Source organism: Ictidomys tridecemlineatus, chromosome 6 (genome assembly GCF_052094955.1).
Source record: "Ictidomys tridecemlineatus isolate mIctTri1 chromosome 6, mIctTri1.hap1, whole genome shotgun sequence".
NCBI lineage: Eukaryota > Metazoa > Chordata > Mammalia > Rodentia > Sciuridae > Ictidomys > Ictidomys tridecemlineatus.
Window position 1 is genome coordinate 16,533,656 of NC_135482.1, and position 288,358 is coordinate 16,822,013.

General features: G+C 44.2%; 1 protein-coding gene, 1 long non-coding RNA gene and 1 pseudogene across 3 annotated transcripts; 1 reads left to right on the forward strand and 2 right to left on the reverse strand.

Moving 5' to 3' along the window:
* Positions 1 to 219: 219 nt before the first annotated feature.
* Stab2 (stabilin 2) lies at positions 220 to 161,896 on the reverse strand. Its single transcript, XM_040281812.2, has 69 exons — positions 161,622 to 161,896; positions 158,593 to 158,726; positions 156,957 to 157,072; positions 143,927 to 144,012; positions 143,045 to 143,114; positions 136,213 to 136,308; positions 131,201 to 131,326; positions 130,186 to 130,382; positions 128,474 to 128,607; positions 124,678 to 124,811; positions 123,086 to 123,168; positions 121,245 to 121,394; positions 119,630 to 119,773; positions 119,025 to 119,081; positions 118,754 to 118,879; positions 113,044 to 113,097; positions 112,652 to 112,732; positions 110,321 to 110,473; positions 107,332 to 107,394; positions 104,384 to 104,467; positions 103,553 to 103,639; positions 102,438 to 102,549; positions 98,772 to 98,952; positions 96,710 to 96,803; positions 95,185 to 95,343; positions 91,493 to 91,588; positions 90,285 to 90,380; positions 87,907 to 87,954; positions 86,082 to 86,218; positions 85,530 to 85,644; positions 79,653 to 79,730; positions 76,700 to 76,798; positions 76,503 to 76,610; positions 72,827 to 72,958; positions 69,699 to 69,827; positions 62,010 to 62,066; positions 60,704 to 60,799; positions 59,753 to 59,948; positions 58,305 to 58,400; positions 54,753 to 54,798; positions 53,842 to 53,918; positions 52,643 to 52,768; positions 50,150 to 50,223; positions 48,323 to 48,394; positions 39,652 to 39,771; positions 38,488 to 38,535; positions 36,400 to 36,483; positions 35,679 to 35,825; positions 34,903 to 35,043; positions 33,767 to 33,826; positions 32,302 to 32,478; positions 30,032 to 30,118; positions 27,366 to 27,512; positions 26,361 to 26,417; positions 24,840 to 24,969; positions 23,634 to 23,783; positions 21,762 to 21,866; positions 21,335 to 21,442; positions 19,609 to 19,802; positions 18,230 to 18,371; positions 15,372 to 15,505; positions 12,174 to 12,339; positions 11,926 to 12,032; positions 9,882 to 10,001; positions 9,027 to 9,167; positions 6,179 to 6,289; positions 5,288 to 5,416; positions 2,594 to 2,704; positions 220 to 633 (listed from the first exon to the last, which is right to left on the reverse strand). The coding sequence occupies exons 1-69, from the start codon at positions 161,694 to 161,696 to the stop codon at positions 583 to 585; spliced, it is 7,641 nt and encodes a 2,546-aa protein (XP_040137746.2). The 5' UTR covers positions 161,697 to 161,896; the 3' UTR covers positions 220 to 582.
* LOC144378562 (elongin-C pseudogene) lies at positions 12,706 to 15,324 on the reverse strand (annotated as a pseudogene).
* Positions 44,150 to 80,282, forward strand: LOC144378563 (uncharacterized). Of its 2 annotated transcripts, XR_013440360.1 has the most exons (5): positions 44,150 to 44,321; positions 48,666 to 48,837; positions 60,562 to 60,770; positions 79,013 to 79,049; positions 79,329 to 80,282. It is a non-coding gene; the product is annotated as an uncharacterized LOC144378563 (long non-coding RNA). The 2 variants fall into 2 exon arrangements; XR_013440359.1 differs by lacking the exons at positions 79,013 to 79,049; positions 79,329 to 80,282 and having other exon boundaries at positions 44,156 to 44,321; positions 60,562 to 61,253.
* Positions 161,897 to 288,358: the final 126,462 nt, after the last annotated feature.

Sequence of the window (288,358 nt, forward strand, 5' to 3'; positions counted from 1 at the left end):
TGGCTTTTTGGGTGCAGCCATCCTAGTGGGTGTGAAGTGGCATGTCACGGGGGTTGTCACATCTCCCTAAGGTGATCGCACAAATGAAACTGAATTCAGAGAGGATCCAGTTGTGGCCTGACTGACAGGCCCTAAGAAGTGGGATTTGCCTTCCGAGTTTGGCTTCTCTGGGGGCAGCACTTTTGTTTTTGCAGCACTGGGTTTGTTCCGTGGACTCTGTTTCTGTCCCATAAACATTTATTGAGCATATTTCATGAGCCAGGGACAGCGGTGGGGGCTGGGATACAAGGGTGGGTGAGGAGAGCCCCTCCCTTCGGGAGCTCAGTCTAACGGAAATAAGATCACAGTTCCCCGGGACACGGGAGAACAGGAGAAATGCCATCCGAAAGATGCAAGGGAGGCTCAGAGAGGGGAAGTGACCCCAGGTCATCTGGGGAGATAGGTTCAGCTCCGAGAGCCTCATGTCTGCAGCGCGACGGAGCTCTGTGCGCCCCGAAGCATCCCGTGCTCAGAATTCACAGAGGCTTCCCAGGGCTGTGGGCCCCCATGGCAGGCTGCTGGCTGGCTGCTCAATTCAGGTCCTCACATCGCCCCCAGGGGGTCACCACTCTCCAGCTGAGGCTCCCCAGAGTCCTGGAAAAGAGGGGACCGTGAGACACTCGCCAGGGTGCGGGTCGTCCTGCTGGTGGGTCCTTCTAGGTGGAACGTCTCCTTTGGCCTCTGATCTGGGGCCTAAAACCGGATTCTCCTCATGATCACACGTGCGGTGGGAGCTCCCGTCAGTTCATGCGGCTGCCTCACGTCAGGAGGTAGGGTGGCCTGGTGGTTAAGGACACCCGTTCTGGGGCCCATGCAGTCTGCTGCCTGAGGCCGCTGTGGGGCCCTCGACAAATCACTCTGCTGTCATTTCCTCATCTCTAAAAGGTCTTAGTGATATACACCTCACAGGGAGGTGTGAGGATTGGACATGACATTTAACAAGGTGTAGGCACCCACCAAAGGTGATAAGAAAAAACTCCTTTCAGGTTGAAGATTCAGCTCAAACCAGGGCTGGCTCTGGAGCCCCCGGGGGAGGGAATTGGAGGCCATGCTCTAGAGACAGCCACCCCATGCCTCCCGAGGTCTTCAGCCTCTGCTAAGAAGCATAATGCGCATGAGCAAAGGCTTCTTATGGGTGGCGTTGGTGGTGTTTGAGACGTTTGGGCCGATGACAAATATCGTACGCCCTTTAGTACAGAAGGCATGAGAACCTAGCTTTGGGGCTGGTGTCCTAGGCTTAGGATTTCTCGTACTGGAGCATTTTGTCACCTGTTCTTTACAGCAGGTGAAGCTAACTCCTAGGATCGTCTCTCACCAGCCTCAGGTGCACAGAGCTGAAGGAGCCCTTGGAGCCAGACAGACACCTGGGAAGATGTGCGTGTGCTACAGAGGTGTGACTGTCTTCTGCTTTTTAAATAACGTGGACATCAGTATCACAAGGCTCACAGGAATAAACTCCCACCAGTCAATTATTGCAACTGAGTTGACCTCAACCTTGAAATTTTATATGGGTTAGATTAAAATCCAAAGTAAGATTTGCCATCTGATTCTGTTCCCATCTTTTGCCAAGATCTGCTACCACAGGCACTAAGAGCCGTAAGAAGAAGAAGAACATCCATTGCATTAGACAAGCTTAAAAATGTTTCAAGAAAACATTTTTTTGGAATGTTTCAATGCTAACCTACAAAAATTCAATAACTATAGTGTCGTCTTGGGGGAAATAACATAGATCTGTGCACTGAACAGTGACAGCAGCTGCGCAGCCTTGGTTAATATTGCAGAAGGTTGTGGGCTCACACCAACAAGACTTGAGTTTTTCCCTGGACCTGAGGAATGTCACCAGCTCAGTCTGCTGGGCAAATAAGGACATTCAGGACACTGGCTATGGGTGGCTGTGATTGTTACATAAGAGGAAACAGTGAAGTCGTTTCCCTAGCTCCTCAGTCTAGAGCTGGTAATAACCACACACCAGTGCACCTTCTGCATTTGGGGACTTCAGACTACTTCTTGCCATGAGTCCCCTGGGCGGCAGTCAATGGAGGCCCCATAATAAGATCAGGTGTCACTAACAATAGAAATAAATGGTTCCTTCTTAGCAGACCAGAGCAGACCACCATCCAGATAAAGGCCTCATCCAAGAAAAGTAGCTCCCAAAGCAAGAAGCAGTTCTAACAATGGGCAGAAAAAAATAAATATAAGTTTAAAGAATAGCTAAAGGAAAAATGCATCTTCTAAGGCCTGATGGCTTATGTTACACCGGCTATCTGAAAAATATTTGGAGCAGGCCTCAGTCCAAGACCAAAGGCATCCCGCTGGTCAGAGATGGGGCTTGGACATCCTTTAGTTCTCCTCTCCTCTGACTTAGGCTTCTACCGCCTGCCCAATGGGCCACACTGCCTTCAGGAGCTTGCACAACTGGCTTTGGGGCTCACAGACCACGGCACATTCTAGAAGGGAGCTCTCCTTTGCGTGCAGCTGCCCGCCAAGCTTTGCTGAGAGACCCCATTCTTCTGCGCCCAGCTGGGCCCTTTCCGGGATCGAAGTGCACACTCACGGCAAAGGGGTCGCAGGAAGGCTCTGGGGGCGCCGAGGTCGCGCTCTCATACACGGGGTTTGAGATGTTCTCAGGCTGGCCGAAGGCCGCAACGTCGATGTCCTCTTCTGACTGTTCAGAAAGACAAGCACAAGGCTGAGAGCCAGGACTGTGTCCCAAGACAGGAGCGCGTCACCTCCCTTGGCAGGTACAGCAAGCCACCCTCTGCCTCTTGGGAACCTTTCCCTTTGAACAGTACATGTTCAGGTACGATTGACAGGTAATAAAATGCACCAATCTCAAGTGTTCAGCTCAGTGACACTGCACACACGTGTCCCCGGGCGTGACCACCATCCAAATCAGCTCATAAGGCACTTTCATCCTCCCAGGAAGGCCCCGTGCTCTGTGCCCAATAGTACTCCCTCACTACCCGCGATAACCACCCCAGAGTGCTGCGGCCTGACCTTGAACTTGATATCAAAGAGTCACACAACATGGACAGAAACTCCTCATGGAATTTAATCCCCACTGTGAGGTATTAAGAGACATAAACTTAATTCAACTATGATATTTGGAGGTGGGAGCTTTGTAAGGTATTTAAGGATAAAGGAGGCCATCATCCAATGGGACTGCAGCTTTATAAGAAGAAGAAGAGGCTCTCTGGGTGCATGGCACATGTAATCCCCGTTACTTGGGAGGCTAAGGCAGCAGGCTCACAAGTTCAGGACTAATCTCAGGAATTTATTGAGGCCCTAAACAACTTAACAAAACCCTGTCTCAAAATAAGAAGAAGGGCTGGGGATGTGGCTGAGTGATCCTGGGTTTAATCCCGGTACCAAAAAAGAAGAAGAAGAAGACGAGGAGGAGGAGGAGGAGACTCTGTCTCACCATGTGATGCACTGTTCTGCCTCAGGATTCTACAGAGAGTCCCCACTAGCAAGCAGGCCCTTGCCAGAGGTGGCTGTCTGACCTGGATCTCTCAGCTGAATAAACCTCTGTTCTTTACAAGTTACCTAGTTGGTGGCATCCAGTTATAGCAATACAAAATGAACCAAGAGGCTTTGAGGTTTGCCCCTGTGCTTATAAATAAGCAAGTCTGGGCTGGGGATTGGCTCAGTGGTGGCGCTCCAGCCTAGGGGGCTCAAGCCCTGGGTTCAATGTGCAACACTGCAAAACAAGGAAAAGGAAGGGAAGAAAGAAAAGAAATAGACAAGTTATCTTCCAGAAGGCAGGAAGCTGCTGCCCTTACCAGGCATGTTTGGAGGGCACACAGGGGAGCACGGGCCAGGGAGGAGTGGCATACACTCCTGTGCTGCTGCCCAGCCCAGCTCCCCCAGGGACTGTGTGTTGAAGGCTTGGTCCTCAGTCCACGGCATGATTAGGAGGTGAGGCCTAGGGGAAGGAAGCTAAGCCATTGGGGATGTGCCCTTCAAGGAGATACTGGGACCACTCCTCTTCTTCTCTGTTTCCTGGCTGCCAGGAACCGAGCAGGGTCCTCTGCCACACACTGCTGCCATAGGCCAAAGGCCATGGGGCCAAGCAACCATGACTGAAACCATGAGCCCAAACAAACCTTTCCTCCTCGTAGGCTGATGATCTCAGGTATTTTGTCACAGTAACAGAAATTGGACTGGCACATTGGGTGACTATGTGACAATTCAGGAGCTTGCTGCTTACCTGAGGTGGCTCAGATGTTCAAATAGAGCGAAATGAAGTTTGCTGGCTGCAATGTGAGGCCTCTGGCTGTGTGGGTCCCTGACCCTGTTCCTTAACCCTCAGGGCCATTCCGGAGGCCCAAGCACTGTCTAGTGAATCCTCTCAGGTGAATGTGACCCCCTGGTGAATGCTCCTCAGGCCAATCCCCGGGCAGCTCCTCCTGCTCCTCCTCATGCCCTGTGTCAGCCAGGAAGAGGGCTTGAGCTGCCACCGCCACCAGTCCTTCTAGGGACAGAGACCCACCCCAGAGGCAGGAAGCATGGGGTGGGGTGGCGGCCCCTGCTGTGCTGTTCCTGGGTGAGGCCTCTGTAGCAGCTGGAAGAGCCTAGAGCAGGAGCTAGAACTTGGAGAGGTCCCTGCTATGGTCTGTCCCCTCAGATCTCCTTTTGAAGCTGCATTGCTGTTTTTGCTGAGGTGGGGCCTTTCCCAGGAGATGAGGTCATGGAGAGGGGCTGTCTCCCTGGAGGTAGCGCGTCCTCACTTCCGCAGGACTACATTACTTACCTGGGCAGTGGACACTGGCGTGTTATGAAGTGAGGCTGGCCCTTGGGTTTTGTTTCTTCCTGCCTGCAACTCGGCTTCCCACCGTGAGTGGAAGTAGCACCAGGCCCTACCAGAAGCTCAGCAGATGCTGGCGCCATGCTCTTGGGCCTCCCAGACCAAAGTCCATGGACCTGAATAAACTTCTGTACTTTCTTTATTTTTGGTACTGGGGATTCAACCTAGGGGTGCTTAACCACTGAGCCACATCCCCAGCCCTTTTTATTTTTATTTTGAGACAGAGTCTCATTAAGTCGCTGAAGATCTCGCTAAGTTGCGGAGGCTGGCCTCGAACTTGCTATCCCCCTGCCTTAGCCTCCCAAATGGCGGGGATTATAGGCATGCATACCCTCTATTCTATAAAAACCATCCAGTCTCAGCTATTCTGTTAGAACAATAAAGAATAAACTAAGGTAACTCCCACCATTACGTTCCCAGTTTTTTTTTTTTTCTCTTTACCTCAAAATGCTGGAAGCCAACTGTTCTCCGGTTTAGCCGGAAGTAAGAATAGGCAGCTGAAGCAATCGCTCCAATGACCAGGATGATGCCAAAGAATATCCCTGTCCCCAGGCCAGTGTGGGTTGATGTCTGAACACAGAAAGGAGAGGGTCAGTTCTTCAAACTGCTGGTTTCCCCCAGAGGTACCCTAATTGGAGATCACCCCTCCCCAGGCATCCTGGAGGAATTAAGATAAAAATAAAGATACGTTAACATCTAACTGGCTCTCACTGCCGTCAGGGTCTGCTCCAAGCCTCTTATATAGAAGAACCAGTCTCAGTGTTACACTAACCCCAAGAGATGGGGCAGTCATGACTGTTCCCGTGTTTCAGGTGGGGAACTGAAGCGCAGAGGCTTGAGGCCTTGCCCGGTTTCCCGCAGCTAGCTAGCTGGGGGGCTTTGAGCTTTGAACCAGTCTGGCTTTGGAGCTTCTGTGCCTAACCACTATGCTGTAGAACATTCCAGCAGCTAGCCGCTCACCCGTCCCTATGCCTTGGGAAGAAAGTTGGAATATCAACATCAGCTACAGCCAGCTTCTCTATAGCCCGTACCACGTGTTCTCAGCTCTCACATTTCTTAATTCCCCGCCTTCCCCCAGATCTAGCCCTCTACAGGGTGGAGGGACAGACCAGAGCTCAGGGCTTCTCCCTCCCCCTCCACTGGCCCATCGCTCCCTTTCATGCAAGGAGCACAGCTGGTGGCGGGAGTGGGGACAGGGCGAGCCCGGGCTGGTGTCCCACTGTCAGCTGGCTTAGAGGAGGGAGGAAGGTGGCAGACAGGACTTCCCGTGCTGTTTGGCCCCTGGGGAATGGACACCCGGCTCTTCCCTCACCAGGATCCCTAAGCACTCACCGCAGGTGTGGAAGGTGCCTTTAAAGGCCGGGATATGACGTGGATGACTCCATTGGAGGCAACGATATCCCACTGCAGAATGGCTCTTCCATCCACAAACCTGGTCTCATTCTAGGGACAGGAGAGGAGAGAGAGAGAAATTTGTGACCATCTGGCCTTCCCAACCCCCGCCCACGTGGGGCCACTTCTGTGGAGAGCAGGTGTTCAGCTTCCCCGAGGCCCTGGAGCCTCAGTGTCCGCCTGTCTCCATTTCCTGTTCACTGTCTGCACAGCCCAGAACACACTTGCTGCCATCTTCCCAGCAAGACGACCTAGGGCTTCAGAGACCTCCCAGGGGAAGGGGGGACATTTCTCCAACCTATTTGTATGCCAGATGGGCTATCAGAAGGACAATGGCTGGTGGTAGATCACCCAGTGGTGGGTAGTAAACCCCATGCTCTGGACTGAGGTCCATACCTCTGTACGTCACACTGCTAAAAAGGGACTACTAAGTGTTCTAACCCCAGAGTGACCCACCGACTCGTGGTGTGGGCAAATAGGCCCCACACTCCACCCGCTGAGCCACAGTCTGCATTTGAACAAACACCCAGGTGATTCACGGGCATGCTGAAACTTAAGACGCACTGGTCAACTACGGATTCCCAGTAACAGAAGTAAAAATGAAAAAAAAAAAAAATAGACTCATTTAGCACTCACTGCATGCTGGGTACTACTTTGTGGGTCACAAGCTTGGAATTGCTAAATCCTACAACAGTGTGTAATTTAAATATGATCACTGTGGTCATCAACATCATCAGTGCCACCATCAGTCACCATTAACACCACCATCATCATCACCAACACCATCACCAACACCATCATCCTCACAACACCATCATCATCACCATCATCATCGTCATCAATATAATCACCATTAACATCATCACCATCACATTACACCTCAAAATATGCCAGTTGGGCATAGTGATGTTTTTTGAGTTAATGGCACTTGAGAAATAGCAGAGTCAGGGAGGGCTCCCTGAGCACCCCTTTGTCCCTAACAGCCATCATAAACCTTCCTATGAGAAAGAATCCCTCCTGGACCAGGAGGAAAAGAACATTCTTACCACCAGAGGCTGGGGTCAACACCAAAATGGACCTGTACACAAACCTACTAGAGCAATCCTCACCTTCCTGGTGTTTCCCCCACCGATTCCTGGTCACTGTGCCACGATTTACTGTTCTTAGCCCCAACTCCTCCCTTTTGTTGCTTCTCCACCCACGTGTTGTTGGAAAAGCACATACGCTTTCAGTCCTAAGTTTGGTGGGACTTTATTTTCCTTAGGGACACTCCCTTGGGCACGTCAAATGTTCAGTAACACTTGAAGGCTTTTCTCTTGTGAATGTGTCTTATACCAGTGATTCTCAGGCCTAGTCTGCTGCGCCCCTCCCCTGACTCAGGCAATGGCAAGGCCCTACTGAGGTGGATGGCGCAAGGCGTCCATCCTCTGGAGGAGCACAGTATGTTTCTGGGAATGGACTGGTTTGTTTTTGTATTCCTTTAATAAGTATAGTTTCGATTTCTCATATGACCATTGAGTATGAAGGAAAAAACATGACTTCCCCAATTAATGCAACTACTTCTAAGAATAGATCTGTTTGCTCTAAATGCAATGATTCAGCTGTGGTGCGTAAATTGTTAATGTCTAATGAAAAACTCCCTGTATTCCTGTCAAGGAAGTTTTTGAGAAAATAAATTAAAATCTAGAGAAGAAGAATTAATGTTAAGAAGACAGATTAGTGCTTGGTACTGGGCAACTTGTTCTTCTTGTTCCTGTGCACAATGGTTTGTGTTCTTACTCTTGTTTGATTCAAATTAATAACAAGTTAACCACTTGCCGTAACCATGGCACCGGTTCCAGTCAGTAAGTCAAGAAAGAATAGTCAGGGAGGGCTCCTGACTTGAGAATAGTCAAGGTATAGGCCAAGAGTTGGGACATTTCTAACTATTATTAAAAGTTAACTAAATAGAAACAGCTCAAAGCAAAACTTGAACTGAAAGTCCAAATGCTTGCTTATGCATAAGCCAAGATACATTCTTCTATTCTAATTGTAGCTACGTAATATTTTGTTTCTCTGAATAATGATTCCTGTTTTGTAACCACAAAGTACTGTGAGCCTGCCAAAATGAAAAGGATATACGATCAACTTCACAAGTAAAGATTGGGATTCAGCACCTTCACTTTGGTGTCTGTGTTGTTTCTCCACCCCCTTTCGCAGACTCCTCACCATCCGTTTGTCTCCTAAGACCCCCTGTTGGAGCTGGTCTCTGACACTAGTGAGATTCTTAGATGGTAGAAGAAAGGTCTTCCTGCCCAACATCAGCATTATCAAAAATAATCACCACCATCACCACCAACATCATCCCCCTGTCTCCAGCATCCGTATTTATCAGATGAGGAATCTAAGGCACAGAGAAGTTGGATAACCTAAGCTCTTACCGCTAGCAAGTGGCAGGACTGGGATTCATCCACACCAGGGTCATTCATTTGACTTCAAAGCTCACGGGTCAAGGCCCAGGATAGGACTGACATTTGGACAGAAACAAGGGTCGGGAACCAAGCAACTTTAAAGTGGTTTCCTTCGATATTTCTCACTAGCAGCTTCAGATGATGGCCCATTTCCCATTGACAGGGGGCCGCCTGTCAATATGATGGGCAGCAGCACTTCTTTACACCACCCCCTATCTGTAGGTTAAGAGTTTACTTTGACGTTACAACAGTTGCCATCTATGAGCACCTACTGCATGCCACCAATTGTGCCTGTATTACATCCAGTGTTCCCGATAAGCCCAGAAGACTTGTCCTACCATTTGGAGCTGGTTGTGGCCAGAAGTGATGAGCAGCTGGCTTCCCAGCCTTGTCTGCACCATGGTACCATTGACAAGATCATTGTAGAGTAAGATGCTGACGTTGGTGAAGTGGTGCTCGATGTCCCGCCCAGACAGGATCTGAGAGGAAAGGAGACAAAGGCTGAGCGATAGTGGGCGTTTGGTTTCCTAGGCTCTTCCAGAGGCTCACCCATAGCTATGATGGGGGATTGGAAGTCACGTGAGCTTCTCAGAGGTGTCCTGGAAAGAGTCGGTCTGGGGTGGTAACAGGGGGGCAGAGATGTGGCTCCTCCAGGACCTTGGGTGGCTGGGGCTACAGGGCCTGCAGGACCACCCTCTGCCATGGTTGAATAAATTTGGCCCATTTCTGTCTTCTGATCATGAAGCAGGCGGATGTGGCAGATTGACGGCATCAGTGACCCCAGTTCTTCCCCCTTCCTGTACCCTTGCCCTGGGCCATCAACCTTGCTTCTTTCTCTGACTTGGGGCCCAACTGAGTCAGAGTGAATATGGCCAGAGGCTTGGAGAGCACTGGTGGGACTGGGTGCCTGTCACTCCCAGTACCTGCGCTGTCTCGAGAACATGCCTGCGCTACCCTGCCGACACCTGAGCGCCCCGTAGAGCAGAGCGGCCAACCCACCATCCTGGGGCAGCCCAGTTGGGGTGGGCTTTAGATCAGAGCATGTCAAGATCACAGGTGACAACAGATTTGCAGATATGGGGGCTAAATAACAGTCCAGTTGCTGAGTTTTGGGGTTACTTGGGACACAGCATTTTTGTGGTGACAGATAACTCACTTTAGTCTAAAGGGTAGGCATCAGGGACCGGACTCACCTCATTTTCCCCCAGCCCACTGTTCTGTGGCACAAAGAGGGTGCCACGGATGGACAGGTCAGTCAGGTGTTTCAGGAACGCCTGGCCTCGGGCTGAGCTGTTGGAGTAGGCCAGGACTTCCTGGGGGGAGGAAGGAACCATTAGCTGGTCAGCCCTGGTGTAGGCCTGGGGTGACTGCAGAGGGTGGCAGGTCCCGACTTCAGCCCTGAGTCAGGCTGGCTACTCCTCTGCTGTTTCTTCTCACTGTCCCTTGGAGGGTTCTAGATGTATCCATGCCTCAGCCAATCCTGTGGTCCCAGGACGTGGCCACCTCCTAGGCCATTCTCAACATGGACCCAGAACAGTCCTTTGATGTGGATATCGAATCTTGTCTCTTCTTCTGAAAACCCTGCAAAGTCCCTGTTTACTCGGAGGAAAAGTCCATCTTTTATTCAGATCACGGGGCCCAAACCATTTGGCCCCTCCTGGACATTTTCTTTTTCCATAATATGCACTGCCCTCCTGCATCCTGCCCTATTTATTTGTTCTGTTTAATGCCTGATAGAGACTTCAAGCACCTAGTAAGTGCTCAATAAATGTTCACTGAATGAATTTTAAGAATCTGCCCTACCCAGTCCAGCTCTGTCTTGCCCAGGAAGGGCTACTGAGGCCCAGAGAAGGTAAGTAATTTGCTGAAAGTGTTTCATTCTGATGCTGTTTTTTTTTCCCCTCTGAAATGCTATCATAAGCCAAGCAGTAGAAATGATTTTAGTGCTTATCTTTGGCATATTTATGGAAACCTTGACTTTTATTTATTTTAAATTAAAAAAAGATTGCTTTAGTACTGAGAATTGAGCCGAGGGGTACTTAACTACTGAGCTACATCCCCAAGCCTTTTTATTTTATTTTTTAATTTTGAGACAAGGTCTCCCTAAGTTGCTTGACCTTGCTAAATTGCTGAGGTTGGCTTTGAACTTGTAATCCTCCTGTTTCAGGCTCCCCAGTTGCTAGGATTATAGTCATGAGCTACCACATCTGGCTGGCAACCTTGACCATTAGATCAACTAGATGGACACCTTTAGTGGTCAGCCTCCTACCCTCCTGAGGTCACTGTCAATTCTGCTGGGAACAGAAGCTCAGTCCTGGCTGCCCTGTTTCCCACCATAGGAGGTGAGGGCGAGGCTAGTCCCAGGAAGCCTGAGTTTGGGCCCAGTTATGGAGTGTTAGGCTGTGACCTTGACCTTGTAAGTCTCAGTGTCTTCATCTGAAAAATGGATTCCAAAATCGTAGTGACTTTACATAACCATGTGAGGATTTGTTCCTTCTAACAAGTACTTGCTGAGCTTAGTCCAGCTACTGAGATTCTGGGGATACCCTGGTAGTTAAAGCAGGAACAATCCCGCTGGATGAAGCATAAAATCTTGGCCAAAGGGCTTAGTACAGTGCCCAGGGGAAGGAAAATGCTCAAAAAAATGGTAGTTATCATTATCATTATTAACAACTTAGTTCTTTGATCAGTCAACACTAAATCCTCCAAAATGGGGCTTTCTCTTTGTTGGACGCAGTGTGTAAAATATTGATGGGACTTTAAGTGTGGTGTAAAATGCCAGTTGATTTCAGGTTAATTTGGGTGATCACCAGGCAGGCTTAGGTAACTGTCCACGAAGACAAAAGAGTGTCTCTCATCCCTGCAGATCAGAGTCTTTAACTGCTCCACATGCAGAGATAATAATCCCAGCTTTAACAACAATGGAGAATTTTCCATGAGCCGACAAGAGGTCTAAGTGTTTGACAAATATCAACTCATTGAAAGATCACAGTGATCCCACGAGGCAAATGCTATTATCACCTCCACTTTACAGGTGAGAAAACTGAGGTTCAGAGAGGAAAGTAAGCTGTTTAGAGTGATGCAAACCCCAGGCTCAGATTCAGACAAGGTGGCCCAACACTCCTGCTCCTAACCATCACTAGAGCCTTTAGCTTCTATCAGGAACTCACCCATCTGACAGCTGCTTCAAGGTGACACTCCCTGTCCAAAGTGGAACCAAGCAGGCATGGGACATACCGTCAGGAAGTTTGTGAGCGAGGGAAAGGACATCAGGACCTGCAGCAGGTTCCCACTGCACGAGAAGCCATCGCCCACGTAGCCTGTCTTGCAGGTGCAGTTCACATCTGGAGAGCAGAGGCACACAGGGTCCTGTGCCCAGTGGGGCAGGGGCCTGCCTGCCCTGCTCAACCTTGGAGCCTGGCTGGCCAGCTGAGGACTATCCAGCAGCTACGTGGCCCAGGCCTGGGGAAGGTGGGGGCAGTTACCTTTCATGCGATAACAGAAGACGTCCCACATCTCGCTCTTGTTGGGTCTGGGTCCATAGTCCACGATCCCGACAACTCCAGACCCGCACTTCTTGGAGGAGTAGGCTGTGGGGTAGGCGACCTGCCCACTGTCCAGCCAGCCAGCCGAACACAGGTGGTACTTGGCCTGCAGGGACAGAGGCAAGATCAGAGAACCACTGCAAGCTCATACTCACTGTGGAATCATTTGATTAATTTCTTCTTTTTCTTCTTCTTCTTATTTTTTAAAAATAACACTGTGGTTTATCAAAAAAATACAAGAAATTTCAACTCTCATTCTTCGAATTATAAAAATCAACTTTAAGCTAAGTTATAAAAATGTTTCTCATGTAATTTTTTTGCATAACTCTAATAATGCTATCAGTGGCTATAGATCAGAATAAACAAAAAAATACATAGCCCCATTATTTACCTGTAGAACATGTTCATTTATGTCTATATTTCAGCATTTATTATATCATCATTGTTCTAATTGTAAAAGTCACATCCAAAGAATGAGCAAAAACCACCTACAAATTGGCATAGTTGTTTATTTCTCAGTTTGTGAAAATGTCCTTAATTTGTTAATGTAGGAAACAAATTTCAACTCTGATTGCTATGCAAAAGCACAGAAGAAAATCTGCTTTGCAATTAAATTTGTAGCTCAATGGCATAAGGCAACAAGCTCTACATGAAAAAATTACTAACTGAACTACAGGTATTAAATACTGAAAAACATCAACAGTTTATTAAAATTTATTTTACTGAACAATCTAGGAAATTTGCAGCTATCAGCAGTTCCAGTGAAATTTCAAGTGCAATTGGGAATTCAGGGATCTCCAGTGAAATTTCAAGTGCAATTGGGAATTCGGGGATCTCGGTGGAACTGTTAGTGTAGAGAACCCTGTGGGAAAAATACCTGCATATAGGCATGAAGGGATCACTCTAAAATTGACCTCATCGATTTCATTTTCGGCAAGCTGACTCGGGCCAGTCAGTTTTTATTGTTTATGGCTTTTATTATTCCTGACATTAGTGCACATACCTGACATTAGTGCACATTCTCTTTTTACAATAAATTCATGACCATCAGAAGATATCAGTTTGACATACAATAGCTGCCGTAGGTTTTCTCTTCTCTGTCCATTATGTTCTTATAAATTCTACTTTGGTTCCACAGGAATGCTAGTCGTTTCTCGTACTGCCACAGCCCCTACTCCAGGGCTGCCTCCGGACCCCCAGCTGCCCCTGGTTAATTTATGATTCCCCCATCAGACCACAAACTCCACAGAGTTAAATCCACTTTGCTAGTTGTTCTCTTGTGCCTGAAACACAGTTGGTGGTCCCTACATTTTTGTGGTTTAAGCCACTGGTGGAACGCAAGTGGTCTCTTTCTTGTAGATGGCTAGGTCATTCAGACTCATTTTGGTTCTCTCTGCTCTTGAGAAGGAATTTGCTACCAATCATTTACCCCTTCTGCAAATTCTTTAGCTTATGGGTTAACAGATCTTAACTTATTGGTGATAGAACTCAAATACTCATCATCATCATCATCATCATCATCATCTCCATTGCCACCACTACCACCATCTACACCCCCACCAACGTCATCATGACACTGACTGAGAGCTTATCCAGGGATAGGTTCTTTTGCAAGGGCTTGTCATGTGTCAACCCCTTTTACCCTCATATCAATCCTAGGAGATAGGAACTTTTATTTTGGGGGGTACTAGGGATTGAGCTCAGGGGCACCAACCACTGAGCCACATCCCCAGCCCTATTTTGTATTTTATTTAGAGATGGGGTCTCACTGAGTTGCTTAGTGCCTTGCTGTTGCTGAGGCTGGCTCTGAACTCATGATCCTCTTGTCTCAGCCTCCCAAGCCTCTGGGATTACAGGTGTGTGCCATTGTGTGCTGCAGAGGTAAGAACTTTTTAAATCCTTATCATCTAGTTGAGATAATTGAGGCAAAGAGAAGTTAAGAAACTTGCCCAAGTCATACAGTCAGCAAGTAGCAGATTTAACCCAAGCCATCTATTTCAGATCTCTTAATAAACATAAAAACGGAGTTCCTATGCCATGCTACCTTTAGTTCTTACACCAATGTGCCAGGTAGGACAGAGGTTTCAGTGGTTTGATCATAGCCAAAAAACAACCAAGGAGAGCAGAGATGCAGAGCCTTCAGAGGCTGGGCCCTGGCATCAAAGGCTTTGCTCCTTGGTGAAGCCATCTCGGGTCTGAAGGCAGTAGACAGCGTGGGTAGATGTGGACAGGTCATGACATCAGGCAGCCATTCCTCTGTTCCCAGTGAGAAACCACCAGCAGGTAACTCCAAGGTGGTGGCTTTTCCAAATGGGCAGGGCTCTGCTTCAGAAGGTAAGAGTGGCCCTGACCAGAGAGCCTGGTTACTCCCTGCTGGATACAGGGGCTTGGGCAACCCTCCCCATACCCCGGATTCCCTGCACCTCACTTCAGCCAGAGAGCTCCAGCTCTTCCAGGGAACCTCAACTGCTCTGTGGGTTCAGGGAGATCCTACGAGGTATGTGGTTATGGATCCTCTGGTCTCCAGCTATGAGGGGTGCATTTTGAGTCTCTGCCTCTGCTCTGGCAGTAGGAAGTTATGGTTGAGAAGAGACTTTTGGAGTCAGGGCTGCTTGTGAACCCCGGACCTACCACCTCCTGGCTGGGAAACATTGGATATTTTACTTAACCTCCCCAAGCCTCAGTTTCCCTATCTGAAAAATGGGAATAGTGATGCCGAGTGTGGTGATGCATGCCTGTCATCCCAGCAACTCGAGAGGCAGAGGCAGGAGAACTGCAAGTTCAAAGCCAGCCTCAGTAACTTAGTGAGGCCCTAGGTAACTTAGCAAGACCTTGTCTCAAAATAAAAAAAAAAAATCAAAAGGGCTGGGGATCTTAGCATGTGGCTCTGTGGGTTAGCACCCATGGGTTCAATCCCTGGAACCTTCAGGGATGGTGTAAGGATGGATAACAAAGTCAATGCAGTGCGTGACACATAGCAGACACCTGGCATTGGGCGTGATGGCTTACTATTGTCCAAGAAGCTTCTGTACTCACCTCCCACAAGGCAACAGCCTGTCACCCCACCTGAAGAGGAGGCTGCGTGCACACCCTCCCCTGTAGACGCCGCCTGCACAGTTTCCATTTCCCGGGACCCACCTTCTGGGCATAGGACAGCTGGTTGTAGGTGGCCATGGTGGCAGCTTCATTGGCACAGGCCTCTCTGGCTTTGGCAAAGGTCAGCTTGTACTGGCCCAGTGGGGAGCGGAGATGGAACACCCCAACAGTGGAGTCTGCAGGAGGAAGGAGACGAACCAAATGGTCAGCCCACCTGGTTGGCCCGGCTTCCAGCAAAGGACTTTGAAGGACTTTCAAAGTAGAAGGCCAGCTGTCCCCCAGGGTGGCTTCAGAAGCCACTTCCATGTCTAAGCACATCATTGAAAATATTCACTTCTTTTCTAATGATAAAAATAGCATCTATTCAACGAAATATCACCTACCCAATTGGAATGGCTATTATCAAAAAGACAGAGAATAATAAATGTTGGTGTGGATGCAGAGAAAAGGGAACTCTGTTGGTGGGAATGCAAATTAGGATGGCCATTGTAGGGAGATTCTTAAAAAATGAAACATAAAATTACCCCCGATGATCCACTGATCCCACTCCCCAACACACCCCAAGGAAATGAAATCAGTATGTCAAAGAAACACCAGCATGTCCGTGCTTACTGCAGCACTAAAGACAACATCTGTGATTTGACATCAGCCCGAGGGTCCACCAAGAGATGGATAAAGAAAACGTCACACACACACACAGACACACAGACACACACACACACACACACACACACACACACACACACACGAAACTAACCAGCCATAAAAGAATGAAATCCTGTCATTTGCAGCAACGTGGCTGAACCTGGAGTATATTATATAAATGATAAAGACCAGACACCATTGGATCTGCCTCACATGTGGAATCTACAGAAGTTGACCTTGTACAATCAGGGAGCAGAATAGTGAGCTCCGGAGGACGGGTCGGTAGAGGGAGGTGGATAGGAAGAGATTGGTCCACAGGTACAACATTACACACAGGCCGAGGAAGTTCTGTGTGTCTTGCATATAGTATGGTGACTTTGGTAATAAAACTGTATTGAATATCTCAAAATAGCGTGAAGAGAGGATTTTGAATGTTTTCACCACAAAGAAATGATCAATGTGAGAGGTATGGATATGCTAAATATCCTGATTTAGTTATCTCACAATGTGGACATGTGTGGAAACATCACACTGTCCTCCAGGAATAGATACAATTATTATGTGCCAGTTAAAATGAAATAAAAAGGATATTTTCATCAGAGGAATTGGGTCCACACAGAAAAGTGAAAAAGGAAAAAATAATAATACTCACTTAGAACCCTATTTAGAGGAAACAATCCTTGCTCCCCAGCTAACATTTCAGTATACTTTCTTCTAGATTTTTACTTTTTGGGGGGATGACTTTTAAGTCTGATATAATTCCACATTCCTCCAGGTTTTTTTCCCAATTCATTTATATGCCACAAATATTATAAATGTGATGGCATACTGCAGTTTTCAGAAGTCTTTTTAAATTTAACATTGAAACCTGATTATTTGCCAATATTATGGTAATATGATTTTTTTCCCTCTAACAGTTGTTTTTTTTTTTTGGTAGTGCTGGGGTTGGCCCCAGGGCCTTGCACATGCTAGGCAAGTGTTCTACCGTTGAGCTACACCCCCAGCCCTTTTTTATTTTGAGATGGCATCTCACTGACTTGCTCAGACTGGCCTTGAACTTGACACCCCCTGCCTCAGCCTCCTCTGTGGCTGGGACTAAAGGTATCTGCCACTGTACCCAGTCCATAATACTTAAAATTGAATCTTTTTGATGACTTTTACAACTAGGAAAAAAAAAATATCTTAAAGTGGAACTTTTCTGCCAAGGGCTCTGTATCACTGCTACACCTTCTAAAAAAGTTTTAAAAAATTCGATGTTCTCCCCAAGATACTGGGTAATTTTTATCATTTGTTTGTAGCTGGTATCTTTTCAAATATTTCGAGGACATAGACCAGAAATAGTTCAAGAACCGAGTCCCAGTTTTATATTGTTTATAAGTTCATTATAAAATGTCATTAAAGGACTCTTTCTCACTGAAAAAAAAAGGCTAATTCCAGTTTTTCCTGACCGCCCAGCAGTACAATCCTAGCTGTAGGTCCTGCCATCTTGCTGGCCACACAGCTTGGTGACATCTAGAAGTATGTTGTCCTGTCTCCTTGCCAAGACCTCACAGTGCCTTCGGGTGGATGTGTGGCAGTGTATTTGATTGTCCTTTACATGAAATATCTAGGGTGTTTCTAAATTTTGGTGATTTTCATTAATGCTGGAGCAAGTGTGTTTATCTTCATTCAATTCCTAGATTTCCATAGGAATGAAGATCCCCAACCCTGAGTCCATCTGACGGACACATGGCCACTCCCGTGGCTCTCAGTGCTGTACCAGTTTGCCCTCCTCTGACCCATGTGAGCAGGCACTTCCTTCTGAGCGTGGGGAGCCTGGGAGTGTGCCTGTGAGTTTGTTATAAGCCACTCAAATCACGCTTGGAAGTGCCGGGGGTAAGTGCCAATCGATGCGCTATCATCAAAACAACTATTACGCAAATTGCTTCTGCAATATAAGTCTTTGATTCTTGACCCTGAGCCGGGCTTCTGGGATTCAGTTGCAATCAACAGCTGATGGGTTTCTAAGTGATGGGGAAAAGCAAGCTCGGGAAAACTCGGGACAGACGGCCTTGGAGCTCCATCCTGCTCCTAGCGGCTCAGGGGCCAATCCCGAGTTTCCTCTGCCCGCCTCCTGCCCACACTGGGTCTGGTCTATGTAAGGACTCTTTGGTCTGTTTACACTCTGCTTTGTTTCTCTTTTTCCTCTTCAGAAGGTCCCTTCCCCAAGCCCAAACAGAACGGTGCTTTGGGCCATGGCGCCCGGCTATACTGACCCTGGAAGTGGAGGTCCGTGCACTCGGCGTCCGCGTGACACTGCCCGTTGTCCTGCAAGCAGCGGTCCAGGGGCAGCTGCTCTGGCTCGCAGTCCTGCCCGTCCCCCACGTAGTGACTCTTACATTCACACTTGTGCTTGCCCTGTGGGAAGAGAGTGGGTCAAGATGAAAAAGACTCTCTAGGACCCCAGGATCCCAGGACCCCAAGTACCCTGGAGACCTGCATCCGGCCTGGGAGGTGTTGGAAGAAAAAGAGAAGGCACCTCCTGTCTGGCGGGATGGGCAAGGGCGACACCTTGCTCTGGTACAGGCTCACAGTGAAACCTCGGCCTCCATCTCATCTCGGCCTGAGTGCCCCTTCCTCGGAGAGCCCCCCAAGTCCAGCTGCTCTGCACATTGGCCTGGTCTGAAAAGAGTTCATGTAGCAAGCCCTGTCTCTCTCCTGGTTTGCAGGCTCCAGGAACGCAGGGGCCCTGCCTGTCTCTAATGCCGTACCCCAGCCCCTGCATAGCCCGTGGTAGGTGCCTGGTGACTGCTGGTGGAATCAGTGGATTATCTCATCTAATTCCCACAGCAACCCTGTGATGTCTACGTGACGGTGAGGCCCACTTTACAGAGGAGGAAGCTGAGGATCAGAGCCACTAAGTAGCCAGGGCCAGGCCTCGCAGTCGGTAAGTCCAGGAGCTGAATCTCACAGGCCGGCTGACTCTTGGTCTGTGTGTGTGACCAGCACTGGACATCATCTCCCACTCTGCTCTTCCCACCAGAGAAACAGGGCCTGATTCCATCCCTCAAAGATTGACTGAGTGCCACTCATTACGCTCTGGCTTCTCAACCCTTTGTTTTGGCACCAGGGATTGAACCCAGGGGCATTAACCACTGAGCCACATCCCCAGCCCTTTTTTAAAGTTTTCATTTAGAGACAGGGTCTCGCCAAGTTGCTTAGCCTCGCTAAGTTGCTGAGGCTGGCTTTGAACTTGAGATCCTCCTGCCTCAGCCTCCTGAGCTGCTAGGATTACAGGCATGCGCCACTGTGCCCGGCTATCGACTCCCTGAACACACCTTAAGCTTTGAATAATTTTAGATTCATAGGAAAGTTACAAAGGCAGCAGAGAGAGCTGCCCGCTGCAGCCCACCAGTCTCCCCTAATGTCACCATCTTATCTAAGCATCGTCCCCTTGTCAAAGTTAAGAAATTAATGTCATTTTTCTTACTAAACAATAGACTCTGAGTGGGTTTCATTAGACTTCCCACTCCAGTCCCCCTTCTGTGGAGGAGGACAGTGACACTCACCCCCCTGACTTTTAGCAAGCAACAGAAGCGGGCAGAAAGTGGGGAGGAGGCTCAAGGGAGGCAGGGTGTCCAGGGAGCGGGCTCACCGGGCCGGTCATCCTGCAGGTGGCGTGCTCGTGACACCCGCCGTTGAGGCCGTCGGCACAGGGGTCTATCTCCACGCAGCTGTGGCCATCTCCCTTGTAGCCCTTCAAGCAGCTGCAGGAGACTTTGGTGCCCTTCTGGGAGCACTTGGCAGCCTTGGCACAGCCCCCGTTGTTCTGTTTGCAGAAGTCCACGGCTGCAGGTGGGGAAGAGAGGCTCCGCTGACCACCCTCTGAACCTGGGGCTTCGGGCCGGGGCTGCCGGTGACCCTGTGCCCGCCAGCACGCTGGGTGGGGAGCAGCAGACCCCAGGCACTGTGGTCTCTCTGAGAGCCTTTGCAACACTTAGACCCTGTGAAACGCTCATGGACCAGTCCTGGTGACCTCTGTCCACACCCCTGCGCGGGGTCCCCCGCTGGTCACATACCTCTAGGCTCACTTTGTAGTCGATTTCAGAATATGTTTGGGTTTTTAATGTTAGAATAAAAGTGTGTGTGTGTGTGTGTGTGTTTGGGGGTTTAGTGCAACAGGATCCACTTTGTGAGACAGGCATTGTTGACCCCATTCCACAGATGAACAAACCGAGGACCAGAGAGCTTCCCTCACCTGGCAGAGGTAAAACAGCTAGGACGTGGCAGGGCTGGGATTTGAACCCTGGGTGGCTTGGCCCACTGTGCTGTTCTGGCTCTTAGGACCTTGGTTTTCACACTCCCCCCATAGTCTGGTTCTCGTCTCAGCACAGCTGGAAAGCTGGCTGAGTTTTCCTGTGTGCTGGGGTCTACGGCAGCCTCTCGAGATCCTGAGGACCCAAGCCCTACCTAAGAGCGGCAGGGAGGAGAGGGTGGCCGGTGCTGCCACTGCTGAGCACGGAGCCCTCTGGAATGCCCTGGAGCTGTCCCCATGCTGCAGGGACAGGGAGACTTAATGACTGCAGGGGAAGTTCACCTCTCCATGTGGATGTTTATTTAGCCATGAAAAAGGAATCAGGCAGTGCATGAGACTGACTGCTGGCTTCTTGCTGGTGCCCGGGCTCTTTGTTTCCTAATAGGAAATGGATCTGGGTGGGCTAAGAAAACACCCCATTTCCCTGGCTCTTGGCAGCAGGTGAGGCGCCAGCCCTGGGAGGGGAGCAGGTCTGAGTCCAGCAGCCGCGAGGCCATGGTCTTAAAGGGAAGGTTTGCCTCCTCCCTTCCCTCTCTCATCTTGCTGCTGGGGTGTGCTCACGTTGGTGGCCACGTCGGCCACAACCCTTCAGGGTGACCATTCAGGTGAAATTCAAACTGTTATACGAGACAGAAATAAACACCTGCCTCGTTTACACCCGGTAAATTTGAGACTCTCTATGGCTGGGTGACATCTTAGCACCCAAGGACAGATTTCACAGTGTCCACAGTGGTTCTCATGGGAGGTCACAGGATGATAGAGGTAATTTTTTTTTTTTTAAATACTGTAGCATCTGGAGTTTTTGAAGTTAAGACTGACTGACTGGTTCCTAGAGTTAGGAAAACACTCCACAATAAAGTGCATCCTGTTTTGCCAAACGATTCCAAAGCCTTGGCGTGGGAGGTGGGCAGCGAGCCCCAGGCAGACCCGGGGAGGAAGCCGGGTGGAGGGAGGGTGGGTGGCCGGCAGGAGGCAGAAGAGCCAGGACAGGCGCAGGCACCCTGACCCGGTCCTGCTCCTGACTTGCACCGAGCCGCTGTTTCCCAGGTGCAGAGAGCGGTCTCACCTGTGCAGGTTACCCCGTCGCCTTCATAGCCCAGGTCACACTCACACGTGTTGTTCTCCATACAGGTGGCGTGGGCAGAGCAGGGAGGAGTGCACACAGGGGCCAGCTCTGCAAAGACAGAGGCCACCACGGTCCCGAACCAGGTGTGAGGAGCTGGGGGCCACCTGTGACTCTCTCGGGCATCATCTGGGGCCCATAAGAACCCCCACGGGGCAGGAGCAAGGGGCAATTTGCTGAGGTCCTCCCCAGCCTGGCGACTCTGAGATTCTAGAATCAGTCTTCTACGTGAAGACACCTCGGCCAGCTTATCCAGATCACAGTGCAGACACAGAAAGACTGGCTTTGTCATTCAGGCCACCAGACCCCCACCCTCACTGGGACCCTCTCAGTCGGGGGCTGCCAGTGGCTGGCCCTTCCCATGACAGACCTGCCTGAATGTCGCAGAAGCGGCCCGTCCACCCCGGTTCACACACACACTGACCGGAGCCTGCGATTCCGTCGTCACACTGCCCGTGCTCGGAGCAGCTGCAGGCTGAAAGCAGATCAGAGAGTGTTTGGGAATGGGCCATCAGGGCTGGGATCCCACCTGCAGGCCCCCTGAGCACCCACTGGCTGTGAGCTTCTGGCCTGGGACGCACTGTGCTATGTCACAGGGGCCCATTCATTTATCCACATGTTCAGGAGGTAACTTATCCAGGCACTACGGGGCAGTGAGGGTACAGGGAAAACGTCAGAGAGAAGCTTCTCGTCTTCGGGGGTCTCCCCCTGGGGTCTAGGAGTAAGGAAACTGTTGAGTGTGTGACTTTAAATGTAGTGAATGTTATGGTCGCAGAAGTGTAGAGCCTCATGGGGACAGCGTCCTGAGAGAGTAGTCAGGGGGACAGAACCTTGCCTGGGGCCTCCTGATGGAGAAATCTATCTCCTCTGAGATGGGCCACTTCCTCCCTTCTTACCCCCTGCAGCGTGAGCTTGACAGCCCAAGTCACCGTCGACTCCTGCTGAGACTGCTGTTCACCTCCCCTGTGGTGGCCCTGCTTCTGTAACCCTCCGCAGGGAGCTCGGAGGCCATCTGCTCATGACACTCCTCCGCCCTCACCCCGAGATGCTCTTGACCATCAGCTGGCTGAGAGCTCTGTGGGAGCTGGCCCCGGCGACCTTCAGATTTCGATTCCTTCCTTTCCTCTTCTTTGCCCACTCTGCTCAGCTGGCCTGGCCTCCTGGCTGTCCTGCATGCCAAGGCCTCCTGCATCAGGGCCTCTGCACTTGCTCATCTCTCCTTCAGGAAAGCCACGCCTCTGCTCTGCATGGCCCACTGCAGTAGCCACTGGCTACATGCAGCTATTGAGATTTAAGCTAATTAAAAAGTCCAGCTCCTCAGTCACACATTTTGAGTGCTCCATAGCCCACGTGGTGGTGGCTTCCATACTGAACAGTGGAGTCACAGAACATTTCTAGCATTGCTCTCTAGCGTTGGTCGACCTGCTCTTGATATTCCCATGACCTCTGATGGGTCTCTACTCTAGCTCTCCTGGTGTAGGATGTCTTCTAAAACAGAGCCTTTTATCCTTTTTTTTTTTTTTTTTTTTTTGGTACTGGTGATTGAACCCAGGGGTGCTTAATTACTGAGCCAGAGTCCCAGCTCAGCTTTTTATTTTTTATTTGGAGACAGAGTCTCACTAAATTACCTAGGGCTGAGGCTGGCTTTGAACTCGCAGTCCTCCTGCCTCAGCCTCCAGAGCTGCTGGGATTTGAGGCGTGTGCCACCGCACCTGGCCAGAATTTTTTTTTTCCCAATCTCTATGCCTGCCCTTTGTCTTTTTAGCCTTTGTAACTATTTTTGTTCCTGTAAGCAATTTGAGAGCTGGGACTTTGCTCTGTCCCCCTCCTACCACTGTATCCCTAGCCTTATGACAATTCCTGCTGTGGATAAAACCCCTTGAACTCTTTATGCCTGGGTTTCTTGATCTGCCTGTTGCTGATAATAACAGGGCCTGCCTCAGAGGGTTAGGGTTAGGGTTAGATGGGACAACATATGCCAGGCACATAGTAGGCACTCAATAAACATTAACTGTCAAGATTAGTAAGAACTCAATAGGTGCTTGTGGGTTGAGTGACTGAGAGTGGATTTGGTTCAGCCACAGCTTGTCTTGGTGGCTGCAGCTCTAGGGGTGAAGGTGACTCTGGGGATGAAAATTGGGAGAAGGGAAAAAGGCAGATGGAGGTGGATGGTGGGAGAAGGCGGAAGGTGCGTGGCGTGGATGAGGACGGAGAGGGGAACATCAGGGAGGCGGCCACCTACGCTGACATTCAGGCCCGAATCTCCCTGGCCAGCACAGCTCGCACGCGGTCCCGTTGAAGCCGATGTTGCACTGGCACTGACCGGTGGCCGAGTACTCTTCGAGGCAGACACCCCTGTTATTACACGGAGTATCTGGTCCTCCGGGGCAGGCTGGAAGAGAGGAGCAGCGGTGACTCCCAGTCCCCAAACCCAGGGCAGCTCAGTGCCTTCTAGAATGTGCTATGGATTCTGACATCCAGAAAGTGGCTCTGGGTGTCAGTGGATACTGAGGGCAGGCCACTGGCCCACGGGACATGAGGGTCCACGCATCTGAGAGGATTCTACGCTGGCAGGACAACAGACCGAATTGAGCACTGAATTTGGGAGTCAGGAAACCTGTGTGGGAGATGTGGGTTGAGAAATGAACTTGCTCTGAGTTTTGGTTTTCTTAGCTCCAAACGAAGATGGTGACAATAACGATCATGCTGCAGTGCCTGCGCGACCTTGCCACATTATTATTGTGGGTCTCACATGAAGTAATATAACTGAGAGCATTTTGGAAATCTAAAGCAGTGGACAAATATTTTCTCATTTATTACATGGGATCAACGGTGGAACTGCTCCCTAGGAGAGCCAAGATTAAATTCCCTGACTTGTGCAAAACACAGCACTCGACAATATGCCCGACTGGGCCACTGTTATGTCATGGCTGTATAATTCACTAGAAGTCATATCTAGACACTGGGTTTCAGGATGGGCCCAAAGGCCCTTTGTCATGGAGCTACAGGAGGGAGGAGAATGCTAGATAGTCTATAATGGGGGATTTCCAGGAGACTATGGTCTAGATGTGCCATACCAGGATATCATCTCTCAAGGGTAGAATCCTATCAAATGCATGTACACAGACACGCTTATCCATATCACGGATGCCGCAGAGCATCACAAAATTAACTACGCAGTGTCTTTAGCACCCGGGGAAATACCTCTGCTGTAGGTCAAGCAAAGAGGCAGACAACTGGAATATGTGACGGTGGAATCTCAACTCAGTAAAACGCAAAGTATGCAAAGGAGTAAACGAGACCCACGCGCGACTCCTCAGAGCGCTCCTTTGGGGCCTGGGGATCACAAGGAAGGTGCTCTGGCACCTCCGCGTGGCTCGGTCCCCTCAGGAGCTGGGCAGTGAGGCTGCACACCTTCAGAGCAGCCCCTGGAGGAAGAGGCCCTCACCCTGGCAGTCGGGCAGGAAGTAGCCCTTGCAGCACCTGGGGAGCTGGATCACCAGCATGCACTGCTGCTGGCAGCCATCCAGGTTCCTCTTGAACGGCAGCAGATTGTAGAGACACTTCTGCTTCACTCCCTAGAGGAAGAGAGAGGACCACATTACGCCACAGCCTTCTGCCCAGGCTGGGGCTCTCGACTGCCCCCCACTGGAGACTTCCGGTACTGCCGGGGACTGGCTGTTCCATAGGCTCCTGGCCTAGGAGCAGGCAGAGCCCCGGTGCAGGGCAGGATTTGTCCCCTTCTGGAGAGGAAGGCCTTTCTGACCCTAGGAGCCCTTTGCAAATGTCATTGTAGCCCAGAGATGGAGTCGGGGAGAGGTAGTTTCCCATCATGGAAGGTGTTTGAAGAGACCCCCCGATCCCCAGCAAGAGTGCACATTTTTTTTTTAATATTTATTTTTTAGTTGTAGTTGGACACAATACTTTTATTTATTTATATGTGGTGCTGAGGATCGAACCCAGGGCCTCACACATGCCAGGCGAACTCTCTGCCACTGAGCCACAATCCCAGCAAGAGTGCACATTTTGTTTTGCAGAAATGATTTTGTTAGGGGTTTTAGGTGTAGAGTAGAAATAAAAAAACAATACACTTAAATGTGCCCCTATTTTAAAATAGATTTTTTTGCTGGGCGTGGTGGTGCATGCCTACAATCCCAGTGGCTTGGGAGGCTGAGGCAGGAGGATTGAAAGTTCAAAGCCAGCCTCAGCAACTTAGTGAGGCCCTGAGCAACTCAGTGAGGCCTTGTCTCTAAGTAAAATATTTTAAAAAAAAGGACTGGGGATGTGGTTCAGTTGTTGAGTGCCCCTGGGTTCAATTCTTGGTAATAAGAAAAAAAAAAAAGAAAGAAAAAAGAAAAATCTTTTTTTTTCTAGAGCCAAGTATAAAATCGTTCTCAGCTCCATTTTACAGAGGCAAAACGGATAGACCCTGTAACTTGCCAAAGATCCGTGGAATTTAACCCCAGGTCTGTAAACTCCAAAATTCATTGACCTAACCAAGACTCTTTATGGGTTTCTGGGCTGAATCCTACCTTTGCTCCTTGCTGCTGTGTGCCCTCTCTGATCATTGTGTGCCCTCTCTGATCCATTTTCTCATGGGTAAAGCGGATGTAAAATGGCCTTCCTACAGGTCTTATGATGAGGAATAAGGATCATCAATATCTAAAGGACCCAGCAGACACAGCCAACAAAGCACAGCAGTTATCATTATAACCATTTTTTAAAGTCTCCTGCAGGTCTGTAACCCCAGGGGTTTTCTAGACAGTTCCTAGAAGATGCGTAGTAGGTCGACAGGCTGCCTGGGCGTGTGCATCCCTTACCCCACTTGCTTAGTGGTTGAGGAATGACAGGTGGCATTCACTCAGCACACCCCCAGACCCCTCCACAGCACACGTGCCCACACCCCCCAGAAGCCTGAGGTCTGATAATGAACCTGCCGTGGCTTTCCCAACATCGCAGTCATGATTACCTTCGGTTTGCTCCACCGTGGGCATCTGGGAGTATTGACACAGCTCCCACAGTCCCCCTAGTGTGCAAGAAGAGAGACTCTCAGGCCAAGCATACTGGAAAACACCAGGCAATGTCCCTGCTTACCACCTGGATGGGCGGATTATGAATTTGTTCACATCAATTAAGATTCCGCTTCTGATCAAGAAGATAAAAACAGACACACCATAGCTTGGCCATGGAGAATTCTGAAGGTCTGTCTTGGACCTCAAATCTTTGGTTGGGTTCTTTGAACAAAGCCCCGGTTACCCAGAGCTGGCCCAGAGCTGCATGACCAGGTGCCTGGGGGTAGTGGATGCAGGTGCACCTCCATTTTAAGCTAGTGGTGACACCTTTAGCACCTCTCCACGCCCTGATCTTTACCTTTACGATGTGTACAAAGTAGAGGTAAAAATTCTTGCTGCTACTTGGTCTTCAGGGCATTGGCGAGAGAAAATCATTAGCCGGAGAAATGTGCGTGAACAGACTTTGGAACTTAGGAAGCCACCGCCCCTTATTGTAGAAAGGACAATCAGTTTGATTTCCTACTTTGACTGGTTCCCCTCTATTGTAGGATAGTTAGTGCATGCCTATGAGGTGCCAGGCACTGATGCCAAACGCTGGTACCTTTGCTACGTCGCCTCCCCCCCTCTTGGAGACTCAGTTTCCAAGTCTACCCAGTGGAGTTGGTGGTGGCCACTCCCATTGTTAGGTTTTGGTGGGGTCTGATGAGCACTGAGCAAAGTGGGCTGTTTTCTAAATGCTGAGGGGATGAAGGCTGGCCTGCTGAGTGGGCAGATGAGCAGGATGTTCAAGGCCTGGGCCGGGCTAGGAAGAGGCTGTGGATTCTGAATTTGAAGAATTCCACTGCGTGGACCCCAGATCTCTTGGTGCTGGTCCACCTGGGTTTGGGGCAGGGCTTCCACGGGGTCACAGGGCTGCTCTTTGGCCCAAGGTGCTCTTACCACAGTGGTGTTTTAGGACTGACCGAGACATTGAAAGTGGTAAAGGTGTCACAGCGGCCTCCCAGGGTGGGGTCCATCAGCAGACAGTCAATGCCGTAGGCCACGCCCAGGTCGAAGAGGAGCTCCCGCTGCACGACTCTGCACATTTGGTCATTGAGAATGAGCTCGCCCTGAGAGAGAGGGGGACAGTCAAGACTTCCTTCTTCCCAGGCCGTATAATGTGGCCTACACCTGTGAGAGGGGGAAAATACCTATCCATCCATCCAGGTATCATCCACGGACCATCCGTCCATCTTCCACTATCTATTATCGTTCTACCCGTCACCTGTGCGTCTCTCAGTCAAACAGCCCATACCACGTGCCAGGTTCTGTTCTAAGCCTTTTACTGTGCAAACTCTTTTAATCCTAGCAACAACCCTAGGATGTAGCTACTGTTACCACTTCTGTTTGCAGACAAGGAAACTACGACAGTGAGAGGTTCAGTGACTTGCTCAAGGTCACACAGCATGTATGGCAGCGTGGGCATCTGGGAGCCTGCTCTATCGGCCCCTTACAGTGCTGCACCCACATGGTAGATGCGCAGGCAGGGGGAGCTGGGGTGCAGCAGTGGTGATGTTGCGTGGCTCAGGGTATCCTTTGCTGACATGGCTGCTTCAGGTCGGTCACTGAGTTTCTTATTTAGCACCAGCATCTAGCAAAGTGCTGGTTCAACTTCCTCTCCAAGAGATGCAAGTGGTGGGCTTTGACTTTATAATGATAACGCTATCTCCTCCTGCACAGGTCCCAGCATCCTTGAAACCGTCCCGAGACACATCATTTCATTTCATGCTTCCAACAATCCTAGGGCTTCCCTCCCCAAGGATGCCCAGCTACTAAATTGATTCCTCTGAGATGTAAACTGTTTTTAGAAAGTTCTGTGAGAAAAGATAAATATCCACAGCTATGGATGGGATAGAAAGAGTGGGATTCAGTGGAAGGAACACCAAAAAACTGTGGTTAGAGCTATGTACTCCTGTGCTGTGTGACCATGGCCAAATCACTAAGCTTCTCTGAGGTTCAGTTTTTTGTTTTCTTTTTTTTACACCAAATAAAAGTTAATGATTCCCAATCCATAAGGTTGTGTATTATCAAGGGTCAATATCACAAAGTGCTCTGAAAGCAATAGCAGCCCACGGAGCAAGCGGAGGTGTTCTTGTTGGCATAACTACTGCCATCTTCCTCCCCCACCCCCACTTTATGCATACTGTTCTTATTCTCAAGAGACAGCAACTTGCTGGTCTCTGTTCTCTCCTTGAGAGGTAAACAGCTGCTCTTCTCTGTTCTCAAGAAACAGTTACTTGCCTTCTGCAAAATCAGGTGAAGCTCGCTAGGTCAGTCACCAGGGCTAAACCCGCCCCTTATCTAATGGGCAGCCATGATTCTGGCCTATAAAAGGTCCTGCTCCACGGGGAGCTGCTGCGGCTCTCTCTCTCGCTTGCCACTGCTCACTCTCTTTCCCTTTCTCTCTTTGTCTCTCTGTCTGTCTCTGCAGAGCAGCCCGTCAGGGGCCTGACAAGGAATCTGCTTATGCCTCGGAGTGTGCCTTGGGGTCAGTCCTGAGCCAGTCTGTTTCAGGTCTTGTCCTTCTGGATGGGTGTCCACTTTGGAGATCGGGTGGATACCTTCAGGACTGTAAGGACACTGAGATACTCTTCCAAAAACTGGAGTGAAAAGATGCTAATGTTTCTCAAACTCAGTTATAAATGTTAATGCAATTGCAATTCAAATGCCAAACGGACTGGGGCCATAAGATGTAAGCAGGATGGAATGTGTTGAAAAGGTCCTGAAAAGGAATCAACTCAACTGGGAGATGCATCTCTTTTTCCCTTCCTCCTTCCTGGGAAGTGGACACAGTTGCTGGAGATCCAGCAGCCATGTTGGACCTTGAGGTGACTTAGAGCCAGAACCACGAGCTGGAGAGGAGAAAGAAAAAGACCTCTCCCACTAGCTCTAGATTGGCCACCTCCAGATTTCTTTTACAAGAGAATACATTCTTATATATTTAATCCACTGTCATTTAAAAAATTTTTATTAGTTGTTGATGGATCTTATTTATTTATTTATATGAGGTGCTGAAATTCAAACCCAGCGCCTCGCACATGCTAGGCAAGCGCTCTACCCCTGAGCCCCAACCCCAGCCCTCCAATGTTATTTTTTATTTCCCTTTATATGCAGTTTAATCCTATCAGATCTAGGCATTATATGGAATTACAGAAGGTAGAATTTTTCAGCAAGTAGCCTGGGCGGGTAAAAATGGCAGACCTTCTCTCTGTTGGCTGATGTAGGCAGTGCAGCCCAGGCTGGCCTTGACCTCTGTCCGAGGGCTAGAGGTGAGGCCGCAGGGAGGCTGGGAAGGAAGGGACGGGAATAGTAGTGCATCTTCCTGCTTATGGGAGAATTAAAAAAAAAAAAAGCAATTGGAACCTGCTGTCCTCCAGGTAGAGGACTTCCTGCCACCAGCCACGAGGGCCGGGCCGGCCAGGACTGACCAGGTCTCTTGTATCCACCTTGCCCTCCCAGGGAAAGGTCTCCTGAATGCACCAAGGAGCTTGCTGCCTGTGCAGGGAAGAGACCGGCATCTCTCGACAGGGAGGTGGCTGGAGCGAGGCTGGCTGTGAACGGATTTCTAGCCCCTGGGGATGACACTCACGATGTCACGGTCAGTTCCACACTTGACACTGAGCTCCGAACCTTGCAGGGTATTCCAGGCCCTCCGGGGCAGGTCCGCAGCTGAAATCTGAGGGAGAAAAGTGCCACATGAATGCCTGCCTTTGGGCTGACGAAGGGCAGGAAGGAGCTTTGCCGATAAGCTAAATTCAGATGCAGAAGTTTTTGCACAAGTTCAAATAATTTCGGATTTAAGACGACAGTGATGGGACTGCGGCCAGCCCCGGCTGCCCCACGGGTATGCTTGGGGGTCCGGGAAGATGCCCTCTGGGTGTATGAGGCTAATGAAAGGCTGAGGGACTGTCTTGGGTTAGGCTGGGAAAGGGCTTCGGGTGCCATTACGGGCTGTGCTACACCCCTCAGAAGGTCACGTGGAAGTCTTGGCCCTAGGACCTCACAATGTCATCTTATTTGCAATCAGGGTTATTGCAGGTGTGATTAGGTCAGATGAGGTGATTCTGGAACAGGGTGGGCTCAGTCCAACACGGGTGGGGTGGTGAGAGAAGAGAGGAGAAGAGAATGCCGTCTGAAGGTACAGACACGCAGGGAGGGGACGGCCTTGTGAGACGGAGGCAGAGATCGGAGGGACATGGGCTCCGGCCAGGGAACACCAGGGAGTGCTAGGAACCACTAGGACCCAGGCGGGGAGCTCAGAACTGCTCTCCCCTGCACCCCCAGAAGGAAGGACCCCGCTAGCACCTCTCCTGCACACGTCTGGCCTCTGAAATTTGGAGGGAGTAACCACTGTTTCAAGCTATCCCATCTACGGTGACTTGCTACGCAGTCCTAGGAACGTACTCCAGATGTTGTGAATGGACCAAGGTCAGGGCATTTGGCATTCTTGGAGTGGACGGCTCAGCCCTGGCGAGCCAGGAGTCCTGGCTGAGGCTGCTATGTTCCTATGGATCTGGCTTCTCTTATTGGTTCAGGGATCAATGGCTGATTATATCAAGACTAGCATGCCTGTAGTCCCAGTGGCTTGGGAGGCTGAGTCAGGAGGATTGTGAGTTCAAAGCCAGCCTCAGCAACTTAGCAAGACCCTAAGCAACTCAGTGAGACCCTGTCTCTAAATAAAATACAAAAAAAAAGGCTGGGGATGTGGCTCAGTGCTTAAGTGCCCCTGAGTTCAATCCCTAGTACCAAAACAAAAAACAAAAACAAAAACAAAAAACTACCAAAAAACCCTCGAACAAACCAACAAAACAAAAAAACAAACCCCTCAAAACAAAAAACAAAACAAAACAACAACAACAACAACAACAAAAAACCCCAAAGACTAACCAGTTGCTTGCCAGACATTTTGGAATTGGGATAGAGAAAGAACCCATTTGGAAAACCCAGGGACATGTTGTCAGCAGCCATTCTGCCATGTGCATCCGGCAGGGGAAAGGCTGGTTTGCAGTCCAAGAAAGGAAAGAAGCTCCTTGGTATTGGCTAAAATTTAAAATTCATGCCCCCCACCCCCTGCTCAAAAAAGATCAAAATAATGACAGGTCCAAGGAAGAACCACGGGTGGTGTACTTCAGGATGCAACTAACCCGAGTGGGTCAGGGGAGGACACCGTGGGTCAGGGGGGTGAGGTCTCCCTCCCATCACGGAGCCTGGGACACACCAGTAGTTCCTGGACAGCACTGCCTCAGAACTGGACTTTATCATCCCTGGGGACATTCCTGCAGTCTCTCCTGCATTTAACAAATGCAGTAGTCCCCCTTTATATGTGGGGACACCCTCCAAGACCCCCAGGGGATGCCAGAAGCCATGGGTAGTACTAAACCCTACATGCACTTTGTTTTCTTCAATACATATGTACCTGTGAGAAAGTTCAATTTATAAATTAGGCATTCTAAGAGATTAACAACTATTAATAAAATAATTATAATAATATGTTGTAGTAAAACACTCAGCAGCACTACTCCTGTGCTTTGGGACCATTATTAAATAAAATAAGGGTTACCTGAACATAAGCACTACAATTATGCAAAAGCTGCTCTGATGACCAAGATGGTTACTTGGTGACTAACGGGCAGGTAGCATATATAGCATGGATACGCTGTACAAAGGAATGATTCACAGCTCAGACAGGATGGAGCAGGATGATGAGAGGTTTCATAATGCTACCAAGAATAGTGCATACTTTAAAACATGAATTGTTTACTTCTGGAAATTTCCACTTAATATGTTGAGATGATGGTTGACTTTGGGTAACTGAAACTCAGGAAAGTGAAAATATGGGTAAGTGGGAGACAACTGTACCCTGGAATCTCGGATCACATGGAACTTCAAGTACTCCTTCAGCTTCTCCTTGTTGACTTGGTTGAATAGGAAATTCTGTTGTTCAGGGGCCAGGGCTTGCAGGGCTTGGTCCGTGGGCCAGAAGAGAGTGACAGGGGTGTGAATGGGGTCAGTGATGACACTCATCAAGTCTGAATCCTGAAACACAAGGAGTCAACCCCTCACTGGTATGAGCATATGCTGTGCAACCAGGCCCTGCCACACAGGAGGAGGATCTCTCTGAACAGTCCTGTCTGAGCTGTACCGATGCCTACCAGAACTCCACATGGCTCAAGAGAGACACAGACAGAAACTAAGGGCTTATGAAATCCCAACTATTCTGACCCACATTTCCTTACAAAGCAAGTCAGAAAGTCAAATTCTAGGCTTTCATGAATAGGAAAATAAACTTATAATTTAGTGAACATCTTTTTTTTTTTTGACACAACTTTTGCCCAAACATCTTAATTTCTGAAGGACCAGCTAAACTTTTTTCTCATATTCCATTTAAAAAGCAAAACCTCTATAGGACAGTGAGATAATCCCACACATTTATAAGATTCCTAGATCATATACGTCCCAAGAAGAAATTGGGAGATGAATGTGGAGGAATCATTTTGAGAGCCTTCTACAATCGGGGTGCACCATGGACATTTTTTTATTTTTATTTTTTAATTTTTTCTAGCAACACCATGAGATAGGCTTTATCATTTTATTTTATGGAGCCCCAGAAAGGTTTTCTAACTTTCCATAAAGTCTGTGTTCAACCAGACCCTGGTGAACAGGGGAGGGTGGCTATAAGTTTTAGGTGTGGGTAGGTGCTTTCCAGTAATACCTTTGGAGATTTTTCATTTTGAATGTCTTCAAATCCCCATTTCTATCAAGCACCCCTGTGAGTCTAAGACTCAGATCTTCTGGGGGAAACCACTGGAATAATTCTGAGATGTATAAATTGTGCTATGGGGGACAACAGAGTTCTCGCTCGGAGCCCTTTGGGGTCCCCAATTCTCCTCCGTGATCCTTTGTTTGAACAAGAAGGGTCTACACAAAACTTGGGAACAGTTTCTGAAGTCAGAAAGATGTAATTTTAAATTCAGTTTCTAGCTGCCTCCTGGCATGCCCCGCACCTCAACCCCCCAGATCTCCAGCTCAGCCTCCCCATTTGTATGGTGCAGTTGTGATCCCAGATGTGGACCACCTAGAACATCCTGCCTTCCTCCCCATCCCCAGCCACAAGTACCCCAAAGTCTAACCCCGCCAAACTACGGTCGCATAGCTCAACAAACCGTACAACATTTTGGGAGTAGAGTGGCAGAGAGTGACTTTGCACTCCAGAAAATTAGGTGTCCCCAATTACAGGGGGCAACAGCTGTGACCTAAACAGCAACTGAGATGCAAAACAACTTTAGGCGGTTTCTCCTGAGACATCTGCCCCCCGGGTGTTTACCTGTATTAGCTTCATAAATCTGTTGTAGCCGTGGGTTGCTGCCAGTGTTGTAAGATTTTGCTGCAAAGACAAGAACAGGACATGGAAGCTTCAGGCATACTGCTCAGAAGGTGCTTTAACCACAGCTGGTTGGAATGTGTAGGGTGGGTGGGCGTGGGGCTGTGTGGGCTCATCAGCGCCCCCTGCTGCTCTCTTCTGTCCAGGCCTTTCTGCATCTTAGAGGCTGGAGGGCTAATCCTTGCATTTCGCCAGACTCCCTTGCAGCTAGAGCCCCAAAGATAAAACAGGGTCCACCCAGCAGAAGCACCGGGCAAAACTTGATGGAAAGGAATAATGTGGGATGGTAATGGCTGTGAGCAGGGACATGGGACCTTCTGAAGATGGGGGCATTTGCTGTCCAATCTCTAATGTCCTTGGAGGAGAGACTGAAAATTTAAAAAGCTCTTACAGCTAGAGTAGCCCTAGGCTGGTTCCCACTGCTCAGCATGCAAATTAGGCTTCAGACTTCCAAGAAATTTGGTGATGGACCTAATTTTTTTTTGATACCAGGTATTGAACTCAGGGGTGCTTAACCACTGAGCTACATCTCCAGCCCTTTTATTTATTTATTTTTGAGAGAGGGTCTCACTAAGTTGCTCAGGGTCTATAAATTACTGAGACTGGCATCAAATTTGTGATCCTTTTGCCTTAGCCTCCCAAGCTGCTGGGATTATAGGCCTGTGCCACCATGTCTAGCTGTACCTAGTATCTTAAGAAGTAGATTATTTGGTCTGCAATGAAGGACCCAGGTCGATATTAATAAATAAAAATAAGAGTTAAAGTGCTTTTTTTATGTCCACTGAGACGGATTTTACTCCAGATTTAGTTTAGTGATATCTAACATCTATCATCTGTCTCCTACATACTTAATTACTTGCCCTTGCAGACACTAAATAAAAACTTATAAAATCCATGTATTGATTTAAAATAGACCTTTACTTGTTTTTATCTCCTAAGAATAATGTTTACTAGACTTTTAATGATAGTTTGAGATTGAAGCAGCACAGCTGAACCGTTTCAAAGAGATGCTGAGTCAGCACGGAGATGGTGGCGTATTGAATCACCTGTGCCCGGGACCTGATGGCAAGTTCACCTACCAGAATCTTTCCGGAGGCGTCTCTGGGGGTGATAAGCAAGTTTTGGGGAGACAGTAATTTGTCTATGATATGGACGATTCCATTAGTGGTGATGATATCGCTGGATATGATCTTGGCCTTTTTGTTTAAGTACACTGTATCCTGAAATCAACCAGAAAAGAAAAAAAAAAAGATGAACACAAAGAGAGATACACACAAAACAGCTTCTCACAGAACGCTTCTCTAACATGTCAAATCATCAGGAGCAGAGTCCAAAGGTCAAGTTACTTGAACACATTTTAAAATTATGATTATAAAAAGAAACCAAGACGGGAATGTAATTTCCATCTGGAGAAACCAATAGCAAATAATATATAATCAAACAAAACAGTCACGTAATTCTGAAATATGAAATACACAAATAGTTCAGAATTCACTTCTTTTTAATACTTTTTTTTTTCTATATTATCCTTATTTCTTTTCCTCTTTGCCTGCCTGGGGCTTCTTGGCTTCTGAGTTTGAATTTCAGCTCAGTGATTTTTCCTTGCTGCGTGACCTTGGGCAAGTTACTTGAACCTGTCTGAGCTCAGTTTCCTTATTTAGAAATTGAGGCTAATGATAATATTTTATAGAGTGGTGCTGTTTTGAGAGTTAAATGAGTTAGTACATACAAAATACTTAGAACAGCGTCTGTGTGTGGAAGCCACCCACCGTAGGTTAGCTGTCGCCATCGCTGGTTGACTGTAAGGAAAAGGAGGGGGAGAGAGGCCTTGGGGAGGACAGGCGGACGCTCTTACCTGAGAGATGGAGATGACAATCTGCTCTCCTTGGAGGGAAGTGGCATTGGGGGTCGACTTCAGGTTCTCCAGCAGCAGCTGCTGGCAGGCGACGACATGATAGCGAAGAATCTGGGGCATGAGGCCCTGTTTGTCCCAGTCTTGAATCTGTCATAGAAGGTCAGAGGGCTCGGGCCAGAGGCAGGCCTTTTGCTGCAGCTTGTCTTCTGCCCTGCTCTCCTCCATGATTCCCCACACTCCTCCCTCCCAGACTCTGGGCAGTGGGTGTCAGGGCCACAGGCAGAGGCCGTTCAGGCAGGAGGCAGGAAGAGGCCAGGTGCCTTCTGTGCCTCACTGTGGACTCACAGAGTGGAGGGGCCTCGTGGGCCTCTGGCCCAGCACCTCACAACCTCACAGCACCTCCCGAGCCCCACGACCTGCTCCTCAAAGAGAACCAACCTCCCTCCTTCCCGCCTCCCTCTCTCCCTTCCTTCCTTCTCCGTAGAGGTTCAGATCACGGAGACTGGTTAATTTTCCCCAGCTTTCTGCTCTGAATCACAAATGTCCTTGCTTCTCTGGACAGGGGTCCCTAGGCTGAGAAACAGTCCCTTCTATTGCTGTTCTACTCCACCTGGTCCTAGGTCTCCTGACCAGAAAGGTCACCACTGTTGGTCCCAGTGCAAGGTCCTCAAAGCACATTCAGCCCCGAACCTCCCCTACCCGCCCACAGCCGCACGCTTACCCGGGGTTCCTTGTCAAAGGCTTTAGACACAGGTACAAACAGAGTGAAGGGCCCAGGCCCAGCCAGCTCTCGAATGACATGCATCTGTCGGGGGAAAGTGGAGCCGACTGTCACTCACTTCCACAATGAGGTAAGAGAATTCCTCCTGACACGACATGGGCAGGGTTCAAACAAAGACCAGAGAGAGTGGGTGCTGGCAGAGTGGAGGGAAGACTGAATGGAGAGACCCGAGACTGAGTCTTGGATTCTAGTTCCGCCCGGATCCTCTGCCATCAAGATCACATTTACTTTTTTCCAGTGATAAAATCAACACATGCTCATTAAAGAGTATGAAAATAATGACCTACCAGCTAGAAGCAAGACCTATTATTTTCAGATTTTCTTTTCTAGCGTCTCTTCTCCATGTCAATATTTTTCATAATTGGGATAATCATACAAACATAAAAAACAAGATGGTTCAGTGTTGTAATCATCTTCTTGCAATTCTAACATAATAGTGTTGCCTCAGTTAACTGTTCTCTTCTAGTTTTTAGTGGTTTTATTCTTCAGTGTGTCTGGAATTTGTTCAGATGTACAATGTGCAAAAGACCTCAGACTTCATATTTTCGCCTAAAGTGTTCACCAGTTGCCCTGGTCCTTCCTCTTCTCCACTGCTGTGACTGTACTTTTTCATATACAGTCATGTGTCACTGAACTACTGGACACTTTTGAGAAATGCACTGCCTCGGTGTGAACAGCACAGAGGAGGTGGTGCAGCCGCCTGCACACCTGGGCGCTGGGTGCAGCCCAGCTCCTGGCTCCTGATGCCTCCAGCATGGGACTGGCTGTGCACTGTGGGGAGCTGAAGCAATGTCTACACACAGAAAAGGTCCAGTGACACTGTGACATCAAGGAAAATCAGTGGTTCACTCCCTTGGGCACCTGAACGGAGCTTGCAGGAGAAGGAAATTGTCCTGGGTGGTCATTGGTTGGGGAGTGACGGTGACAGTGAGGACATACTGAACTCAGGCCATGCTAAGTACATAAAAAAGTTTTTTTTTCAATAATAAGTTCACTGACTGCAACTTTTCTACTTTTTACATTTACATTTAAACTCTATAAAAGTTTTTTGGACTCTTTTGTAATAATGCAATTTAAAATGTACCAATTTGCCTGGGTGCACACAACTGTTTTCTACCTTACATTCATTTGTTAGAAGAATTTTTCTATTTTTAAACACTTGTGAAAAACCAAGACACAAACACACATGCCAGCCCATGTTTGTTCATACCAGCATCACTGCAAACATTTGAGTGATGTGTCACACTACACATCACAATGGCTATGATGCCACCCTATGACATCACATGGTTGTGACGTCACTATAGACAATGTCTATGATGTCACTATGTGACACCAAATGGCTATGACATCACCATTGTCGATGGCTATGATGTCACCTTATGACATCACAATGGCTATGATGTCACCAGGTGATTAGAAATTATCAGCTCCATTATGATATATTTTTTTTTTAATTTTTTATTTTTTTTATTGGTTGTTCACAACATTACAAAGCTCTTGACATATCATATCATTATGATATTTTTAAAAAATATATATTTAGTCGTAGGTGAACACAATACTTTCATTTATTTTTATGAGGTGCTGAGGATCGAACCCAGTGCCTTATGCATGTGAGTCGAGCACTCTACCACTGAGCCACAACCCCAGCCCTCCATTATGATCTTAAGAGATCACTGTGCACGAGGTGTCCCTGTGCCACATACTGGTGCTGCATTCTTCCGTGTAGAACTGTGTCTGTGAGCGTTCATCCCTTTCTTACATGTTGCTCACCTGAGGCCCGAGAGATGCAGCTCACAAATGACAAACAGGGCCCATCCCAGAAATCCAGGGTCCAAGACTTTCTTCCACCTCCACCAACTGATGGCTACAACTTTATCTTGTATCTGGCTTGAGATCCAACTTTCATAATTAAGTTTTTTTCTTTTGTAGTGCTGGGGTGGAACTCAGGGCCTGGTGCATGCTAGGCGAGTACCCTATCACTGAGCCACACCCCAGCCCCGCCCCAACTCGGCACATTCTTACCTGAATCTGGAAGAAATACTGGGAGGTTTCCGGGTTCTTGGGAAGCTCCTGCAAACAAAGACATGGGAATTTTGCTTTAGGCCTGTGACTCACATACAGGAATAACCCAGAATTGTTGTGAGAAGATTTTTCTCAGGTTGCAAGTATCCGCTATCCCCTCTGCTGGGAACCTGTGCCAATGGCTCTCTTTGGAGCCTCTTATGTGGGCTTACAGCTGAAGTTCAGAATGACCGTATGGACACACTGTTGTCCCCAAACCTTTCTGAAATCAATGTCTGATTTGTCAAAGGAATATTCAACCATTTCCGAAAAGCAACTGAACTTTGAGAAAAATTTAAAAATAATGCTCATATATTTACAAAAATGTTTCAAATATAGTTGAAATATTTAAAAACATCAGTTAAACATTTATGGCAGACTTGGCTTCTCAATTTGCATGAATGTTTGATCAGCCAGGTAGAAGCCAACATGTATGGTCCTGTCTCATTTTCTCTAGGTCTGGTACAGGTGCATGGGGGGGGGGACACACAAAGAAACACACAGAGCGATCCATGTCATGGTGACCCTTTTGAGTTACCATGCTGTGTCCCGTGTGCACATCATTGTATTTAATTCTTATAATAACTGGAAAGGGCTGGTACCATCATTATTTCCTTTTACCTTTGATACACAAAAGTGATATACTATGCTCAGAGTTGCAATGTTGCTATCCTGCAGATGTGAATTCAGACCCAGGTTTTTGGCTCCAGAACTGTTGGCCAATCTCAACCAGCACCGTGCTCTTTCCCAGGTCAAGTGAATTGGAGGTAGACTCAACTTTTTTCATTGCCAAGTTATATATAAAAAAAATCCTGTCACATTTTTTTCTTTTGGTACCAGGGACTGAATTCAGGGGCACTTAAGCACTGAATCACATCCCCAGCCCTATTTTGTGCTGAGTTGCTTAGCACCTCGCTGTTGCTGAGGCTGGCTTTGAATTTGAGATCCTGCTGCCTTAGCCTCCCAAGCTGTTGGGATTACAGGTGTGCACCACTGTGCTGGGCTCCTGTCACATTTTTATAGAGCTTTCCATTTTACAAAACTCTTGCACCTCCCTGTGCAGCCTGGGTTCTCAGCATACCCAGGGAAGTGGAGTTTACTTTGTGGAGACATGTCTTGTGTTACCTGGTAGATGTTACCACGGCAGGTAAATCCATCCCCGGTGTAGTTCTCCTTGCAGGTACACGTCCTTTCATCTTTTGTAGTGTGATTGCAGAAGGCAAAGGGACTACAGCCACCATTATTCTGTTGGAATTACCGAGGTGTGGGGAATAGGGTCGGTGAGTTTGCCAACTTTGCCAAGCAATTGTGTGTTGAAATTTATTTTTTGAGGCCTGGGGTGTAGCTCAGCATAGAGGGTTTGCTTTGTATGTCTGAGGCCCTGGGTTGTATCCCCAACACACACACATACACACACACACACACACACACACACACACACACACACATACACACACCACATTTTTTTTTTGTCTTATTCTTTAGCTTAGATGATTTGGCATTATTTGTCTTTTCTTGAACTTGTTTTTCAATTCTTTATGGAAGTCAAGGCCATCTTATTCACTTGGCCTTGTATCCCAAAATAGCAGGTCCATCTGAGCAGATCTTCAGCCTTCCGAAGATAAACCCAGAGTTGTCAAATCGGAAATTTCTCAGCCTCTGGGGATTAGTGGGAAAGACACCAATCTTGACAGTTCCTATCTTTAAGCTATACTCTGATTTGATCATAGAAAAGGTGCCAGCCACCACACAGAAGGCAGCCAATACAAAATGGAGCACATTGCCCCTGCCCAAAAGGAGCCCATCAGCTGTGGAAGTCGAGACAGGAGCTCAAACAGAGGCACAGTCAAGCCCGCATCCATGGGAACACCAGCCAGGGCTCTGCACCGGGAGCGACCTCTTCAAATGGGGAGGAAAATTGCAAAGCCCAGGGAGAAAAATCCGTCGTAGATGAGCAGGGAAGGGAAGTCAGCAGAGTGCTGTAAAATCCTCCTTCCCACCCACACTCTTTCCAGAAGTATTGTGGAGTACAACACTCTGGCCCAGGAGGGACTGACCAGCCCAGAACTTGTCCCAAGCTGACTCAGCCCAGCACACTGTTTAAGAAGCTGACCCCCAGGGTCTTCAACCATCTCCCAGCTAAATACGCTGGACTTCAACTGCCCCAGCTCCCACACACTCAAGACCACCAGGGGAGCCCCCTCTCGTGCCACACTCCTGTCAACTCCAGATCTCGGGCAACTCCAGGTTGGCCCTCGCCATACGGCCCTTCCCCTCCGTGTCGCTCAGGACACCCACTCTCTGACCATGCAGCCGCTGTCTCCTGTCCTCACAAACCCTTTTCTTCACTTCCTGAAACTTGCCACCGGCCCCTCAAGTGACGCTCCGTTTCCCTCGGGTACCCGCCTTGCTTCACTGCCTGGGGCCGGGACAGGGTCTTTCTCGCTGCTTGTAGCCACTTTCTGTCACTTCTGCTCCCTGGGCTTCACTGAGCCCGGCTCCCGGGAAGCACATGGCATCTGCAGCCCTACCAGATTCTCCTCTTTGGTCATGATGATGGGGCCTGGGTCGCTGTGTCTCTTTCCCATCCTTGGCCGCATCCACATCCCTGTCAATGGTTCCCACCTCCTTGGTCACCCCAACTTTGTAATGGACATTAAAGTGGACTGCACCCAAGGACCCCCCAGGGTCTTCAACCATCTCCCAGCTAAATATGCTGGACTTCAACTGTCCCAATATCCAGCACACTCAAGACCCCACACTTCTGTCAACTCCAGATCTCAGTCAACTCCAGGTTGGTTCTCACCATGCGGCCCTGTGCATGGTACTGACTTTACCATCACCCGCTCTGATGCCTCCTCTGACCCACAGGGCCTCCCCCCTGTATCCTGCGCTGGTACTGACTTTACCATCACCTAGTCTGATGCCTGCATCCTGCGCTGGTACTGACTTTACCATCACCTCCTCTGCATCCTGCGCTGGTACCGACTTTACCATCACCTCCTCTGCATCCTGCGCTGGTACCGACTTTACCATCACCTCCTCTGCATCCTGCGCTGGTACTGACTTTACCATCACCTCCTCTGCATCCTGCGCTGGTACTGACTTTACCATCACCTCCTCTGCATCCTGCGCTGGTACTGACTTTACCATCACCTCCTCTGCATCCTGCGCTGGTACCGACTTTACCATCACCTCCTCTGCATCCTGCGCTGGTACTGACTTTACCATCACCTCCTCTGCATCCTGCACTGGTACTGACTTTACCATCACCTCCTCTGCATCCTGCGCTGGAACTGACTTTACCATCACCTCCTCTGATGCCTCCTCTGACCCACAGGGCCTCCCTCCTTTGAGTTTTCTTCTTCTTACTTCGCACCTGCCCCTTGAGTCACTTGGCCCCCAGCCCAGCTGGCAAGGAGAAACACGTGGCCCCTTCATCACTCTCTCTTCCTCTGTCACAGTGGCTTGGCCAACTCATGGGCCATTTGGGCCTGACTCTGCTCTGGTTCTGCGCAGTCTGGCGGGGCCCTGCCTGAGAGTCACCCGTGGAGTTGTCTGGGCTCCCCTTTCCAGCTCCGTGAACCCAACATCTATGCTTTTCCAGTACATTTAACTTCCCTCTCTCTGGAGACGCCACTTCACCCCTCACTGCTCCGCTCACTCTCAGTTGATGAGCTGGACTCAGACCTACAGAGAAGATGGACAGATGGACAAGAACCACCTCCTTCTCCAGCCCTGAGCCCACCATCTGCGTGGGCCCCAACTCCCAGACCGAATCCTCCTCTTTTAATCAACTCATTAGCAACCAGCTACCAATTAACTAAGTGACTGGACAGTTCATGGACTCACTGACTCACTGGCTAGCTAGGCAGCTAGGTGGCCAACTAATGCAGCATCACTGCCCGGCTCCCTCCCGACCTCCCTCTCCCAGCCGTGAGCTGTCCTTCTGGGATTACCTGCTTCTTCCCTTCCCTAGGAGTTTCCTCTTCCAGGGGATCATACTCACCAGCTCAAAAACATGCCTTAATATTATTCATCTTCAACAAACCCAAACTTCCTTTTTTTTTTTTAGAACCCAGTGGGTGGTGGCAGCTGAGGTTCTAGATAAAAAAGACTGACAGTGATTTAATGAGTCTTGTCACTGAATGTCAGGTACGGGGGATCCGTTGTATGAGCTGCTTTAATTTCATGTACGTTTGACAATTTCCAGAGCAAAATGGTAAAAAATAAACAACCATCCCTTTCCTCCTCATCCTTCTCCATTAACCACCCCACTGATTTGCTACCCACTTATTACACAAGGTTCTTGCCAAAGCGGCTTCTATTTCCACTTTCCTTGTTCCCAGTTTCCTGCCAGCCTCCTTCCTAGACTCCTGGTCCTCTGCCCCACACTTCTCCATCCCTGGTCTGGGTCTCCGGTGATGGACATCTTGGCAAAGGCAGTGATTGGCTCTCTTCTCTCGACACACTTGACATCTCAACATCCTGCGGTCTGACCATTCTCCCTTCTTGAAACTCTTCTGAGTCTCCGTTGACATTACAGGAGGTTGTCCTTCCATGTCACAGGCTGTTCCCTGGGGTTTTCTCTTCAGGTTCCCTTTCCTCTGCCAAATGGCTCTATATTCAGGCCCCTCTCTCTGCCTTCTGACTTCTCTAATTATCCAGCCAAGAAGTGCCCTGGGCTTAAGTGCCATCTCTGTGTTATGATGCCCGATTTATATGTCCGTCCTGACCTCTCTCCATGCCTCCAGAGCTCCACACCAGGGTTAAGGGCATCTTAGCCGGGGAGACAAAGCAACTCAACTCAACAAACAAAACAGACCTGGTGATATTTAAATCCAAGTGCTGTCCTCTCTTAGCCATCCCTGCCTCTGTAGGTGGAATGAGCATGTCTCAGCGAAACATCCTTAATTCCTTTTCCCCACGTTACCTATGTCCAGTGTTCTGGCAACTCATTGGCTACCTTCAAAATGCGCCCGTCCAGTGACTTCAGTTGTCCCTCCTGCTACAAGTCCACGTGTCCTGCTCTGCTCCACCAGCCTCCTAAGTGGTCTTCTGGCCTCTGCTCTTGAACCCTGTGGTTCAGTCAGCCCAGCAGCCAGAATGCGCTCACAGGGAGGCCAATCAGGCACTGGCTCAGCCTGCAGGATCCCCGAGGACTTCCCAACCATAGCTAGAGTGACACAGAAGCTTACTACAGTGGCCTACATGGTCCAAAGCGATCCAGTCCCTCTTATCACCTCTTTTGTCCCCCGTCTCCAGTCACGCTGGCCTTCTCCTCAGTACCCAGGACATGACAAGGGCGGCCTCACCCAGCACCTTTGGCCTGCTGCTTCTTCTGCTTGTAAATTCCTCCCAAAGTCTCCATGTGGCTGCTCCTTCTCAACACTCAGGAGCTAGTCACCTGTGCAGAAAGGCCCCATCTGACCACCTACCTAAGGAGCCCTGCCCCTCCTACCCCACAGGCTCCATCCCACCACCTGCTTTGTCTCCTGCTGGGCTTTGAATGTTGGCATCCTTCCCAAATTCCTAGGTTGAAATCCTAATCCCAATCCTAATCCTAATCCTAATCCTAATCCCAAGGTGGTGGTGTTAGGAGAGGCCTTTTGGAGATAATTAGGTCGCGAATGCAAAGTCCCTGTGAATGGATAAAAGAACCCCAAGGAAACGCAGTCATCCCCTCCACCAAGAGCGGACAGACAAAAGACACCATCTGGCAACAAGGAAGCAGGTTCTCACCAGACACGGAATCTGCCAGGGCCTTGATCTTGGACCTACCAGCCTCCAGAACTGTAAGCAACAAATTTCTGTTATTTATAAGCCGCCCAGTTTATGGTATTTTGTTCCAGTAGTGCAAACAGACAAGACCTCTCTCTCTCTTGTGGAAGTTGTCACTACCTAAAATTATGTTTTAAAAGAAATACATTTATTTACACACTTACTATTGATTTCTTCCTCCTAAATGTGAGTTCCTTAAGGAGAAGGACTTTGCTATAAGTCACTGATGAATTCCCAGTGCCTGGAATGGTACTCACTGGAGTCCCCACTGACCTAGATGTGTGTAACCCTGAAAGATTTCCTGCTGGTTTCCTAGAACGACATACAGACACTGTCTTCAAAGAACTAACCATTTGTCCAGACATTGTCCAGTTGATTAATGGGCTGGGTGAAGCCTATATATATATATAGCCATTTTATTTAGCCTTTAAGAAAAATGAAGTTTTGTCATTTGCAGGAAAATGGATGGAACTTGAGAACATTACATTAAGTAAAATAAACCAGACTCAGAAGGTCAAGGGTTATGTTTCCTCTTATATGAGGAAGTAGAGAGGAAAAAGGAAAAGAAAGGTGTGGGGGTGTCTCATGAAAATTGAAGGGAGATAGTAAAAAAAGGGGACCCGAGGGAGGGAGGTGGCAAGGGAGAGTGAAAATACTGGGGAATGATATGGGCCGGATCACATTGTTACTTTGTGTGTATGTATGAATATGTAACAACAGACCCCACCATTGTGTACCTCATAATGCACCAAAAAAAAAATGTGGAAAATAAAAAGGAATACAGGGTTCCCGTTAGACCTGGGTTCCATGAGATCCTGGTAGAGGACTTTCATTCCCGCCAGTCTGTAGGGGGTTGAATTGTGGTTCCTCAAAAGATATATGCAATTCCTGAGCCCCAGTACCTGTAAATGTGACCTTATTTAGAAAAGAGTCTCTATAGATGTAATTAAGGATTTTGAGATGAGGTCATCTGATTTAACAGGATGACCTTGAAGCCACAGGGTCCTTATGAGAGGAGAGGAGACAGACACGAGGGGTGCGGCCATAGCCAGGGGAGCCTGGAGCCACGAGAAGCTGGCAGGGGCACGGAAGGATGCTCTCCTGGAGACCCCAAAAGGAATGCATCCTGGCCGACACCCTGATTGTGGATTTTGAAATTTGAGAAAGTGAATTTCTGTACTCACTCTGTGGTCATTTGTTAACAGCAGCCCTAGGAAAATAATCGTCAGATGGAGCCTCTGCCTTGAGAATGACAATATTGGGAATGACAATAATTCTTTCATCCAGTTGTAACTGGAACTAAGTGGGAGAATGCATGGGAACCCCAGCACAGTGCCTGACCTTTGGCGACCCCAGGAATGTCAAGTTGATGTGGGACCTTAGAGACCTCCCTGATCACACCCGGGGCCCTAGGTGTGGCATGCTAGGACACCAGGTTTACGGGACTTTTTATCCCTGTGGAGTGTCAGGCTGGGAGAGTTAGGCTCTGAGCAGCAGGAGCGAGCTTGTCCGGGTTCAGACTTGCTGAGTGAGCTCTTGCTGGGTTTGCACAATGTGGGGCTGGTCGAAATGCAAGTTTTTATGAATTTTTATCTACATTTCTCCAATTTTTAAATGATAGTAATTATTTTAAATGATAGGTGAGAGAATGGGCAGACGTGTTCTGGGGAGTCTGCTCCCACCAGGATGGCCAGGAGGACAGTGAGGGAAAGCCTGTGAACAGTCTGCTGCTGATGCACTGAAAGGGACCCCAGGGACACCCACAACCTTCCTAGGGAACAGGCTCCAAGCAGCAAGGCAGCCCAAAGCCTCGAGTCACACAGTCAGGGTTGGGAGGGGTCTCCATGGTTGTCCAGTTAGGTACCCACCTGTCGCTTTATTCCTGGGGTTCAATACTTTGAGTGATAAGCTCATTACTTCTCAAAACAACACTCTTTCTCTGCAGAGTTCTAATGTTTTGTTTTGAGCTGAAAGAAATTTGTTTTCTTCCCTCGTCTCCCCGACCCTGGTCCTCCTCCTTGGGCTTACAGAGAACAAAATCAATGTTTCTGTCATGTGGCAGCCCTCGAGATGCCGATGGCTGCCTCCCTGTGTGCCTTAGTGGGAAGAATGGGAAGAATGGATGGTGTGTGCATGGAGCTGGGGGAAGAGGTGCCTCCAGCCGTCACCAACTCCTGCTCAATGCAAGGGGACCAGAACAGAGCTATGGGGTTGATTGATGAAGGCTTCCTGGGGAGGTGGGTTTCAGAGGTGAAAACCATGCTTGGGAGAGGAATTTCCTTAACCAGAACTCACAGTATGGGGAATAAGCTAGTGGGTAGACTTGGCTCAGTGACTGTAGCTGAGCTGAGAAAATGTGTCTGACCTGTTTATAAAGAGGTCATGAAATTCATGCTCCTGGATCCTGAGATTTCTCCAGATTTCTATGGATGAAGGAAAAAATATATATATCTGAGATAAATAATGTCCTGTTTAAGAAACTGTACTATGTTGGGCACATTCCTCTTATGACAGCAGATAGTGTAAGCTGGGAAAAAATTAAAAAAAAAAAACCAACAACCTGGAATATTGGAATAGCAGAAACCGCGCATGTGCACACACATGTTACAGAAGATGGGAGAACTGACCACTAGCTTCTCTGAGTTTTTTTTTTTTCTTTTTTTTAAACCAATAGATTCTTTTCAAGAGTAGTTTTAGGTTTGCAGGAAAATCAAGCAGAAAGGACCGAGCTCCCTGGAAGCCCCTCCACTCTCTCACTTTCCCACGTTATTAGCATCCGGTGCTGGAATGGCACATTCAATAGATGATAGAACTGATGACCCTGTGCTAAGGTCCGGGTTTACACTAGAGTTCACTGTGGGGTGTGTCCTGGGAGTCCTGACAGTGTGTCACGCCACGGGTCCACCCTTACTGCAGCACGCACAGCACCGTCACTGTCCTCAAATCCTCTGTGCACCACCCCCTTCACCTCCCTCCTGGCCCCTGGTAACTGCTGAACTTTTACTGTCTCCACATTTGGCCCTTTGAAGAACAGAACATTCCAGCACTCTGCAACGTTAGTTTTCAACTGAGCTCTCCTCCTCCTCCCCATTAGGGAACTAGAGAGTTAAAACCCAACCCACCCAGGTGACTGACACCAGCCCTCAATTGCCCCATCATCACAACGGATCAGGGACTCAGTTCAGTCTGGGAGTGAAAGCTTGTTGATCGACCGACCCACGAGGGCTTATTTAGCCAGCCCTGGCTCTGGGTGCCTGTCATGACTTCGATCTGGAATGTCCCCCAAAGCCTCAGGCATTGAAGTCTTGGTTCCCAGTACAACTGTGATCAGTGGCAGGGCTTAGGGAGGTGACTGGATGGTGAAGGTTCTGATTTCATTAGTGGATTAATCCACTGATGGAGTCATGCTCGAATAGGCTACTGGGAGGCGTGGATGCTATGGGGCTAGTTGGAGGAGGTGGGTCACTGGGGGGTGCCCAGGAAGGGCATATCTTGTCCCTGGCCCCTCCCTCTCCCTCTCTCTCTTTCCCTCTTCTGCTATAAACTGGGCAGTTATGCTCCCCTACATGTTGCCCTCGGTGACATTCTTTCTTGTCACAAGTCCACAGCAAGGGGACCAACGACTGGCATCTCTGACTCTGGGAGCCAGAACAAGTCTGTCCTCAGGTATTATGTCAGAGCATAGGAAGCAGGCGGACACCCTGCTGTGGCCTGCTTTTGGGAGACTGATAATCCAGCGGGCTCTGGGCCCGCATTTAGGCAAATTCCTCACCAGCTACGTTCACCTGCGTCCCCTTGGGATCCTGTGTCCAAGGGGGACAGGTTGGCAGACCTTCCCTTCTCTTCTCTCTCCCAATGTGACAAAGGGACATGAGAGAGTTTTAAGGCCAGAGGCAGCCCTAAGGCCCTCCACGGGAGGTCCCCTCTGCATCCCCTAGAGAGTGGGCAGGAGGCGCCTCAGGCTCCGAGGCTCTGTCCCAGGTGGTGTGTGTGGGGGAGAGGGGGGCATACTCACAGTTAAGCAGATGTTGATGAGCGTGCAGGTCTTGCCATCCCCGGTGTACTTTGGCAAACAGTTACAGGCAGCCTGTCCAGGGGCAGAGGCAAAGGCGGTCATTTTAGATCAGGTCTGCCCTGGCTGGTGTGCTGGCTCTCAGACTCGAGTTCCATCCCATAATGGCAATGTCAGAGGAGCCTGCACCGGTTACCGGTGATATCCCTTCTATAGTGGTGATTCTCCTATTTCAGCACATTCACACGCTTCACTTGGATATTGGATCTCATGCAGGGCCTGTCTTTGCTGCCAAGATGACTACTTTTTAAAAACTTTCTTACCCTACTTGGTCCCCTGCCTTCAGGTCCTCACCTCTTCTCTCTGGATGGTAGAAGGTTCACTTGGCCGAAAGGAAGTGAGGCTACACTCTACTCCCATTGTACCCTCTGCTCGGTCACCTCCACCCCTGCTGAGTTCAAAGGCCCCCGTGCCAGGAGGTGCTAAGAAGAGGGCTTTGCAGCCCACCCAGGTGCCAGGTGAGGATCATCGATCAAACTCATGGGTTGGCCAGGGACGTTGGGCAGGCTTCAAGTTGAGGGAGGGGCACTCTCTACAGGTCGGTGGGCACAGGTGCTCTTCTTAGCAGTGCCTGGGCACAGGGCTACGACCCAGCCCTCGTTCCTTCACGGGCTGTGAGCTTCCAGTGTGGCCTCCCAAGGGGAAGCTTTCACACACCAGCCTCCTCCGTGGTGGCGGATTCCTGGTCTGATTTCTGCCTGTTAGAACTTGAACTTATCAGTGGGGACAGCCAGAGTGGGTTGTCAGCATTCCTCCTTTTCTTTCTTCACGAGGGCATTCAACCCCACCTGAGCCTTTACCCAGACGCCCCTCAGCTGTCCCTTCCCCAGTTAAGGTCATATTCAGTTCTCCCTTCTCCGCCTTCTAGGTCGGCAGGCCACTTACTCTACAGGCCATAAGCACCAAAATGCTGACAGATTTCCCCACCCCATGAATGGTTTAAAATAAAAACTCTACTGACCCCTAACTGTGTATAAACGCCCGATGCCGACTGTTCTGATTTTTCCCACGTTGTGTACACACACACACACACACACACACACACACACGCACACACACACACACACTTCTTTGAGTATATATATTTTTCTTATTTTTGAGCACTTCAGGCATTTGCTTGTTTTACCCAAAGAGAAACCTGGTCTTCAGGTCTCTGAATGGCTCAGCAAGATCTGCAGGATGTGCATTAGGGACTCTACTTTGTCATCTGATTTCAGAGGCGTGACCTTTCCTCCTGGCCTTGTGTGTGTTCCCCGGGTGACTGAGACTGAGGGAGGCAGAGCATGGGCCTCAGCTCCCTCCAGTGTCTCTCACACCCGACCCCCATCCTCATCCTTGATGGGTCCTTGTATTTCCCCCACCTTCCCAACTCTGCTCCCCAGAGGGGCGCTGACCACGGGGCAGATGGAGGGAGGAGTGTGCCCTTTTGCTGTGGGACATGCATATCAGAGTCTTGGGCCAAAGAAAAAGGTGTGGGATTCTGAGGATCTGAAAGCTGGAAGGAAGGGCAGCACATGGGAGAACCTTCTAGATCCTTCTGGATCATGTGGTGCTTGCAGATGTCCACTTCTCCCCTGCTGGGGAAGCCCTTTCTCCTGTCCCCTTGGTTTCCCACATTTCTCACTTCTGAAGAATGGCCTCTTGCCCTGTTACCATTTCACCTAAGCTATTTTTGCCATTAGCTCGGCAGAGGTCTGTTCTCAGCCTCTTTTTTTTCCTGCTTCTAAGATCCAGTTTTCCTACCAGGAAAGCGAAGGGAGGTGCGCTCACCTGGTTGGGTCCCGTCTGCGTGCACTCCGCGTTCTTGTCACAGCCACCGTTGTTCTCCAAACATGGGTTGATTTCTTTAAAACAAAAGCCAACATCTGTCGTGAGCGTGAGCGTGAGCCTTGCTTGCCAGGAAGGCACCCCGAGGAACTAGCTGGATGCCAGGATGGCTGACTGACCAAGAGCGGCAGTGTCACAGTGTGACTCAGCTTCTGACAATTCAGAGGCAGCAGTCACCCAGCGGGGAGGGTACCAGATAAGGTTTCTCAAAATCAGCTCCCCTGGGAAGGGCTAATGCCAGCAGAAGCACAGCCTGCAGGCTGTCCCTCTGTGGAGGGAACGTGAGCATTTGCAGCCAAGAACCTGAAACCACAGAATCCTGGAGTCTGACCTTACAACCATCACAACACAGATTGGTTCAGAGAAGAATCCAGCGGAGGCTGAATTTAAGAAGACATTTGATGAGGAGCAAGGTTTTTCTTGGTGCTACAGTCTCTTCTCCACTGACTGCTTATTGATAGCAAAGGGGGAAGGAAGACATTTGGGCCTGGAATGCACAAACTTAATCTCATACAAACACCAAGCAAGGACAAGATGTCAAAGAAAAAAAGAGTGGTGGACGATATTCTTCCTAAATGTCAATGTCATAAGAGACAAACCAAGGCTGAGAAACTATCCCAGATTCCAGGGGACCAAAGAGAGGTGACAACTAAATGCAAGAACTAACCTCAGGCTGGATCCTGAACTGTGGAAAAAAATGTCAAAAAGCACATTTTTGGGACAATTGACAAAATTAGAATATGAATGTAACTAGACAGAAGTATTGGTATTTAATACTTTTATATTAAATAATCATTCTAATTTTGTCAATTAGAATATGAATCTAACTAGATAGAAGTATTAAATACCAATAAAAAAGAAAAAATATATCAGTAATAAGCTTAGTGAGGTTGATAACTGCTCTTATAGAGGAGACTGCACATATCCTTAGGAAATACATAATTATCAGGGATAAACGGAATATGATATATGCAGATCATTCTCTAATGGTTAAGAAATATGTATATCTAGAAAGGGAACAAATGGGGTAAAATGTTAAAGGAGAAAAAGAGCAGGTGGGTCTTATTTGTATTATTGTTGCAACGCTTCTTCGTGAGATTTTTTTTTCCCAACTAAAAAGTTAAAATTCAGACAAATCACTACGGTATACCTTCACAGCAGAACTGTGTGTAGCAGTATGTATATTTTTGGGGAAAGTTATTCTACGCATAGAACACACTGTATAACATGAGACATTATTTTTGTTACACAGTAAAAATGTACATAGCAAAGTGGAGTAAAAAAAAAAGTAGAAGGTGTCTGTCCTTTTTTTAAAAAAGATTTTGATTTTTTACTTATTTTGGTACCAGGGATTGAACTCAGGGGCACTTAACCACTGAACCACATCTTCAGTCCTATTTTTTTTTTAAATTTTATTTAGAGATAGGGCTTCACTGAGTTGCTTAGTGCCCCACTTTTTGCTGAGACTGGCTTTGAACTTGTGATCCTCCTGCCTCTCTCTTGAGCTGCTGGGATTACAGACGTGCACCACTGAGCCCAGGTAGTAGCTATGCTTTCTGTTTTCAGTATTGGGGATCAAATCCAGGGCCTCCTGCATGACAGGTAGGCGCTTTCCCACGGAGCTACTTCCTAGCCTGAGAGAAGTTATTTCTAGAATTTTGCCTTCAAGCCTATAAGCCTTCTGAAATAATTATTCAGTAAGAAAATGCTACTTGTATGTATGTATGTATGTGTATATATATACACACATATATATGAATGGAAGTTCAGCCACCTCCCTTATTTTTAATTGGAAACCGTTGGTGTCTGGACATCGCAGGCCTCCATACCCCTGTGGCCGCAGCATTTCCCACCCTTCTGCTTTCTCACTAAGGCAAACTGAACAGGGACCCCAGCAGCTGTGTGTCTGCAGAGTACAGTGCCACGACCGGCCATCAATTCAGAAACCGGGGAGGGGCGATGGGGCATTAAGAAAAGCACACAAACATTTACAGAGAAAAGTGAGATCAGGTGGGAAACTGAACTCTGAGAACAGCGCCATGCGGGCTCCGCATGTTTATTCTATCAGTTTTATCATCAAAAGGTTATTTGTGGTTAAGTTTCTGCAAAGCAGGCAGGCTAGAAGGTCACAGTGCGGACGAGTATTGTCACTATGCTCAGAATTCTCTATCCCTGGGACTCAGCTTCTGCATTTCAAGGTTTGAAACTGATAACTCTGAGCGTTAACCCGAAGTGTCCCCATACACCCAGTGTCACCATAGCAACGGGGCCACAGGCAACTGTACTTTTGCACAGGGGGATCCCAGCACAAGTGCACCACAACCACGAGGCAGTCAGACACCCCGAATCACATCACTGCTCCCCACACATCAGCCTCATTTAGTAGGGTTCTGACTCTCACACCACTTCCACCGGATGGCTGAGGCTATCACCTACCGAGGCACACGATGCCGTCGCCTGTATAGCCCTCCTTGCACACACACACCCGGCTTCCGGGGGTGGTTCTTTTGCAGATGGCGTTGGCAGAACATCCTCCATTGCTGGTCTCACAGGCGTTGATGGCTGTGGAGGAGGGAGATAACACAGAAGAGGAGGGAGAGGGCAGAACATGTACTGATGCCTTTTACTTAAGTCAACGAAGAAACAGAAGAGACTTTGAAACGACTCCAGCAGGCATGGGATTAAATATGGCGAATTCCTCAAAACAGAGGGCAAGGAAAACACTCTGGCTATTTGCCCTGTCCAGCTCTTTTGCTAACAGGCGCTACATGTCCTGCTGCAGGAAACATCTGGCGACCAGGGGCATGGCACCTGGCATCCTGGGAAAATTCCTGGGGGTAAGGGGATCAGGAGGCAGTTGTTGGATGGATCATTGTTCAGCTCTGCCAGAATATGGACCCCAGGCTGCCAGGACGTGGTGCTCAAGAGGAAAGTGACATTTTAGCATTGCTGTTTTTCTAGTGCTAAATGTGTGCTCAGGCCACCATAAGAATAAGAGCTCACCTTTCTTAGCACTTTGGAGATATGAATCTGGGTTATATTGAACAACCCAAGAGGAAGCCTCTCGTTATCCACAATTTGGAGAGAAAATAATTGGATAGAGAACAGGCAACTTTCCCAAGGTAACTTAGATTCAAACCCAGGGGTCTAAGGAGAGACTGGGGTGTCAACAGCTGCATTGACAGAGAGGCCACTTAGCCTCAACAGCACTCTGCACGGAAGGTAGTTTGAAGTTGATTTTATGAACGTGTTAATAGGGCTCGCAGCAGTTAAAGGACCCATCCAAGGCCACAGGGCTCGCAGGAAGGGGAATGAGGGCCTAGTGCCCATTCTGGCCCATTTTAGGGTCCTGAAGACCCAACCATGCCCTTGGCCAATTAAAGCCATCGTTTCCAAAGCTGCGCTTGCCCTCAAGGCAATGCACCTCTGCTCTGAGCGTGGAACAACTGCTGCCCATTCCTGCAAGCCCATCCTAGAACAGTCGGTTTCCCATCGCTGGTACAACCAGCTGCCAGTGACATGTAATTCACCACGATGGCTGGCACCAGCTGCTGGGGCCCATTAATGTTCAGCAATGCAGACTCTCAAGAGGCTGGAGGAGCCTATCTGGTCCCCAGCAACCCCTCTTCACTCACCCGTGCAGACCGTCCCATTGCCTTGGAATCCTGCTGCGCATTTGCATGAGGCTGTACCATCCGGGTTGAGAAGGCAGCTGTGGCGAGGAACAGTAGATGGTAGGAAGATACTCAACCTCCTCCACATGACTCCCAATACCCCGTTGTCCCCACATCCCAGCCCCTGCCGGCAGGAGGACCTTGGAGGTCAGTCTAGGGGTGGGAGGAGTCTCCATTGCTGGTGTGTCTCCATCACAGACAGCTAAGACTGCAGCCATGTATCAGGCAGACTGTCCAATACCTACATAGATGTCAGCCCAGGAATAAAGAGAGTGGCTACTGATCTTCAGAGAGTGACCGACATGCAAGCAGCTGAGCTTCAAGCCTTACCTGTGTCATCTATGCATTATCCCATAACCCCAGCAAGAGGGAATTACTATTACTTCCATTTTCAGATAAAGAAACTGAAATTTAGAATAAGCAATTGACGAGAGGTCATGCAACAGTGACAGTGTCAGAGGCTGACTATGAGATCTAACTCCAGCTGCTGGGTTCTTAATGTCCTCACTAAACTCTCTGCAAGTGGGAAGTGTGAGCCCCATTGGAGTGAGGAGGCCAGCAGGCTTGGCTGTAAATCAGGAGGCAGGCTACTGAGGCAGCCTCGCTCTGCCTTGGATCTGTGGAAGAGTCCTGGTGGCTTGACCGGGGACAACAACTGGCATTAGTGTCAAAGTACCGAGTGAGTCAGAGGACAGCTTGTTGAAAGGGCTGGATCTGGCAGGTTGATGGTGGCCTCATTAAAGACCTTTTAAGTTTCATTCTTAAATTTATCCTAAGTCCTCAGAAATTCCTTGAGGACTGAGCCTGGGGTGCAAGCTACTGGGAAAGAATCCCCTTTGCATTGTCCCCAAAGAAGGCCAGAGGGTACCTACTTGGCACTGGTATGGCACATCCGATTGCAGTTGTCTACTGTGATCGCTGAAAAAGAAAGCCCAGTTGCTGTGTTAGCCTTCACATGAGAATTTTCTTTTAGTAGCTGGTGCTAGGAAAAGAGGCAGTTCCTCAGAAGTAGCTGGTATGCATTTTGTTAACTCTGGGAATCCAAGTGACCATGTAAGTCCTCTTTTACATTTGGCTGCCAGGGAGCTCAGAGCCATATATGAAGGTCAGATACACTTATGGAGTGTCTCCTGGTTGCTGGCCTCTGTGCTAGGCAGGGAGGTTACAGGGATGAGTCAAACACAGGATCCTCCCTTGAGTGTAACTACAGACTCATGGAGCATCAACCTAGGTGTTGATGTGCATACCCCTCCCCACCCTGGGTTTTGATTTTCTACTTGTATATCTACTTCTCTTGCTATTCTTTCTAGATTTTCATCATTTTGTGATGCACTGATACAAACAAGCAAACTCGACAAACAACTAATTTGATATGTGCATGTGTAGAAATAGCCCAGGGCCTGAGACACAGCAGGCACTCAATCATCACTTGCATTAATTGCTAAATTTCATGGACACAGCGAGGGCTATTGCCCTTGGATGTCCAGATAGTCCAGCTATTAGAATAATTGATATTCCCTGGCAGGGAAGAATCCTGAAAGAAATCATTAGAGGGGAGAAAAGAGTACCCCTCATGCAGGATGCTCATGCTGACAGCTTTTGGAGTAAAAATCTCATTAGCTTTGGCCTTATCATGCAGGTCCTGAAACATGGACCTGGCTCTAAAGGTGATCTGCTTTATGTTAGAGGGAATATTTATACACTCAAATGGGTGCAAAGGAAGTGTGTGCTTTTGGGTGTTTTCTTTTTCTTTTTTTTGGGGGGTATCAGGGATTGAACTTGGGGGCACTCGACCACTGAGCCACACCCCCAGCCCTATTTTGTAATTTAGTTAGAGACAGGGCCTCACTGAGTTGCTTAGCACCTAGCTGTTGCTGAGGCTGGCTGTGAACTCATGATCCTCCTGTCTCAGCCTCCAGAGCCTCTGGGATTATAGATGTGAGCAACCACGCCCAGTTTGTGTGTTTCCTTAAACTTAAAAATTCTTTTCTTTTCCTTCTCTACCTACTGAAATCCCAATCGTCTTTTAGTTCTCTCTGAAACGGGCTCTAAATCTTTGATTAGTTGGCAGTGACTCCACGATGTGCCCTTTGGAGAAGGATTTGGATTTTCTATCTTTGGTCTTTGATGATCTAGCTTTGCCCGCCTCAGTAGCTTCTCCACCCAGCAATCCTCTGCCCCCATGTGGTGAAGGCGCTCCCCCTCCCACTGTCTTGACAAGCTCACAGTGAGGATGAGTGCTGGGAAACCGAAACCATGAGACCCTTTTTAATGTAATTGAGACTTTTCATTTTCATGCTCATGTTCCTGACAGGAGGCATGAGTATGTTAAATGCCAAACCAAATTAAATTTCAGGTGGCTAGAACGTAATAGGTAGTTCATGCCTTGGAGGCTGTTCTACTACCCCTCAGCATATCGAGGACAAATAGAAGGCTGCTCCTCTATCTCAGTACATGGAGGAGAAAACTGATAATGGACAGCAATCATTCTCCAAAAGGTCACGAGAATTTTAGGCACCACATTGAGTACATCAACTAAGAACCCAAGCCCGTATTTCCAGCCTCTTAGGAAGCCTAATCATTATGCTATTGCACAAAACCCACCATACATAGTTTTATTTTTGATTAAGGAAAGTTATGTTATACACTTAGGAAAGTTAGGACATATGAAGATATATTCTCCTTTTTTCTATAAACCCTCTTTTACTTCACATAGGGGCTTATGATGAGCATAGTTATAATACATTTTTAGAATAATGTTAGAAACATTATTTTATTTAGATTCTTGGGTTTAGAATTCTTGAGTTTTTAGTTGTATGGATTTCTGATATGCTTTAAGAATGGTTTATAGACTTTAAGTATGGCTTATAAACTTTAGGGTATTTTAAGATTTAAGGGGACTTCTTTAGATGGGAATTTTAAATTAGAAATAAGGTGCAGGTGTACTTTAAACTTGAGGGTTAGGAGACTTAGTGTCTGGTTACGTAGTTTGGCATTAGTCAATAAGAAAATAGCATATCTTGGGAAAAATAGTACATCTTGGGAAAGTCTGAAAAATGTAAATTAGTGACGCATTTTATTAATGATTCTGTACCCTTCATAATTGATAATTAAAGGTCACATCCTGGAAAAATGTAAATTGATGTTACATTTTTCTATACCCCTAATGATGGTTAAGGAAATTTCACGTCTTGGCAAAGTTTTGAAATTGTTAATTCAATGACGTATTATGAATCCATATGATGAGAAAAATCGCAGTAAAAGATGACCCAGAGAAAGCTGCGTCAGAGGGCTCTCTGGAGATTGCTCCAACGGATCGACTCCTTTCTCATCCTTTTTGCCGACGCCACTCATACTTCAGGACCCCACTAGGGCAGGACCCCGGCACCATGCACCCCTCATTCTGCAATCCTTTGATCCCTAAATGTGCACAGCTTGCCCACACCTTTTTGCTCTCCCAAGCGATTTCTTCTGGTCTTCTCTTCCCTCTCACCACTCACCTGGAGCACAGCAAGAACCCGTGCAAAGTGGAGAGGCCAGAGAGAAGGCCCTTCTCAGACCCTGGTGGGACAATAAGCTGACACCATCCCTAGAGGACTGATGGCTAGACCTCCCCGCAGAGTGTACTCCTGATTCAGAGGCCCTCATCTCTTGGAATTTAACCAAATAGATTAATCAGACAAATGCAGAAAGATGCGCACAGGATGGGCTCATGTGGCCTTGATTTGTAGTTGAGCTGGGGCTGGGGCTCAGTGGTACAGCGCTTGCTCAGCATGTATGAGGCCCAGCACTACAGCACAGAACAGAACAAAACAAAATGACAAAACAGAGCAAAAAACCCAGTGTAGTAAGATTTCCTGATCCCAACCAATCTTGTTGGGACTCATCTACATGACTTTTTTTTTTTTTTTCTTTTTGTGGCGCTGGGGATTGAACCCAGGGCCTTGTGCGCGTGGGGCAAGCACTCTACCAACTGAGCTATCTCCTAGCTCTATGCGGCTGATTTTTGGTTTGTTTGTTTTCCCCACTGTCTTCTCCTTTCCTTTTGCCCTGGGACAGTTGAAATTAAAAATTAATGACATTTATCTACATTTATTCACATGGAAAAATGTCTATTATCTATTGCAAAGTGAAAAAGGGAGATTGTAGAACAGCCTGAAGCCTCCGGTCCCCTGCACACTCTACACTCCTGGACATGGCTGGGAGGCTGGTACAGAATGTCAGTGACAGTGTTTTCCTGCCCTGGGAGGGTGAGTAATGTTTCTTTTCTTTTCTTTATTTTACAAACTTTGTGCCACAAGAAGGCAATATGATTATTGCCAAAAGAAGCAATAAAGGTGTCATTTCTAATTTAAAAGAACAATATGCAGCAGCCAAGAAGTGGAGCTAGGAATGGAAGATAAACATGAAGGGCTCGCTCTTACCGCTGTCGCATCTCACGCCTCGCCAGCCAACGTCACATTCACAGGAGCCGTCACCTGAGGGTCCTTGGTTGCATCTCCCGTGGACACAAGGACATGCTAAGTGGAAAGATGCCTGAAAGCAGTCAGTCTCCGACCCACGTCCAACACCTTGCTTATCATTTACTGCAGCCTAGTCTAGGATACCATTGTCTTTTATGGAGGGGGCTACAGTCACAGTGAGGGGGGGTGCAGGGGGCAGGGACGTGGGTTCAAGGTGAGCCAGGTCATGCTCCAACACAGCAGCTCACAACCCAGCTTGGGGCCCTGTAGCATCATAGGTGACCCAACTAGCGTGAATGCCTCGGCCAAGGTTATCTGAGGATGGGTTATGTGGGGTCCCTTGGCACAGAATCATGTTTATTTCCAAAGATTGGACTCTAAAGAAGCCCATTCATTTGATTCTGGGTTCACAAGAACCTGTGTGCACCGCCATGTTTTTCAGGAACATGGGATGTTGGTTTCCATGAGCCTCTTTGAGAACTGGATGACAGCTAGGGGTTCCTTCCCCCACAATAGGGTTTGTTGGACCCCATGACTGTCCCTGTGGCTTTATGTTTGGAACTCCTGCACAAGTGCAAACACACAGTTCTTCCAAACAATCCAGAAAAAAATTGTAAGTACTCTAATTTCAATGGCCTATTATATGGCCATATTGTAGTGACTCAATTATATATTTATTTTGCCCGCCTTAGAGCAGCTAATGAGAAGACAGTGATAGCTCAGTTCCTGGTTTTTAGTACCAGGTAAAACAAGGATTTGTTTTATAATCATGGAGTAGGAACTTTCTCCTTCCCTCTCACAGGTGTGTTTCCCTGGGCACAAGGAAGCTAGGGTGCGAACATGCAGATGACTTAGCTCAAACTCAGCGCCATTTTTGCAAAAACAAAGCACAGAGCTTGCTGATGGCACATCGATAGAGTGATCTTTTCAAAAAGGATGTGCTTGATTTAAGAGCCAGGCTTTGGAATCAAGCAAAATGTGCCTTTCTATCTCAGTCCTGTTTCTCATCAGCTATGTCCTTGGGGGAAGTCAACATCCTCATCTGCAAAATGGACACAGCAATCCCCAAGTAGGTAAGGTTGCTCCTGTATGGATTAAATGAGATAATGTGCACAAGTCTGCCTTTCAAACTGTTGAGCAATGTCCATCTTGAAACGTTAACCATGATAACTAGTGTATACAGGTAGGCCTGGGAATATCAGCGTAGGTTGGTAGGTCCAGGTCAATGTTTAGAAACGCTGCCCTGAGCACATGACACAACACAGTCTTACAATCCATGATAGCAACACAGGTGGGCCCAAGCTGCCTGGAAAGAGGGCTAAGGGAGTAGGGGAGGGCTGGCTCTCTCCTCGCCTGTGGCTGGTTAGTCCCTGCAGCCTGGGGCCTGGCCAGCAGAGGTGGGTGCGCACCTTGGTCACAGTGGATGCCATACTTGCCCTCGGTGCAGGTCTCACAGGCTGTCCCGCTGAAGCCCTGGTCACACTCACACACGCCCGTGCCGTTCACACCATCCAAACAGATGCCGTTCCCAAAGCAGACGTTCTGGGGTCTCCCAGGGCAGGCCTGGCACTGGGGACCGAAGAAGCCAGCGCAGCACGCTCTGGTCTGAAACACAAGGACAGGCTGAGTGCACATGTCCCTCGGTGGCACTCCAGGCTCATGGGGGACGGAGGCGGAGCGCCGGAGGACGGGGGTGAAGCTGAGCAACTTCCCTGGTATGAGGCAGAGGATTGAGACCTGCAGGCCGTCTCCATCTCCAAACGAGGGCCCCTCACATCAAATGCTACTTCATGTCCTCCTGAAGGAGGGGGGGCCTCTGTGGAGGCGGCCTCTGGCCTTCTATGAGAGGGTCTCCTAGAGTTCAGGGGAGCCCTGGAGGGTGTCCATTTGGGTTTGGCCTGTCTTTTTGCTGAGTGCATTAAAACACAAAAATTTTTCCAGCCCCGAGCTCTGCAGCTTAAGGACCAAACCATCTGGTCTTTGCCAAAACAAAAGAGGGCATGTCTAGTGTTCTGGGAGAGAAGCAGGTTGGACGTTATAAATGACACCCAGAAACCCTTAGCTTTGGGGTCCCATTTTCTAAGTGACCAGGGGCACCTTGTCTTGCCTTGGTGGCAGCCACTTCTTCTGTCTCTTTTTGCTCTTACCTCTCAGAATATCGATTTCTTCACCGTACAATCGAATGTGGTGGCTTTTACCCATTTTTTTTGATTGGCAGGGCTGCTGCTTCATTGCTCCCACTATCATTTGACAAGGATGAAGATGGGCCGGGTGAAGAGGAGATGGGAAGAGGACGCGCATTTTGGAAGTCTGACCTGAGATTGAGTTTGCCAGAAGGACAACTAGAGCATTATACTCACGATGGTCGTCTTCACACACTTGGGCCGGCACCCGATGAACATGGACCGCTTTCCCATGAAATAAATGGTATAGATGCATTTCTTTGTCTCATCGCCCTACAAAATAGGAAAGATTCTATTGACTTTTTAGTTAAGAAAAGAAGTTTTCCATTCTCCAAAGGCCTGGACGTGGGTGAGATGTTGCTGTCTTTCTGTCCAGGGTGTTCTGGACAGGGAGGGCGTGGCTTCTCATATGGGTTCAGAGCAAAGAAACATACACTATGCTGCTACAGAAGGCCAGGTGGAAAAATCCAAATAATACACTGGCGGTAATACCCCACAAAAAGAATGCTCCTCTAGAAACTAACTCAAGTTCAGAAGAATTGTAGAACAATTCAGATAGTGTCTTTGTATATTCATTGTATAATGTCCTGTATATTCATTGATCTAAACCTGAGTTTCTATTTTTATTGATTTCTATTTTCCCTTGGCTCAAGAAAAAAAATTTTTTTTTGCTTATAAACATTTATAAATATACAAAACAAAATTAAAACTCAAGTGAGAAAACTCAGCACTCATTATTGTTACTATAAATTATTATCATCATGCTGTGGAAGATGCACAGGTGTTCATACTTCATAACTGTCTTATCAGAAACAGCTATTATCACCAAGTATGAAATCCCAGTAGCTCCAGAAGCCAAAGCAGGAGGAGCCTCATCAAAAGTGAGGCACTAAGCAACTCAGTGAGACCCTGTCTCTAAATAAAATACAAAAAAAAAAAAAAAGGCTGGGGATGTGGCTTAGTGGGTAAGTGTCCCTGGATTCACTCTCCAGTACAAAACCAACCAACCAACAAACAAAAGTAGCTATTATCAAAAAGAGCTATGAGAACACAGGCTGGGAATTAATCCCCAAACGTTTCTAACTCTCCTGGGTCTGACTCTGCTTCTTTGAGGAAGTTAGCTATAACTACAAGTATCAAAGGAAACACAGGGGGAACACAGCAGGCTGGATCTGGTTTTGGATATGGAGTCTGTCCTCTCTGATAAGATTTCTTGCTATGATCCTCCACTGGCTGCTATGAAAGATGCAGAAAGTGAACAATCCCATCCTGCAATTGTGTTGATGTATGAACCCACTTCTATTTAGTTATTAATGAAATCTTGCCTTGGTTCCTTTAAAAATGTACTTAAGACTTATGAAGATGTATATATACAGGATAACAAAGAATGCATTTACAACCAGGGACAGGAATGAAGGAAGGAAAAAGAGGTCTGATTTTTCAATTTGGACGTTTATAGATCTGGAGCAGACAAAATACTTACTAGTGGTTTGGTTCCTAATGGGCAGACTGGTGTCTGGGGACACTTTCCACACTTTCCCTTGGTAAAACAGAAACAAAGGAGAAATTTCAAGGTTATTAATTTTAGTGCAAAATGAGGCTGCAAATATTTTCTAGAGCTTGGAGCTGAGGAATTTAAAATGAGGGAAGATAAAAATCAAATATATAGTTGAAAATCAGGGAAGATCATCTGGTCAACCTCTGTATTTTTTTTCTTTGTTAATTACTTTTATTTTTTATTTTTTTTTATTGTTGGTCGTTCAAAACATTACATCTAATTTGATATATTTCACAGTTTGATTCAAAAGGGTTATGAACTCCCATTTTTACCCCATATACAGATTGCTGAATCACATCAGTTACATCAATTACATTTCCATTGATTTACATATTGCCATTCTAGTGTCTGATGAATTCTGCTCTCTATCCTATTCTCTACCATCCCCCCTCCCCTCCCCTCCCCTCCCCTCTTCTCTCTCAACCCCCTCTACTGTAAAACACTTCTTCCACTTGTATTATTCTTTCCTTACCCCTCACTTCCTCTTGTATGTAATTTTGTATAACCCTGAGGATCACCATCCCTTTCCATGCAATTTCCCTTTTCTCTCCCTTTCCCTCCCCCCTCTCATCCCTATTAATGTTGATCTTCTTCTCCTGCTCTTCATCCCTACTCTGTCCTTAGTTACTCCCCTTATATCAAAGAAGTCATTTGGCATTTGTTTTTTAAGGATTGGCTAGCTTCACTTAGCATAATCTGCTCTAATGCCATCCATTTCCCTCCAAATTCTATGATTTTGTCGTTTCTTAATGCAGAGTAATACTCCATTGTGTATAAATGCCACATTTTTTTATCCATTCATCTATTGAAGGGCATCTAGGTTGGTTCCACAATCTTGCTATTGTGAATTGTGCTGCTATGAACATCGATGTAGCAGTGTCCCTGTAGCATGCTCTTATTAGGTCTTTGGGGAATAGACCGAGAAGGGGAATAGCTGGGTCAAATGGTGGTTCCATTCCCAGCTTTCCAAGAAATCTCCATACTGCTTTCCAAATTGGCTGCACCAATTTGCAGTCCCACCAACAATGAACCAGTGTACCCTTTTCCCCACATCCTCGCCAACACTTGTTGTTATTTGACTTCATAATGGCTGCCATTCTTACTGGAGTGAGATGGTATCTTAGGGTGGTTTTGATTTGCATTTCTCTGACTGCTAGAGATGGTGAGCATTTTTTCATGTACTTATTGATTGATTGTATGTCCTCCTCTGAGAAGTGTCTGTTCAGCTCCTTGGCCCATTTGTTGATTGGGTTATTTGTTGTCTTTTTGTCTAATTTTTTGATTTCCTTGTATACTCTGGATATTAGGGCTCTATCTGAAGTGTGAGGAGTAAAGATTTGTTCCCAGGATGTAGGCTCCCTATTTACCTCTCTTATTGTTTCTTTTGCTGAGAAAAAACTTTTTAGTTTGAGTAAGTCCCATTTGTTAATTCTAGTTGTTAACTCTTGCGCTATGGGTGTCCTATCGAGGAATTTGGAGCCCGACCCCACGGTATGTAGATCATAGCCAACTTTCTCTTCTATCAGACGCTGTGTCTCTGTTTTGATATCAAGCTCCTTGATCCATTTTGAGTTAACTTTTGTGCATGGTGAGAGAAAGAGATTCAGTTTCATTTTGATGCAAATGGATTTCCAGTTTTCCAGCACCATTTGTTGAAGATGCTATCCTTCCTCCATTGCATGCTTTTAGCCCCTTTATCAAATATAAGATAGTTGTAGTTTTGTGGATTGGTTTCTGTGTCCTCTATTCTGTACCATTGGTCCACTCGCCTGTTTTGGTACCAGTACCATGCTGTTTTTGTTACTATTGCTCTGTAGTATAGTTTGAAGTCTGGTATCGCTATCCCACCTGATTCACACTTCCTGCTTAGCATTGTTTTTGCTATTCTGGGTCTTTTATTATTCCATATGAACTTCATGATTGTTTTATCTATTTCTACAAGAAATGCTGTTGGGATTTTGATTGGCATTGCATTGAACTTATAGAGAACTTCTGGTAATATCGCCATTTTGATGATGTTAGTTCGGCCTATCCATGAACAGGGTATATTATTCCATCTTCTAAGGTCTTCTTCTATATCTTTCTTTAGGGTTCTGTAGTTTTCATTGTATAAGTCTTTCACCTCTTTTGTTAGGTTGATTCCCAAGTATTTTATTTTTTGGGGGGATATTGTGAATGGAGTAGTTGTCCTCATTTCCATTTCAGAGGATTTGTCGCTGATATACAGGAATGCATTTGATTTATGCGTGTTGATCTTATATCCTGCCACTTTGCTGAATTCATTTATTAGCTCTAATAGTTTCTTTGTAGACCCTTTTGGGTCTGCTAGGTAAAGAATCATGTCATCTGCAAATAGTGATAATTTAAGTTCTTCTTTTCCTATTTTTATGCCTTTAATTTCTTTCGTCTGTCTAATTGCTCTGGCCAGTGTTTCGAGGACTATGTTGAACAGAAGTGGTGAGAGAGGGCATCCCTGTCTTGTACCAGATATTGGTCTGTAGTTTTCTTTCTTTGAAGTGTCTTTGTCTGGTTTAGGGATCAGAGTGATATTGGCCTCGTAGAATGAATTTGGAAGTTCTCCCTCTTTTTCTATTTCCTGAAATAGTTTGAAAAGTATTGGTGTTAGTTCCTCCTTAAAGGTTTTGTAAAACTCTGCTGTATATCCATCCGGTCCTGGGCTTTTCTTAGTTGGTAGTCTTTTGATGGTTTCTTCTATTTCCTCAATTGTTATTGGTCTGTTTAGGTTGTCTATATCCTCCTGACTCAATCTGGGCAGATCATAAGACTTAAGAAATTTATCTATGCCTTCACTATCTTCTATTTTATTGGAGTATAAGGATTCAAAATAATTTCTGATTATGTTCTGTATTTCTGAAGTGTCTGTTGTGATATTACCTTTTTCATCCCGTATGCTAGTAATTTGGGTTCTCTCTCTTCTTCTCTTTGTTAGCATGGCTAAGGGTCTGTCGATTTTATTTATTTTTTCAAAGAACCAACTTTTAGTTTTGTCAATTTTTTCAATTGTTTCTTTTGTTTCGATTTCATTAATTTCAGCTCTGATTTTAATTATTTCTTGCCTTCTACTTCTTTTGCTGTTGTTTTGCTCTTCTTTTTCTAGGATTTTGAGATGAAGTATGAGATCGTTTATTTGTTGGTTTTTTCTTTTTTTAAGGAATGAACTCCAGGCAATGAATTTTCCTCTTAGAACTGCTTTCAATGTGTCCCATAGATTTCGATATGTTGTGTCTGTGTTTTCATTTAACTCTAAGAAGTTTGTAATTTCCTCCTTGATGTCTTCTAAAACCCATTGATCATTTAGTAAACTATTGTTCATTCTCCAAGTGATACTTGATTTTTCCTTCCTTCTTTTATCATTGATTTTCAGTTTCATTCCATTATGATCAGATAAGATTCATGGTATTATCTCTACTCCTTTATATTGTCTAAGAGTTGCCCTGTGACATAGTATATGGTCTATTTTTGAGAAGGTTCCATGTGCTGCTGAGAAAAAAGTGTAGCTACTTGATGTTGGGTGGTATAGTCTATATATGTCAATTAAGTCTAGGTTATTAATTGTGTTATTGAGTTCTATAGTTTCCGTATTTAACTTTTGTTTGGAAGATTTGTCCAGTGGAGAGAGAGGTGTGTTGAAGTCTCCCATGATTATTGTATGGTGGTCTATTAGACTCTTGAACTTGAGAAGAGTTTGCTTGATGAACATAGCTGCACCATTATTTGGAGCATATATATTAATGATTGTTATGTCTTGTTGGTGTATGGTTCCCTTGAGCAGTATGTAGTGTCCCTCTTTATCCCTTTTGATTAACTTTGGCTTGAAATCTATTTTATTAGATATGAGTATGGACACTCCTGCTTGTTTCCGCAGTCCATATGAATGGTATGATTTTTCCCAACCTTTCACTTTCAGTCTATGTATATCTTTTTCTATCAGATGTGTCTCCTGTAGGCAGCATATTGTTGGGTCTTGTTTTGTGATCCATTCTACTAGCCTGTGTCTCTTAATTGGTGAGTTTAAGCCATTAACATTTAGAGTTATTATTGAGATATGGTTTGTTCTTCCAGCCATATTTGTTTATTAATGTTACTAAACCTGATTTGTTTTCCTCTTTGATTACTTTCCCCCTTTTACTGTCCTACCTCCCGCTGTTGGTTTTCAATGTTATTTTCCATTTCCTCTTCCTGTAATGTTTTGCCAAGGATTTTTTGAAGAGATGGTTTTCTAGCTGCGAATTCTTTTAACTTTTGTTTATCGTGGAAGGTTTTAATTTCATCTTCTATCCTGAAGCTTAATTTCGCTGGATACATGATTCTTGGTTGGAACCCATTTTCTTTCAGTGTTTGAAATATGTTATTCCAGGATCTTCTAGCTTTCAGAGTCTGTGTTGAGAGATCAGCTGTTATCCTGATTGGTTTACCCCTAAATGTAATCTGCTTCCTTTCTCTTGTAGCTTTTAAAATTCTCTCCTTATAATGTATGTTGGACATCTTCATTATAATGTGTCTAGGTGTGGATCTCTTATGATTTTGCATATTCGGCGTCCTGTAGGCTTCTAGGATTTGGGATTCTGTCTCATTCTTCAAGTCTGGGAAGTTTTCTCGTATTATTTCACTGAATACCTTGTTTATCCCTTTGGTTTGGAGCTCTGTGCCTTCTTGTATCCCAATGACTCTTAAGTTTGGTCTTTTAACGTTATCCCATAATTCCTGGATGTTCTGCTCATGGTTTCTTAGCAGTCTTGCTGAGCTGTCTATGTTCTTTTCAAGTTGAAATACTTTGTCTTCATTGTCTGATGTTCTATCTTCTAAGTGATCTACTCTGCTGGTAGTATTCTCAATTGAGTTTTTAAGTTGGTTTATTGCTTCCTGCATTTCTAGGATTTCTATTTGTTTGTTTTTTATTACCTCTATCTCTCTGTGAAATTGATCTTTTACTTCCTGGATTTGTTTATGTAGTTCCTTGTCAATGTGATCTTTCATTGTCTAATTTTGCTGTCGCATGTCTTCCTTGAGATTCCAGATCATGTGTAGCATGTATATCCTGAACTCTCTCTCTGATATTCCCTCTGTTGCAGCTATTACCTCTTCTAAAGTTGAGTTGACCTGCATTGCTTGTGGTCCTTTCTTTCCTTGTCTTTTCATGCTGCTCACGTTTCTTTCTGCTTGGTGAAACTGTTGTGTTTATGAGATTTTCCCCCTAATTATTTATATTGCTCTTGTATAGTTGAAAAATCTCCCTTGCAGGGCGGGTAGTGGCTGTGCTCCTCCTCTAATTGGGGTGATCTGTTTACTGTGCTGGCGGGCCGCTAGGCCTGCTCTGCCGGTTGTTCGCAGGTCTGCCCACCCTGCGAGTGCGGGTGGTGGCTCTGCTCTGCCCCCACTCCAATTGTGGCGATGTGACTACCACCCCCTCGGGTCGTTGGGCCTGATCCGGATGCGGACGGCTGCTCTGCTCTGCCCCTACTCCAATTGGAGTGACGTGTCTACCATGCTGGCAGGCCTCTAGGCCTGTTCCGCTGGTGGGTCTCAGGTCTGCCTGACTCTGGCAGTAGGGGTAGTTGGGGGTCGAGAGTCCTTTGGTCCTTGCGGTCACGCCCACGGAGAGATTTTGAAGTTTCCCGGTTGTTTGCCAGGTGGGCGGGGCTGTTAGCAGAGCCCGGAGGGCATGGCCATGTGCTGGGCCATGCGGGGACCCTTCTAGCTGAGTCGGGCCACCGGGAGCCACCTGAAGAGTGGGGCAGCTGTGTCTGGATGGCTAAGATCCGGGCGGGTGGTTTGGCTGTTCGCAGAGCGAGAGCAGGGCCTCCCGGGAGAGCCAGGATGGCGGGGGCGTCTGCCGGTTTGGGCTGCCACTCCGCTCCGGGCCGCCGCCGCTTTCAGAAGCTGCTGGTGGCTGAGGGATTGGACCTCTGCGCCCGCCGGGGGGAGCCACCTGTAGAGCCGGGTAGCTGCGGCTGCGTGGTTAGGAACCGGGTGGTTGGGGTGGCTGCTCGCAGAGCGAGAGCTAGGCCTCCCGGGGGAGCCCGGATGGCGGAGGCTGACTTCCGGTTCGGGCGGGGCGGGCCAAGCCGCTCCAGGTGTCAGCCGCTTGCAAAGGCAGCTGCTGGCTGCAGGACTTAACTTCTGCTCCCGCCGTGGGGCCACCTGTAGAGCCGGGTAGCTGAGGCCGCGTGGTTAGGAACCGGGTGGGTGGGGCGGCTGCTTGCAGAGCGAGAGCTAGGCCTCCCGGGGGGAGCCGCTTGCTGGAGCAGCTGATGGCTGCGGGACTAGACCTCTGTGCCCGCGTGGCCGTCCAAGATCCACTTCTCTGGGACAAACTGTCACTTCCAATAAACCTACCAGTTCACGGCAGCTCTCCTCTTAAGGGAATTATGCTAGAAGTTCCTCCGTAGGTAGGCTGCAGCTGTTCCGATGGGTCTTTCTTATCCGGTTAAAGTGGAGATGTTGGAATCGCTGCTTCCTTGCCGGCCACCATGTTGGATCCCTGGCCAACCTCTTTAATGTTCTTTGAGACAAACTCATGAACTGCTTGCTCTATGGCTTGCATGTTTGAGGATCACTTTTCCCCCATAATGTTCTTCTGACTCTAATAACTTTTTAAGGTGTGGAGGTCTCAACTCATTTAAATCCAAATTCCTTTAACAATAACCCCGATTTACTGAAAAACCATGGTTAGTGAGATTGGGCTAGATTCAGGGACTACCAATGTGTTACACATGTGTCCATCCTCAGGTGCTAGACCTGGTCTAGCTGAGGGGCAGAGAGTCAGGATACTCCAAAGAAATAACACCTATGAAGAGCAGATGTTAAAATGCAGATGTTAAATTACTCAAGTGCAACCTACTCCTAAAATAGAAAGAGGCCTGCCTGTGTATCCGGTTCTTAACTTGGCACCTACTGGTAGTACTTGGTAGTATAGTACTACTTGGTAATATAATGTGGCTATTCAGAATTCTGGCTCTGGGGCTGCTGTTTGCTAATGTGTGAGCCTGGGTGCATTATTAATCTTTCTCTGGCTCATTTTCCCATCTGTGAAATGGGTACAGTGAAAGTACCTACTTTGTAGGTATTGTGGGGAAGTTTAGAGCAGCCCCTGACGCACAGTGAGTACTTAATCAACACCAGCAGTTATTACTGTTAGTAAAGGATCCTCTGCTGTCCCATGGACTGAGGTGGAAAGCCTCCATTTGAGCATCCCATAATACACTGAAATCATCCATTCCTAATTTCTCTTCTAGTAGACCAGGCTTAGCCAATACCCAACACAGGTGCATCCCAGAGCCCTCCCTGCTCATTTTCCCTTGAAGGAGAGCTGTGGCTTCAGGCTCCTGCTCAACACAGCCTCCAAATGGCCTTTCCCAGGCACCCAAGGAGCACCCTGTTGCACTAGATCAAGAGCCCATCAGGGACGAAGCTCACATCTTATTTATCTCTGCAGAACCACAGCCCATGTGTTCCTGGGAACATCAGAGATGCTCACTGAGTTGTTTTTGGACTGAGATATCTTAAAAGAAAATTCTTAAGCTTAAAAAATTAAAATTATAAAAAAATAAATCATCACTCATTCCTTGTATCTTGGTTCTGGATATAACTTACCTGTACAATAATGGTGTCATTAATATCACATCGATTCCTCTGAATTTCCAGAACTTTCCCCAGGCCGTGGATCACTCCCTTGTCGGTGGCAACATTGGTGTAGTTTACTGGAGCCTCGTTTACATAGAGCTGTGAGCAAGAGGACTAAATATTATATTATAGCAAATTGAAGAGAGATGGGGAAGATGGGAATGGGCGCTGTCAATAGGACAGCAGCCCAGAGGCTATTTCACTATGCACGTGGAAGGTGGCACACCATGGTGGACAGGACAGAGCTCTGGCTAGGAGAGGGGAGTCTGACTATGGTCCTGTATCCGGCACCATCTAGTTGAGTGATTTGGGCCTGTTGTTTTCCCTTCCTGAACTTCAATGTTCCCTTTTGTAGAGGGACGAGGTTGTTCTAGGTGAGCTCTGGGATACCTCTCCATCACTCAAAACAATTGTTTTACATTCTTGGGAAATATACTGCCTTGTGATCCTTATGTCAGGTCTGCTGGCAAGATGGCGGTGTGGATGTGCTCAGCTGGGCTGTGGCCTGGAGGTTCTGGGGGTGTGAATGTCTTCTACCAACAAGACACGAGGGCTAGGACTGTCCTTTCAGCACGTTTCTGCTCTGTGGTTAACTTGCAGACGACTCTTGGAAAGGTTAAATGGCATTTATGAAAGAATTAAGACAACTAGAAAAGAGTTTTAAGAATGACGTATTTGGAATGGTGTGTGTGTGTGTAGGGACAGCTGGGCTAAGGTTGAGAGAAAAAGAAGACTTCATTACAATAACCCCAAATCCCATTATCTCATAAGGGTTTTAAATTCACCAAGTAATACATAAAATAACATCCTCAGCACTCCCCTTGGCAATATTAAGATGACCCAACTAGGTGCCTAGATTTGCATTTCCACTGAATATTAACATCCTTTAAGATTTACTTGTAGCCCAAGTGAATTTCTATTTGAATGTTGAGATAAATCATAGCTGAGTTCCATAGACATGTTCCAGGTCTGTATACGCTGGGAAAACCACCAGGAAACCTTATTTAGTCTCAAATAGTGATTACAGCACAAATTTCCAGAATTCCAAGATGCTGAGCTGTTTTTAGGTACCCAAAATAGCAGAGCATTTGAAGTTGCGATGTTGCTTAATTTGGCATGAAGAAAATAAGTCTGAATCACTTCTATCATGAGATATATTCAGAGAAGTTAAGGTTTTGATCTAAACGTTGCCTCCTCATTTGGAAACATTTTCATGCATGTCCATTGTCATAAGAGAAGGTCAATGACCACCAGTAAGAGCGAAACCTCTACTGTATGAACAGCTCTTGCTCCATTTCTAGACAAATGGAAAATGAACACAAAAACACTATAACTGAGTCAACTAAGTGCTCGGGAATGTTCATTTCTACACAAGGAAATGAAAGATGACGGATGGAAAAGAGACCAGAAAAGAGAGCTCTCTATCCACAACATAGTTGACAATATTGGAAAGATAAGGCTATATATTTAAAAGTTTTCCTCAAAGTTATCACTATTGAACTATGTGTGGGAGTCAGAGAAAAATATTTGGAATTAGATTAGTCTCCAAATAGTAAAGAGTACAAAGGATCTTATTTATCTCCAGATAAAAAGATTTTACATAAAAAGTTACTTGTGATTCAATGATGATACCACTGAAAAAATTGTTTTTAAGATTACACTTTTTAAAGAGAATCAAATTATTATTACTTAAAAGCTTCTGAAATTAAACTTTAATTTTAATACAGTCTGTTGTTGTGTTTCTCTCTTTTTTTTTTTTTTCTTGGTACTGGGGATTGAACCCGGGGCTTTACCACTGAGCCACGACCCCGACACTTCTTATTTTTTTATTTTGAGACAAGGTCTTATTAAGTGGCTTAGGGCCTCAAGAAGTTGCTGAAGCTGGCCTTGAATTTGTGATCCTCCTGCTTCAGCTTCACAAATTGCCGGGATGGCAGGTGTGTGCCACCACGCCTGTAGTGTCTCTTTAACAATTTGTTTTTATTAACTTTTCTTGTGAGAATTTTAGAATTCTATTGTGAGGTTCTTGTTATGTTTTCATAGATTCAAGTTTCTAATATATATATATATATTTTATTAGAGCATTTTAATTATACATAGTATTTGGGTTCCTTTTTGCAAAATTTCACACATAAGGAATTTGACTTCGATCCTTATTCCTCCTCTTTTTTCTTCCCCTTTTCTCCCTTTCTACTCTACTGATCTTCCTTTCACTCCTTTATTTATTTATTTTTAATATATATTATTGAGTTGTAGGTGGACACAATACTTTTATTTTTTTAAAATTTTATGTGGTGCTGAGTTTTGAACCCAGTGCCTCACGGGTGCTAGGCGAGCGCTCTACCACTGAGCCCCAGCCCCAGCCCCAGCCCCAGCCCTCTTTATTTTTGGCTGGTACTCTCTATGTATACGGAAGGGAGAAATTCCCTTTCATTCATTTATATATGTATATGCCATGATTCTGTTAGATTCATTCCATATTTCTTTCCCTTAATCTTTTTTAACTTGGTATTTGAAATACATGAATAGAATTTTATATTTGAAATATATTAAATATCAGTCTCCCTAGTTCTTTTTTAAAATGAGTTCTAATAATTTAAATATTTCAGGAGAGTGTGAGATAAATGCTAGAATCTCAGGGTGGTGCTCAGCCTTGAGACTGAGCTGCATCAGCATGGAGTGATGATGACATGATTCATTTGGCTGCTGTGTCCTGTGTAGGTCTCTGGGCTCCTTATGTCCTAGAGCTGCTGCCACATCCTGGGACTCGGGCTGAGCTCCCAGGTGCCATTCCACCTTGGAGACCACCTGAGGCACTCAATGTCAGGTTTGCTGTACTGGTGCTGAGGGTCACCTGTGACTGCTGGGGACTCGAATATCACAATTCATAAGGCCACCTTCCTACCTGCAGGCTGACCACGGGGTAGGTGACTGGGAGTTCCACGATCTAGCTTAGCTGTCACTCTTTCTGGTCAAACCAAAGACTGTTTTGGGCTGCTAAGGCTTAGGAAGCAGCTGTGAGATTATTCCAATATGGAAGAGATAGGGGTCATAGGAGCTAAACCCCCTGTCCCTGGGCTTACACAGCAGCATCATACCTGGCCATTGTGGAGAAAGAAGCCGAGGAGGTAGGAGAAGCCCAGCATGGTCTCCCGGTGCATGCCCTGGTGCAGTTCATTCTTCAGGAGCTTCTCCTCGGGGACCACGTGGTACCGCAGGACGTCCTCCTCCTGCACGGCACAGAAGAGAGAGTCAGTCAACAATCAGGCTGTCAGTTACAGGTTGTGCCGGCACCGGGGCCGGGGTGACAAACAGGCGCAAAGGCTTGTTGGAGTTTTGACTAAGACATCAAAACACAGAGGCACCCCATAATAAGTGGGTTGTGAATGAGAGCACCCGAGAGACCTGGCGGCGTTCCCCAGTGGGATGTTTGGGAACTTCCAGTGACTAAAACCCAGAGGGACGGTTGATGGCTGGGGGTGGGTTTTAAAGATGATTCCTTTGGGCAGAGCTGGGAGAACAGAGCCCCCACACCCAGCTCCCTTTCACCCCAGGGATCATGAGAGGAGGTCCACAGGGCATTTGGTCTGGGTGCCCTGAAGATAGGGTGGCCTGTGCATTGGGGTCCGACTCAGTCCTGGGCAATCTCCTAAGCCAGGGACTGCAGGTGAGCTGCACTGGGATAGACCCACACATGCAGAGCTGGCTTGGGACAAGAGAGTGGGGGTCTCTGGTGCAGATGTGACTGTGAGCTGGTGCTTCTGGAATTGTCCAAGGTGGCCACAGGGGGTTGGGGGGGTGGACAGACAGGCTTCCCCCACCCTATCTCCAGGGAAAGCTGAAGGTAGGCTCTGGATTCCTAGGGTCTTTCTCCCCATCTCCCTCCCTCCTAACCACTGTCCTGTCCTCTTTATGTCTCTTCCTAGTCACCAACACTTCCTGCCCCTCGACAAAACCTGGTGGAACCCAAACTGAATTTATTGGGGAAGGAGAGAAGAGGGTTGCTAAGTTACCGACTCTGCTCCAAACCCACCGTACTGTGTGCTGACTGGGGGGCTGGGCTGTGACCTCCATTTCTCCTTGGCTAGTGGCCCCTGTCGGGCTCTGGCATTGGGAAAGGCTGGAGGGGGCAGGGGGACCTGCTCCCTGCTTCTCTCACTACTGTTCTCCTGCAGTGGAAGCTGAGTCTGGATGGCCATTTCTACCACTCGAAGAACCAATTTTATCACAGCTTTCCCACCTCTGAGACCCCAGAGGGGCGACACCCCTTCCTGCAGATCTGAGACTTGGGCCCAGGAAACCCTTCTCCAAGCTCAGAGACACCAGCTCCTACCCAGAAGTCTGAGTGTCAGCTCCAGCCGGTTCCTCCTCTAAGTGTCTAAGCTTTTATAATTTTAATCTCTTCCTTTTGTTCCCTCATCCTTAGGGGTCTTACATGCTTCCTGTAGTTGCTATCTGTGTGATCTCTCCCTCTCTCTTTTCCACCTTGGAATTATATTCATCTGATTTTATACTCAATAAACAATTCATGTTATTAAATTCTCTCTCTTCAGCTGAGTGGTACGATTTGTGTCTCCCAAAGGCCCTGATTGATTCAAGGACCACGCCTTCTTCTCTACCTTCCTGCCTGCACTTAGCTGCACTGTGTATTAGTCTGTTTTCTGTTGCTATAACAAAATATTTGAGGTTGGGTACTTCATAAAGAAAAGAAGTTGATTTAGCCACAAGATTGAGTGGCCCCATTTATTTGGTGAGGGCCTCATTGCTGATGGCATCACAATGGTGGGAGCTTGTGTAAGAGTGATCACAGGGAGAGACAGGAAGCCAGGGAGCCGGGTGCATCTGATGAGAACAACTCACAACTTACTCCATGAAACCAAAGTCAATCCTTTCTGAGGGTAGTAACCCCAGTGACCTGGTTACCTTGCACCAAACCCCAGCTGTTAAAAGTTCACCTCTTCCCAATATCGCCAGACCCAGCACTAAGGCTCCAACACATGAAAGGGTGGGGGACACACTCAAACCACATCCAAATTATGGTAGGCTGAATTTTTATCATTATTATTTTACTTAACTGATGTTATGGTTTAGATATGAGCTGTCCTCCAAAACCTCACGTGTGAGGCAATGCAAGAAGGTTCAGGGGGGAAATGATTCCATGATGAGTGTGGCAACCCAATTAGTGGATTAATCCAGTGATGTGGATTAACTGGGTGGAAACTGAAGGCAGGTGGGTCACGAGGAGATAGGTCGCTGGGGGCATGGCTTTGGGGTTGATATTTTCCTCTGGTCAGCAGAGCTCTCCCTGTCCCTGATTGCCTGTCCCGAGCCGCTGGCTTCTGCCCTACCCTCCTGTCACCGTGTTCTGCCTCACCTCGGCCCCAGAGCTATGGAGTCAGCCATGTAGGGACTCAGCCCTCTGAACTGTGAGCTCCAAATAGACGTCCTCTCCTCTGTTTTTCTTGTCAGGTCTTTTGGTCACAGACGTGAAAAAAAATGGACTAAAATAATTGAGATGGTGTTTATGGCTTAAAGTGACCAGGGGACTAACTGGGGGAGGTAGACAAGCACTGAGATGGCCTGATGCCTCATCCCAAGGCAGGAAAAGAATATTCCACTGAACAGGTTTCAAGGGACGGGACTGGACGGGCTCAGGATGGTGTCTGATTCCATCCAAGAGTCCTGCGTTTCCATCATGGCCGCTCTAGGAGTTGGCAGAGGTTGTAACCTGGTTGGAGAGCTCAGGATGCTGCTTGGAAAGGCCATTCATTAATCTGGGGTTTGTGCTAGGTGCCGAGGGGGAGCCATGGCAGGAGGGAGCGTGTGCGGCTGTGGCCAGAGTCAGTGTCCCTGAGGACGTGGGCCTGCACTGGAAGACCAGGCAGGGAGGACTCTGCGTGCGTGTGTGTGTGTGTGTGTGTGTGTGTGTGTGTGTGTGTGTGCACAGGACCAACGGCACCAGGTGTGTCTCTGACATGTTGAGGCTCTGTGAGGTCATCACTCGGGTTAGACCGTACGGTTTTCCCAAAGCACAGGCTGTTCGCAGCAGTGGTCCCGTGGTAGCTTAGTGGGACTTTGAGATTTTTAGCATCTTCATCTCAGCCACGCTGCCTACAGGTATGAGTGAAAACGGCAGGCTTGTGTGTGCAAATCCAGCTTCAAACACATTCTCCCATGTGCAGCTGGGATTGGAGCAGCCCCGGGCTCCTCCAGAATGAGAATCCTGGGACCACCATGGAACCCGAGAGAAACTGTGGCCCGTGAAAGGAGGGCTTAGTAGCTGAGGAGGTAGTTTGGATAGAGTCCCACAAGAAATGGGATCCACCCAGGGGTTTTAACCAGAGAGCACCAGGATTGAGTCTTTTAAATTAACTCACTAAATCCTTTGATAAAGCGGGACTGTTCAACCCCAGATGTTCCCCAGATGTTAGGAGTCAGCGAACATGGGGTGGGGGGAAGAAGAAGGAAAAAAAAATAAGATCCACCCTTGCTGGTCACTGCTGCTGGCATCTCAGGTGCTTAGGACCTAGGACAGGCCAGGGAAGGGGTCAACGGATGACCATAAGGATCCTGCCAGGCTCCAGGGTGCCTGGAGCATGTGATTCCAGAGACATGCCCTAGGTATACGGCAGCTCTGGCATGGGGGGGGGTTGTGCACGGGGGAATCTCTGCGTGAATCCACTCTAAGCACGGCATGGGCAGGCAGGCCTTGAGGAAGGTGAGAAACGGCACGTGACTGAGGCTTTGAATTTCCTCTTTGTTCCCGATACCTACCAGAGTTGTGACCTTCTTCTCCCTGATGTAATTCACGATGGCATCATTGTTTGGAGCAAACACCGTGTAAGCATCAGCAGCCTCAATTGCGCCTGCCAGATTGTATTGCTGTGAAGGAAGGAAACAAGAGCCCATGAGGGATTCCTTGTTCCCTGGTGACCTGAGCAAGGCGGTCACGCAGAGAACATGGTACTTGCAATGATGTAGCCCCGGAAGATGGAGTAGTCAGGCATCTGGTCCAGCCGGGTGAGCAGGTTTGGTAAGGAGCCAGTGAGTCCTCTTTGGGGGACCAGCACCTGGGAAAGAAAACCCCAGGATTCTGTTTAGCACACGTTGGTAGCATTTGCTGCTTCCCTGATACACAAGGACGTCCCGTTAACTTCTCTAGACAAAGGAAGTGACATTGAAAATGTTTTGATTTCTCACAGAATAAAATTATTTTAAGGATGCAGAGCAACGAGGCTGAGAGAATTTGGAGCTGTTATTAGTTCGGTTTTATGTCTTGCCTGTAGGCAGGTCTGTCCCCCTAATTAGAGAAAATTTCATCTCACATAGAAGAGTTCCTGGCTCCCCCTGAGGAATCCATTCTAACTTTCTTTGATCTACTCCGTCTGGGGAGACCCAGCAAATCTAACTGACCTACAACAGGCTGCACCCCAAATCCTTTATTTCTTGTCCTTTGGCTTATTCTTCAGGCCTTTCATTTCTTTCCAGAAGTCTGAAGTCTACTGTAACCCAGGAGCCTGAATCTGCCTTGGCTCAGGCAGTGTGATAAACAAAGGGAATTTTTACGTCAAAATGTCGATGCCTGACTTTCTAAAAACATCCGTCAGCAAGCCCACAGATAAGACAACGTGCAGAGAGTGGCAGCAGCTCCCTTGGTTAAGGTCTCCCCCTCTCCCTAGTGCCTTCCCTCTACTCATTTCCTCACCCGTCTGGTCCATACAGGCTTTTTGCATGTGTGAAGTTGGTATGGTCGACCTTCTGGGCAGGAAGACAATTTCCATCTTCTCATCCTATCTAGAACCTTCTCAGATGGAAGAACCCACCACTGGAATGTTTCTCTCATCCTGTTTCAGCCAAATGAATGCCTACCATGAGCCAGGCCCCGATAGACAAATGTGACTGAGGCCTGGGTCCTGCCCTCGGGGAACCGACATCCATATTAGTGGAGTCTGCTTGATCCACTCTGCTGCCACATTTGAAAATCAAGTTGATTGGAGCGCAGCCCCGCACATTTGTGGCCACATTGCCTAAGACTGATTTTGCGTGACAATGGTAGGATTGAATGGTTGTGACAGAGACCAAATGAGCTGCAAAGTCCAATAGTCACAATCTGGATATTTACAGAAGAAGTTGCCAGTCTGTGGGTCACAGGAAGACAAGACACTTCTGAGTTTTTGGAGCTCCAGGGGGAGGAAGGACTGGAGTTGATTAGATGGGAAGGGACAGGTTTGAGAGCTATGAGACAACGGTGTGATAGACTTGGTTTCTATGTCCACGTCACATAATTATACGTGATTAAGAAGGCCATTGCAACTTTTAAAAGAGGCACCCCTTTCTCCAGAACCCTAAGTGGGCACAAATCATAGCAAGGGCTGTGGGCTGGAGTTTGAACTCCACTCCACTCTTTGGCTAGGCCCCTTGGTTCAGGGCACAATCTGCACTACCGTACATGGCAGTTCTGACAAAGGTGCTCTTGATGCCAGAGGACAGATACCGCAGGAGCCCAGTAGGGTTCAGTGCAACCAGAGGCTAAGCAGAGAACTGGGCAGGACATGCAGAGAAGCCTCCGGGAGGGATAAGCCATCACTAGAGGGGCTCATGACCTGCTTCATAAGAAATAATTATCAACATGAGAAAATGGACAGCTAGCCAGATACATACTACGTAAAGCTCCCAGGGAATTTCAGAGGAAGAAGAAGGGGATGAAATTAATGTTTATTGATGGTCTGCTCGGCAGCAGGCATAAAGATAGACAGTTATTTAATCCTCATGTGGAAGAAAAACAAGGCTCAGAGAAGTTATGTGATTTGCCCGAGGTCACACAACTAAGTCTCCAAGCCCAGACTCCGTATGACTTTAGAATTTATCCTCTTGGCACTTTACAATTTATCCTCAGTAATTTGGGCTGCTTGGATTAGGGAGGACTCCCAAGAGGGGGTGGGATGTGGACTGGCCCCATGATAATAGGGTCAGTGTAGGAGATGATTTGGAGTGCCACTCTACTAAGGAAGGTTGTATCCATTCAAAAAAAGCAGAAATGGACAAAAGATAATTTGATGTTTTTAGAAGTCATTTAAGTATTTTGGAAAGCCAGGAGTGGACAAGAGAAACACTCCTGTTAGGTGATGTTGCTTTGTATTACATGAAGTCCCAATTTCCTGCCAGTAATGAATCACATGCTTAAAATGTGCTTCTTAAGGCCTCTTGGGAACTCAGGAGGCTGCAAGATCTTTGCAAAATTGTAGACCCAGGATTCTAACAAATACCCTTTCTCTTCTGAACAGGAACAGTGGACTTTTTCAACAGCTTCAAATAAAAAAAGTGAGTATATAATTGCCAAGTGGGAATAATTTTAGTTAAAATGCAATGAGTTAATTGTCCCTCCTCATCTTCTACCTTCTGAAAGTGTGTTCCCAGTGTAACCTATGTTCTTTCAGTTTGAATGAAGATCCTAATATAGTAACGGAAAATGATAGGGTAGCTCACAACTCTGTTTCCTATTTTTTCTATGTCATACCTTTGAAAGCTGTTGAATTGAGACTTAGCAGAAAATGAAAATCTAATCATACTTTTTCTACCGCTTTTTATTTTTTCTCTTAGAACCTTCTGGATCGCACCCCTGGACTCCTCCCCCAGTTCTCGATTATGAGCCTCCGATGCTAGGAGGCTCACAGGCCTGTTACCACCTTTCTGTACTCAGGAAAGATGACATTTGTGGCTGCATTTGACAGAGGGCTTGTGGTGGAGCACAGGCTGGGGAAAGGGTGGCTGAGACTGACTTTAAATGCCTTTAAGATGAAGCACAAAACAGGTTACTTTTATAATAAGGCTGAGCATGTTTAATTTCCCCAAAACGATACCATATAGAAGGACAGATGACAAAGAGGGGGGGATGCTGAGTGTGTACAGAGCAGAAGCCCTCACCTTGCTGATGATGTGTATCACTCCGTTGGTGGCCGCATTGTCCCCATCAACGATGGATGCTCCTTCGATGGTGATATTCTGCAAATGTAAACCCCAGTGGGGAGGTGAGTGTTTACACAGCCAACCTCAGGATTGAACTATGTGTCATCCTTGGAGAAAAGGAGGACAGTAAAACGCCTGGTCCCTGACGTGCCTCTTGCCATTCCCAAGCACCTGGCTTTGGGACAGGGAACAATATCAGCGAGTCTGGGTGAGAACGTGCAGATGAACATTGTCCTCAAGGACATGGGCTTTCTCTCGTGCAGACTGGGAACCAGGATAAGTTAGGGTTATGTTTAGGAAGCTACTTTCTTGCATGCTGGCTTGAGACTGTGGTCATCCGGTAGACAAAGCAAGACAAGATGCTGCTGCTTCTGAACCCAACCTGTAAAGTCCCTCCCTGTGGTAACTGGTACAGATCAGAGCACCTCAGAGAGAGACCTCATCTAGCTGGCCTCCCCTGGACAAAGCCTCGTGGGAGGTGCACCTGCCCAGCCTGTCACCACTGGACTTCCTGGTGAAGCACCTGTCCAGCTGTCGCCCCTGCATCTTCTCATAAGCATTTCTCCATAAACCTTGTCTTACATCTCATCTCTGTGGGTCTTCTTTGGTGTCTTGGCAACCTGTTCCACTGTCCTCTTAAAACTGGACAGAGGACGGTGCAAATTATCTCCGGGTTTTGCACTCCTAGAGCAGCGGTAACCTTTCTACTTTACACCCAGAGTAAGAAATACCTTTGAATTGTGACTTATTAGACGTCATACACACATGAAACGAAAGGGCATTTTTCCCTTACTATGCAGGAGTTCACTGTTATCAATTCTATTTCATTCTATTCTATTTCACTAAAAAAAAAAAAAAAAAAAAAAGAGGCTGGGTGAGGTTACCTTCATGATAAGGTGACCCCACAGTTTGAAAAAAAAATGCAGACAATATTGTGGTTAAGTGTGTTCCCTAACCCCACAATTCATGCCCTGAGGCCCTAACCTCCAGGACCTCAGATTGTGATCTTATTTAAATAAGTAGGGTACTTAGGGCACACTCCAGTTAAAATTAAGCCTTTATAGTGGGCCCTAATCCAACACAACAGGTGTCCTTATATATAGGGGGAGTTTGCATGGAGACAGCTACCCAGAGAGACGCCATGTGATCAATCAGCAGGACAGCTCCCAGCCCAGGATGCGGGCCTTTAGCCGTGCCTTCCCTCCCAGCCTCAGAAGGACCCTACTCTGCCAACACCTTCATGTTGGACTCTAGCCATCAGAACCACAAGACAGTACATTTCTGTTGTTATAACAGCCCTAGAAATTGATACAGACAGAAATTGAATTTTCTGGTCAGAATCTAACCACTTTTTAGGACTGTCAATTATTTAAAAGTGTGGCTAAGTAAGACCCGAGCTGCCCAGCCAGCCACCAGCCAGGTAGAGCAACTAAGCTCTACCCTCTTCTTCTCCTCCTCGTGATCTCCCTCCCTCTTTGGTACTGGTTCTGGGAACGGAACCCAGAGAACTTAATCACTGAGCCACACTCCCAGCCCTTTTTAATATTTTATTTAGAGACAGGTTCTCACTGAGTTGCTTAGGGCCTCGCTAAGTTGCTGAGGCTGGCTTTGAACTTGTGATTCTCCTTCCTCAGCCTTCCAGCTGCTAAGATTACAGGCATGCACCACCACACCTGGTCATCGTGACCCTTTAATTGAAATTCCTCCTGGGAGCCCTGGGTGACGGAGACTTTTCTCACTTTGGGCAGCTCCAAGTTCCCTGAGCAGTGGCCACTGTGCACATCTCTCTTGGTTAAAGGAGATATTTATATCAGACCTAGGAATGAACTCATTAACAACATGTCTTTGGAAGAACTAACACCAATCCTCCTCAGTTATTTCATGTATTAGAAAAAGAGGGAACCCATCCAAACTCACTCTATGAAGCTAGTATCACCCTGATGCCAAAATCAGACAAAGACACATCAAGGCAAGAAAATTTCATTCCAATATCCCTGATGAACATAGATGCAAAAAATCCTAATAAACTCCTGGAAAATCACATACAAAAACATATTAAAAAAGGTAGTGTACTATGGTCAAATGGAGTTCGTCCCAGAGAAAAAAGTTGGTTCAATATACAGAAATCAATAAATATAATTCATCACATCAATATACTTAAAGACAAGACTCATATGATCATCTCAATAGATGCCCAAAAAGCATTTGACAAAATACAGCACCCTTTCATGTCAAAACACTAGAAAAACTAGGGACAGTAGGAACTCACCTAGCATTGTAAAAGCTATCTATGCTAAGCCCAAGGCCAACATCATTCTAAATGGAGAAAAATTGGAAGCATTCTCTCTAAAAACTAGAACAAGACAGGGATGTCCTCTTTTACCACTTCTATTTAACATATTCCTAGAAATGCTAGCCAGAGAAATTAGGCAAAAGAAAGAAATTAAAGGGATACAAATAGGAAAAGAAGATCTCAAACTATCACTATTTGCTGATGACATGATTCTATATTTAGAAGATCCAAAAACTCCACTGGAAGACTTCTAGAACTTATAAGTGAATTCAGCAAAACATCAGGATATAAAATTAACACCCATAAATCAATTGCATTCCTATACATCAGTGATGAATAAACTGAAATTAAGAAATTAAGAAAATTAAGAAAATTAAGAAATTAAGAAAACTATTCTATTCATAATAGTCTAAAAAAAAGTTTTGGGAATCAATTTAACAACAAAAGAGATAAAAGACCTCTACAATGAAAACTATAAAACTCTAAAGAAAGAAATTGAAAAAGTGTTATACAGATTTAACGCAATTCCTACTAAAATTCCAATGACATTCTTCATAGAACTAGAAAAATCAATCATGAAATTCATTTGGAAAAACAAAAGACCCAATATAACTAAAACAATCCCTAGCAAGAAAAGTTAAGCAGGAGGCATCATAATACCAGACCTTAAACTATACTACAGAGCCATAGTCACAAAAACAGCATGGTATTGAAACAAAAACAGACATGTAGACCAATGGTACAGAATAGAGGACACAGAGACAAACCTGCATAAATATAATTATCTCATACTAGACAAAGGTGCCCAAAACTTTAACTAGAGAAAAGATAGCCTCTTCAACAAATGGTGCTGGGAAAACTGGAAATCCATATTTAGCAAAATGAAACTAAACCCCTATTTCTCATCTCACCCTGCATAAAAATCAACTCAAAGTGGATTAAGGACTTAAGCACTAGAACAGAGACCCTGTGCCTAACAGAAGAAAAAGTAGGCCCAAATCTTCACCACGTCAGCTTAGGAACTGACTGACTTGACAAGACTTATAAAGCACAAGGAGTAAAATCAGGAATCAATAAATGGGATGGATTCAAACTGAAAAGCTTCTTCTCAACAAAGTAACAATCAAGAATGTGAAGAGAGAGCCTACAGAATGGGAGAAAATATGTGTCACATGCATCTCAGATAAAGAATTAATCTCCAGGATATATAAAGAATTCAAAACACTTAACACCAAAAAACAAGACAAAACAAAACAAAAAACCCCAAATAACCCAATCAATATATGGGCTAAGGAACTGAACAGACACTTCACAGAAGAAGAAATACAATATATATATATATATATATATATATATATATATATATAAAAGTTCAACATCTTTAGCAATTAGAGAAATACAAATTAAAACTGCATTAGATTTCACCTCACTCCAGTTAGAATGGCAATTATCAAGAATATAACTAACCATAAACGTTGGCGAGGATGTGGGGGAAAAGGTACACTCATATATTGTTGGTGGGACTGCAAATTGGTGCAACCACTCTGGAAGGCAGCGTGGAGATTCCTCAGAAAACATGGAGTGTACAACCATTGATCTCGTTATCCTACTCCTTGGCATATACCCAAAGGACTTAAAGTCAGCAATACTTCTGTGACACAGCCACATCAGTGTTTATAGCAACTCAACTCACAATAGCTAAGCTATGGAACCTGCCTAGATGCCCTTCAACAGATGAATGGATTAAAAAATGTGGTACATAAACCCATGGAATATTACTCAGCCATTAAAAGAAAGAAATTATGACATTTGCTGGTAAATGGATGATACTGGAGACTACCGTGCTAAGTGAAATAAGCCAAGCCCCCAAACCAAAGGCTGAATGTCCTCTCTGATATGCATGGCTGACTCACAATAGGTGGGGAGAGGGGAGGGAGGAGGGAGGTTCACTGGATTGGACAGGGCAGTTGGGGTGGGGGGGTGGGGGGGAGAGGGATGGAAATGGGAAAGACAGTAGAATGAATTGGACACAACTTCCCATGTTCACATGTGAAGACACAGTCAGAGTAACTCCACATCACATACAACCACAGAAAAGGGAAGTTATCCTCCCTGTACGAATACATATACTGGGAGAAAAACAAGCAAACAAATAAAACAAAAAGAAACAAACCAAAAAAAATGTGTCTTTGACATTTAGCCTGTCTAGGTCAGGGGCCTTGATGGATTTTGAATCTCTAGAGCCTGGGGCCTGGGATATGCCTGCTCAGGGCGGATGTTCAGTTAATGTTGCTAAGAGAATCAATGAATTAAAACACCAGCACACCAGCATGACTGCAGTAACCGTTTCATAATGCATGTGTACATGAAAACATCATGCTGTACACTTTAAATACATACAATTTTTTAAAATTCATCTTCTAGTTGATAGATAATTGTATATACTGTGGGTCACAGTGTGATATTTTAGTGCATGTATCCATTGGGTAATGATCAATTCCGTATACTTAGGGTACCCATCACCTTAATAATTTATTTCTTTGTTATGAGAATGTTCAAAAGCCTCTCTTCTAGCTATTTGATTTATGTGCTTCAATATTATCTAGTGTAGCAGATATTCCTCCAGCCCAGTTGTGTCTTTGCACCTCATATTTTTATTTTAAAAACTCAGAAAATAACACGAGCATCACTGGAATTATCAGAACAAGACACACAAAAACATCCACAGGACCATATGTAGGTGTTGTCTGCTTTATAAAATGAACAATCTGCTGAGCCCCACACGTTTAGGTGAGCTGAACTGGTCCTTGCAAGAGTGCTTGCTGCTGGGCAGGAGGCAGGGACACTCCACAGCAGGGATTCTCAGGCGGTTTTGACTGTGGCCGTGATGCCTGTGTAGCAGTTGTTGCTGGCAGACCCTCGTCTTGTCTGTACAATTTATGGAAAGAGCTTTAAAACACTGTCACTTGCAGCCAGGTAACCAGGTTTCCTCCTGGGATTTGAAATCAGAGTTCTGGACACTCTCTAGGATGCTGGACGATGAGCTTCCCAGGGGCTGGGCTCTCCCTTGGGTGCTGCCTGACCTCCAGCACTGAGATCCAGGCCTGTGCAGAGTAGGGGCTCAGTAGGTATTGTTGCAGGCCTCTCACTTCCTGTAAAGTTTTAATGATCTGTGCTGACCCCGTTAGTAAATTACTAATAACCAGTTCTTAGTTAACCAGATGCAAAAAAAAGTAGTTGGAATTGCACATCCTTCATCCTCCCTGTATTCATCTATGTCTGTCAGGAGGAGCCTTGTGACCAATCAATAGGAACATGGCCACATTTCATAGGATAGCTGCTCTGTGTATGTGTGTGTGTGTGTGTGTGCACACGTGTGCATGCATGTACACTCACATAAATGTATGTGCTGATTGTTGCAGCGGGGTAATGTCCACCCGGGCCTCCATTTTTACATATACTTGGAAATTTCCATATCACAAAAATTTAAAAGTACAATATGAACACAGATGCTATGCTTCAATTAAACAGTGCTCTCTTACCCCATCCACTTTCTCCAGGTGAAGGAAGTTGCCCTGCAAAGATGTTGCCAACATGTCAGAAGATGACAGGTTCTGCAGATCTGCCACTCCATATGTGCCTAGGAGCGTGTGGTATCTAAAACAACAGAACATAGTGTTAGAATGAAATATCCAGGTGCAAGGTGCTGCCACTGAGGAGTCAGGAGAATAAGCTCTGGAGCCAGATGGCCATATTCAAATTTCAAATTCCCTATGCAGGTATCAGTCTTGGCTTGAGTTAGTTACTTAACCACCCAGTGCCTCAGTTTCCACATCTGTAAAATAAGAATAATTATCACACCCATTTCTTAGGGTTGTTGCTGGGGGTGGCTGAAATGAAAGTCTTATGCAAAGCAGAACAGTGCGTCGCACAGAGCTGCCTATCAATAATGCCAGCTTACTGACCTAGGGTGGAGGGCATGGAGGAAGATCAGTTGAAGGATGTGAAGGACCATGTGGCTTCTCTACATCAATCTTCTATGTTCCCACGGATGCCCGTCAGAGGTCATGGTGAGTAAAATAAAGAGCACTCACTTTATCAAGGCTGGAATGTGGCTCTGGGACAGCCAGAAGATTTTCTCGTCTTGGTCCATGTTCTCGATAGCTTGCTGGGAGGGCACAAGGACAGTGAGGTTCGAGGTGGTGGACAGCATGAGCCGTAGAGAAGCGTTCTGAGTCGTGCCAGGAAAAAAAGAGACTCATGTTAGGGGACTAATGGAATACTTGAATACTGGAATACTTGGCAGAGGTGACAATGTTGCATGTGATGTAATTCCAGGGATACTGGCCAGGTCCTCCTAGGTCCATCTCCAAATCCATCCTAACCACTAGCTGATGACTCATATTCTCTTTTGAGACTCATTCTATTGTCTTATCAAAACCCAAGTTTTCCTGGTCAGGTCACACTTTGAGTCTTTATAGGTACTTTGTCTAAATAAAGAGCCAGAGAAATACTCCTGATAGAACTAACTCTCTCTCTCTCTCTCTCTCTCTCTCTCTCTCTCTCTCTCTCTGTATATGCAGACATATAAAAAAAACCATGAGAATTCTGGAAAATCTTTCCAGTGAGGATGGTGGGGAGGTTATAGGAACAGTTTCAACATGGAAGAGAATGGAAACCTGAAATTAATCGTCATCGTCATCTAGTTCTTGCTAGAGAGCCAGCTCTGGGTTGAAGCAGTGGCATGGTTATGCATAACATCTGGATCTCGGGGGTGGGGAGGGGGAAGACCACTTTGGTTTGTAGCATTTGCTGACTTCTCAGGTGTAAATACTCCCATCGGGGCTGATTTCAAGCAACCAACGTGACAGCATTGAAAGTGGAGTTGTAAAAAGATGTGCAGTCAGCTCTTGTGAGCTAGTCAGAGTGGGATAAGGCACAGCACGGGGCAGGTGTGTGCACATGGTTGGCCGCATGGGTGACGGATCTAGGTGGAAATCAGTGCGTTCAGAAGAGGGCTCTTAATCTCTTGCCCATAGGGGGAGGGCGATTGGAGCAGCTCTGTACAGAAATGACAGGGAGCTGTCCCAGAGTGGGTGCTGACCAGGCGAGACCCATCTTGCTTGTGCTGATTGAAAGGGATTAAACCATTGATCCCGATGGCTGGCTGGAACAGCCACCTAGGTGCATTCAAAGGGAACAGAGATTCAGATAGCCGGTTAGGGTGGGACTGGATTCGTTTTTATGATACTTTCCAGGGGTGAAGGACAAGCCCTTCTGGGCATGTTGAGCTGAGAGCTAATCACATATGAAATATCCCTGGTTGCAGCTATCCAAATCTAACTTGGTGACCTATAACATGAATGATATTAATTTTTTAAAAAAATATCTATCTGATGAGCAAGTCTATTCATATATATTTGAATTGGTTGAAAGGTTGACCAGCCCAGCTTACCATAGACCATAAGTTCCCAGCCCCGGCTATATGCCAGTGTCACTTGGGCAGCTTTGGAAATATACTGATGCCCAGGGCAAGACTCTGACCTAGCAGATCAGAGTCTTGGCGGGGGCGGGGGTTCCAAGAAAGGGTGTATATAAATATATATATATATATGTATATATATATATATATATATATATGTATATATATATATATATGTATATATATATATATATATATGTATATATATATATGTATATATATATATATATATATGTATATATATATATATGTGTGTGTCTGTGTGTGTGTAAAAATGTGTTCCCTATGACTCTCAAGCACAGTCAGGGTAGAGAACCACTGTTCAGGACAAACCCCCTCCCTCCTTATCAGCTGCATTTTCAATTTTCTATCATATACATTTCAGATTTCTAAAATCACATAGGTTGCCAATACTAAATTGCAAGGAGGGTACTCACATTTATCCATTGGTTAAATATAGCTGCTTCCGAGAGGAAAGACAATTCCTTATTCATTGCAGGCAAGGGGGTGCGGGAGAGAGGAGAGAGAACACGAGAGAAGAAACAATGAGAAGCATTTCTGGGCAGCCTCGAGGGCTGGGTGTGTTTTCTGGGCCACCTCCCTGAGGCTGACATGGATGGGTGCCCAAACTAGCTGAATTTATGTGGCCAGAGCTTCACCTTCATACTTAGGGGGCTTGATCATCCTCCAGATTGAAGTAAAAAATTAATTCCAGAAACTCTGAGTAATGCAACAACCTGAATTTAGAACATGGCCTTGTAGACCCTAAGGGCGGGCCACAAAGCTCAGCAAACAGGCCCTTTCAGAGCCTAAGCTGAGGGGGTGGTGTGAAGCATGGATTCAAACCACTTGCATGTTCTTTCGATTCAGCCATTTCCTAGTTCCCTGGGTAAGGCATTTAATGCACCTCAATTTTTTTTCTCATCTGTAAAATGGGGATAATAAAAGTTCCAACTCATAGGGTTGGTGTGAGAACTAGAGGTGTTAATGTTTCTAAAGGGCTTAGAATGGAGGCTGGCATGCAGTCAATTCTCATTAGGAACTGAGGAATTTGTTAACTGATGGAGCCACCACCAGGGCGCTGGGATGGTATGCAGAAAGGAAGCAGGATAGGGAGCGCGAAGGTGGGGTCTGCCCTTCTGTAGCTTGCATTTGTTTGGAGGAAGAAAAGACTTGAAAAGATAACCAACACTGCTGGTTGTGAACAACAACAACAACAACTACAACAACTCTAGACTTTGCTTTAAAAAAGACAGGGCTCAATTCTTGGGTTTGTGATTTATCAGCTGTGTGATCTTGGGAAAGCCACTTACTGTCTCTGAGAACACAAAGTGTCTTATCTGAAACCTGAATCTGACAAGGCTTTCCTCCGGGGATTAAGAAAATTAGATAACTTAATGTGTATGATGACACTTAAAAAACGAATATCACCGAAGTGCAAGAGCAATATTATATGCCAGTTTACATCAAGACCATAAATCTCAGAGCTCAATTCCTGTTTGAAGGCAGCTGAGGCCATTTAATACATCAGTAAATACATGTTAAAAAGTTTAGAAAGTTAACAAGCATGAGAACTGAGATGCTTGAATCATTCCCTAAAGGGGAAGTTTTGAGGGGGTGGGCCCTGACTACCGGCCCTTATTTTCCACAGAAGGTGAGGGACAAGGTGAGAGTAGAATTGTAGGGTCTTAAGCAATGTGGCCCATGGACAGCACAGAAAAAGTGTGGGAGCCTGAGCTCTGTGCCAGGGTGTTGGGTTAGCTGCTTGGCCTGATCTGAGTGGGACCAGTCCTGAACAGCATCCTGCCGGTCGGATGCCATGGCATCTCCAGGGACCAGCAGTGGAGCAAGGCTCTCAGTTCAGGAGGCTGACCCTGGGGGGTTGGTGTGCCCATGGAGAGAGGAGGAAGGGGACCCAAATAGCAATGGGAAGTGATGAGAAAATGTCTCATTCTGACACATATTTTCAAGCAACGTGAGTGGCTTAGGAAACAAGATGGAGACCTTCCCTCTGGAGTTTATTTTTCAGTGCTGGAGGAGATGGACCACTGCAGGGACAGTGACGACTTGGTGTGACCCTGACTGTATGGATAGAATACTCTACATTGGCAGTTAAGTGTCTCTGCACTTAGATGGCCACTGACCACAGGCAAGTTTGCTTAGCCTCTCAGTTTCCTCACCTGTAAGATGAGCACTAATAGCATCAGCCTATTGTTGAGGGTTGTTGTGAGGTTTAAATGAAATACTGTGGCACGTTTATAACTTAGTAAAATGCCTGATACAAAGGTGTTCACACCTATGCACCCACACCCATGCGCACACATACACTCACACACACACACTTCTGACAGCGGTAAGCCCAGGGTGCTCTGGGTACCTGTGGGAGAGACTCCGTGTAGACAAGACAGACCAGGCAGCTTAGCAAGGCCAGTCAGTCGTTCATTTGGGACGTGGGAAGAAAAGACAAATTAGCAAGAAAGAGGAGTCAGGACTACTTGGCATCCAGAAGGTGCCAAATAAAAGTTAACTCCCTGCTGCTCACGAAAAATGCCACAGAGCCTGCATGGCTTCTGTGGGAAGCACCTTGCCTCATATAAAATCTCCTGGAGCAAAGAATGTGTAGATGGAGCATGTCCAAGGCGAGCTCTTAAGAGGTTCATTTGCCTCGTGTTGTTGTCGTGTTTCTTTTGTGGTGTGGGGCATGGAACCCGGGGCCTCACACATGCGAGGCAAGAGCTCTGTCACTGAACTACAACCTCAGCCCTCCTTAGGGTTTGTCTTCATTCCGTACTTGAGTCCCTCACCGATGACTTACCATGGCTGCATTTCCATAGCACAGGAGGCCATCTCCTTCATAACCCTCTTGACAAACACAGCTCCAGACACCAGCAGAAGCAAACTGACAGGTTGCCTGATGAAACCAAGGTGAAGAACATGTTTTGTTTTCCTAGCTGAAGGTTAGACCTGAATTACGTCAGTGAGACAACGTGTCCCGTCTACGGTGAGATGCACACATGTGGGCGGAAAGAGGGTGGGAGGGACCCAGAGACCCTTCAGTGTTGCGGGGGAAAGGCTCCTGTCTGCATGGCAGGTACAGCTCTTATTTAACCACATTGAAATCCTTTCTTTTCAGAATGGAATGATGGCATTTGCTGGTAAATAGATAGAACTGGAGGGCATCGTGTTAAGCGAAATAAGCCAGACCCAGCAAGTCAAGGCTTGAAGGTTTTCTCTTATATGTGGAAACTAGAGCAAAATAAGGGAGGGGAAAAAAAGAGGGATTCCATGAAAATAGAGGGGAGATCTATGGAATAGAGGAAGGGTATTGAGGGGGAGAGGAGAGGGTGGAGAAAGGGAGGAATTGAGGAATAAAATTGACCAAATGATGCTATGTACCTATGTGAATATATCATAGTGATTTCCACGTATATGTATATCTACAAAAGCACCATTTAAAAATGATACTTAAATAGAAGGAAGACCAGTAGAATAAGGAAGGGAATGAGGGGAGGGAGAAGGGGAGGAAAAAGGAAGTACTGAGTCCTGAAGTGGAACAAATTATACTCCATGCATCTATAATTATGACAGAATGAACCCCACCATTATGTATAACTATCATGCACCAATGAAGACATTTTTAAAAATAAATTCTTTCTTTTCTTCCCTGCCAGATTTAGAAAATGAAAAATACAAGGCACAGTTAAATTCCAGTTTCAGATGAATGATGAATAAGTTTTAGTACAAGCTTTCCTTATGCATTAAAAATTTTGGCTCTACTTTTGCTGAAAACTTATTCTTTGTGTATCAGAGATTCAAATCCAGCTGGGTGTCCTGTATTTCATCTGGCAACCCTACATCCATTCTTCCAAACTTTGAAATGGAGTGAAAATTGCAATAACTGTTCATATCCTGCTTAGGGGCTCCCTTTAGGAGTACGAGGGTTTCTGATAAGAAATAACCTAATTTCTTTCTTTCTCAAGGGTCTTTTTTTTTAAAGTAATGACAAAAAGTAAAGTAACTCACCAGAGGATGACATTTCCCAGTTTGTTCCAAGCATGAAATTATTGGTTCACAGTCAATCCCATTTCCTCGAAATCCTTTCTTGCACTCACATTCATTCTACAATTCCAAAGACATAGTTAAAGGGGATTGCTGAAAGCAAGTGGTTTCCAAGGCTTGCCTTCCCAAGTCACTGAAAAATAAATGACGGAAACCATCATTGCTCGGTCCTCTTACAGAATACTGATGATGTCTTTTATTTGATGTCAGAGTTTAGAGCGGTTAGTCTACGTTCTGCAATAGATTTCCCAGTCAGATAGCTCCCTGGGACTTTCTTTTTGAATGCTTGACCCTAGAAGGGCCTGTGGAGATAGTCTTGGAGAGAATTTAGAGCCTAATAGCATCACATTGTAAAAGTTGGCCCCATAGCTGGGAGAGAAAGGGCAAGCCATGCGGTTTCAACATGGTGGAGATTCATGCACAGAACTATTGTTAGCCTAGAGGACACCTTGTTCAATCTAGAATAGGTCTCCCTCCATAGGAGGTAAATTTGAGTAAGGCAAAGACAACCCACATAGACAACCCACAGGCACCTGGCTCTATAGGTGGGCAGCACCTTCATGCAAATAAAAAGTGACCCTTCCATTGTGAAGGTTTAGTCTCACACTGGGATGCAGGATTTGCTGGACAGGGTGCAGGCTGCCTTTCAGCCCCCACTTCTCCACAGATTAGGTACTTTGTGCTGTACAGAAGCTATGCTATATAAGCAGTGGCCCTGATCATGCTATTAAGTACCTTTGGTGAAGATGATGGGCCAGGTGACAAAATGAGGAAATGCTTGAGTTCAGTATAGATAAGGAACCAGTAAAATTGTGAAATTAGAGAAAACTAAAAATAACTCTGCCCCCCGCCCAAAGACCAGAAAAACCAGACACGCCAGCATATCAATGGTAATTGTGGGGACATTGTGAGTGGTCTTAATTTTCCCCTCCTTTTCTATTTTCCAAAATGTTTTCCATCGTCATTCCATATCTTTGAATTTAAAACATAATTGTAAAAAGTAGCAATTCTTTTAATGGATTAAAAAAACCTCCCTCCAGGTATTGGGAACTATTAGGGAACCCACAATATATCTAGAGGAAGACAAAACATAAGTACATAAAAATAAATAAGAAGGGTCCAACCTTAATAAACACTAAACAAGAGATACTAGAAGTTTTGTGGCTTTATTGGCACATGAGGTGCTAATGTGATGGGATTGCTATCGTTCAGAGGAGGCAGGATGGGTTGGGAATGTTCTGGAAAGTGAGACATGGCTGATCCTTGGCAGAGGGCAAAGAGAGGTGTAGAGGTCATTCAAGCTGAGGGCAAATGTCAGGAGAATTGAACAGAGGTGGGACGGTGTGCATGTGTTTGGTGGAAAATTACTTGGGGATTAGTTTCAGAAGCAGATACATGCACTCCAGAGGTGGCACAAGACAACCCCTTAGGCTGAGGAAAGAAGTGACCAGAACTTCCATTTATGAATCGTTATCTTTAAAAGCACAAGTATTATCTGGTATGTGTGCTTTATAAGGTAAGCATGTATATCATATATACAATTATACAGGATACACAAGCACATGCAGGTTAGTATCTATTTGGTATGACTCAAACTTTTCAAGCCAACTAGTCCTCACTGAGGGAAGTTTTATGTGCCATCTATTCTATTTCTTGTATATGTCATAAAGAAACCTTCCCTCTCCCCTGCCCCCGCACTGGGATGCTTTTCACATTTATCTGTAGAAAGGGAGGTGCAGCAGAGTGGGGATCCATACTGTGGGGGTTGAATTGTGTCCCCTCAACCTCAAGTTCATATGTTGAAGTTCTGACTCCCTTTTTTGAAAATGGAGCTGCTCTTCTGTAATTAGTTAAGATGGGGCCATGCTGGAAAAGACCCGAACCCAATATGACCAGTGTCCTTATATAAAAAGGAGGACTTTGGAGACAGACATGTACCCAGGGAGAACATCACGTGAACATGAAGGTGAAGATCAGGGTGATGTGTCTACAAGCCCAGGGACGAAGAAGATGACCATCAAGCCACCTGAAGTTAGGGGAGAGGCAAGGGACAGATTCTCCCTCACAGCCATCAGAAGGAATCAATCCTGATGACAACTGACCTCAGACCTCCAGCCTCCATAAATGTGAGATGATACTCTTGTTGTTCTATGCCACCCTGTGTGTGTTGCTTTGTTACAATAGCTCTAAAAACAAGTACAGACTCCAAAACATTTTTTTTCTTTGCTTAAGTGCAATTTGGAAATTTGAGTGAGGAGTCTAAAACTAATGCAATCATTAACTAAATGCTCATCGAGATGTAAGACTGCAGTGAGCTCTTCCATTAGGATTCCTGCGGCTACATTTGAAAGCTCATCGACTGCAGACCCAGGAGCAGCGGCTGCTCTCAGGGAAAGGAGAAGGATCAGTAGGAAACCAGCTTCCAGACGCTGTGGAATAACCAGACCGTGGAACTCCCTCTGCACAGATCTTGCAGCATTTATCACTTAATTTTAAAAAATTTTTTAATCTTTATTTTTTAGTTGAAGGTGGACATACAATATCTTTATTTCATTTTTATGTGGTGCTGAGGATCGAACCCAGGGTCTCACACATGCTAAGCGAGCACTCAACCGCTGAGCCACAACCCCAGCCCCTATCACTTTATTTTCCCTATGCTTGTCTGTCACGTTGCACCAGACTGTGTTTCTCTGGGGCTGGCTGAGAGCCCTGGCCCTGGTAATATCTTATCCCCAGCACTGAGCCTATTGGCTGAACCAGAGTAGGCACCGAGAAGCCTGGATCAAAGAGGGAGGAAATTTATTTTGTCAGCCCACATCTGTTCTCTCTCCTGGAAACTGTACTCTGCTTTGACTTTGGGGATATCCTTCTCTTTTTCTTGGTCTACATAATAAAATATTTTTCTGATTCCTTCAGCCAAGGGTGGGAGCACAGGACTTGAATTTGGGCTTGTCACTACATCTCACAGCCTGGCCACAGAGCGCGATTTCTGGAAATGTCAGATGAGCAGGGTGGTGAACACACTCATTTTGAGCCGGTGAAAGAGGGTGTGGCTCCTTCACGCTGCTTGCTGAGCCCTGAATCATGCTGCAGCCACATCTGAGCATGGACTTTATAGCTGTGTGAGCCAAAATAGTCCCTTTGCTTTTTAAATCAATTTGAATTGAATTTTATCTTTTCCTCTTTTATAGAATATGCATGGCAAAAGTGATCATTTTAACGTTTTTAAGTTTGCAGTTGAGTGACATTGACTATCTTCTTGTTGTACAACCCTTGTAGTAGCCTTCCCTGCTTGGTCTCCATGAAACAAAGCCAAGTGGAAATGGTCAGTTAGCTGTAGAGCAATCACACACATAAAGTGTGGTCCAGCGTGGTGACTATGAGGGCAGCTCTGGAGCCAGTCTCTATGGGTGCAAATCTCAAATGATTTAATTTTCTAGGTGATGTGATCAAATTAGCCTCCTGGTGCATCAATTCCTTTTGATAAGATGGGATAATAATGAAACCTAGGTCATAGGTTTGTTGTGACCACGCATTCTCACTGCCACACATGATAGAAGAAAGCCACAGTAACTTCTAGCCAAAGTACTTCAGTGGCCAGGAGAAGAAGTCACCGCAGGAAGCCTGCTTCCTCTCTGTTTCCGAGGCCAACCTACCTGCCCAGGGCCTATGTACAAACAGGTTGCGTTGTTGTGGCAGCCGCCTCGGCCCGGCAGCAGGCAGTTGTTGACCTCCACACAGTCTCTTCCGTTCCCCGTCCAGCCCTGCTGGCACACGCAGGTGTGGGTCCCCGTGCTGGTTTTGATGCACTCTGCCTGCAGGAGGAAGAGATGCAGCAAGACTCTGAACCTCAGCCCAGCCACTGGACTGCAAAAGTCAAGAGGGATCCAGAGGTATGTTCTAGAAACAAAAATTCACAAGGAGTGCGGTGGAAATAATTGAGATGCTTATTTGCATGAACATCCATGGAAAGAAGATTTAGAGAACAGAATTGACTGGAGCTGGCCTGCTAATGGCCACCGCTACTCAGTCCCTGTGTTGTTGGTTAAACCAATAGTGTTTTCTTTGGTTGGTAGGTGTAAACAATCATCCTGATACGGTCTTTATTTTACAGATGGGGAGATAGGTGTTGCCCAAGGTCACACAGCTACAAAGGGGCAGGAATCCAGATCCCTCTCTAACCACTATGCAAACCACCCCCCTGATTTCTGGGGATGACCACAGCAGAGGCTGAAGGGCAGGTGGGAGAGGGAAGGCACATAAGTCGTTGAGATGGGCTGTCTGAGGCAGGTGGGTTTGCTCAAGAGGAGCCTGGTGGCTGGGACCAGACAGTTGGGTCTAGATTTCATCCTCAGAGCCTGGGGGAGTTACTGAAGGGGCTGCAGTCTGGGGAAAAGATCGGATTCATTTTAAGCCACTCTGGTTGTGGGTGGGCCATGTATTGTGAGCAGCAGGAGAGGAAAGGAGGACAACAGTTAAAGAGTGGAGGTGCCTAGGGCTGGGTGGTGGGGACATTCCCAAAGTATTAGTGAAAGCATTGGTGGCTTCTGGCTACAATCTTGAAAACAATTAGGGCAAGTCACTTGATGTCCCCTCTCTCAGTTTCTTATTAGTGAAATGGGGATAACAATGCCTACTTCACTGGGTTGGAGCGGGGAGCAAATGAGATCAGGTACATTAAGGTCCCTTATAAGCTGGGAAGTTTAAGTCAAGAGTTATTACTATTGATCTCAATATCGGATTCTCAGGTTAACTTTTGAAGGGTCTAAATCCCCCTGCATATTTGATTTGGGGAGTTAAAGTTCTCAGCAAGCCTATGGCAGCCATCTTTAAAATTCAACCTCAACCACAAGAGCTTTGAGCATATGAAGGGCAATCAGACACTCGTTTTTTGGGAGGTGGTTGGATTAGACTCAGGACCACTTGATCACTGATGCACATCCCCAGTCCTATTTTGTATTTTATTTAGAGATAGCCCCCCCCACCCCGGGTAGGAGTTGTGTGAGAACTTCACTGTTGCTGAGGCTGGCTTTGAACTTGCAATCCTCCTGCCTTAGCTTCCTGAGCTACTGAGATTACAGGTGTGAACCACTGTGCCTAGCCAGACACTGCCTTCCGGAATGCATTCCCTCAGGATTTCCTATAAATCTAGGCAGCTTGGAAATGAAGACCAACACTCACGTTGCGGCTGCAGCCTCCTGGGGTTGATCCCACGCAAGGGTCCCTTTCAGAACACTGCACCCCATCCCCTTCATATCCTTCCTTGCAAACACAGCTGCAAAGAAGAATGCACAAAAATCAGCCCTGGAGTGAGGAGCACCAGCCACCCAGGACAGGGCCCGTCAGCCAGGGGTGAGCCACTGTGGCCAGGCAGGTGGCCAGCTGACTCTCGTGGAGGAAGGCAGCGTGTGAAGGTGGCCAGGGTACTTCTGGGATCTAGAGTGAGATACACCTGGGTGGGAACAAGGCCCCCCTCCTAAGAGTTGTGTGACCCAGATTTTCTGCTCCTATTGAACCAGAATTTGCCTCTTTGCAACCCCAGCTCAATGCTAGTTATTCCCTCTGGTCCAGCAGAGAACAGCTCTGCTTTCTCTTGTATGTGACAGTTCTTGAAATGTTTGAAAGTGACAGTGAAACTTCTCTTCCCCCATTGGACCCCTCAGATATTTCTTTTTTTCCAAACAACACTCTCAGGTGCCTCATTCTCTGAGCCGACATAGTTCCCTGACCCATTGATGCTTCATCTCAAGATGTTCCACACTGACATATTTTGCAGGCCATTCATTCATTCATTCATTCGATCAACCAATCAATATCTATTGACAGCTCCATGGCTCCATGATTCCACCATGTCCTACTGCTGCAGTCTGGCTGGGCACAAATCACCAGCCACTGAAGCAGGTACAAACTTTATTTCTGAACTCCACCAGCACACTCCACACATGCTCCCGGGAACTCCCCCCCCGAACGCCACGCGGCTCCTCCAGGAACCAGCAACCGGAAAATCCCTCCTCCGGCACTTCCCCAACCAATGGGAACTCTCCGGGAATCCCCGCGAGAGCTCAAGCAGAACTCAACGGGAACTCCGCCAGAACTCAAAAGTCATCATCTTAATGGCTCGCTAGTGTCACCTCTCAACCACTACTTCTGGCAAAAATGCCATGCGTCATCCCTACTCGGCTGTGGCCCTCAACATCCTACTGTAACTTACTCAGAGAGAGATACTCTCCAAAGTTAACAGAAATATTTCTCCTATATCAAGGTTCCTAGAGGAGCTTTGCACTTTATCTGGCGTCCACATGAAGAAATAGTTTCCTCCTTTCCAAGGTGTTTGACCTATGCAAGGTAACATGGTACATACAGACAGACCTCTGTGGGTGACTGAAGAGGTTCCTAGGGTAATTTTGATTATGTGCCATGTTTGCCTTATGCACTGAAGCAGATCCTAAGGCCTCAGGAAGACGTTCAATAGAACAATTGTGGAAAAGGCAAAGTCCAGTCTCTGGCCTCAGGTAGCCTACAGTCTAGTGGGGAAGACAGATCAAAACAAGTAAGCAAATAACTATGAAAATAAGAATTAAGAGAAATGGTATAAGAACACGGCCAGGAATTCCAGACAGCGTCTGCATTCCCCACGATGTTTTGGGGGGTGACTGCCTTGGAACCGCATATCTCCAGACAGAAAAGGTCCCTACGGCATTTCTCATGCCCTGAGCCCAAGGAGGTTTTAGGCAGTATTAAAGAAATAAATGGCAATCCATTGACAAAAGATTCCATTTCATGCCAGATACCTTTAACAGGAGAGCAATTATTAACAGCCTTAGGAAAGGTAAAGGTGCCTTCGAAGGTTGGAATTTGGTAGCAAATCTTCATTGCTTTCACATGTGAGATCTTAATTACAGTTTGTCACCAAGTGACATCTGTAATGGGCTAGCCCTGATGCTGGGTGGTTTACATTCAGTTCTTCTAATCTCCACCATTGCCCTGTTAAGCAGGTATTAGTATTAATAAGAGAAGTGAGGCTCAGAGAGATTAAGTGACTTGCCCAAGGTCACACACCTGGTATGTTTCAAAGCAGAGAATGCTTCAGTTTGAATCCAGCTCAGTCTGACATTCTTCCACAAAAGCCACACATCAGCCGGAGAGAACAAGCTTTTATGCACAAGAATTAGATATGGGCTGTCTCCATCCAACGGTGGCACAGAGACTATGGGTTGTCAGGGGTCTTCCTTCTCAGACCTACCTGGCTGTCCCATTGCTAAATTCACAGGTGGCGTGGATGTGACAGAACTGCATGTAGGGCCCACAGGCTGATGTCTGCTTGTCGCAGAATCTCCCCGCGGAGCCATCTGTGCACGTCCCAGCAAGGCAGGCACCGTTGCTGTCTATCCTGTTGTCGCAGGTTCCGTGGACACACAGACATTCTGAAGAGAAGGGATGGGGACACTCACGGCTTGGAGATACTCAGCCTGGGGCACCCCGGGGCAGGGTGCCCCTCCTCTGGCCTCTCCTGTCACAGCGGGGCCTCTCCTGAATGCAGGGAAGCCGCAGGCTGCCGTTTCTTAGTGTCTCACTATTTTTCAGGCCACCTGAGCCCGGGGAGCCCAACCGTCCCACCCAGGAAGGAGAACCTGGTCCCCAGGGTACTTTATATGTCCATGTGGGGAGTGGGAGAGGAAATGTCTTATATTGCTGGGAAAGAGGCCAAGGAACTCCATCTTCAACCCCTCTGTGGTTGGGGAGTTTAGCCAAGAAATTTCTCACCTTCTCCTGAAGACATTCTGGAAAAAATAACAGTGATTTCTCAGGCTGGCCGAGCCCCAGATGGGCTCAAGTGTCACTTTCGATCACAGAAATCCATGATAACCAGTGGTTGATATTTGGGCCCTGACTTTATCTGAGGCATGGGCCCAGCCTTCTGCACTTACCATGTCATAAACAGTCACCGGCCCCAGGAAGTAAGCACCCTCATAACCCCGTTTTCTAGATGCAGAAACTGAGGCCCAGAGAGGTGAACAAAATCGTTCAGCTTGCCATTAAGTTCCAAGCAGGGACTTGAACCCGGGTGTCCAAAATCTATTTCTATTATATTCACGAGCATTTCTGCATCTCTGCTATCATTTTAAACTTCAGCTGCTTCCTTTGATTTGAGTAGAGGTCTTGACAATTGCAATGAGACCCAGCCATCAGACTGTGGCGCCTGTGCATATGGAAGTGAGAAGGAGGGACATGGAGATTCTCCAAGGAAGCGGCCAAGGATTCAGGACTTTGTCCCAGAAAGAACTGGGATAGGAATCAGCAGCCACCACCAAGAAAGGGAAGAAAGATACAAGCAAGGGGCTCTGGAAAACCACAGCTGGATTTAAAACAAAACATTTCTTAAAAAATTTTAAGTAAGCCAGGCTGAACCTGCAAGGAACAAGATCCCCCTGGGAGGCTGTGGGCAGCCACAGACCAGGGATGAGAGACCCTGGAACTGGAAGCCCAGCCCCAGCCCCAGCTCCCACCCCCTGCTCCAAGGCCTCAGACAAATGCCAACATTGAATCTCTTGAATTAATGTCTGTTTTTCATCTTAGAACATAGGAAAAAAATAACCCCACCACAATATTTGGAAAAAAAGAACAATAAAACAGGATTCAACAGCCCTGACTGTGCTGTGCTCTGGTTTCTGTTGCCTTGAGGGTGTTTGTGAAGATGGTTAAAGTAAGAGGGGAGGGGAAGGTCGTGTGCTCTGTATCTGATGTGTGGGGTCAGTTGTGTTGGCAATGAGTGTGGCTTTGCTTATGGATTACTTCCTGGGTGCAAGCTCTGTGTTAAAATCTCCAAATATGACCTCACTCTATCCTCTCAACAGTCAGATTCTGCATCCATGGGTTCAACCACCCTTGGATTAGAAATGTTCTGAAAAAATTTGCATCACTCAGTGAGACCCTGTCTCTAAATAAAATCCAAGAAAGGACTGGTAATGTGGTTCAGTGGTTAAGTGCCCCTGAGTTCAATCCCTGGGACCAAAAAAAAAAAAAAATTATTTATCCTGAATATATACAGACTTTTCTTCTTATCATTATTCCCTAAATAATGCAGTACAACAACAGTTCATATAGCTTTTACATTGTATTTTGGCATCATAAGTAAGCTAGGAATGGTTTAATGAGAAGATATGCAAATGCTACATAGATTTGTGCATCCACAGATCTTATTATCCATGGAGGTCATGGAATCAGTTCCCCCGGGATTCTGAGTGACAACTGTATCAATATTATCTTCATTTGATATGTGGAGAAATGGAGAGACATTTCCTTAGGTCATATAGTCAGTAAATTGCAGTTGGAGAACTTAACTTCCAGTTGGTCTAGACTGCATGGAAAATTCTTACCTATTTGTTTCACTATGTTATTATTTTCTAACCTTAGCTTAGAAATATGTATTTAAAATGCATATATTTAAATATACACAGGATGTCATTTTTAAAAGCCTCATACATTTTTCTAAAATTGTGTCTGATTTTTTTTCAATATTAATTGTTTGGAACTTTCTAACATGTTCTGCAAGCTTCTTGATTCTTATACTACTGCACTTAGGATAAAAGCAACAACAGCAACGACAATAAGAGATAATAGTAGGACTGGGGTTGTGGCTCAGTGGTAGAGCACTTGCCTAGCATGTGTGAGGCACTGGGTTAAAATTCTCAGTACCTCATATAAATAAATAAAATAAAGGTCCATTGACAACTAAAAAAAAAGAGATAATAGTAATAGCCTAATTATAGGCTAACTTAGCACATTGCATGTGCTAAGCATTGCTTTAAGAGAAGAACTTTCCATTTGTAAGTGGCACTAACCTTGCGAGTTACTTAGTTACTAGTGTTACTATTATTTACAAATAAAGACCTGGTGGCCCAGAGAGGTGTAGTAACTTGCTTAAGTTACTGCAAACAGAGGTGCTGAGAGGACTGCTTGAGAGCAAGCCTATTCCTTGATGCAGACCCACGACTGCTGCAGGGATGTGCAGTTTTCAAAGGGTGCCTCCCCTTTGGCATCCCCTGGGAACTTGTTAAAAATGCACATTCTCAGGCCCCTTCCTAGGCCTAATGAGTCAGGAACTCTGCAGGTGGGGCGGAGTCTTTGGCACCTGCTACCACTTGAGAAGCAACACTTAACAGATGCCTGCGATTTTAGAAGTTGGTGCCTTATAGTTATATGTCAAGGTGGAACTCGTTGTGATTCATTCCTACCTGCACGCAGCACAGTTTGGTCAGGTTCATTCTGCAGTTCCTCCCCTTTCCAATTCCTTCTCCCTCCTCCTCAATCCCCTTCTTCAGCTCCACTGTTTTCTGTTTGCATGAGATCCCCTCTTTTTATTCCTCATTTCTCTCTAGCTTTCACATATGAGGGAGAGTATTCAACCCTGACTTTCTGAGCCTGGCTTATTTCACTTAGCACGATGACCTCCAGTTCCATTACTGGAGGACATTATAATTTCATTCTTTATGGCTGGATAGTACGCCATTGTGGAGATACACCACATCCTCTTTATCTATCCATAACTTGGCTGTTGTGAGCTGGGCCACTATAAACATTCTTATGTCTGTATTTTAGTTCTTTTGGATCAACGGGGGGATCTCATGAAGACAGAAGGAAGAATAGTGGAGGAGAGGAAGGAGATCAAGGGGAGGGAGGAGGAAGGGAAAGGGGAAGAACTGGGGACAGAAAGGGAGCCAATGATGTCACATGTCAAGATGAACTCCCCTGTTGTGGACAACTATAGGCACTAATAGGAACATAAGGAAAAAAATGCCTGTGACGATGACGTACTGCAAGCAAAATTACCACGAGACGCCAGGCCTGTGCGCTGGCTGGCTTTGTGCAAGAGGAGTCCGGCAGAAGGAGGCCCTGAAGTGACACTTACTTTTGTTACAGCGAGGTCCGTATTTACTGGGGTTGGAGCAGAACTGGCACCGGGAGCCTTGGAAGCCGTCGTCACACATGCATGTCCCATTGCCACTGCGGCCGTCTGCACACTGGGGGCGAGGGCAGGCCCGGTGGGTCGTCAGGACACACCCCCAGCCATCTGGTCACCACAAACCCACTGAGCACCTACCGTGGGTGCCAGCCTGGCCAAGGAGTCACAGGCACCCACGTTTCATGGCCTCGCTGTGAACTCGGGTTCCCTCTCACTTGGAATGACTCTTTGGGACTCCTCGTGGGACGTGCGGTCATCTTGGTATCAGATAGCATGCAAAAACAGTGACGGTGAAGGGTTGTCCTTCAAGGGGGGGACCACAAGGACGAACTGGAAACCTTCACATGACATTTAAAAGATGGCAGTGCTAACATGGACCTTCAGATGTGCGCCTGGCCCTTTTGCCGCCCCCCCCCCCCCTACGCTCTCTTAGCTCTGTGACTCCCCAGTGTAAACTTGTCTGCCTCCCGCCTGCCCAGGCCCGGCAAGGCCAGATGTGTAGAGGGACACAGGTCAGAGTCCAGCACGGTCTGCCTTCCCAACCACCTGGCCACCGTCAGGAGTCCTGGCCTCTCCCCACTCCTCCCTTCTGTGTAAGGACCACTCGTGGCTGCGTGGTCCTCTTTCCCCTTACAAGAGCCGTATTTTAGATGTGGACCATTAAATGCTCTGGTCTATGATTTCCCACATGCTTCATGGCTACTTTTACCTTTGGCCTCCAACTGAAATGAGCTGAGTTTTGGCCTGTACAGCTCACTAGGTTTGGTAGATGGGTTAACAACAAAAGCAGTCACTGGGCAACATTATCAGATTTTTAAAAAGTACCATGAAGTCTTAGTCCGTGACATCTCCCATAGGAGAAAGTGCCATCTCCCACAGACACTTCCTGTTTTGTTTTTTTTTCCCTAGTAAATGATCCATTTCCTTTACTTCCTGGGAACAGTGACCACATTGTGCTCTTTTTTTTTTTTGGGGGGTTCAGCAGTTTTGGGAAATTATCGTGACCCTCGAGTTCAGCATTTGTGAAACTGTGTCCGTGTCGCAGGGGCCTGTCCTCTCACCTGTCCGTTGCCAGAGCATGGATTGGAGAAGCCTCCTGGACACGGGCTGCAGTCGGGCCCGTAGAAGCCTCTGCAGCACTTTGGTACCTGAGAAGCAAAATGTGTGTTGTCCCTCGAAAGCCCAAGAGGAGGGCGGATTCCTCAAAGGAGACATGTTTTCATTTCCATTATTATAATAAACCGCATCGGGCCCCCCCATGAGCTTGGCTTTTCACTTTGGTGCATGACGACATGGCTAGTGCTCGGCCATCTGGTCACCACAAACCCACTGGGCACCTACCGCGGGTGCCAGCCTGGCCCCCGAGCAGTGAGCAGGACAGATGAGGACTGGTGCCCACGGAGGCTCCGTGGCAGTCAGGGAAGAGCCCATACGGAAATTTAAAAAAGCAAAAGGTCTTTCAGAGAATGGTTTGTGCTGGGGAAACAGAGTACTGCGATCTGGTGGTGGCAGTGGAGGCTGGGGTCGGGGGGGGAAATGGGCAGGCCACTGTGATCAGGCAGTGACACCGAAGGTGGGAGTGACGTGGAGACTTAAAAAACGAGTTAGCCCCAGAAAATCTGGAAGAGCTTCTGGAGGGCGGAATGGCAGGTGTGGATGCTCTGAGGCAGGAAGGTGGGTGAGAGACAGGCAGGAGACTCAGGCAAGAGTGGGCTCTGTGAAGAGGAATCGGGGTCCCAGGGAGATGTGATGCAGGGAGGGGGTGACCTGGCTGGAGGAGGTTCCCTTGCAAAGTCCCACAGGCCACCTGTGACTATGGGCCCAAGAGTGTGGCCTTGGAGCTGCTTCGCCTTTGGTGGCCTGGATGAGGGCCCTGGCCACACCCCCCTTACCTGCACAGTAGCATTACAGTATCGGGTGCAGCCGCTCTTCAGGCCCGTTCTGCCCCTGTAGACGCATTTTTGTGTGAAGAGAGCCTGGAAGACAGGCAGTGGGCAGAGCATATCAGGGTCCATAGCCCCGTCCTCTGGGCATCACACAGCTGCTACAGGATAATGCCATTCTATTCCATTTGTTCTGCTGATGTCAGAGCACAGGCCTCACCAGCACACCTGGTCCAGGTCAGAGCTCAGTCGCTCTCCTTTGGCCTGCTTCCTGGTTGGCAGACTCCAGGCCAGGGTCTGCACAATCCTGGCATAGGTATCCCTCTGCCTCTGCTCACGCCAGGGCAGACGCCTCTAACTGATCAGGGAGCACTTCCTAGTACACCCTGGATGTGGCCTAGCTCCCTTTTCTGATCTAACCACCCCAAGCTCCTCGTCCAGACATCTTGGAGTTCATTGCTATTTTGTGCAAAGATCCACCAGCAAAAATATCAACAGCCTGAGCTGTCCTCTTTGGAGCGGGAAGATTTCAATGCCTTCTGGCACTCATTCTTAAACCTTTGATGTCCACCCATAAGCATCCAGAACTACCACCTGTCGAGAACTTACATGAGGCCACACATATCACACCTCTGAAGTCATCAGTCTTCAGCTTCCTGTGAATGTTTTTGTGCCCCTTTTTTTTAATAGATAAGGAAACCGAGGACTGCACAGGAGAAATCACTGTCTTTTTCACGCATATGCATCAGGTCCAGAGAATGAGTCTCATAACCCATTAACTTTAGGATCACAGGCAAAACCCCTAGTCTCTAGGTCTCAGCTGTCCAACCTGACACAATAACGCTGATAACTAGCTTCACCATAGGAATTTAGTTGCTGGCTCAACTTCTTCATGAGATACATGCTTCTCCTATCAAGTTTCTCTCTTCCTCCGAGGCTCCCGCTTAAGAACCATGAGAACTTCTCAGGCTATAAAATCCTACAGTCTTAGCTATTTAAAGGAATTCCAAGGCCCCTGAGGAAGGAACATTCCAGCCTTCTTGGGATCTCAGGATAACGTGGATCACGGGAGGGGTGATTTGGGGACTCTTTGGCTCTCACTCATGCAATCCCTTTCTCCTCTTTTGCTGGACCACGGCGGCGGGCAGGACGGTGGTTACACAGAGCCCAGATCATGACCACCAGGAATGCCGGCTCTGTGTGTTCTGGATTGGTTCCCAGGCACACAGAGGGTGCTGCAGGTGTGCCTGCTTCAGTGCTGCTGCACAGGGCATCCAGGACAACATCCATGTCCATCCATACATAGCAACCAGGGTGACACCAGCCAACCAGGTTTCCTTTCCTCCTCCCTGTCCCCAACAGCACTGAAGAGCTCAGGGGTGATAGCTTCATTAAGAAAAACAAATATCTGCACCTATTTAATTTTGATGTTTGGCTTTATTAAATATCTCACAATAAGATTACATTGATAAGCTTGTCAACTTCTGTAATAATCTCTCCTAAGGATGAATGATATTTCTGGTTGAGAAATTCTTTCTTATAATGAACTTGGAGGCAGAAATTTCCATCATCATTTTTACCTTAGAACACTCTGCTTTTTGCCACCAATAAAGCACTTGGTATATGAGCTACAGGTCACTGCACAACTCTCTGTTTTCATTTTTAGACTGAATTTCTCAAGATAAAAACAAAACTAGATCCTACTCATCTTTACATCCCAGAACACTATGTCTAATATCTGATCGACCCTCAATAAACATGTGCAGAATTCAATGAAGCTTGAAAAGCTTCTGGTCGCTCCAGGGTCTTTCCCCTGATATTTATTTTATTTAAAATTGATGCATAATAACTACATATTTATGCGGTACACTATAATGTATTCCATATTGTGGAATGATTAAACAAGTTAATTATCATATCTGCTACCTCTCATCTGTCATTTCTTTGTGGGGAGAACATTTCAAATCTACTCTAAGCAATTTTGAGACATACAATTAATTATTATTAACTATAATTGCCATGCTGTGCCTAACCTCTGTATTCACTAGAGAACTTATTCCTCCTGTCTAACTGAAACAGTGTATATTTCTGGACATTTCTTTCATTTATTTATTTTTCTCTCCATAATAAGGCTTAGGATCATAAACAAACATCAAAAATAGCAAATTTAAACATGGGGTTTTATTTAAGAGGTCGAAGCAGAGAAGAACCTTTCCTAAGAGGCTGGTTGATTTTGACATTGTGCTTGGGTTTTATTGATGCGAATACTGTCATTATTATTACCTACAGATGAAGAAAATAGAGCAAGAAGGTTAAATACTTGTGGTATGGTTTGGATGTGAGGTGTCCCTCCAAAGTTCACATGTGAGATAATGCAAGAAGCTTCAGAGGAGAGATGATTAGATTATGAGAGTCTTTACTCAAACAGTGAATTAATCCCTTGATAGGGATTAACTGAGTGGTAACTGAAGTGTTGGGTGTGGCTGGAGGAGGTGGGAATTGGGGCATGCTTTTGGGGCTATATATTTGTATTTGGAGAGTAGTCTCTCTCTCTGCTTACTGATCACTAAGTGAGCTGCTTCCCTCTGCCACACTCTTCCACCATGATGTCCTGCCTCACCTCAAGCCCCAAGGGATGAAGCTGGTCTTCTATGGGCTAAGACCTCTGATATCGTGAATCCCCAAATAAACTTTTCCTCCTCTAAAATTGTTCTGGTCAGATCCTTTAGTTATAGTAGTGAAAAAGCTGACTGAAACAACTTGCCTGGGGTCAATGAGCTTGGATTCACACACAGATCTGTGGGTCTCTGCCTAGCACCCCACACAGCAGGCTAAGAGCTAGTTTCTGTTACCCTAGTTGCATCAACATCTTTTAAAGAAGGAAGGTAGAAAGGGCGAGAAACCACACCACTGGGTTCCTTTGGTGATCTGTGGTTTCACAAAACTGTCACACTCACTGTGGGTTCAGAGTTGGCAGGACATTTGCTCCAATACATCAGGGAACAGCTCACACAAGAGCCCTGAAAGGAAAGACAGCAGGTCAGTACTGGTGTCCCTTTAGCGGGGACAGGGGGACAGCTCCATCTCTGGACTCGGATTCTCTCTTTGTGAAGGGGGTTCTACTCACTATAGTTCCTTAGGGGAGAAGGAGGGAAGTCAGTGCTGGGGAGGGGTATTTGGAGGAAGGAGCAGACCCTGCTAGAGGAGCCCTTTCCACTGCCTCTTTCTGGATAGAACCAGCCTGTCCACAGGCCCAGCTTTCTGATCCCTCCGAGGGACAAAGCGTTACCACTGGCCGCAGACTCGGGGCCATGTTCTCTAGAGGGCTTAGCAGTACAAGATTGACACTCTGCCCGTCAGTCCCCTGGATTCTCCTCCATGGGTTCTCAATTCAGGTGGGACAAAATGGGGTGTTGGCCTCCAGGTCTCCAGATCTGTTCTCTGATCTTCTCTACCTGGCTTTGCCCCCGTGAGTTGACCACACAAAAAATGGCCTCTTGAATCTTTGCCAGTTTCCAACTGGCTTGGCTAATGGGGGGTACCAGCAGGGGACTGGTGGGTAGAATAAAGCAAGATGGAGGATTCTTCCCTGTTCCCCTCTGCTCTGCCCCATCCCTCTGAGACGTCCTGACAGACATCACCACTTCCGCTCTTCTGGCTCTCCCTGGGTTCTGGTAACTCTGTACCCTGCTCCTGGGCTCCTGGGTCCTGGTGGAAATGGTGGCCCACCAGTGCTCCTCCCTGAAGTCCCCAGCATAACCTGTCCTTGGCCCTGTCCACAGCTCTGCAGTGGGCTCTGGGATGAATTCTGTTCCCCACAGGGACCCTAACTAGGAGCGTGATATTTATTAAACCTCTAAAGTCCAAACACACATGTGAGAAGGTAGCTATGAGTTCAGCCTGGTGGAAACTGAGACTTCTAGAAGGTTCCAGCTGCTCCTTCTCTTTGCTAGTCCTTAGTACACACTTTGCTGAGAGTCTGTTTGGATGTATAACAGATCCAATAAAAACCACCCTAACTAGGCAGAACAGACACAACTGATGTTAAGACTAGAGCAAACAGGAAACAGTAGGGGAAACTTCTTTCTAAGGCCGACTCTGAGGAGTTCTTTTCCTTTAGCCACAGTTCTTTGGGTTGTAGCTTAAACCCACAGCTTCATTCTGTCCATCAGGGACATGGAGAATAAGCTTCGGAACAATCTGAAACAGAACAACTCTGCGACAAGGTGGGCAGAGGGGCTGCCATTGCCCCTCCACACACTTCCTGTCCGGAACTTGAATGGCAGCTGCTTGGGGAGGGCCCTGAGAACCCTTGAAATTATTGATTCCTACTCCCTTTTTCATTTCTTTCTTAGGAGAGGAGACCACTTTCTCTGGCCTCTTTGGATCCTCGCCCAGGTCTAAGCCAGATGATGACCCGCTATTGCTTATCTCCAAAGAATGAACCAAACAGAAATCACTGTCAGGAACAGGCTAGAAAGCCAACCCTATTGATAACCTCTCTTAAAAAGGGGTGACCAGAACGGGGTAAAATCCCCCTCACGACATCTATCTGGTACAGTCTCTGCTCAGGAGCCTAAAACGTACCAGTCATGACATTAATTAAGAACTCCAAAATAAAAAAAAAAATCACCACAATCCCACGCCTAGTTCTTAGCTAGCTATTTCTAGTCTTTATCGAGAAGACAATAAGATGAAATAAAATAAAATGAGGCCATTTTTCCTTGATCAGTCCTATGTTCCAAATACTTCATGAGGACAATCACTGAAGTATTATTGAAGTGTCCTGAAAATGCCCAGTATTGGAACTATTTTGGGGTTACGGTCTCCATAGGAACTTAAAGATGGCACACAGAGCAGTGTTGGAATTTGGGGTGCTTTGATTAAAACAGACTGAGCCAAAAGTTGCTATGGAAACAGGAGAGGCCATTAGAGGGCACAGAGAAGCTCACAGGGAAACAGACATCTGGTATTTGAAAAGAACTACAGAAAGAGAGTTCATTCACCAGACCAGAGCACCCACCTGTGGGTAAGTTTCATCTTAAGTTCCTTTTAGAGAAACTTTGGGCATGGAGCAGGGTGGTTCCAGGTGACCCGAGTGGGGGAAGGGCGGAAATGGATCCTGAATCTCATGGGGGAAAAGACCCTGAGCTGACCCCAGCTGTGGTTTAGTAAGTTGAATAGAGTCTCTCTAAAAATTCATGTGCCCCGCCAAGCCACAGAATGTGAACTTAGAAATAGGGTGTTTACAGATGTGATTAGTTGGGCTAAGATGAGGTCACACTGAACTAGGGTGGTCCCTAAATCCAAAGACTAGTGTTTTTTTTTTTTTTTGGTACAGGGGATTGAACTCAGAGGCACTAGACCACTGAGCCATTTCTCCAGCCCTATTTTGTATTTTATTTGGAGACAGGGTCTCACCGAGTTGCTTAGCGCCTTGCTTTTGCTGAGGCTGGCTTTGAACTTGTGACCACCTTGCCTCAGCCCCCCCGAGCTGCTGGGATTACAGGCGTGCACCACCACACCCAGCTAGTGTTCTTATAAAAGGAGGAGAGGACACACAGGGATGAAGGCCACCTGAAGATGGAAATAGAGATAGCCAAAGAAGGGCGAGGGCTGCGGGGAGTCCAGAGCCTGCAAAGGAAGCGGGACTTGTGATTTCAGACTTCTGGCTTCCAGAACCGTGAGAGAATAAATGACGGCTGCGTGAAGCCACCAGTGTGTGGCAGTCCATTACGGCAGCGCTAGGATCCCAACAGACCTGTGCAGCATCTTTCATGAACTACCCCTGGAGACCTCAGGTTCACTGCCTCTTCACAGAGACAGAACACCCAGGGACAGGGCTCCTGTGGCAAAGTGCTCCTTGTCAGTCTCTGAATTGTGTGCAGCACTGGCTGCTCGGGTGGGGGTGGGGGCTCATCGGCTGCATTTTCCCAGGTCTCTTACCAGCTTCATCTCTCTCTTGGTTTCATCGCATCGATGGGGCAGAATGGGGACGATGGAGGGAGGAATGAGCACTCCTGCCAGGGTGTAAATCCGGCCATTTTTGGCAGCGACCTCGATTTCTTCCATGGCCACATCGTTTGCCAGAAGCTGTCCCTGGAAAGAGGTGATAACATCTTTTGTTCTGTGCGGCAGGAGGGCCAGCGGTCCCCGGTAGGTATGAATGGTGGTAGCCTCACTACAAAGTCCTCTATGTCACTGAAGTTTTTAGTGGAGGGAAGGATGCTAGCTGGAGAGGTTGGCTATCAGGAAACACTGAATCTGTTAAGCTAATTCTTGACTGACAGCTGGCAGGGATATCCTTGCAGAGTGGTCCCTGCAGGCGCTGAGCTGGGACAGAGCTCCGCACTCAGCTGTCCCAGCTCTACAGCCTATGTGCTCTGGGTGAACTGTGTGACCTCTCTGGTGAAATGAAGATCCACCCACTCAAATACACTTATTGTCCTTGAGTGAGCTCTGGTCAGTTTTAGACACTGGGGATGCATCAGTAAATAGTTCCTGCTTAGGTTCTAGTGGAGGCAGCAGAAGATAAACAAAGCAAAGATTTCTGATCTCCACTTTCTCTAAACCTGCTCCCCTGGCGGAATTAATGGCGACTTCATTCATCCTTCTGATGACTCAAGTCAAAAAGCCAGGGGTCATCCTTGGCTTTCTCTTCTTCACCCATCCAGTCTATTAGCCAATTTTACTGGGTCTACCTCCCTTCAAAATGCATTCATCATTCAATCACTTCTTACCACGTCCCCCCTGCTACCCTAGGCTGAGTCACCTTTATTCTTGATGCATTATTGTCATCAAATCTTAACCAGTCTCCCCAAATGTATGTCTGATGTCATCATTCCTCTGCTCACAATTCTCCAATTGCTTCTCATGTCAATCAGAGAGAGAGTTGGCCTTCTTTCCCTGACTTCACAGGCCATGTGACTTCCCTGGCCCCGCCTCCACCAGAAGGCCCCGCCTCTTCCCTCAGAAAGCCCCGCCTCCTCCACACAAGGCCCGCCCCTCCCGTTTTGCTCCTCTGTCCTGTCACCCTGCCTCACTGTTCTTCAACAGCTCGGGCGTGCTCTTTGCCCTGTGGCTTTGCACTTGTGTTTCCTCCTCTCTCTGGAATGCTCTTTCCCTAAGTCACACTGCTGTTCCTCCATTTCCCTCAAGCCTTGGCTCTGATGTATTCTTGATGATGACTTCTTGTCACTTTATCTAACACATCAGTCCCTTCCCCACTTTCTCTTCCTTTTCTGGCTTTGCTGCTTTCCTCCTTGCCACTCTGTGAGTCGCCTTGCTTTTCAAACATTTTTCTTGACTGTCTCCCTGTTTACCAGAGTGAAAGTTCCATGCAACCAGGACTTTGGTCAGCTTGCTCATTGGTCTATCTTCAGGACCTAGAACAGTGGCTGGAACATGGGCAGCACTCAGTAGATTCCTGCTGAGAGGCTCAGGTGGTCATGATCACCAACAGTGGTAAATGGATGGGCAACAATGACTCTATGCTGGCCGACTTTGCTGATGTTACAACCTCCAAAGGGTTAATGGAATACACTACCTTCTTTGAGTTTCTTTCTTTTCTTTTTTGGTACCAAGGATTGAACCCAGGAGTGCTTAACAACTGAGCCACATCCTCAGCCCTTTTTATTTTGAGACAGAGTCTTGCTAAGTTGCTTAGGGCCTTGATAAATTGCTGAGGCTGGCCTTGAACTTGCGATCCTCCTGCCTTAGTCTCTAGAGCTGCTGAGATTACAGGTGTGCACCACTGTTTTTTTTTTTTTTTTTTTTTTAAATAAGTTACGATTCCTTCACCTCAGGGCCTTTGCCAATGTTCTCTCTTCAGTCAGGAACCTCTTCTACTCATTCTGACCAAGTTCATCCTACTCATCCTCCAAGGAGTGGCCCAAGCATCCCAAGGGTCCTTAACTTGCTGCCTGTGTTAGACCTTCCTTTCATGGACTTTCACAGCCTTCTGCAATCCCTCTGGCTGGCATTCATTGCAATTGCAATTGCAATTGCAATTAAATAATTTGCCGATTGCCTAACAAGTTGCTCAAAGCCTGTTTTCCCTGCTGGCACAGATGGTCTTTTTCACTTCTTTATCCCCGGTATCTAGGACACACCATCACACACAGCTGCTCAGCAGATATTTGCTGAAAGGTGAAATAGTGATAAAGATCTTAAACCTGAGAGTTAGCGCAGAAGCAGGGTAATGCCATCCTCATGAACAGTCATTCCCAGAGCAAGAGTGTGTGTGGGGTGGGTGCCTGCCGTAGGCTGCTCACTTACGTTGCTGCTGGTGTTGAACCGTATGAACTGGTTGGCCATGCTCCTGATGTGAGGGGTGGAAACCAGATTGGCCACTTCAAGCTGCAACAAGGAGACAACAATGGAGACATGGGGAGCAAATGCACAGTCCTGATTTCCCACAGTCCTTAAAAAGAAAAGGATCCTTAAAAGTTTACAAAATGAATAACAGGAGCTTTGATGTCATGGGTTTTTGTGGCTTTGAAGATTTCTTTGATATCAGACTCATTATTCACGACTGATGGGTTCACTCAGAGCTAAAGAGGGAGAATAAACATCAAAAACTCTCTAGTGCCAACATATTAGAATTCAAGACTAGGGCCAGATGTTTTGAAAGCAGGGGAAAAAGTAGCGGCAGGAAGAGTAGGGCCAACCTGGGTAAACGGGACAATGTGGTATCTGACGAGTTCCAGAAGCTTCCGAGAGCCCTGTAAGGGAACCAAAATACTTCTTTAGTTAATAAGGAAATCATTCCACTCCTCCTCTTGTGGGAGTCCTTTAAATGACTTGATCATAAAAATAAATGATTCATAACCCCTTTATTGGGAAACCCAGGATGAGAATAATGCCATCTCCCATACCTAACATTCCCCAGACCTTCAGGTGGTGACAGGGGCTGATCTAAAAATAGAAATGCATGCTTCATTTCTTCTTCCAACAGCCCTGAGAGGCAGGGGCTGCTACTGGCCCATTTTATATGTGATAATACTGAGTTTCAAGGACACGTCGAAGGTCCCGTAGCGCTCAGGTTGTGAGACTAAGAATTAGTCCAAGGTCTCAGTCATCCTGCTCTACTACCTTTCTGAATGTTGAAAGTTACGTTCTGCATTTTCTGAGGCAGACCTCCATTTATGAGTCTCTCACTTGCTCCATAAATAAACCGCTGCTTGTCAGGCCACGTACTGGCCATTCTGGAATATAAGGCCCCAGGGTTCTTGATCCCCTTTCCTTCCACAGGAAGGTCATCCCCTGTCAAAGTCCTTTCTAAGGTTTCTCTTGCTTCAGAAAACTAAAGTAACAGTGGAGAAAACAGAGGGCACACAGAGGGGACCAAGGCAGGATAAACAGTCCCCACAGAAAGCCACTGGGGGAAGGCTATGGAGTAGGGGACCACTATTGGGAGAGGAAGGCAGTGGTGACATCCTACAGCCTGTCTCACTCTCCCAGGTGAGCTGGAGCTGGGAGTGATAAGCTCCTTAAGTGACACAGTGCAGTCATTCTGACTTGGACAGGCGAAGGATCACAAATCCAAGACCCTACTCACTGCCTGGAGGTTGACCTTCTAGGGACATGTTCCCACACCTTGAAGAGCCAGGCTAAAGGAAAGCCCTGCTGACCTCAGGTTCCCCTCACTCAAACCGCCTCTGCATTTGGCCTTGATCACTGTGCCAGGGAGTCACCTGTAAGACGTGTGTTACGATTCGGATATGCAGTGTCCCACAAAAGCTCACGTATGAGCAATGCGAGCAGGCTCAGAGATGAAAAGATTATGAGAGCTGCAACCTAATCAGTAGATGAAGCCACTTGAATGGATTAACTGGGGGACTGGCAGGTAGGGTGTGACTGGAGGAGGTAGGTTACTGGGGGCTTGTCCTTGAAGTTTATATTTTGTCCCTGGTGAGCGAAGCTCTCTCTCTGCTTCCTGGTTGCTATGTGCAGAGCTGCTCTCCTCCACCGTGCCCCTCCACCATGATGTTCTACCTCACCTTGGGCCCAGAGCTATGGAGTCTATTGACCATGACTGAACCTCTGAAACCTGGAGCAAAATGAACTTTTCTTCCTCTACGTTGTTCTTGCTGAGCATATTAGTCACAGAGACACAGCTGACTAAAATATATATGTGACCACATAGCCTGGTTTGTCTGGCACAACCCTGGTTTACGCCTATTGTCCTGGTAGCTTTATTCACTCTCAAAAGAGTACTGGTGTGGATGATAAATGATATGGCTGCCATATATATATGCGCCAATAACATCAGGAACAGGTTGGGGTCACCAATAAGAATGCTGAAATGGACCCCGATTAGCCAGCTCTGGAAGCGATGCTTTCTGTAGCTCTCATTCTGTAACTATGTGACCCTGAGCGTGTCAGCTTGACTCTCAACTTCTCTATACAGCTACTCCACAGTACCCAGAAATGGGGCTTGCAGGCAGAAGCAGCGTTATTTCAAGCTCCAGTGTCCCATGGCAGAAAGGGTGGGACACAGTGGGCAGTGCTGGGAAATGTCGGACTACAGTAGACTGCAAACTCCTGAGAGGCAGGAATGTGGGTGTGTCGAGCTCATCATCACCCTGCTCCCAGCCAGCACAGTGAGGGACACAGTACGCTCTTCTGCCAATAAATGAAAAGGGGAGGGAGGTGTCCAGCTGAATCCAGCCCTCTGAGCTGGACCTAAGAAACCTGAATTCTGATCCTGGTTCTGCTTCTGTGTGACCTTGAGCAAGTCATTTAATCTCTGAGTCTCAATTTTGCCTGCAAAATAAAGGGACTGGTGTAGGTCCCGTCTAGTCCTCTGTTTCTATAGTAAAGAATTTATCAATGGAATAATCCACTTTTAAAGTCCTAAGAATTCATTGGTGTTGAGTCCATTTTACAAGGAAGAGAAGAATAAAAGGACCAAAGGAATCAATCAGCATTACTTCCACCCCTGTGTGTGCCTGGGGCCTTGCCTGGCTTGGGCCGTCAGTGCCACCCAGCTCAAATTGACAATATGCTTCTACCTGCCATTGTCCAAGAGCTTTTTTGGTACCAGGTATTAGATCCCTTATGAGGACACTCACTTCCTCCTGCTGTTTCAGGTAGAATAAACCCCAAGTCCTTTGATGCCAGAGGCAGAGAAGAGCTCTTCTATCATGTTATTAGTATGTTCTAGGACTTTGTAAATTTGTCCCCCTTTATTGTCTGTGAATTTGGAAAGACAAGCCTCTGGCTCCCTTTGCATTTATTTCTGTCTAGTTCTGAGATGAGAATGAACCAGGGCTTGTAGTCAGTAACCATGTTCTCTGCAGGGATGGGATGGTTTCCAGACTGAAACTGTGCTTCAGGGAGAAATATACACTGGAAATACAGCATTCCAAAATCAGAATCAGAAACTCTCTTTCTAATGAAAGCAGCTGACTTTGCATTTCATTGGTAGAGCTGATGGGGATTTTACTGGCTCCCACTGAGATTCCTCCTTGAAGATAAAACTAAAGGATGTATTAAGAGGATGGAAAGAAAAAGAGCTTCCCACAGGCTGAGAAATTTTAACTCATGCAGGCTCTAGACCTGAGGAAGAGGCAGGAATAATCATTCCACTCCTTACTTAGAAACTAAGTGGAAAACCTATTCTGACTCAGAACAAAGAGGCCTGAAGTTTTATAATCTTCATAAGCAGAAAGATATTGCCTTTGAGAAAAACCATGCTGAGAGCCAGGAGCAGTGGTGTGTGTTGGCCAATTTCTGTGGTGTAAAAATTCACACGGAAGCTACCAATGTGATCTCACTGAACAGAGCTGGAAAGAGAGACACACAATTCGCCCCTGAGAGCCTGAAAGAACCAGCTCCAGTTGTCACGGGAAGCAGTTTCAAGGAAGGAGGGAAAGAAGAACTTCCTGAACAAAGAACCCTAACAGAAAAGAAGGAAGGGTAATTTTTTTCTGTTCTAGATAAAAGGTTTTATTTTAACTTTAAGTGTACTGGATTAGGTGCCTTTTAGAACTCATCTGTTATTTTTAAAAATGCCACATCAAGGAGTTCATATAACTATAGAATTTTAATAATTTCCCAGGAGAACAATATTACTTGTTTTTTTTAGCTCACTTTAAATTGAGTGTGAACTTTAGAGAGAGGTGTAACAATTTTTCATCAATAGCAAGGTCTCAGAAAACTTGAGTGTGAATTATTTATTTCAAATAACATCCCATGGAAGACCCTGGGGAGATTTGACTTTCTCAATGGAAACTCACAGAAAATCCTTTCATGTGCTGAGCCCTTGTTGGCAATGTTAGAAACACCTTTGGATTATCCCCTCTATCTATCATCTATCTACCCATCTATCTACCTACCTTCCTACCTATATATTTTAAATTCTGAATTTTTTGAAAGCGAGATATCCTTGTAGATATCTGAAAGTATTCTAGAAAGAATACTAGACCTTCAAACCAAAAAAAAGAAACAAATTTCAGGGTGCAAAAACAGCATAGATAGGATCTACTTTTGCAATTATATGGGTTTTTACCAGCAGGTCTCTTTCTGGGCCCCCTCTGGTGTCACTAGTCACAGTGCTTGAAGTGAGACTGTGGAACCAGCTTCCTTAACAAGCTCCATAGGTGATTCCTAACTGCACTAAGGTTGCCATAACACTCAGTCACGACTGTGAAAGTCTGGAGAGCCCTCTCCATTCCCATTCTTTATAATCAGCATCAATCTATATGAAGTAGAGAAGTCTGGCCCCGTTGCCAAGATGGCGGCATGATTTCAGGGCCCTGGAAGGAAGTCTGTGGCCCTCCCTGTAATTCCACCACTTGTCGTCCAATGAACAAAACTCCATAGTCAGCTCCCTTCTCCTCAGGATATAGCTGTTATTCCTGGGAGGGGAAATGCTCTCATGGTTTCCGTCACCTATACCCTTATGTAAAGAAGTCAATAGTCTCCTTCCAGAGGGAAATGTGACAGTGTTTGTTGCTGTAGGCGGTTAGCCAGAGGGAAGCAGGGGTGGGAGAAGGGGTGGGGGACAAGAGGCCGGGGCAGCTGTGAAAGGGCTGCTGACAGGCAATGGACCCAGAGGACTCAGTGCCCATCATGGAAGGCCGTGAGGACATCACCCCTCTCCCCTTGTGTGGGTGGGGCTATGGAAGATGTTCGTCTTAGAAAAGAGGGCAGAACACTCAGAGCCACCAAATGGCACCTCAGTCTCCCCCCACCCCACATTCCATAAAGAGGACCATCTCCCTTCTCCATAGACTTATGCTGGGCTGGGGTTGTGGCTCCGTGGTACAGTGCTTGCCTAGCAAGTGTGAGCACTGAGTTGGAGCCTCAGCACCACATATAAATCATATAAAGGTATTAAAGAAAATTAGCTCCACCTCACTACACATTATTAAAAAAAAAAAAAAAAAGAAAGAAAAAAAGACTTGTGCTCTCAAAGTCACCCATGTACCCACAAGCTTCTCAAGGACCAGTTGACCATTATATGACTTTCTACCAGGGGTGCTAAGCCAGAAAGGCCAGAAGTATGCAGGTGCATGCCCCCAGTTTTTACCCAGCGCAGGCACGTGGTTTCCCCTAGAGAGGCAGCTGCTGCCCAAGCCCAGGGCCCAAAGAGGCTCCATGGCTACCTGCACTCCAAGGTTTTGTGCACTGAAAGCTCCACCCCTATCCTAACAAAAGCCCAAAGCCTAATCATTTTGACTCATTCTGCTCCCTGGCCCATCCACCTTCCCTGATAGGTATCTCACTTCTCTTTTCCCTGCCTTCATTCAATACAGCTGCTCTAATTGCCATCCCTGCCTTGCTGAACTCTGTTCCTTTACCTGGGAATTGCCCTGATCCTAGGCATCACTCAAGGACCTAAGATTACCACACAGCTCTTAACTTCTGGTAACAAATCGAAGGCCAGCGTATGTAATGAAGGGATTACGCTGGAGAGAGAAGAAAGCAAGAAAAAGGTAGGGCTGTTCGACCAAAAAATAACACTTACTGTTTAGCCTAGGCCTGAATGGCCTACTTTAGGCATCATGCTCTCTGTGATTTTAGAATTATGGGGAACTTAAAGTCTTGATTTTATACTGAGAAACATTAGAAAAGCCAGGACAAAAAATCAAACCTTCATTTAGACCCAGGGTTGGCAGTAGATTTTATTTCCCTTGTTGAGTTAAATGGACTGAGCATAGCTAGTTGAAATTCTACTGAGGAGACTAAAGCCACATCCAGAATCAGTTCCAGGGTGCTATGGTTGATTAGTGATGTCTGCTTTGGTTGTGGGAGGGTGGTGGGCATACATGTGCTACGTTTTAGCTATCCCTAGTTTAGAAAAATCCTGTCTGGATACAGACTGGGACAGTGATATCGAAAGATGCTATCAGCGTAAGTAAGATACGATACCTCTGGAGAAAGGAGGTAATCGAGCGTGCCTTCCTTCATGTTATCCAATGCTTCATTACTTGGAACAAAAATGGTGTACGGTCCACCAATCCCATCCTTGTCTAAGGCCTGTCCCACGTTGGTTTCCTGGATTTGAGAAATGAAATTTTGTATCTGTGACCTAGCTCAGAAAAAGACTGAAAATAATTCTTTAGAAAGCATTTATAGTTGAGATCCTGGTTAATTTGACAGAGGACTTAATGGTTTTTGCAAAGTCACTATAGGGACATACCTCCAACAAAGATCTGAACTTGCTGTATCTTGGTTGCAGCATTGTCATTATGGTTTGCTGGAAGGAGACGTTTTGTTTACAAATTAGTAAAAAATAATAATAAAGAGGTTTAGGAAATATAAATCCTAACATTAAGAGATGGATTACAGTTTATGTGTAAGTGTGGACACACATGGTCAACTGCCATACACTCTGCAAATGTTTATGGTTATTTCAATAGTTGCTCCTGTGTATTCTGAAGCAACTTCTGGCCATCGTCAGACAGGCCAAAAGGAATAAATTTCATCATGACAATAACTGCTCTTCTCTGTAATGAATGAGGAATACATTTCCATGCACTGAGCTCATTGATATTTTTACATAAAAGAGGCAAAAAATCAAGATTTTCCCTGTATATATACTTCCTGCCTTTCTGTCTCTCTGCAGAAACACTCAGTATTCTATTGCAAACAGACACGTCATCCCATCCTTTCTTTGCTGAGATCCTTCTATACAATGAAGGACAAGCACATAGTGCCGACTGACATTTTCTTCTTGGAGGTGACTCTTCAGGGAGACACAGGATTGCATTTGGGCTGACACCACTTTTACCTGGAATGGCTCACCTGGGTGTTGCTCTCAAATGTGGGCTCTATCTTGTCCATGGCTCTGTCGAGGATGTGTACCAGCCCGTTGGAAGCGATTATGTTCCCCTGAATAATTTTTACTTTCTTTTTGCCTCGGTAAAGTTTAAGCTTTAGTTGATTGTCCTAAAATTCCAAAGAAAGATAAAGGATGTAGTGTTCTGGGAGGAGTAAGCACTGGACTAGAAGTCCCAAGTCCTTGAGTCCTGCCATTTATTGGCTGTGAGACTTTGGATAAGTCACATAACCTAACATGGGGCAGATGTATCTGCTTGGTTGATCTAGTGGAGGCTTTTGTTAAGATAAAATGAGATAACGTGAAATCATTGGTGATAATCACAGGCTAATGTGGATAAGGTATTATAATGCTTTCCTCCAATAAACTGCAAGATCAACCACATCATTATGCAAATATTCGTTATTTAAACAGTAGCTTAAACCTGTGTTCTGAAGCAGCTGCTGGCTGTCATCAACTAAGAAAATACTAAAGTAAATGATATATTTACTGTAAATGTATCATTTACTTTAGTATGTTGCACAGAGAAGGTGCACAATAAAAATATTTGTTGAATGAATCACTAAAGCTCATTCCTTTTTCCATATGATTCCTATAAGTTTCAAACTTAGTAAATATTTTTTGAAAAAAAAATGAATGAAGCATGTCCATGTGAGAAAGGAAGCCACGCCTTCAGATGTGTTATTTATATATCACTCTATCTATTCCACCATCTACCTACCATCTATCCATCTATCCATCCATCCATCCATCCATCCATCCATCCACCCATCCATCTTTACACTGCAGTCTGGTTAAGGTTGTGAGCTTTGGAGTCGGCACAACCACATGTGAACTTCTGGTTCTGATGCTTACTGTGTGATTTCTCTACTTTCCCACAGGTAGAAAAGTGATTAGGCTAGGACCTCTCCCACAAGGTTGTCGTGAGCCTTATGTAACACCAATAAAGATTCAACCCTGTGCTTAGTGTGGAAAGAACTCTCAGTGATCCACCGACTGTTGACATTATGTGAATGTAAAACAGGCCACAGCCCACACATGCACATTCTGTTGATTCATCACCTCCCCCACTACCCCCACTACGCGGATTCACAAAAAGAGTTATTTGTGAAGGGGACAGAGAGGTTTTGTTAAACAAACAAAACAAAACAAAAGAACCCCAGAACTAATAGCATTGAGAGACAGAATGCCAAGCTGGAGAAGATGGATGAATCCCAGCAATCTAAAACAAACAGCCCGTTTCCTTCGCAAGAGGAATGCTGATGGGGCTCTGTGGTGGGTTTCCAGAGAACAGGTTGACAGCAGTTTGTCTTCCTGCTGGCAGCTGAATGATGTGGGCCTCGAAAACTAAATTGGACCAGACCAAAATCAAACCCTTTGCCGCCCCCTTTACAAAACAGCCCGCCCCTTCCTTCCTGACCAGGGTGTCCTCTTCTTCCTACATAGGAAGACAAACAAGGACAAGGAAGGCGTTCTTGTAACCTTTTGCAAATCCCAAACACAAAGAATAAAAAGCCCACGGGCGGGCGTTGGCTTGGAGGACAGTTGAGTTCTGTGCGTGAAACTCAGAGACATTCTTACCTTATCCCTGTTGAAGATTTCCCCCGACGCCCCGGTCAGGGTGTAGAAGGTGTCTGTGTTGTTCAAATGCTCTGTGCTCATCTGCCCAGCGATGACGTGCAGTTTTACAAAATACCGAGCAGCCTTGATATCCATCAAAAGCTCTTTCACCTAAGAAAAAGAGACTTTTTGCTGCCATTTGAAGGAAAAAATGAGTTTGATATGCGTGCTGGGCCTTCTTCAGAACCAAAGATATCAAAGCCAGTGCACCTAACATGCACCCTGGTCTCTTTCAGACACAGAGGACCTTGCCATGGGCACGGCCACCCCAGGCCAGCCCTCAAAGACAATGGTGATTGGCAGAGTTGGGGGTCATGCCCAGTATACTACCAAACCTGGGAGGCTGCTCCAGGCCTGAAACTGACGTGGTGGGAAAAAGAATGTCAGCAGGGCCAGGAGGAGCAGGTTGGTGACAGGGACCAAGGAATCTACCTCCAAGAAGAGGATAGGCATGAGAGACTGAAGAGAGTAAGCAGGATTGAGGATGCATTTGAACAGTAAAGATTTCTGAAGCCCACCAGACCAAATCTATATCTTGTCACTACTACATAGTTAACAGTTAACCAGCAGATACTATTTTTATTACCTCTGCGCAAACTTTCTTTATTAAAAGAGAGACCACCTGCACAGTGGCCAGCATGCCATATTCACCAGCTCCACTCTCCAACAGAGGAGACATGAGGACACCTCTGGAGGTCGGGAGTAGACAGACTTATCTCACACAGGTTGAGTGCTGATGGTGTCAGGGGAAGGGGGCCTGGAACTTACTCATGTTTGATTCAATGCAGCAAAAATTATTATTGCGAAACATCTTGGATTAAGATAACCTAATTTTTATCCAACTCAGCAAGTTCATTACTTACATCAAACCAAATAGAACTAGTTCATTGGTAGCATCAGGCATGATAGGGCCCCTCCAACCAGCCCCACTGAATGACATTAACTCAAATAATAGCTGCTCACATTGAATTTTTCTTCATTTTCTCCTACCCCTGTTACCACTTATGATAATTTTAAAAGAACACAATGAATGCTTGAGTTTAACTCTTCCTACAGGACATGAGCAGTTTTGCATTATAGAACTCTTTTTTTTTCTTGCATGACTACATTGAAGAGTCTTTGGGGATTATCTTGAGGGGTAATAATAGGAAGGAGGGCCCAGGGAGACCTTTGGAAGGCTGGTCATTGTGTCTCTGCATGTACACGTACTTTCACTTTGAGAAAATTCATTGAGTTGTATACTTACAATTTGTGTGCTTTCTGTAAGGATCCCTCTCTAAGAAATCTATCCAATATGACATGTCCTCATTCATATGTGGAAGTTCACGATGGTACTGTCTAGAAGCTAGAAAGGGTAGAGGGCGGTGGAGTACAGGGAAGTTGGGTAATGGGTACCCAAATATAGTCAGCTAGGAGGAAAAGTTCTAGTGTTTTCCAGCATAGTAGGATGACTAGAGTTGATGGCAATTTGGAATATTTTCTAAGAACCTGGGAGAGAGGAATCTAAAGCTTTGCAGGACAAACAAATAATAAATGTTGAAAGAGATGGAAATTCTAATTGCCCTGATTTGATCCTTATGTATTATATACATGTATCTAAGTATGATTGCACTATACTCCATACATACGTACAAATATTATGCATCAGTTAAAAATAAAAAAAATATTTTTATCCCAAACCACCATGCTCCTCTCTAGTAGATTTAATTTTAATCAAGGTTTCCCACTTCAGTTGAAGAAGACACTGCCTATTCGGGCTTCCCGCGATCACCCTTCAGGATCAGGTTCTTTCAAATACTCACATTGAATCCTTTCAGGCCCTTGTCTGAGGGCAATAGCACGGTGAAAGGTCCCAGGTTACTCAGTGGCCAGGCATAAGCTTTGTCTTAGGAGAAGAAATGTTCAAAGAAAGAAAACACCAAGTGAGTCAGTGGCACATGGAGGGTAAATCACGCTGTGGTTCTATGCCCTGACTGGTCCACCCTGGCCCTTCCCTGTTCCCATTGCTGTGACAGCCCTTTCTAAGCAAATGCAAGGCGCCATGAAGCCTTGTCTCCCACGCAGCTCATACAACTGTCTAAGAGCTTCAAGGGTATCTAGGAGGAGCGGTCCAGGCATGGTAAGACCCTCTGACAACCCCCAAGGCCCCTGCCCACCTCTCTGGGCTTTCTGAGCTGTATCTAAGTATGATTGCACTATACTCCATACATACGAGCAAAGACGCAGCCCTAGGGTCATGTCAAAAGAGCCCCATGCCGGTTTCATGTTCTGCCTTTGTCATCCTGAAATGCCCACTATTTGAGCAAAGACCTCAGATTTTCATTTACATTGGGCCCTGCAAATTATGTAGCCAGCCTGCACCCATCACCCTGGGGATGTTGGGACATCTGGATAAGCTCTGTGTTCTCACCCAGGAGGCAGGTGGATTAGCACTTTGTAATGGGGAAGGTGAGAGGTGAGCAGGACTCTGTTCAGGGTGACATTTGAGGGCCCAGTCCGCAAAGGACACTCTGATACCCTATCTGCTCCACTTGAGAGTCTAAGAGTCCTTAGAGGAAGCCCAAGTCATGACTCAGCTGGACTCCCCATGGGAGGCCTTGGAGAGAGCAGGACATTTATGCAGGAGTCACACTAAGATTTATGAGTCCAGCACTGACCCATCCATGATACTTACTTCTTCAGTTGTGTTCTTCCTAGGACTGGTAATTTCTAATATGAATGCTGATATTTGAAGGTTTCTGTTGGTTGTTCAAGTCTGTTTTTTATTTTTATTGATTGGCCAAACTGATGTTTAACTGGAAGCCTGGTCCAATCTGCGGTTAGCTATTATAGTTAACTCCCAAGGGACGTGGGGTAATAGTCCCTGGAAGGCATTTGCAAATGCATGAGGGTGTTGTAGACTGCCACTCCACCTGGGAGGCTAGGGGAGGATTGGTCACTATAGGCAATTAGTGGCTTCTGGGCTGAGGGTAGGTATAACCATGACTGTTCCAAAATTCAAATGACATCTCCACTAAGGATTATGGATGCTGCCTCTGGGGCTCACTGTCTATCCCCCAGTGTTGCCTGATGACCTTTGTTCCTACTTAAAGGAGGCATAAAGTCAAGGAAATCAGTGTCTTTCCCTGTAATTGCAGGTCAGTCACTCTATGGTGACCCCAGGACCCTAGCCTCAGCTTTTCACCTGCTAATTCTTGCATTGCTAGATCTCTTGGCAAAGAGCCACCTCCTTGGAAGTAGCTGTCTGCTCCTACTCTCTCACATGCGTGATCCCTAGCTAAGGGGCTGGTCCAAGGAGACCAGCTTTGCCTATTCCCTTAGGCACGTGTGTGTCTCGAAGGTGTCCTTCCCAAATGACAGCTGTCATGGAGCATCCGTAGCCATTGCTGCGTACCCAGGAGTGAGATGAAAGACGTGAGCCTTCCTTGCCATTTTCCTCTGGGTTCAGTGTTGAGTTCTCGGAGTCTCTCCATGATGTTTCCGTAACACGTCGCGCCGTCGCCCACGTAACCTTTCTGGCAAGTGCATCTGCAGAGAGGATGAAAACACGTTCTCAGGGTCAGAGCCATGAACCGTGGAGGTCACACAGTCCAACACCTCATGTCACAGATGGGGATTGGGAAGAGACCAGGAGGGACGCAACCACGAGACAGTACTCAAGTGCAGCCCCTGACATCCAGGGGCCTTCCAGAACGGAGTCTTTAATACATTGTGCCTGTCTGCAAACAGTAGATAGCTTCATATGCTTTATCTCAGTATTTTTCAAAGTGTGATCAAGAGAACATGAACCCTGTTTCACTTGGAGGGTTTCCTGTAGATAGAGATTCTAGGGTCCCACTGCTCAACCCCTAAATTGGAAAAAGCTACCAAAGTTTATAGGACAGTGAAGGCTCAGAACTACTGATCTGCTTAGAATACATTTCCCCTACTCCCTTCCTAACTGAGATTCCTCAATGGCCCTCTCTCCCGCATAGATCAGGGTTCCCATAAGTATACGCTCATGGTACCCTGTAGCTCTTCTCTATAGAGGCAATAGCACCTGCAATTTTACCCTTATCTGGTTATGTGATGGATATCTGCTTACCTACCTAGTTTGAGAAAAGAACATGGGTAAGGGCTTTTTTCGGTATTTGTTCGTGATTCACAGTTGTAATCCCAGGATGTAGTAAAGGACCAGATCCATAATAGGTGCTTAGTTAATAGTTGTACAATCCCTAGGAACCGAATTAAATAGAGAACTAGCCAAACCATACCACGGATGTGACTCATGTGTAGAAGAGTGTTCCAAAAAATGACGACAAGCTCACTAACCCAACTGTGCTTCTAAATATGGTCCCGTGGCAAATCTATTTTCAACAAGTTCATGGAACTGATCTCTGAGAGGCCTATCACCCTCTGCTTGGATTGCTGCAGGGGTATCCTAACTGATTTCTCTGCCCTCAAGTCTGGTGACGACTGAATAGATGCTATGGGGGATGGAGGGACTAATTCAGGGACACCTCTAGGAGAAAGTGATATTTATGCTAGTTCTGGAAGGACACCTATGACTGTCTCAGATGGACAAGTAATTGGGAGATTATTTACTGATTTAGACCTTGGAGCTTTTATAAAGAAGTGACTCTAGACCAAGGGCAACTTTGCTCCCAAGCAAGATTTGGCAAGGTCTGGAGACAATTTTTGTTGCCACGTGGGGATGGCGATCTCTTGGTATTTGGTCAGTAGAGGCTGGGAAGCTTCTAAATATCTATAGGGCAGAGACCAGCCGCCCACAACAAAGGATTGTTCTGCCAGAAACATCTATTCTGTTGAGACTGAAAAACCTTGCTATGAGCCACTGCCAAGGTGCAGTCATCTGGGAAACACTCTGTTTAATATAAAAACGGTTTCTCACTTAGACGTCAACCTTCCCTGTAAGTTCTGCCCTAAGCTAATTTAAGTCATAAAGGGAAGAGGAGATTGGCAACTCTGGGAGCAATCTATTTGTCACCACTGAAAGTGAATCCTGGTATAAATTACGTAAGCTGCACTTGAAGACGACCGTAAACATTGAGACTTGAAACCTTTACCAACCACAAAGTATGAGGACAGTATCTTTAGTTGTCATGAGGCCTGTGGTCTGTTTTGCATAAAGTGGGAAGTCTATTTCAATGGCCTCAATGCTGAAGGGAATGCATGAGACATAAATATTTTCAATTTTTAATTTTAAATCTCAGTCCAAAGTCTGAGGTTTTATGAGACAATTTTCTGACTTGAATATTCTCAGCTGGACCAGGGAACATTCACAGTCCAGCCTCCTTTGTAAAGTGGATTTTCATTCCCAGTGTCTGCTGTCGTAAGGCTTAAAGAACACCTGTAAGCCATTTGCATTTCATAAGTTATGAGCTGGAATTAATTTCGTTTTGTGCTGGAGGAGAGCTAGTTAGTGTATAGTTGGTCAGTTCACCTTCATTGATTCACAGGTTCCTCCGAACTCTCACTTTTTTCATTGTTTTAACCAGCAACAGTTGTCATAACAAAGATGAATAAGACATGGACCTCTAGGATTCTTGTATTCTAGTTGGGGACCGAGATCAGTGATGACAATATGGGGCTGACATCCATCAGTAAGTAGCTCCTAGGCCAGGCATTCATCTAAGGGCTTCACTATAGTATTGTATTTAACAAGCTTCATTTGTGTTCTGAACCTCATTTTAGATGAGGACACAAAGGCAGAGAATCTCATGATCATGCAGCCTCTTGGGGCAGAGCTGGAGCCCCGTGTTTGTATCACAGTTCTGGAGAGAAGCATCTGGGCTGCTCTGGGAGCCCAGAGGGAGCAAATGGGTGGACAGGGGGGTTATCCTAGAAGAGGGGGTAACTCAAACTCAGGGTTGAAGAACGTGTTCGCCTCACTCACAGGAGGCAGGTGTACGTGTTGGAGGATATTCTAAGGAGAAGAAAGAGCACACATAAGGGGTGGGGCTGGGAATACCCTGGCACATGTGAATACTGGTGCAATGAACTGGTTGTTTGCATTTCTTTCTAAATTCACACGTTGAAATCCCAGTCCTCAATGTGATGGAACTGGGAAGGTAATGAATTAGGTCGTGAATGGAATTATCATCCTTATAAAAGGGACCCCAGAGGACTCTCCATCTCTTTGCACCATGTGAGGAGGCCATGAATATGCAGGTGGCCATCTGCAGCCTGGACAAGGGCCCTCGCCAGAATCTGACCATGCCCATCTCGGCCTTCCAGCCTTCAGAACTGAACAGTCCTACAAAAACATCGAATGTCACCAGTGTCACTACCATCCCAAGAGCCTACCCTTCACTGCTGCTTACTGTGCTTGTGTGCGGTTGGGATGTAAGCCATGCTGTTTACCATCTGCCTGCTCAGCCTGGGCCCATTTCCCTTCAGCCAAGTTGAGTTAAATGAAAGTGATGCCCTTCTCCTCTCTTGCCCCTCGCTTCCCACCTCTTCTAGTGAGTAAGATAATGAGGTGCCACCGTAACAGTCACGAAGCTATTTGTGCTTCTTAGTAAAAATCAAAGCGGCTACATTGGCAGCACAAACCCCTCACAGACCCTGATGCAATGATAGCCGAAGTGGCCTGGAGAGCGAACCCTCAGGCTGGGTCAGAAGATTTGGTTCATGACACATCTGCCCAGTGGTTTCCACATCAACATCCTCTCCAGCAATCAACACAGCACCTTCAGGAGCGGGTATCACCATGTCCATTTTGTACAAGGAAGAACGGCCCAGAGAGAAGGTGCCATTTTCTCAAGGCCGCACATCTGGTAGGTGCATCAGGAACTTTCACAGAAGTGCTCTCACCACAGCAAAACCCTTCTTCTGAAACCCAGAGGCTGGGAAATACCTGTCATGCTTATTTGCTTTCCAAAGTCCTCATTCTGCTCTACTAACACGTGATATCTCACATGCGAGGAAACAGGCATGCGCACAGAGGTCAGATTCCTGCGAGCTCAATAGCCGTCTGTATCCCAGTCATAGTGATTTTCTTCTCTTCTGTTCTGACCACTTCCTACCATGGTGTCAGGCCAGGTCAACATTCTGGAATGTTCTTATCGTCATTATCAAGGAAATAATCATTGAATGATTTTTTTTTTGACTAAACACAGATTTACTGAATCCAATGGCTACCACATTCATGACTTGTTAAAGATGGTGGTGGAACTGAGAAGACTTACTCGGTTTGGCCTGGTGCGACGGTGGTGCAGTTTGCATTCCTGTGACAGGGGTTATTTGATTCACAGATGTTGATCATACCGCACCCCACTCCAGGCACAAAATTCTGGTAATGTTCCTTACACTCGCAGTGAGACTTCAGTAGGCAGGGAGAGAAAGACAAATTGGATCTTAGTTAGTCACATTGGCTGCCGTTCTTTGATTCACACCTTTATTCTACCATGAAAGCTAATTTAAATTAGGTCTGAGGAGTGGGCTTAAATTTTTTTTATCTTAATAAAAATTTAAGATTTATTTATTTAAATTTTAAAAAATCTTCATAAAAATTTGCCAAAGTATCCAGAAATAGAAATCATGTTTACATATCTTACCTGTTGGGAAGATCATACCCCTTGTGTATAAAGCTCTTCAATTTTCTTACCCTTGACATCTCTGGCTACATAATCACTATTTTTTGATTATCTATAGATGAGTGGAGGTATTATTGTTCTAGAATAATATCTGGAGAATAAAACCTGGAGTCTTTTGACTCCAACTCAGATAGCAATGGCAATGTCTGGAGATGTTTTTTGATTGTCACATGGGGAGGAGGATGGAGTTTCTAGAGACCAAGGATGCTGTTAAACATTCTAGAATATGCAGAGCCACCCCACAACCCAAAAAAGAATTATGCAGATTGAAATATCACTGTGCTTCTCTGGAACCATGGGTGGAGATCAGAGGGCTTCTAAGACTTGAAGATCTACCTTGGGACCCATTTTTGAAGAGACAAGGCACATTTTCAATCTCACTCCCAAGGTCCTGCCATTCATGACATAACATGCCTTTTTCTATAAAGGCTCTCATTTTGAGGATGAGGATTTAGCCCCTTGAATTTCTCTACAAAAGTGCCTCAGAAATCATTAGTGAAATTGTTGTATGACACCTTCTTTCTCCCTGGAGGAGAGAGTTGGCAAATTCTCTGTAGAGAATTCCAGGTACATTCTTATGGGGTGCTGGTGGACTGCAGGGGACCATGGCTGTGTTTGGGCTGGACACAGAACCTTTCCTCCTTCCTGAGCAGCAATATCCTTCTGTGTTGAGGACTGGATTTGTAGCCCTGAACACAGGAGACACCCATCAAGTATTTGAGGTATGAGGGATAGGACTCTTTCAACTGGAATGCTTTGCCAAGATCTCCTAACGAGGACAATTTTTGTCAGTCAAGGTTGCAATGTGATTTATAGGGCAACATCTCACCCTAGGATGTCCCAATGCTCCCTGCAGCAGCTAGTGCTGTCAACATTTGATCAGTTTTAACCTCTTTGCAACAGAGTATTTTTGGCTCTGAGAGCCCCCTTTAACTTAAAAAGACATAGGATGGATGATTGAAGGTGAAAGTCAATCACACGCCCACAAGTCTTGGTTAACTAAGGTGGGCTTGTTAATCTAACTTTGAATTATGTGCTTATTTTGTCAATCACCATCTAGGACTGTGATGAATGAGAGCACAGGGCACTGGGAACTGGAAAAGCCTGAGTATGGAGGGTAGACTGGGTGGGGAACCTCGGGGATCAGCCCCTGAGCACACTGAGGACTGTTTGGAGAAGAAGCCAAAATTTAGCATCAAAGGGAGAAACAGAAGCATGAAAGACAAATAAACCAATGGCACAGGGCTACCTTGGTTGGGTTGCCCCACTTCTAGACACATCAGTTCCATGTGCCTACAGCTCACCTGTCCCGGCCCATCGTATTTGCACACTGTGGATTTGATAGGGCAGTTTCCAAAATTAGTTTGACAGGGGTCCACCGGTAAGCACACGTGGCCGTCCCCGCGGTAGCCGTCTTTGCAGGTACAGCTGTGCTGATTTGGTCCCAGGTATGTGCAATCAGCGTGAGGATGGCAGACGTTTTGTAAACATGGATTGATGGCTTGAGAGGGAATGACAAAATGAGAGGCAGTGAGCACGTCGGGGTGCAGAAGGAAAACTGAGCTGGGAGGGAGGTTGGGTCACAGGGTGTCAGAGCCACGCAGGAAATTCAAGCAGTTTTAAGAGAGAAACATCCATCTCATCCTTCTGCCCTCCCCTCCTCCACCACATAGATTTACATATGACCATCAGAAATTGCAACTCCAGAGGTGGACTAATATAATGTTAATGTCATATTAAGTGTGAAATTAAATATAAAAACAACAGGAAAGATATCACTAATGCTTGTAAAATTTATAGTAAGCCCTGGGTCCTGTTCAAGGTGTCTGCCACGTAGGTAGTAACTCATTTAATCTTTGCACCAGTCTCCTAAGGAAGGGACCATTATCACTCGCTTTGGGTGGATAGAAATACTGAGGCACAAGCAGGTTAACAGTCAGGTAGTCAGTGAAAGGCAGATCTAGGATTTGAACCCAGGCAGCCTGGCTGTGGAGCTCGTCTTCTTAAAAGGTATACAATCAGCCTCTCGTAAAAAAAAATTAAAAAAAGAAGCACTACATCTTACACTAGTATTGATCTAAAAAGATCTGAAAATGTATAAATAGGCTTGGATAATAGGAGAAATTGCATTTTATCAAAGGCAATTTTTACCTTGTGTGACTTTTTTTGCCTGGTACTCTCTATAAATGACACTGAGCTACACAGGATAAGTAGAAGTGGTGGCCGTGTTAATATGGAGGAGGCTGTGAGGTTTTTGTTTTCCTGTTAAGTCACCCAAACATTGCAGCCAACCAGCCGGTGGGTTGAGAGTCTACTCACGCTGGCAGCTCTTGCCGTCGCCTTTGTAATTGGGAAGGCATTTGCATTCTAGTTTGGTTTCGTCTTCGTCGGAAGGTGCACATCTGGAATTTTCTGGGCACAGTAAAGCCGCACACTCGGGGATGGCTGGACAGAAAGATTGTTGAGGCACTTGCATGAGTAGAAGAACCAGTTCAGAAAATCCCAATCTTCAGTGCTTCCTTCTATTAAAGTAATGCAGACTCATTGCAATAATTTTAAAAATACAGAATACACAAAGTAAAAACTAATTTTTTTTCCTGTTACTGGGGATTGAACCCAGAGGTGCCTTACCAGTAAGCCATATCCCTAGCTCTTGTTTAATTTTTTATTTTCAGACAGGGTTTCACTAAGTGGCTTAAAGGCCTTGCTAAGTTGCTACAACCGAATTTGAACTTGTGATTCTCCTGCCTTAGCCTCCCAAGCTGCTGGGAACTAATTTTTTTTTTCCCCCCAAAAATCTCACTCTCCAGTCCTATTCCCAAAGTAACCAATATCAATGGCCAATATAGGACATTTTAAAATAAACTTATTTACATGATTTTATGTAATCCTGTTAAAATACTTAGCAATCTGATTTTTAATTCAACAACGCATTGTGGAAGTCTTTAAGGATCTACCTTAATCTCTAATAACTGTATAATATTTCATAAAACAAGTGTAACATAGATGGCTGTTGAGGACTATGAAGAGGCTGACATATTGGCCAATTTGCAAGGCTAACAAGTTGGGCTGACGCAGTGTCGTGGATGCTGGTAGAAGATATGAGACTCGTGGGTCAGAGATGAAGGACAGGTATTACTCATATCAGGAGCAATAGCCAGTCTCAGCGGTTAATCCAAGCCCAGTTCCCTCAGGGTGACACAAAGAGGGTCAGATTGACATCAAAAATAGAATGAATTTTGTTTTAGCAGAGCTTCTGAGTTATTATTATTATTATTTTAAAAACAATGGGCCATGTATTATTTAGGGCTTAGACACATAATGATTTGAATGGAGAAGTTTTACTATAACAATTTATGAATGAAGAGTTGGAGTCATGAAAAATTAGACAGTAAGAGTTAACAAAGAATTCTAAGGGATAAAGGAATGGCAGATGTATGAAGAGAAACTACTTTCCTAGGACTAAGATGAGTACCTGAGGGGGAACTTCCCTCCTTCTAGGGCTGAGACCCAGATGTCACTGGAAAGGGCACGGCCTTGGTCACTGCCAGGAGAAGTTTCTGAAGTTCTTTACTTGTGAGACTTATTGGAAATCTGCCTTCTTGGGCGCCAGGAAGACTGTCCTCTTAGAAAAACCAAGCTTCATAATTCATTAAATTCCCAGGAAAACTACTGGCCATTGGGTGCTACTGGAACTAGGAACCACGAAGCCACCTTCCCTGAAGTGTGGTGTACACCAATGTGTGGCTTGGGCAGCTCGGGACCATGAAGGTGTGGTGACTGGCTTTCTAGGTGGCCAGCTCTGCAGACCCCTGGGTGTGCATGAGGCTGAGGAGAGTGGGTGCAGGACACCCTGAGCTGGGCCCGGGCCTGTGCTGTCTGGGGCTCCTGGCTGTGCCATCATTGCCTGAATCAAGCTATGGATGATGCTCAGTGTCCAGGTGCTGGAGAAAGCTCATCTCTGCAGTGACCTGGCACTGGAGAATCTGTATGGGACTGAGTGGAGGAGAAAAGTTGTTCTTCAGGACAATGAGCTACATGGGAAGCAAGAAAAGAAAACTGCTCCTCCACTGTTCCTCTGGCACCCTCTATTGCTAAGCCTCCATATCTTGCTGATTAGCAAAAGGAGAAATACTAGTGATGACCATCTTCATTATCACAGAGCAGGCAAAACGGTTAGATTTCAAAATACTAACATTTTGGAAAAGATGATTGGAATGAAGGGTAGCCAGCGTGTTGCTCTCAAGATGCACCCAGATGTGGGATTCCTGGAGACCTGTCTCCCATTAGCAGCCTGTTGAACCACAGGCTCAGAGCATATCCTTCCACCCCTCCCATAAAGGAGAAATAGTACCCAGAAGCGGCTTCCCCTGTGGGATGACACTTTCCGCCCTCCTTTGCATCCAGGTCGGCTCATGTGACTCGTTTGCATGGATGGAAACGAGGGGAAGTTTTAGGTATTTTCTGCACTTCACCCTCTCCTTCTTTGCCCTCTCCTTTCCTTTCTGTGGCCGGAGGCAAAGCACTCAGAGGAGCCAGAGAATGGAAGAATCCCAAGATGGAAAGATCTGGAACCCCCAAAACCATGTGGCGGCAAGCTGGCACCAGCAAGGTCACCTACATTAGTCACAGATTGAGAATTTTGTCTCTGTTGTATTCAGCCAGAGGTTCCCCAATGTCTCCACTCATGGTGCCTTTAGTGTCTCAATAATTGTGGGTGATGCCTCTACTCACAAAGATAGACCTAATAGCTCTGTTGATGTAGCCCAGAGCCAAAGAACTCAGTAACTATTTATGTCCTGAGAACTTAGTAGCCATTGTGAAAAGTAATATGATAAATAGAAAGAAAAGTATCTCCATCTCATTCCTAAACAATTACAAATGATCTGTTGGGCCTCTTGCACAATTTCTTAAACCTTAGCATCAGACTTAACCAAAATTCTCATTCTCATCTTTGATGTTTACCTGGCACTTTTTTTTTTTATCATAGTATCCACTGAACAGGCACATAATGTCGTAGAAAGAAATGAAGTATGACCAAAAGTTGGAATCACTAATTGACTCAAGCTAGAAGTTCCTGTGGTATCCAGCAGACCTATAACTGTATTCCCCTCAACAATTTAAAATCTTCAATGGTGACCAGGACACTTGATTTGATATATAGGGGCACCTTGGTGTGTAGTCTTGGAGCCATAGTGTTAAGCCACTGAACTTTTGTGTTTGTTTCTTATAGCAACTGGCATTTTCCTAACTAGTAATGGATGTATAAGAATTCATTCAACCAATTTCAATATTCAAGTTATCCCCAGTTTGTTTATTTTTTTACAAACAATACTGCCATGAATTTCTCTGAACATATATTCTTCCCCTGTATGCACATGTACACAGCCCTCCTTTTCCTCCAGGGTAAATCCACAGCAGCATCCTAGAAGCATGCCTTAGAATGCAAGCTAGCCTAGCATCCTACAAGCATGCCTAGAACACAACCCCATAGGTTGTAGGAATCCACACTGCCAATGTCACTTTTCGCATAGGCATAGAATAGATTAACCTACATTGGGAAAAAATTGAAACCAAACCCAAACAGAACCCCCAGAACGTCCTCTCTATTTCAATATGGCTTTAATTTGTATTGTGGGATTTCTTGGGGGGGGGGTTATGATCCTTTAAATGTTTATTGCTGGTTTTCATTTCATATTCTGAGTATTAGCTGCTCTTAGACCTATTTTCAAAATTGGCTCATAGAATTCATCTTATCATAAAACTTCAGCTGTCATGTGAATTGCAAATATTTTTGTCTTAGTATTTGTTTATCTTTTGACCTGACAGAAATAATTTTGCACTGGGAGGCAAATTAGAGAGTGTTCTCTGTTAGGCTGCCTTCTGGCCTGGGTCTCTGTCTTACCAAGAAGATCTCTGCTCATCTCACTGGACAGTGACAGGAGCAGTGGGCAGGGAGGCCGCCAGGCCAGAGCAGGGCACCTTCCCCCTGAGATTGCATAGGCTGGATTTTACTCACCTTGTTACGACGGCTTAATTAGTTTGCAGTTGTTGAATTCCAACCTTGTCTGAGGCTTCCACTTTATAGGAGGAATTTTATATTATAAATATAAATTTTAAATATAAATATAAATATATATTATAAAATCCAGTGGATAAGGTAAGTGGTCAGCCTGAGTGCTTAACCTCTCAGCTCCACATTTACCCTTCAGAACCTGCTCTGCCATCCTGTCCAGACCTGTGGGCTTCTCCTTTATAGAGAGATGTTAAGCTTTGCCAGTAGAGGGCGCTGGGGGGACATAGTCGGAGGCAGTTGGTCCTCTTCTTGATGCAGGGTGCAGAGCTGTGCTGCGACTGCTGCAGCTGCATCCTCTGTTCAAGGATGCTCTGCCCTAGCTGTGCACCCAGCCTGCACCGTTTCTTGGTGACCTCGCATTCTTGGCCTGGACCCAGCGACCACCTCCCCTGGCCCTCCCCACAGAGACCCTGCATCTTCCAGGCCACACCCCCCACTTCCTCTGCACCCTAGCCCACCAGCCTCAGCTCTCCAGTGCCCTGTAGAGTTGTCTGTGCCTGCTAGCTGCTAGGTGACTAGTCGAATGCTGGCCTGGGCCAAACAGCCAACTTCTCTGCCACCATACCCTCTTTAACAAGGTGTGACTCCAGGCTTGCTGATGGCCACCTCTCTCCAAGTTTCTCCTTTCTTTGTTATGCCCCAGCACCCCTAGAGATCTTTTGGCATTTTTTTCTACAGCTACTCTTCTACCAGAATTTACTGATTTTCATATTCAGCTTCCCTTGTTTCAATGGCCCTGTGGCTTCTCTCTCCTAAGGGGACCCAGTGTAATAGCCTGTTTAGAGAATTTCCTGTGGATTCAAACGATGGGAATCCCACTTCTCTACTAGTTCTGTGACCTTTGGCGGGTCACTTGGCCTTGGCGAGCCTCTGTCTCCTCCCCCTTTGGTGGCGAATGTATTTTGCCCTTGAGACTCTCTGCCTCCTCTCCTTTACTAGCTGAGTAGTGTGTAGCAGTGGCCTCTGCTGGCTTCCGGCAGGGAGAAGGTTTCCCTCTCTGTTCTCTCGTCCACCCTCTCCTGTGGCTCCACCTCCTGGACCACTGGTCAGTGCTCTCCCCCTCCCCTCCCCACCCTCGGCTCCTTTCTTCCCTTCCCTTGGTGCTTCCCTTTTTCAAGTTTGGTTCATTCCAGTGAGACGAGGTGCTGCGCCACCCCCCCGTAGAACCCCAGTAATGGATGCAAACTTGGACCGTGTACACCTCACCGGTGCCCCTTTGGTCTGGCGCAGCCTTAAGGAAGCTGGCAGTGCTTACGTTGATCACAGCTGGGGCCAGTGTAGGCAGAGTAGCACTCGCAGGTCCCGTCGCCCTCCAGTCCCCTGTTGCACACGCCATGCACACAGTTGCACACTGCAGGCAGAAAAGGGGCAAGTTTCGTGATCGGATATAAAGACTCTGCGAAGGTCGCGTTTTTAGGCAGATGGAGGAAACCATGGGTTTGAAGTTCCTGAGACACTAGTTTGAACCTCGGCTTCATCTTTCCTTCCATGTTTCAATGTACAGCATGCAGATAATGATGCCTAGGATTTCTGTCGTGAGTCTTTGTCTGGTGGTGACATTTGTGAAATGCTTCCGGTCAGCAGGGGATCATCACAGCCTCCTGAGGGCAATGAGGCCCGCTGCCAGGGGACAGCTGTCAGGGCTGCCTATTTCTTTCTTGTCTATTTTCTCCCTTACTAGACTGGAACACCTTGGCAGGCCTTCCTTCACTCTGTATCTTTAACAGTTTCTTAGGACAATGTCATAACTATGAAGCCAGAATCAGACAGGCAGTCGGTATAGACAGGCAAATGGAGTCAGGTCAGATCAAGGAGGCCAATTTGAGTGAGGCTGGGAAGTTGGAGACTGCCTGCTGAGGGACTGAAATCCTTCAGAGCCCTTCCTCCACCCTATGGAGATAACCTGCCCCTGCTCCCACCTTTGGTTAAGGTAACCTGTCCCAGGAATTGTCCCTCCCTACACTGAGTTGTGAAGTTGTTAATGTGTCCTGGGCTGCTCCATCCTGCCCTTCCCCTTCAGCCCACCTGTTTCCCACCCTTTGGCCACCCCACCGAGCATTTCCTGGCCTAGTCACATATGCAGGAAGGAGAAGGAGAAGGAGGAAGAGAGCAGGAGAACAAAGAAAGCCTAAGGCTTCCAAAGGCTGAACACCTGGCTTCTTGGGATACCAGGATACCAGCCATGGCCCCCTTCTCCCTCCTGGGAGAGGCAGAAGTCCATGTGACCCCTTTTTAAATAAACCCTGCTTTATATGCTTGCCTCCGCCTGCTGCTCTGATGTCCTACTTCAACATGTGAGGGAGCAGAACTCGTCACCAGGTAACTGGCGGGATCAACTAGATGACTAAAGTTTAAAGAAGGACACATCTGGCAGGGCGGGGATTAGGATGGGGAGGGTGAGGCAGGGTGGCCCAAGTGGAGAGTGGAATCTTGCCTTTAATTAACAGTTTGATGTTTTGTTCAGGAATTTTATATGATCACTGCTCTAGGCTGATTTTGTCTCCCAAAACAATATGGTGGAGTCCTAAACCACAGGACCTCAGAATGACCCTATTTGGAAATAGGATTCTCATCTGTAATTAGTTGAGATGAGGTCATATGGGAAGAGGTGGGCGCTTCATCCAATGTGACCTTGTCCTTCTGAGAAGATGAAGACCCACCAGAGGAGGAGGCCTTGGGAAGATGGAAGCCGAGAGGGAGTGAGGTTGCCACAGTCCAGGAACACCTGGGGCTACCAGAAGCTGGAAGAGGTGGGGAGGAACGGTCTAGAAGCTCCAAAAGGAGCATGGCCTGCCAGCACCTTGATTTTGAACTTCTAGCTTGGAGAAGGGAGACCATAAGCCACCTAGTTTGATGAGCTTTGTTTCAGTAACCCTGGGAAACTAATGTGATTATTTGTCTTGATTACTGATGGGGTTTTTTGGTTCCTTCTTGAATTCTGCATTTGAGGTATATCCCCCACGCACCTCACCTTAGGCCTGGGTGTATCCTTCCTTTTATTGAGCACTTACTATCTAGCAGGCATTTTGCCAAGTGCTTTGCATGCATTATCTAATTTAATGCTCATAGCACTGTGTGAGGTAGGTGTCATTAATACCCTTGTATTAATAATAATTATTATTAATAATAATAATTATTAGTGATAATCATTAATACCCTTGTATATACAGATTAGAAAAAAATGGGAAAGAACCAGCTTAAGGTCTTACCCAAAGAATTGGATAATTAAATTGGTTTTGCAATTGTCAATCTGCCTTCACTGTTTCTGTTTTAGCAAAGCACTTTGATGTTGCCCAGGGCTATAGTTTTTAGAATAGATAAGCCCTGGAGAGAAGTCATGTTGGCTCTGGAGATGACTGGAGTGGGGACAGGGGTGGACTATGAAGGACTTGATGCAATTGCATTCAATTCAATAAAAAAAATTTTACCCAGCTCCCACCTGGTGGCAGGCTCTGTACTAGGCACTAAGTATATAAATATGCCTCTGGAGATCCAGACCCTGGGGGATATGGGGTTGATCTTTGTCCCAAGGCTGCCACTAGCCAGTGGAAGAGGATGGAGGCACAGGAGGTGGGTGGAATGGTGACTCAGGTCCTAGCCCCACGTGTTGTCCTCCCTGGTACACTTGCCCTCCTGGCTGCGTGCTCTGGGCCCTGGATCCTGGTGCGAGCCTCCCCCTCCTCCTGTCTTCCACTGCCGACTCTGCACTAGATCAACTGACCTGGCACAGGCGGCCTTCCAAAACCACTGACGCCACAGTGCAGAGCCACCAGCCAGTGCCAGGAGAGTGTCCTTGGGAAGGAAAAGTAAGTGGCCCAGGGATTCCCAGATGATTGCTGAAAGCCCTTGGTGCTCTGTGAATGGGCCTCAGCAAATCTCTAGAGACACATGAAACTCAGGTGGTGTGACCTTCAGGTGGTCAAAGCCAGGTCACTCTGGCCAGAGGAGGGTGCAGACATCTCCCATGGTGGGATGAGCTCCTCCATCTCCTGTGTTCCCAGTGTATAATTGTTGCTCTCATTTTCAGCTCCTTGGGATAGGGACCTAATCTTATCCCTATGATCCCACCTACCTGGGGTCTAATGCTCACCAGGGGCAGATGGGTGCAGTGCTCAGTGAGGACAAAATCCAGCTGTAAGGGGTTAAATCAGCCAGACACCTGGGTTGAATCCTGCCTCTGCCCCCATAATGCAGCGTGGCCTCAGAGGACCTCTGCTCCTCATCTGCAGCATGAGGACACTAATTTGAGGTGTACTGAGGCTCCAAAGGGAGTGTGTATGGGAGACCTCAATCCATACTGCCTGGTACACAGTAGGTGCTCAGTAAATGCTAGCGACTCATTAACAATGTGGTGTTGGCTCAGGAGTCATGTCAAGGGCTTTGCCTTCTGCCCTCGCTGGGAGCACTGAGCGCCGAGGGCACGGGCAGCGGAGGTGAAAGCCCTTGGCCGGAGCAGCTCTGACTCACCCCTAACCAATAAGCGGCCTGGAAGGAGAGTGCTCTGGCAGCAGGGGAAGTCAGCGTTAAAAATAGACTGCACCTAACAGCTGGCCTGCTTCCACTTCCCCAGGACCAGCACCACACTGGACTGGACGGAACAACAGTGGCACCCAGTGGACGCCTGGCTGAAAGGGCTTGCAAGTGCCCCTGGTCCTTGCCCACTGGAGCAGCCTTGGAGTCAGTCATCCATCTACCCATCTATCATCCATTCATTCCTTGGTGGCTTGCTCAGTGTTGGATTGGTTTTGTCCTCACTTAATACTTGCTTCCATTGCTCGTGTCTGTGATATGCTGCGTGGAGCTTTGCTTTGTGGAAACTCCATTATATAAATCCTACTCTTGTTTTACAGAGGAGGAAGGCTGAAGGAGGTTAAATAGTTTGCCCTGGGTCACAAAGCAGTTGGGGTGATTTCACACTCAGGCCAGTCTGACTTCAATATGGCGGCCACTGGCCATGCATGGTACTTAAATTTAAGTCATGTGAACTGAAATTTAAATTCAGTTCCCCAGTTATTAGCACGTTTCGGGTGCTCAGTAGACATGTGGTTAACAATTTACCATATTGAATAGTGCAAAAATAGAACATTTCCATCATCACAGAAACTTCTATTGGATTTTAGAATATGGAGTTTTTTTTTTTTCCCTGCATCCTGGTTAAGTTTCCAATCTTCCTCCTTAATATTTTAGGTTTCCAAACCATTTTTATTCTTTTTCACTTGTGCTTTCTCCATTGCACAAATAATTGTGAAGGCAGGTTACTTCCTTTATATGGAGGAACTTCCATGTGCATCTGTGCCCATCACACACTAGTTTCTTGGAGCTAACATGGTTCATCTTTCTAATTTTTCATTCCCAGTTGTTCAGTTTTCCTGAGTACTAAGCAACATTGCATATTTTCTTTCTTCCTTCCCACTTAGGATTTATTTGGCATGGTATCTATCTAGTGTTTATTTGGTATATATAATTCAAATTCTAGTAGTATGGCAAGGAAGGGCCAATGTGAGAGGAAACATTTTGTTTCTCAATAAATGGTTGGTTATGTTTTAGTTACTGACCCTTAATGTAATGTTAATATTAAAAAGCATACAGAATACCAATATCTTTTTTAAATTTGCTTTTTCTAATACCCATACGAAATAATCTCATGTGGAGTTGTTGGTGAAGAAATTAGATGAGGGGAAACTAGGTGGTAATAATAATAATAATAACAGCTAATATTTATTGTGCACTGATTATCTCATTATGTACTCCCTGAAGGAGGCAATATTATTTCTATTTTTTAGATAAAAAATACACAAACAGCATGAGAGAGCAGCGTCATGAACATATCTAGGTTCCCACAATTAGTAGCCCTGGAGCTGAGGTCCAGTCTGTCTGTAAGGCCAAGGCTCCAGCCCTCCACGTGCTACCTCCTGAAATCATGCCATTGCTGCAGTGAATTAGATATTCATTCATCCACTTACTCACTCATTCATTCATCCAACCAACTAAAGCTGTGAGAGTCTACCCTGCGGGCAGCTCTGTGGAAGGTACAGGAGATGAAGACACAATGGTGTCTTGCCTTCAAGGTATGAATTGGAATGAAGCAATGCCTCCACTACAGAGTGGGTGAACTTATGAGGGTGTGTGTGTGTGTGTATGTGTGTGTATGTGTGTGTGTTGATTTTCTTCCAAACATTTGAATCAAAGTGGTCTACCTAACCTAATTTTTTTCCATAAAACTGGAACCAAAGTGGTATTAGAGAAAGGGCACCCAGTATGCTCCTTTTGGGAGCAATGGCTCTGGAAGACATTGTCCCTACCACACCTACATTCCCTGGGTCTTGCTGATTCCATGCATCTCAATCAACTTCCAGCACCTGCAACTCTTTGCCTGGGAGTCTGGTGTGAGGCTTAAGATAGCTGTTCAGACAGAGCACTCACTGATGCTGAAAGAGCCAAGGAATTGACAGCTCTCCTCTGATGATTGTGTGTATCAGTTTCTTATTGCTGCTGTAACAAATCACCACAAACTTAGTGCGATGGTTTGCATTTGTTCCTCAAGGGTTTATATGTTGGAGGCTTGGTCCTCAGTGTGATGATGGTAAGAGGTGGTGGGACCTTTAAGAGGTGGAGCTTACTGGGAGGTAATTAGGACTGGGGTGTGTCCTTGGAAGAGACTGATGAAGTTCCCTTGGGACTCCAGTTGGGGCCTGAGAGAGGGGTTGTTGTAAAAGAGCAAGACTTGCCTCTCTCCTCTCTCTGGCTTCCTATCTTGGTATGGGATCTCTCTCTCTCTCTCTCTCTCTCTCTCTCTCTCTCTCTCTCTCTCTCTCTCTCTCTCACACACACACACACACACACACACACACACACACACATCTACCATGGTGTAAGGCAGTCAGGGGGGTCCTTGCCAGAGCCAGCACTATGCTGTTTAGACTTTTCATTTCCAAAATTGTGAGCTGCATAAATGTCTTTTCTTTACACACTATTCAGCCTCAAGCACTTTGTTATAGCAATAGAAAATGAACAAAGACATTTACTCTCTGAAAACACCACAGATCTATTGTTTTATATTTCTGAAATCCAAATCCAAAATCAATGCACTAAAATCAAGATGTTGGCAAGGTTGGTCCTTATTGGAGGTTCTGGGAAAGAATCTGTTTCCTTGCCTTAACCAACTTCTAGAGGCTGCCTGTGTTCCATGGCTCCTGGCCCACTTCCATCTCCATAGCCAGTGATGGCTGGCTGAGTCTTTCTCACATTGCATTGCTCTGACACTGAGTTCCCTGTCCCCTTCCTACACATCGAAGGACCTTGGGATTACGTTGGGCCCACCCAGATAATTCAGGACAACCTTCTATTTGAAGATCAGCTGATTGGCAACCTTAATTCTATCTGCTATCTTCATTCCCCTTTGCCATGCCAGGTAGCAGAGATTAGGCATCAGAGACTAGGCTGCGGTGTGGGCGTCTTTGGATAGGCATTGCTCCCACCCCATTGTGGATAAGAGAAATTACTCCAAGATGGTGTAGCTTTTATTTACCCCATGTCACTCTCTCAAGGAAGTGCTTCTTGGGATCACCTGCCAAGTAAATAACTTGTACTCAAACCCTTGCCTCAAGGGCTACTTCTGAGGACAATAAGAATGAGAGGTTGGATAAGCCGGTCTCAGGTTTGTGTGCTGACTGTGGAATCAATAATCTCTGACTGCTGCAGGCAGTTAAAATTGTGAATTCCCGAAAGGAAGGGGCATATTAGAATGTGGGGGGACCTATGGTAGATCTGAGAGTTCCCTGAATCTGTACTGAGACCAGGATTCAGAAAGACCTCAGAGAAAAGCCCTACAGCAAGGAACAGAAGGCCAGGGAACAGAACCCACGTGCCTCCCAAGCAGGCCAGAAGGCATCCTGGTGAGCGGCCACTTGAAGTGCTCTCTCTCTCTCCGCATCCCTCCATTGATTACATTCACTGTCAGCTTTGGCTTTCCCTTTGTAGACCTGGCTACATGCAACTACATCCTGGCTACAAGTTCTGAGTTTTCCCTTATGAAACAGGCTCTCTGGACCCTTACAAATGCATTGATTACACAAAAACCCACCTACCTTCCGAACAGGTGGGTCCAAATAAGTTGTCATCAGCGCAGGTTTCACAGGCTGTTCCACCAAACCCCTCCTGCAGAACCACCAGGATGACATCAGACCCAAGGTGACCTGCGATACCCAGGGAGCCCGGGGGCTTCTCACTGTGGACTGGGTTAGTGTTTTTTTCTCAGATATCTCCTCCCTGGGGCCTGTCTCCAAGCTCCTCTCCAGCACCTTTCTTATTTTTGTGATAATGCTGACATGAGGACCTGGTCGTCTTTTTGCTAAGGGTATGGAGATCTGCAGAGTAAAGCTGCTCTGTCAGTCCCAAAGATATAAATAGACAGCAAGCGAACAGCCACAAACAGCTCCACCCGAGGGTGCGGGTGCAGAGAGAAAGCTCTTGGTTTTGCATTTCTGAAGGCATTGAGCTCCATCCTTTCAGAAACATTTCTTTGTGTTTAAAAACCTCTAAGACTTGAAACTGGCAAAGAGTCACTTTCATGAGATAAAGAAACTCTTCCATCAGCAGATCCAGGGGGTGGCGAAGGATGCTGAGGAAGTGGTAAAGGGCAGTTGGTGAACAGCTGGGATTATTAATAGTAACAACGACCACAGCTCCTATAGCCCTGGAGACTGTCACCAAAGAGCATTGCACGTGTGATCACACTTGACTTCTTTGATATTGCACAGATCTTATTTCAGACCCATTTTACAGATGTATACGGTTAAGACTGAGCAGTTAATGAACTCACCAGAGGGTCCCCAGCCTCTAAGAGGTGACTTTATTGCAGATGGCATAGTCTTTTATGAACACTGCTGCCCCTCAGAGACACCACCACGTGTGCCCGTGTTTAAGGAGGCTCCCGGGTGCCAGGGAGAGGGAGAAGATGTTCTACTTACCTGGCAGGAGCAGCTCCCGTCTCTTTCTATGCCATCAGCACAACGGCCCCTGCCGCTGCAGGGTGACTCTGCTCCTCCTGGGCACTCTAGGAAGTCAAACAGCTCAGAGTCATCCTTTCAAGACTTCTCAGGAGCATTCTGCAATGATGCACAAAGCACCTACTATGTGCTAGCAGGTGTGCTAGTTCCAGAGACAAGAAATATTTGCAGTCCCTGTTGGTGTCTTCTAGGGCTTCATGGGGGAGGCAGACCGGAATGTGGGTGACTCTCAGTGCAGTCAGGAGCATGAATAGAAGCCACCACCTTCTGTCATTTCTTCTTGAGACTTTGCTAACACTTTGCAATGATCTGCTTAAGTCAATGCTCCTGCAACCTGTAGGGGTGCCTGCTAGTGCTGCTGGTTAGCAGATGAGGAGACCGGAATAGAGATCACATGACTTGCCCAGGGTCTTGCCATTTTTAGTTGTGCAGCTGGAAATTTAGTGTAGCCCTCACAGAACCCTAAGGCCAGCCCTTGAATCAGTGTGCTGGGCAGGGAACTGAGGTGGCACAGGAAAGGGAGCTATTTATGCTCCCTGGAGAATCTGAGAGGCATCCCCAAGGAGAAGTCATTTAGGCTGGGGTTTTGAAGGTGCAGTAGGAGTTGGTTATGCTTTAAAGGGAGGGGCGTTTCAGGAAGAGAGAAGCAAGTACAAAGTTTCAGAGTTGCAAAAGGCCTTGGGCTGCACTGGGAATGATATGAGTTTGGTGGGGATGGCACTTGGTAGCTGCCCGGTGGGAGTGCTGGGTGGCTGGGGCTAGTTAATAAAATGCTTAGTAGGATAAGCAAAGATATTTCGAGTTCACCCACACGCTGATTCCAAAGAAGGATGCATTTTGTACTTCTCAATTGAACTAGACCTGGAACGGAGCATTTACCATTTATTAGAAGGTCTCATAGGTATTCACTAAATGTTCAAGGAATTCTTATTATGTACTAAGCATTAAATTTCATGTTGAGACAGAGGAGCATTTAGCAAGACAGTCAGATATCAGATACTGTGATGCCCAAAATCAGAGAAGTTAAAATAAGCAACAGAGGGCTGAGATTGTGGCTCAGCAGTAGAGTGGCTTGCCTAGCACAAGGGGGACCTGGGTTTGATCCTCAGCATCACATAAAAAATAAAGGTATTGTGTTGTGTCCATCTACACCAAAAAAATAAATATTAAAAAAATAAGCAACAGAAACTCAAGTTACTACTGCAATGAGAATAAAAATAAAATTCTATTTTCTTCGTATACTTGGTGTTGGTCCACACTGTGAGTTGACATGGGTTCAGTGACAGTTTAGGTTCTTCCTGTTTAAATAAGGTATCTAGATCTGCAAGCGCCATGCTAAAGTCACCCCATGGCCACGAAATGTGTTTATGTGAAGGGGCAGGATCAAATATTATTTCATGCAAGAAAACGTGTCTTCACAAAACCTAACGACAGAACTATAGATAATAATAAAGTATGCATGTGTGCACAGCTCACAGCAATGCCCTGAATTACATGCTATTTCAAGTCCCACTTTCTAGATAAGCAACAGCACAGAGTGGTCAAATGACCTGTCTAAAGTCACCCAGCTGGAAGCGGTAATAAGAGACTCATTTGCCAGCCTCTCCTGGAAGTGCCTACCTTCCTGCTCCCCCACTTTTTACTCCCAGCATAAAAGATCTTTGCCCCAAGCTTCCCTGAGCCCCAGCGTGCTCTGCTATCCGCCCTCCTCCTGTCATATGGAATCAGCATTCACAGAAAATGAAAAAGCTGTTATCTTGGTTGGTTTGGGCTGCCATGACAAGGCACCTCAGACTGGGTGGCTTAGAGACAACAGAAATGTGTTCCTCCCGGAGGCTGGGAAGTGCAGGGGGAAAGATCCAGGTGCTGAGAACTTCGGTGTCTGGTGGAGACCCATTTCCTGGTTTGTAGAAGGTGCCTTTTGCTGTGTCCTCTCATGGGTGCAAGGGGCCAGGGAACTCTTTGGGACCTCTTCTGTAAGGACGTTACTTCCAGTCACAAGGCTCTGCTCTCATGTCATAATCTCCTCCCAGTTTGCAATATCATCACATTGGAGATTCGATTTCAATACGTGAGCTTCAGGGTGCAATGGTTGGGACATGGTGTAGCGTGTTCCTTAAAGGTTCACATGTTGCAGGTTTGGGCCCCAGTGTGGTGGTACTGGGAGGTGGTGGGACTGATGTAAGGTCTTGGGTATATAAGTGGGGCACACAGAGCTGGTCCCTGTCTCCATGGCCCTGCCAGTCTAGTAAGGAAAACCAAATAATACTGGTTTACACACTGAGATAAAGGAAGAATACCAGAGCCCTCCTAGCTCCCTCTACTGGATGCTTTCAGCATTTACCCAAAATGATCTAATCCTGAATGGACCAATCGGCTTGGATTTGGCCTCAATAGGTGGAGCCTAGATGGAGGAGCCCAGTGGTACCCTCAGTTAGGAAATGGAGTTTGGGGAATTTGGTGAATTTTGCTGGATCCCACGGGGGCAGAACCAGAGATAAGTGAGCTGTCCAGAGAGGGGGTGAGCAAGCTCTGGCCCAGCAAGGTGCTCCTCTCTCCTTACCACTGAGAACTGATGTGGCAGACAGGAAACGACCTGAATCAGGAAGGAACCGCCTGAGAGTGTGGGGCGGTTGGAGGCAGTGGCTCATGCTTATTATTCCAGCAGCGACCTGGGAGGCTGAGGCAGGAGAATCGTAAGGTCAAGGAGACTTAGTGAGACCCTATCTCAAAAACCAAATGGGAAGGGCTGGGGATGTAGCTCAGTGGTAGAGCTCCCTGGGTTCAATCCCAGTGACTCGGGAAGGGGGAGTTTCAGGGAGAATAAAGGGCTAAGACCCCGCTCTCACAGGACAGGGTATTAGGTGTTCCCTCACTCGGAGTAGAAAACCTTGGACGACATGGGGCACTTGGAAGCCGACACAGAAGGATGCCACGTCTCTGGTGGAATAGTCAGCCCTAGACTAAAGGCTGCTCTAGTCTCATCCAAGAAAACCTAAAAGCAGGTTCAAATACTTTCCAAATAATCTGTGTCCCAGAAATTAGGTTATAATGTACCTTTATGCAGCTTTATTCTTTCCTTCTCTCTTTTTTTTTTCAGTGAAGGACTCAAACCCAGAGTTTTATGCATGCTAGGCAAATGCTCTACACTGTAGCTGCATCTCCAGCCTCTGATTACTGTAGTTTTGTTTGTTCTAGAACAAAGCTTAAGAATGTGTGTGTGTGTGTGTGTGTGTATGTGTGTGTGTGTATGTGTGTTACATTGTGTGAGGGAAGAGTATTTTAATAAAATGCAAGTATATCAAACACCAAACCAAAGTAAAATTTGCAATGTCTACATTAAATAAAAAATGTCCTAGGCATGAATAATGAAGAGAAAAACTAAAGCCACCCAGAAATTACACGCATGATCAGCAGAAGTTAAAAAATAGTCCTAACTGTATTCTCTGTATTCCAGAAGAGAGGAAAAGCATGTTATAGAAGGGAAAGATGTAAATAAAACATCAATTGAAATTTTTAATGAAAATAAAATAACTGAGATAAAAAACATACTATGTAGGGCTGGGGTTGTGGCTCAGTGGTAGGGCACTTGCCTAGCACTCGTGAGGCACTGGGTCTGATGCTCAGCACCACATAAAAATAAACAAATAAATAAAGGTATCATGTCTGTCTACAACTAAAAATTTATTTTTAAAAAAAACACACCATGTAGAATTAATACAAGTTTAAGCATTGAGGAAAAAGATTCAGTGAACTTAAATGGAAAAGAAATTAAACAGAAAAACTGAGAAACAAGGAGCAGAGCGTGAGAGAGTTGTGGGACAACGTCAAGCACTTTAATGTAGGTGAACTTGGAGTCTCTGAAGAGGGAAAAGGAAAACAGTTTGAAAAATTTATGGCCAAAAATTTCCAAATTTGATAAAATGTGTGAACTCACAGTCCCAAGAGCTCAGAGAACCCTTAGCAAAGGCATCAAAAAGAAAACTACACACCATAAAAATTCCTTAAAGTCAGTGAAAAAGAAACAATCTTAACAACTGACAAAGGGAAAAAAATTTTGACACTATTGTGAGGACACAGGTACAACGACATGTCTAACAAGGGACCCCAACACAAGCTAGAGGAGGGGCCAGCATCTTCAGGGTACCAAAACCAACAGAAGTGGCGATTTAGAATTCTATGTTCCAACAACAACATCTTCAAAAACCGAGTTAAGATAAAGATTTTCCCAGACACACAAAAGCTAAAAGATCAAGGAAATGGATCTGGAAGAAACAGAATGACACCATATAAATCTGGATCTACAGAAAGGTGAGGGGGAAAGGGGAGGAGCGGAGAAGGACCAATTGCAGGAATAAAGGGAAGGAACCTACCACCAGCCTAAGAGCATGAAAGGAATAACTAATCCCTATTATTGCTGTGGTTGTGAGACGGTGCAGGGATGCTTAGAGGTGAAAGGATTCCAATATGAGAGATGCAGCCCAAGTCGCATGTGAAACCATTTGATAGACTAATAATTAGATAGATTAACACAATACTACGGTGTGGTACCTGCAGGCAGGTGGGTAGAGCTGGAGGAAGTAGGGGTGGGGGTGTGCCTTTGGGGTTTATATTTTGTCCCTAGCATTTGTTTTCTGTCTTTCTACTTCCTGGCTACTGCAGCTTTCCTCTGCCGCCCCCTTCCGCTATGATGCTCTGCTTTTTGTTGGACCCAGAGCCATGGAATCAGCCAACCATGGACTGAACCTGTGAAACTGTGAGCCCCAAGTAAACTTTCCTCCTCTAAGTTGTTCTCGTCGGGTATTTTGGTCACAGTGATGAAAAGCCAGCTAACATAATAAGATTGACTTGATGCCAATAAATGTGACAATATAGACAAAATAGGCAAATTTACTGAATGTGAAAAACTACTAAAGCTCACTGAAGAAGAAACTAGATAACATGAACATCTTTATGCTCAAGAATTTGAAATTAAAATCAAATAAAAATAAAAGCAAAAAATATTCTATCCTAATGGTTCATTGGTGAATTCTATCTCACATTTAAGGAAAAAATGATACCAATTTTACAAAAACCCTTCTAGGAAGTTGAAGAAGAGAGAACATGTTCCAGCACACTTCATATGTAGAACATTATTATCCTGATTGCAAAGTCAGACAAATATATAAGAAACAAAGAAAATTACAGATCCAGATCTCTAAGGAGCATAGACCCAACAATTTATATGTGTATATTAGTTGCTGATGGATCTTTATTTTATTTATCATTTATTTGTGGTGCTGGAATCGAACCCAGTGCTTCATACACTTGAGGTAAGTGCTCTACCACTGAGCTACACAGCCAAGCCCACTAGACCCAACAATTCTTAACAAAATTTTAGCCAACTGAATCCCAGCAATACACAAAACAGAGAAAACACCAGGTCGGTAACTAAAGGTTAAAAGAAACAACAACATAAATTGCATTCAGTTTGGTGAGGAAGAAATACAATGGTTTCTATTTTCAGTCACCTGATTATCTATGGGGGAAAATTCCAAAGAGTTTTCAAAAAATTATTAGAACTAATAATAAGTTCTCAGGATTCGGAGTCGATATACGGAAACCGATTGCATTTCTATACAGTGACCATGAATAATTAGCAATTGAAAATGTGAAAATTCATTAAAATAGAACCAACAACCATGAATATCTTAGGTATTAAAGTATCAAAAAATAGTATAGAATCTATAAGCTGAAATGTACAAAATACTGATGAACTAAAGAAGCCCTAAGTAAATGCAACACAATACTGTGGATATGAATCAGAATATTCAATATTTTCAGATGTTAGTTCTCCCTCAACTTATCTATAGATTCAATATAATTTCATCCTACAGGATGGAGTCAATTGTTAGATGCATTTATGAATATGGCAAAGGAACTCCACAATTCTGTATAACTATAATGTACTAAAAATTAAAATTAAATCCTAGCAAGATTTATATTTCTTGGTAGAAACTGATAAGGTGATTCTATACTTATATGGCAAAGAAAAGGGACTGGAATAACTAAAATAATGTTGAAAAGGCCAAGTTGGAGGACTTCTACTACCTGATTCCAGGACTTGCTATAAAGCAGTAGCAGTCAAGACAGTGGGAGTGGTGAAGGGACAGACACACAGATCAATAAGACACAGGGGATGAGCTCATTTTCTACAGTGATGCAAAGGCAATTCAATGGAGAGAGGACAGTCTTTTTAAGAAACATTGCTGGAATTATTGGAATTATTATCTACATACAAAAGAAATGAACCTTGATCTATCCCTTAAACCATATGTCCAAGTTAACTTGAAATGGATAATAGACTTAGATGTAAAGCCCCAATCTCTAAATTTTCTCATTTGGTTGCTTTAGGGTAGTTGCAATGTTCAAGGAACATTCTTCAGGTCCAGATATTTCTAGATAGGACTCAAGAGGCATATCTATCAGAGTGGCCTCACCAAAATTAAGGATGTTTTCTGTTTAAAAAGCTGCTAAGAGAAAAAAAAAAAAGATAAGATGCAGACTTTAAGGGACTACTTATAGATCACACATCCAATAAAAACTTGTATCTCATATACTTAAAGAATGCTCCAAACTTAATAAGTAAATTACTCAAAAGATAAATGAATAGATAATAAGCACATGAAAGATGCATATTAAAGAAATGGCAGTGAAAGACATTACACACTCACTAGAATGGTTGGAAAAGGGAAAGATCTGATTATACCAGGTGCCAGCAAGGATTCCAAACAACTAGAACCTTCATACATTGGTGGTGGGAATGAAAAATGATCATGGATGCTTTGAAAGACAGTTCTGGCAGTTTCCACAAAGTTAAACATCATACCTCTCTCTGCAATGCAGGAGCCCCATGTCTAGGTATTTATCTAAGTGAAATAAAACCTTGTCCTCATGCAAAAACCTGTACATAAATATCCATAGAGGTTTTGTTCTCAGTTGCCCCAGAGTGGAAATAATTTCAGTTAGTGAATAAACAAACTGGGTCCAGCTGCAGAAGGAAGTCCCAGGGAGCTGCTGGTACATGTGACAACATGCACCGATCTCGGATGCATTATGCTAAGGGAAGGACGTCAGCCCAAGAAAGTCCCTACTGTGCGATTCCGGTTTTGTGACACAAAGGCAACAGTATTGGCACAGAAAGCAGTATTTGCCAGAGGCTGGGATTGGAGAGGCCATTAGAGGGAATGGGGGATGGGGATGGTGTAACTGTTCTGTATCTTAATTGTGGTGACTTCCACATAACAGTGTTGTGTTTGTCACAACTCAAAATACTGTACCCTAAGAAGGGTGAATTTACTGTGTGCAAATTATGCCTGAAGAATAATTGAAAAAAAATCCATCAGAACTGATTTTGTGCTTTAGTGACAGGTTTGGAAGGATGATCAGTGTCCTATATATGGTGGATTAAACTTTACCTAGATCTTGGAGTCCCTTTTCTATAGTTTATACTCACTGAAAGGAAAAGAAATTCAGATACTAGAATCATTAATGTCTATTGCCAAACACACGGCAATCTGTATAATGTGCTGCCTTTAATCTCTGAATTTTCTCTTTGGGTGCTTTAGGGTAGTTGCAATGTTCAAGGAACATTCTTCAGGTCCAGATATCCATTTAGCAAATCATGTTCCAGGGACCAGTTGCTGGTCTTTGTTCATCGTCTGCTGCCTGATCTTTCATTTTTGTCGCTGGATCCTGGATACAATGACTGGCCCATTGCATGTACTAGCTCAGTATATTTAGTCCTCACCCTTAGCCCTGTGAAGGGGTATGATCACTGCCTTATCTAAGAGAAACTCAGGCATGCGCAGGCTGGGTTACAAGGTCACATAGTCCTTAGATCCAGAGGATCCTCACCCAGTTCTGCCTGACTGGAAAGTCTTGAACTTGCTTATAGTATTTACGTGGTTTATGTCTATGAGCCGTTCATTGAGTTGATGGATTTGTTTGACATTCATTGATTCCCTGCTCTTATTTTCAAAGCTGCCACAGTTGTTTCCCTTTGTACCTTGATGAGAATGTAGAATGAAGTCCAGCCAGCACAGAAAGGAGGCTGCGTGCTTCTTGCTGTGGTCAGGAAGGGACCAATGGCCGGCCTTGGGGTTTATTTCTGAAGAGGTGAGACCCCAGCACATCCTTTTCTGAAACGAGTGGCCTTCCAGCCGCTCAGGGCCATCCGATGTTTGCCTGTAGGTGTGCTAAGGGTGAAGGCTGGTTGGAAATTTCTCTCTCCTAGGGATTTTCCTGAGTCTCATCTGCAGGGGATGGAAGATTTTTCTCTGTAGGAAGTGCTCCATCCTGGCCCAGCCCATCTCCCGGGGCCTCAGGACTCAGTGGGCTAAGGGTCAGGGTGAGTACTTATTATTAGGTCTTGATGTTTGTATCTTCTGCAAATCCACACATGGGCCCTGACTCCCAGTGCCATGGTATCTGGAGGCAGGACCTTTGCGGGGTGGTTTGGTTCAGTTGAGCAGGCAAACAGGGTGAGCTGCCAGACTCTTCAAAATCCCAGCATCCTCGCCTGGGCTCACAGTACAATGTACTATTGCTTTTGTGTCCTTCTCTCTCATGAATCTGCCAACGTCTTGGGATTAGGGACCTATTATATGCACGACTGGAATAGATCCTATCATATAGGTGATTATGTGTGGCATATAGTAAGTGCTCAATAAATACTTGATTTTTATGAGTTGGCCAATCCTGGAAGGAACTTTGGGAAAAAAGGTAGTAAGAGTGTGTGGGTTTTAGGGGTCCTGATTTGAAAACTTATTTGGCTTTTAATTAAAATTTTTAAGGCAAAAGTATAAATTTATTTCCTGCTTCTCAAATCATTTTTCTTTCACCTTGGGCCCCTCTAAATAATACACACAGTAAAACTGACAGTCTCAGCAACCATGCTTGCAGAGAGATATTACAGAATTTGCTACGAGGGCATATTTCTGACGAATTGTGAGGCTGAAGTAGCTGATAAGGCTACTTTAAGTCATTATCGCATTTCCTCTGGGTGACTACTACTCTGGTGGTCTCTTGTACCGTGACTTTTCTCACACAGGAGATGGGGCCATTATAAACTGTCAGCAAATCATTAGCTGAACTGTTTCTTCAAAGGAAGATAATCAACTTCCTGCCCAACCGGAGGCCAAGGACCTCCCAGTAACTAACTTTCTCTGCTAAGAGGCCCTAGAGGTGCCTATTCCATGTCACCACCTTTGTTTAAAAACTTGGTGCTCAGGGTTAGCAGAAAATATCTCCTCGTATTCCATGGATAGCTGGTTGGTCTTATCTGCCTGGGAGACCAAAGCACAAAGCAAAATATGTCCTTAATGTGGACTCAGCATCATTTATCACTCAAAGCCAAAAAAAAAAAAAAAAAGCCTTTTTCTTAAAGTGTGTTTTCAAATCCATGTAGCCCCTTATTTCATTATTTGCAAACCGTGCAGTGAATGGCAACGAATATGAAGTGGAAAAGAAAAAGAGGTCCAGAAAAAAGAAAAGTCAATGAATTTGGTGAAATTGACCTAAGAAAGAAAACCCCCCAATACCCCATTTCTCTTAGGATGTTCTGACCATGATCAAGCTTAGCTATGACCTTTCTGCCTACATGCCTCTTCCAGGATGTTGAGTGGCTGTACAAATCAATCACATTCCTGGTGGAATCAAACAGGAATGTACAGATAAAGAAAAATTCTGTTTCCTCTCAAGCAGAATATTGTCTGTTCAAATATGATGAAGTTTCAAAGTTAAAAATACATTTCTGTGTTAGTGAGAAAATTTTCCTATGCATGCTTGATGAAGCAGTACAAATTTTAATTAGGGACAAGCAAGTTCAATTCAAGTAAAAATACCTTCCTTATGTCAGGATGATATTTCTTTCCCCCAGGTGAGAATCCACACCATTTTTTCTCATGATAGGAGATGATGGGTCTTTTTTTTTTTTTATCATTGTGTTTTTCTGTGTTTTCTAAGTTTTCAGTGTTGATCAAACCGTTATTTCCTAATCTGAGTAAGACACTATTGAAATAATCTTCAAAGTCCCCAGAGGTGTTGAGAACCAATGAATCTGTTGTTGTATTACAAAGGAAGTGAGTGCCCATTTGCTTAGGATACAAGGTCACTCTGGAGCTTGGGAATGTGTTTCCTCAAAAAAGAGGGTGGATGCGTGTCAGCAGCTCAGAAATGGCTCTGTCCTGGCGGAAATGTAAAGTGATAGACAGGACCTTGCCTGTCATCACACAAAACGTGAGAGGTGAAATATGTAGCCACGGGGAGGGTTTATCTTGTCCCTGAGCTGACGGAAGGAAGCCTTTTGTAGCTTTTAGTATGTTTGGAATATGAAGATAAAGGGAAGTACCCTTTTGCCTCAATGAGAGGACAACAGAAATAATGTCCAGACCCTGGTTTTCTTGTGTTTTGCTTCTCTGGCCTGAACACCTGTCTAAAGGAAATGGCTGAGCATTCAGAGAATCCTTTCTGATTTTTCTGATCGTAGATGTGAGCCCTGCCACTTTGCCCCAAAGAACACAAAGCAATGTTATGAAACCCTCTGAAGATTTTGAATCCTTTTTTTCCTGTGTGTGTTTTCAAAATTACCCACCCTTCAAACAAGGGCTCAGAGAAAGAGCACCATTCCATTCTCTCTTCATGAGTAGGGGTCTGTGGATTGCCATTCATGCATTCATTTAGTCACAGAACATTTCTAAAATGCCTGTGTTGTGTCATACACTTGCCAAGTCCTTCCTTTCCCCTAGATTATTGTTTGCAAACATCTATCACAGTTTCCTAAAGCAGGACTTTGTTACCCCCATTTGGCACAGAAGGAGATTGAGGCATAAGTGGAAAGTCATTGGCCCCCCTGATCCAACTAAGTTCACACCTAAAACTTGGGGTTGCAGGTCCTGTGTGGTTCTGCCCCTATGGTTGGGTCTGCCACTCATTCTGTTGGACATGCTGACTTTCATAATGCATCTTAGACAAAGCTTTTTATTTTCTACAGTGCATCTGATTAATACCTTGACATCAGATTAGTTTTCACAGGTTGGAAAGAGGAAGGCAAATATAAAAGTTCTTTGTCTTGTACCAGGATGTCTGCGAGAGTCGGCTGCAGTCATGACCACTTTTAACCTGAAAAGAAGTCTCTGAAATCTGAAAGTCTGGGTAAAGTCACTGAATCTGGACCCTTGATTCTGGTGGGCTAGAGTTTTAGATATATCGCCAATTTGCAGGGTGAAACTCAGCACAGAGCAGTTAACAGATATCTAAATCCCTAACCTTGACCTTCCCAAGGCCAGGAGTGTACTGCAGGCTGGAAGGACCGACCAACAGAGAGAGGAATCAGAAAGGTGTGTTGAGGCGCTCTCTCTCCCGAGCTCTGCTTTAGGCGGTGGGACGAGGTGGAAAGAGAGCAGCCTTAGGTTCCAGGAAGCCCTGAACTTGAACTTACTTATCGCTTATCATCCCAAAAGGAACGGGCAAGAGATAATCTCCAAATATCTGATCCCTCATAGGCAAATGGAGATAAAACTAACTGAAAGGTTTATTTTAGGAATTGTATCAGAAAATAAAAAAGCCAAGAACCTCACTAGTACTTAATGCCAGGAATGTTGAATAGATGGAAGCGATTAGTCATTTAATCATTAGTTCAGGGAAAAAAAAATCAGGAGACAACATAATACATACAATATAGGCTCAACTATTTAGAAGATTATGGAAAAAAGACCAAGATTGAAATAAGCCAAAATATTTAGGGTTGCCTATGTATGGCAGAATCAGAGCATGAGTTGGTATTTTTTTTCTTTCTTTGGACCTTTCTAAACTTCACAAATGGTACTTTGATTACTTCAATCAGGAAGAAAAAGCAAGAGAACACATTTCACCCTTTTAATGAATCATAAGGAGATATTTTCATTACATCATGGAAGATAGGGACTAAGTGACAAATTCATGAAAAAATCATAAAATTTATGATTTTTGACTACCAAAAAAAGGGAGATTTCACATAATTGCACATCATAGCAAGAACTCAGTCACTATTTGAGTATTAATGTCTATAATAATCAGGATAAAAGTTCAGTTCCAGCTGGCAAAATGCTATGCTTGTTCATTGGAGTCTGGGCATATTATTGACTAAAACTTTGTTAGTAGTTTTCACACTGTGGAACCTGATCAGAATTAATTTTTAAATACACATATATTTGCATATAACTTTATATAGTTAACTGTACATGCTTTCTTTCTTTTTTAAAAAAATATTTTGTAGGTTTTAATAGACCTTTATTTTATTTATTCATATGTGGTGCTGAGAATGGAACCCAGTGCCTCACACATGCTAGGCAAGCACTCTATACCACTGAGCCACAATGCCAGCCCAACTTTACATCATTTCTTTAAACTAAGGTATATAAATTTAATACTACAGAGTTTGACATTCCACCCTAAAGGACTTACATTTTTTTTAGTTGTTGATGGACTTTTATTTATATGTGGTGCTGAGAATTGAACCCAGTACCTTGCACATGCCAGGCAAGTGCTCTACCACTGAGCCCCAGCCTCAGCCCTAGGACTTCAATTTTTATGCTATTTATTGATTATTTTGGTTGCCAAACAATAACTATGGTCTTTGAGATGTTTCTTCCTAAAGAAAACTGTACTTGGGGCCATAATTAACCACCATTCTCGTTTCTTCTCTTTGACCAGTTATCTTTTTTCTTTTTTAAATAGATAACCTTTCAATTGTCCCTTTCCCTGACTTAAAAATGAATTTTCTAAAAGCTAGATCTCTAACTACAGTAGATTGCTTTACTGATGGAGTAAGAAAGAGTCTTAACATATAGACTAAAATGGAATTTCTAGAAAAAGATGCTTACGTTCTCCTTTTATTTGGCTGCCTTCATCTTGATTTCCTATGCTAGGACATTGAGAAGCAAGTACCAAAGTGCAAAGATGTGTCTCTTACCCATGCAGTCTGGGCCCCAGTGACCTGGACAACACTCAGGTTCAAGGTAGTTTTTCCTGCAAATATGACGGCATCCAGGAAGACGCAGAGAGTATGTTCTGATCTCAAAGGTGTACCTTGGAGAGTAGAGAGAGGACATTAACCCTTAACCCAGGATCACAGCAATGCAATTAACTCTAGGTGGTGGGATTACTCTATATTTTTATTTAGATGCTTATGCTTACCTATGTTTAAAAATATATAGATTGAACGAATCTGGTTTTCTAGATAGAATAACAATCATGAATTATTTTTAATTGTTAGAAACCGAAAAATTAAGAAACAATGAAAATGGGGGGTGGATCATAAATAATATACAAATACACACAATGAAATATTAGAATATTACTCAGCCTTAGAAAAGAAGGAGATCTTGTAATTTGTATGCAACATGGGTTCACCTGGAGGATATTATACCTAGTGACTTAGGTCAGTCACATAAGGACGAATACTACAGGATCTAACTTATATAAGGAATCAAACTCATAGATCAGTAAAATGTTGGCTGACAGGGGTTGGAGGGAGGTTGAAATGAGGGCTTGGTCAAAGAGACACAAAGCTTTGGTTATGCAAGATGAGTAAGTCCTAGGGAACTACTGTCCAGGATGTACCTATAGTTAACAATAATGTTAACTTAAAAATATATGCTGCAAAATGTGCATTTGTATTAAAAGTGGTGATTTGGGTTTTAGAATGTCATGTGGTCACATTAAACAAATATAAATTTAAAATAGTGTTATATAACAGTATTAAGATTTCATTTCATACAAAATAAAAAAATGTTCATTCTTTATTCTGAATTAAAAATTAACTCATTGAGTAAAGTTTAATTTCTTTTTTCTTTATTTTTTTTGGGGGGGAGGTACCAGGGATTGAACTCAGGGGCACTTGACCACTGAGCTACATCCCCAGTCCTGTTTTGTATTTTGTTTAGAGACAGGGTCTCACTGAGTTGCTTAGCACCTTGCTTTTGCTGAGGCTGGCTTTGAACTTGTGATCCTCCTGCCTTAGCCTCTAGAGCAGCTGGGATTACAGGTGTGAGCAGTAAAGTTTAATTTCTAAGTTAGTAAACTGAATAAATAAAAAGTTGCATTTGTACTTGAGCCTCACGGCTGCACCCTTTGCCCAGCAAGCAGAACCCTTATCATCTTATGAATATTTTAAATCATGAGAGATCTTTGAGAATGCAACATCACAAAGAATTCAACCATGCTAAAATCCATTTGTCCCCTTTCTTTGGGGACCCCTCATTAGGATCTGGGTCCCTAGCTTGTTAGTGAGACCCAAGGCCTTTAAAAAGTTCAAACTGGAACTCTTTCTAAATGAAACAAAACCCCAGATACTAAAAAATAGGAGGGGCAAGAGGAAGGGAGAATGTTTATATGAAAATCAGGGTAGTCAATTTTGTATGAAAATATGAATCAATGATAATAGGTGCTTTAGACCCAAGTTCATAAGTTGTGAGTTGCCTAAGTTTGGGTCCGATATGGTGTTAGAGAACAATCATGGCAATACTTTGCAGTTTTCGAGACAGGGAGCTTTAATTTGGAGTCCCAATTCTGAGACTCAGGCTTGCTTGTTTTCTCATAGTGAGTACCTGCAATCCCGAACTCCTATAGAGTTGTTGGTTATTTTGGTATAACCAGCCGGGCACTCAACTCCAAAATTAATTGAGCAGGATAGGCACTCGGTCTTAATTGTTAGAAGAGACTCCTTATCGCATCTTTTTGCCTGTGCAAACATAACAACAAATATCAATGTCCATGATCAGAATCTTGCAAAACAGCTGGCTTGGCCAATCTTCTCCCCCGGCTTCATCTGAATGGAAAGTCAAGGATGGTAATGAGGTTGATTGAAAACGACTGGCTAGAGCGGTGGGTTCCACAAGCAATGTCTGCCATGGCTGTGGGTAAAGGAAGGGGCACTGACTTGCCATCCCTGATCTAGAGTGTGGAGTCCTGCAAGGTAACCTCATATCACTACTCACATTTATCCAAAAGAGAAACCTGAAATATATCCCAGAATATCTGTTTTGAATGGGAAAGCAGGTCATCAAGATCAGTTGGTCACAGATGGGCAGGCCTCACGGGTATTCTTCAGCATTGACTCCGCAGGAGTGGCAGCTCTGGGCTGCACTGTGCTGAGAATTACGGAGGCTATAGCTCCTGCGACCTTTAGATTACAATCTGACTGGAAAGTAGTCTCTATGAGGACAGGGATCTTGCTCTGTTGTGTCCATCGCTGTCACCTGAGCCCCTAAATAGTGTCTGATGCGCAGTGGTACCCAGTTACACTTGCTGATTAAACGAACAAATTGGGGACACCAGGCAGGCCCACCAGGGACAGTTGTTTAGCCTCGCAAAGTGGCACAGAATTAACTGCTAAAACAAGTGATCCAGACCCACTTTGGGCCTGCCTCCCATTGCTCCCGATGCTGGGGCTGACTCTCTTGTGTGGATTTCTCCCTTTTCTCAAGTTTCCTTCAGCCCTCCAACAAGTTGAAGACGAAGCATCTTTGTGTAACAAAGACAGACTGAACCTGAGAGTCAAGAGACCTAGTTTGGAGGCAAGCTTTGGATCTTCTCAAGTGTGCAATCTTGAATGAACTCCTTACCCCATGCCATCGCCTGTGGAGGGAGATATCAATAGCCACTCTTGAGGTTATGGAGAACTTTCCACGGTGTAACAGGAGCTTGCTGCCTGACATACAGTCTGGAGTGGCCAGTAGAACATGCTGGCCCTGGAAGACTCTTCCATCCCACCTCTGTGCCTGGCCTGGTGTCTGTCCTCACCGGAGTGTTCTGTTCTGTCTCCTCGGCTACCCAGCCCGCACCCTGCAGGGCCCTACCAACACCATCATGGCCCCTAACCCACAGTCATATCTTTTCCTTTTTCAACTCTTCCTCTGGCTGGCCCAGTGGAGCCCACTAGGTCAGTCTTGGTTCTCCACTTAAAAGCCCCTTGTAGGACAGGAAGACATCCCAGACATCTTGTTGACCCATGGCTCATGCTATGAGCCCAGCACGGCGAGGTATAGAACCCCCATTGCTACTTCCCAGGTCATTGAAATAGGCAAGTCCTGCAAAGGAAGAAACCTTACGTGTGCAGACCAAGATAGGGTGATGTGCACTTCTAAAGGGGTTACTGTATTTGAACTTTACCACTCTAGGAATAAGGTTAATATCATCCTCCTCTTTTTAGGGTGGGGGAACTGAGGTGAGAGACAGTGCATGACTGGCTGGAGGTCACACTGTAAGTTATTAGTCCTTTGGTTCCTTCATTGGCCCTTTCACTTGTACCCGAGTAGCACAAAGAAATGAAACCTGTTTTTATTAGAAGCTTTCATGGGGTGATCCTTAGGAACCTAAATCGTACTGGAATATTCTTTGTGGAATGATGATAAAAGATACAATGTGAATTAATCCCTTCTAACTGTTACAACACCAGTATGTATTTTTAAGGGCAGACTTTTTCTTAAATAGCTATATTGGGTGACATTACTTTGACTTTTCTTTTTTAGCAGGCTGGATTTATTACTCTCTACTTAGGAAATCCCTTGACCTTCCAATTACCCTTTTTTTTTTTTTCCAAATGGAATGACTCATGTACCTCTCATTCAGTATTTATAAACTCATTCCCTCTGCAAAGCAAATTCAGCTTTACACAATTTAGACACTGATTGCTTTTGCAAGAACCAGGTCTACAAAAGCAAGCTCTTGGTGAAAATCAGGGTGCTGATAATTCCCGTCACTCGTGGGGCACCGTCAGGGGAGAGGCTGAGCTTCCTGAAATTAAGTTATTTTCTCAGTTGAACAGTTGTAAATTGTGCAGCATTCTGACTCATCTCTGAAATATCCGTTAAACAGACAAATAAAAGCCACAGTTCAAACTCATCCTCCCCTACTTCCCAGCTGGAATGTGGATGTCGGGCATCCTCCCAGGTTTTCATGAGAGGAAGAATCAGGAGACCGTCAACTGGAGTAAACTCATTGGCAAAAATTTGCCCGGTGCAGAGGCACAATCATATTTAAATTTTCTTTCTTAATCGGAAGTTAGAGATTATGAAGTGCATTTGAAATCAGTCACCCCAGATTGGTGCTCACTGATCTAGAGTCACTTTGCTGGGACAGCTGTGAGCCTGCTCCAGGTCCTGATGTGCTGACATATTGAACAAGGGCTACCAGGAAGGTAGCCCTCGAAACTTCCACCACAGCTGTGGAAGGTAACAAGATGGATAATTCCTGGTGACTTTTGCAAATATTTGATTTTGTGTTCCTCTGCAAAATGTCACCCACCCTGGAATTCCCCAGAAACATCTCTCCACACTCAAAGTTTTTTAAATTTTTTTTTAACTTGGAAAGATGGGATGGTAGGGGATGAGATGATTAAAACAAACAAAAACTACCACACGAAATCCTCCATGGGAATAGGAAGGCTGGCAATGACATCAGAGATTCTGACGTGGAGGTGGAAGAGCCACTGGGTAGCACCCCAACATTCCAGCATTCTCTGGATTTATGGAGTCCAGAGCAGGACCCTTTACCCAGGACCAGAAGGGAACATGAAAAGCTTTTGAACACATCATAAAAATTAACAAATCAAAAATATATGAAAGTTCCATCTTACCTGTCCCGTGGTTTCAGCCAGGGAGCAGAAAATCTGTCCAATCAACCCCAGCAAAACCATCCGTAGCGGTAGCATGTTGAGGAAGTGCTGGCTCCTCCTGGTGCCAGGCACCTGTCAGAGGGGCTCTGCTTTTTGAACTTAGCCCAGCAGATTCTTTCGCATTTCAGTGTTTACTTTCAAAGTCTTCCCTTTCGTTTTCCTGGATTGAACCAGAAAAGGCGAGAGAGCTGCCTCTAGACAGGAAAAGTGGAGAATCCAGGATCCTGGTGAAAATTGGTCCCTCTGAACTGTATATATGTCCTGGCTGAATGACAGGATTTCCTGGAGGGGCTGAGGCAGAGACAGGACCTGGGATTTGGTGGCCTGTGAAAGACACAGACAGTCCTGCCTCCCCACTGTCCTGCCTCCCCTGCCCTGGGGCCTGCCCACTGCCCTGTGCCTGTTCCCCACTGCTCCGTGGAGGATGCCCGGCCTTTCTGTCTAAATGCAAAGGCCTGGACCCTCTGTTGGGACTGTCCGCTGAATCACTCATAAATGGGCACAACCCCAGGGATGGAGGGAATGTCATAAGCCTGGGTGCCCTGGAAGAGGGCAGTGGCTTTGCCCACATGGCCAACACACTCCTTGTAATGCCGACAGTTGGATATTTTGATCCATTCTTTCTTCTCTTGAGTTCTCTCAAGTAGCAAGTGACAGAATCTATAGGTCCAATCTTGCCTTTCAGGGCACAGTCTAATGCCACCTCTTCCAGGAAGCCTTCCTGTCCTGATCCTCCATCCTGCTGAAGACGCTCCCAGAATTTTGCACACGATACTGTGAAAGCCGTCACATCTGTCATAATCCATCTGTCTGTCTGTCTCTCAGGTCAAGTTGTGAATGAATTCCTCAAGGGTGGAAGCATAATCTTCAACTTCTCTGTACCCCTCCAAGCCTTAGAGCAGAGAATTCTGCTGGAAAAGAATAAAAAGGATAATAATAGTCAGGGCTGGGGATATATCTAGCTCTGTTGGTAGAGAGCTTGCCTCGCATGCCCAAGGCCCTGGGTTCAATCCCCAGCACCACACACACACACACACACACACACACACACACACACACACACTAATAATGATAGTCACCGTTTCAGTCACTACTGTAGACCTCCCCATAGGTCTGCTTGCTAAATCCTGATTGCACTTGGTGAAATAATTATCTATCCTTCACTTGCACAAGAGGAAACTAAGAGACGTTGGTCAGCTTCTCCCGGTGGCTCAGCTAGTGGGTGCTGAATCCAGAATTCAAACTGTGGCTCTGGAGCCAGTATTGCTGGTCACTACCCTCTACTGCCCAGAGCTGTAATGGCTCATGAGCAGGTGGTGTTCCAGTCACTGAAGTCACAACGGGAAAGTGTCAGACCCAGGGTTAGGCAGGATCAAGTCTGCGCTTGTCTCTGAAAACAGGCACGGGATGGTAAGCCCACCGGGAGACTCATATTAGATGGTAGTTTGGGTTGAATAATCTCTCCTTCCCTACAAAGTTTCTCATGTCAACTTTTGAAACAATGTGATGTTGACCAGTAATCTAAGCAACTTTTCCAACATCGGCCCTTCAAAGGCGAACCAGAGGTCTAATGGAAAGAAGCTGGAAGAGAATGTCCTTATGGCCCCCGGAGGGTCAGTGGGTCTCAACCACGACTGTGCATCAGGAAGCCCGACAGCTGGGGTCCTGACCCCTGGCCCTGCTCCAGAGCTCCTGGGAGGGGACAGAGAGGAGTCTTCAAGGCTTCCTGGGCAGTTCCACTTGCCCTGACTGCTGCAGGAGGGAAACTGATCACTGTGTGTGACACCAAGACATTTAGCAGTTCACGTGTCACAGCAGCTGTGTCACCTTAGAAAGCACACAGGGGAAATCAGCTGAAGCTTCTTTCTGACTCTTTTCTTCCAGAAGGATGTAAAGAAATTCCTGGGGCTTGCAGTGGATTAGCTCCCAAGTGAAATGATGAAACGAACCCATTTCGGCATTTCCTAGATGGTGTTCAAGAAACACTATTTAGTTCTAGGAGATGCTCTAGGGGTGCGGGGGGGAGAATTCTTTCACCAGATGATTTGGGAAAGTTGTCCTTATGGATCAACCATGCTCATGAGGCCAGTTAAGGTTCTGAGAAGTCCTGTGGTGGAACAACATAACAAACCCAACAAAAGTTGTTCAACGTTGTTGAAGACAGTGTTTCCCCAACTTCTGAGACCAAGGGATGCTTTCTCCCTCTGGAAATCCATGTCAGCAACTTCTAGATCTTGTGTTCTGATGGTTTCTCTTAGGGAAAAGCTGCCTTAGAGTTCAGCAGGCAGAATATTTTACTTTTAAATTAGCAGGATGAATAATTTAGCCTCTCTAGGACCTATGCATAGATTTTTAGCAATTAGATGCATTAAAAAGAGACATTTATAGCTCTATATGGTATTGTTCAGAAATTGCCTAGAGAGTTGCGCTAACTAATCGTTTCTGAGGTCCTTTTGACTGCTGTGAATGGAGACATTCAAGTTATCCTGACCATCCTTCCCCCAAATATGTCTGCAGCTGATCAGGATGGTGCCTGGCACATCGTGGCTGCTGTCACCCCCGAACACCACCATCCTTCAATCTGCAGATGTTATAGACAATGACAGTTACACAGATCTCCACGCTTTTCACAGCTAGCTCAGAGGTGCACTGGACTTCCCCTGCCCTTGGTTGTTGCAGTTTTACAGACCCGCGTGTCTTTGATGTCAGGGTGTCAGTTTCCTCACTGTGATTCACATTACTTTTTGCAGATGCAGATTGCTGAATCTCTGTCCCACTTCATTCAAAGTGTTTTTTTTTTGGGGGGGGGGGTACCTGGTATTGATTCCAGGGATGCTTAACCACTAGACCACACATCCCCAGCTCTTTTTTAAAAAATATGTATTTTTAGTTGTAGGTAGACACAATATCTTTGTTTATTTTTACATGGTGCTGAGGATCAAACTGAGTGCCTCTTAGTATGCAAGGCAAGTGCTCTACCACTGAGCCACAACCCCAGCCCCCCAGCCCTTCTTATGTATTTTATTTAGAGACAGGTTCTCACTGCGTTATGTAGTGCCTCACCAAGTTGCTGAGGCTGGCTTTGAACTCACAATCCTCCTGCCTCAGCCTCCCGAGTCACTGGGATTACAGGTGTGCACCACCGCTCCTGGCTCAAAGTGGTTATGAGACTAAGGTTTTAGTCCTCACTATTTGCAGGCAGCTGCTCCCTCCCATGGCTCCCATGGTGTGTGGACAGTCCCTTAAGACCTGGGGTGGCTTTCCTCGGGTATAAAGAGGAATCTGAGTGTAGTCCAAAGACATTTTTTTTTCACTCTGCAAAAAGAAAAAAAAAATGGTGTTGGCATTGGGGACGGGACGCTCCTGGGTAACAGTGGGGAGCATCCTTACAGCCTCTGGCTTCTGGTAGATCATGTTCAACTGTGGTGTTGACGTCCTTGCTCTGGGGCAGGCTTGTTACTGAGTATTCAGTCCTAGTCACTTGGGATGAGAACAAGTTTTGTGTGTCTTCCAAGAAAGGGGATTGTCACCTCTTCATCATCATCATCATCGTGGCAAACTCACCCACAGCATTCATCCTGTGTCCGGCGCCTTTGAATCATGAACTCATGTGATTTATTTAATCATTCAGGTAAGTTTAAAATGTCTCTTCATAATAAACTTAAGTATCTATTTAAATTTAAATGATTGAATTTGATTTTTTGAGTATTTGCCTTAACCTGCTGTACAAATATTGCTATTATTCTCATTTTGCAGGAGAGAAGACGGAGGCAGAGCAAGGAATGAACACCTCGTCTTGGGTCACCCAGCTAGGAAGAGGAAGGCAGGGATTTGAAGGAAGGAGCAGAGGTCAATGCTGATATATCTCCTTGATCCGCTGGGTCCTCCACGCACCTCCATGAACCAGTCATTCTGGACCCCGGGAGGTGGCCCACAGGGTTAGAGTTGTGTTTATGAAGTAGAACAAGCCTGACTGACCAGACGGGGATCACAGTATCTTTTGCTTAGCAGGGGTGTTATGGTTTGGATGTGAGGTGTCAAGTTCATGTGTAAAATAATACAGGAACATTCAGAGGTGAAATGATTGGGTCATGAAAGCCTCAACCCAATCACTGAACCAGTCCCCTGATGGGATGAACTGAGTGATGACTGAAGGCGGGTAGGGAATGGCAGGAAGAGGTGGGTCATTGGGGGCGTGCCTTTGGGGCGTATATTTTGCATCTGGCTAGTGAAGTCTCTCTCTGCTTCCTGGTCACCATGTGAGCAGCTTCCTTCTGCCATACTCTTCCGCCATGATGCTCTGCCTCACTTGGAGCCCCAAGAAATGGAGGCTGCTGTCTATGGATTGAAACCTCTGAAACTATGAGTCCCACAATACTTTTCCTCTTCACCATTTTTCTGGTCAGGCTTTTTAGTCACAGAAACAAAACAGCTGACGAAAACGGAGGAAAACAAATAAAAGTTCAGAAATTGGGATTCTAATTAAAACCTTTGTCTTTTCGGATTCAAATCTTTGTCTCAAAACCACTTTGAGCTGGGAGCGGTGGTGCACACCTGTAATCCCAGAGACTTGGGAGGCTGAGGCAGGAGGACCGCGAGTTCAAAGCCAGCCTCGGCAACTTGGTGAGGTATTTAGCAACTCAGCGAAAATCTCTCTAAATAAAATAATAAAAAAAAAAGGGCTGGAGATTTCTAGTTAGAATTTATTTATTTATTTTTCATTCCCTCGTTGGCTTTTGTGAACCTGAAGAAGAAACATATCTCAGAACAGCAGCTCAATATTGTTCTTTTTTGAACATCTGTCTGGAAAACTGAAAAAGTTGTTGTACACAGTTTGAACAGATTCAAGAGCTCCCAGAATTTTTTCAAAAGAAATTGGTGTCTTGGGGAGTGTTGATTTCATAAAGGTCCCTGAGGGACTTCCAGTAAGAGAGCTTGTTGGGAACCACTGGGGATGTATCCCACCCCGCCCTTCCACCACCCTGTGTTCCTCCATGAACTGCAGATTCTGGCTGAGGTGCAGCCAGCACAGCTCTCCACGCAAGGCTCTGGAAATCACGGTTCATGGTTCCAAGCAGAGTTAAAAGTGGTCTCTCGGGGAAGAGATGGGGTTTTTTTTGGCCCTAGCTTGAAAATTTTGCACTGAGTGGGCATTTTCAGTGGAATCCAGTTTTATTAATCAGCTGGGCATTTTCTCATTGGGCAGAATTCTTGGCACCTTTTATTTTGAAACATCTGGCCAGAGGGACTGAAACAATTCAGTGGCTACTTTTATTCCAAACATAGAAATAATAAAAAGAAAGGAATTCACCTCTTTCTTCCTTTTAAATCTCACTTACACTGATCTGCTGAGCAGTATTTCCTCCTCCTCCTCCTCCTCCTCCTCCTCCTCCTCTTCCTTCTCCTCCTCCTCCTCCTCTTCCTTCTCCTTCTCCTCCTCCCCCTCCTCCTCCTCCTCCTCCTCCTCCTCCTCCTCCTCCTCCTCCTCCTTCTTTTTGTTCTTCTTTCCTCCTGACTTTGAGTAAGAATATCTTATATTTGTCTAGGTCAAAGGACGTGCATAACAAGCTACACTGAGAATAGTCTACAGTTTTCTATCATGTTTTGCAACGACCTCTATTTAAAATGTCTCCAAGTGAGAATCTAAATAATATTTTGTTTGGCCTAGTTTATATAGATAACTATTCTAAATACCTTCCTTTTCTTTGATTGTATAGACTCAGGTCATATGTAATGGGATAATTTTTTTCTTGGTTATTATTGCATTATAAATTTCTCTTATTCACACAACACACATTTACAGAGACCGGACACTGTGCTGGGTTCTGACCACAAGGAGGTAGGGAGCCGTGCTGGCTGTGCAGTACAGGTTCCACCATCCTTTTGCATATATCATCTTAGGTGAGATATATGAAAGAGAATGGGCAAGGAATGTTTTCTTGATTGGCAGGTGTGAAAATGGAGATATAGAGCAATTGAGTGATTTACGCAGGGCCAGTAAGGAATGATGTGACGTGGACATTAATAGATACCAGGTAGTCCTGCTCCGGTCCTGTGTCTTGCCGTTCATGACAGACCACCATTCTGGTATCTGATACCTAAGCTGATGAGTGGGGTACCCCAAGTCCTTCTCACTCAGTCACTAAAATGCTAACCTGAACTGCATGCCATCTATTGTCACCCTGAGACAAAACTGTGGCCACAGAAATCCCAAAGAACATATATGAAAACCATGGTTGGGATGCTCACCACTATAGGTGTGCTTGGAGGGAGGGAAGAAAGCTGGGTCACCGATTCCCAGGAGTATGTGGCTCAGCCTAGGGGTCTTGTCATCTCCATGTAGCACAACAGGGACAACTGAGGCTTCAAGTTTTATGTAGAAGCACACAGCCCTGTGCTAGCCTGGTGTGCACCCACTCTGCAGAACCACTGCGGCACACCCCCGGTGGACACCCCTCTGCCTGAGTGTCTTGTCCAGGTCTGGAACGCTCTTTCTTTAAACAGCCGCGTGACCAGCTCCATTTCCTTCAAGCCCTGGTGGGAACCCACTCTCTCAAGGAGACCTGTCCCTTTCAGCAGCCTGCACCCCTCCCCTCCCACCGGTGCCTCCTGACTCTTTTCCCTTGGCACATACCATGTTCTAAGTGACCAAGTCATTCCCTGGCTTCTTAGGCTTACTGTCTGGTATCTGTCCCTGTGGGAGACCAACCTTGCACTTGACTGAGTCACACTCCCCTGCTGGGTGCTGAGGTGCTCAGTCACAGAAATGTGGCAGAGCTTTCCCCACCCTTCTTAGGTGCCAGGGTCGGTGTCTTGTGCATGGGTGTGTCTTGCTACAGCCCCATGGGTGGAGCTATGCTCACCTGTTCCTTTGTGATAGAACCCCTTGCCCTGTTTAGGATAGAATCTTCCATGGAAGTGCCTTGTGTGTGTCCCCTTCTCTTACTGTGCCCTTGGGTGTGGCCTACCTAGGTGTCAGTCAACCTGCTGACAGTGGACATCATGAAGATAGACTCAGCCCCTGAAACCTGACCCCTTGCCTCATTTGAATAGATTCTCCTCAATAAAAGGGGTCAGCGCTACTCTCCCTCTCTCTCTTCCTGCGGACCGTTAAGGTCAGAGGAGCCGTCACAGCGACCCCAAAGAAAAAGGTATTGTGTCTCTTTGTGTCTCTTGTGTGGTTATTTTGCGCAGCCCAGTTAGCCCAGTTCAACTGGAGTGACCCCTGAGCCTTTTAGTCGTGAACAGAAACCCGGCATGACCCCCAGTTAGAATGCATGCTCCTTGAGGGCAGGGCTTTCTTTCTGTTTGTGAGCTGATGTGTCTCAGATTCCTGGAAGAGTGCCTGAGGCTGAGTTAGCACTCACCAAAACCGAGAGGTGACTGAAGTGAAAAATCCCCCAGCTGTATAGACAAGCAGATTGAACAATTCAGGCAAAATTCCACCATCCTCAAAAGACACGGATTAATTATATTTATTTTTGTGTATGGAACTAGAAGAGAGGAACTCAAAGTCACCAAACAGAAAGTGATGATAAGGAGATGATAAGCACTCTGGGTTGATGTATTGAAATATCACACTGTGTAAGTAAATTGTACCTCATTTATGCACTTTTTTTTTTGTATCATGAATTGAACCCAGGGGAACTTAACTACCCACCCCCCCACCTTTTAATATATATTTTATTTAGGGACAGGGTATCACTAAGTTGCTTAGAGTCTGCCTTTGAACTTGCGATCCTCCTTCCTCAGCCTCCTGAGCCTCTGGGATTAGAGGCATGCACCACAGTGCCTGACTTATTTGTGCACATATTTAATCTCCATACACAAGGGCTCTTTTAGCCCAGGGCCATTTCTCAGGGACTGGCCTTTTTTTTAGGAAGAGTTACCAGGCTACCAGGGATCTAGAGACTGCCAGCTTTAGTTGGAATGTCTGTGCCTCTGGGGAGGATGCCCACTGGGGCTGAGGTGCTGCCTCTCTGTACCTCTTCCACCCTGCAAAGAAGGGGGACCAGCCAAGGCCCAATGTCCACGTCCTCATCTGGCCCGTGCACCCTTCCTGGTCCCTCTGCGCAGCGCCCTGGGGTTCTGAGGAACTGCGGAACTGCCCAGGTTTCCTGCACCCTCATCAGATCCTGTCCCCTAGGAGCCAGCTTTCCAAGCTGCGGATGTGACCAACACGTGCACCCCTGCCCTGCGGCCCTTTCCTTTTCCTCTGTCCGTTTAAATCTTTCCACACAGCAAACTTTCTTTTTTGTGTGTGTGTGTGATTTTTTTTGTTTTTTTGTTTTTCCTTTTTGGGGAAACCAGTCAGCAGGTCCTGCTCCAGGCAAAACTGTAAAGTAGGCAAAGTTTCTTTTAGCTCCCCGCCCCTCCCCCCCCCACTTCCCTTGTGGACTCCCCTCCCCCATTCATTCATTTATCCCATCCATCCACGTCTACGGGGCGCTCACCAGACCCAGGACCCCTTTCTGGCTAGGATGTTATTTCATGGTGGACAGAGGTGAATTATGTGGCTGGCACTTACGTAGTCACAGTGGACAGGTCTCCACCCAGCAGCTCAAGGGTGATTTTTGTTTTTTTCCCTTTTTCCTCGCCAGCAACATCAGCGGTTCCGGTAGACATGACCTTCAGTCCACAGAATCCTACCATGAACCACCCTCTTCTCCCCGTTCCCACCGTTCTCTCCTTGCTTCAAGCCACCATGACCTCTTGCTTACATTATTTGAGTGGCATCCTACTTGATCTCCAGCCTTCCACTTTGGCCCCCTACAGTCCCTTCTGCAAGCAGAAGTCAGAGTTCTCTTTTAATGATGGGGGACCAAGTGTTCCCAGCTTGAAACTCTTCCCTGGCTTGGGATGGCGCACTAGCCCCTTACTGGTTGGTGGCTTTGGTTCCTAAAGGCCTGAGCTCTCAAAGTTAGTTTCCATCTTCAGCATTTTAACCAGCTGTTTTCTGTGCTCTGGGTGTTTCCTGCCTGGAATTCTCTTGCCTCTGATTTTTGCATGATGGATTCTTTCTTGCAATCTGTTCTCATTTAAATGACATAATGCCATTTCACTGAGAAGACACCTCTGGCCACCCAAGCCGACGCGGCCATTAAGTCATTTTATCATACTACTTCATTCTTGTTCTTGCACAGTATTCATTCCACAGGATGGTATCTTGTTTGCTTCTGTCTTTCCCCCACTGGAATATCGGGTCCCCCCAGTGCCTAGAACAGCATCTGATACACAGTAGGCGACCAGTACATTGTTGTGAATGAATTTACAAGTGTCTGCTGTGTACTCTGTCCTTGCATGTTATTGAATCTTGTAAAAATTTCCACGGGGAACATACTGTTAATATCTTTTTGTGCTGGCCCATTTCACTTGGTAGAACATTTTTCAGGCCCACTCCATGTTGCAGGGTGTGTTGGAGTTTCTTCCCTTGCTAAGCCTAATTAACTTTCCAGTGTATAGGTACACCACATTTTGTTTAACAGCTCATCTGTTGATGAGCTTGGGTTCCTATTAACTTTTGACTATTGTGAATAATACTGCTATGAACTGGTTGTATAAAGGGAGGTGTGAGTTCCTGATTTTAAGTCTTTTTGGACACATATCCAGAAATGGAGTCGATGGATCATAGGGTAGTTCTGTGTTTAATTTTTTGAGGAAGGCTGTACGCTTTTCCGTAGATGTTGTACTATTTTATATTCCCACCAACTGTGCTCAAGCATTCCTATTTCTTTACCTCCTCATTTACTTTTTTTCTTTTTTGTTATTTTTAAATAAACTAGCACCCATTCTAATGGATGCAAAATGACATTTCTCTGTAGCTTTGATTTATATTTCCCTAATGATCAATGATACTGAACATCTTTCTAATGCACTTATTGACCATTTGTTTATTTTCTTAGGAGAAATATCTAGTCAAGTCATTTATTTTCACATGGGGCTGTTTTTGATGCTGATTTGTAGAAATTCTTTACGTATATTATGGGTACTAATCCATGATTGGGTATATGATTTACCAATATCTTCTCTCATTTCATGGTTTGCCTTTCCCCTGTTAATAATGTTCTTTGATGCACAAAAGTTTTTAATTTTGATAAAGTTTCTTTTTCTTGCCTCTGCTTTTGGCATGATACCCAAGAAATCATTTCTAAATCCAATATCATGAAACTTTTCCTGTTTTTTTTTTTTTCCCCCTGAATTTTCTGGGCTGAGCTCTTACAGTTTCTTAGTTTGGTATTTTGTGTCTTTTATGTAGAAAAATGTTCTACTGAAGCTGTTCATAACCGGGAACATTATATTTTGTTTAATAAATCCAGTGATTAAAACATTTCAGTTTAATACTGCCAAAAATCAAGATAGCAAGAAATAGAAGAACAAGAGGGCAAAGAGAGTGAAAAAGTTAGGAAATAAGGAAGGGAGAATGGGGCAGGGGATCCCTCTGGTTATTGAAAAAGTGAAGATCTGACATTAATCCTACTCTTAAAAAATACTGTCACTTTCCACATTTGCTATAATGCCATATATATTTTAGTTAACTAAATTTTGTATGCGTAGAGGTTATTGAAAAAATCCAGAATGAGAAAAATTGCTTAATACATGCTCCGGGAAGCCGGTTAGGTAAAACCCAAAATTTAAAAAAAAAAAAAAAAAAGGAAGAAGAAGAAAAAAGAAAGCGATCCAGTGTCTCTGAGTAATGGCTCACTTTGTTCTTAAGGCATCCGGGTCACCTTGATGGACCACACACTCCTGGGGGCTCTGCAGCCTAAAATGGACATCAGGGAAAAGCAAATGCAAAATTCACATTTTCTGCCTTGTCTTGTAATTTTTGTAAAATTAAGCCAAGGGGTCACTCGAGGTGAAAAAGGGCACGCAGTCTCTGATGCCCCCACCCCAGCCCGGGAGCTGCGCACCTCCAATTCCCATCCTTCTCTCCTCGCCTCCCCACGCCCAGGAGGAGTCAGCCAGACTGACCTTATGGCGGGCGGTTTCCCTTCTTCTGTGGCAGGAAGAAGGGAGTCACTGGGGCACTGTCCCTTCTAAAGCCGCACCCACTGGGACCCACTGAGGACGGCTCCCTTCAAAGGGAAGGGGACAGGGAGTAAAGGGAAAGGGAAGTGGCGTGTATTCGAGGAGAGACGGGCTGGGATGGATTCTGATTCAGGGGGCCGGGGGCGGACGCGCGGGCCTCGTGGAAGCAGCTGGGCATGTGCCCTTCAACCCTGAAAACCGCAGGCCCCAGGAGCAGAGCTGAGACGGGGTTCGCTTCTTCACAGCGCCCCCGTGTGGTGCCAAAGGGCAATGGCGGCACCCTCGCTCGGGCGTTCTCCTCCTGAGAGCCTATTGAACCCTCTTTTGGAACAACCGCAAGGTCCCCTGGGGTTTATGGTCTATCCTGAGGTCGGGGGTGGAATTTTCTAGTAATAGATGCCGAATTGCATGTCAAATAAGGTTCACGAGGCCTTGGGAGTCGATTTGAAAAAACTAAATATTTGCCTCCAGTTTGTGGCCCACAGTCCATGGTTAGTAGAGAGAAAGTGGCATTTTGGACTTTGAACTTGGGTCCCCTCTTGCCACCTTCCAAGAGAGTACTTTCAGTCCTAACAGATTGCAGCTCTGGGCCTCTGACAGTTTACGATAATATGATATAATATAATATCTGCTAATATAAGACATTCTAGGATCCCCAGAGCCCATCCCAGGAGGGGTGAGCTTGCTGACCTGTTTTGGAAAGTAGAAGAGTTTGCTTTTGGTTTTTGCTCTGCTCCAGTCTATGCTGCTTCAGCCAGGAGGAGGGGTGGGTGTGGAAAGAGGAAGAGAAGAGAGGCTGGGGGAATCCAAGGAGTGAGGGCCTCCATGACGCAGGTGAGGGGGAAGGAAGAACAGGGCTCAGGTGCAGCACCATAGCAATGGGGACAGGTGGTCTGTATTCATATTAGTAGTTGTGCATCTGCTTCAAGAATCTACAATGACCCTGTGAGGTTGGGATTTATTATTTTTCCTTATTTATCTCTGAGAAAAGGGAGGGACAATGGTGTAAATGCCTGAATGTGGCAAGTGTCTGAATGTGGGGTTCCCATTTAATCTGAACTCTCCACCTCTCCTTTTGCTGCTACTTTGCCATCAACAGAATCAAGGCAAGAGGAGGGTCCTGTGCATTGATGGACAACAAAACTGGAATAATTTAGACATTTTTAATAGCAAGGGAGAGAATACTCAAGTGACTGGCTTAAACAAAAAGGAAACTTGGTTCACAGAAATGAGAGTCCAGAAATAGGTCTGGCCTCAGGCATGGCTTGATTCAGAATTGGAATGAAATCCCCAGGATCCATGTGCTATGGTTTGAACATTTGTTTCCTCCAAAACTCATGTTGAAATTTAATTGCCCTTGTAACAGTGATAAGAGGTGGGATGCCTGAGAAGTAATTAGGCCATGAGGGCTAATTGGTGACATTTAAAAGGGTGAGTGTGGCCCCCTCTTGCTCTGTCTCATCTTCTGCCATGGAATGACATAGTAAGAGGGTGCTCACCTGAGGCTGGTACCTTGTTATTGGACTTCTAAGCCTTTAGAACTGTGAACCAATAAATTTCTGTTCATGATAAATTACCCAGTCTCAGGTGTTTTGTTATAGCAGCACAGAATGCACTAAGAAACCATGTCTTACCTCTGCTCCTTCTAGGTTGGTACACTTCTCCACAATACATAATCAATGGGACACGGTGTCCTCAGAATTCCCAGAAAACCAATCTCCATGTACCATCAACTGTGAGGGAGTTAAATGTCTATCTGTTGCAGAGACTAGCTCATTGTTTACCAAATCAAGCTTCTCTTTCTTCTGGGTCAACAGTAAGGCCACACTTATCCAACTTCCTGGTAGTGGTACAATTCTGGCTGATAAATATGGGCAGAATTGACATGGTCCAGATGCTTGCTTGCTTTATTGACGTACTGGAATGGAGAGGACTTCGGGGAAATTTTGGAAACAACCACGTGCTTAAGAAAGGATTATGAGCCCAATAGAAAGAGCCTGAGTACCTGAATCACTGCATGAAGGGAGGTCATTCACCCATTAGGAATCCGCTCACGTGAACAAGAAATAAACTCCTGCTATATTAAAGGCATGGGATTTGGGAGTTTTCTTATAACACAGACTGCTGATGCGGCTAGAGGGTTAGGATATATAGAAACCAATTGGAATCCGACTCCGGGGCTTGGAATGAAGTCATCAGTTAAACTGCTTGGCTAAGAATGGGGAAGGAATAGTTTCTCAGAGGAAGTTCAGGTTACTAATACAAGACCTGAAGGAGATGTGGGGCAACCAATGACACATTATGAAGGCAGTGGTGGAGCCCAGAGTCTCACTACAGACCTCTTAACCAAGGGCATCCTTGGGTGTTGGATTTACCACCCAGTGTGTTCTGGGACAGCTGGTCTACCCCTTCTCGGAGGCCCTGCTCCAGTTGCTTATTCACCTGGTCTTGCCCAAGGACCCCTGTTCCCTGGGCAAAGTTCTGGGCTCTGTGGGTAGATACAGAGGTCAGAGATGAACCTGGGTCTGCCCACATTCCATGCAGGATGACTCAGGATTCACCTTTAATCTAGGAACTTTGGCAGAAGTTTTAGCAGATAATTAGGTTCCAATTCAATAATGTTGTCCAATCCAAACCCTAACCAAATACAAACTTTAGCTTTTATCTAGTTTTTGTTCTAAAAATGACTGTGTTTGTTCATTGACCTCTCTGTCAATAAAGGTTCTCATTTATGATTACACTCTGTGGAGTTCAGCAGGATCAGGAATAAGACTCATCTGTTTTCTTTGCTACAACTAGAGATAACTGCACCATTTTTGAGTCTCTAACTATGGTCCCTGCCCTTTGCTCTCTTTGTCCAGATTATCTCAATATAAAATTTAGTATATTTTCTGCAGTTACTAGCTTCCTCCTTTCCTCCCCTGCTTGAACGAGGTAGAGCATAGAACACTTGGAACCAGCTGGCAGGAACCCCATCCTGTGTGATTTCTGATCTGTGTGATTTCCAAATGCACTCTGTGCCCTGTTCGTTCCTAACAAAGGCTCAAACCATTCCCCAGGACCATTAGAGAGCCACCCTGTCAGTACAAAGTGGTTGTAACTTCAAGAAGACCTTATTGACTAGGACCAACCATAAATGAGTGACTTCCCACCTCTTCATTTATTCAGTTGATTCATTTTTTTCCAACAAATATTTACCGATGACCTACTAATGTGCCAGATGTGGTTGTAGACCCATTTCATTCTCTCTAGTCTCGAAATCAGAAAATTTTATCTGTAACAGGCCAGAGAGTAAATATTTTAGGCTTTGTAGGTCATAAATCTCACTGACAGCTATTCAACTCTATTGTTTAAATGCAAAAGCAGCTTCAAGAAATATGTAAGCAAATGAGTGGGTTATGTTTTACTTGTGATTTACAAAAATGGCCATTGGGCAGGATATTCCATGTGGGTGTCCGATTGTCCACTCGTGCTTACCATGAATTCTAGTAGTATTCCCTCTCCACCCCTTGGAAGATTTCTTCTCACATTTCCTCTCAAAATTTCAGAGTAGACAATCAATGCATCAAGTTGATTGAATTCCTGTTCCAGAGGCTCTGTGTTTCACTTCTTGTTTAATAATATTAATAGCTGAAAATGAGATATTATTTATCACCTGCCCATCACTGTTCCTGTCACGTTCCAAATAGTAAACTCGTTTTCTCTGACTTGGGAGAGAAAAGGATGAAAACCCAATACAGAGCAGATTCAGGTCATAGCAATATTAAAACAATTTTTGGTTTTTGTTTTCCAAAATGACATATGTTTCAGTCAAATAAATAATACCTAATATTTGTTGGGCTCTTCCCAGGTACCAGGACCAAAATAAGCATCATCTATTTATTGTTTTATCCAGCCTCCTGGTAGCTCTCTGGGGAAGGTGTGATTTTTATATTCATTTTACAGCTGAGAAAACTGGAACTCCCAGGGGTTCAATAACTCGTGGCAGCCAGCCAGAGTGGCGCTGGGACTTGCTTGGGTCTCCAAAGTTGATGTTCTTATTTGCTATAATGTCTGTCTTGGATCAAAGGAGAAAGAGTAAAAATCCACGTGGCACTAAAGTAGATTTTATTATGATTGTATCTTATTTTTAAATTAAATAAATAAATACATATATGTATAATATATACATAATTTTTATTTATTTATTTATTTTCTTTTAAATGGTTCAAGCGTCTGGGATGGCAGAACGCAAGATGTTTGTATCTCTGGAGCTTTGGCATTATATGATGACTGTCATTTGCACACGGTGCCCAAGGGGCCTCATTCAATCAACAGCACAATGGGACGTGTTCAAACCTCGGTGCAGCTGCTCTACAGAGGAATGTTGCCCGGGGACTCAGAGCGAGTCTTTATCAGGCTGCGCTGGGGTGGCTCTGGGCAGAGGGCACAGGGCTGCCACTCCACCCTGGAATGCGCCCCGTGGCCGACAGCTGACAGCCACTCTGCATGCCTGGGGAATGGTCCTACCCATAGATTAGGTCTGGAGAGCTGCCTCTTTTTGTTGTGTGGCTCAAAAGAGTCGCTCAGCTTGGCAACAAAAGGACGCTCTCTGAGCAGGAGCGGGGCAGGCTGGCTTGAGAGGAGCTGGCTCTCGCGGGTGCGGGCTCCGCTCATCGCGGGTGCCCAGGATGAATTCTCCTGGATTTTGCAAATGGGCTGTTCTGGGTCGTGCACGGGATCGGAGGAGATCCTTGGCCCTCCAAGTCTCTTTGTGAACGCATTGTCTGTTTCTGGTAGGGGATACAGTTTGAGTCCCATGCAGTGAGAGGGACTTCTCTCTCTCCTCAGACAGACACAAATCCGTCCCAAGTGACTATTGTTATTTTTTTTAAAAAAAACATGTTCTAGTAAAGATTATCAGGGAAATAGTGGAAACTGCAATGGTGAGGTCTTAGAAAAATCTGAATTTGAGAGTCAATTCTCTTCTGAAGAACTCTGACAGTTGGATTGATCTTTTTAAACTTTTTGGATCCCAGGACTCTGATTTGTTAAATAGTGACAGTCGATGGCTATGAATTTTAGATTCTTTTTTTGGTTCTAAACACTTGGGACCACAGGTGAATGACCTTAGCAATGAGGAAGGGGAAAGCACGTTCTCCTCTATCCAGCAACATTCGTGGAGTTGGCAATGGCCGGCATCTCAGGACTGAACTGGGAGTGTGAGACAGAACGACACCCAGGTCCTCTTTGTCACTTACCTGCTCCTTTTCTGTGTGTGTCTCAGCGGGCATTCTCCCCCTTCTGTTAAAAGAGGTGTCATTTTCCTCTCTGAGGAGTGGTGGGATGTAGCAGATAACAGCATAAGATACCTGGTTAAATTTGAATTTCAGATAGACAACAAATCATTTTTTAGTGTAAGTATATTCCATGTAACATTTGGGACATACTTAGACTTAAAAAAAAAAAACCCAATTCATTGTTTACCTGAAATTCAAATTCAGTAAGGCTGTGGTCTTATTGTTTTATCTGGCAGCTCTACCTTTGGAGAAGCAGGCCTTTGCTGTTCTGGGTCCCTGACCTCTGGTGGCAGGATTTCCACTGGACTTGGAGTGGGAAGGGGAGGGCTTGGAGTCCCAGAGGCCACTCTTGAGAGAGCTCATGCCTCATAGGAATATAGGGAGAAGCAGGGTGAGGAGATAAAGAGAAAGGCATGGGTCTTAGTTCCAAGGTCTTTAGCAAGATCCACCCCTGGATTTTTAGTTATTGGGGCCCAACATATTTTGTGTGCGTGTGTGTGTGCGTGTGTGTGTGCGTGTGTGTGTGTGTGTGTGTGTGTGTGTGTGATTTTGATTTTTGATCTCTCTTATGTGCAATTCTTGATGATCTTCTCTTCCTATTTCTAATATCTTTTTCCCTGGCTCCTCTTTGGGGAGAAGGGAGGAAATGTGGGAAGGGGTCAGATAGTTGTGGTACTTTCCGTAGGTTGTCACTTATCACCTCCCTGATGGTCCTCTGGACATCTAACTGGGTGGGTGAGCGAGTTGGGTCTCAGAGATGTGATGTGGCTTGTCCCAGGGCAAATGGGTTTTCAGTGACTAAGTGGAGGACTCTGCACTCAGAACCTGTACTTTTCCTAACATACAACATTGACGAAGAGATGGAGACCAGGGGGCTGATGGGGAATTTGGGGAAAGATGCTCTCCAAGACGGTCACTTTGATGGGAAGAGTGACATTGAATGCACCAAAGAAAGGCTTCTATAGGCCACGAGGCTCCCTCTGCAGGCCCCATTTTGTATGTTCCTGTCTTGTGGTTCTTGTAAAAGAGACCAACAAAAGTGTCAGAGACAAAAAACTCGGCACCTGTCTGATAGGAGTAAGAAGTCTTAAGAAATGCAAGGTCTGCTTTCTTTTATTGATTTGTTGAGCGAATTCCTCATAAAATCAAAACCTGGAGGGTGAATGTTGTAGATGGACCTACTTTTTATGGGGAGCTACATGGGAGCCTGACTACGAGGTGGAGGTCTGGAGGGAGGCCATCATTTGGTCCTGGTCCTTTGCCTCTCCTTTGTCCATATGTGTGACAGTAACTGGCGAGGGTACCAGAGAATAGGAATTAGCCCACAGTACACGCTCCTGTGCCTAAACCAGGAACAGACTGGCCTTGAGGCCGGAGTCCCAGAGACTCACTCACAGGTGAGTTGTGGTTGGCAGCGACCGGGGAGATTTACTTATTCCAAGGACCTGAAGAAATTATTGATGCCCATTGGGAGCACACACTGGGTATGTGGGAAAGCTGGGACTGAACTGTGAACTATGTCAAAATAATCTGCTGATCAAGGGAGCCCAAATTGTCGTGAGCCATCCAGGAGCTGTGTGTGTGAGCTACACGCATTTGAGCGTGTGGGAGGACTGGCCTGTCATCGTGTGCTCTTTGGGCTACGTGACACACGTGTGCCCTTTCTTCTTGCTCTGCTCGTGATCCCACATGACACCTGAGATGGGTGTGGCTTTCCAAGGTGTCAGTCAATCTGCTGACCACAGGACACCACCAAGCAACCCCTGAAGCCCGATCCCTTGCCCTATTTGGGTGAAACTTTCTCAATGTCTTTCCCCCACCGATAAATAGAAGGTTTCTGGCGTGCTCTCTCTTGTTCCCTCCAGCACTGGAACTGGGTCGTCAGCAGATGTGGTTTCTGTGCTGTGTGCTGTGTGGTTTCTTCGCCATCTTCTTAGCTATTGATATAGCCAGCTCCTCTGAATCCAGTTCACGTCACCAGCCCGGCCAGCTGGTGATACCACATCCCTTGCTTGTTGACGTAAGGGCACGCACCACATCGAGAGCCTTGGCAGCATTGCAGAAGGGAAGGCCTGCCGGTCCAAGGCAGGACCTTCACCATGTTTTAGGGGTCTGGAGAATGGGTTTTCCAAAGCAGGAGACTGAGCACGGACACGTGTGATCGGAAGCTGTGGGATTGATGGCAATGTTAGGTTTGGAGTGAGCCTTGAAGAGTAAACAGTGTCCCCAAAGGTTCCGGGAAGCACCCCTTGTCCTGCTGTGGGCTTGTTGAGTAGTTTGTTGTTTGGATAAATGGATTTTCAGAGCATTCCTGAAAAAAACAAAAACAAAAACAAAAAAAACTACACAGTTATTTGGATCATCATCTTATTGAGCAAGAAATTTCTAAAATAATGAAGTGATGTTGGTGCTGGATGCTGAACTTTGGGCTCCCAGGAGTGGAGATGGAGCTGGGTGTGGTACACGATTCCTCTGGAGTCAGCAAAGCCCGTGTTCTCACTGTGTGAACTGGCAAGTCAAGTGACTTCTCTGCGTGTCCCCTTTCCACTGGTAGGAAGAGGGCAGTGAGAGTCCTTGGCAAGGTGTGGCTGCGAGGCCCCAAGGAGACGGTACTGGATGTGCCAAGGCAGGCAGGGTCGGGTGTGCAGGAAATGCCCCGGATGAGAGCCATTGTCAGAGCCCACCTTCCAGAGAACCAAATGGCCTCAGCAGCAGTTCAGAGGGGTCAGCTTTTGGTGAATCCAACTGCTAGAATAAGAAAGGGAGGAAAGCAGAGCAGCCCTGATGGGGAACAGAAGTCAAGTCTTAATAGCATGAGACACTTGGAGAAGGTGGAATTAAAATGATTTACGTGTAGCTCCATAAAAAAAAGAGGCTTTTAAAGTCACAAAGTGAATTTTGCACAGCCTGACTCAGAACGTATACTAATTACTTGCTTTGGGGGTCTCTAGATGGATAGCGCCTGCCGATCAGTCTTGGACTTCTGTCCGTACCGTCGGATAAAGTCTGTGTAAGGCTCAGATTTGTGCCCTTTGTTTCAGCAGTAACAGGAAGTAAAGCACGAGGGTAAGCACGAGGTAAAAAGCTTTTTAAACATGAAAAGGGCCTGAGACCAACACATTTGGAAAGTACTGACTGTCCCAGGTCAGCCAGCTTAGTGACAGAAGCGGAGGGGAGAGAAGCAAACTAGTGAGCCACACAAAGATGCGGCTGGCGCCATTTGCAATGGTACCCAGCAACTTTCACTCTGTTTTCCGAAAGGTTGTGGGGGGAGTTATCTGTTTGTCTGTCCTGTATTTTAGGTCATGCAGTCCATTGTTTATGTCCTTTCCAAATGCACACGTTGAATCCTAATTCCAATGTGGCGGTATGTGGAGGTGGGCCTTTGGGAGGTGGGTAGGTTGAATGGGATCAGCGCCTCTGGGAGAAGAGGTCAGAGAGTTAGGGTGCTCCCTTTCTGCCCTGTGAGGATGCAAAGAGAACTTGGATGTCTGCACCCTGGAAGAGGACCTTATCCAATCCTGACCCTGTTGGCACCCAACCTCAGACTTCCAGCCTCCAGAATTGTGAGGAATAAATGTTTGTTGCTTAAGTCACCTAGTTTGTGACAATTTGGTGTGGCCGCCCAACCTATTTCCATTTCTCAAACTGGAAGGAAACCTAAGGTACAAGATCCATAGAGCCTGGCCCTCTTTGGGTCAAGTAAGAGTGGCAGGAGCTCCTTCCTCCCCACTGAAAGGGTAAAGTTTCTAAGCTGCAAAGCCCGAGTTAAAATGTAAAGGACGAGGTATTGTAAAGTTTCTGAACTGCACACAGAACCTGAAATTCCTGAGGCAGTTAAGACAATGCCCGGTACTGACCATTTAGTTGTTAAATAACCTGGACCCTGTGCAGTTTGGCACGTAGGCACCCCAGAGCCCAAACCAATCAGTTTGAATGTACCCCCCTCCTTAGGACTGACCTATCACCCCCGACCGACCTGTTCCCGCCAATGAATGGACTAATCATGTTTGAGAGTTGTTGTTCGATTTTCCCGCGCCTCATGATGATTTGCTCTGATGTATGCAAAGCCCCCGCCCTCCCCAAAAAGTGTACTTAAGCACTGCTCAACCCCTGCTCGGGGCTCTGGGCCGCTCTCCCTTCTTGAGTGAGCCTGGAGCCCCAGCGCGCTGGATTGGATCCTCAATAAACCCCTTTTGCTGTTGCATGAGCCAGTCTCTTGGTGGTCTCTTCCTCCGACGTTCGCCGGACCCTTACACCACGACCCCTGAAGAGGCCTCTTGGAGCACAGTGCAAAGTCCCCTGCTTTAGGCCAAGGCCTAAGGGTCTTAAGTCATATTAGTACCAGGAGAAACCAGGTGCACGTTTGCAGTAGCATCAGTGCCTACTGAGGATTCCAGAGAGACAGTGATCACTGAAAAAGACAGGACAGGGCTTGAATCAGAGCCACGAAAGGAGAGATGGAAATGATGTGGATGAATCCAGATGGACTTCAGCTTGCAAATCAGTCGTATTTTGTGTGGACACGTGAACTTAAAAGATGAATTTTGCTTGCAGTTTTGTGGAGTTCCGGAGGTTCATCCAGGGCAGCCAGAAGTACATTATCCCACAGATTAAAGACTGGTCCTTTGAGATAGAATCTTATTATCTGTATTTAATAGGTGAAGACATTGAGGTGAGGTTTTCCAGGTTCCAGGGATGTGTCCCATGTCACTCAGCTACTACATGTCAGAGCCTGATCTTGTAACCCTGGGTGTTTCACCTCTTTCCTCTCCTCCAAGTTGCTTTTCCCTGGAGGTCATGGGCTCCATGCCAAGGTCATTTAGCCAAATTGTCATCTTTGCTCTACCACTAATGTGCTGTGACTTCCAACAAAGCAGTCAACCTTGAAGTTTTTCATCTATAAAGTAGAGACATTGATGACCAGAATACTTGATTCACAGGGTTTGAATAGTTATCAAGGACTTTTATCATTTGCACAAATTCAAAGTTTTTTTTCCTGAAGATAAATTCTACATTTTCCATATATTACTGCAATAAATTCAGAAAATGATCTGAAAGCTTTTTGACTTGAAATGTTTTATTCCCCTAGAGTTTTGACTGATGTGCTACAGTGGTGTTATCCAAGTAATGACAGTTGAGTAACCAAGTGTGAGTTGTTACAAGATGATTTTGACTAGCAATTATCAGTAATAATTACTTTTGCTGTAAAATATTCCACATCCATCCATCTATCCATCCATCCATCTTGTCATTTATTTGATGGTTTATTTATTGTCCATTTATTTATCAAATAATCTTGGGCCATCTCTGACATGCTAAGCGTTATGGCCTATGCTAGTGACACCATAGTGAGAAAGCGTGGCTGATGTCCCCTCGACAGAGCTGCTCACACTCCTGCTTGCTCTTCCGCTCCCACCTGGCTGGCGTTGTGACGTCACTCGCGTTCTGCTCAGGCTGTAGGGCTGCTCAGTGCTGTTTCCTTTGCCTTGAAGAGTCTTTGGCCTGGGTCAGGGCCCCTTGAGACTGACCTTGGCTGGATGATTTAACAGCACTCACAGGACTCTGCTGGTCCTCCTCATGGTTACAGTTTATCACAGTGAAAGAATACACATTAAAATCAGAAAGGGGAAAAGGCACCTGGGACCAAATCCAGGAGAAATCAGACCCAAGTTTGCAGGTGTCGTCACCCAAAGAGCCACGCAGAGCCATGCTTCATTCTCCAGTAAGTGTGTGGACCAGGAGCCCCACGCATGAGTGTCAGGGCTCCTAGGTCAGTCACATCAGCAGCAGTGCCTGCAGGCAGGACCTACTTCCACTCTCCCCTCTTCTGCCTCTCAGGGCAAACACAGGCATTCATCACAAACCACGTCCTTAGCGTAAACTCTGGGATCCGACTGGCACAACCTGGGCCGAGACTTTGGGCATTCAGAAGGATTTTTATCAGGCAGAACATTCTAAGGGATTGGAGCTCCTTTTCCAGGACAGTCTTGAAGACATTCCTTTCGTGGAATGCCCAGGGTTTGGACAACCAAGGGCGGATGAGTTAACCCCTTCCTGCCTAGGCCCTCAGCTCAGTTTTTACTTCCTTGGGGACTCCTTCCTTAACTAGGCCTTATTTTTCCAGTTCGGGGTCTCACTGCATTCTGACTTTGAAAGGATTTGTTTGAACATCTGTCTCTTTCATTAAACTCTCTTCCTGAATCAGGGAAGTCCATGTCTGGTTTGGATCCCTGTGTACCTGCTGCATCTGGGCCTGGGAGGGGAAACAGTGTAGGGAAATGGGGAAAAGGAGACAGGAAGAGAAGCACTCACATCGAGCAGACCAGTGCTCTGGGCATCTGGGGCTGAACACTAAATAATTATGTTCATCAGCTTTTGGTCACTGTGACCAGAATACCCAAGAACAACAAGTCAGAGACAGAGAAGTTCATTCTGTGTTGATAGTTTCAGAGGTCCTGGTCCATGGTTGTCTGACTCCATTGCTCACATGGCAGCCAGGAAGCAGATGTGTGTGTGTGTGTGTGTGTGTGTGTGTGTGTGTGTGTTGAGAGAGAGAGAGAGAGAGAGAGAGAGAGAGAGAGAGAGAGAGAGACCCCCAAAAGCAGGCACCCATTGACCTCCTTTCTCCATGCACACCCCACCTGCCTACAGTTACCACCCAGGAGTCCATTCAAATCATTAACCCATCACATGGATCAGACCCCCAATGAGATTGTGGCTCTTATAATCCAGTCATTTAACCTCTGAACGTCCCTGCATTACCTAACACCTGGACTTTCGGGGACTCCCTCACATCAAAGCCATAACAAAAAAGTTCTAAAATGTGAAATCAGCCTCTTTGACTTCAACTCCTGCCACGTTGACTCCAGGAACGCGCACACTGAACGGTAGAACTCCTCTCTTGTGTTTCTCAGCCACAGCCCAGGCCAACTTCAAGAGGTGAGTTCTGACTCCATGTGTGTTTTAGATCCCTCCACCCCTCTCCGTCCCCACTGCCGTCCCTAGCTGTCTCCGGCTAAACTGGTCACATTTGCTGTGCTCTCACGACAGCCTTCCCATTGGTCCATTCCTGCTTCCACTCCTGACCCTCACGGAGCCACTACGCAAATTAGTTTGGAATACAAATTGGTGTCAATTTGTGGAAATTAAATTTTCATTGCACTGAAGAATGAGATCCCAGTGCTTTCTCTTGACGCAGAATGGCTTTTCCACCTTCTATGTAAGTCACCGTCCTTCACACCAGTTTGCTCCAGGAAGCTCCCTGTCCTCTTGGTTTCTAGAGATGGATCCACCTTCTCTAGCATCCGGGCTTAGAGGCTTGCTCTTCCCTCTCTTTTCAGATACTTTACCCAGAATTTGTGGGTGTCTGATTCCTCCTCCTCTGTCAGAGATCCTCAAAGGGCCCCCTCCATCACGCCATCGTCTCTCAGATACTCCACCAGGTAATTTTATAGCATCATATTCTATTAATTTTCATCATAGAACCTACAGGAAGCTCTGACTTCTTTGGGTTTTTGTTCATTCACCCATTATCAGCGCCCGTTATCCCTATGAAGTTCTAGGCATGGGTGGCTTTAAAGAATACGAATTTCAATTCTGGAGCCAGAAATGTGAACTCGAGGTGTGGGCAGGGCCACGCTCCCTCCAGAGTCCAGGGGAGAAGCCCGCCTTGCCTCTCCCAGGTGTTCCTTGATTGTGACTTCATAGTGGCAGTCTCTGTGTCCATCTTCACACGGACTCTTCTTGTGTCTTTTCTCTGTGTGTCTCCAATGAGGACGCTTGTCATTGGAATGGGAGGCCATCTGGAGAAGCCAGGATGATCTCGTCTCAAGATCTTTAACTTAATCACATCTGCAAAGATTCCCTTTGTCTAAATAAGTTCACACTCACAGGTGTTGGGGATAACTTGTTTTTTTGGGGGGTGGGGGCAGCCATTCAACCCACTATAGACCTGTGATATTTGTTCATTTAACCCCTTTCATACATACCTGGGTCAAAAGTTCTCACCTAAACAGAGCTAATGCATACTTTTCAGGATTGGTTGGCATGATCTCTCCATAATCAGGTTGACTCCATTAGGCTGCTCTCTCTCTGTCTTCTTCAGAATTAGTACTCCAACAGAAAACTTGGAATGGAACCAGCTTTTGATCCAGTTATCCCACTCCTTGGCATATACCCAAAGGACTTAAAGTCAGCATACTACAGTGATGCTGTTACATCAGTGTTTATAGCAGCCCAATTCACAAAAGATAAAACTATGGAACCAACCTAGATGCCCTTTGACAGATGAATGGATAAAGAAAATGTGGTACATATACATAATGGAATATTACTCAGCCATAAAGAATAATGAAATTATGGCATTTGCCAGTAAATGGATGGAATTGAGACTATCATGCTAAGTGAAATAAGCCAATTCCCAAAAACCAAAGGTTGAATATTCCCTCTGATATGTGGGTGCTAACCTATAATAAGTGTGTGTAGGGGAAAGGGAATAATAGAAGTTCACTGGATTAGACAAAGGGGAATGAAGGGAATAGAGGTGGGGAGGGGAAGTAGAATGAATCAGACGTAGCTTTCCTATGTTCATATACGAATACATGACCACTGTAACTCCACATCTTGTATAATCACAAAAATGGGAAGTTACATTCCATGTATGTATGATATGTCAAAATACATTCTACTGTCCCATATAATAATAAAAAAAGAAGAAGAAAGAATTATTGCTTCAAAATACTGATTGACATGTTCCAAATAGAGAAAAAAAATGCCTGTGATCAAGTAACACTCAAAGTCAGGTTCTTGGAGCTCATTTTGCTGACATAGTTTTCCTGCATCCAGTCCCTGATATTCATTCATGACTGTGCCCTGATTTTTAGCTTTTGAGATTTCAGTGTTGAGGGATATACCGTGAGAAGTTCATACTTCAACATTCCTATTTGGCATTCTATTACTATTATTATCCTTTGGCAGGAATAATAATAGTAATAGAATTTATCTTTGAGTGTTTATATTGTTCTAGACAATAAGAAATCAAGGAAGACTTGGACATCCCTATTTTCAGAGGAAGACTGAAAATCACAAGTGTCAGGTTAGCTCTAACATCAGGTATCTAAGATGTGACAGTCAGGCTGTGGCCCCAGGGTGTGTGACTGCAAAACTTGAGCTCATCTCACCATTTCATGCTGCACCGGAGGACAATACAGGATGCTCTGTTAGGTTGCAGCGATCTTGTAGGTGACACACTTTGGGTCCCTGGGTCTCACCACGACACTGTGAGGGCTGATTTCCAGCTGGTGGCTTTCTGCAACGTAGCTGTGTCTGCTCTGCTGCACGCAGGACTGCTGGGAAGTGTGGAAGTGGAGTGAGGTGGTAGGTGGGGGTGAGCTAGTAACCATTCCTGGCCCAGGAAACCTCATCCACGGGCTGGTGATTGTTGGTGCACGATCACCCCAGCTTTCCTGAGGTATAATTCTGAGGTGCTTGTTCTGTGCCGGGGCTTCTTAAGCCTCCATGTGCATACAAACACCTGGGCTTTGTTCAGAATCACATCCTGATTTTGTAGGTCTGGGGTGGGACCTGAAGTTCTATGTTCCTCACCAGATCCCAGGTGACACTCGGGCTGTTGGTCCTCTTTGAATCAGACCTGCTCAAAGTGGGATCCTCAGACCAGCAGAGGCAGGTATCAGGAGTTTGCAAAAAATGCTAATTCTTGGGACCCAGGAAGCCATGCTTTACCAAAACCGCTAAGTGCTTCTAATGCACACTCAAATGTTCAGCTCTGTTTTATTTTCTGAGCTTCCTTGTGGGGTTAAGCCAACAGAGCTAGTGGCCTGAAAAGCACCCCATTTTTGCCCACCTCCTCTTCCTTGCCTCACTCCCTAAGAACATTTCCTATTACCTCCCTAGAAAAAGATTTGCACTTGAGCCTGGGCTCAGGCGTGCAGAGCTGTTTATCTAGATTGCACAATTACTGGCCACCATCACCATGACGTTTGTTTAGCAGAACTTCTGGGAGCCTAGCAATGCCATTTACTTATGGATCCTCTCTGGTGGCTTTCTTATCTTGGTGCTTCTTCGAACTTTGAGTTTTTCACTGTCAGAGAAGAGAGAGGGTTAGACCAGAGGTTCTCAAAGGTTAGTGTTTGCCCCATGATCTTTGGCCATGTTCGGAGACAATTCTGGTTTTCACAACTGAGAGGACGTGTGCTCCTGGCACCTGGTGGGGTGAGGCCAGGGACGCTGCTAAGCATTGGCCATGCACAGTACAGGCCCTGCAGGGATGAATCATCTAGCCCCAAATAGCATTAGCGCTGGGGTTGAGAAGCCCTGGATCACACCCGTGTGCTCACCCATCACATTTTGGGGTGTAAGTGAATCCAGAATTTGTACCCAATGCCCAATATTCCTACCTCATGTTTTCTTCCATGAAAACTCCCCAAATTTCAGTTGGTCCCCATAGAGGTAACTCCTTTTCACCCTTCCCTTTTGACAAGCTCTGGCCCCTCTTGTGGTACCAATTGCACTCTCTGGCAACTAACTATTTGTCTTTTGTTCCTGTCAATGAGTCTTCTTAATGTTACTATTGAATGAAAATTCAGTATGGTGGCTTTTTATACATGGGTCTGATAGCATCACTAAGTTTATTCTCAGATAGTCCCGAAGGGAAAAAGACAAAGGATTCAAAGCTCTTGGACTAATGAAAGAATGAGCCTCTGATACTGGGGCGGGGGAGGGAGGTTCCAGAGCCAACCTGGAGATGTTCTTGATGGCCAGTGACCGTCTGTAGCAGTTTATATGCTCATTTAAGCCTGTGTTACTACAACATATGACCTAACAAATATGATTTCTTTTTTCTCCTTTTTCTTAGAAGAGGGTCAGATCTTTTCATTTTGAAAGTGAAAGGAGGCAGAGAAGCTGAAAGATGGAATAAACCTGGGAAAGGAATTAAGAACACAGTCATCACGTTTGGTGATGACATTAAATTAAGGAGCATTGTTACTGCTTTAGAGGATTTGGAATAACTTTTATATGACCCTGATCACTTACAAAAAGAGTTTAATAAATCAGCATTTTATTCTGACTTAGAGACAAAATTCCAAAATTGTAAACAAAGGGTAGAGAAAAAACCGTCTTGGGAATTATTTTTCCACTGGCTGAATATTGAACAGCAGTAGGAAAGCCAATGGGATATTAGAAATTGTTAAAAGGTGTCTAAAAAATTTTAAGTGCATTTGATTCCCTGTGGCGTATAAAGTACCTTCACATTACTATCTTCAGCAGCTCTTATTAAATATTGAGAGTTAGGGGTGATCATTATCCCCATTTTATAAATGAAGCGATTGAAGTTCAGAGAGGTCATAGAATTTTTTCCACTGGCAACAAATGGTAAACAGAAGGCCTGACCTCAGGTGTGGGCAGCGAACCTCATAGGCCTCCTGCTCTGCAGACAGCGCCCCCTCTAGGTACAGAACTGCATTGCTGAGATTTTGAAGTTGGCCCATGTGTGGTTCACTGCCTTGGAGTAGCACTATGATTTGCTCTTCCCTATTGGTCTTTAAACCAATTCTGTTAGCCCAGAAACAGTTATCCTTCTGCTGTGCTTTATCAGGCCCTAGGATAGACCTCCCTTGGCCACGGTGAACCAGATCTCATTTAAACACCCTGTGCATGGGTTTCATCTGAGTGAAGCTTTTCTGGCTAGATCTTATTTTTTATTTTGTTTAACTTATTCTGTACTTTTTGAAAATTTTAAAGAAATAAATGTATATCAGTGACCTATTTAAAATAAGTGAATAGAGATGAACACTTTTCTGTGTGCTGTGCATGAGTACGTGTGTGTGCCCGTGTGCACCTGTGTGTATACATCCCGAGAGGATATTAAAATATCTTCTTTAACCAGTTAACATGTTGGTTAAAATTGCAGAATAAACTGATAAATAAAAACTGAGAGAAGGAGAGAAGAAAAGGGAGGAAGAAGGAAGGGAGGGAATTTCTTATAATAATAAACACAGTGAATAAATGCAATTCTCCATAGTAAAACACAAACGAGAAAGCTTCAAGGTCAAGTTTTCATTCTGTCAGAGATAACAGCCCACTAAGTTTTAAAAGTGTCCAGGATATTAGGGGAGTGTTTCTTGCAAATAAACCAGCCAGGACTCAATTTGATGATGATAAAAAACTAAGGACAGACCTCACATTGAGGGCTCTTTACCTTAAGTGAGCTGAGGCCTGGATTCTTATTATTTTCATTGTACCTGAAAGAAGGAACAGTTGTATTATCCACAGTAAATATCAAAAAGAGAGCAATAAAAATTGTCCAGGGCAGCAAAACATATTCTAAAGCCATGGTACTTAAGATAATGTGGTATTAAAATCAGAATAATTTCTATAATAGATTGATAATTTATGATCAAGAAAGAAAAAAATGGAAAAATGAGCAGAGGCTTAATTTCTAACTACTTGAGAAGAGGAGTGACTTATGAAGAAATAAAACTATAATAGTTTATCTCATAGTCAAAATAGTAATAAGTTCTTGGGTGTTCAAATTTCAATATAAAAATAAAATCATAAGTGTCAAAGATACATTAAATATTTAATCAACTCTAGGGAGTAAATTTCTATGAATAAAAGAAGTAGAAGAAATATTTAGAAAGCTATAGCTATATAATTTGAGAACAGTTTGCAACCACTATAACAAGGGTTTATAGCTAGAACACTTTAATGACTATGACATCAGTAAGAAAGCAATAATATCCTGATAGAAATATGGGGCCAAGGACTAGCTACAAATACAACACCATGTTATTTGATAAATATGATGTTATTTGATAAACACCCAAGTTAAACTTTATTAGCTATCAAAAATAGAAGCAAAAACGTGAAGGCCTAATTTTTTACTTTTAAGATTTGGGGAAAAGTTTCAAAAATGATTCTTTGCTTTAGCAAATTTTTAATGAATGCATGTGCTTGCACTTGTCATGGATGCAAACACCTTTTCAGAATATGACTTGTCACTACAGGCTTGTGTTAAGATCATTAAGGGAATGAAGAGAGTTTGAGTCCCTAGTCATATGAACATGTTTATTCACATGTCATATGAACATGTTTATTTACATGTCATATGAACATCAGGTTTATTCAAAACCGAAAAAAAGAGGAGAGGCTAAATGTCTAGCAATATGGAAACAATTAAGCAAGCTAGCAGTATATGAGAGTGATGGAGTGAAGACAAATATTGGAAAAACATCTCCTTAGCTAAAGGAATCTTTCAAGGTACTTTTAACAGGGAAAGGCACGAAGCTCCAGCTTCTAGGGGTCTTTGAGCTCCAGGACCGAGTACAGTTTGATTCCAAGTTAGGTGAATGCATCCTCTGCTCTCCTGCTGTGTGTCTTTGCATGTTTATATGTACCCCCCAAAACTAGGCCAACAGATGTAGAAAGGGCTGAAATAAAAGGAAATCCTTCAAAATACTAATACTGTGTTATGAGCAGATGAGGTTATGGTGATTTTATTTTATATTTTTTTCACACTTTTTTGGTGATTTTGTAACAAGCAACATATTTCTGATGGAACAAAAGGGGTAGTTTTAGAGAAAGAAAGTTCTGATGTCATAGAACCACAGAATGACTAGATTAGCGTTTCTGAAAGGGAGAATGTTTGAGAGGGAAAAACTGAACCTCAGAAAGTGAGGTCACTGCCCACAGCCAAACAGGCCTCTGTGGCACTTCTGAGATAGCTAAGAAGAAAAAAATAATAAAGAAAATGCTCTGGATGGGGCCGCATTAACTGTCTAGCAGTTGAAAACTCCAAGAAGTTCATTAATTTGTATGGATGCCCTTTGTGTCTTGCAGACTGACATATCAAATAATTTAGAAAAATACTGACTGCAATTCTAAGTGAAAATCTGGGCTTTGACATGTCCAGAAAATTCACGTGTTCACTGCTTTTGATTTATCAGTTGTTTAATGTATTGACTTTTTCCCTTCCCTCCCTTCAATCCTTCCTCCCTGCCTCCCCTCCCCAACGTATAAGGAAAGTATATTCCCAGGCGTGGTACCAGGAACCAAGGATTCTAAAATGATGGAGACATAAAACCAATCTCCACATGTAAATAAGTGCATATAAAACTGGAATCGGAATAGACTCTGGTTTTGATTTTATCCTTACTAGTCAGGCAAGATGCCACCATCGGGGACACTGGGAAGTATGCACAGGCACTTCCTTTTCACTCTTGCAATTCCTGAGAATCGACAATTGTTTCAAAATGAAAAAAATTTAAAGGAAAACCCCTAACTTAAGGAGTGCTATAAAGTACCGAGGTGTAGGCAATGTGATAGAAATGGAGAGGGAAGGACCACTCTGAAATTTTACAGCTCTTCATGAAATAAACAATAAACATAAATATAGGTTTGGAAGCTGGTATGAATGGAGACATTTGGTTAATATTGCAGGTGTTTTAGACCTGGAGGAGTTTTTTGAAATTCATCAAATGTAGGAATATCATCTGCAGGTGACAATGAATCAACAGGTCCAAAGAGGTGAAGTTACCTGCTGAGTTTGCATGGCCTCATGTGAGTCTGGTTTGAGTCAGGGAAGTTTCCAGGTCTCCACACGGGAGTTCAGATTCTCAAGTGTGAGTTCCCTGGTTTAGAGCAGTTCTCTACTGTTCTCAAAGGTGTGGTACAGCACATGCACCACTAGATGGCAGCAGAACCTAAGTCATCTCCATCAAAGTCTTTGTCGAGGTCCTGTTGGAGGCAATGACGTCACCGGGCACCCTGACTGTCGCGGCTGCGCTCAGTCGTTGCGTTCAGTACAAATTATGTTTCAAATAGAAATTTCAAAAGATGATGTAAAGGCGGAGTGAAGGAATCACGGGTGACGTCTCTGCTCTGTCCCAGCTGCTGTCCTAAGGCAGGCGGAGTGTGTTTTACATCAGGCATCAAAGTTCAAGGGAGTGGATGTTTCTTCATGTTTCAAATGGTCTTGACCATGTAGCCTTCCTTGGCTCTCCTCCTGTCAAGTCTCCTTAGATGGTCGTTGTTTAGGTCTTCCAATGTGACTGGAACTCAGAGTAGTACCTTTTCCTTGTTTGCAAGTATGAGTTTGAACTAAATTCTGTTGCTTTCTTTTTGTTGTTGTTGTTGTTGTAAAACTCATCAAACGCTGATGGCTTCATGGACTTAACTCATAGCTGCATTATCTGCATTATCTTAGTCTGTCTTTTCTTCAGTAGAATTCTATTTGAACCACTGACGCATTGTGGGAGAGTTTCTTATTTAATTAACAGAGCCTCTCCACCACCACCTGGCCCCCCGGCAGGACTGTGTCACATTCCTCTGAAGCCCAGGGCATCCACATTGTGGAGCTCTAGCTCTCCCTCAGGATCCCTTGCTTACCCAGTGTCACCTCAGACACCCGGCCCCAGGCCCTAGGCAAGGGTCCAGTGTCCATCAGATCGGCATAACACCATCTTCCCCTTACATTTTCAGATGAAAATACAGAAAAGTCTTTGAGACAAGATCTTTTCATACTGTAATAAAATAGTCCCAAGTGGTCATTTTACCAATGAGGAACGAGGCCAAGTCATTCCTTCCTTGGAGGAGTTTGCAAACTTCGTTTTTGAACCACATGACCCCAAACCAGCATGTGCCCTTCTACTCTCAAAATGGGGCAGAGGAGAAAGCTGGGGGAAAAAACCCTTCAGTTATGGAGACTTCTGCTGTTGGAGTCTTCTGCTATTGCAGTATGAAATTATTATTCTGTTGTCTTCAAAGTTCCAGAAACCTTTAGTTCAACACTCAAATTGGAGACTGTCAGATGCAGTGATGCACACCTGTAAGCTGCTAGGGAGGCTGAGGCAGGAGGATGTTGAGTTCAAAGCCAGCCTCAGCAACTTAGTGAGGCCCTAAGCAATTCAGTGAGACCTTGTCTCTGAATAAAATACAAACAAGGGGCTGGGGATGTGGCTCAGTGGTTAAGTGCCCCAGGTTCAATCCCTGGTACCAAAACAAATTGGAGACTTTGCAACGTGGTACCTTTTATAACTCCTGCCTCGGAAGAACAGGCGCTCCAGGAAGTTTCCAGAGTTTTTCCAGCCCCAGAGACAGCTCACATATCTTTCTCCCTCTTTAGGTTATAACTTCTTGAAGGTAGTAGCTGTGTCTGATTCATTTTTCTATTCCCTCAGTGGTTGGTACAATGCCTGGCGTGCAGAAGATGGTTTAATAAAATGTGTACCGAGGCAGAAAGAATGTAAGGACATTTAAATTAAAGCACCACAACCCACACGGAAGGTTGCATCTGTATGTATGTAGGACACTAAAGAGGGCTTTTCTGAGAGTCCTCAGCTCCGTCCAATAGAACCTTTTGTAATAGTGGAGATGTTCTGTACCTGAGCTGTTCGGTGCACCAGCTGTTAGCCACCGGTATGTACTGAGCACTTGAAATACGGCTAGTAAGAGGCTAAGAAATTTAATTTCAATTTATTTTAGTTTAATTTAAACAGTGATATGTGGCTGGTGGCTGCCACCCTGGGCATGTGGGGGAGGAAGAATCTTTTCCTTCCATCTCTCTGAGTGCTTAGGTGGAGCTCTGTAACAAAAGACAAATTAACAGGCGAAAAATATCCCCTCTTAATATTATTTATATTATTTAATAAAAGGTTTACATGACCCTGGCGCTTCCAGGAAGAAATGAGGACACGGGGAGCAGTGAAGCATGGCTGTTTTGTGCAGGTTTGAGGGGCAGTGAGAGACGGAGGATTTCTCAGGACCAAGGTGTGAGCTCCTACTTCTGTCCCAGCTCTCCATCAGGCAACTGAAGTTCTATTTCCTCCCTTTCTCTCCCATCCCTCAAGAGTTCTGGGAAATATTCCTCCTCCTTAGGGTTCATTTCACTCATTCTATCATCTAAACAGCAAAATGACACCAAACCTAAAAGCATCCAGGAAAGAAGTGATAAATAAAAAACCAGAATTTGGATTAGATTGTCCTCTCAGGGAAGATGTGTCCTGGGTCCTTCCAGAGAGGGTTTCAGGACGATGTGGCCAGAGATTTAGGGACAAATTTGTAATCTAATTTAAAAAGACTCTATATCATTTACTTTGCCACTTAAAAAGTCAATTTTAAGTTTGTATTGAGTCAATATGCACTGAGTTTCCCAGTTCAATTCTTGGGATGTCTGGCCACCAGGATAGTTCTGCCTTCCCTTTCGTGCTTGGCTTCATGGACATCTCCCCAGGATGGCTTCCCTGACCTCCCGCACTAACCAGATGCCCTTCCAATGCTTTGCTTAGCATTTGAACTTCTCCTCACAACTTTGTTGTAAAGACAAATAAAATGATGCTCAGCAAACATCCATTTGGTGCCTGAAACACAGAACATGCTCAACAAGTATTGGTTGTCCCTATTCCTATATTAGAGGGGCCATATCCAGATGGAAAGTCAGAGGCATAGTAAAGTTTGTTAAAATTGAGCTTTGGGATCAAGACTCAAGGGAGAGTCATAAACAGAAGAAGTAATTCACAAGCAGGTCAAGGCATGTACTGACAATGAATTACCTGGAATGTATAGAAGGAAGCAGCGCATGTGATTCAGGGGAGTCTGGGAAAGGCAAGAGAGTGCTGTGGGTCCCTGGTAATTCAGGGCTACGTAAGTGGCAATTTTAAGGGCCAGTGTGAGACCATCTGGTCAATCTCTGTGGCTGGGCAGGTAACACCTGAACCATGAACACACCTGTCCTGCTACCTTTCAGTCCTCGCCCATGGACTTAACAAACCTTTCCACATTTAGGGGTACATTGTATTGAGCATTGCATTAACTTGTATATTTTCCCTCTTTATGTGGGCCTTTCTCCCACTTATTTTCTTCCACTCTCTGTCTTGCCTCTGTTAGCCATTCTAAGGTGGCCAAAGCAATAGTTGCACGTGAGCCCTTCATATCTTCTGTATGCTCCTCTATATAGATCTAGGTAGCTACAAAACAACGGCAAGTCAAGTAGAACTGATTTCTGAACAGCAATTCTGATGAAAGCCAGAAGATAGTAGCTATGGTTTGGAAGTGAGAGGTCCCCCAAAGCTCATGTGTGAGACAATGCAAGAAGGCTTAGATGAAAAAACAATTGGGTTATTGAGACTTAACCCAATCAATGCATTAATCCCCTGATGGGATTAAGTGAGTGGTAACTGGAGGTGGGTATGGTGTGGCTGGAGGAGGTGGTTCATTGGAGGCATGCCTTTGGGATATACATTTGGGGAGCTGAGCTTAGTCTCTCTCTCTGCTTCCTGATCACCATGTGAACTGCTTTCCTTGACTACACTCTTCTGCCATGATGTTCAGCCTCACCTTGAGCCTGGAGGAAGAAGGAAGGGCTGTCTATGGACTGAGACCTCTGAAAACTATTCCTCCTCTAAAATTGTTCTTGTCAGGTCTTTTAGTCACAGTGGTGGAAAAGCTAAAACCATAGTGGAGGGTTTTGAACATACAGAGAAATTAACCATCAGCCTAAAATTACCTCATTTTTTAGGAAGAGTTACAATTGGGAAGTTTTGCCACCAACAGATTCTTATTACAAGAATCCTAAGAGGGTGGACTTGGAGAATAATAAAATTGTTCTGAGACAGAAGTTCCTTACATAAAAGAGGAAATGCTTAGTAAGAAGGTAAACACACACACACAAAAAAAACAAAACAAAAACAAAAACAAACATTAACTGTATAAAATGTATATGGTGATACACGGAGACAGAATTAACACACAGAATAGCGTGAAGATTGGCAAGAGATGATTAGATTAATATGTTTTACGTATTTTTATGTATTGCATGAGAAGAATATGAATATATGATTAATCTTAGACTATGACAACTTAAATATGCATGCTTTAATTTATACATGAATCCTTAAAATAATAGAAATAGTGATTGTAACTTTAAAGAAAATAGAAGAGAAAGGGAAGTAAGGAATAAAACTCATTCAGTCCAAAGGAAGACAAGAAAAACAAAAAGGAGTAAAAAGTAAACAGAGAAGCTGAACAAGTGAAAAGTAGGAAATAACTTGGTAGAAGAAAATCCACATTATTAATCATTGCAAATGAGGTAATAAATGTTTCAATTAAAATATAAAGACAGTTAGAATTGGTTTTACAAAATATAGCCATATGCTATTTAAAAGACAAATGTAAAACATCAAGAAAGATTGAAAAATAAGAGGATAGGAAATAATACAGCAGGCAAACTAGTCCTAAGAAAGCCAACCCAGCAATGTTAATAACTGTAGCCTTGAAGGCAAGGACACCAGGAGAAATAGGGGCAGTTACTACATAATGAGAAAGGCTTCCACGTACGAGGAAGATGTATAACTGTAAAGGTAATTCTGCCCAGCAACACACCTTCAAAATATATCATATCAAAACAAACTCAAGGAGAAAGTGCCAAATCTGCCATTGTACTAAAGAGATTTTAATAAGTAAGCCCTCCTCAGTAATTGACGCATCAAGTAGATGTAAGGGGATTGAAAAGTGCAAATAATAAATATGATCTCATGTTCAGTAACGTAGGAAATAACACAAGATGCATTTGACACATTATATTTATTGAAGTTAAGAAAAATTAAGCCTATAGTAGTTAGGAATACACCCATTTACAATGTGACTATATTTTTAAACGGAGAGTTGTGATGGAGACAAGATTTGGTATAGTGACTATTTCAGATGGAAAGAAGCATGGGAAAAGGACTGGGGCAGCACACAGGCAGATGGAACTTGCCAGTAATCGAGTTCAGGATATGATAGGGAGATAGGTGCTTCCTCCTTTGTTAAGATAATACATGATAAGAACTAAGGACAATATGAATCTAATTCTGTGCAACTGAATATACACAATACACACATATGAATACACATGCATGCCATCTCTCCACAAATATACACATACATACATCTACACAATATCTTCTGTCATAGCTAGAGATGTCAGATGGACTGACTGCCTAAGTTTAAATTCTGTCTCTACCTTCCATCTCTCTGCACTGTGGTTCTCTCTTTTGGAATATGCAGGTAAAAATAATTGCACTTTTTATCTTATGGTGAACATTAAATGAGCTCATACACTCAAAGTCCTTAGATCATTGTTTGAGATGTCTTAGAGGATCAATAAATATGAGCAATAATTATCATTATTTCTGTGAAGCACAACTTTTAGAGGTCCTGTCCTTTGTTTCACTCTGATCTCACCAGAGTCAGGCTTGCTTCCTTCACTTTTGAGATAAATAAGTATTTCTGCACCATTTTAAGGCCCACTCCTTCACCCAGAGTATTTATAGAATAAAGTCACTGAGAATTCCCCCCCCTCAGTGACCTTATTCTGCCGCAGTCTGGCTGGGCACAAAATCATGAGCCTCTCACAACCTTGTAGATTCAAACAGCAATTCTTTATTCCCGAACTCACACCGGCACTCTACACACATGTTATCGGGAAAATCCACGCTTCCACTGGGCTCTGTATCCCCAAAATACTCTCTGAATCCCGTGAGAACTCAACAGGAACTCAAGGAGCAGGCGTGCCTGAGGCAGCAGGATACGGCCTATTCCCAGCAGGATACACCTTAAACCTGGAACCGCCCTAAACCCAAGGAGCGCCCTAAACCCGGATCTGCCCTGGTCCTTGAGCAGGGTCACCTTACATGCAATGTCACTGCAAATGACCTGGGTCATGCCATGCGTCATTCCTACTTGGCAATGGCTCTCAGCATTATTCTATAACCTGCCCTGCTCTCTCTTGCTTCTCCAATCTCTTTGTATTGATAATGACTTGGCCAGGAAAACAGAAACCACTCTAGGTATTTCAAGCAGAAAAATAGTGAATACAAGGAATTGGAGGCTCCCAAAACCATTGGAAAGATTGGGTGTGGGGGTGGGTAAAGGCCAAAGATTTACTAGTTTTCTGGAAAACAGAACATTTCGCCATCGGGAAACTGCTGCCAATGAACTTGCTGCATTACCAAAGTGGACAATTTGTAGGAAGATGCCTAGAGGCTGGGCCAGATTCAGGCCTGCCCTTGTGCAGTCTTTTGTTGTTACAGAGGCAGTCATGACTTCCTTCTCTTCTGCCTTTTCAATTTTGTGCCAGTGCCTTTCATTGGTGGAATCCAAGTGGACCCTTTCTAAAGGATTCTGGGATATGTAGTTTCTCGGGCTTCTAGTCCTTGAGATAAAGGAAAACATTGAAGGTTTGGAGGTATGTTCTGCTTGTTAATTAAAAATGAAACAATGCCTGTTTAACATACTGAGTCCCCGTCCAGCGGATCTTCCCCATTAGTGTTTATACAGGCTCCAGCCTCTTTCCTCTTCAGCAAAGCTTTCTTGACCCCCATTTCCTCCTGTGGTTTCTGGATTGGTTCTCTCATCTTTTCTACTTTGCTGGAGTTCTTTTGGAAAGAATGCCTGCCTAGTCCATGTTCACTTTCTTACCTTCCCCCCACCATTTTTTTTTTTTAACTCCTTTCAATTTGGCTTCCAGCCCTGCACTCTCCCTGGGAACTTGAGTAAAAGTTCTACAAATCTCTTACTGTTTAATCTGTTGTTGTTGTTGTTTTTCCCCTTCAGAATTAGATACTGCTGACCACTCTCTTCTTTATTAAAATGTCTATTCCTTTAGCTTCTATTAAAAAAAAACCCTAGTATTAATTCCTCCACAAACTTTCAGTAGAAATATAGCCAAGAAGCCTCCTTTGCCAAATAAGACCCTTCGTGCCTCAGTGATAAGTCTCATGTATTTCCCCCTGAGGCTGCCAGCTATGGTTTCTCCAACTGTTGTGAGGGCTTGTGAAGATCTAGTGCTTGCTCAATCCCTGGGTGCCAGTGTTCCATAGCACCTTATGTCATCTTTGCTGGAGATTGGTTCTACGGAGAACCCAGGGAGGATGAGTTCAGTCTGTCTGAGCCAAGAGCTTAAAGAGGATGAGGGTCCTAAAGGTTTTGGCTGCCAAGGTGGAAATTCTCCCCTTTTAAGCTTCTCTACACCCACGGTTCAGCAATCCTACCCAGCAGAGACTCAGGAACGGCCGGGAGATTTCAGCTGTGTGTGTGAAACCCAGCCTATGGTTTGGGGAGAATGTAACTCCCACAAGCCAGCACTTGATGTCTTCCAGGTCTAGAGATGTTGGATTAGATTGGCTCTGGAATCTTTGAAAAATCCTTACCATTTTATTTTCCTTCCAAGGGATTCACTAGGGATCACTAAATTTTTTTTGCCATAAACTTTAGAAACTCAAACTATCTGCTATTCAATCATTTCCTTAGATAAAAGAACCACTCATTAATCCCTTTTAAGGTGAACACTTTTATAGATTTTCTGGAATATTCTATTTTTTTTTTCAGCAATAGAGCTAAAGAAAAGCATAAGTCAAAAATACCAAATACCAATTCTAACGAAATGAGACATCATATTCTTCAGATTCATTTGTTCACGTATTCATTTTACAAACATTAATCAGGCATGTGCTGTGGGCCAGGCGCTGCACTACGTACTGGGGAGAGAGTAACAGATAAAACTCTCTGCTTCATGGATTTTTCCATCTTAGCAGACAATCGACAAATTAAAAAGTAAAACTAATAGCGTGTTAGACAGTGATAAAAAGCATAGAGAAAAATAAAATAAGGAAGTGAGGTTAGAAAGTATGAGAGACACTGGAATTTTGAGGGTGTTAAGGAAAGGTCTTGTTGGTGAGGAAGCCTTGACTTGGGTGGGAGCTTACAGGGCGGGTCACTTGGGCCTTGTTGAGGAGGAAGGAATAATGAAGTTGGTTCAGATGTTTCAGAGCTGAAGATGGTGGTCAGTCTCTCTCCAGAGTTAAATCTTCTGCACGGTGGTCTTTCCATCCTGTGTATTTCCCTGGTTGGTCTTGCTCCTGGCCATTGCTTCAGGTGACATCCATCTGTGTAAGGGTCCTCCATCTAAATCTACTTAGATGTTGTTTTAGTCAGCTTTTCCGCTGCTGTGGCTAAAGGATCTGGCCAGCACAATTGTAGAGGAGGAAAAGTTTATTTGAGGGCTCACAGTTTCAGAGGTCCTAGTCCTTAGAAGGCAGGCTCCATTCCTCGGGGCATGAAGTGAGGCAGAACAGGAGAAGGTGCAGAGGGAAGCAGCTCACAGCATGATCATAAAGCAGAGAGCGAGGTCTCCACTTGCCAGATACAAATATATACCCCAAAGCCAGGCCCCCAGTGAACCACTTCCTCCAGCTACACCCCACCTGCCTCCAGTTCCCACCTAGTTAACCCCATCAGGTGATCAATTCACTGATTAGGTTAAGGCTATTATAACCCAATCATTTCTCCTCTGAACCTTCTTGCATTGACTCACACGTGAGTTTTTCGGGGGATAGATCACAGCCAAACCATAGCTGTGTTTCTTGAGATTGACACCCAAACTTTATCCCTGCATCTCAGACATTAATACTCGAAGAGCCACAGACCAGACATGGGAACGCATCACCCTGCCCAGCCCCCACCAGCCACTCTCTCATTTTCATTGTCCTAGAGAAATGGTCACATTGTCCACTTAGTTGCTCAAGTGAGAAAGCTGAGTTTCATCACTGACTCCCTTTCTTGACATCCAGACAATTCTCCCCCTACCTAATTCAACCAACCACCAAGTTCTATTGATGATAAGAATTCCTTTTGATCTCTCAGGTCCAATTCTCTTCATTTCCACGGCTATCTCCAGAATTCAGGCCCTCTTCCTCTCCTGCCTGAATTATTACCATGGCTTCTTACATTCTCTTACCCTCTAGCCTCACCTTCCTCCAAACCATTCTGCAGGAGGTAGCTAATCTGATTTTTTTTTTCCTAAAGAATAAATCTGATACATTGCCTTCTTACTTAAAACCCTTTAAGGCTCTCTCTTGTCCTTACAATAAAATCTAGCCTCCTTGGCTTGGTACCCAAGGCCCCACGATCTGCTAGCCTCTCTAGCCTCATTCTGTGCTCTCGTATCCTATGCTCAAGTCTCCTTGGACAGGTCACGATTCCCTAAATGGGACTGCCCGGGCCAGTCTTGTCATTAGACTATTGTTCAGACCATTATTTCCATCTGAGGTGACTTTTCTTCTTCTTTGATATGTGAATTCTACAACGACTTTAGGATTTGGTTTCTTATCCCCTACTTCTGTAAAGGAGGGATTTTACTTTAAAACATTTCCTTAACCACAGCCTCCTAAATTCTGTTGGAGGACACAAGAGTCTCGGGTCAGAGACAAAGGAAAGCTTATTGCTCACTGAATAGCAGTTACTAGAGTCTTAATATTTTTTTTTGAACTGATTTCCTGAGCTCAGTTTCCAAAGGATGAGGTAATGAGGGACAGGTGACACTTGCACATACAGTGGATTGTAATACAAGAGAAGAATCCTGAGCTTAGAAAGTCTGGATCTTTTCTAATGGGTTGCAAGCAAACTTACCTGACTTTTATTCCAGGGACAGACATTGTCTTTCTCATCCCGAATAGTAAACAAATTTGTCCTTTTCTCTGGAAGGAAATACTATTCCTTGTTCCAAGGCTGTTGACTATGTAAACATTCTTGAAAACATTGAGAAAAAGGGCAATTTGTGCTTCTATTCACATGCAGAAATTAGAGATCTCCTTAGAGAACTGTGTGACATCACTTATTAAAGTTTTACTTAAATCTATTTACTGAAATTTTGTATTTTCTCCATTTGAACCATAAGTTTCTTGAGGGCAGAGGACAGTTTCTTTCCATGGATCTCTCCGGGAGAGTAATTAGCTTGTAGTAAATGGAAGCGAATATTTGGGAGAAGGGTGAATGAATGAATTTTCTTCTTCTACTTAGGATATAAGGTTGTGATCAATCCACATCTAACTCTTCCTATCCAAGGCTAAAGTAGTACCAGGAAAGCAGTGTTGGGGATTCTTCTAATGGGTCATAGGTGTTTTTTTTTGTTTTTTGAGCTGTGCTCAGTAGGTATTCAGGAGCATAACTGCACAAATTGGAAGACAAAGGTAATTGTGGAAAATTCCTACCGTTTCCTTTCCCCGACTTCCAGAGCAAGTAAGCTAGATGTGTACTTTAGAGCCTGAGAACAATTTCTTTGATGATAATTTGATTACTGATTCTATTTCTAAGATGATGACTGGCAGACATTTCTAACATAAGAAAAAAAAATTAGCCATCAAAGAGTTTTGATAAAACATTATACCTACTGGTAATATAAATTCCATGAGGATAAATAGTTTTGGGAGACAATAGGTTCTTATATTTTTTTGTTGTTGTTGTTGATTGAATCGAAGACTTAAATTTGTTTAGCATCCGAATATACCCTGGCATGAGGCTAAACACTTAATATGCTTCATTTAATTTGCACAGTGACCCCATGAGACGAGTACTATATTATTTCCATTTTGCAGATGAAAAACTGAGGCTTAGAGAAATTAAGAGTTGCCTAAGACCACAGTGTTAGGAAGTGCTGGGCTATGTTCACACCCAGGCGGTAACTCCGCACAGAGCGTTTCTCTGCCTTTAACGGTACCAGTGTTGGCTCTCATTATGGAGAAGGGGGATGGGTACAAGAATATCCACCGATGTTATACATTTGGGTGGCTCATTATCTGCTCCTGTGATTTGAAAATTTGTAATGTGACAAGTGAGTGATCCAACCAAAATCAGACCGCCAACATTTGTGTCTTTTTAAAACAGCAATTTTGTGTATTTCAACATAAAATATGTGCTGTAAACATTATCTCAGGAAATGTTGCTTGGAACAAGTTGCTTCAGGACTATTAACCACCCTGAGTACTGTGTGTGGTTGGCTCCTGCCCCAGTTTCACTGTTCATGTGACCCTGGGGTCATCCAGAGGACTTTTATTTTGTGGAAAACAGGGACCCCAGGAAGCTAAGCTTAACTAAGCTCCATGAGGACTCAAAATATAATGGAAAAGGGTGACACTGAAGACCACGATGTCCTCTGAACACAACGGCACCAGTGAAAATCAGATTGGCCGAAGATTCTCGAGGGACTGCAAACATCAAACTTTACCCTGTCAGAGTGAGTTCCTGACGCTAAATCTGAAAAGATCATTTGAGAAAATTCAAGTTTCCCCCAACTAATTTGCTGTTTTCAGCAATGACACATCACTTGAGAATCTAGAAAGTGCAACATGATAGAGGACCACGGTTGCAGAGAGTGAAAATCCTCGCTAAATGTTCATTTACATCGTTAGCATTACAAGATGCAGCCAGAAAAATGCCCAGGGACTCCCTCTGTGAGTTGAGTCCGTCTGAAAGGAGTCACGTCTTGTCAACCACTGAACCTCGGGCTGGCTTCTGTGTGCCTGGCATTGATTCCAGTCCTGCGGGCCGGAACACAGTTCCCTGTTGTGGTGAGATCCGCGCTTCACCTTGCCCGTGGGGCAGGGGTGGTTGGATGTGACCTCTGGGAGGACCTCCCTCTGCATCTCTCTCCTCCTCTGCAGGAGGAGGCTGGCACCAGACACCACAGCGGCTGTCCTCATTTTTCTGTGTTCTGTCACATAGTTAGTAGGTCACACATACTAATGATCATTTAATAAACATACCATTCAAGTGGCAGATGACAATGTTTGATTTTGCTGTGGAGGTCAGAGATCTGAGAGTCAACAGTATTCTATGCAAGTGTGTCAGAGGTTGAGGATTAAACAAAACAGAACGGAGCTATTATTCCTTCTTATTAAATTGTGTTTAATTTAGAACATTCTTGGTGATTGTGAATTTGCTACTAGCAATCAAGCGCACTGTTTTTTTTTTTTTCCTGGTAGACAAAATGGTATTTTATGCGTTTCTTTCATAAAGTATTTTACTTACAAAGTCAGTAGAGGAGTGAAAGTAAAATTCTCACCATTTCATGACCAGCACAGTTCACGAGTTTGCACATATTTCTAATCAAGGCATATAAAATAAGTCTACTTATAAAGCACATGGGGAATCACACAAAACATACTTTTGTTATCTGGGTTTTTTTCTACTTTATATGTTATAAATATCTCCCTATCTTTAATACATATTCTTTTCTTACACATTTTTCATGACTGCATGGTATGCCATGATGTGGACGGGTGTGAAATCAAGGAAGCTTCTTGTATAAGGTCTTGGAGAAGCATGCGAGGAAGGCCTTCACTCACTCCAAGCCTCTATTTTCTCAAACATAAAACGAGGATACTAACATTTGCCTGGTTGCCTTCAAGTATAGTCATGAGAGTGAAGTGAATTTCACTGACCAACCCCCAGCAAACATCACAATCTGTTATGTGATGCTTTGCAATTCAACTTTTTAAAAGAGAAGATTAAAATACTACTCGTAAAGAACCAACATCTCTTTTTTTAGGGATTTGTCACCTTTTCAGCAAAGGACCCCGGTGACTCCTAGAACCTCTGATCTGCAGATGGCACAAGGGCTTTGGTCTTCGAAAGAACCTCTGACAGGTTTTCGTACTGGGTGGGGATTGAGGGAAGACTCCCGGTCTCGAGGGACTCATAAGTTTTGATGAGTGCTAGTTTTTCATAGCTCCCAGGTTATATGCTTTTCATCTAAAATGTAGTGAAAAGAATCTGCTACTTCAAAACCACTGTAACGGGCTGGGGATGTGGCTCAAGCGGTAGCGTGCTCGCCTGGCATGCGTGTGGCCCGGGTTCGATCCTCAGCACCACATACCAACAAAGATGTTGTGTCCGCCGAGAATTAAGAAATAAATATTAAGAATTCTCTCTCTCTTTCTCTCTCCTCTCTCACTAATTAAAAAAAAAAAAAAACCACTGTAACCCTGAGCAGGGAGCAAACCCGGTGATCTCCATCCCCCCCCCCCCCAGTTCCCAAATCCAACTCTTTGCTTTCTTTTCACAACAAAAACTCCACTTTAGATCGACTTCTCAGAGAGGAGATGGTCCTACCGCTGTGGGCAGCCCTGCCCCATGGACCATGCTAACTCTGGCCAGACTTTGTGTGCTCCTTCCTGCAAAAGTTCAAACTCTTAAGACTTTTGTGGACCAAACCCCAGGATCTGGCAGGTTCATAAGACAAAGGAAAAAAAAAAAAAGTGGGAATCTTGAACTCTTTGCCTTGCAGTCCAACCTCAGAGTCAGCCAGCCAGTCACTGTTAATGCTCTCCAGAAACTCTTTTGTAGGGTATTAATTTTGGTCTCAGAGAAAAGCTGTTTTAGATCTTTCAACTTGGAGGAGACACACTTGATGGATCCTGCCTCTCTATGAGCGTGGTCCTCCCCCGTCCCTTTTGAAATGCATCCCCTGGAATTGTTGGGCGATGTGGGAAAATATTGGGACCAACGTTGCTGTTTGCGCTTGTGGGATGGGGGCTGCGGTTTTGTTGGCTGGGCTTGTTGCCCCTGCCCCTCCTTTTCACGGCCGGCCGTTCCCTGACAGCTCAGATTGCTCTGCTTGACATCTGTTATAATGAGAGCTCTGACGGGGAATGGATCTGCCAAATGATGGCCTCACAATAGCTCGGGCGTCCGATCCCCAAACTTTGCTGGAGATAAGCAGATGGGGTCTGAAGCAGAGCGTTTGAACTGATTAGGTCTAGGTGAACGCCTGCATTCAGCGCCCGCCCGACCGTCACCCTGCCCCAGTGCCTCTCCCTACCTCCTTCACCCCTCACCTCTCCCACTTTAGACACGGGAGGGTTTGGGGGGTTTTTCACCCTCCTGAAGGCTCGCCTGGTGAGGGGCCCTTGCAGCCCCTCCAGCAGAAGCATGCTGGGGACAGACCCTGTGCCAACCGTCTGACAGCACAGAAGACCCACCCCTCCTGCCTCATAAAGGGAAGCTGGGGCAACACATGGGCTTTCCCACTCGTCACAAATGATGGCTGTTTGTGCTAGTTAACCTTTTCCAAGCCTGGGTCAGCTCCCGCTGAGAGGCAGGAGCGATCTGGAGGGAATGAAAGCCTGGCAGACCCCAAAGTCTCCCGCACGCCCTGGCCCCCAACGCAGCGCCACCGCCTTTGCAGAATACCAAACACTCCCACGTCCCGCTCTTCATAAGTCAGCCAGCCCCAGGTGCCACTGACAGGTCAGGTTCCAGGGAGCCCTCTGCAGACACCTCCCGAGGACGTCTTTCTGTGTGTTGGCGTGGCTCACCTTCTCATTTCAGAGGAATTGCCAAAGAAAGGGACGACGATGAGGTGGAGATTTTCTCATTCTGGGCTTTGTTATCTTCAGGATCTTCTGGAGCTGCCTAAAGAAAAGACCCCTTTGCATTTTCAATGCCTAAAGTCAAGTCAGGAACACATGTTTTGATGACTTGTGTCCCAAGCACATTGATTGAAGCGAACCCCGAGCAGATGGATTCTTAAGAAACAGACCCATTCTCTGGGAGGTCTGGGGAGAAACTGGACAGTTTCCCAGGAGCACTGCTCTCAGCGAAGCGTGGGGAAGAAGGGCGACTGCAGAGGGAAATGTTGGAAGTTGCTTTTCAAGGGGTCGGGGGGAAAGCAGAAGTTTAAAAGTGATGAGGAGTCACTGTCCAAGTGTGTGAGGTTGGTCTTGTGTCACCCCTGAAATGGTGGAACCTCCTAAAAGGAATCGGGTTTCTGCAAATTGCAGGTTGCAATGATCAGGGCAAACGCATTTATATTACAGCTGCCAGGGATCCTAGGAGCAGAATGCACACCCTCTAATACATTCGGAGAAACTTGAACAGGCTGCAGAGCTCCAATTTGCAAATCCCCCATCCCTGACTATCTCCTGCTGCCAGCCCCAGACCTGTGTGTTACTGGGCTAATTCAGCACCTCCTGTTGGTACCGTGGTATTGTTCAGAATGATGCGTTTACGTGGTAACGAATACCCAGAGAACGGAGGATGAGCCGAGGCACAGTTGAAGTCATTCATTAACTACAAGAGCAGTTAGCTGTGAGGGGTTCTGAGGCCCAGCTGCTACACGGGCGTCCCCGGAGTAGCAAGAAATAGCAAAGATTGCAGGAATTGCATTCTGAGGAAATTCACCTTCAAGTTAGATCCTTGTTGATTAAAAGGAATGAGATGGACTTTGCTACAACCGGATACCTGTGGCTGCTCATGGCAGTGAGCAGATGAGCGAGGTAGAGGAGGACGAAGGTGGGGAGCTTGTGCAGTTTGCCGAGGCTGGATGCCTGCCAGAGGACAGGAAGCATCTCTGTTTTTAGGTCCTATCTGTCACCGAAGCTTTCAGGTCCCCGGAGGATAAGCCTTTCTGGGTTTTTTTATAAGACCATGGCAGACAGATTAAATTTGGCTTGTGTTGGTGTTTTTTGTTTAAAAGTGCAAATTCATACTCCTTGGGAACATTGAAGGACAGAAAGAAGGTGGGTTTGGGGATGAGAAAGTTTGGCTCTGGCTGGGCTTCGCCACCTGCTCGAAGTGTGACTTGGAACCTGTTTCTGAACTTCCCTGAGCCCCGATTCCCTCCTATCTAAGCTACAGGCTGATAATACCTGTTCGTAGAGAGCTAAATACAAGGAAAAACACCCATTAAAACACCCAGGGTAGTGTTTGGCACAAGATAGGTGCTATGGTTGAATAAATGCTACCTCCAACCCCAGAGGTCCATGGATAAAGGCTTCATCCCCAGGTTGGTGCAATCAGGGAAATGCAATGCACCTTTAGGAGGTGAGACTTTTTGCAAAGTCCTCAAGTCATTGGGGGAATATCCATAAAGGAGATTTTAGGACCCAAATCTCTTCCTCTTCCTCTTGCCATTACCATCTGTTATTATCACTGCCACAGGCCCAAAGCCATAGGTCTTCCTGATCTTTGACTGGAACCTCCAAAATCATGAACCACAATAAACCTTTTGTCTTTATAAGCTAGTTTCCCCAAGTATTTCATTACAGTGACAGAAAAATAGATTGGCATAGACTGTTAAATGAATTCAGTTTTCCACTGACTGTAAAGAGTCTCTTTCATACAAATTCATGACTCAAAATACTGCTTATAAGCTGTATGACACTGCTTGGCACTCTGTTTTCTTTGCTTATTTATTTTCATTTGTTGTAATGCTTTCATGTGGAACTTTAAGCTTTTAAATGTATATATTTTCAACAGACACATAGTGATTGTACGTATTACCAGGGTACAGTGTGTCATTTTCATATATGAGCACATAATGTGATGGTCAGGTCTGGGTCATTGGCCTTTCTGTCACCTCAGACATCTATCATTTCTTTGTGTTAAAACATTAAAATTTTTGAATGTTCCCAACCCTAGTTTTACTTTCTTGCTTGTTTTCTCTTTATGCCTATATTTTCTTCTTGGCTTTTTATTTTATTTTATTGTGGCATCTCTATTATACAGGATGGTGGGTTTCATTGTGGCATATTCTCACATACACAGAAACACAGGTTGATGGACTCCACTCCCCAGTCTCCCGTTTCTCTAGCTTCCCCACACGAAAAACCTTGATACTTTTCTCTCTGAGTCTAGATTATTCTGCTCAGAACTAGGGTCTCCAGTTCCACCTATATTCTTGTCAATGACGTAATTTCATTCTTCTTTGTGGCTGAACAAAACTCCGTCTTGTATAGATACCCCATTTTCTTTATCCATTCATCTATTGATGGGCACCTGGTCTGGTTTCCCAACTTGACTACTCTGAATTGTGCTGCAGTATACGTCTCTTCCTGGCTTCTTGGATGAGTAATATACACACGGGGCCCCGTTTGGCATTCGTTAAATATTCCATTTCTTCCACCATTGGTTTGTTTGCTCCATCTGTGGTAGGCTTGTCATAAGACAATGTTGCAAAAGAAGCATATATAACATTCGTGTCTTTGAGGATCTGGCAGTTTGGGGGCAGAATGTAAGAGAGCTGCCTTCAAGAGCCTAGATGGTTGTTTTTGAGAATTATGAACAAAATTATGAGTCCAATGAGTTGTGCAAAGGCCATGTCTTATTCACCTGATGTTCTAACCTGGAGTTCACTCTGGACCGACTTTCAGTGAACAAGTTAAAAAGTTAAATAACAAAGATGATATTTGCTTAGTGGGTAGAAGCAGGACCAGTTGGTAACAAGCACCAGAAGCTGGATTTCTGATCAGCATAAACAGGCTCTACAAGGACCCAGATTTCTTGTCACTCTGTGTTTCTGAGCATAATCTCCTCAGGGTAATCCTCTCATGCTTACAAGATGGCTACCACAGTTCCAGCTTTCCAGGGCAGACAGGCTCAAGTTCAGTAGCAGAGGAGAGAGTGTTTCTTCCTCAGTGTCTCTCTGTAAAGATATATTTCAGCAGACTTGCTCTCCTAACTCATTGCTCAAAATGTGACATCCATCAAATTAAACCAATCAGTGACAAGAAGCCCAAGAACAGAGTATATGCTGCTAGAATTCAACTGGGGTTCTGAGTAGGCAAGAAAGAAATTAAATACTATTGAATGACAACTAATGGTGTCAAATACAAACAGCTGGATGAAATGCAGAAGGCCTGGGTTTAGATTCTGCTCTACTGTTTGACAGCTATGTGACCTTGCATGTATGAGTCCGCTCCAGCTGCTGTAACAAAGAGGCACAGACTAGATCTTTTAAACAACAGAAATTTATTTATTTTTTTCACAGTTCTGAATGCTGTAAGCCCCAGATTGGGGTGCCAGCTGATTAAGTTCCTGGTGGAGGCTCTTCCTCTGGCTTCTAGATGGCCATTTTCTCCCTCATATGGTCTTTCTTCTGTGTGTGTGAGTAGAGAGAGAGAGAAGGAGAAGAAGAAGAAGAAAAGAAGGGGAGGGGAGAGAGGAGAGGAGAGGCAGCTTTCTGACGTCTGTTCTTATAAGAACACCAACCTTGTTGGATTGGGACTGCACCCTTACTGCAACCTTAATCCCTCCTTACTGCAAGTACGTCACACTAGGAGTTTGTCACTTGACTTCTTTAAGCCTCTCTCTGCTCCCTTGCCAACAGGGCCAAGCCTAAATCCCACCTCTCATTCTCACTGGGGTTCGGTGAAATGGCTTCTGTGATCACACTCACCCGGAAGGCTTGACTTGCGCCATTTTACATTCTGTTCTCCTCGCGGCATCCGCTGAAATCGGAGAACTGTAGCAGTGATGGGCGCTTCCCAAGGTCACCTGACTTTCTATGGTGTCTATTGATTTGAAGAATCAGGTTGTGGTTTCTGACACCCGCAGTTGCTGAAATGTAGAAAAACCATCCTGTGCATTCATCTGCCTGGGGATGATGGCCTTGTCTTATAACTTGTTAGAAGACTAAGAGTACGGGTCGTCTGTCGTTATCGGCTGAAGCCGGAAGGGTGTAGCATGGAAAGCTCTGCCCTGATGAGAGGTGAAACACACGAGGGGAGCCGGTTTCTGGGAGCCGGCCTAGTGGTTAAGAGAACAGTCCCTGAAGACACTCTGCCTTTTAATAGTGATGACATCCCTTGACTGTTGGGAGTTTCAGTTTCCTCCTTGGTGACATGGTAATAATAATAATAGGCTCCTTCTAATAATCTTTTACCTCCCAGGGATGTTACTGTTAATTATAATGATAATAATTGCTGCAGGCTGGACGGCGGGGCCCGCGTGAGCCTTGGCTCCGCTTCTGCCCGCTGCTGTTTTCACCTGCTGCCTTCCTGCTGGGCGCTTTCGCGGGTCGCTGTCAGTGCACGCCGGCTTGCGATGCTGCAATCCGGCTGAGCACAAAAACACAAGCCAGATGGAACTGAAACAAAGTTTTATTTTGTGAGAGGCCGTGTGCGTCCCCCTAACAAGCCGGTCCACACACCCACACACGTGTGTCCCTACCGGACCCGGGGGGCTCCACTTCCCCCGGAACACCCTCCTACCATCCTTCCCCAACCAATGGGAACTCTCCAGGAGTCTTGTAACTTGAGTCCCCAAATGGGCCTAAGTGAACAGTAGGAGCCCAATTTCCATATGAATGTAATACTTTGCAGTGGCTCCTAGCATCTGCCCCCTTCTGTTTAATTAAGCAATGGCAATGTGGCTAGGGACCGTGCCTGGTAGGTTGTCCAATTTAACATGTGGTTCTTACCCGTCATGGGAGAACTGACTTTTACACGTCAGTTTCCTGTCTTAGGTTGAATCCACTGTAATCAGATCAACCCGTCACTGACTACCGGTCTAGCATAGCCATGCTTGTGGATAGGCCTAAGCACCAGTGGGGGGGTGAGGTTCTTGCCTCACCTCTGTTGGCCCCCAAATTTAACTTTGGTGCCAGTGGGGGGGTGAGGTTCTTGCCTCACCTCTGTTGGCCCCCAAGTTTTAGACCATCACTAGTAGAAGGGAGGAAGATACAGAAATGCCACGACACCAAGCCAATTGACGGCTCCTTAGGAAGAACAGTAACACTGGTGACACAGCAGCTAAGATATTTCAGCACTACCATAATTCACTGTATCAACAAATAGAGCACAATGCATACAGGTGATACATAGTCCAGGCAAGTTGTGTAAGCAGTTCAAAGTGGAGGAGTCTATCAATATGTCCATTTCCTCCCAAAGTAAATTAAGTCCTTGATTGAGCAGTTCAAAGTGGAGGAGTCTGTCAATATGTCCATTTTCTCCCAAAGTAAATTAAGTCCTTGATTGAGGATACTTATTGAGTTATATTGATTGATGTATCAGTTTATATAGTTTACTGTGATAGCTATCATAGAAGTTGTAGTTTGGTTTTATCTTAGTCTTCACCGGCATTGGGATGGAGATGGGAATTCTGGCCATGGTGCTAAAGAGACATTATCTTGAACAGAATTGTTAAATATAATGAAAAGGAAAGGTGAAAGTAAACAAACAGATCTGTTAACCACCTTTAAAAGCAAAATTTATAACAGCTGTTTACCTAATTTAAATTAAACCATATAAGTCATGTGATTTTTTTTTTTTTTTTTTTTTTTTTTTTGGATCCATTTATATCTATTTATACATGAGCGCTCCTTATAAATGAAATATGGACATACACACATACAGACATACAACACAAAACAGTGCATACATAACATAGAACATATAGGACAATAGTAAATAAAGGCCTTGTAGCTATACCTAGGTGAAATCTCCATTGCAATGTTTAAAAACTTTACAGTTAAAAAAAAAATAAAACACAGTCAAAAAATAAAACTGATCAGAAAAACATTAACCTAGGTTTGTATGAGCTCAAAAAGAAAGAGAAAATAAATAAATAAATAAAATAGAACCTTATGATGTGGGAAAAATGTAATAATAAAATAGATATTGAAAAAGGCACCGTGGTAAATCACTGTTGTAGATGTAAGAATAGCCAAGCTGGAGCTCTGGATATCAGCTGTTATGGATTTGAGTCAAATCATCTTCTTTTTCTGTAGAAATTGTTTTAGTTAATCTCTCTGGAATCCAAATTGGTTGTTGTTCCTCCTGTGGAAAAACACAGATGGAGCCCCGACTCCAGACTATTACTGGGTCCGGACCTTTCCATTGTCCTGTTAGAATATCTTTCCAAAGTACCTTAGGCTTATGTACATTTTTCGGATACATATGTCTTTCCGCAGCACTAAGTCCTGATGAATCCAAATTTAGAAAGTTTAGAGTAAAAAGGGTTATTTTAAGTTTATCTTTGGGGGATATATACCCTTTTCCAATTCCTTCCTTTTGTTTTAATAAGTACATTTTAATAGTTTGATGAGCTCTTTCAACTATGCCTTGACCCTGTGGATTGTATGGGATTCCTGTTATATGAGTAATGCCAAATGATGAGCAAAATTGTTTAAAAGAGTTAGACGTATAACCAGGAGCGTTATCAGTTTTTAACTGTTTAGGAACACCCACAGTGGCAAAATTTTGTAAGCAATGAGCTATAACATCTTTAGTTTTTTCTCCGGCATGAAGGGAGCCCATTAAAAATCCAGAAGAAGTATCAACTGTAACATGTAAATATTTTAATTTTCCAAATTCTGGCAAGTGTGTAACGTCCATCTGCCAAATATGGTTAGGTATCAGTCCTCTAGGATTGACTCCAAGATTAACTTGTGGTAAAAATGTCACACAATTTTGACATTGTTTTATTATATGTCTGGCTTGTTCCTTAGTTATTTTAAAACGTTTTTGTAAGGTATTAGCATTGACATGGAACCTTTTATGAAAATTTATAGCTTCTTCTATTGTGGAGAAAATATGTATGTCATGTGTAGATTTATCTGCTAGTTCATTACCCAAACTAAGGGCTCCAGGCAACCCTGTATGTGCCCTGATATGTCCAATAAAGAATGGATCTTTTCTGTCCCAGATTAGAGTTTGTATAGCAGAAAACAAAGAGAAAACAGTAGAGGAAGGAGAAATCCTACCAGCATCTTCAAGGGATGCTATAGCATTAACTACATACTGGCTATCAGAGAATAAATTAAATACAGAATCTTTGAACATCATAAAAGCTTGTAATACTGCATTGAGCTCTACCTTTTGAGCTGATTGTTTGGGTACTAAAAATGTAAAAGTTTGATCAGGGGTAACTACCGCTGCTGTACCATTGTTTGACCCATCAGTGAATATATTTGGAGCATTCATGATAGGGTTTTTTTTTGTCATTTTAGGAAAAACTACAGGATGCTTAGACCAAAAGGACAACAAGGGATTAGATGGCAAGTGATTATCAAATGAGACACTAGATTTACACATGATTATTGCCCAAGTATTTAACTCATTAGCTAACTCATCAATTTGATCCATAGTATATGGAGTAATAATTTTATTGGGAGAAATCCCAAACACTCCCTTCGCTGCTTTTATCCCTTTGAGTATTAATTGTCCTACAGCCTCAGGATATCTAGTAAGAATAGTATTAGGGGAATACGATAAATGTATCCACAATAATGGACCTTCTTGCCAAAATACTCCTGTAGGAATATTTTTTGTTGGTAGTACAATAAATAATAAAGGCAAACTTATATCAATTCTATCCAAATGCATATTTTCCATATATGTTTCAATGATTTTTAATGCCTTTCTTGCTTCAGGCGTTAACATGCGGGGTGAATTTGGATCTGATGGACCTTTTAGGATATCAAATAAGGGTCCTAATTCTCCTGTTGGTATGCCTAGGTAAGGCCTTATCCAGTTTATGTCTCCCAATAATTTTTGAAAGTCATTAAGTGATTTGAGTTGATCTACTCGTATTTGAATTTTTGGTGGACGGACCATGGTTGAGGATAATAAAACTCCTAAATAATTAATTGGAAAATTTAATTGTACTTTATCTATTGCTATGTCTAGATTATAATTTTTTAGTAAGTTTGTAAGTGTGGCATAACATTCTAGCAATGTGTTCTTATCTTTATGTGCTAATAACACATCATCCATATAGTGAAATATTTGTAGTTCAGGATTTTGATTTCTAAGTGGCTGGATTGCTTTATTAACATAAATTTGACACATAGTCGGGCTGTTCGCCATCCCCTGGGGTAAAACTTTCCACTCATATCTCTGATCAGGACCTTCATGATTTAGTGCAGGGATAGTAAATGCAAAATGTGGACTATCCTCGGGATGAATTGGAATTGAAAAGAAACAATCCTTAATATCTATAGTTAACACATGCCAGGTTTTTGGTAAAGCAGACAATTGGGGAATCCCTGATTGAGCAGGTCCCATAATAACCATCTCATTATTAATGGCTCTTAAATCTTGTAATAATCTCCATTTACCAGATTTCTTTTTAATGACAAAAATGGGAGTATTATGGGGAGATACGGAAGGTTGTAAATGTCCTTCCGCTAATTGTTGTTTGACCAGATCGTGGGCTACTTGTATCTTTTCTTTAGTCAGGGGCCACTGAGGAACCCACACTGGTCTTTCTGATTTCCATGTAATTTTGATTGTCTCAGTGGCCCTTTTTGAAAACCCAATCCATGTTTATTTATTTCTTGATCTATTTGAATTGGTGCTATCATATCTTGATCTTGTTTCCTTAATCCTTTTTCTTTTCTAAAGCCTTGTTTAGCCCTACTAGTGGGCGCGTTAGAATTGACGTTATTTGTTAATGTCAATCCTAATTGATCTAGGACATCCCGTCCCCATAAATTTATGGGAAGATGGTCCAATACATAAGGCTGTATAGTTCCTTCACATCCTTCAGGATCCCTCCAATCTAATACCATAGCACTTCTATGGGGGTTAGTTGCCACTCCTAGGCCTCGAAGCGTTTGAGTGGCTTGTTGCAATGGCCAGTGCTTTGGCCATTCCTGACGAGATATGATGCTGAGGTCAGCACCTGTGTCCAGCAGCCCATTAAAATCATGTCCTTGAATATTTAATTTTAGCATTGGGCGAGAATCTAAATTTAAAGAAAGCATAGCCCAATCTACACCTGTGGAGCCTAATCCCTTGGAACCTCTTTCTACATTACAACTGGAAAATTCATCATGTAGGCTGGGTATTATTAATAACTGTGCTATTCTATCTCCTGATGAAATTACGGATATACCTCTTGGAGAACTGGCTATAATTTTTATTTCACCCTCATAATCGGGATCAATTACCCCAGGACTTATCATAAGTCCTTTTAGTGTAGAAGAACTGCGTCCTAATAATAAGCCTACTGTTCCTTGGGGAAGAGGTCCTTTTATTCCTGTGGGAATGATTTGAACTCCCATCTCTGGAGTTAATACTGCTCTGGCAGAGGCACAGATGTCCAACCCTGCGCTCCCTCTAGTTTGTCTGATGAGGGATCTGATGGATAGTGCGTCCTGGGCACTACCTTGATGGTGCTGCTGGGTTCCTCCATTGCCCCGTATATTTGTGGCTTTGGGCCCCGGGGCATTGGGCCCTCCAATTCGTTTTTTGACAACGGGGCCTGATACCTTTCTCCACGATATTGTGGGTAGACACTTGGTCTTTGTCCATTTTTTGATAACGGAATACCCTCTATGGTGGTTTGAGAACGGCATTCATTAGCCCAATGTCTCCCTCTATGGCATCGTGGGCAAATACCCGGGATTCTACTCCTTTGATACCTAGCTTTGTTAAACCCTCCTCCTATGGGGCAATTTCTTTTAAAATGTCCTTTCTGATTGCAATTATAGCATGTTTTTGGTTTGGTATCTAAAGCCTGTTTTACTTCAGCTGCCATGACTTGTCCTTGTTCATCAATGTCGCTACATAATTTAATATATGTGTTTAAATCTCCATGTTTCCACGGTCTAATGACCTCTTTGCAGCAACGATTTGCTTGGTCATAAGCCAGTTGTTTTATAAATGGCATTGCCTGTTCTGTATTTTCAAATGTCTTAGAGGCTGTTTCAATAAGTCTAGCTACAAAGTCAGCGTAGGGCTCATTAACTCCTTGTGTTATCTTAGATAGTTGACCTTGTAAATCCCCTTGTCCCTTCAAAGTTTTCCATGCCTTAATTGCATTCATAGTGATCTGAGCGTATACGCCAGGATCATATCTAATCTGTTGCCTCTGACCCTCATAAGGTCCTTTCCCCAATAGCATTTGAGAATCTCTTTCAGGATAACCTGCTGCTGCATTTCGCCTAGCTGTCTCCCTGCAAAATTCCTCATTGGCAATTTTCCATAATAAATATTGTCCTCCATTTAGCACAGAGTGACACACGCTAGCCCAATCTTCTGGTGTTAAGTCCCAGCTGGTAATAGATTCGACCATTCTGACAGTAAAGGGAGCCGCAGGCCCGTAGGTTTGTACAGCTTCCTTTAATTGCTTTACTATTTTGAAATCTAAGGCACGGTAAACTCGTTCCCTTTCTTCTCCCCGCTCAACTACAGGGCATGCTAACTTTTGGGGTCCTGCCTCAGGATTCTGTTCATCACCTATGGAAACTGAGGGCTGCTCAGCTACAGGTGAAGCTGTTGGTTGAATTACGCCCTCTGGTGATGGAACGGAGTTAGTACTAGCCTCCCTATCTGAGGGTCGTTTTTTCCCTAAGCTTGCCTTCTTCAATTTTTCTTCTGTCTGACTAGCTTGAGGGACCTTTTGTTTTGCTTGACCTAATAAGTTTTCTGCCATAGCCTGGACCTCTAACAATTTACTTAACAGTCTTTCGGTTTGTTTTTTACTAGATTCTAATCTACTATAAAGGTAACGTAACCCAATAAGGTAGGATAGAAGAAAGCCAAAACAGAATGAAACAGAAACGGAGAGGAGAAAAATGATTATATCAATTTTTTCTTTCTCAGGGCCGAATAACTTAAAACCTTGAGCCAACCATTTTTCCCAATTCGCCTGAAAAAATTGTAAGGCTAGAGAGCCTGAAATAAAAGCAGAATAAATCAAAACAAAAATACCCATTCTGTCGCCTTTCCTTAGGGGCGAGCGATATCACTCACCTATAAATTTTGGGCGTTCCCCGTACAAGGGCCACCAAAATGCTGCAGGCTGGACGGCGGGGCCCGCGTGAGCCTTGGCTCCGCTTCTGCCCGCTGCTGTTTTCACCTGCTGCCTTCCTGCTGGGCGCTTTCGCGGGTCGCTGTCAGTGCACGCCGGCTTGCGATGCTGCAATCCGGCTGAGCACAAAAACACAAGCCAGATGGAACTGAAACAAAGTTTTATTTTGTGAGAGGCCGTGTGCGTCCCCCTAACAAGCCGGTCCACACACCCACACACGTGTGTCCCTACCGGACCCGGGGGGCTCCACTTCCCCCGGAACACCCTCCTACCATCCTTCCCCAACCAATGGGAACTCTCCAGGAGTCTTGTAACTTGAGTCCCCAAATGGGCCTAAGTGAACAGTAGGAGCCCAATTTCCATATGAATGTAATACTTTGCAGTGGCTCCTAGCAAATAATCATGGCAACATTGTGCCTCAAAGGGCTGCTACCAAGAGACCCACGAAGTGCACAGAGCCAGGGCCAGACCTGGTCTGTTATCTTCGTCATCTATAAATAACACCGTGAGGAACAGCCAAATCTTGGCACGCATTAGGACAGATTCCTCGAGGAGCTGAATTACGGGGACAGAGGGCATTCGACACCTGTTTCTTTAGGGCTCCAGAACAACATCATCTAACACCAATTAATTTAGCTGTGGGGCCAGGTGTGCTTCGTGACTTGGAGAAGACCACCGGGGTCCCAGCGAGAAGCAGACCCGGTGACGCCGGCTCCCCTTGTCACTCTGGTGTCCCAGGCATGCCTGGAAACATTTCCTGGCGATGTGCTGTGGCTGTCTTGGCATTTACCCGAAGTCCTATCTGCTGATGGACCTGGGAACACTACTCCTGTTGTTCGGCCCCTTAGAGGCCATTCACTGTGGAACACCCTGTCAGGGAATGGCCCACGGCACTGTGACAGATAAATATGCTCAGTGAATTACGCATTCAGTTGGCCCAAAGTTGATTTGGTCCAGCCTTACTGTGTCACCGGGCTGACAGTCATTCTGATAAGTGACAGGGTTGACGGCTGCCTGGGGTTGCTGGGCTGTTCATTGCTGGCACTTGAAAGGGAGCCCTGGCCCGGGGATGGCTGGGTTGGGTGCAAACGGAGCAGGGTGCGAGGAGGTCTGGAAAGCGGGTCTCCCTGATTTTGAAACAAAGGGACATTTAGAACATGGGACTGTAGGTTTTTTTTTTTTTTTCTTGCCGCCACTTTGCCCCTGAAGGAAGCAACAGCTGCCAACATGGGACTGTTTTTTCTTTTCTTTTTTTCTTTTTTTTTTTCTGGCTTTTTGATTCCTCTCTGTACACCTCAGTGCTCTTCCCTGGCAACAGGAGGGGATTGGGGCAGCTGGAGAGACTTCAGTGACGGAGCTGGTCTCCCCTTTCATCTTTCTTTGTAGGTGAGCTAAAGGCCGGGGAACAAACGATGATAAAAAGAGCAAGAAATCCTTGAAAAAGGAGAGGCAGAGGGCAGCCTTGGGGACCGCAGAGAGAAACACGAGGACAAGGTCGGGTTCGATTACACCCTAAACCTGCTTAAGCTGAGCAGAAAGACGGAATCATTGAATTACCTTGGCAGACGGAAAAATTTTCAAGGATGGAGGTCAGATAATGAGAACGCTTTGCCCAAAGTATGTAGCACATGGCACGTCCCCAAATGTCCCCTTTCGGTGTATGAATTATGGCGATAGGAAGGTCTCATGGGCTTCGATCCTGATCTTAGCTCCATGACTTATTATCTCTTTGGCCTTGGACAAGACCCTCGCCCATCCTCAATCTGGTTTCCTACCTTTAAAACGGGATTAAAAATACTTCTTTACAGGGTAATTGGGAAGCATAAGATAATATATGCAGGAATTTGAGTTCAGAGGCTATTTTTTAAGTAATTCTTATTTTAATTTGAAATTACTTAAAATAGGAGTTGTCGTGTTCACAGAATTTCAAGGTACCCTCTGTGTTAGTTGGATTTTCAACCCTGTGACCAAAATACTAAGAACAACTTAAAAGAGGAAAAGTTTACTTTGGCCCATGGCGCATTGGAGGTTCAGCATCTAGTTGTCTGATTCCATTGCTCTGGACCCAAGGTGAGACACAAGGTCATGGTGGAAGGGTACGGAGGAGGAAAACTGCTCAGTTCCTGGCAGCCAGGGAGGATATAAATGGAGTGGGTGGAGGGGAGAAAGAGAGAGGAACCAGATGTAATCCCCAAGGGCATGCTCCCAGTGACCTACCTCCTCCAGCCACATCCCACCTGCCTACAGTTAACCCTGCAGTGCAGGAGGCCTTTCCAATGATTAATCCATCAAATGGATTAATCCCTGATTAGGCCACAGCTTTCATAATCCAATTATTTCACCTCTGAACATTTCTGGCATTAACAGGAGGTTTGCGGGGTGGGGGGACACTTCATATTCAAACCATAACACCCTTCAAGCTAGGATATGCATTATTAATGGAGAAGAGACATAATGGCCAAAAGCTATTTTAAAACTTAGTAACGTTTTAGAATGAGTTTCTATCTGACTGGTTGCAACAGCATCTACACCTGTAGGAAAAAAAAAAACAATGAAGATTATGTTATATTTATTCCCTCTGCAGACAGGTTGTGAGGCTCACTTAAGCTAAGGGCTCTTGCAACAGTCCCATAGAACTCCAGGTGATCTGGAACCACTGTGAAAGACGGAACCCTGGCTGTGGGTGGGCATCTGTAAGAGAGGACTCGTGTATCTGAGCTGTGATTACAGAACTAACTTACAAGGAGGAGATGGCCTTGCTACACAGAGATGGCTCTTTAGACATCTTACAATCTTGGGATATTTTCCCCCTTTCTGGGACTAATAAGTTTGTGCTCATCTAGCCACAGAAGCATGCTAGATACTGTCTCCTTTCATAATCCTGATAACCATCAGTGTGTTTTCAAGCTAATCTGTTGAGGATGAAAGAAGGACTGACTGTGGAATTTGGTCCCCAAATTCTGAAAAATGCTGTGCACTTGAATCTCAGTGGAGCCTTAGATGAGGGCTTGTTTGCAGGCAGCATAGTTTGGAAAAGCATTTTCAGATGGAAGGAGTGAAAGCCAGTCTGAGGATATATTACCATTAGCGGGCTACTGCCGAGGGTGCTGGGGGTGCCATCCTGTTGAGGCCCCTCTGAAGAACTGTAGATGGCACCTCAGATTCTCTCCACAGACATGGAAAAGGAGGGGACTTTCCCCACCAACTCCCCCTCTTCCAGTGGTTGAGGGTTGCCCCGTGGGTTGTTAACTCCCTCTTTCTTGCAGGTTGGCCTGAGTGTCATGTTCAGTCTATGCTAAAGAACCAGGAGAGACCAGGCTGTAGCTGACCTGCAAGGCTGTCAGAGAGTGTGGGTACAGGGGGCGCCATGTCAAAAGGTGAGCTAAGCAAATGGGAGGCTGCACACAAGCTGATCTTCAATAGATCAGCTTGAAAACATACAAGAGGTGCTCCAGCCACGGGACAAAGCAGAACTGAGGGGACTAAGAACCAAGGGCCAGGGCTCATCAACATCTTTTGAGTACAATTCTGTGCTGTTAAGAAAGAAGCTCAGGTGCATTAAAATTTCTGGAGTTTATTTGAGTGGGATAGCAATTCACAAATTGGGCAGTTCTAGAACTGCAATTGATTCAGGCACCTCTGAGGGGATGAGAGGGTGAGACTTTTGCAGGGCATTGGTGAGACTAGATTAAAAAAAAATATATATATCTGACTGGTTAAAGTGGTATCTTAATTCATTTTCTGCTGTAATAATAAAAACCAAGAGGCTGGGTAACTGACAAACAAGGGGGGTTTATTTGGCTCATGGTTCTGGATGAATGGCACCAGCATCTGGGGAGGCCTTCCTGCTGCATCCTAACCTGGCGGGAGGGCCCATGCGAGGTGTAGGTAGAATGGAGGTTGAATTCATCTTTTAGCCAGAGTTCACTCTCCAGACAACTGACCCATTCCTGAAAAATGTCATCAATCCATCCTCGGGAGCAATGCCTCTGTGACCCCGTCACCCTTTAAAGGTCTTACCTCTCAATAGGATCATGCTGGCAACTAAATCCCAGCATGTGCTTTGGAGGAACCCTCAAGCCACACTTGTGGAACGTCTCTAGTTAGAGGTAGGTGGGCAGTTTCTGATCTGGTAAGCTTGGGTTGCTGAGATTTCATTTTCCAAGGCGATGGCCATTCTATTCTGAGCTGGGCTCTGGTTTGCTTCTCTAGGAACCCAAGACACTGCAGCCACCTCAGTCTAATGGACTCCTGATTAATGATTTTAATAGTACCTTACCCTGGGTTGGCTCTGGAGTGAGAAAGTTCATAGCTTACAACCCATGGTCCATTCAGAAATATGATGTGTCCAGGAGGAGTTGCTCTCTGCTAGGAAGACAGGCAAGCACTGTAGTAGATGTCAGCGTCACAGCCTCCTGAAGCTTAGGAGAGAGTGACTAATTCCCTATGGAGACCTGGAGTGAAGGCTGCACAGAGAAGGTGATAAGTAAACTGGGTTTTGAAGGATGACCAGGAGTCCATCAGGTAGTGACAGCACAAAAGGGCATTCGCACAAGACAGAGACCACCGAAAGAGCATGTCTGCTCTGAGCAGGCTCATGAGCTCTTCACATTTCCATTCTTTCCTAAATGGTTTGTCGCTTAGGCCACAGTTGAAGTTAGTGTTTTAGTCATTTTTTTTTTGCTGCTGTGACCCAAAGATCTAACAAAACCAATTTTAGAGGAGGGAAAGCTTATTTGGGGGCTCGTGGTTTCAGAAGGTTAGTCCATTTAGGTTAGTCGTCTCCATTTCTTGGGTCTCAAGTGAAGCAGAAAATCATGGCAGAAGAGTGTGCAGAGAGAAGTGGCTCCTATGGTGATCAGGAAGCAGAGTAGGAGAGACTCCACTGACCAGATACAGAATTTATACCCCGGAGGCACACCCCCAATGCCCACTTCCTCCAGCCACACCTGACGGGCCTTCACTTACCACTCAGTTAATCCCCATTAGTTGATGTACTCACTGATTAGGCTCGAGTAACCCAATCATTTCACCTCTAAACCTTCTTGCACTGGGTCACACATGAGATTTGGGGGGGCATCTCATATCTAAACCATTAACAGTTAGGTTTGATGTTAGCTTTAATTTTGATTATAAGAAATAAAGTTATTCTGGAAAGGATGTTTATTTTAAGGTTATATTCAGGACACCAAGGCGGTACACACAAGAGGTCTTCCATGGGTGTGGGCCAGTGTGATGAATTCAGCACCCTGCCGCAAGGTCCCAGGAGACTGAATTCTCCCCTGCTGCCCCTCCTCTTCTCCTCCTACCTGGGGCCCCCTGTGCCTGGGGGTGGTGGGTGGTTTGTTTCCCTGTTAGGGGATGCAGGAATTCATACATCATGATTTTCTATCTCCTGTGACCTTCTATCCTGAGTCTTGTGGGTCCCTAATATTCGCTGCTCACCTTTCACATTGGTTAGGGGGAGCTTTTCATTTGTCACCTTTAGGAATGTCTGTGCCAATCAAACAGATGCCTTATCCCTCATGATTTCTCTCAGCGCTCCGTGGTGCCCATCTCTGCCACCACCAGGAAGTCTGGTGTCCTTTGTCTTCTTCCTGTACAACTGCCCCCAGGACAGGACCTCACAACATCACTTCCATTTCAATGTGGGTTATTCTAACCCATGACTTGCCAGCTAATTTCTCATGGCTGGATTCTAGCATTGACCTGGTGTCAGCCATCAGTGGGCAGATGAGTGCCGGGAGACTGTGTCAAATGTGTTGGGGGTTGATTGGGGGGGGGGCAGGGCCTTTCTAGGATCTTGGAAACCCACAGACAGGCAGCCTCGTACGTCATAGATGCATAAGGAGCTGTAGTGTAGGGCCTGTTTCAATGTCCCATTATGTGTGAGTCTGTTATTTACTGTGTGCCTCTGATGGTCCTGTGGTTGTACTCCTATTTCTAAAAAACGTCATTACACCGACTCTATGAGAAACATGTCATTCAGGCTCTGTGAACGAAGAAACAGACTTAGAGGGTTAAGTAATTTGCCCAATGTTTCATAATTTCTAAGTGGTCGGGCAAAGATCCTATTCCAGGCATTAAAAACATATCTGTTGAGATGAATTAAATTACTATGTGCTTAGAATGTGGTATTAAGTAGCTTGTCAGTGAACATGGCGTTTTGTGACACAAAATCTATTCTACAGTATAAACTCTAGGCTTTAAACCTTCTCTCCACATGGGACTGGGCTGCAGAGTTTGGATCTCAGAAGGGACTTGGGTTCAAATCTAGATTTTTATTTAAGTAGTTATGTGCATATATCATTTAAATAAGCCTCATATTATAAAGATGGAAAGAATAATGGGAATAGTAAGGGCATGGGGTTGCCTGGCATAGGAGAGAAATGTGGATGAAAAAGGTATATTGGGAGTCACGGTGGATTTTTTTTTGTCATCTGTGGCTGCTTGCCATCTTGGAACACTTCTGTGTACACTTTGAAAATATCTTACCTTATAGAGTCCTTTCCAAGGTTGAAGGCAAGTGCTTTGCATCCCTGGACTCTCTTGCATATAGCATACCACCTGGGCCCAATCACAAAAGATTCTACTCAGCAGAGTCTTGGGTGAGTTTTGGAGGCAGCCTGAGGGTCAGTCTTCTGGGATGGTGCAGACAATGGCGTTTACTTCTGGGGTGCAGTGGAAGAGTTTTAGTGTCTGGTCCCAAGGAAGATTGATGCTGAGCCCACGTGTTGACATTAAAGTTCACTTAAGAATCTCATGGGAAGGCTGGGAGTCCTGCCTAGATGGGTTTAGGGTCTCGCTCCTCAAAGATTCTGAGTTACCTGGTATCTTTTAGCAAATTTCTTTTACTTAAATTACTTAAGCTGACTTAAGCAGATTCTGTTGTTTGCAACCAAGAACTGTGACAATTTAGTGAACCGTGGACTGCTCGTGGGCCAATGTATGGCTTCAAGTTCAGAGTAATGCCTGTGCATCTTCCTCACGCCTCACAAATCTCTTTAACATGGACACCCTGTTTTAATTTCTGCTGGGCCTTCAATGGCATTAAAATATTTCTATGAACTTTTGATTCTTGCTCATTTTTCACTTTCTGATGTGGGATGATTAAAAAGAAAAAGAAAAATACATGGAATTTATATTTCACAAACATGCCACTCACCTGTAGTTTCTTTCAGAAGAAACTACTTTAAACTGTATTTTCAAAGAGTTTTCTTTCAAACTTTAAAGTGTCCTCTATGACTTTATAGTTTCATTCTTTTTCTCGGAGCGAGGCCTAGGTAAAGGCTTTCATTGAAATTAAAGGGTGGAATGGGATGTTAAATGGGGAAATATAAGAAATGTACAATCCAGCCTGAAAGAAAAGGCATTCCTGTTTAGAAGATAATAATTCAAAGTGTTCCTCAAGGCACTGCATCTCCCAAGGGAGATATTCTGTTGTGCCTCTGGGATGTCTTTTGGTGTGTTTCACTGCAAAGATATCAGAAAGGATGTTTTTATGCTTCTAAGTCTCCAACTACTCACCTGCAATGATCTAAATGATCGGGTTTGACTCGACGACCCCACACTCCTGGAGGCCTGAGTACATCTCATGTTTCACATCCTTCCCACCCTCATCTTATTTCCTGGCCCTGGTGACTTTTCCACCAAAATCTCTTGGGTGATCTATCCAGCCTGCAGGCCACAAGCTTCTCAATTGTTTCATGGTCTGGTCCATGTAGGGATGTGGACTGACGGTGAGGGTGGGGTGGGGAAGTGGGACATTGTGGATGCGGAGCTTAGTGATTAATTTTCTATACTGGCTTGACCACAGAGAGAGGATGCAACTCCTGCCTGCCTTCTCCAGGTTTTCAAGTACAGGTGCACCTTGACTTAGGATGGGGTTACATCTGATAAACCCATCATAAATTACAAACATCATGAGTCAAAATGTACTGAATACGATTCAGCTACTGAGTACCACAGCTTAGCAGCACAGTGGACTGCAGAGAGTCCATTTTTCCCTCTTGACCTGTAGTGGCCCAATATCAGGAGAGTGTTATAATGCATACTACTAGTCCAGGAAAAGATTAAAATTCAAAATTTAAACTATAAGTTCTACTGAATGTGTTTTGCTTGCACTCCATTGTGTATCTGAAAAGTCTTAAATTGAACCATTTTTTTTGATTTGTTAATAAAAAGTTTAATCATTGATTCTCCTATTCCATTCACATAAAAATAACACTGGCAAGATAATTTGAAGGGCTCACTGTTATAATCATTATTGATTTTAAAAAACAAAAGGAGAAATCACAATAATCATTAAAGTTCTTAGCATTTTCTGATTTCATGCTGTCTGCAGATGAACTTGGATGTACGTGTGTTTACAAAAGATAAAACCTCTCTCCCAGTGTTTCATCCAATCCAGCTGCTCCCTCCTTGCGTCACCAGCCGGGTTTGCCCACAATTCTTCCTTCTGTTAACACATCATCATCACAGTCTAGGAGAAGTGTGATGAGCCACCCTGGTCTGGGCAGCCTTGTTTGACCCATGTCCTGGTCTTTCTTGATGGTCCCCTGATGACCTCTGACCTGTCAGTTTTCTTCCAAGATTTCCTTGCATGGTAGCATGTGCCTGTGGTCAAAGCTGCGCCAGCACCTGTGCCCTCTGTTGTGCCCTTGGGGGACAGGTGGGTTGACTCCGTCCTTTTTTTATCTGTTTGCTTTCCTAATCCTGTTTATAAAAATGCTATTTGAATTTCAATATTTATTATATGGTCCACTTTGCTTCCCATTGGACTTTCTTCCTAAGTTCTTGGTTTGGGGAATTTATGTTTTAGTCCCCTTTTAAGAAAATATCCATTTGTATAGAAACAAAAGCAAATTTCTGTCTCTTTGTTATGGAACGTCAAGTTCAAAAGTTAAAATGATAGTGGTTTCTTAGAAGGCTGACTGTCTGCAGGCTGATTATATTGTACCTTTTAATTAAGACAACAAAGGCCTAAAGAGCTCATGAAGCTCTTAATTTCTTGTGTTTGCAGGGCCTGTATTATGGTTTTGATGCAGTAACTTTAAAAAAGTTTCTCCAACTTTTGTTAAACCAAACTTTTGTTAAACCATACTCTCTACCATGCTGTATCTCTAACAAGCAAAAGGCTCAGCCTAGCACACATACACTCTCACACATCTTCCTTATACATCACATTAGCCGGAGTATACCTATAAAATATTGTTTAATCTTTCTTTAAGTGAAATCACTGGGGAACTAAATATCCCCAAAGCATTCCTGTTTTCCACATAAAATAGAAATCAACAGCTCTTCTTTCTTTTTAAAAATAGATGATCCTTCTCTTGCTCATAAACCATCACATAAAACATCACATATGGAAGCTCACTTTCTTGTTCCAATGAAACATTTCTTTTATTAAACGTAGCTTGCACATACAATTCAGCATGCCATCAGAAAGCAGGCAGTTTGAAAACATAATATTTGTAATTCACTTTTTTTTTTTTTTGGAACCGCCCTCTATAACAGTCAAAGGCCTTGATTTGCACTTCACTGATGAGAGGCCAGAGCACTGAGGGATTTAGCATTTCAAGCTCAGATTCAACTCCAATGTGCTGGAATGGAATACAAAGTACAGCTCTGCATTCATTATCACTTAATTATACAACCAGTTGGGTTTTCAAAGGCATTTTCCTCCCCAAAGCAAAATCTGTGCCAGGTACTTTTGTTTCCCTAGAATGACATTTTCATATTTAAAAAAAATTTTTAAAAAAATCTTCCTGCAAACTCAGGAACATTCTTATGTCACTTCCCCACCCCCAATCTGCCCCCCCACCATGATCTCTTGCTTTGGCTTGAGAGCGGAGGCCACTGTTCATTATTTTTCTCCAATAAGTTGTTCTTAAATGCAAAACAGCAACTATCATTTTTGCCTTTCAAATGATCAGCCAAGATAATCAAACTCGGTTTGTGCTTCCCTGAATTTACATATTGTAAGTTTAAGAGTCAGGAACATAAATTCTGAGAACAATGAATCTTTATATTAATCCAGAGTAGGGTTTTCCAACCTCAACGCTATTGATATTTGGAGCTGAATAATTTTTTGTTGGGGGGCCTGTCTGATGCGACCCTGCTTCTAAGTACTGGATGCTGGTAACACTTTCTGGTTCCCTATTCTACTCCACTGCTGTGACGCTGTGACAACCAACCAACCAACCAAACAAACAAACAAAAAACAAAAAACACACAAAACTCCAGTCATTGCCAAATATCTCATGAGGTGTGGGTGTGAAATGGTACTTGATTGGGAACCACTGGTTTAGAATTATGAAGACCTAGAATAATTATTCGTATACTATGGTTTTGAATTCCTTCTCTACAGGTATGGTTCTTCATTTACATGGTGGACTTGTAGGGCTGAGGATGTAGCTCAGTGGTAAAGTGCTTGCCTAGATGCTTGAGGCCCTGCATTCAATCCCCAGCACACACACAAAAAAGTACCCGGATGGGAGGCTTCTAAAAGACTATTTGAACTTAGAGGGTTTTGGGCTAAGTTCATTAAAAGACATGTGTAGATTTGCCCAGGGAATGCATCTCGGCTTCTGTCCTTGCCTACCCCTGACACCTACTGAATTTTCTATACATCATCTAGAGCAATCCTTAAAGCGAGGTCAGATCACAAGTCTCCTCATCCCACAATCCTCCAATGGTGCCCACTTCACCAGAGTGCAAGTCCAAAGTTCTTACAATGCCTTCGGGGCATCATCAGATCCAGCCTCCCTCCTGATTCAGCTGGCTCCTTCTCCACATAGCTAGTCACACTTGTCTTCCTGGGCTCCCAGGCCCTGCTTTGCACACCGCCACTTCAGACCTTCTGCATTAACCCTTCCCTCTGCCAGGAACGCCTTTCCCTCAGAGCTGCATGGCTCTAGCTAGGCCTCCGGCATCAGCCCATGCCCCATACCCTGTTCCTCTTACCTTGCTTTTTTTTTTTTTTTCCCCAAACACTTGCCACCAAGCAGCATGGGACACACTAGTTTATATTCTGTTCCCTTCTGCTGGAATTGGGAGCCTCATGGAGTAGACACGGTTCCTAAGTCACGGCTGAGCCCCAGTGCCAGGCACGTTGACTTAACTAGTGTGCCTTTTAAATATTTGTTGAGGGATTGAATACTCATTCTGTTAGTAAATGTAGTAAAACTGGGTTTAGATTCTCTGCCTTAACTCCCCGCACTTCAAATTCTGGTCTTCCAGGCTCAGAGACGAGCTATAATCCATCCTCAGAGGAAGACCCCACCTCCTCCTCTCAGGGGAAATACTTATGTTTTAATGGTTGAAGGAAGCCCGATCATAGACTGGTTTGAATAATCAGAATTGTTTACATTGTAAGGAACAACAACAACAAAAAATCCTCAGCTGGGCTTAAGCAAAGAGAGGGTTTTCATATAACTGAAATCCAGGAGCACATCTGTATAGATTCCAGATCAGCTAGCTTTGAAGTCATGTCTTTTAGAATTCCTCCTATAAGGAGCATCTTCCACAGACATGCTGGGACATGCTGGGACTCACTGAGTTGCTGGCCATAAGGAACAGCAGCCATTGAACTGCTTAGTCACATCTGCTTGCAATTGATAAAGAGCTATAAGGGGCACTAGCCATAGACATGCTTAGCAATAACTGGTTCTAATTGATGGGGAGCTCAGCATAGACATGCACAAGGAAGATGCCCAGTTGCAATTACATCACCTCACTGGACATAACCAGTGGACATTGACTTTCATTGGGTGTAACCAATCATCGACGTACACCACCAACTTGGAACTTTATTTAAATTGCTGGACTTGCCACATTGAAGAGTTTTGCTTCAAGGACATCAGTGAGACTGGCCGCCTTGCTAGCCATCTCTGGACTGACTCCACCATTCCCTGATGTCCAGCCATTATCTGGAGAGAACCATCAGAGAAGGACAAAGTCTGCTCTTTGGTTAAAAGAAGTTGCGTGGCATTGGAGGTACTTTGGGGCTCATGGTTGCCCTAGGATTGTGTGATTTGCTTATAGTGTTTAATTAGTGTGTGTTGAATGCTAGTTGGCATGCTCGCACACACTCAAAACTTTTTGAATTAATTGATGATATTTGATGATTGATGTAATCGAAGATATGCCTGCATTTTAAGACAATCTGTCCCCGTGTAATTATTAAGAGCACTGTTCCCAACCGCCCTTCCTTTCCTTCCTTGCTTCTCTGCTTCTCTTTTCCTGCGGCTCCATTCTCTTTCCATGGGATGATTAAAAAAAAAAAAAAAGTCCACATAAAGCTGCATGTCTCTATATTTTCCTTCTACCAGCTTAACAAGCCCCATGGAGATTTCCTTTCCCCCAGGGTTAATGCAAACATCCTGGCTCTCCTTGGTCTGGTTGGGGTCAGGGGTCTTTCTCTGAACCAGTTACTGCCGTTATGGGACGTGTTTTCCCCTGGAGCAACAAGAATGGACAGTGGAGGAGGAGGATACCAGCACTTCTCACCTAGGAGGAGGAATGAATGCTCTGCAGACAGAGCAAGGGTTGCTAAGGATTGACCTCACCTCCAGCTCCGATGACAGCGTCTTTATCGCTTCCTAAGCCCTCGCTGTAGGTGGGCTGCCTGGGCCATTTTCCCTAAATCCTTTAAAAGAAATCAAAATATCCCTGGAAATATAATGAGAGGTAGAGAGTCCAATTTGTAGAACTTCTCAGAAGAATACAACAGTGATAGGAAGGAAGATATAACTAATCTATTTGAAGGGGCCAAGATTCCCAAGAAGCAGCCTCAAATATCAGCTTTTATAAAAATTCCCCCATCAGCTCTCTAGAGAGAGTGGGCCAGGCGACCTCCAGGGCTTCTGTTTTAAAGCTTGATGGCAGCATGTGGCCAACAGGAGCTCTACTTTCTCCACACAGAAGGGATTCTGGGGATAGCCTCCATGTCCCTGTGACATAGCACAGTGCCTCTCCTAGGAAAAAAAAGTCAAATTTTAAATTACATTTATTCATTTAGAGTGTTTGATGTAAATGTACATAAGAGTGTAAAAATCTTAAATATTTAAAGGGTTTCAGTTTGAAGCGGCATCAGATCACTACCTCACCAGGCATGTCTTGGTGTCAGCCAACTGGAGGTCAAGGAACATTCTACAAAAAAATGGGCTCTGTTCCCACTTGTCCTAACCTTTACAAGATGCACTAACAATCATTGGCTCTTTTGAGGAAGTGAATGCCTTGATCTATGTCTCTAGAGTGCACAAGAGTGGGCTTAGGAGGAAAGAAAAGGGGGTTTAAGAAATGGAATGGGAACCGGGCACCATGGCGCACACTTGTAATTGCAGTGGCTTGGGAGGCTGGGGCAGGAGGATGGCGAGTTCAAAGCCAACCTCAGCAACGATGAGGCGCTAAGCAACCCAGTGAGACCCTCTTTCTAAATAAATTACAAAATAGGCCTGGGGATGTGACTCAGTGGTTGAGTGCCCCTGGAGTAACTTAAGCACCCAAATGAAGGTTAAAGAGTATTTTTATTTTTTATTTATTTTTTTTTAAGAGAGAGAGAGAGAAAGAATTTTTTTTTTAATATTTATTTTTTAGTTTTCGGCGGACACAACATCTTTGTTTGTATGTGGTGCTGAGGATCGAACCCAGGTCGCACGCATGCCAGGCGAGTGCTCTACCGCTTGAGCCACATCCCCAGCCCTAAAGAGTATTTTTATAGTGTGATAATATTTTTTATACCCCAATTTTATATGTGTATGTGTGATATATATATATATATACATATATATAAAATATATATAGTCATATGTGTATTCACATATATATCACATGCAAATTATATATGTACATGTGTTTTATATATATACAAAACTGTATGTCATTTTATTATGTACATTTTGTAGTGTATTGAAATAGTAAGCTGTATAAATATATCCTAGCTTTTATATTATAACTTCTATTATATTAACCATAAATTATTTTTGAATTATATAAATATATACGATAGTTATGTTATAAATTATATAAAATCTAGCTACTTTTCCATATTTTCATTGGTTCACATTATAATTGAACATAATGGTGGGATTCATTGTTACATGTTTGTACATGCACACAGTATAACAATATCATTTGGCCTATGTCATTCCTCACTGGGAAATATAACTTTATGACATATATGAAATATATAAAAATTCATTTTGATTCTTTTACTTAGACTTTCCAACTATTATTGTGATCCAATTTAAGATCATAAGGAGACTAGCATCTGTTTTTTTTCTTTTTGGATTAAACCTCTTTCTAAGGCCTGAGTTACGTCCCCAGATCAGTACATATTAATATATACGATATGGTGAGTTTGGAGAAGACAAGCGTCTCGGCTGAATGAAATTCTTTTCTGCAGTGTATTCCCATCCGGCCTTGGGGTCTTCACTCGTGTTTTAGTGCAGAGCTTCACTGTGAGCTCTTGCAAGCAGCAAGGAGCAAGGTCAATCTCACCCTGGATTCAGGGGAGGAGCTGGGATGGGGAGCTGCCCACGGTTCTCCAGTGTGAGAGCCTAATGTCTTTCTGTGCATAGCTTGGGAGGTCACCCAATGACACGTAGTTCCTTCATGTGGGCTGGCCAGGGGGCTGCATCTGATGTGCAGGACAGGACATAAGCCAGAGTGTAGTGCATGTCACTGGGATTAAGGATGGACACAGAACAAAATTGCAGCCATTAGAGGGGCAAAACACAGGATTATTGATTTCACATTAAAGTTTCCCGTCTTGAATATCTTCTCTCCGACCTCAGGGGAGCCCACGTTACAAAGGAAATGAGACCAGGGTGACAGTGGGATACTGTAATTTTATCATTGCACCCAAATGAAATGATTGCATCAGAAGGATTTAAAGAAAATTATATCTCCAGGGCAGAACTCCCTGGGTTCAGAAAATCTAAAGGTCCAAGATGAAACAGGATGTGGAAATGGTTCTCAAATATGTGGGAAGAAAAGAGAAAGCCTTTCTGTTACATTTTTTTGTGTGTGTCCCATATGTGGGAATGACCTCTGAAAGCCAGCTGGCTTGCACTGCTCAAACAAGAATTCAGAATAAAACCAGGAGTTGGCTTAGGGTTAGCATGGCTTGCGTAATACCCAGTACCTGCTTGCTTGGAATAAATGTTAAGCTCATTTTGATTTATCATTTTCTATCTTTGTCAATATTATCCGTATTTTACTTAAGGATACTTTTTATTTTTCTGGTTGTTTAAATTGCAATTTCAAGGCAGCCTAAAAGTGTTCAAGCTTGGCTCAGGAGCTGCGATATAATTTTTTTTTCCCGGGTAAGTGACAAATTTGGAGAATTTCCAGGAAAATCATGCTTCGTTGAGTTTCCCAATGGGGTAGTGATTAATTTCAGAAGGGCCAAGACAGTTAGCATACTTATATTTGTATTTTTTCCCTCTTCTTCAGTAACAAACATTGCATGGCTAGCCTAGGGTTAATGCTACCAAATGGCATGTGGGAGGCAGTTGGGGAAACCCTGGGGTGGAAAAAAATCATGCTAAGCACCAAGCTACTGAACTGAGCACTCTGCGAGCATTATCTCATCCTGGTGTCAGATGGGTTGGGTGTGAATACCCTCTTGATCTCCTAGTGGCTTCGGGACCTCCAGCCAGCTACTGCCTCTGTTTGCTTCATATGTAAAACAGGGCAGGTAATAGTAGCTCCCTCAAAGGGTTCCAAGTGAAGGTTGACCAGAATATTCCATGTTAAATGCTTAGAAGCCTTAGTGCCCACATGACATAATAAACATTAAATATTTGATTATTTCTTAAATGATGGCCAGCTTTTTACGGTTGACTAAACTGACACTTAGAGATGTCACATAATGGGTACAAGGCCTTGCAGTTGGCAAGTGGCTGAATCAGGACTTGTAACCAAGTGTTTCCACCTGCCTCACCCAGGTAATTGGCTTTTTATATTATACTGCCCTAAAGGAACTGTGGTGCAGAAGGATACACATATTTATAAGTAATGATAATTTATAGAAATAAATAAATAAATAAATAAATAAATAAATAGTGTTTGGATAGATCCTCTCTATGTGGGGGAAATGGGGACATTTCAGAGAGGGCTGACATTGCTTCTCAGCAGTGGTACAGATAATGTTGTCAGTGTCAACTGAATTACATTCCAGTTATTGGTTGTGGCTTTCAAATTTGACTTGAGTTTATGTCTCCTTATAATTGTGCCGTCGGATCTGATTTTTGTTTTGAAGCGATCACTCTGACTGCTCTGTGGACAATGGCACCGGAAGCTATTTGGGAGCTAACAGTCTAAGCTGCAGTGGGAGGACGAGCAGGAGCTAGCCAGCTAAAGGGGTTGTCGTGGGGTGTGTTTCAGGGACTGTGTTTCAGGGACACACCTTGTAAGTGCAAGGTCTGGAGGTGGAAAGACTATTCTAGAAAACAGAGAAGATGAGGGAGAAGCTGGAGAGGAAGAGTCCAGATGAAATGGCTTCCAAACTATCCAGATTAAAAAAAAAAAATGAGTACAAAACATCAGCTGGGTTGGGCTGAAGAAGACTGGCATCTTTTGAATGACTTCCTTGTTCCAGGGCTAGGTACTTTCCATTTGTTATGGTCTTAAAGGCAATCCCGCCTACTGTAATTTTCCCCAGAAAATGGAGAAATTTGGATTTTTGTCTCCTGGTTTTTAGATGCTGGCAAGTAAATTAAAAACTTAGAGTTAGCTACAGAAAAGATGTCTGTGGGCTGGATTTGGCTTGTAATTTCCCGTCTGTGGTCTTTGAACAGCATGACAACCAACCCAAATGCTGCCTGTGTACAGCTAGGGAGAGGTTTCCTTCTTTTACACTTCATGGCCATCCAAAGGACAATTGCCACGTTGTCATGCACGTCAACAGCGGCTGATGGCTGCAGTAGTGTTGGGCTGTGCTCCGTTCAGCAGCTCTATCTTTGAACCACAACAGAGGGTGAGAAGTAATGGTTAAAATATGTCAAGGAGGAGGGTGTGGGCTCGCTGCAGCGACCTGCACTGACTCATCTTTTCTGAGCTCCGCACTGAATAATGTCACATGATAGCTTCAAATCAGCCTTCCTGGGCAGATACACACCAGGGAAGCTGGCAAACGGTGCAGATGAGAGCTTTATCTGACTCTAAGAATGAGTTATTAACATTTACTAGAATGCCACTGGATGAGATCATATCACGGAAGCCTTGAATAACCTTTAAGGATTTGGGCTCTGGACCATAGGCAAGGGCGAGACAAGAGAATGACCCAGTCAGAACTTCTCTACATTTAGGCATCTTCATTCAAAGGTGCCTTCACTTCCTGAACCTAATGAAAACATTCTCCCCTTCCTTTCAATACTGCAATTTAACCCAGGAGTATTCTGCCTCTAAGCTACATCCCCTGTCCTTTATTTTATTTATTTATTTTTTTTGTCGTTCTGGTGATTGAACCCAGGACCTTGTGTATGTAAGGCAAGCTCTACCAAGTGAGCTATATCCCCAACCCCTTTATTTTATTTTGAGACAGGGCATCACTAAATTGCCAAAGCTGGACTTAAACTTGGCAATCTTCCTGCCCCAGCCTCTGGAGTCACTGGGATTTATAGGTGTGGCAAATGCCCCCAGCTAGAACTTTTTATTTAAAGAGATAAAGAGATGACTTCTGGCCTTCCCAGAGTGGAGGCTGTTCTTCCTCCCTTATCTCCACCAGGTGAGGGATAGAGGAAAGGGGGTGGGACACACTACTTCCATCCATCCCTCCTCTTATCTTCAATAATCCCCTCTCCTTTGACACCTTGGGCATGTCCTTGCTCCAACCCCTTTTCTTGAGCACCGAGTAGAGTTGCTGCTGTTTAGAGCGTTGGTGTCTTCTTCCCAGCCCTTCCACCCACCCCAAAGGCCATCAGCTTCTGGAGACACTCTGTGTTCACACGGACAATTCATTAAGTATTCTAATCTCATGATCATGTGACTTTGCCAACTTTAGAGACCTGTTCCTTTTGCTCCACTTCAGATACTCTCAACCATGCCACATTCTGGACACTGGAATGGCTGCATCTTTGCAATGCTGCGATGACACTTTTCTGCAGGTTTAAGGTGAGAGTTAAATGACATGATATATGCAAAGTGTCTCGTAAATGCTTATAAGGGGTATCCAATGAATGTTTCTTTCCTTGACTTTTTGTGTCTCTTAAAGACAGAAACATAATTTGGAAGCCCTGGTTACTTCTTTCTCCTTTATTTTGAAGGATCTTTTGAATTTGACACCTAACTTGTGTGCTACACTTTCTGCTAAGTGACATCCTCAGGAATCTTTTTTACAGTAGCACCCAGGAGCTACTAGCATTCAATATTATTGGTGGCACTTGTGCGAACATGCAGTACACAATACCCACTCTTTTAATTACAGAACATTCTTGCAGTAAAGTGACACTGATTCTCATCTGATTAATATTTATAGTCTTCACTTTTGGCTAAACGCCAGGTATTTTCAGCACGTGAATTTCCCTGGCTCTGCAGAACCCTCTGCTACCTTCTCCCTTCAGCTTGTTTGGGTAAGCATGTCTTTGATTCACCTAGTCCGGGGGGTGTCACAGATTCCCTAAAGCACATGCCTTCTATCCAGGAGGGTCTTTTAATGGGCCAAAGTATCTATTTGTAAGTGGGTAATGATGGGTTTTATGATTTTTAAGAAAACATGTAAATGCTTACATTTAAGGGAGTTTGGGGAAAGGGTTATGATTGCTTTGATCATTGCTCAAAAATTGGTTCCCTGGTTTGCGAATGAAATGTTTTAGACAGAGTTCATCCATCCCTTTGTTTTGGCCATCTTTCTCTATCTTCCATTTGCTCAATTTAGGATCCTAAAACCTGTATTCTGACACACAAGCCATCATTGTTGCAAAGGAATTTGCATTTTTCCATAAACTTTTATAAGTGTAGGGATTTGTTGGCCATAGTAACAGTTACAAGGCTGATAGTAACAGTTACAAAGCTGTGGTCTGTTATATATTATCATTTAAAAATGTCCAACCCAGATACCCCAGAGGGGAAGTTATTTTCCCTATTTTCAAAATCTCTTTATTTTCCATTTCATTACCAATGTTGCTTATCTCACTTAAATCCTCATTATTTCGAACTTAAACAAATTCAGTAGCATCCTTCCTTCTCTTCCTGACTTTTCCTTTTCATCCCAATCTTACTTCTGTGTCTCATAATGATGCTCATGGCAATGCTGGTCAGACAGTGCTCCAGGGGATGTTCCAGGGACCTCAGCACTGCCTGTTTGGTAAGGTTGTAGACAGTGGGCAAGATGTTAGGCCCTGTCCTGTTCAATCAGGACAACTCTGTGCTGATCAGTTCCTTTCTATTTGGGTTTCTTGCAAGGCTTTTGAAATAGTGTTGTTCTCTGGACAAAATCCACATTCTTGGCTTGCTGCTCAAATCCCTTTTCAACAAGTCTCCAGACCAGTATGCATCTTCCTGTTTCTTCTCCATGGTATTGTTGCCTCATAATGAATTGCTCACTCTCATTCCTTAAACGTATAGGAAAGACCCTGAACTTTTGTTCACACTGGGATATCTTTTCTTAAAACAAATTGTTTACCAAGCTTATTGAGGCACAATTGACCAAAATTGTATAAATGTAAGGTGTACAACGTGATTATCTGATATACGATACACTGTGAAATGATCACCACAATCAAGCTAACTAGCACATCCATCACCTGATATGATTACCTTTTATTTCTGTTGAGGTCCTGAGAACACTTAAGTTCTATTGTCTTAGCATGTTTCAAGTATATAATGTAGTATTCTTTAAAAGAATCTGTTTACCCCCCTATAAACATGAGGGTGGCAATCTTCTTCTGTTTTGCCTGCTGTGGTGGTAGGTCTCAGATTGTTTAACAGCTGAGCAGTTAGTTTTCCTTCTGGTGACAAAGCCAGTAGCTGCTGGAGTGGAGATCACTGAGTGGATAAAGGGCTTTGGTAGTGTTCATAAGTGTGCAAAGCTATACCGCTGGGAAATTGAGAGAGCCCTTGGCACTTCCAAGCACTTATCAGATTGGATGTTTGCTTCCTCATCCATAGTCCTAAAGCTATTTAGGAATCATACTCATCCCTTTTCTAAGTGGGAATGAGACCATGATTCTATGTAATGGGAGTAACTCGTGAACAAAGAGGACAACTTTTCAGGATTCTCAACTTTATAAAAGCCACAGTTAAAAGTAGATTCAAACAAAAAAGCATTTTCTCAGCAAAGGAAGGCAATCAATAACATGAAGAGAGAGCCCACAGAGTGGGAGAACATCTTTACTTACGCACATCAGATAGAGCGTTAATTTCCAGGATATATAGAGAACTCAAAAAATTTAACACCAAATAAATAAGTAAATAAATAAATAACCAACCCAATCAATAAATGGGCTAAAGAACTGAACAGACACTTCTTAGAAGAAGACATACCGTTGATCAATACATATATTGAAAAATGTTCAATTTCTCTAGTAATTAGACAAATGAAAATCAAAACTACTCTAAGATTCCATCTAACTCCAGTCAGAATGGCAATTATCAAAAATACAAACAATAATAAGTGTTGGCAAGGATGTGGGGATGAAGGTACATTTATACATTGTTTGTGGGACTGCAAATTGGTACAACCACTCTGGAAAGCAGTATGGCGATTCCTTAGAAAACTTGGGATGGAACCATCATTTGACCCAGCTATCCCACTCCTCAGTTTATAGCCAAAGGACTTAAAATCAGCATACTACAGTGATTCAGCCACATCAATGTTCATAGCAGCCCAGTTCACAATAGCTAAACTGTGGAACCAAACTAGATGCCCTTCAATAGATGAATGGATGGAGAAACTGTAGTATATACAATGGGATATAATTCAGCATTAAAAGAGAATAAAATTATGGCATTTGCAGGTAAATGGATGGAGTTGGAGAATATCATGTTAAGTGAAGTAAGCCAATCCCAAAATATCAAAGGTCAAATGTTCTTTCTGATGATCCATAATGGGGGCGCAGAGAATGGAGGAACTTTGATTGGGCAAAGGGGAAGGGGGAAATGGGAGAAGGAAAGATGTTGGAATGAGATGGACATCATTACCCTAGGTACATGTAGGACTGCACATATGGTGCAACTCTACATCATGTACAAGAGAAATGAAAAATTGTGCTCCATTTGTGTACAATGCAATAAAATGCATTCTGCCGTCAGGTATAATTAATTAGAACAAATAATAAATAGTATTTACCATATAGGAAGTTTGTAAATATTACATTAATTAATGCAAATAAAGACATTACACTGGTTAAAAAAAATAAAAGTAGTTTTGGGTATTATGAATTTCCTTTACCTTTTGAGCAGGTTTTTACATACAAACACTTTCATGTATTATGTCAAAGTTGACTTTTTTCTCTTGCATATTAATGATAGTAAGAAAGTGACACTAGTGGGACTGTCATTCGCTGAACTGCAACAGCAAATTTAAAAAACTTGTCTGTAATCATGAAATTAATCTGATTCATGGTGTTCATATCTAGAAACTATACAAGGATGGGCGTTTTCTTGACGATCATGAGATTTTAGTTGGAGAAGATGAACATGGGTCAATATCGCAAACTTGTATTTTGGTGCAGCTTTAAATAGAGGCTTTTGTTAAAGAACAAAGTAAAAATGACTGGAATAAAGCACAAGAGAAAATTTGAGGTTAATAGACAATAAAACATTTCTTCAATAAAAAAGTTTAATTGAAGACATCATTTTTTTCTTTCTTTTGTGTATTTATTTATTCATTTATTTTTAAGTAGAACTGCAGGAAACTACTAAATTAAAGACTGTTGGTTCTTCAAGAGTGACCAGACCCTGAAATGAGATCTAACAAGAAAGACTTGAGCCTGTCTTTGCTGGGAAGTTTTTAAAAACAAGCTTGGATTTTTATTTGGCTGGAAATACTTTAGATGTGGTTCAGTCTAGGCTCAAGTGTGGATGCTCCAAGGACGTTCACTTTCTTCTGGTCCTGTTACTAAGACTGGGAGGGGTAGGTGTGTGTGTGTGTGTGTGTGTGTGTGTGTGTGTGTGTGTGTATGTGTGTGTCTGTCTGTCTGAGGGGGCGTCAACTGGCCCTTCTTTGTTTGGTTGCATGGAATCCTCAGATGGGAAACACCCTCCTGGATGCAGCTAGAGTCCTTGCCTAGTTGCCGGTAGGGGTGGAGAAGTGAGGAGGACAGAATTTTCCAGAAGTTTCTAAGCAAAGAGCACGTCTTTGGCTCAAAAGTGTCCCCAAGTGGACGACGTTCTGGTCTGCAGCCTAGCTCTGCCCTCTGCTGTTGGCTGCATCAGATTTAGGGTGCAGGGAGGAGTAGGTGGAATGGAAATGTCAGGATTTCTACCCCCAGAGCCCCCTCCTCCGGGGAAAATCAGCCTGTCTGATAAAACATCGGGACCCCACCCCCGCGCCTTAGAGTCGCCTTGGAGCAGGTGTTTGTCACTCCTATTACGTTGACGGCTTCCCCAGGGCTTGGCGCTGGGTAGCAGACCAGAATGTCAGGAGAGGTTTGTGTGGAAGTTATCCACAACTTTGGTGGCTGGGGCGGGGGAGGGTCTACCGTGATGCTAACCCCATTGTGGTTGCCGGGCGACTACGGGAGTCTCAGAATCGAGCCGCACCGCGTCCCCAGGGATCCGCCAGCACCGGTGGAGGAGGCTGCGGGCGGCGCGCACTGGACAGGGCCCATGCAGTTACAGGTAGACGCGCGGGTGGCCGGGCTCGCCCTCTAAGTGGGTAGGTCAGAGCCAGTCCCTGTGCTCTGGGCTCCTCCTGGGGACTCCAGCCACCTCTGAGAATGGAGGCGGCTCGGGGCCTTTGCGAAGGTCGAGCTGGCGGCGGCGAGCTGCAGAGCCCGCCCCGGTGGTCGCCGGCCCCCTCCACCCCGCGGACTAGTCCGGGGGCTGGGGGCGGCGGAGGAGCGCCCCGCCCCCGCCCCCGCCGCCTCGGCCGGGACCGAGACGCACACGCTCCTTAATCCTCCGCCCCCCGTTGCTCCGGCGACGGCCCAGACGAGCAGGTGATGCATTGACAGCGAGCAGATGGTCCCCCGCGGAGGCGAGCGCGGCCCACAATGCGCCCTGCGCGGCGATCCCACTGCCGCCTCCCGCCCGGCGGCCCCTCCGCAGCCCGCATGCTAATACGGGGCGGGGGCGGGGCGCGGGGGCGCCGAGGGCACGCCCCGCTCTGCGCGCTTTGCGGGCGCACACCGCCTTCCCCCCAAAGCCCTGCTCAAATCCCCGCACTGGGAGAGTTCCTCTCTGCAAATATGCCGAGGGGCACTCTGTTCACCCGCCGGCTCCCCCGCAGCTCCCTCCCAGTCCGCCCCAGCTCTCTCCCAACTCTCCCCAAGTGGTTAATTTCCATTGAGATCAACGCTTAACCCCTCCTTCCTGGCCCCTCATTCCCATTCTGCGGCCCCTGCCCACATCTGCTCCCTGCTGGCATTTAATATTCAATCTCGGAAGACCAGAGGAATGGATTTGCCACTGCCCCCAACACCCGTCCCCACTTCTAGGGCTGACGTTGACATTACTAAATGTGTAGAGACAAGTTATTTATCTCATCCCTCCCCCCTCCCCGCCCCATGCTTCAGGGTCTTTTAGGCAGCTTCTCTTCGCTTTCCTTTCTGGAAGTTCAAAAATAAATCACTCTTCCCCAGTAACTGCTGTGCTGCCCCCTCTCGGGAAACCCTCCCATTCACATAGCCTCCTCCTCCCATTCATTTGACACCCTCCCGCCCCCTTTACCCTATTCACTGCTGTGTGGCAAATTGAGGCGATCTTATAGTAAGGGCATGAAAACTGCTAGGCACTATTCACAATTTTAATACTAACTTCATAGCTGTCACATAAATTCATTGCCAAGCTTACTTTATAATGGCCAAGAAGGAACTTTAAGGGAAGGGGAAAAAAAAATCTGAAGATACTGCCATGGTGTCTTTCTTTGATTTGCAGGTGTTTTTTGAAACCATTACTACAGTAACTGCAGATAGCTTTTTCTAGCTGCCACATAGAGTGCTTTTAAAAAAAGCAAAAACAAACCCCATCCTCCTTCTTTTTATTTTACAGTAGATAAAAAAATGCCAAATGCCAATAAAGGCTTAAATAAAAAAAAGCAATGGAGAAAGAAAGAGAAAAAGAGACTCTACTGAATAAAGTTGGGACAATACAGGGTCACAGAGCTGTCGAAACTAATGTCATAGTGTGGCTGTTGGGCAGGCGTACAGAAAACTTCTTGTTTCTTGATTTTTATGGAGATTTGGTGTAAGGCATGGAGCACTTTCTGAACAGGTTTAGAACAAGTGGTGAAGAAAGAACTCTTCACAATCAACTCCCGTCTGATGGGCTTTATGCCCGCAAACACCTGTGATTTACAAAGAGGCGTTTCAGAGGACAAAAGCAGGCAAGAGGGCCAGGCTATTGTGGGGAAACGATGCCTCATGTACCCAAGGCTGTAAGAGAGGCTTGTTTTATTTTAAAACTTGTTTTAGATCCTTGCTGTGCAAATTTACAATAAGAAAAGAAGTATTAGATTCTTCTAAGGGCTCATAATGACTTTCTCAAATGCTGCTTATTCATTTTTGAGCCTTCATTTTGATAAGTTCTTAAACTAGTGAATATTGTAGTGACCAGTATTCAAAGAAAGTCGACTTATAGAAAAACCTCTAAGGTAGACATGTTAGAAATCATTACCTAAGACTTTGAAATAAGTAGTTGGAATGTTCACTTTAGGGTTGTACAACATTTGCTTTAAACTTTTATGAACTTTCCTTTCTCCTAGAATGCTATGATCTCATGTTTATTTTCTCAATTTATTTTGCCTTTTTATGATCTTTTGAAGCTTTTCTTCCATTTTCCTCTTTGACTTCTGCTATTTCTCTTTTGTGATTATTCTCTCCCAAATAGTTGAGGGCAATAGCCAAATATGAAAACTCAAGGTGAAAACATAAAGAATTTTAGGTTGGGGGAGACTCCCTTTGATTAGGGTAATCAAGGAAATCTCCCTTTTAACTGGAACCTGCTTGCCTGTCCTCCCCACATTTCAGCAGAAGTGTGTGCAGAGGCTAAGAGGCAGCAGAGTTTCAAGGGTCCCAAGTCACTAAGAAAGTTTGTGTGGCTGGAATGTCATCAGAGTGGGAAGAATACTTTGAGATTAGGGTGGAGAGGTCGGGTGGAGCAGATCATGGATACTTGTTGAGCCATAGAATAGGACTGGGTTTTATTCTAGGACAAGATAGGGAGCTACTGAAGGATTTTGAGTGACATGACTGAAGTTCTATTTGAAGATCATTACTGCTGCTGTGTGGAATATTGTGTTAGTCTGTTCTGTGCTGTTGGAACACAATAGTACAGACTACTATTTATAATGAATGGAAATTTGTTGGGCTCATGGTTCTGGCGACTGGTAAGTCTGAAAGCATGATGCTAGCAGCTGATGAGGGCTTATCTCATGGTGGAAGGCAGAAGGGCAAGGGAAGGTTAAAATGAACAAGAGACAGAACTGGCAGCCTCAAGCCCCTGTATGATCAGCATTAACCCACTCATGAAAGTTAGAGCCCTTGTGGCCTTATCATATTTAGATTTCCACCTCTTAATGCTGTTGCACTGGACTGTTTTCAACAGGTGTTTTTTAGAGGACACCCACAAACCACAGTATGGATTGAATGATAGAAGTGCAATGACCAATTAAGAAGCAATTAGAAATCCACTGTAGTAATCCAGCAAGAAATAATGGTATCCTGGACTGAGGTGGTATTAATGGAAATGAAGGGAACAGATGAATTTTGGATCTACTGGAGATAAAGAACTGACGAGACTTGAAGAATGAGAATGCACAAGTCCGGTGAGGAGAGGAAGGAAGGAACCAAGGACCACCAACAGGACTGAACAACTTGACGGGTGTTGGTGCACGTTATGGAAAAGGTGGATGAGAACTGACACGGGCGTGCAAATCAAGAATTTCATTTTGGACTGCTAACTTTGAACTGCTGTTGAGAGGGTCAAATGGAAACAGTGAGCCTAAAGACAGACAGTTCTCTGACTCTAGGCCCTCGTATTTCCCTGGGCTTCTCAAGACCTGTGATGTGGTGTGGCATAAAGGGATGAGCTGGGCTCCTAGGATCTCTTTCTTTCTGAGTCTGAACTGGAAATACTGAATCAACCTGGCAGTTGGCAGCAGAGGATAACCTGCAAGTCATGATATGGGAAAAGAACCATTAAGGACCATGATGAATAGATGACATGGAACAGTATGGTAGAGGCGGAGGACATTCTTTGTGAGCAATAAGGGCAGCTGGAATAGAGAGGCAAGTTTATGAGAAGCAGCTGTGTCTGGGACTAGACCTCAGGGTGGCTGTCAGTGTTTTGCAGTTGAGGTATTTAACTGCTCTTGAGTCAGATAGAATCTCCTCTTTCAGACTGTGAAGCAACAGCATGCAAATTGCTAGAAAGTCTGTTTAAGAAATAACAATAACAACAACAAAAAAATAAAATTCAGAATGAGAAGGAGTCTCATAATTAAGAAGAAGTTAATATCATAATTGAGTTATGTTTGGAAAGTTAGTAAATTTCTCCTTTCTTGTCAGAGTCCTGACTTGTAGAATAAAGACTTATTCTGAATCCACTGATCCGCTTTATTAAGGGAGGGTAAAGGGCTCTCTGGTAAAGATGAATTGGAGTTTTAAGTGGAATGGGTTTCTCAATGTCTCTGATCTAATTGACTGTAAAGACTCACAAGTCACCGTAGAGGAGTTGGGGGAAGTAGAATAGTGACCTGGCATATCTGTTTACTAAGGTCTACAAAATCTGCTAGCCATGTAGAAATCAAAAGCTCAGGGAGACAAAGAGGCAGCAAGATAACAAGAGAGAATAAAAGATAGAGCTCTATTACTTTTTCAATAAAGGTCCTGGTAAATTGGACAACTGAAAAACAGCATCAATTGCCTCTTGAGGGAGGGAGTACATATTTGTTTCAATATTTTCTCTAGGAAGTAGAACAGAAGGTGATATATACCTATAATCCCAAAGAAATAGAATGGAGGATTATTATTTGCTTTAATAATATACATAAAGAGTTTACAAGAAATTACTATGCAGAATTTGGATATAATATAGTTTAAAAACTTCAACAAAATTATCATATTTGGGGGCAAAAAATAATTAAAATTAAGGAAGAGTTAGTTAACTGTTCTCCTTGCAGAGAGAATTAATTGCTCTCCCTGGAAGATCTGATTAGAACAATAACAATAACAAAGAAGAAAACAATGTTTTCAAAAAATTAACTTCAAAAAAAGGCTCTGAGCCCAGATAGTTTTACAAGTGAGTTCTTCCAACATTTTAAAGAAACGGAGTTGCACATTATAGAAATTGTTGCAGGACAAAAAGTAAATCAATTAATCATTCCCCCAACAAGACAAAAAACAAAAATAAAACCAACAAAAATGCAAACTGAAACCCAAACCAAAAACTGGTGAAATTTTCCTAATTCATGTGATATTCAAACCATGCAAATGTAGTAAAATAAAACTAATAAATTATTTTATCCTAAATGTATGTACTAATGTTCTAAAACCCCCACAAAACATGGAGTTCATAAGTGTACAAAAGATAAATTATACTATCATTCAGTTGATATCATTTCAGTATAGTTTAATGTTGGGAATTCTAGGACTATATCACAATAGTAGGATAAACAAGAAAATTATATGAAAATCCTATTAAATACTAAACATAACATACAACTACTACTACTTATAAAATTTGTATGAAGTAGCTAGAGATAGATACTTATTTTATATGATAAAGTATTTTCATGTAAGGACCATTATTATATTTAACAAAATACACTATAGAAGACTTTTAAATTAAAATTACGAATCAGACAAGGATACCTACCATATCACTATTACTTAGATTGTTCTAAAAATTCTAAGCAATTAAGACATGAAACAGAAATAAGTGTTATAGCTAGTTGTAAAGAAATGAAGACAAAGATCAGCAATTCCAATAACACTGTTCACTAATAAGTACTGAGAAGTGTGGAAATGCTAAAAGTTTCAGGATGGGGAAAATAGTCAATTTCCAGGAAAATGTGCCCTACAAAAATGCAACCAGTGCTAAAGAAAATTCAGAAATAATGCCTTTCCTCTTTTTTTTTCCTTCTTCATTTTGGTATCAGGGATTGAACCCATAGAGCCACATCCCCAGCCCTTTTATCTTTATATTTTATTTTGAGACAGGAATTGCTGAGGCTGGCTTTGAACTTGAATCCCCCTGCCTTGTCCTCCCGAGCTGCTGGTATGTGCATGGCACCTGGCCCATCTACTTCATACAAATTTTATAAGAAGTAGTAGTTGTATGTTATGTTTAGTATTTAATAGGATTTCCCCCCTCTATTCTTGAGCAGGGGCAGAGTTGATTTCTCTTCTGTAGAGAAACAAGTATTCATGGGTGGTGACAGCCTCTTGATCATTTGAGATCTTTCCAGTATAGTATGCATTCCTTCAGTTGTTCCTTGTAGAGAATGTAGGTTTTTTCCATATTTACTTTTGGGATTTATTTGTTGCTAGAAGAGACTTAATTAAAAATATTTTCTTTACCCATATAATCACATAATCCATGTTTTATGTCATTAAATGTTTGGACTCATGCATGACATTATGGCATGGGTTTTACTAGGCTAGCAAATCAAAGAAAAGCTGGTATAGTTGCCACATGTCAACATCAAACTAAGCATTATAAGGAAGAAGAAATAGAGATAAAGAAGGAACTAATGTAATAAAAGATTTTTTATTATAATGACTCTAAGCTTTCAAGCAACTTATTATAAACCTTCAAAATGAATAAAAACAAAATTGGCAGAATTACAGAAAAAAATAGAATCAATATGCTAGTGATAAATTTTAATATATCTTAATAATTAATAGATTAAGCAGATAAGAATCAGAGATATAGATGATTTGAATAAGATAACTAATAGACTTGATCCAAAGTACAGCTACAAATTACATCTAATAATTGGATAATATTGATTCAAATAAAATTTGAAATATGTATAAAAATTAATTACCTGGAGATTACAAAAGTGTTCTCAATAAATTTCTGAGAATTGCTATCAAGAAGATCTTATTTTAGTGCAAAAATGCAACTGATGTAGAAATTTATACCAAAAGGGACTCTAAAGGTCTTATAGGCTAAGAATTCATAATGCAAATTGAAAGGCATTAGAAATGAGTGAAAATCAAATCATTATGTTTCAAAAGATGTGGGAGCAGGAAAAGTACTGTTAGAAGGTAACAAGTTATTTTAAATGTACCAGGACAGAAGACTAAATATCAGTGGGTTAAGAACACAAGAACAACAGAATACATTCCCAAAATCTAAGAGAAAGAGAATAATTTTTTTAAAAAGAGTACATAACAATAAAAGTTAACAAATTAGAAAATACACAAAAACATCAACAAAGGTTAAAGTTGGTTCTTGGTTAAAAACTGATAGAATTGAGAAGTCTCTGGCAAAATTTAGCAAAAAAAAAAAAAGAATTGCGATATAAGGATTAAAATGGGGACATACTAGACCAGAATCTACTATACTGAGCACAGGTGGATATTATATATACTTTAATGTTGATTTATTTGGAAATATAGAAAATAATAATTTCCTTGAAAAATAGTATAAAACTTACTCAAAAGAAATAGAAAAACATAAATAGCTCTATAACTATCAAATAAATTGAGTCAATAGTCTTAATTTTTTCCCACAAAGAAAACATCAGAATAAGGTAGTCTTAGCACAAGAGTTAATAACAAGAATCAACAAATGGGACTTACTTAAACTAAAAAGTTTTTTCTCAGCAAGAGAAACAATAAGAGAGGTAAATAGGGAGCATACATCCTAGGAACAAATTTTTACTCCTCACACTTCAGATAGAGCCCTAATATCCAGAATATACAAAGAACTCAAAAAATTAGACAATAAGATAACAAATAACCCAATCAACAAATGGGCCAAGGACCTGAACAGACACTTCTCAGAGGAGGATATACAATCAATCAACAAGTACATGAAAAAATGCTCACCATCTCTAGCAGTCAGAGAAATGCAAATCAAAACCACCCTAAGATACCATCTCACTCCAGTAAGATTGGCAGCCACTATGAAGTCAAACAACAATAAGTGTTGGCAAGGATGTGGGGAAAAGGGTACACTTGTACACTGCTGGTGGGACTGCAAATTGGTGCGGCCAATTTGGAAAGCAGTTTGGAGATTCCTGGGAAAGCTGGGAATGGAACCACCATTTGACCCTGCTATTGCCCTTCTCGGACTATTCCCTGAAGACCTTAAAAGAGCATGCTACAGGGATGCTGCCATATCGATGTTTATAGCAGCACAATTCACAATAGCTAGACTGTGGAACCAACCCAGATGCCCTTCAATAGATGAATGGATAAAAAAAATGTGGCATCTATACACAATGGAGTACTATGCAGCAATAAAAAATGACAAAATCATAGAATTTGCAGGGAAATGGATGGCACTAGAGCAGATTATGCTTAGTGAAGCTAGTCAATCCCTAAAAAACAAATACCAAATGTCTTCTTTGATATAATGAGAGCAACTATGAACAGAGCAGGGAGGAAGAGCAGGAAGAAAAGACTAACATTAAACAGAGACATGAGATGGGAGGGAAAGGGAGAGAAAAGGGAAATTGCATGGAAATGAAGGGAGACCCTCATTGCTATACAAAATTACATATAAGAGGTTGTGAGGGGAATGGGAAAATAAACAAGGAGAGTAATGAATTACAATAGATGGGGTAGAGAGAGAAGATGGGAGGGGAGGGGAGGGGGGATATTAGGGGATAGGAAAGGTAGCAGAATACAACAATTACTAATTGGGCATTATGTAAAATTGTGGATGTGTAACCGACATGATTTTGCAATCTGCATTTGGGGTAAAATTGGGAGTTCATAACCCACTTCAATCTAATGTATGAAATATGATATGTCAAGAGCTTTGTAATGTTGTGAACAACCAATAAAAAAAATAAAAAAAATAAATAAAAAATAAAAAAATAAATCTTTAATAACTAAAAAAAAAAGAATAAGGTAGTCTTACCAATATAGCTAGTTATTCAAGTACATAAAGATGAGAAGTCCAATCCTGCACAAAATGTCTATTAGTTATTAGAAAAGAGAGCACCTCAAGTCCTTTCATAGAGCTAGCATAATCTTTGTATCATAATAAAGTTAGAACTTTATGGGGGAAGGGGAAGCCAATTTCGCTTATGACCATTGGGGGGAAAAATAAAACACTAAGCAAAATACTAACAACAACAACAAAAAAAACCAACTCCATACTAAAAAAGAAAATATATCCTGAATAAGTTGTCTTCATCCTATGACTGCCTCGTTGGTTTAATGTTAGAAAACATTTTAATGTTAGAAAAAATTTTAATATAACACTGCTTTAAACAGATTAAAAGGAAAAATATGATCATTCTTAAAAGATGCACAGAAAAGATCAGTAGAGGAAAGGGACCAGGAGTGGGAGAGGAGGAGAAGTGCTGGGGAGTGATACTGGCTAAATCGTATTATTATATTTCGTGCATGAACAAATGCATAACAATAAATCTCCTCATTATGTACCACTATAATGCACCAATAAAAATGTGGAAAGAGAAAAAAAATAAAAACATAAAAAGATAAAAAAAATCGCAGAGAAGACATTTAATAGAATTCACCATCTGTTCCTAATTTAAAAACAAACCCAAGAAGTTTTGTAAATTAGGAATAGAAGGGAGCTTGCAAAACTTGATAAAGGCATCTACTGGAGAATAAAACAATAAAAATACAGCAAACATCACATTTGATGGGAAATGTGTGAATTCCTATTACCATAAGGAGCAATCAAGTGTATCCAACTTAGGAAAAGATTGGCACTTATACTACCTTGGGGGTTCGTGCTATGGAAGTTAGTATTTATTGATCTGTCACTATTATCTCTTCTTATCTTTGCAATTCCACACTTTTCCCCCAACCCTTCAACACCTCTTAATCACTTTTCTGTTTTAACATCCTTTTGAAATATCTAAAACTCAAGCCTCAGAACTACAAATACAAAGTTGTATATAAAAATATGTAAGAGAACAAAACTGACAAAACATAATAGAGATTGAATATTTTAGGTCATCTCATTCTGACAGCTTTTAAAGTCAGAAATGCTTATCAGAAATACTCCTCAGTTTCATTAGTCTTCTCCTATGTTCCTAAAAGACTCTGAAGAATCCTAGTAATTCTCAGAATTCAGAGGCTTGTGCAAGTGAGGACTTAAATTATATTTGCTTCACAGTAAATGTGTTTTTGAGAAAAACAGATTCCCATTACCACTGCAGCTCTTCCACGGTTTTAGAGATGTAAATTAGTTCAATAAGACCCAAAAGTTTAAAGCACAGAAATTCTACAGGAAGAAACAAAGCTATCACTATTAGCAGGTGATACAGTCATTTACATCAAAACCCCCAAGTAATCTACAGACATTTTCCAGAATTAATGGGAGTCTATCTGGCTTGCTGTTTCAAAACAATGCATAAAATTAAATTGCATTTCTCTACACTGGAAATGATTAGAAAAAAACATAATTTAAAACATACCATGTGAGCCTGGCTTGGTGGCATACTCCTGTAATCCCAGTGACTCCAGAGGGTTAGGCAGGAGGGTCATGAGTTCAAAATCCATTGCAGCAATTTAGTGAGGCCCTAAGCAGCTAAGTGAGACCCTTTCTCTAAATAAATAAATAAATAAATAAATAAATAAATAAATAAATAAATAAATGAATAAATAAAAATTAAACAAACAAACAAATAAATACAAAGGGCTGGGGATGTGGCTCAGTGGTTAAGCATCCCTGGGACCAGACAGATAGAAGATACCATTTGTAACAACAACAACAAAATCCAAAACAAAACAAAACAAAACAAAAACTCAAACCAAACAAATACCCAACAGTACCTAGGATTTTGTCTTTTAATAGTCAAAATAGTCACTTAGGTAGAAAAGTGTCATTGAAAGTCACTGGAAAGAAAGAAACTGTTCATGGCTAGGATGAGTCAAACATGGCCATTTCCCCTTCGTGGCGTCCTTGAAAACTGGCTCTTTTTCCACCTGTTGTTTATAGGGAGTTGAACTTGCAGGATGATGTCTAGAGGGAATTATTATGGAGCAATGGGACCGGCATTCTTGCTGACTGAAAATCAGATTCCCTGCAAACAGGAAGCACGTAGCATACAAGAGATACTACATTTTACATTTTACTTTTTGTTTAGGTGAGTAGGTTTGCTCTGTTTCTGATCCAGTGGTGTTGGTTTCTCCAGTTTGGACCATCCTTTCAGTTTCCATATTATCCACATTGTTGTAAATAATAGCATAATATTATAGGACTTCATGAGATCAATTTTTCCCCCCACTCTAGGGGGATGTACTACATCTCTGCTAGGAAAACCTGGGAGACACAGCTCCTGTTCCTTTGTCATTCTTTCTTTTGTGTATTACTAAAGTGACCTCACACCATAAAAGCGGAGCATATGCACTTACTTTAAAGCAACTGGTAGTATTCCGGAGAGGTGTGAATCGAGGTTTTTAATAGAAGGCAGAAAGAAACTTCATGGACAGGCAAACAAAGTAAGAATGCTGTGGTCCTGTCAAGCACGATACCCTGGTGGTGTTCTATTGCTGTTTTAACACTCACCACAAATTTGTGAATTAAAATGACCCACATTTATCATCCTGTGATTCCATAGGTCAGAAACTAACCCAGGTGTTTCTGGGCTGGGGTCTGGGAGCCAGCAGTTCTCTTGCTTTCTGGAGACAGTGGGGAGACTTTGCACCACTTCTAGAGAAATACAAATGGCTGCCTGTGTTCAGAAGGATTCTGAGGCCTCATCTGGGTTCGCAGAAGAGGAGGAAAGGGGGAGTGAGGAAATGTGTTATTCCCTTTGTTCAAAATGTCTGAACACTTGGACTACTTGGAACCTCTGTAGTTATATATTTTAGCATCCAGAGAGCCTTGAACCAAGGACTTGGAACCATTTTTCTGTTCAAAGAGTACTTCAGTTGTTAGCTAAGGGCTCACCTACCTATCAAACTAAAATCTTTTAATAGTCTGGTCACTTCAGGATGATGGCATTTTCTAACAAGCACCTTCCTCTACAATATGCCCAGACAGTTCTACCCTACAAAGAAAGGAACAGCGACATGACCTGAATTTAGATTCTGGAACTGGATGTCATTTATTGGGACTACTCTTTCTGTTGAGGGAGATGCTAAATCACAGCCACCCTGAAAAATTGTCATGCGCGGGTATTGTTGGACGTTTTCTAACAATCAAATTGGGCCTCCCCTCTTGTTGGTTGGAGGTTCCATTTCTTCATCTTGGGCCCAAGTTACTTAGCAATGACCAATCAAACTATGCACCCACCATATTGCTTTGCATGTTTGACTAGAACACTGACAGATTAATAGGAAGGGTAAATAGCAACAACCGCAGGGGCCCAGTGTGGGGCAGCGGGATTGACTACTCCGGACTTTGTTGTGTTTGCTTAGAGAAAGCCGCAGCAAAAGCCTGCTGGGACGAGGTGACCTGGGTCATGGGCATTTGTTTCTCGTCTCTATAGAAAACAATTGTCTTCTCAATGGAGGATGGCTTTTTCTGAATCTACATGACGAGGAAGCAATGGCTATTCCAGGGTGCTTGCTAAAACACACACACACACAAATAGAGAGGCCACACAACAGTTCACATTTACTGTATTAGGCAGAGAATCTTTGGACGGAGGTCCACCAGGAGAGAAGCCTCACTTTGGGAAAGTTAGTGTGGAGGGTCTCTAAACCTTCACCTATTCACTGCTAACTCCCAGCATTTGATGTTTAGAATTTATGAAGTTTCAAAATGATCCTGTCTCACCATCTCTTCTCTGGATTCTTGAGGGCGGAGCTCAATCCGTCAGCATTCTAGTTGACTTTTGTCAACTCTGGCTTTGCTAGCCTACATTGGGTTCAACAATGCTCTACTCTGAATTGAAGTGAATGAAATACATAAATAATGAAGAAAGAAATCCTCTTGGGGTAAGATCTAATTAATCAAAGGTTGTTGGCTTCAATAACAGCCAGAGCTACCTTTCTGGATAATCGGTTTCTTTAGAGTACTGTGTGATTTTGCATTTCTGGTTATAATAGTTATTTACAAACAGTAAATGGCAGATTATTTTGTTTTAAAAGAAGCAGATCTCTAACTGTTTAGGTAGAGAATGGGACATTTCTGGAAATTTTTGATATCAGAGATGTGGCTAGGCATCAAAAATTGGGATAGGGCCAGGCATGGTGGCACATACCTATAATCCCAGGGACTTGGAAGGCTGAGGCAGGAGGATGGCAAGTTCAAGCAGCCTTATCAACTTAGGGAGGCCCTAAGAAAACTAATGAGACCATGTCTCAAAATAAAAAATAAAAAAAGGCTGGGGATGTGGCTTAGTGGTTAAGTGCCCATGGGTTCAATGCCTCAGTACCAAAAAACCCAAACCAAACCAAACAAACAAACAAAAAAAAACAGCAACAAAACAAAACAAAATGGGGATAGGAGGTGGATGACAAATAAAAAAGAGAAGGCATTTCAGACATTTTAAGGCTTCTTTGTCTTCTCCTGTGGTACAGGTGACTTCCAAGTCTCTGCTTCAATACAATTTTGAAATACGGTTAAATGTTGTTATGAATGCTCCAATCCAATTCTGAGAGTCCTTTGAAAGAATGCATGGGGATGGGGCACTGGTAGCGCACAAGTTTAGCAAGGAAAAGAAGAGGTAGAGCACAGGGCAGTGAGAGAAAATCTTGTCCAGCTGCTTACAGCTGTTGGGCAAACACCCCTGAACACAGTGGTATAAGTCAGCAGGCTCGTGGCTGTTCTCCCCAACTGTGTGAGTCAGGAGTCTAGGCAGCACACATGGGCTGTGGTGTGACTTTGTATTTGGGGCATTAGCTGGAAGAGCATGAAGGCTGGGGCTGAATCAGATATCGAAAGACCTGAAGGACCTGGACACTTCTTTACTCATGTCTGGCATCTGTGCTGGGATGATCCGAAGGCTGGGTTCAACTGGAACTGTCAGTCGGTCCATCTACCTACTGCTTCTCCACGTGGCGTGGACTTCCTCAAGTATGTTGTCTTCAAAGTAGTGGCACCTGTCACATAGTGGCTCAGGACTCCAAGAATAAATGTTCCCAATATACCAGGAGGGAATTGCTTTGCCTTTAATCACTCAGCCCAAGTGTCACAGAGCATCACTTCTATATATCCCGAGTCAAAGCCGTCACAAGCCCACCCAGATTCAGGGAAAGGGAGAAGGATACCTCTTTCCAGTGGGAAGGATTTGTGGTCATGTTCCTAGGTCAGTAGGGTCTGAGGGAGGGGAGACTGGGATGCAGAAATTAAAGGGAGGTTTATGGTGTGAAGGTCAACATCAGGGGAAGTCTTCAGGTGTGACCTTCACCTGCACCTTGTCACCATCAAGGCAGGGAACTTAGAAGTGAGTACAGACAGGCAGTGCACAGCCATCTGTCTTTCCTTTTAGAGAGTTTCTTGATGAGGCTGAGCTTCCTGAGGATACTTTGGTTAATTCTGAGATAAGTTGACATGCCAACTGGGGAGGACAAACAACTACTGGGTGGCAGGAGCATTTGCCTAGAACAGCCTCGAAAAGACCTTAAAAAACCGGTGACGAAAAAAAGCTTAGCAACTCAGTTATAATTCTCCTCCACCTGTCCATTCTTTCCACACTGTGAAGCAGGTTTTCTTTATCAGAAATCTCTATGTAGGAACACTGGCGTGGGAGATGGAAGAATTCTCAGGTTTTAGTCCCAAGTTCCTCACTCAGGAGTGGCCTGGGCAGAGATCACTACTTCACCTTCAGTCTCTTACATCCTCTTTGAGTCACTTTACATTTCCAGTGACTGATTTTGTGGCTTTTGGAATGAGCCAGAGAGACTAATTTTAGGAACACACCAAGCTATTCGTAACCTATTCTGTACTCAGCCTACCAAAGTGACTTTGCGTCTGCAGCTTCGCGTTTCATGCAAACACAACTTAAAAACTCAGTGTCGATCAATACAAGGCTCTCCTCACCCTGCTGCTCTGGGGCAGCTTTTCTGGAAAGCAATGTGACTTGATTTTATGTATCAGATACATTGGTACCACTCATCCCACCTGAAGATCTACCTTGAAGACAGGATAAGACGGGGAGGTCAAGATTCCTGTGTTGTAAGGATCTTCCCTGGAGTGCTATTTATAATTATCCAGCAAAGGAAGCCCCCTGTATTTCCCCAATATAGAAACATTATATAACCACACACACACACACACACACACACAGAGAGGCAATGCAAAACCAGATTTTCTTAAAAGATATTCATACACAATAAATTTTCATAAAGTAATCAAAATTTGTATTAAGAAAAGCTGGCAGGAACTAAATTAAGGTATCTAAAGAGAAGTATTAGTGATTTTGTCCCCTTTTGGGGTTTTCCAAAACTATAAAGAATGTTTATTATCTTTATGTGAGAAGAAGCAAATGGTATTTGTGTGTGTGTGTGTATAATTTTTTTAAAACACATTTGTTGATGACTTGCCCAAAAGAAGGGAGTTGGCAGGTTAGTGCTCTGCAGTTTCACTACCACGAACACCATGGTTTCTGCCTTGCCCTGCTCCTCTAACTTCAACGGGGCCTTTGGAGGGCAAAGACTTTGAGGTGGTGGAGAAGGGATGGGCTGAGAGAGGAAAAGCTAGTCAGGCCTTGTGGTGTGGGATCTCTGGGTGGTAATGGAGCCTTCAGGCACCAGGCAGCCCAAGGCTGCTGTGGCCTTGTGGATGAAGGCCTCAAATCTTTGGGGCTATTAGCTGGATTTTACTGGAGTAAATTACCCCCACTTTGCAAGAACATTAACAAATTACCATGAAAATGCTGTCATCACCAGTACAAATGTCTCTCAGAGGCTTACTTCAGTGGGGTTTTTGTCCTAACTCATAAGATTCACTTGTTAGTTTTACAAAAAGGAGAAACTCAATCTCGAGGTAATTTGCACTTTGGGTGAATTCAGTGGACCTTTTTTCCCCCATAGGGTTTGTTTTGTATCCAGGCTTATGCACGACTCTTGTAAATGGCAATCACAGTTGTGTGGGCCCTTGAAATGGGAGAGAATTCCAAAGTCGCTGCCTCCTATTAAGCCCCAAGAATAGAGGAGATTGCTTCTCAGTTAAAAGAAGGCTGAATTTAAAACAAGGAAGAATTTTACCTTTAAGAGTCTGATCCAGGAAGCAACTAGAGGTTGCAACTTATATGCAGTTTGCTTTTGGAAGTTTAATCACTTGTCCGGTTAAAATTACATAAGCATCCTATGAATGTAGTTATCACATGCATTATATTAACAGGTTCTTGGGAAATAAATAAATAATTTCTTGTTATGCCTTTCTAGACAAGTACACTACCACTGAGCTATTTCCCCATCACCCACAAACACCTCTTTGTAACCTAGTAGGCCCTAAGAAAGTGTGCAGGTTAAATTTTGGATCCAGAATGGCACATCCCATTTATAAGTATGAGTACTATATGCATCGACTCTTCTTGGAATGCTAGCATTTTGTATTTGTTTGATTATTACGTCTAATTAAAATTTAAAAGCAGACTCAGTAAAATCAGAGGATAGTTAATAAGTTTATCAAATAATAATGGTATTCACCATAAATATTTATAGATTGAACTTGCATTATCAATTATTTGAGTTCTTCTATTTTTGCCATCCCATTCATTAATAAGGTATTTTCCATGGCACATGGTATGAAATTCTACTTTTGTAGGTTATTTACATTTTGTGCTGTGGTAGGTTGTTTACATTTTGAAATGGATGCACCTGGTTAGGTCAGTTAGCATTCAAGGTAGGAAAAAAAAGTATCTATTTTTCCTGGGGTCTTTATAAATCTGCATGCAGATGGAATACCCAAATTGAGGACTATATATGTAGCAAGAAAAACAATCATCCTCCTAAATGATAACAAGCAAAATCTATTAAAATGCAAAGAAGTTTGCTTCTAATAACATGTCAGAAAGTTACCAAATAAAATAGCTTGATTTCAGCTCACATGAAGTTTTGTGTCATCTAAAGCAAATATTATTTTGAATTACATATGGCAGTGGTCCCCATGGTCTTTACAATGTTGAATTTCAAATAGCCTATCCTGATCAAATGAGGAAGGTGGATTTAAGCCCTCTTGACATCTTGATTTTTAAGAGTCCATTGACTGAGATCCAGTGGTCCAGGAGGTAATGGAGTAGAGGTCAGAAGGTCTGTCCCACCCTCCCCTCTGTTCAGAGGACAGGACACTCTGCTTTCAGGACTGTTGCAGGCCCATGTGTCTTGGTTGCAGAACTCAGCTCTGTCTTATCCTCCTGGCAGCGGATGTTCCCACAGATAGTCGTGAGGGAAGCATGACAGAACAGGCTATCTTCTCAGCCAGGTCCAGCCAGTATCCTTGGACAGAAACCCTTTGCAATTAGCTTGACTTGGGGTGGGGTCAATGCTACCCTTTAATTGTATTTGGAGATGAAGAGAAGTTCCCGAATGTACCACATGCAGAGATTGATGTCCATCAACTCATTTAGCAGAAATCTGGTTTTTCAACAGGGATCTTTGGTGTATTACCTCCCTGAGTGGCTCCACCCTCTCTGTTAATACAATGACAGAGTCTAAGTTGTAATATACAATGGTTATATAATTGATGAGGTTGATGTGTGCATATTTTATAATTCTAGAAAATCATAAATCTGGTAAACCTGGTAACTTTATGAATAAAATTCTAATATAGATATGAGATCACATCAGTGCTATACACATAGAGGAAGAGTGCTAAAATCATGTTATCCAATGTAACCATTAATAGTGGTAAATGCTTGTTTTGCCTTGGGAGATTAAGGGGTTTGACTAATTTGTTCTGAGCTTGGCTGATCTCAATATGAATGCCCTGGCTTGTAGTCCTCAGTCTGCTGAGTCGGCTGGCTGCTGCTTTTGGCTGGGTTGCTCACCTGACTGGGGGACTGGTTGACTGTTGGCTGACCTAGGATGGTGTTGTCTGGGAGGACTGCTTAGCTCTGCCTCCATCAGCAGGTTGGCCTGGGGATGTGCTCATGGTAGTGACAGCAGGCGAGAGTGAGCACAACAGCCCAACCAGGTGGAGCCTCTGCTTGTGTTGGCATGTGCTATTGTCCTGCTGGCCACATCAGGAGACATGGCTGTGCCCAGATACCCAGTGGGAGGTGCTACAGTTACAGGACTAATGGACATGGACCGAGAGACAGGTGAATAGTGGAGACCATGAATGTAATCAGTGCCGCCTGGGACAATGCTTGGAAATGTTGTATGATTTATTTTGCGTGTGCTTTTCTACATCTTCTACCAGTTAGAACTTTACAGGAGCATTTCAGAAACAATGGCCCTGGAAGCTAGCTTTCCATCGCAAGAGTCAGGCACTCAAGAGAGGAAAAGAGTTTTCAGGTTCCAAAGGCTTTCCTGGATTAATGCTCAGAAAATTAATCAGAATTTTGTCATTAGAGAGTAGACCAGATCCTCTAAAAGACAGCCAGCCACTTCCTTCCATCAGACAGGAGATGGGATCTCTTTTTGGGCTGGGGGCAGATAGAGGAGAGGTGGCGGGGGAGGCCCAGTGGGTTGTGTGAGACAGACAGACAAACAGAAGCCCCAAACAGTTTTCACCTGAGAGGGCCCCAGGAGAGGTGGAGATTGCAGTGAGAACTTGGTTTCAGTCTTTGCAGAGTGTGGTTCCCTGACCACAATCATCAACATTACCTGGGAATTTGACAAAAGTCACGTCTTTGGCCTCACCCGACATATTGATTTGGTACACCAGGATGGGATCAGCAACTTACATTTCACGAGATGATTCACTGTATAGAGCTATGAAATACATTATGCCCAAACTCAACGGCCCAAGACGGCCAACATCTTACAGTTCAGCCATCACGCAAGCAGTGCTTTAACTGAGATGCAAACCCCCTGGATTTTCTATTCCTCCTCTGTTTTACTCCTTGAGCTTTAACAGACCTGGTGTGTCATGGCACATGGTGTGATTCTGGGAGGCCATGGTGCCTCACCTCTATAGACAGGCCGCTTTACCCAAGACGAGGTCTCTGCATAAAGATGTTCTGTGTGGGCTCTTGGGGGACACTCTGGCTTGGGGTGGTAAAAAGGGCAGACTACAACAACAACCTATTGTGCATTGTGACATCAAGAGATTCTTCACTTCTGACAGTGAACAGTGTTTCTCTGTCTGGACTTTAGCTGTCTTCTGCAGCTTGTCAAAGATGGAAACAACTCCCAGCCTTCAAAATGATCTTTAGAGGGATCGGCATACTGGAGTCTTAACTCTGCTGTTTCTAACCTCGGGTCCAGATTAAGTGGACATGCAAAAGAATCAGATATTATGCATGTGACTATTTATTTTTAAATATATCTTACATTTGCATAGCACTTTGCAATGTCCAAAGCTCTTTTATACACACATGCACATACTATATTTAATTATGTATAAATATATATAAATAAAATACTGTTTTATTGTATAAAAGAGTATTTTATGGAATAATATAATAAAATACACAATAAATCACTATATTTATTTGTGAATATAAACATAAAATGATATTTATATATGAATAAAATATAATATACATAATAGTTATATATAAATTATATATATAATGAAATGTTTATTTATATATGATTTTTTCCAGTGCTGGGGATGGAACCCAGGGCCTCAGCATACACTACGCAAGTGCTCTACCACTGAGGTACATCCCCAACCTTCCCATATATTTTTTTCTTTTGATCCTGAAGACAATTCTGTGATGAAAAAGCATAGTTAGTTTTATAAACAGTTTCCTAGTTGTGGAAATGGAATCTTAAAAAGTTAAACATATCATAGAAAATGTTGGATGTTGGCTAAGTCATCTAATCCAAACCTCAGTTTACAGAGGAGGGAGCCAAAGCTCAGAGATGTTAGATGACTTATTCAAAGTCACACAGCTAGTAAATGCAAAGTTTAGTCAAGTTTCTGACTCCTGCATCCAAATGCTACCACATTCTTGTCCCTCTAATAAACTTCCATGAGTGTAAATGCAGACATCACAAACATAATATCAGTTATATCCATTTCTATAAGTGCTATGAGAATATTTTGTAATGCAAAGTGTGATTAGAAGACAGTGTAAGCATCTCTGTAATCGGGAATGTATTATTCAACTTCCCAACAGCCCTAAGGTTTCCTGGCTTGAATTTCTTTTCTTTCTTTTTTTTTTTTTTGGATCCTGATTTTTTTTATTAGTTGCTCAAACATTACAATGATCTTGACATATCATATATCATACATTTGAATCAAATGAGGTATGAATTCTTATTTTTCCACGTGTACAGATTGCAGGATCATATTGGTTATACAGCCATGTTTATACATATTGCCATACTAGTGTCTGTTGTATTCTGCTTGAATTTCTACGCCCATGATATAGCCTGTGCTCTAAAACAAGACAGTGGAGTTCAGGATGATGCCATCAGGGCATTATGAAGAGCTATCAGTCACCAAAAGTAAGAGAAAACTTCCATGTAGCTTAAAAAGAAAAGATATCCCTCTTGCCTAGGTGGTTAGACTGTCAGCTGTCTTTTGCTTTCACTTCAAACATGTTTGAAATGGCGTTTTTTGCAAGTGGGTAAGAATAAAAATAAAGTTCCAACATAATTCAACAATTTTATTACCTTAGAATGTTGCATTGCTCCATGGGAGAGTAAGGGAAGATGGTATTCATCAGTTAGCATTGTCACAAAACTCACAGAAGTAAAGCATCCACTGAATGGTGTTAAACTGACCTGCAACAGATCTACAGCAGACTCTCAACTGCACAGAGAAAATGGCAAGGGATCACGGACAGCCAGTTCCTAACATGCCTCTGCCCCGCTCCTCCCTGCTGGCAAGTGTGTAATCTTGTTAGAGGTTGAGTGCCAATCACCAATTACCTCATGCCAACTTCACCCTCGCCCAAGAGTTCGCAAAATAGAACATAAGCGTTTAGGCTCACGCATTTGTATTCAGTTCCTAATTTACAGATGGGCTTTCTTACTGAAGTCTGTTTATAAATAGGTTGTTTATAACTCAAAACACAATTTCTCAAAGAAATTTTCCACCTGAAAACATTTACTAAATGCCCAAAGCTAAGCTTTTTAAGCAGCTCAGAGTTTTGTGAGTAGGTTCTGAAACCAACTTCAGAAACCTTTTAAGACAAGACTGTAGCTCTGCACAGAGAGAGGTAGGACTCAGAGTTAGTCCAAGAGAACCCTCAGGCCCCAGCACTGGGTGCTTCTCAGCAGAGATGGCGAATTGCCAACCTTACTCTTGCTTCTAGAAGAACATACACTTCCCAGCCTCTCTTGCAGTTTGATGTCACCATGTAATTTGTTCCAGACAACAAATATGGGGCAAAGTCATGGATTCCATGTGCAGGCCTGGCCCGTAACAACCTCCTCAGGAATTCCTTCACTCTCTTCTGTCCAGTGGCTGGTAGAGAAGGTCCTAAAGTCTTTACTGGGTGGACCAAGTGTAGGGCCCTGGCTCATTGTGTCCGAGGCTGTCTGCTTGGATTGAGGACACACCACATATAAATTTCAATTGCATGCAGCCTCTGAACTTTTGGAATCTACCTATCACAGCAGCAAGTGTTAACTAATACTCCGCATTAGTCCTTATATCATTGGAATGAAGCCAGTTTGAGCTGAAGATGGACGTGAAGATGGGGGTGAAACCTGGGAGAGGTTCAGGGTGCAGAGCCGCTGTCAAGGCAGCTGAGGAGGAAGGCTTCTTGCAGGAGACAGGTGGAGAAGGGCAGGGGGAAAAGGTGCTCAGTAGTGCTGATTGTCGGCCCTGAAGGTCCCCTGTGTGGCAAGGGCTGTAGGCAGAGTGGGCTCAGGGACACTAGAAGCTGTCTGTTTATGGGTCGCTTCCTACAAAGACCTCATTAATTCACAGATTGGCTTTGTATATCTAAACACTCCTTTTTGAAATATCTAAGTTTTTAATTTAAGGTTGTGCTTACAACTGGAAAGAATGTGAAACCGAATTAGAAGCTGGGGTAGGTGTGAGAATTCACCTCTTTGATAAGTAACAAGGCTTCCAAGGCCAGCCGCTGAGTGTGGCAGGGACACAGAGACAGGCCTTCCCAGTAGACAGGGATTCCTCGAAGACTGACTTTGGCTTGAAACTCTCCAGAGTCCCGCAGGGCAGTCCGGGAACTTCCACCCAAGCTCCTTCTCTCCTTTCCTTTCCTCTCTTTCCCTGAGATGCACTTTTCCTGACTTTCCCCCACAGGTGTCTCCCCTGATAAATGTCTTGCACACTTAATTCATCTCGGTGTCTGCTTCTCAGAGGAGCTGGATGAACCCTGAAGTCATCTTGTCATTTCTAATCTTTCAGTTTCTAAGTGTAAGAAGTGCTGATTCTCTTAAAGCGTGAGGTTTTTGTGGTCTTCTGGTCGATTCTCTAAGGAGGTGAGGGCCTATTATCAATGATGACTAGTTGCCCATGAATCCTTTAATTCTGAGACATTTCCCCTAGCTGAGACCATACTTTGGAGGCTGTGGTTAGGTAGGTCCCTGTGGTCCACCTCCCAAAACTGAAAGACCATTAAACCATTAAAGAAGAGAGAGAACTTGTTTTTCCTCCCCCCCAGCCCTGGGTACTGGAGATGGAACTCAGGGGCACTGGACCACATCCCCAGCCCTACTATTTTGTATTTTATTTAGAGACAGGGTCTCACTCAGTTGCCTAGCATCTTGCTTTGCTGAAACTGACTTTGAACTCGTGATCCTCCCACCTCAGCCTCCTGAGCCACTTCAATTACAGGTTTGGACCATGGCACCGGGCAAGAACTTGTTTTTTCAAACACAGGGATTCCTGATGGAGACAGGAGAATGCAAAAGAATGAACATTAATAAGACCTTCCTGAACTGGATGTTTTCTATGTGGAGTTTCTATGGGTTATAAAATGAAAATTCATTTCAGATAGATATTTTTTATCCCAAAGGAGGGCTGAGATTCAGAGAGGATAAGTAACATGCTCAACACATACATCTGGTAAGAGGCAGAGCTAAGTATTTGAACTGGTCTTTCTGGTTTCACACCCTATTTTATTCTATTTTGCCAAATGTCTTTTTAGAGAGCAGTTTTGCAGTGAATTCTTGGGAAAGTACTGTGTAAGGTTTTTTTTTTTTTAAACAAAAGAAAGGTTGAGATCTACCAGTTCCAGAGTGTGTGGAGAGGGCAAGTCCTCCTCCCATGGCCTGCTGGATTCATCTCTACCCCCGACATCTTCCTCCTGTGCAATGTCTCATAATTAAAAAGCCCAGATTCTATACAGACACTGAGTCTTTTCAGTATAGACTGCATTTCCAAAAGTGGTCATTATGCACGGATGTGCCTGGAGAATTAGATTTCTGTGGTCTTGACTCTAATTGCCCTGTCTAGATATGTGATTAAGCTTTTGTTCTTTGTCTCGGGATGACCAGTCGATAGTGTTGTGTAGTTTTAATTTCATCTGAAGTGCAGTTGGGGAACAGGCGACACAGTCTGAAGCTTTCCCCCCTCTCCATAGTCACTGTGACTGTGGTCTTAGTGTTTTCAGGTCTTATTAAACACCAATGACATAATACTATGTATGGCCAAATTTTTGAGTGCAATGTGGAGTTTTTAATTAAAAAAAAAAGGGAAAACAAAGAGGTATGAAGGTTAAAATCTTACTTGTACCTGTGCCCACATTTCCAGAGCCCAGAGTGTCTAAATGTGTAAGCTTGTGGGAAGTAGGGAGAAACATATTCTAATATAAAATGGTAGGTCCCTATCTTTGAATATCTGTTACCATGGCAACCGATTCCAATGCTGGAAAGACCAAAGTGCTTAGGCAACTTCACTAGATGTCTTTGACAGGAGAAAAACTAAATATATTTTTTTCAAAACAGATACACGGAGTCCCCATTCAGCTGACCTGGCTGACTCAGCCGTGAGACATTGCTGTGACAGCCGGAGGATTTGCTCAAGAGAGTGTAGTTTAGAGCTACAACTTGAGCCAGGAAGGGCCAGCACTGGGATGGCCATGGTCTCACTGTGGTCAGGAAGATCTCAGCTAGTTGGGGCCTGTAGCATCCCTGATGAACGCCTCCGAGGGTGCGACCAGATTCATCATTTTTTCTGCATCCTTAAGCCACAGACGAAATGGCAGGTGAGCAGTTTCTGAAGCCCAAACAGAAAAAAGCAAAAAAAGTGAATTTCCCAGCAGAATCACAAAATGGACCCTGACAGTGGCTTCTTTTCTTCACTCTGGTCAAACTTGCTTTTTTTTTTTCTTTTTTTTTCTCCTTTGGGAAAATGTTATAGACATTCAGTCTTATCTTCAGGTTCCGTTAGAATTGGAAACTCCTAGAATTATTTCCTTATCATTAGTGCTTTAGGTCAAAAGTAGATAATAAAAGAGAGTTGTCCAGTGTTTTAAAGCCACAAGGTCCGAGTTTGGCAAACATGGTGGTTTTTCAGTACATATTTGTGATCAAGTTATTTGAAGAAAAAAATCACAAAAGGGAGAGGAGGCGGCAGCCACAAGGGCTCCTTCCCTGTTAAATCACGGGCTTTTGGGCTTCTAAGAAATCACTTCTTCAGGACTGTGGTTGGGTCAAGTGATCTTTTCTCTATCCTGATGAAAATTTTAAAGCAGATTAAGTTGTTTTTACAAACAAGACCTAGAACACATAAATAACAAGTGACTGAACAAAGGATTTTCCTAGATGGTTCTTTAATCAAATAATATGTAAGAAACGCTATTGGAGCTATTTCTAAAAGAAAAAAGACAGATGGGTTCAGATGGAAGAGGGATTCCACAGTCTCATTTCTAAGGTCTGGTTGTAAACCTCAACCTTTGAGCAATAATTGATTTTCATAGAAATACAGGCAGTACCACCTACCCAGGCAGACGCCAGAGGAGCTACTCAACGTTAATTTCCTTTAGGTTTGGTCAGTGGTTCTTTTCTTCTGTCGTTTGTGTTGTCAGTATGGTAAATAATGCCTTAAAAGTCTCCTTTTCCAGATGTAGTGAACACAGAAGTTCTATGGAGTTTTGATTTCAAACATTAGCACAATAAGTCAGGCATGGAAACTCTCTACACCAGCTTTTGACAAGCGTGGAGAGACCTGTTGTTTAACTTCCATAAAATGTCCTGTAAATGTCCCAAGACTTTATATTCTAAGGGACTCTGTTCAGCGGTATCAGTAACTACCATCCAGTCTACTAGGAAAGGAGGGACAAATCCTGGATGACCTTAGGGACCCAGGTCTTCTCTTCTTTCTTGCTTGTGGTTCTCAAGAATCACTATAAATTCAAGAATCACTACAGAATGTTCTGGAAATTCAACATCCTGAGATAGGGAGGAACTGGCTAGAACCACCTGGGCAACTCCTCTATCTCTCCTAGAGCAGAATGTCCTGTTTTGCTGGGTCTATCAACTGCAGGGAGATGAGTGGGCATTGATAGACAAGACTCCATCTGCCCTGGGAAGATGAGTCTGAGTCTTGGAGGGCCAGCTTGCCTTGAATCCTAGATTTGTGTCATCCCACTCTGCCTATGTGTGAGTAATGAAGTTGCTTTACTTAACTCGTGGGGGTGTTCTGTTGTTCCTGATTCATACGAGTGATAGAATAATTGGGGCATGGTGAATGGGCCTCAGCAAGAATATGTAGGCCAGGAGTCTTAGTCAGTGCAGCTTACCCTGGACAGAAGAAGAATAGAATACTGCACAAGTGGTTGTCGTCAACAGAAAATAAGTCAATGTTGAAAAGTCTCCAGTTTAGCTCATGAAAAGTTAAACTCGGCAGCACAACGATTAACAACAAGTTCACATATTGTTTTTTTTCTCCTGCTGTTTAGGGAGAAAAAGGACAAAAGATAGAAGATAGGATTTTTTTTTTAATAAAAATTGCTTTGGACCAGAAATTTAAAGCCCCTTTGAAATTTAGAGAATGTTATAAAAATATTTCTGCCTATACCACTCATCTTTAAAACCTATATCACTCTGAAACCAGAATATAGGATCATTGCTTGATCAGCTTTATACAAGTAATTCAGATGAGTTCAGCTCAAAGAACAAAAGGTGTACTCAGTTCATCTTGAAGTAGAAGTCCTCATGGGTTAGCCATTTGCTATTTTATCTAAAGGAGACAAAGATGAGGAAGACAGAGTCCTTCCCTCAGGGAACAAAGGATGGAGTAGAAGGAGTTTGGAGTTAGTAGTCGACGACTACCACATTTACTAGTAACAGTTACAATCTAGCGCTGTTCTAACTGCTTTGTGTAACCCTCAGGAACACCTATGAGGCGATGCTAACTGTAGTATCACCATTTCAGACGAGAAACAGAGGCCAGAAGTCATTTATCCAGTAAATGGTAATGATGGGACATGGAAGACAAAGAAGTCTGAGACAAGTGCTGTTCCTACAGTCTTAAGACTGTGGTGACATGCTGTGAATGTGAAGAGGAAAAACCACTAATTTTAATGGGGAGGTGGGAATTGTAACAAAAATGAAGCTGTACTACTGAAATGAATTAAAAAAAGAAACTGGGCAATTTTTTTTTTCTGTACTGAGAATTGAACGGAGGGGCACTCGACCACTGAGCCACATCTCCAGTCCTATTTTGTATTTTATTTAGAGACAGGGTCTCACTGAGTTGCTTAGTGTCTTGCTTTTGCTGAGGCTGGCTTTGAACTCATGATCCTCCTTTCTCAGCCTCCAGAGCCGCTGGGATTACAGGCATGTGCCACTGCACCCGGCAGGCAACTGAACAATTTTTAATGACATTTCAGACATGTTTTGGGAAGACACAGAAACCATAGGTGGTAGGTCGGGGAGTGAATTGTGAAGTGACCTTCAGCTACACTCAGGAGGTCTGGTGGTGATGGGTAGGAAAGGGCTGGGGCCAGAAACCTGAGGGTCCTGTGGATCTGGAGATTTGAGTATATTTTGATTGATGGGCACAGGAAAGAGAAACATCAGAAATGAGGGAGAAATAAGGTATCTTCTAAGTTGGGTTTCATAGTGTCCCGTTTTCTTCAACAGAGGATAATAAAGATTTACAACATTTGTCTTAAGGATTTAAGATTATCAAGGTGGATTTTGATCACTGTCCTGTTGTAATGAGTGAAGTTCTGCAGGCCCATTAGGATGCTGTTCATGCTGGTGGAGTACAGTTCTTGGTTCTGGTGTACTCTGAAAGCTGTGGGGCTTGTGTTTCTAGATTATGGACTGAACACACCCTGTAGATCTCCCCCCTGAAATAAATCCTTAGAAATTAAAGAAACAGTGAGTGGGATTGTGGCTCAGTGGTGGAGCATTTGCCTTCCATGTGTGAGGCACTGGGTTCGATTCTCAGCACTGCATAGATAAATGAATAAAATCAAGGTCCGTCGACAACTGAAAGCAAAATAAAGAAAGAAATTAAAGAAATAAGATCAACATGCAATTGTCTCAGAAAATAAAGAGAATAGGTTATAGAGGATCAGGCCAGGTAAGAATTCCAGAAAGAAGAGATTAGATAGGATCAGATTAGGGACACGAGCTCAGGACTTTCTACGGTGGGGTGTGGCTGTAGAAGTTGGGAGTCGGGTTGATCCTCGAGTACTTAGATGAGATATCATAGTGACAGCATCCACGTGGCTTAGAACTGGCATTTTCCTCTTCTTTATTTGGTCAGGAAGAGGTGATAAGAGTGCCGGCCTCTACACAAGGACACTGAGTAAAGAGTTTTTATTAGAGAGACAAGGTGGTGACTAAGAAGGAAGAGTCTGTTTAAGTGGCCAGACTCTTGGCAGAACAGGTATAGAAGGTAGAGTGATAAGGAATCTAGATTATTAAGAAAAATGGAAAAATGTGAATGAATTCTTTTAAACAATCATGTTATGTGCACATACAAATACAGCACAGGAGATTTCACCTTTAAGTAGAAGTAGGAAGAACCAATCAAATGTAAATAAATAAAGGAAGTCAGGCAGAGTAGAGAAAGGAGAACAGGGGAGAGAGAACGGGAAGGAAAATGGGGAGGGCAAAGGGGGCATTGTAAACTGAAACAGAATCTCATTGATGTATGATTTTTTTTTTTCAGGATGAAGCCAAGTATCATATATAAATATAAAGCTCTAGAAAAAAAGTCATTCAGTATTTATTTGATGAGTGTTGCGACTAGGAAGATAAGTTAAAAAACTTAATGAATATTGGGAGAACGTACATCCAAGGAAGCAGAGCTATTCCAGCTATTCAGTGAGAGCAGGGCTTTATTAGAGACATGAGGGAGAAAGTACTATTAGGGAGAAATCATAAAAAGCAGAAATTAATGATGTAGAAAACAAACAGTCTCATTAAATAAAAAAAAACCAGACTTGTGAAAGATGAATACAACTGCAGAACCCTCGCCAAGGTCGATAATAATAAAAATGAAGAATAAGTGAAAGAAAAAATAAAAGTGCAAGTTAATATTATTAGGATAGGATATAACTATAGGTGCCAAGGAGTAGAAGACTAGGAGATAAAAAAAAAACTTTATGTCAATAAATTTGAGAAACAGGTCAAAATGAAAAAACTCTCAACAATATAACTTATAAAAACCTTTTACATAATTATAACTTTCTAAAGGCCTTTATGTAAAATACCTGCCTGGTAATCAGAGAAATTAAATAAATACTACGATAGATACTTTAGTTGAACCTTCCTTGCTAGGCCTAGATTAAGAATATGATATTTTCATTATATACAAACTTTTCCAGAAAGTCTGGAATATTCCCCCATATCAAGCTGATTGGAAATGAATCTTTCCTTGTTTTGAATTCTTTACTCCTCTCTAAATCCATATCATTTACAATATGATTTTGTAACTTCCCCCATCAAGAGGTGGAGTTTATTTCCCTAGTCCTTGCTTCTGGGTTGGTTTTATGGCTTCTCCCGGTGACTAGAATGTGGTGGGACTGATGGTGCTAGAAGTGGCCGTGTGTAGGTGGTCAACCTGTTTTGAGAGGTCTTGATGTTTCCCTGCTCTTGGAATTCTGACACCCTCATGTGAACAAGCCCAGTTACCTTGTTGGATGTGAAAAGCAGGTAATCCAGCCATCCCCATCACGATAGAAAAGTTGGTATCTAGAAATGCAGTGCTATCATAATAAAACCTGAAGTCTGTGGTATTGTTGTGCAACTTGGCTATAAGCAGAGGCTGGGAGAATGGAGAGAACACTGATCTGAGAGGCTGGAAAAGGGTCACATAAGTAGTAAAACCAGAGGTAGCAGTATTTCCTGCTTTAATTTGGAAGAGGAAAAATAGAGCTAGTAAACATTTGCATTTGGCTACAAGCTGGTTTCCAGGTGGAATGTTGAAGGTGTCAGCTGATGGCCTCAGTATGGCAAGAAAGAGATGAGTTTAAGAACTGACCTGTAGGCAAAATTTAGAGGCATCGGAAAAGACCAGGATTTTATGGTTTAAGAAGTAAAATGGATCTTTCAGTCTCTTTGGCAATGGTTGCTCAAAATGGAAGCAGGAGGCATAGTTACACTCAAAGTTGTATCTGTTGGTGGAGAGAGATGGGATGGGGGAAGGAGTGTGAAAAACAACTGTGAATATGACTTCTTGGCAAATACATTTGTGTGGAGTCAGATTCATAAAAAGGTCTCCTGAGTTCTTGAGGGAATTTTTTAAAAAATGCTCCATCAGAGTTAGAGAAGATGAAGCTAATTGAAGTTAGCCAGTCCCCAAAAAACAAATACTGAATGTTTTCTTTGATATAAGGAGGCTGATTCATGGTGGGATAGGGAGAAGGGAGCATGGGAGGAATATGAACTCTAGATAGGGTAGAGGGGTTGGAGGGGAAGGGAAGGGGCATGGGGTAATTAATGATGGTGGAATGTGATGATCATTTCTATCCAAAGTACATGTGTGAAGACACAAATTGGTGTGAATATACTCTGTATACAGCCAGAAATATGAAAAATTGTGCTCTATATATGTAATAAGAATTGTAATGCATTCCACTGTCATATACAAATAAAAAACTTACAAAAAAAAGTGCTCCATCAACCTGAAGTGATGTAAACTGAGATTGGATACATTTTACAATGGCTTCTAGGCTCTGGACAGGAAACAGGCTGACATGGTTCCTCAGTGGTCAGTACAATCCATTTCTTTTTCAAAAGAAACCGAGGGTGGTAATGAAAAAGGCATCACAACTCAGAGGGCACAGCTAGGAGCCATGAACAGGGAGCTGGGGAGCCACTCCAGGGTAAAACTGGACCTAATCCAGGGCATCTTCCCACTGGCAAAGGATGGGGCTGACCTGGCAGCATTTGCTCAGTGAGATTCCAGAATTTCTGTGGAGCATGAGCAGAGCAGCAAGATGATGTTCCTCCCTTTTCTGATTTTTTTTTTTTTTTTTGCAGTACCAGAGATTGAACCCAGGGGCACTTGACTACTGAGCCACTTCCCCAGCCCTATTTTGTATTTTATTTAGAGACAGGGTCTCACTGAGTTGCATGGCGCCTCACTTTTGCTGAGGCTGGCTTTGAACTTGCAATCCTCCTATCTCAGCCTCTCAAGCTGCTGGGGTTGTAGGCATGCACCATCGTGCCTGGCTCCCTCTGATTTTTTTTGTGTGTGTGTGAGGTTAGGATGATCTTAATATTAAAACTAATCAAAGAAAACCAAAAAGATTATAGAACAATTTCATGAACATTGATATAAAAATTTGATCCAAAATATTAGTGTACTGAATCCAGAATACTGGATGCCAGAATGACTTAATATTAGAAAAATCAGTCAATGTATAATCTTGATATCAAAAGTTAAATGGAGGGGCGGGGGTTGTGGCTCAGGGGTAGAGCACTTGCCTAGTATGCCTGAGGCACTGGGTTCGATCCCTGGGACCACATAAAAATAAACAAATAAAATAAAGGTATTGTGTTCATTTACAACTAAAAAAAATTTTTTAAAAATTAGAAGGATAATGCAGAAGAGGAAAGTTATAGGCCAGTCTCACCAATATTGATGCAAAAAAATCCTAAACACAAATCTTATGAACCAAATCTATCACATTATCATGTTAAATTTATTTCGGGAAAGTGAAGGCAGATTGATAAGAGAGATATCTAACTTTAGTGTTTAATCTAGATACTAAGTCAGCATATGGAACTAACTGCAGTTTATGTACTAGTGAAGACAAAGTTTAATGACACAACATACCATTTATAAAATCATTAAAAAAAGCTAGAGAGTGCTGGGGTTGTGTAGCTCAGGGGTGGAATGCTTACCTAGCATGTGTGAGGCACTGGGTTTGATTCTCAGCAAAGCATATAAATAAATAATTTCATCAACAACTAAAATATTTTTAAAAAGCTAGAGATAGCTTTTATGAAAAAAATTACAAAAATGTATGGAGACACATCAAATAAAACTGAAACATAAAAATACATAATGTGTTCATATTTGCAGACTCACTATTAAAATGTTGGACTTTCTTCCTGTTAATTTTAGAGTTGAGGCAGTTTCACTTAAAAATGAATGCTTTTTTTTTTTTAGAAAAAGAACTATAAAAGGATTCTAAAGTTTAGATAGGAGGATAAAAGGAAGGAATGGCAAAGATATTGTTGCATGAAAACATTGGAGGAAATTGCCTTATTAATAGCAAGAATTGTTTCAGTTGTATAGCAATTAAAGCATGAATACAGAGAAATAACCCAATGAAATGGAATAGAGACCCATAACTATAGAAATCTAATTTCTGAGAGAGCATTACAGAGAGCCAACAGTACATGTAAGCTACTTAGTACATGTAGCAAGCACTATTTAAAAGTTAGCTACTGTTACTATTGTTTTTGTAATATTAGAGTTACTGCAGATTGATGTTGAAATTATGGGTTAGTCTGTAAATAGTGCTAGGACAACTGATTATCTCATAGAAAAATAAGAATGCTTACCCTTATCTCACACCATATACAAAAATCAATTCAAGATGAATAAGAGACTTAACTATAAAATGCAAATCTACAAATCTTTAGAAAAACAATGTAGAAAAAGAACATCTTTTTGACCTTGAGCTAGGAAATATTTTCATAAAGAAGACCCAAAGAGCACCAACCATAAAAGTCTTAATGAGTATAGCACATTAAGAATTAGTCCTGTCCAGTCAGGTACCTAAGGGAAAGGGAATGATAAAGGTCCAAATGAAAGAAGATACTTGCAATGTCTATAATGCAGGAAGACTTAATGCTCAGTGAATACCACAGTAGGAAAGTTGGCAAAGAACTTGCACAAACATTTTACAGAATAGCCTATGTCAACCTGAATATGATGCTGCTTATCATTATTAAATCAAAGAAATGTAAAATAAATTCAAAAGGAGAGAGCAATAAGTATACAACAACAAAACCCCCTGTAAGTCCCATGTTGGTAAGGATTGGAGTAACTAGACCCAATACAAATTTGCACATCTCTTTTGAACAACCATTTGGTACTATATGGCATATTTAAATCTATGCATATTTTTGTGACCCATCAGTTCCACTCCCAAATGTATACCCAGGAAACCCTTACATATGTACATGAAGTTTATGGTCAAGAATGCTTACAGAAGCATTGCTCAGAACAGCAAAAATGAGCAAGTCCCCACTGGGGACCACGGAGGAAGACTCTTGGGATGGAGCTCCAACTCTGCCACCCAACAGCAGGATTGTGGTAGAAAAAAAATTCCGAATCTCTCTTTATTTGCAAGATGGAAAAAACTTCAGACTTAGAAAGTGGTTGTGAAAGTTAATGGATTTTGGCGAGAGAATGAGTGTGAAAATATCTAGCCAGAGCCCCTGACTGGGTATTCCTCCTATATCAGTTTCTGCTTCTGTTTCTCTTCTTCTCTGTAGTATGAAATTTCTGACACCTATCAACATAGCAACAGGTTGACCAATAAAATTATCTTTTTTAAAAAAAATTTATGTTGTAGATGGACACAATACCTTTATTTTGTTTATTTAGTTTTATGTGGTGTAACCCAGTGCCTTACATGTGCTAGGCAAGTGCTCTACCACTGAGCCACAACCCTGTCCAAGTAAAATTATCTTGACAAAATATTCAGGGTAACTAATATCATCTGCTTAGGTGTTTTAAAAATGAAGCATATGCTGTTTGATACTAGCTTAATCTTGATTTTTTTTCTTTTAAAAATTAATTTATTTTTTAATTTTTTTATTTTTAGTTATATATGACAGTAGAATGTATTTTGACATATCATACACACATGGAGGGTAATTTCTCACTTTTGTGGTTGTACATGATGTGGAGTTACCCTGGTTGTGTATTCAAATATGAACATAGGAAAGTTGTGTCTGATTCAGTCCACTCTCTTTCCTATTCCCCTTTCACTCCCTTCCCTTCATTCCCCTTTATCTAATCCAGTGAACTTCTATTCTTCCCTCCCTGTTGTCTATTGTGAGTCAGCATCCGCATATCAGAGAGAACATTCTGTCTTTGGTTTTGGGGATTGACTTATTTCACTTATCATGATAGTCTCCTGTTCTATCCATTTACCAGAATATGCCATAATTTCACTCTTTTTTTTATAGATGAGTAATACTTCCTGTGGATATACACCACATTTTCTTTATCAATTCATCTATTGAAGGGCATCTAGGTTGGTTCCATAATTTAGCTACTGTGAATTGAGCTTCTATTAACATTGATGTGGCTGCATCACTATAGAATGCTTATTTTAAGTCCTTTGGGTATATGCCCAGGAGTGGGATAACTGTATCAAAAGGTGGTTCTATTCCAGGTTCTCTGAGGAATCTCTATAGATTTGTGGAGTGGTTGTACCAATTTGCAGTCCCACCAGCAATGTTACCTTTTCCCCTACATCCTCACCACAATTTGTTGTTAATTGTATTCCTGATAGTTGCCATTCTCACTGGAGTGAGATAAAATCTCAGTGTAGTTTTAATTTGCATTTCTCTAATTTCTAGAGATGTTGAACATTTTTTTCATATATTTGTTGAATGATCTTATTTCTTCTTCTGTGAAATGTCTGTTCATATCCTTTGCCCAATTATTGATTGGGTTACTTGTTTTTTTTTTTTGGTGTTAAGTTTTTTGAATTCTTTATATATCCTGGAGATTAATGCTCTATCTGATATGCAGGTGGCAAAGATTTTCTCCCATTCTGTAGGCTCTTTCTTTATAAGCTTGATTGTTTCCTTTGTTGTGAATAAGCTTTTTTAGTTTGATAGCATCTTATTTATTGATTCTTGATTTTACTTCTTGCACTTTAGGGGTCTTGTTGAGGAATTAGGTTTCCAATTTGACATGATGGAGATTTGGGCCTACTTTTTCTTCTCAGAGACACAGGGTCTCTGATGTAAGCCTACCTAGGTCCTTAATACAACTTGAGTTTTGTGCAGGATGAGACATAGGGGTCTAATTTTATATGGATTTCCAGTTCTCCCAGCACCATTTGTTGAAGAGGCTATCTTTTCTCCAATGCATGTTTGTGGTACCTTAGTCTAGTATGAGATAACTGTATTAGGTGGGTTTGTCTCTGCGTCTTTTATTCTGTACCATTGGTCTTCATGTCTGTTTTGGTGACAATATCATGCCATTTTTGTTACTATACCTCTATAATATAATTTAAGTTCCGTATTGTGATGCCCCCTGCTTCACTCTTTTTGCTGAGGATTGCTTTGGCTATTCTAGGCATCTTATTTTTCCAAATGAGTTTTATGACTGCTTTTCTATTTCTATGAAGAATGTCACTGGAAACTTAATCAGAATTGCATAAAATCTGTATAGTGCTTTTGGTCGCATAGCCATTTTGACAATATTAATTCTGCCTGTCCAAGAACAAGGGAGATCTTTCCCTTTCCTAAGGTCTTCTTCAAATTCTTTCTTTTTCAGTTCTGTAGTTTTTCATTACAGAGGTCTTTCACCTGTTTTGTAAGATTGATTCCCAAATATTTTATTTTTTTGAGGCTATTGTGAATGGGATAGTGTTCCTCATTTCTCTTTGAGTTGAGTCATCACTGATGTGTAGGAATGCAATTGATTTGTGGGTGTTAATTTTATATCCTGCCACTCTGCTGAATTCATTTATGACTTCTTGAAGTTTTCTAGTGGAGTTTTTTTTGGGGGGTCTTTTAAATATAGAATCATGTCATTGGAAAACAGAGACAGTTGAGTTCTTCTTGAACTATTTGTTGACACCAGCTTAATCTTATCTAGAAGTTGCTGGCCATTCACCTCCTTACTGGCCTACAACCTTAGGACTTCACTTTCCAGGGTGATTTTCTTCATTAGACTGTAGGCTCCCTTTAGCATCTGCTCTGCTACTCTGTTTTCCACATCTAAGGCAAAGTTTGGAACCTAATAAGGTGTTAAAGGAATGATTATCGGGGGGAGGGGGGAGAGAGAGAGAGAGAGAGAGAGAGAGAGAGAGAGAGAGAGAGAGAGAGAGAGAGAGAGAGAATGTATATATAAATTCCAAGGCAAATTCTGTATAAAACAATTTAGAAAATTATATTCCTTTACTCTTTAAACATCTATTTATCTTCAGTTCATGTTCTCTTTTATTTTCTCTTTGAAAAATAATGCATGGAAAGCATGTGGTATGCGTCTGGTACCTAGAAGATGTTTAAAACATTTGTTTATTCAAGGAACTTAATTTGTAGTATTCCGATCACAAAGTACTGTGGTTTGATGTTTTGTTAAAAAATGATAATTTGATATATATCAGGATGGGAATAAAAACATTTGTGCCAGGACATACAGGGAGTTGGTAGAGTGGAGGGCTACCAATCTGATGTTCAGATTGCACCAGGAAGGAATAATCTTAAAACCCATTTGACAGACTGAGATGTCAATAACAGGGCTTTCCAAGGAAAACCACCTTGTTGTCAGCCCACTGAAGGTCTTGGGTGCCCAAAGCAGCAATCTGTTCACTTGCACATCTGTACTTTTCAGTGCTGGAAGTTGTCATTATCCACAGAACGTCATCCTTGTGAGACTCTGAGACCCGAGTAGATGTGAGGTCATCAATCACACCTCTGCCTGCTTTTGTGGAGAAATGGCAGCTATGTGCACATTGGTTAGGGTTGGTGGCTGGCATTATTATCTTATCATGATGTGTGTGCCTAAGATCTCATATCACAGAATTCTATACTAAAAATGGTGATATAAGTTATTAACCATGAAAGAGGAGGAAAAGGTGTGCATCGTGAAATTTAGTGGAAGTTTTAAAGGTGACGACAAAGACTTTTGATTGGTAAGACAGAAGAAAAGTCTTTAATGCATAAGTTCCATTTAAACTGGAATTAGGTCTCTCCCTTTCCCAAGAGAAGTTTCTGTCATTTGAGGATATATTTCCTGGTGTCACAGCTTTGGTACCAGACCGGAGAGAAAAGAGTGCCACAACCCTGAAGATGGGTTTGCTTTCACTGCCCCACCCTTAGCCCACCTGCTTCTGAGGGCTCTTCCACAGTGAGCTGCAGCCATCCAGACCTCCGGAAAGCTCTGCTGGTCACTGTGCACAGCCTGGGATGCTGCTGCTTCTGTGTGGCAGGTGCATAAAGGTGTCTGAGTTCTGAAATCAATTAAAAATAGGGACAAAGAGGCAGGAAGAGGTGACAAGTTTATGGTTGTAGATAAAAAGCACTTCTTAAAATAACCTACTTTGAACATATTGCTTCACCTTTTCTTTTTAATGATCAAGTTTCAGTTTGAAGGCTTTGCATTTGGAGAACAAAAATCCATCTTACCCATTCCTGTAAACTTGGCCAAAAAAGCTTGAGCTCATATCAGTATTACCAGCACAGTGGCATTAGGTTGTCAGGTTATCTGGCAAAATGTGAATTTCCTCCTTTTCCATCCACTCTTCCAGAAAATATATTTTACACTGAACTTGGGTGTAGGAAGAGGCCTCCTAAACCCTTATGAGTTCGTTGGGAAAGAACAATATTTGTTAGAAGTCCAAACACTTGAAAGGAAACCCTGTTGGCTTTTGACAGAGTCAAATTGATTGCTTTTCAATGAAAATTGATGGTACCCACAAGCAACTATTTGCTAAATAAGTTATCTTGTTCCTTTTCCATAATAATTATGTTGTGCATTAATATCAATATTAATTTTCAAATTCAAACATGGCAAAAATATAGCAAGATTTATCCATGGTTAGCATGGAGCAATGGGGCATTTCTCACCTAGGCTCCGTGGACGTTTGTGTGGTTAATAGATACTAAGTGTGAACATAGAGTCTATGGTGAAAATTTGAGAAATTATGGGTATAAAAGAAGTTAAACATGTCTTTTTACTGTGGACCCTGGACTAAGCTAATATACTCTGGGGTTCTCAAGAGGGAAGCTGCAGTGTGAGGGCTTCCTGTCATGCAGATTTGGCCTAATGACCTCATTTGACATGGAGTAGGCAGACTTGGGTTTCAATCCTGTGTCCTTTTAGGCAAATCACATTTCCTTTCTGAGCTTTGGTTCATCAACAAAGTGGGTCTAGCAACACACATCTCAGGTATTTGTAGTGAAGATCAAATAAGATAATCATATAAAACCCTTGGTAGGGTTGTTTGCACAATAATGTTAAATTTATGCCTCCATCTTTGCTTGGTGAAGTCATTCTGTAGCGAAGTATCTGAGTGTGCAGGACTGAGTCAGAAGATGAAGCTCCTGCTACTTCCTGATGGAGTGACCTTGTAAGCCCCTTAAGCAAGAGAATTGCATTTCCAGTGCCAACTTTTAAAAACCAAACAAATCCTGCCATGGAAAGTTGGGTGCTATGGTGCACACTTTTAGCTCCAGCTACTCAGGAGGCTGAACCAGGAGGATCACAAGTTCAAGGCCAGCCAACTTAGCCAGACCCTATTTCAAAATGAAATAAAAAGGGTAGAGGGTAATTCTCTGGTAGAGCACATCCCTAGCAAGTATGAGGTCCTAGGTTCCATCCCTAGCATCAAAAACAAATTAAAAACCCTGGCAGAGCAATTATGGCGAATCAAGTTAGTTTTGAAACTATTATAGAAATTCTCATACAATAGGCCATTTTATGCACAAATTTGTCAGTGCCATTTATTGCTAAGACTATTTATATCCAAGCCTAGATTTATATCTCTATATTTTTACATATTAACCATGCTGTTATTAAGCTTAGTAAAAGAAACAGCAATGGCATTAAGTGGTCAGGTTATCTGGCAACACAATTACTGCTACTCCACATTTTTCTTTCTGAGATTGTCCAAAATTTGTCACATTTACATTTGGTAGGATTGAATCAAGATCCAAATGAGTTGCACATTCTGCACGTGTTATGACTGAAATTCACCTTAGTTTGTTGCAACTTCCCTCTCTTCTCTAGACTAGCCCATACCATTGTTTTGTTAGGAAAAAAAAAAAGAATCATTTCTTTGTGAAATATCCCTCCCACCTCCTGGATTTTGCTGACCACCACACAGACGTACTTTTAACTTGGTCTTCTATTCCCTTTATTTTTGAAAAGAGGTAGTTATAGCTAGAGGTCCATTAAGATGCTGATATAATTTCTTAGGGGATATACCTCAAAGATGTTGTAATGTCCTTATAGCTGTCTCCCAGCATGAGGCACTTGATACCTACCACCCACCATTTATATGTCGTGAGATCATGCAGATGCTGTCAACAGGATAATTCCCCACCCACCATCCAATAATAAGTTAGAATTAACTTTTAATCATTGGCTTGATCCATTTTTGCATTAAGGTTTACAAGATGGCACAGGCCTAATCCTGTCATTCTGTCTGAATTTATTAGGTATAGTATTTCCATAAGGAAACACTTTCTGTCATCAACAGAAAAGAAAAAGACTTTCTCGATGGCTTTTTATTGAACGAATATCTTTTGAGTGCCAGCAAATGTATCTATACCCTACTTTTGGGAAGCTTTTGACTTGGATAATACAGTTGAGTCAAAAAATGACCATGTAATGTCAGATATAAAGACTGTGCTTGGTTCTATGAGTCCTCTGGGTTTGGTTATGATTATTTTACCTATTTGTATAGTGGATAAGTGTGCTAGGGCTGCTATCGGGAAATACCACAGATTGGATGGATTAACAACAGAAAGGTGTTTTCTCACAGTTCTAAAAAGTCCAAGGCCAACGTGTCAGCAGGCTAATTTCTGCTGAGATCCCTCTCCTTGACCTGCAAAGACGGATTCCTGCTGTGTCCTCAGGTGGCCGTCCCTCAGTGTGTCCTGTGTCCTCCTCTCCTCTCCTTATAGAGATGCCAGTTACATTGAGTTAGGGGTCACCTCTACAACTTCATTTAACCTAATTACCTCTTTAGGGACCTCTACTCCAAATGGTCACATTCTTGGGGCTTTAGGACTTATTTAGGGCAAGAGGAGGGACTCACTTTAATCAGTTCATAATAAGTAGTAAAGTTGAATATTCGCCCATCATCTCCCTTATTAGACTGCAAACCTCTTTAGAGAATTGGAGCCTTCTGTGACACCTTAAAAATACCTCAGCACCCCTGACAGTGTTCTAGTAAGTTCCTATAAAGAGGTTTTTAGCAAATCAAATCATAATAGAAAAAATCTTTGAAAAAGCTGTACGGCTGAGGGAATAATCATGCATTCTTATTTCTTGAGCCCTTTGATGGGCCAGGGTAAGTAGTGAATGTGTGTATATTATGCTATTTCATTGTCCCAACAACTCTCGGAGCTGGTTATTATTATCACTATTATTATCATTCTCTCTTGAACCTGAGAGGCAAGAGGGACTACGTTGTCTGGGTTGCCATACAATAAATGCAGGATCCAGGATTTGAATCCACAGCTCCTGGTCTTACTCCAGTGTTTTGCTACCCACAATATAAAGGAAAGTGTTTTATAAATGGTAGATGCCTTTAAACGTTTGCTATTAATACCATTTGGTGGAAATGACATGAACCTCCAGCATCAAAATGGCCTTGATTTAATTTTCAACTGTATCCCTCCTAGCTGTGTGGTGTTGGTCTCCTAATTACTCTCAGCCATGGTTTTCCAATGGAGAAGATGGAAACAGTGACATCTCCCAGTTGTGAGCGGCTGGGGGACATAACGTGGACATCCTGGCAATGTACGAGAGCTTAGATTCTTGATCAGTATCAGCTAATATCACTGTCTCCTCATGGTTCTTGGACATGTTTTTATACTCAGTGACATTCTTGTTAGATGTTGGGAATAGCCACCAAGTGATAAAGACAAAGAGAGGGTAGTAACAAGTTTTGTTGTTACCGCTGAGATACAGAGAGACAGATTCAACTTGCAGATTCATTTATTAGCTCACTTCCCTGGCATTTATTGTATGCCCACAGCAAGTGGGCATATGGGCCCATCAGGTGCAGGGCCACTGTCTACAAATCCCACCGGCAGTCAATAACCCCACTGGAGCCTGCCCGAGAGGGCCTCAGTTCCATGGCCATTGGTGTGGGTTTGTTTGCAGTAAGAAGAGTCATGATGCTGTCTATTCATCCACGGCCAAAGTGGCCTTAATATCACCCAGATCATAAAATCAAAATAAAAGACATCAACAGGACAAACTACTGGTGTCATGCACTTGCCTTGAAATCCATCTTCAGGTCAAGGAGTTGACGGAACTTTTTACATTAAGCAGTGATGAAATTTTGCAGTGGGTTATTTATAAATGTTAGTAGAACTATCCAGGATTATAATTCTCAGCTTGTTATCATTAGAGGAGATTCTGAGAGAGCTTTGACTTCATTTGGAATCTTAAATTGCCATTATTCTTTTCTTTTTTTGTTTTTTTTTTGAAACTCATTAAATTTTAACTAGATGCACGTTCTTTCTCCTCAACTTGGGGCCGGGGGTGGGAGGAACATATTTTAGATATCTGTCAAGTCTGTTGTGGTTACTCATGGAAATGTGTCTAATTTTAAGCCTCCGAATGCTGATCCGCTTGGAGGAATGTTGCAAATGTCACTCGGTGAACACGCAGTGGAAACACATGTACAAATAGTGCAAAATCTTGAGAAGTTTTCTGTTGCATTAATACGGGAAGGCTTGATTTGAAAATTTCCCATTCAACTCGACTAAAGAATTGGGGGGAGTGGAATGGGGAGAGAAAACCCACTTATCTTAAAGATTCATGATTCAAGCGCCTGATAGAATCTGCAGTTTCCATAGTGCTGGGCCCTAGATTTCCCTTTAATGTAATTAAGCCTCAAGATTTATGAATACAACAGGCCAGAACTTGATCCGTGTTCATTTTCAATTACTGCAGTGAAAGGGCTCTATCCAGATGTCTCTATTTACAGCATTCAGGCAGGCCGGACCAGGGGCCGAGGGGGGAGGGCCCACAAATTGTCACACTTGTTAATTCTTCACAGAGGATACTCAGCTGAGGTCCTGGCTTTGACCCTGTGACAAAAGGCTGGGGGCCCCCGGGGCAAGGGCATCAATGCTTCCAGGGACAACATGGTGACCCATGGGGGTCACTCCCTCTGCTTTGTAGGTATTTGTGTAATAATGGGGTCCATTCCTTATTTTTATTTCTGTTACAGTTCTGGGGGCATCGAAGGGAAGAAAAAAAAACTGGCTCTGATGTGGATGTGAAAGACAAACATATATAATGAGAGCATCAAGTGTCCCCTGGCAACAGTAACCACGATAAAATTCTACAGGGGAAATACACAGTATGCAGTGACCCACATAATGGGGCCTATTTTGGGAGCATTGTTTTATTTTTCTTTTGAAGGATGTTGTGTCTTTTTTTTTTTTTTTAATGTTCTCAGGTCTGCAATTTAGTTTGGTTGGGATTATTGGAACACATGTGTCTTTTCTCCTGCTACAGTTACAGTCTTGCTTGTTTTGGAGACACATTTTTTCCACCACCAGATACCCACCTGCTAGGATAGCCTAAAATATTCCATTTTATTCCCTTTATTTTCTTCTTTAAAAAAAATTTCTGGACTTTCCACGGCCATTCTACAGGTTTCTGAGACATGTGCTAAGTGTTTTCTTACACTAATGTGGGCATTTGCATTGAGGTATCATTTTAAAAGGAAAAAAATCCCACACAAAAGGCTTAGAAATAAGAGCCCAGCGGGAGGCGCAGAGCCACTAATGAAATGTACCACATCTAGTAAAAAGCCCCAGATCCTACCCACACTTTTCCTCCGAGGCGTGTGTCTGTCATTTTATTATCATTTTATTTTCTCAATTCACGGCCCAGAGTCGTTACCTTGTGAAAAAAAGAATGAATTGGGATATTATATTCACGTGTGGCCCAGTCAAATGGAACTGTTGGCCAATTCTCTTCCATTTCGGAAGGTTGTTTCTTAAAAGTACTGCAAATCTCCTCCTTGATGAGCCCCTTTAAATCAATTTTGGTTTTTTTCTTCTTTAAGTCATGACCTTTACAGGACTCAAATTCATTTCAGTGAATTTAAAGAGTTTTGAATAGAACAAGAGATCCATCCCAAATAGAGCTTTCACTCAAATTTGTTCCATTCTTTCCCTTAGAGAGCACACCCCCCCTTTTTTTAAAAAAAAATTAAGAAGTGATTTAATAATTCAGTGGCAAATCGAATCAAGTTTGATACTTTTTCATAAATAAATTTATCCCATTGCTACCAATGAATATGTTTTAGATACAAATGACATCATTTCTGGTCATCTTATTTCATTCTTTGGAAAGTGGATATGCCAGGAGTTTTGAAGTATTGTACTGTGAGTCATCCTTTGGAAACTGATTGTCTGAGAATTTTAGCAAAACATTTGTGTCTTTTGCAGAAACTTTTGTGTAGATTTCAGGTCTTCAGTCTTCAGTCAGAGGGAATTAGAGCCCCACAGGATGCTTTGGAACGATTACTTTGGAATGTTGAAACACATAGCTACTGTATTGGAATATTAGGGTATTTTCCCCCACAAGTTTGTCAAGTTTTATTTGTGTCTTTTGCCATTTCTGGTTAGTATATCACATCGAGATAGTAAGTTTTGTTTTGAAAAGAATTCTTAAATTTGCATTTTTTGTCCTTATTTTCTTTTTGCCTCTTTACCTTTCTTCTGCATTCTTTTCCTCCCTAATCTTTTCCTCCTCACCCCACCCCACCCCATGTCCCTTTCCCCCCTTAGCAGAGGAGACACTATGGGACAAGGGTTGCAAAGAAGAGTAAGAAAGACTTTTGGGTCTTGGTCACCAGGATGTTATTCTCAGCCATGCCGTCTTCTCATTTGGTGCACTATAATTATTTAATAAGTAATTTTATAATCATATTAATTTTAACAAGTAATTTTTATAAGTAATTTGTATAATTTAGTATAAGATTTTGCAAATATTTTTGAAATATATAGGAATAGGTTCAGTGTCTTCTCACTTGAACTCTCATTATGGTATGCTTTCTGGAATGGGAGAGAAGGAGTGGCATTAGTGCTGGGAATTATTCAAAACCATAGGTAACCTATTGGTTGTATCAACCTCTGATGCTCGACATGCCGAAGAATTGAACACATTGAATGCAAAGTTTTAGAAAAAAAACCACTTTAGAGGGTCATCTGAAGGTGGAATTCCCATGCAGGCAGTCTGTAAGCAATCAAAAGGGGGTGCACAGAGTGCAAGGGGGCAACCCTGGAGCCTCATCCTTAGTTTGATTTAGCAAAGATATTTTTATCAGTGTCTTCAAGACTGGGGAAGACAGAGTTCCCCAATGTGTTGGTTGGTTTTGTTTGTATAAAGGGTTCAGTTAGCGGGTGTGGCAAGTCGAGCTAAGACAATGGAACTAAATTGTTTTAAATATTATTAAGCCATAGACATAGGAAAATATTTACAATATAATGTTACATGGAAAAAATGTCTATGGTGATAAGGATTATGCAAAATGTGTGTTTATAAAGGACAGCAAAATTTTTCCCCTTTTAACATTTCCCTGGGTTTTGGAAAATGCAATTTTATATGATATATATCTATTTATTGGTATTATGCAATTTTATGCAGTTAATAACAATTACAATTTTTTTGGGGGGGGGGTGGGCAGAAAATCTTCTGCACAAATCTAGTCTTGTGGCAGAACACTCTCTTTAAAAAGCCCCTACCCGGGAGACACTGGAGGGAATGAATATCAGGATTTGGGTCCCAGGAGGCAAAAGGTATCCACCAGAGGGAGCCAGGGGTAGAAATGACCACAGGGCGATTGTGACCTGATCATCTCTGAGCAGGCCAAAGGTGAAGCTGGAGAAGTCAAGTTCCTTTAAAAGCGTGGACCCAGGTCCAAAGAACTGGCGTGTATGCTGAGAAAAATTGCAGAATTCGAAATTCAGATTGGAGGATGGTGGAGAGGTGTCATTTGGAGAGCTGGAGCCTCTGAGGTCTTTATAACCATCAATAGCATGATCCGTACTGCCTCAGGACTGGATTACAGGAGCAGGCCAGGAGCTTAAGGGCTTCTCTTCTCTGAGATTTCTTTCCTCTTTATTAATCTCTCCTACATCCCACCTCTACCTCTTATCTATTTAGCCACATTCCTTCTAAACTGAAGCCAAAGTGACCTTTTTAAATTGTGCCTTTGCTTAAGAATTCCCTCCTTTGCTTAAAAGCTTTTGACACTTCATTGCCTTCAGAAAAAAACTTCAGATTCTTCTATAGGTTCCTAAGGCCGTTGGTTGTCTAAACCATGCTTCCTCTATACTTTTTAATCAGTCACCAAACTCTCTTCCCTTGGAACAGTGCCATCTCCCTGAACTCCTTGTGGCTCCTGAATGCACCATCATCTCTGCAGCTATTGTGAGTTCTGTGCACCCTGCCTGACCTCATGTTCTCACCCATCCTCCATTCAGGTCCAAGTCTGGGTGGCACTTTCATGGCATCTCAAGACCAGGTTAGGTGTCTTCCCTCTACAACAGCTCTTTGGGACTCATCTCTTTAATCCTGTTTCTCGATTGGGCTCAGGAAGCACACACAACATCATTTTGTCAAGGGTTGATATAAGCAAGCTGGTAGTATGGCAAGAAAAGGAGAGAAAACCCAAAGCCCCAAAGCCCCAAATCCCAAGATGACCTTCCTAAACAGTTTCACAGTACAGTTTCTGGCCCATGCTTAGCTGTTGGTTATAAACGACTAGTACTTATTGCACTAAGCACACTGGTCTGAGTCTGTCCCCTCCTCCTGTATCAAAGTAGCTGCTTGTGATTTGCTGCATGTTGGAGATCAGACTATCTCCACATTGCATGTTAGATAAGAAGAGGTCATGTGTTACTGTCTAGGAAGAATATTGATATCTGTCTTTCATGGCCCTTGCTTTGGATCTGAGGAGACCTGTGCTTAGGCATTAATGGCTCCAAAAATCTGGATTATTTTTTTTCCAGTGTAAAGTTTACTGCATTGAGAGAAAATATTTCCTAAGTCATTGAAAGGAGGAAATCTTCTAATATGTAGTACTTTAGAAATAGATCTGGGTTGATGTTAACTTAAATATCATTTCTATGTAAGCTGTAGAGTAACTATTTTAAATAGCTCTTGGTCATAGGAAGGGAACAAAGGTATCTTCTTTTTTAAAAAATATTTATTTTTTAGTTGTAGTTGGACACAATACCTTTATTTTATTTATTTTTACGTGGTGCTGAGGATTGAACCCAGGGCCTTGCACGTGCTAAGCAAGTGCTCTACCGCTGGGCCATAACCCCAGCCCAACAAATGTATCTTCCAAAAACGTTTTTGTGAACAAAGTTGGATTAGGCCAGAATCAGTGAATTCATTAATGTTATTTTTCAGAATTTTTTTCTAGTGTTAATTGGTTTTTGTAAAATGTGGTTTCTGTTGCGCGCAAGTCATGTACAGATATCATTCATACATTCATTCATCCAACCATTGAATTATTCACTTGTTCATCCAGTTATCTATGCATTCACCATCCTCCCACCCAGTTACCCATCAGTCCAACCATTTTCTCTCCCCTCTCTCTCTGCACCCATCCCTTCCTCTAGCTAGCATCTCTCTAGTAACTTAGTAGTTAGTTACTAAGACAATTAAAAAATAAGCAAGATAGTCTGTCTTCCCAAAGTGCTTAAAGGTTAATAATAGTCCCTTGTGTCATCAAGATTGGGATCTGGATGCAGATAAGGAGGAAGGCCAATGACTGAGTGTGAATGCTGTCATAAACCTGGGAAAGTTATATTCGAATTGACTCAGAACTGGCACATCCAGGTAGCTTTTATTAGTGACATATGAAGGTTTGGGGGGAAGACATGTTTAATAGGTGGGGAAGTCAGGCTCTTACTCTTAGTGAAAGTAACATCAACATTAGAAACCAATCCACTGTCCTTGCAACAGACTAGTTGTAATGTCTTTTGTATAACAACCTGTGAAAACAAATATTTAACTAGATAACATAGCTTGTGTTGAAACACAATGCTCAGGGTATAGAAATCTAAAACAGAGGTGAAGAATTCTAATTCAGTTCTCAAGGTCACTAATTTGAAAGAAAATAAAATCAAAATCATGCAAAGCATAGAACAAAAGATCCCTTTCACCCAGTGGATAGAGTGGAAAGTTGTCATTCAGGACAAACATTCACCTTTGCATCCTCAAAGCAAACTGCCTTAACTGCTTACATATAGGAGTAAACAGAGCTGGGGCATGAGCACCCTCCTTCCTTTTTCAGGGTAGGTGGGTGGAGTGCTTGATGCCTCCTTCAGCAGCAAGAGTGTCTTATTTCTGTGAACTCATCATTCCTGCCTGTCTTGTTGAAAACAACCAACTTGAATCACCTCTCTGCAGAGATTCCCTCTGACTATTGCTGGCTACCAATCCCCCAAGGAAGTGAGTGCCTTTCTAATATGTTGAGCTACCCCAGAAACATGCCACCCACTCCTCCCATTTCTTCTAATGCACCAAAACTTGGCTCATGGAAGATTCTCTTCCATGCCGAGAGCTTCATCAGCTCTAGGGACCATCTGAAAAACTCTGGGGATCAAAACTGTTTTTTAAAAATCAACATTGCTTCCATGACAAATTTTGTATTGTTTTATGTAAATGTGCCCTTGTTAGAAAAAAAAATGTTTAAACATAATAAAAACAGGCAAAGAAAATGACATGTTGTCACACACATGTACACTGTCCACACACACTCCTGCACAAAGGCCAAATAAGAAAACACTTTGGAAAAAAAAAAGACAAAGGTGCTCAGTAATCCCCTGCTAAATCATGTGGACCCATCTGAGAAGAATGAAGAAACCTGCACAAGGCAGAGGGGTTTCCCTTCCTGGAAACAGGAGGAAAAAAAAAAAGAATAAAATTTGGCACTTTCTCAGCGTGGCAGCTGTGCCTGTCTGCACAAGAAAACACCATCAAGCAATTCGAGAATTCTTGTTAAATAATTGCTCTTCATGTAAGGTGACTATTGTGTTCTGTCCCTCATTATGAATATCTTAAAGTCTGATTTTCAGCACATTCAATCCTGTTCAAAACCGAATTAAACACTGAAAGCATATGTTACTGTAAAGCTCAGACTCACAGACTGTCATATTTTACAGAAGATTGTCCAGCAGCTGTCTTAAAATTGTAAAGCCAAGAGCTGCATCTACTCTATGCTCACGATGTGCCACAGCTATATTAATTGATTTATGGACCAGTGTTAGGCAAATACAGTGGAAGAGAAATGAGCTTTGCATTCAAGAGGTCTGAGATTAGCCCCAAGGTCATTGCCTCTTACCAGATGTGGCATCCGGCTGGATGTAGAACTTCCTGATTTTC

Coding starts and splice junctions, on each gene's coding strand:
- Stab2 (XM_040281812.2), bottom strand. CDS start 161,696: ATGCTACCGCTACGGATGGTTTTGCTGGGGTTGATTGGACAGATTTTC. Junction 107,395..110,320: donor CCAAGAGAGAGATGAAGCTG/GTAAGAGACCTG, acceptor CTTTCCTTTCAG/GGCTCTTGTGTGAGCTGTTC. Junction 48,395..50,149: donor CGCAGACGGGACCCAACCAG/GTGAGCGCACCT, acceptor GCCCCTGGACAG/GCTGCCTGTAACTGTTTGCC.